The 242217-nt window shown below is 32.9% G+C and overlaps 34 protein-coding genes across 34 annotated transcripts; 18 read left to right on the plus strand and 16 right to left on the minus strand.

The window, feature by feature from the left end:
• Nucleotides 1–17152: 17152 nt before the first annotated feature.
• Nucleotides 17153–19943, plus strand: K444DRAFT_609651 (HET-domain-containing protein). The gene has a single exon (XM_024879612.1). The coding sequence runs from the start codon at nucleotides 17465–17467 to the stop codon at nucleotides 19754–19756; it is 2292 nt and encodes a 763-aa protein (XP_024740345.1). The 5' UTR covers nucleotides 17153–17464; the 3' UTR covers nucleotides 19757–19943.
• Nucleotides 19944–55307: 35364 nt separating this feature from the next.
• On the minus strand, nucleotides 55308–58014 carry K444DRAFT_320090 (uncharacterized protein). The gene is made up of 2 exons (XM_024871872.1): nucleotides 55951–58014; nucleotides 55308–55837 (listed from the first exon to the last, which is right to left on the minus strand). Exons 1-2 carry the CDS (start codon nucleotides 57952–57954, stop codon nucleotides 55529–55531), a joined length of 2313 nt encoding a protein of 770 aa, XP_024740346.1. The 5' UTR covers nucleotides 57955–58014; the 3' UTR covers nucleotides 55308–55528.
• A 1598-nt stretch (nucleotides 58015–59612) lies between these two features.
• On the plus strand, nucleotides 59613–60902 carry K444DRAFT_626530 (uncharacterized protein; the record flags this gene model as incomplete). The annotated part of the gene is made up of 3 exons (XM_024882664.1): nucleotides 59613–59660; nucleotides 59726–59949; nucleotides 60002–60902. The coding sequence occupies 3 exons, from the start codon at nucleotides 59613–59615 to the stop codon at nucleotides 60900–60902; spliced, it is 1173 nt and encodes a 390-aa protein (XP_024740347.1).
• A 1070-nt stretch (nucleotides 60903–61972) lies between these two features.
• K444DRAFT_626531 (uncharacterized protein) lies at nucleotides 61973–63721 on the plus strand (the record flags this gene model as incomplete). Its single annotated transcript, XM_024882665.1, has 4 exons — nucleotides 61973–62632; nucleotides 62699–62774; nucleotides 62894–63278; nucleotides 63328–63721. 4 exons carry the CDS (start codon nucleotides 61973–61975, stop codon nucleotides 63719–63721), a joined length of 1515 nt encoding a protein of 504 aa, XP_024740348.1.
• A 613-nt stretch (nucleotides 63722–64334) lies between these two features.
• Nucleotides 64335–65381, minus strand: K444DRAFT_715148 (uncharacterized protein; the record flags this gene model as incomplete). Its single annotated transcript, XM_024888346.1, has 2 exons — nucleotides 65171–65381; nucleotides 64335–65044 (listed from the first exon to the last, which is right to left on the minus strand). The coding sequence occupies exons 1-2, from the start codon at nucleotides 65289–65291 to the stop codon at nucleotides 64335–64337; spliced, it is 831 nt and encodes a 276-aa protein (XP_024740349.1). The 5' UTR covers nucleotides 65292–65381.
• A 6248-nt stretch (nucleotides 65382–71629) lies between these two features.
• Nucleotides 71630–72387, minus strand: K444DRAFT_522860 (uncharacterized protein; the record flags this gene model as incomplete). The annotated part of the gene is made up of 3 exons (XM_024874237.1): nucleotides 71630–71907; nucleotides 71972–72072; nucleotides 72122–72387. Coding segments are annotated over 3 exons (645 nt in total), but the record flags the coding sequence as incomplete, so codon positions are not given.
• A 2172-nt stretch (nucleotides 72388–74559) lies between these two features.
• K444DRAFT_660937 (uncharacterized protein) lies at nucleotides 74560–75169 on the plus strand. Its single transcript, XM_024886517.1, has 2 exons — nucleotides 74560–74812; nucleotides 74865–75169. The coding sequence occupies exons 1-2, from the start codon at nucleotides 74619–74621 to the stop codon at nucleotides 75028–75030; spliced, it is 360 nt and encodes a 119-aa protein (XP_024740351.1). The 5' UTR covers nucleotides 74560–74618; the 3' UTR covers nucleotides 75031–75169.
• A 1964-nt stretch (nucleotides 75170–77133) lies between these two features.
• On the minus strand, nucleotides 77134–78345 carry K444DRAFT_715156 (uncharacterized protein). Its single transcript, XM_024888347.1, has 2 exons — nucleotides 77729–78345; nucleotides 77134–77530 (listed from the first exon to the last, which is right to left on the minus strand). The coding sequence occupies exons 1-2, from the start codon at nucleotides 78165–78167 to the stop codon at nucleotides 77262–77264; spliced, it is 708 nt and encodes a 235-aa protein (XP_024740352.1). The 5' UTR covers nucleotides 78168–78345; the 3' UTR covers nucleotides 77134–77261.
• Nucleotides 78346–78549: 204 nt separating this feature from the next.
• On the plus strand, nucleotides 78550–79510 carry K444DRAFT_626536 (uncharacterized protein; the record flags this gene model as incomplete). Its single annotated transcript, XM_024882666.1, has 3 exons — nucleotides 78550–78911; nucleotides 78971–79065; nucleotides 79119–79510. The coding sequence occupies 3 exons, from the start codon at nucleotides 78550–78552 to the stop codon at nucleotides 79508–79510; spliced, it is 849 nt and encodes a 282-aa protein (XP_024740353.1).
• A 1076-nt stretch (nucleotides 79511–80586) lies between these two features.
• K444DRAFT_626537 (DUF1765-domain-containing protein) lies at nucleotides 80587–84181 on the minus strand (the record flags this gene model as incomplete). Its single annotated transcript, XM_024882667.1, has 3 exons — nucleotides 80587–81547; nucleotides 81593–82262; nucleotides 82309–84181. 3 exons carry the CDS (start codon nucleotides 84179–84181, stop codon nucleotides 80587–80589), a joined length of 3504 nt encoding a protein of 1167 aa, XP_024740354.1.
• A 4389-nt stretch (nucleotides 84182–88570) lies between these two features.
• Nucleotides 88571–91153, plus strand: K444DRAFT_556103 (uncharacterized protein; the record flags this gene model as incomplete). The annotated part of the gene is made up of 4 exons (XM_024876733.1): nucleotides 88571–88809; nucleotides 88864–89163; nucleotides 89220–90059; nucleotides 90113–91153. Coding segments are annotated over exons 1-4 (2289 nt in total), but the record flags the coding sequence as incomplete, so codon positions are not given.
• Nucleotides 91154–91355: 202 nt separating this feature from the next.
• Nucleotides 91356–91724, plus strand: K444DRAFT_522542 (ankyrin; the record flags this gene model as incomplete). Its single annotated transcript, XM_024874216.1, has 1 exon — nucleotides 91356–91724. The coding sequence occupies one exon, from the start codon at nucleotides 91356–91358 to the stop codon at nucleotides 91722–91724; it is 369 nt and encodes a 122-aa protein (XP_024740356.1).
• A 4558-nt stretch (nucleotides 91725–96282) lies between these two features.
• Nucleotides 96283–98616, minus strand: K444DRAFT_660940 (TPR-like protein; the record flags this gene model as incomplete). The annotated part of the gene is made up of 3 exons (XM_024886518.1): nucleotides 98434–98616; nucleotides 98142–98365; nucleotides 96283–98093 (listed from the first exon to the last, which is right to left on the minus strand). Exons 1-3 carry the CDS (start codon nucleotides 98601–98603, stop codon nucleotides 96283–96285), a joined length of 2205 nt encoding a protein of 734 aa, XP_024740357.1. The 5' UTR covers nucleotides 98604–98616.
• Nucleotides 98617–100563: 1947 nt separating this feature from the next.
• On the plus strand, nucleotides 100564–102656 carry K444DRAFT_626540 (uncharacterized protein; the record flags this gene model as incomplete). Its single annotated transcript, XM_024882668.1, has 3 exons — nucleotides 100564–100939; nucleotides 101053–101192; nucleotides 101247–102656. 3 exons carry the CDS (start codon nucleotides 100564–100566, stop codon nucleotides 102654–102656), a joined length of 1926 nt encoding a protein of 641 aa, XP_024740358.1.
• Nucleotides 102657–103640: 984 nt separating this feature from the next.
• Nucleotides 103641–105315, plus strand: K444DRAFT_320694 (cytochrome P450). The gene is made up of 2 exons (XM_024871874.1): nucleotides 103641–103649; nucleotides 103709–105315. Exon 2 carries the CDS (start codon nucleotides 103797–103799, stop codon nucleotides 104967–104969), a length of 1173 nt encoding a protein of 390 aa, XP_024740359.1. The 5' UTR covers nucleotides 103641–103649; nucleotides 103709–103796; the 3' UTR covers nucleotides 104970–105315.
• Nucleotides 104932–107122, minus strand: K444DRAFT_609662 (uncharacterized protein). The gene is made up of 8 exons (XM_024879613.1): nucleotides 106986–107122; nucleotides 106858–106936; nucleotides 106654–106805; nucleotides 106245–106600; nucleotides 105905–106195; nucleotides 105742–105852; nucleotides 105016–105679; nucleotides 104932–104961 (listed from the first exon to the last, which is right to left on the minus strand). The coding sequence occupies exons 1-7, from the start codon at nucleotides 107080–107082 to the stop codon at nucleotides 105422–105424; spliced, it is 1344 nt and encodes a 447-aa protein (XP_024740360.1). The 5' UTR covers nucleotides 107083–107122; the 3' UTR covers nucleotides 104932–104961; nucleotides 105016–105421.
• A 1040-nt stretch (nucleotides 107123–108162) lies between these two features.
• Nucleotides 108163–112376, plus strand: K444DRAFT_609665 (uncharacterized protein). The gene is made up of 10 exons (XM_024879614.1): nucleotides 108163–108248; nucleotides 108309–108416; nucleotides 108464–108628; nucleotides 108676–108993; nucleotides 109044–109094; nucleotides 109159–109224; nucleotides 109320–109751; nucleotides 109825–110646; nucleotides 110703–111372; nucleotides 111439–112376. Exons 1-10 carry the CDS (start codon nucleotides 108246–108248, stop codon nucleotides 111909–111911), a joined length of 3108 nt encoding a protein of 1035 aa, XP_024740361.1. The 5' UTR covers nucleotides 108163–108245; the 3' UTR covers nucleotides 111912–112376.
• On the minus strand, nucleotides 111736–113017 carry K444DRAFT_320554 (uncharacterized protein). The gene is made up of 3 exons (XM_024871873.1): nucleotides 112206–113017; nucleotides 111988–112138; nucleotides 111736–111935 (listed from the first exon to the last, which is right to left on the minus strand). The coding sequence occupies exons 1-2, from the start codon at nucleotides 112874–112876 to the stop codon at nucleotides 112129–112131; spliced, it is 681 nt and encodes a 226-aa protein (XP_024740362.1). The 5' UTR covers nucleotides 112877–113017; the 3' UTR covers nucleotides 111736–111935; nucleotides 111988–112128.
• Nucleotides 113018–114701: 1684 nt separating this feature from the next.
• K444DRAFT_556118 (uncharacterized protein) lies at nucleotides 114702–118071 on the plus strand. Its single transcript, XM_024876734.1, has 2 exons — nucleotides 114702–114864; nucleotides 115430–118071. The coding sequence occupies exons 1-2, from the start codon at nucleotides 114755–114757 to the stop codon at nucleotides 117969–117971; spliced, it is 2652 nt and encodes an 883-aa protein (XP_024740363.1). The 5' UTR covers nucleotides 114702–114754; the 3' UTR covers nucleotides 117972–118071.
• Nucleotides 118072–119845: 1774 nt separating this feature from the next.
• K444DRAFT_660946 (uncharacterized protein) lies at nucleotides 119846–121352 on the plus strand (the record flags this gene model as incomplete). Its single annotated transcript, XM_024886519.1, has 4 exons — nucleotides 119846–119865; nucleotides 119914–119952; nucleotides 120001–120848; nucleotides 120949–121352. The coding sequence occupies 4 exons, from the start codon at nucleotides 119846–119848 to the stop codon at nucleotides 121350–121352; spliced, it is 1311 nt and encodes a 436-aa protein (XP_024740364.1).
• Nucleotides 121353–122222: 870 nt separating this feature from the next.
• Nucleotides 122223–123500, minus strand: K444DRAFT_522750 (uncharacterized protein; the record flags this gene model as incomplete). Its single annotated transcript, XM_024874227.1, has 1 exon — nucleotides 122223–123500. The coding sequence occupies one exon, from the start codon at nucleotides 123498–123500 to the stop codon at nucleotides 122223–122225; it is 1278 nt and encodes a 425-aa protein (XP_024740365.1).
• A 758-nt stretch (nucleotides 123501–124258) lies between these two features.
• K444DRAFT_483659 (cyclin-like protein) lies at nucleotides 124259–125245 on the minus strand (the record flags this gene model as incomplete). The annotated part of the gene is made up of 2 exons (XM_024873055.1): nucleotides 124259–124873; nucleotides 125000–125245. Coding segments are annotated over 2 exons (861 nt in total), but the record flags the coding sequence as incomplete, so codon positions are not given.
• Nucleotides 125246–126786: 1541 nt separating this feature from the next.
• K444DRAFT_609671 (uncharacterized protein) lies at nucleotides 126787–127763 on the minus strand. Its single transcript, XM_024879615.1, has one exon. The coding sequence runs from the start codon at nucleotides 127425–127427 to the stop codon at nucleotides 126939–126941; it is 489 nt and encodes a 162-aa protein (XP_024740367.1). The 5' UTR covers nucleotides 127428–127763; the 3' UTR covers nucleotides 126787–126938.
• A 1677-nt stretch (nucleotides 127764–129440) lies between these two features.
• On the minus strand, nucleotides 129441–131753 carry K444DRAFT_320913 (putative hexose carrier protein). Its single transcript, XM_024871876.1, has 5 exons — nucleotides 131379–131753; nucleotides 130956–131332; nucleotides 130779–130907; nucleotides 129964–130726; nucleotides 129441–129910 (listed from the first exon to the last, which is right to left on the minus strand). Exons 1-5 carry the CDS (start codon nucleotides 131481–131483, stop codon nucleotides 129719–129721), a joined length of 1566 nt encoding a protein of 521 aa, XP_024740368.1. The 5' UTR covers nucleotides 131484–131753; the 3' UTR covers nucleotides 129441–129718.
• Nucleotides 131754–131778: 25 nt separating this feature from the next.
• On the plus strand, nucleotides 131779–133628 carry K444DRAFT_609676 (Microcystin LR degradation protein MlrC). The gene has a single exon (XM_024879616.1). The coding sequence runs from the start codon at nucleotides 132024–132026 to the stop codon at nucleotides 133557–133559; it is 1536 nt and encodes a 511-aa protein (XP_024740369.1). The 5' UTR covers nucleotides 131779–132023; the 3' UTR covers nucleotides 133560–133628.
• A 1455-nt stretch (nucleotides 133629–135083) lies between these two features.
• On the minus strand, nucleotides 135084–136714 carry K444DRAFT_320948 (uncharacterized protein). The gene is made up of 4 exons (XM_024871877.1): nucleotides 136011–136714; nucleotides 135766–135960; nucleotides 135420–135676; nucleotides 135084–135359 (listed from the first exon to the last, which is right to left on the minus strand). The coding sequence occupies exons 1-4, from the start codon at nucleotides 136597–136599 to the stop codon at nucleotides 135270–135272; spliced, it is 1131 nt and encodes a 376-aa protein (XP_024740370.1). The 5' UTR covers nucleotides 136600–136714; the 3' UTR covers nucleotides 135084–135269.
• A 2004-nt stretch (nucleotides 136715–138718) lies between these two features.
• On the plus strand, nucleotides 138719–139999 carry K444DRAFT_320973 (uncharacterized protein). Its single transcript, XM_024871878.1, has 3 exons — nucleotides 138719–139282; nucleotides 139351–139659; nucleotides 139728–139999. Exons 1-3 carry the CDS (start codon nucleotides 138815–138817, stop codon nucleotides 139860–139862), a joined length of 912 nt encoding a protein of 303 aa, XP_024740371.1. The 5' UTR covers nucleotides 138719–138814; the 3' UTR covers nucleotides 139863–139999.
• A 137-nt stretch (nucleotides 140000–140136) lies between these two features.
• K444DRAFT_641303 (uncharacterized protein) lies at nucleotides 140137–140799 on the minus strand (the record flags this gene model as incomplete). The annotated part of the gene is made up of 1 exon (XM_024884609.1): nucleotides 140137–140799. One exon carries the CDS (start codon nucleotides 140797–140799, stop codon nucleotides 140137–140139), a length of 663 nt encoding a protein of 220 aa, XP_024740372.1.
• Nucleotides 140800–143745: 2946 nt separating this feature from the next.
• K444DRAFT_321058 (uncharacterized protein) lies at nucleotides 143746–146996 on the plus strand. The gene is made up of 2 exons (XM_024871879.1): nucleotide 143746; nucleotides 143818–146996. The coding sequence occupies exon 2, from the start codon at nucleotides 143966–143968 to the stop codon at nucleotides 146876–146878; it is 2913 nt and encodes a 970-aa protein (XP_024740373.1). The 5' UTR covers nucleotide 143746; nucleotides 143818–143965; the 3' UTR covers nucleotides 146879–146996.
• Nucleotides 146997–148713: 1717 nt separating this feature from the next.
• K444DRAFT_321118 (uncharacterized protein) lies at nucleotides 148714–150027 on the plus strand. The gene is made up of 5 exons (XM_024871880.1): nucleotides 148714–149100; nucleotides 149151–149315; nucleotides 149365–149520; nucleotides 149569–149750; nucleotides 149809–150027. Exons 1-4 carry the CDS (start codon nucleotides 149002–149004, stop codon nucleotides 149728–149730), a joined length of 582 nt encoding a protein of 193 aa, XP_024740374.1. The 5' UTR covers nucleotides 148714–149001; the 3' UTR covers nucleotides 149731–149750; nucleotides 149809–150027.
• Nucleotides 150028–151792: 1765 nt separating this feature from the next.
• Nucleotides 151793–153554, minus strand: K444DRAFT_609682 (FMN-linked oxidoreductase). Its single transcript, XM_024879617.1, is given in 5 exon segments — nucleotides 151793–152845; nucleotides 152927–152972; nucleotides 153034–153090; nucleotides 153147–153259; nucleotides 153277–153554. The coding sequence occupies 4 exon segments, from the start codon at nucleotides 153162–153164 to the stop codon at nucleotides 152067–152069; spliced, it is 900 nt and encodes a 299-aa protein (XP_024740375.1). The 5' UTR covers nucleotides 153165–153259; nucleotides 153277–153554; the 3' UTR covers nucleotides 151793–152066.
• Nucleotides 153555–180127: 26573 nt separating this feature from the next.
• On the plus strand, nucleotides 180128–180738 carry K444DRAFT_609683 (uncharacterized protein). The gene is made up of 2 exons (XM_024879618.1): nucleotides 180128–180480; nucleotides 180551–180738. Exons 1-2 carry the CDS (start codon nucleotides 180399–180401, stop codon nucleotides 180724–180726), a joined length of 258 nt encoding a protein of 85 aa, XP_024740376.1. The 5' UTR covers nucleotides 180128–180398; the 3' UTR covers nucleotides 180727–180738.
• A 26314-nt stretch (nucleotides 180739–207052) lies between these two features.
• Nucleotides 207053–209359, minus strand: K444DRAFT_321161 (uncharacterized protein). Its single transcript, XM_024871881.1, has 8 exons — nucleotides 209333–209359; nucleotides 208989–209062; nucleotides 208792–208930; nucleotides 208658–208733; nucleotides 208392–208579; nucleotides 207942–208339; nucleotides 207612–207893; nucleotides 207053–207550 (listed from the first exon to the last, which is right to left on the minus strand). Exons 3-8 carry the CDS (start codon nucleotides 208889–208891, stop codon nucleotides 207206–207208), a joined length of 1389 nt encoding a protein of 462 aa, XP_024740377.1. The 5' UTR covers nucleotides 208892–208930; nucleotides 208989–209062; nucleotides 209333–209359; the 3' UTR covers nucleotides 207053–207205.
• Nucleotides 209360–210032: 673 nt separating this feature from the next.
• Nucleotides 210033–213640, plus strand: K444DRAFT_715249 (uncharacterized protein). The gene is made up of 8 exons (XM_024888348.1): nucleotides 210033–210091; nucleotides 210146–210214; nucleotides 210270–210297; nucleotides 210805–210875; nucleotides 210925–210963; nucleotides 211016–211075; nucleotides 211141–211557; nucleotides 211609–213640. The coding sequence occupies exons 1-8, from the start codon at nucleotides 210089–210091 to the stop codon at nucleotides 213397–213399; spliced, it is 2478 nt and encodes an 825-aa protein (XP_024740378.1). The 5' UTR covers nucleotides 210033–210088; the 3' UTR covers nucleotides 213400–213640.
• Nucleotides 213641–242217: the final 28577 nt, after the last annotated feature.

Below are 242217 nucleotides of genomic sequence, written 5' to 3' on the forward strand. Positions count from 1 at the left end.
ATAAGAAGTTATATTTTCTTTTTAAGATAAAAGCTTTAGTATATAAAGCTATTTAGTTAATTAATAAAATTACTTTAGAATATATAAAAAATAAGAAGTATTAGAATACTAGTATATTTACTAAATTAGATATTACTAAAGTATTCAAGTATACTAAAGCTATTTCGGAATCTAGAAAATTAAAGTTTAAGCTACTATTAGCTAATAACCTTAAAGCTAGATAATATATCTTTAATATTTCCGGAATTCTAATTAAGAAAGTTTATAATAATAAGCCTTTTCCTGCTTTCCGAGATAAACCTAAAAAATAGGCCCCTATTATAATTTCTGCTTTAATTTAACTAGATCTAGCTAAGAAAAATAGAACTAATTTAATAGAGCCTAATAAGAAAACTACTAGTAAAGCTAGTAGAACTAGTATAACTAGATAAAAAGAATCTAGTAAGAATAGAAAATAAGCTAAGCCTAAGACTTCTAATAAATAGTAGAGATCTAAGTACTAGATTAAGTATAAGATTAATAAAATAGAAGAAAGTAAGAAGGAACTCTTTATTCTAAAGAAAAAGATATTATCTAGAAAGATTTCTATAATTATATCCAGAATTAAGAAATAGAAAACTAAGAGTATTAAGTCTGGAAAATTTAATAAAGGCATTTAGTATACTATAGTATAGCAGGCTATATTCATTGAAAATTATATTATTTTGGCGGTTTTGAGATTTAGGTTATATAGTAAAGGCCGCGGCCTTTTATATATAACTTGCGGAAATCATATAAGAAAGCTGGTTTTTCTATAGACTTAGAGAAGAATCCTTTATAAGTATTTAATTAATTAAGCTTTTATATACTATATACTATTTATACTTTACTATTTATGCTTTTAATTTGTTATTTTACTATTAAGTTATATTTTATACTCTAGTATACTTTATATGAGTTTTTATCTTATTATAGTTTCCCTCCTATAATACCTATAAGATACTAGCTAAATAGAAGTTAATATTTACTTAATAAAATAAGTATATTTTTAAGGAGATCTATAATAGTATTTTGGGATTTATTTATAAGTAAGAATATTATAAGATTAATAATAGATTTCTTAAAGCTTCTTATATAATATATATTTAGTAATTTACTAATATTCTCTTTATTAATATATAAGAGATTAAGGATACTCTAAAGCTAGTTACTAAGATTTATAAAGTTACTAAAGGCAAGAAGTATATTTCTATTACTTAAATAAATAAAGAAATATAAGATTTCTTTTTTAAGATCTAGGAAATTAAGTAATATAAATATAAGTACTATATTTCTAATTAATTCCGCTCTAATCTATAACTCTAATTTAATATTATAATTCCTATTTCTAAGTCTAATATTACTAATCTGGGTACTAATAATTATATTTATAAAAAGAATTACCTAAAGTAAATTAAGAAGCTTAGTATTTAAGAACTTTTAATAAAGGAAATAGAAATATTATAGTTCTATTTCCGAAAAGATAATATATTAATATATAAAGATCTTAGTAATAGCTACTTTATCTTAGCTTCTTAACTTTTAATAGCAGATCTATTAATCTAGCTCGGATTTTATAAAATATTAAGTAAGTATTCTATTTATCTAGTTATTTACCTTTAGCTAGTCTAATATTTTATTCCTGGAAATATTAATTATAATTAATATAAAAATAATACTAAAGATCTAGCTATTATTAAAGCTTTAAATAGCGAATTCTATCTTAGTAAAAGGTATTAGAATATTAGCTATATTTTTTTTTATGAATTATAAAAAGGCTATTACTTTTAGTAAAAAGTTTTTTAAAGATATTAATTACTTTTTTATTTCTAATAAATTTGAGCCAGAAATAGCTAAGAAAATAGAGAAGTATTTACTAAAGATAATAGGAGGAAAAACTCCGAGTATAATTTATTTAATTAGATAAATAAATATTTTTAGCTAGATAATTTATAAGTTTAAAATTATAAAAAAGTATTAATTCTCGAATAATATATAAATTAAAAAATAGCTTAATAATAATTTACTACTTAATAAGCCTTTTATTATAGTTCTAATAAGTCTAGTTATTATTAAGAATAGAATATATGAAAATAAAATCTTTTATAAGATTATTAAAGCCTCTTATCTAAAGCTTTCTTCTTTTATTAAAGATTAATTTAAAAATATTATAAATAATACGAAATTCGAAAAAGCTATTTATTTAGAATATATTAGTATAATTTATAATATAATTTACTATAATAAGCCTTTTTAATACCCTATAATAAAGGCGGAAATTAAGTAATTATCGGTTTACTAGTAATATATAATACTATTATATAGGCGTGAAAATACTAGTTATATTAGTTAATAAAGTTATTATTATTTTAGAAATAGGAATTATAATATTATAGTATTAATATGCGATCCCTAAATCTGCTAAGCCTAAAGGGGTCTAGTTTACTAGTCAAGTTACTAATAGGATATAAGATTATATAATCATATCCCGTATCTTATATTCTATTACCTATATTCTATTACTTATATCCCGTATCCCGTATCCCGTAACTATATATATAACTCCCAAAAAAATAGTTATACTAATACTAGAAACTTTCTAAAAACGCAAAAAATAGTATCTTCTTCTAATTATATACAAATTCCCTAATCCGGCCTAGTACCAGATTTCCCAAATACTCTATATATCTATATTACTTCCGAGGTTTTAGTTATATACTAAAGGCTATGGCCTTTTATATATAACTTCCCCTTCTATAATATCCTCCCATCCCATATATTTATTTCTCGCCCTATTTATACTCGACCTATTTCTCTATATCTAATTATATAGTATTCGTATTAATTAGGTACTTAAGGGCATTTATTAGCTTTAATTTCATTATAAAGTTAGCAGGATTCGATTCTCCCTTAATTTATTTAACTTCTATAATCTCTTATTATTTATATACCTGATAGAGGCATATTATATTAATTATTAGATACTTTTCTCGAGTAGTTCCCAATTTAATAAGGCATTTATATAATAACTTCGAATTTATATAGACTACTAGTAATAGTTCCATTTCTAGTACTTTATTAATTATAGATTTAACTAAAGTACTTATATTAAAACCGTAAACTATACTATAAAGTTTCGAAGCTAGAATACTTCTAGTAACTCTCTTGTATTTAGTAAAGAACTAGTAGATAATATTAGTATATCTAGTTCCGTTTATTAAAACTAGAATATATCTAATTTGGGAGAAAATATCTTTATTATTTATAAATAAAATATTTATAAAAACAATTAAATATAAGAACTTCTTTACTAGCTTTATAAATCTCAGTCCTCTAGTGGCATTCTCAATTTGCTATTAAATACGCTTATTAAGTGCCTTTATATTAGTTTCCGAGGGTTTAATAGTTTAAATAATAATTAATAGATTATATAAAGCTTCTAGTTAATAGACTAATATAATATATACTTCTCTAGTATATTAGGTAATATATTAGTTCTTAATAGAGAGATCTTAACGAATAGTACCCCTACTACTTATAGTAATAGTATTCTTTATAAAAACGGTTCAGAGGTTTTTATACTAGTATTCCTATATAAGAGTAATTCCAGTAGTATTTATATAAATAATACCTCTATTAAACTTGAGATTATAATTAATAGTAAGGTATTTATATTTCTTGGCCAAGAACTTAGTCTCTTAGAGCTTTAGTTACTCCGTTTTCGCAAAATTATTATTTCTAATAAACAGGGTATTATTAGTTTAAAGGCCGACGATTCCGAAGAGTTACTTGCTATAGAGGAGGTAAGGGTTATAAGTTAACTATTCTATAGAAAGCTTATTAATATAGTAAGAATAGTAAGTCTTAAACTAGTAATTCCCAGCTTCCGGTATACTATATAGTAGTTTTATAACCTTTAGAACCGAATTATTATTTAGATTTAGCTCTCTAGTAAGCTTATAAGATAGGTTAATATAAAAATTACAGTTAAGTAAGGTTATTAATTAGATATAAGCTTATAAGATATTATATAAATATAGCTCTATAATATCTATTATTATAGTAATAATACTAAAAATAATTCTCTAGCTAATATATTAAATAGTAGGCAATTATATTAATACTATATGTTTTTTATTATTATTATAAGTTTAAATAACTAGTCTCAACTTCTTAAACTCTCTCTCTGTACCTTTATTTTTAATCTTATTAATAAACCGGGAATTAAAAATACGTATTTCCTTTAGTACCTGAGATCTAAAAGTAATCTCAAATATACCCTTTTTTAGGAGACTAGTAACTTTAACTTAACGGGAGTTCTTATACAGGTCGTTATCTTATAGGAATACTATAATATCCGGGTTCTTATAAGGGCGTCCTCTATTATACTTTAGTAAAATAATAGGAATAGTAAGAGAAATTATACTTGTATTACCTTTGGCCTTATTATAGAGTTCGGAAACAGGTTCAGGTTCGGGGCCATTAGTAATAACCTTAATATCTCTTATATAAAAGAGCTTTATAAAAATTAAGCAGAAAGTAGTATTACTATATAGTAGAGCTAGTATATAGTCCTCTCTATTAACGGCTACTAGCTTATATAGCCCATCCTAACTACTAGGTTAACCGGTATTTCCTTTATACTATATAAGAATATCTAAATTCAAGAGAAGTTTATAGATATTAGTAGTACTAGAACTATTTCGGGTATTTAGGGCATTCGCAATCTGGTATTTAGCTCAAAGCTTCTAAATTTCTACTATTACCTTCTTAAATATTACTAATTACTATAATATAATTAGTAATAGGGTATTATATTCGATTATTCGGGATAAAGTACTATAAACCAAAAGAGTTAGGATAATACTATTGGGTCTAGCGGAATTATTAATAGTCTTAAAAGCTATTTAAAATATAATATCCTTATTAATTCTATTAATTTTAGTTATAATAATAAGGTAAATATATTAAATCGGGCTATAATAGTATTCTATAATTCCGATAGAATTATAAGCTTCTATAAGGACGATTTTAATCTTGGTTCCTATAGTATTCGCAAGCTAAGTAAACTTCTTACTAGTAAACTACTTTCCGGTATCTGTTATAATCTAATTAGAAGGGCCTAAATAGATATTAATCTAATACTACTTTAGAGTATTCCAAATATATAATATACTAATATTTTAAAGCCATTAGCCGGCTTAATATCTAGTATCTTTATTAATAATATAAAGTATAGGTTTACTAGAAATATAGAAAATATTAATAATAATAGAATAGTTAAAGCTAATATTATTTCTCAGATTAAACTTAAATTGTCCCAGTAATCGTCCGAATTTCTGGTATTACTTATAGTACTTTATAAGGTATTTAAGGGCTTCTATATTAATATTATAGCCTATTTATTCTAGTATATTTCAAAGCTTACTAATAAATAAATAACTAAAACGGTAGTATAGATATTATAATTTGACTTCTATAAGAAAGCAGGAGTTATAAATAAAGAATTCGGAAATAAAGCTTTATAGAGTAATATTCCAAAGCAGGAAAGAGTATCCAAAACATTATATTATAGGTATAAAGCATTTATTAGAAATAATAAGATAATTAGTAAGATTATTAAAGTAGACTCCTAGCTTATCTATATTAGCCAAGCTAAGTAAAAATAGAATCTTTATAGGTATAATATAGAATTATATTTACCTAATTAGTATTCTTACTATTATAGATCTAATAGAAGATATAAATCCGATATTAAACTAAATATTAACTTAATCTTTAGTAGTTTCATTAAGTTTAATACTACTATTAGTCTACTATAAAGCTTGGAATTAGTTAGAACTAGTAGTTAAGAATCTAAAGGCTCCGGTATTAATTATAATTTTATAAAAATAATAAGTATTATATTTTAATATATTATTAATTATAAATATCTGGGTATCTTCTATCTATTTAATAAGCTCTAAGATATGGTTTTCGCCTATTATCTAGTATATAAGGGAAAGGAAAATAAGGTTATCTATAAGGGTATTAGTTATAGGAATAGTAAGAACAGGGGCTATAGAAGTAGCTAGAAAGCTTTTAATAGAAATAAAGTAGGAATTAGAGTAATATTCTTCTCCTTTATCTGTTTCCGCTAGTAAGGCTTTAAAAATATTACCTACTAGTTTATTCTTATTACTCTTATTATTCTCTTCTTCTTTAAATTCAATAATATACTATATATAAGTATTACTAAAGCATTTATTAAAGTTACGGGTATTTCGGGATCTAAATTAGTAAATATTTCTATTTTTAAATTAAGCCTTCTCGGCCTCTTATTTCTCCGGTATATATTTCTATAAGTAGTATTTGGGTTTCTTATATATAAAATACGACTTTAGAATATACTTATTATAATTATAGGACTTAAAGTAGTTATTACGGGTTCTGAAGTTATGACTGGGTCTATATTAATAATTTCCGGACAGATAGTAGTTTAGAGGATTTTGAGAATAGTATTATTAATTAATAAAATAGGTTTTAATAGTAATTTATTATTTCTTCTTATAAGTAGTAATCAATAATTAGAGCTTATTAATAAGCTAGCCGAGATTATTAGAAAGGTCCGAGACTATATATTAGTATACTAGTAAGCCTTAATAAGAGGTAATAATCTTATTATATAGGAATTCGGTACTTTATAAGGCAGAAGTAAGGCTATACTATAATTTATATAGGTTATTAATTAGTATTTAGATAAGCTTAAATATTATCTTTTTAGGATCCTTTACTATTATAATTACTAAAATAATAGTATTCTATTTATCTAAATTTTAATAATAGAAACCGGGGCCTTTAAAAAAGCTATAAATATTTATATAGGCCTTTTTATATATATGGCTCGAAAGCTAGTTATTATAAAAGTAGTCTTATACTAGTTTCTTTAATATAGTAGGAAAAGCTCTTACTAGTACCTTTTCTAGAAGCTCTATATATTAGTAAATATTAAGGAAAATAGTAAGTTTATAATCGAAACTACTATTAGTTCTATTATATTTCTATATTTCGGAGTATATTTTTACTACTTCTCTAATAAGCTTCCTAGTAAAAATAATAAGTATTAATTAATAGTAGTTCGGGTTTAGTAATAATACTAGTAGTAGTAAAAATAGAAGTAGTAAATAGCCTTAATTTAGAAGAGGTAGATAAATAGCTTAATTTCTTAACTAAGATTATCTAGTTCTCTTATATCTAGTTCTATCTAAAATAAGATAAACTAATATAATAGGTTCCTAAAAAAGATCCGTTCTAATTAGATTATTATTAATAATATTAGCTTTATTTCATATACTCTTTATCTCTTCTTAGGTAAGGTTAATAAAGAATTATATAATAGTAAGGTTTCTATAATTCTATTTAATATAGATACTACTATACTAAAGTTAGGCTTAAAGATTTTATATAAGTATACGGTTAATTAGATTATATACTATAGTATTAAAGTTTTTAAAGTTATTCTAGAACAGATCCTATAGATTATTATTACTTTTTCTATATAAGATATACTAATATATCTTAGTAATTATATATTCCTAAAGTTTAGCCTTTATTATAGTTACTAGATTAATACTATTCTCTCATTTCTTAATTAGTTCCTTTCCTTTATTAGTATCTATACTAAACCGAGTTCAGGTTCTCCCTAGTATATATATATAATTCGTAGTAAAAAGGGTTTAAAGATAAGGTAGTTTATAATAGGTTTATAAAAAGGGTTTAGTAGTAAAGATATCCAGATACCTGGTTTAGATTCCAGATATCCCAGATATCTAGAAGCATTATAGGTATTAAAGTAAATATTTCGCCCTTAAATATTTTATCTATAATAAGAAATTTAGGAAGTAAAATATTATAATTCCGGAAGGGTCTAAAGCTCAAAAGACTCGACTTAATAGTAAAATCGAAATAGTAATTAAATAGCTTTAAGGATATATATAGGATATATATTCCGGAGAGAGAATCCTATAAATACGGGTATTATATAAGTAGAAAAGATAATTTCTAAAAAGGTAATCTTAGGGCCAAAAGAAATTAGTTTTAAAGGATAGTAAAAGTTAAATAAATAGATAGTCAAATAGCTAACTACTTATTAATTAGTAAAAGCTAGATATCTTCTTTATAAGCTATCGAATACTTTTATAAAGTTAATAAATAGTTTCCCCCTTTAATATAGAATAGACTAGATTTGTTTTAGGCTATTAAATACTTTTAGAACTAATCTAAAATCTTCTCTAATCTATATATATAAACTAATTAGTATTGGTTTACTAGTAATATATAATACTATTATATAGATATAGAAATACTAGTTATATTAGTTAGTAAAGTTGTTATTATTTTAGAAATAGGGATTATAGTATTATAGTATTAATATATAATCCCTAAATCTATTAAGCCTAAAGGAATCTAGTCTACTAGTCGAGTTACTAATAAGATACAAGGTTATATAACTATATCCTATTACCTATATCCTATTACCTATATCCCGTATCCCGTATTCCGTAACTATATATATAACTCTTAAAGAAATAGCTATACTAATAGTAATAATTAAAGGTAAATACTAATTAATATAGAGAACTATATTAGATTTAGTATAAGAATGTGGCTAAGCGGGTTTAGATTACTTTTAAGCAAGTTTGGAAGTATAAAATAAGACTATTTAAAAATAATAAGTTTTATTTTAAATATATAAAAAAGAAATTAGATTAACTAATAAAGAAAAATCCTAAATATTTTATTATTTCGGACTTTAAATAGGATTTTTCTATTATTTTTAGTATTTAGAAAATAAATATAAATAAATAAGGGATTGGATATAATATAATAGGCTATATTTATTAAAAATTATATTATTTTAGTGGTTTAGAGATTTAGGTTATATAATAAAGGCTATAGTCTTTTATATATAACTTATAAAAATTATATAAAAAAACTAGTTTTTCTATAGTTCTAGAGAATAATTCTTTATAAGTATTTAATTAATTAAGCTTTTATATACTATATACTATTTATATTTTACTATTTATACTTTTAATTTATTATTTTATTATTAAGTTATATTTTATATTCTAGTATACTTTATATAGGTTTTTGTCTTATTATAGTTTCTTTTTATAATAGCTATTATTATATAAGCCCTGGTTTAGTTTAACTAGAGTTATCTAATAAGTACTTTAGTTATTTAATACTTATTAAATAAATAATAATTTACTATAGTTATATAATAGATTAATTAGATTAATTATAATTAATCTAATTAATTATAATTAATCTAATTAATTATAATTAATCTAATTAATTATTTTAATCTAATTAATTATTTTAATCTAATTAAAAAAAATCCGAATTATATTAATTATAATCTAATTATATTAATTAATTAATTAATTTAATTAATATAATTAATTCTTTAATATACTAATTCTAAAAAGTAAATATATTATTTATAGCTAGTATATTAAAGAATTACTTATATTACTTATATTACTTATAAATATTTATAAGTAATATAAGTAGAATATAAATAATATAATATCTTAAAAATTTAAATAAAGTAAAGTATATACTTATAAGTAATATAAATAATAATAAATAATTATTATATAATAATAATAAACTAAGATTTATTTAATAATAATTAGATAATAAAAATATTTATTAAGTAGCTCTAGTAAAAGTAAGCTAGGGCTTATATAAGACTAGCTAAATATTAATTTTCTATAATAATAAACTAGTTATATTTTTTAAAATTTTGATTTTTCCTTTATTATAAATATAAGATTTAGGACCTAAAAGATATAATTAGATTATCTTTATTTTAATAATTTAAAGCTAAAGAGAGAAGAGGATCTTAAAAGAGCTTCGGATCTAAATAATTACAAGCTATATACGGGCCTATATACTAGCTTAAGCTCGGGGTTATATATAATAATTAGGTAATTATAAATATTTTATTTAGATATTAGATATTTCTCTTAGATATTAGATATCTTTCTTAGATACTAGATATTTCTTTTAGATACCAGATATCTCTCTAGCTCTAATCTAATTCCTACTAGTACTATATATTATAATAACTATAATATTACTTCTTTCCTTAAAATAAGCTTATTTCTAAGCTTTAAAAATCTCTATTAAATTTCCAAGTTATAGGTTATATATTAAAGACCAGGGCCTTTTATATATAACTTTAAAGAATTTCCGTTTGTATTATATAGTTCTAGTAATATATTATTCTTAGTATAGTCTAATTAATAAGAGAAATTCTAGAATAGTTCTGGCTATTTGAGGTTCTTATTATAGAAGCTTTAAAAAATTAGAATATTATTACTTAATAAGAAAACAGAATATTATTCCGGATCTGGGTTTTATTCTTTTTATTAGACTTAGTACTTTAGCTTCTTATAAAATAGCTTTACTATTAGTATCTCTTAAACTTTATACTTTATTTCCCTATTTTATAGTTCTAATAATAGAGGCTCCGGATTTATTTATTTAGAAAAGAAATTATCTAAATCTTTATATAGCTTCTTTATATAAAATATTAAATATATTCTTATTAATTCTAGAAGCTTAAGCCTAAAGAAATATTCTATTTATTTTAAGATTTTATATAGTTCTTTTATTTAGTAAGCTAGCTTATAGCTCGGATAATTATTTTTCTAGTATTTAGTAATAATTTATATCTTGTTTTCTATTTTAAAGTCTATTAGTTAATAGTACTTATTAGCTTAAATAGTATAATATTCTTATACTTATATTATATTTTCTTATATTTTTTATTATAATTTATAGAGCCATATTACTAGAGCCTTTATTTCCTATTTATTTAATTCTTTTTTTAGAATATCTAATTATATTTGGGTTTTCTAATTAAATAATATCTGTAGTTTATAATTCTTCTTTATAAGAAACGGGAATTAGCCTATAGTCTTATAAACTAAAGCTATTTACTAGTAATTAATTATTATTACTTATTTGTTCTAATTATTCTAGTAGTAATTTATATAGGAATATAATTATTAGTTAAAATACTAGTTAATAATCTTTATCTAATTATTAGTTTAGGAATAATTAGTAATTAATAACTTGAGCTTTATATTAATATACTTATAAAACTTGCTTTAGAAATCCGATATAAACTAAAGGCCTTAATTAGATACTATAGTCTCCGGGATACTAATTTAGCGAATTATATAAATAAAAAATAAAGATATTAACTTTTTAGCTATTATTATATTTCGGACAGGAATTATAATAGGGTACTTGCCTAAATAATTAATAAAGATTATTACTATATTATACTTATTTCTATTTTCTAGGTATTTCTTAAAATCTACTAATATATATTACTAGAAATAATTAGGAACTAGTAATAAATATAAGAGCCCTAGTTTCTTATTTCTAGAAATATAGAATTATTAATAAGTATAGTAATTATTTCTATACTAATTAATATTTATATCTTAGCCTAGCTAGTAATAGCGGGCCTAAAGAAGCTATTAAAGCTTGGTTTATCCTAGATATTTTATTAGAGGCTATATATAGGCCTTCTAAATAAGAGTAGTATATAAGGATATCTCAGGTATTATTATATTATTAGATATAAATAGTTTATTTACTAGCTAGATATTATTATACTAGATTTCTTTCTAAGCTAGGCTTATAAAGGCCTTAATTAGAGCTAACTAGAAATCCTATATAATATTATTATTAATCTTTTATTATAGGAAAAGAATTTGGGTTTAATAGGCTACTATTATCTTATTCTAGATAATTATATTCTTATACTTCTTATTTAGAGTATTTGCTTATTTAATTAATTTATTTATCTAATATATAAGCTTAAAATAATAGTAAGAAAGATACTTTATCTAGTAAACTTATTTTACTAAGAATTTCTTTATAATTATAAAGTACTTAAAAGCTTAATAATCTAAATAAATTATAAAAAGTATTTTTTATAGGCCTTTTAGTTCTATTTACTATTTAGTTAAAAAAAGAATAATAGTAAATATCTCTTTATTATAAATATTATAATTTAGCTTTACTAATTATATAGTTTTAGAAAAGAATATTACTGGATACTAAAATTCTATCTAGAGGTCTTATTATAAGAGAATACTAGCTATAACTCTATTTAATATATTTGTTTTATTTATAATAAAAAGATTCGAGTTATAGTAATATAGAATTAATATCGAGAATATAGCTTGCTTTAGTTTTATAAAATCTTCTTAATACTAATTTATTTATTTAAATAGAACTTCCTTATATATTAGAGTTATTAGAAGCTTTATTATATAGCTATATTCTATAATAAAATACTAATAAAAATTATAAAAGCCTAGAAAGCCTTATATTTCCTTAACTATTTTTAGTAATTACTAGTTCTTAATAACTATTATCTTATCTAAATCTATTTTAATATCTCTAATAGAAATAATAAAGCCTAGATACTTTATATAAGTAATTTTGAATTCTGATTTCTTAATATTTACTTAGAGGTTAGTATCTTATAATTACTAGAGAATCTTTTATATATAGTCTTTATATTTTAAGGAATTATTCGAGTAAATTAGAATATTATCTAAATAAGCTATATAAAAGATATTAAGATAATTAAAGAAAATATTATTTATATATTTCTAATATATAATAAGGCTATTAGTTAGGTTTTTCTAAAGAATTTTATATTTATAGGCCTTATATCTTATATAAAATATTATAAGTTCTTCTAATTCTAGGTTTATTTAAATCTAATAAAATACTTACTAGATATCTAGCTTTATATAGACCTTAGCTTAAGCTAGCTATATAAGAATCTTATAAATAAGAGAAAAAGAATAATAGTTTTTTTATATTAAGTTATTTAGCTTATAATAATTAATATAGAATTAAAGAGCTTTATTAGCCTTTATTATAAAAAGAATTAAAGATATAAAAGAAAACTAGCTTAGCTTAATAAAACCCTATTAGAGGTTCTTTTTAAAGAAATACTTAATTTCCTATAGCTTATAGGTTAATTATTAATAAAGTAGGAAATACTTTAAGCTCTCTAGGCCTTTAGGATTATTAATCTAAATCTTATAATTATATAATTAATATAAAAATAAGATATTTAATATTTTCTTTAAGAAAATATTTATAAAATTCTTAAACTTCTCTAATAAAACTCTTACTAGTTACTATAGCTCTATTTCTTCTAGCTATTACTTACTCGAGATAAACTCGTTCTTTTATTATAATTCTAGTTCTTTATTAATTTCGAAAAATAATATTATAAAGAAAAGAATCTTTTTCTTTTATAGATTTATTTAGAAAGCGGCTAATAAGATACCTATAATATTAATTATAGGCCTTAACTAGATCTTATAGCTTTCCTTTAGATAATATAGTTTTAATATTTCTGTTTTTAGTTTAGGAAAAACCTTTATATTTCCTAAGGCTACTTGTATTTCTTTATAGTATTAAGCTTAATTTCTTTACTATATATGGCTTTCTGAGCCTGGCTTAGGAAAAGAATAAGGAAGTTTTCTTTTTATAAGCTAAGGTTTTCAGAACTTATTTATAGCTATAGCTTTATTTCTTCTATTTATATTTTCTTAGTACTAGTTACTTTTTCCAGTTTCCAAGTTCTTATATATAGTAGTTAGAACCTTATTCTAATTCTTTTTTCTAGGCTAATTATTTAGCTAGATTAATTTTCTATTTTTATAATTAATTAGAATACTAGTACTTATAAACTATTATTATCTTAAAATTATATTATATTTATCTAGTTTTATAACTAGTATAAGTATTAGGACCTTCTATTTATTAATTAAGAATATAAGCTTAATATAATAAGTAATAGATATAGCCTATTTACTATTAAACTCTCTTATATTATAAGATAATACTAATTAAATAGACTTAATATCTAGAAATTATTTAATTATTTTTATAAACTTGAAATTAATAAAAGTATATTTATTTATTCTAGTATTAATAAGAAAAGAAATCTTAATATCTAATTTATTATTACTAATTATATAAGGAAATATAAATGCTTTATTTCTTAATAGCTAGCTTAAATTAATTTCTATTATATTTATATAATATAGCCCTAAAAAGAAAACTTTTTTTAGGAGTTCTTATTTTCCTATTCTATATTCTTAGATAACTTACTTATAATAAGTACTACTAGTTTAGTTACTAAGACTTGCTTTATATACTTTATTTTAGGTTCTAGATAATTCTTAAATATATAACTAAATCTGTTATAATTATAGTATTTGAGATCTAAGAATTCGGGCTTTAAAATAATAGGCTTATCTATTACTAGGGTCTTAGGAATAGGCTTTATATAAAGAGCGGCTTCTGAACTTAGCTTATCTATATCTTTATTAGTTTTCTTAAATATCTAGTTTTTCTTTTTATAATAAGCTCGGATTTACTAGTTATTTATAATATAGTATTATATAAACTCTATAATATAAATAGCCGGATTATTATAATATATAGCTATAGCCTTTTAGAGCTTCTAGATAAGTTTATTATTTAGGTTATTCTTAAGATCCTATAAATTAATATTTCTGTTTATTATATATCTTAGAAATAGGATATAGAATTCCTAAAAAATCTGGTCCTTTTTTATAAATAGCTTCTTAAAGACTTACTAAATATTATATTCCTTATTCGGGTTACTATATAGCTTTTCTAAATAAGTATATAGTTCTCTAATAATCTTATATATATATTAATTATCCTGGTTTAGATAAGAAGAAATTAGTATAAGAATATAACTATTTATATAGCCAGAAATATAAATAATCTTAAAGTTTTCTATCTAGTAAATATTAAAGTTATTATAGAACTTATTCTTAATTTAAACTAACTAATTATTAAATATAATATTATTCTTAGTTATATTTTTAAAAATAAGAAAATTAGGAAATTTAACTAAGTATTTATTTTCTAGAATAGAGAAACCGGTTATTTCTATAGGTTATATAATAAGCTTTTTAATAATAGCTTTATTCTTTTATAAGACTTATTTAATTTCTCTTAGCTAATTATAATAATTCTTGCTATAGGCAAGAATATTATATATCTTTAGAATTAGTTTAATAATCTTCTTATATAAAGCCTCTGGGCTCCGGAGTAATTTTTGGAAGTTTGCCTTTAATAAGGCAAGTTCCTTTTCTTTTTAGGCTCTCTAAAAGAAAGTATCTCTTTTACTATAAGTATTAATGGGATATTCGGACTCCTTAGAAGACTTAATAAGAGGCTCTAGTTCATTTTCTAGTAATATACTAGTAGTATCTCGTACTATAGCTTCTTCTGACTTGCCTAGTTATTCTAGGACTTGCTTTCTTAGAGGTCTTTATTTAGTAATAAGGTTACTAGCCTATCTGCTTATCTGACCGGTCTAGGGCTTTCTTGCCTAGTTATTCTAGGGCTTTCTTTCATTCTAATATTAGTTAACCGGTATAGGAGTAGCTATGGTATATTACGTCTATACTTATCGAAAACCGATCGGGTAGGTATTATTTAAATCCTCTATAGGATTAAGAAGTGAGTAAGCTTTAAATTATATTACGAGTATAAGATCTAGGGCCTGGAAGGCGTAATTAGACTATCTCTATTTTAATGATTCAAAGCTAAAGAGAGAAGAGGATCTCGAAGGAGCCTCGGATCTAAATAATCGCAAGCTATATACGGGCCCACGTGCTAGCTTAAGCTCGGGGTTACGTGTAATAATCAGGTGACTACAGATGCCTTGCTCAGATGCCAGATGCCTCTCTCAGATACCAGATGCCTCTCTCAGATGCCAGATGCCTCTCTAGTTCTAGTCTAACCCCTACTAGTACCGTATATCGTAATAACCGTAATACCCCTGACCTTTGGCTCGCTTACTAAGCAATGCCATTGCCTAATTGGGTAGAAACTTGGCGCTAGAGCGGCGCTAGATGGTAGGCTTACCTAATTAGGCTAGTCTGTTACGTGTAACTGTCACGTGGGTACCTACTCACACTACTTATACTACTCATAAGTAGCTTGAGTAGAGTATAAGTAGGACCCACTACTCTACTCTACTCTACTCATTTGATACACTGTTTGCGGCAGTGCAGAAAGTGTTATGGCGTGCAGCCATGGCCAAACTCTCGGGGAGATCTTTGATTTCACTAGTGAATGCCCGGCATCGAACTCCTGTACTTATATAGTATATTATATATAATATATAAACCAACAAACAAGCTGCCACTAATAATAGTTTTAGTATAAATGCTGTACCAAATAGTGTAACGACCCTGACAATATAACGGGTTATTGTTAATCCTTGACGGGAAAGGACAATATAGCAGGAGGTTACTAGGACAGGAGTTTTAGTTATATAATAGATTAGGGCTATCTATATATACCCCTTCGTTTTCCTGCAACTTAGACTATTATTCCTCAGTTTAGTTTTTCTCGTAATAAGAGAACAATTCAAGTTTTTCTATTCGCTATCCCTTCGTCCGCTGAGACATTGCCAGGCGCTAGCCAGGGGGCCTGGCTCAGACTGCGCAGGCGTCCTTTTGCTTATAAACTTATTAGTCATCTATTCCCTTTCGCCCTGAGCCAGGCCCCTTGCTAGCGCCTGGCAATGTCTCAGCGGACGAAGGGATAGCTATAATTATACGAGAAACCAACTCCTATACTTACTATTAATAATAGGTGTATACTCTAGAGGAGTATAAAGTATAGTGTTTTGATATTTCATTATTGTCTCTCATTATTAAGGGGTATGGGTTTCGATATTAGTCCTATAGCAAAATTGCCAAACTTGCGTGGTGTCGTGCCCCCTCAATACTTACTTCTTGTTGTTTCGCGCCAATCCTCACCTCACTTTGCGGTGTGCCAAGTAACCGCGCACGTGACACCTCGCCGCTCTACTGTGATTTCAAAGGGTAAGAAGGAGGTAAGGTTTATTCGCTGGGATGCGATCGGGTAGAAATCCTTAGCCCCGATCGCACCTTACGTGATTACACGTGCCCTAATTACATACAAAATCGTGATCAAATATCACATACTCACCCTCGCTTCACCTTAACCTCACCTAACCTCACCGGCCTCCATTGTGCGCTCTCGACCGCCTCACCTCTACTTACCCGTCTTGCCTAGGTGTGCTTATCCCTAGTCGCGCGGCTGTCGAGAGCGTCAACTCCTGACGAGAAGGATTCAGGGGAGCTAGAACGGGCTCTAGGGGGCCGCGATAGGCCCCTTGTATTAGGATAGGCCCCCAGGCTCGCTATTCTGGTATTGAATATCTATAGAGGTGGAGTTGGGATTCTAATCTCTGCGCAACACCTTGCAAAGGCCAGGGAGCACCCGCGCTCATCGGCAATTCGACATTCCCCCTTATCGAATACCTTCAAATATGCAAGAGTCGAGGACAATTCTCTGTTCAAGATGCGAAGAGATTGAGCTCGCTTCATATTTTCAAAAGGAAATGCACGTTTTGCGGGTGCCCTCAGGATCCGTCGGGCCTGCTAGAGATGCAGCAATGCTATACTCCCTGACAGACCTTCGCAGAACATCCGATACTTGTGTCCTATGTGGATTGGTAATGGGGGCACTGCTCAGGTGGTGGGGCCTGGCGAATTGGTTGACTGCGGACAAGTATGTTGAGTGGGCCAACGACGCGCCGGGACTAGATAGCAATCCTCAAATCTTTCTCTACAGCTACCTTTATGCAGAAGATCAATCCCTAGGATCCAAGGCCTCACGGCCAAATATCGATCTAAACGAGACTTTGATTAGGCAATGCTTTCGCCTGGGTATTGCGCTAAGAGGACAGTCGGACCAAAATAGACCATACCTCGATCATGCAGGCGACATTCAGCTACTCTCGACCAGTTCCCCACTTCGTGGCTCCAAGCTGACTTTTCATGGAAGAATTGTCGATCCTATCCGAGCAAATATTCAGCTTGCTAGAAAATGGCTTGATGAATGCGAACACGGCCATGGAGACCTTTGTGAGAAGGCAGCTCACTTTGACGATGTGGCCTACACAAGTAAGGCACCCCGCAATCTCCGCGTGATCGATGTGAACTCTATGTCCCTTGTATTGCTCCCACCGGAGGCCAAGTATATTGTGTTGAGCTACTGTTGGGCTCAGTCAACTCGCTCTTTCACCACGACAAAGTTAAACATCGCAGATCTTCAAATGCGCAGCTCTCTCTCGGGCGTATGGGATTTGCTTCCGGGAACAATACAGGATGCTATTGACTTTGTTCGGGAAATTGGCCGAGAGTTCTTATGGGTCGATGCACTATGCATAATCCAGGACGACGACATGGACAAAGAGGAGCAGATCTTGCAGATGGATCGGGTGTACGACAACGCACTATTGGCAATTATATCCGCCCCAGCAGCCGAAGAAGATTCGACCCGGTACGATGGCCTGCCTGGATATCGTCTGAGCCGCCGGTCATTTCAAAACACAGCCCGTATACATGGCCTCGAGCTTTGTACCACAATACTCAACGTAGAGCAAGTCACGATGACTAGCCCCTGGAATACACGAGCGTGGACTTTTCAAGAGGGTCTGCTCTCGAGAAGGCGACTATTCTTCACCGAATTGCAGCTCTACTTCCAATGTACGTGCGGAGTGTTCTGTGAGGATGTCGTGGGCGAAGGAAAATCCCCTTCGGCGTTTGTATACCCTGGAACTAGCCTTTGGAATATTGGTGGGCTTTATAATAACCTGACGCACGGTCAAAAGTCTAACGGTCAGGGACTCTCCCGAAGCAAGTTTGGGAACCCTTCGGCGGCCTTCGAATACTATCGTAATGTAGTAGAACGATATACGTCTAGAGAAATGTCAAATCAGGGCGATGCGCTAGCGGCGTTAGAAGGGGTGATGTCCATCCTTAGGACCACCATGAACACCGAATTTATTCATGGACTCCCTGAAGTCTGTCTGGACGAGGCCCTTCTCTGGCACCAACGGGGACCGCACCGGCGACGAATGATACTACCGACTGGGAATCTGGGTGTTGGCTTTCCGTCCTGGTCATGGGCTGGATGGAATGTTTTGTCAAATTATCGGGCGCAGTTCACGAGGTACATTCGGCGGGAAGTCGATTGGTACCTGGTCAATAGAGATGGCACCGGATTTAAGGTATCACTTCCTCATGGCTCGGAACCGTCGAAGCCCTTTGAACCATCTAAGCACGAAGATATTCGTCCGCAGGGCAGTCCGCCAGCAGCATTTCTGAATACCTTGCGGCCCAGAGAAGAGATGACAACACAAGATCTAAGATCTTGCTCCCTTGCTTGCTGGACAAGCACGGCCACCTTCCAGTTCCTGGGTGACACACTCGATCTTGGCGAACGCAGCATAGACTGGCCAGACCACGAAGCTTTCATTATATCTGACCAAGAGTCGCAATCTGTAGGCACGATTTTTCTAGAAAAGACTTGGACCGACATGATTGAGCAGAATCAGCATCGGGGGCTCGAGTTCATGCTCCTATCCCGGTCTAACATGGTCGATGACATTGTTTCGGTGGATGAAGGAGTGTTTCCTATGGATGAGTGGTGTTTTGTTAATGTCATGCTGATTCAGAGGTATGCTGACGAGGCAGCGAGGCTTGGGGTGGGAGTTGTGCATGAGCTGGCTTGGATATCTGCGGCTCCAGAGGCAGCGCTGCTGCGTTTGTGGTAGCTAGATGTGATGCGAGGTAGCGAAACGCGTGGCATAACATAATCCATTTTTCATAGAGGTCCTGTTCGGGATCCTTGGGCGCCTCTTTGGGCTCCCAGGAATAATCGTCAAAACTTGACAAAAATGATATGATGTGTGCCCTAAGCCAACATCAAGCCTCATTAATTAAGTGGGTACTACTCAGGTTGCTCAGCGAGGTGCCAGGACTCATGTGCGCTGTTTGAGCCGAGGGTGAGCCGAGGATAATCAGCGCCTGAGCAGAAGCGGCCATGCCTACCAACCGAATGTGGAACAAAGATTGGAGGATTAGAGTTCAACTACTGTAGAAGACTATCGCCGGAATTATTAGTATAGATTAACAAGAATATCACACCATGTATAAAGACAATTGTTCTGAGTATATCTTCATTGCCCATGTGACTGAAAAGCAAGGTTCATAGAGAAAACCGGAGGTGTCTTGTAAGCTGACGTACTCTCAGTTGCAGTACTGCAACTGAGAGTACTCGGGCTTAAAGTATAAATAAACGGTATATGTTATCCTATAGTACTCTGAGGTGCAGTCGACGTACTCTCAGTTATAGTACTACAGCTGAGAGTACTCGGGCTTGAAGTACAAATAAACTGTATACGTAATCTTATAGTATATCAAGGTATAATACTTCAGACGAAATCACTCTGAGGTGCAGTCTTTTAACCTGATCTACTCGCAGTTGTAGTACTCCGAATCTAAAAATAGTTTCGGCTCTATCCCCCTAAGCCATCTGACTTTTTATACGCCTAGGAGGCGTACTTCTGAGTACCCCCTCGGAAAGTCGTTTCGATGATCTATCCCTTTGTGCGGCAGCCATTGCCCACGCTAGCGACTGCATAAATTCACGAGGTCTAATTAGAGTTGGAATAACTTCAGTGGAGGAGTCGATGCTGTGAGAGAGAGTTGGCGAGGGCGATAGTGACTGCGAATATGGAGCCTATTTGAGCCCCCTCCTGTACCTGCCACACCAGGATGTGAGGGTGGTTAGCGGCTAATTTTAGCCACACCCAACCCCAACCAGAGCCGGGTTCCAATAGGCTGGATGGGAGCCAACAACAAAGTCTGGTATGGAGGCCAAAGAGGATCCTGGTTTTTGAGAATGAGTAAAAAGTTTCATTGGATTGAAAGGGTTTGCACTGCCTCCTGGCTCTGAAGAATCCTTGACTGACTTTTTCCAAACTTAGCTGGCGGCAGTCGTAGCCGAGGAGCCGAAACAGGCCGCCTTCGATACTAGTCCATCCACCATCGCTCTCCTTCGACTCACCCAAAACTGCGAGTAAAGCAGCTCCGCTCACCTTTCTGGATAGAAACAAATTGTCTTCATGTTAGGATTGGCGTGTGATAATCAGTTGTTATTCCTGACTGCGAAATGAGAACAACCCCTAACAAGTAAGGTTAAACCCGCAGCACTGCCACTTTCAAGCTTCCCCAAGTTTAGCGAGCTTCCATACGGTATCAAACACACCATTTGGGGACTCGTGATTCTTCGGCCAAGGGTTGAGGTCGTGGTTGCGTTGGAAGAAATTATGCGTGACGATACCTCTAAACACTGCATTACGCTCTCTATTGCTTCTTGTAAGTTCTCTTGTGCTGTGAAATAATCTTCCAGCCCAGGCTTGGCGATATTCCACCCTGGAACATTCCACGGAACGTTCCGGCCTGTATTGACAGGTATTAGGTAATATCGGTAATAGAACGTTCTAATCGTTCCAAAATGGCAGGGGTAAGGCGAAAATGACAGGGGCAGGCGAATCTACTGCTAGTTTCCCTACTATAGCTCCTTTCCTTACTTTTTATCTATTTATATAATTAATTTACCTTAAGTATATTCTCAAAATATCTTCTTTAATTAAACCAGACTATTTCCTTATACTATCCGAGATAGTAATATTTTCTGTGAATTATTTAAAGAGAACTTTCCTAATTTGAAAGTATTCTTATTATATATTATCTAATAAAAATAAAGCTTTATTTTATTATTTATATTATTAATTAGATTCTTTTTTATTACTATATAATACTACTATTATAGGGAACCTCAGAAAGTATATTCTAAGGTATTATTTATTTATTATTCTTAAATCTACTAATTTCAAGAACTAGAAGAAAATTATTTAATAAATTTAAGGGCTTTATTATTAAGCTTAAAAACTTGAAAATATAAAGAAATTTAATTAAAGAGTTCTTATAAAAGTCTTAATTACTTTCATTATTATATGAAATCTCTTTTATAATATAATAAATTAGCTAGAATTTTATATATTTTACTAGCTTTTAAATAAAGCTTATAAAAATATACTTTTTATATTTTACTTTATTATTTCTATTAAGATTAAAGAATTCTGGATTTAATATAAGAATATTATATAATAAGTTCTCTAATTAGTAATCTTATATATTTATATTTTTTAAATTACTTTTTTTTTTTTTAGCTATTTATACTTATTTTATCTTATATAAGTTTAAGTATTAAAAGGTTTTTTTTGTTTTTAAACTAGTTTATAGCTATTTAAAAGAAAAGTAATTTTTAATTCTTTTTTTAGTTTTAGAAAACTATAGTATTATAAGTAATAATACTAGAATTAATAGAACTTTTTATAAAATAATTCAAGTATACTAGAAATAAGAATTTAATATTAAATAGAATATATAATAAATATAAATTTATTATATTAGCTATATTATTAATTTTATAATATAAGTTTTCTTATTCTCTAAATTAATTAAAATAAAAAAACTTAAATTATATAAATAATAGAAATAGATTTAAGAAATTAGTAATAATAAAAGAAAGAAAATTAAGTTTAGGCTTTTAGGTTTATTTAGTAAAATATATAATATTATAGCTTATATTTATAAATTATTTACTTATATAACTAAGTAAATAGAACTTATAAAAAAAATTCTAATAAATAATTATATAAAATAAAATATATAAATAAATATTACTAGAATTATAAAAATAATTTTATAAAGAATTTTCTATTTTATAAAAACTAGAAAAAGCTTTATATAACTAGAGACTTTTTTACTATTTTTATATAAGCTACTTTTTTTATAAAAAGAAATACTACTTCTATTAATTATATATTCTTTATAATAAATATTTTAATTAAATTATTATAAATATAAAATCTAGGACCTAAAAGGCAAAATTAGACTATTTTTATTTTAATAATTTAAAGCTAAAAAAGAAAAGAGAATTTTAAAGAAGTCTCGGATTTAAATAATTACAAGCTATATATAAGCTTATATATTAGCTAAATAGGGTTATAATATATAACCTTAATTTATATTTCTCGATTTTAAATACCTAGCTAGTTCTAGTCTAATTCCTATTAATAATATATATTATAATAATTATAATATTTTTATTTATTAAAATAAGCTTATTTCCGAGCTTTAAAAGTTTCTATTAAATTTCCAAATCGCAAATTATATATTAAAGGCTAGGGGCCTTCTATATATAACTTAAAGAATTTCTATTTATATTATATAATTCTGGTAATATATTATTTTTAGTATAATCTAACTAGTAAAAAAGGTTCTGAAATAGTTTTAGCTATTCGGAATTCTTATTATAGAAGTTCTAAAGAACTAGGGAATTATTATTTAATAAAAATACCAGATATTATTCTAAATCTAAATCTTATTCTTTTTACTAGATTTAGTATTTAAGCTTTTTATAAAATAGCTTTATTACTAGTATTTTTTAAAATTTATATTCCGTTTCTTTATTTTATAATTCTAATAATAGAGGCTCCGGATTTACTTATTTAGAAAGGAAATTATTTGAATCTTTATATAGCTTTTCTATATAAAAAACCAGATATATTTTTATTAATTTCAGAAGCTTAAGCCTAAAAAAATATCTGATTTATTCTAGGATCTCATATAGTTCTTTTATTTAATAAGCTAGCTTATAGCTCGAATAATTATTTTTCTAGTATTTAATAATAATTTATATTTTATTTCTTATTTTAAAATTTACTAATTAGTAATATTTATTAGCTTAGATAATATAATATTCTTATATCTTTTATTATAATTTATAGTTTATAGCTCTTTTTTATAAGAAATAAGAATTAGCCTATAGTTTTATAAACTAGAGCTATTTATTAGTAATTAATTATTATTATTTATTTATTCTAATTATTCTAATAATAGTTTATATAGAAATATAGCTATTAATTAAAATATTAATTAATAATCTTTATTTAGCTATTAGTTTAGAAATAGTTAATAATTAATAATTTAAGCTTTATATTAATATATTTATAAAACTCGCTCTAGAAATCTAATATAAACTATAAGCCTTAATTAAATATTATAGTTTCCAGAATATTAATCTAGTAAACTATATAAATAAGAAATAGAAATATTAATTTTTTAATTATAATTATATTTCGAATAGGAATTATAATAAAATACTTATTTAGGTAATTAATAAAAATTATTATTATATTATATTTATTTCTATTTTTTTTAGGTATTTTTTAAAATTTACTAATATATATTATTAAAAGTAATTAAAAACTAGTAATAAATATAAAAGACCTGGTTTTTTATTTCTAAAAATATAATAATTATTCTTATATTAATTAATATTTATATTCTGGCCTAGCTAATAATAGCGGGCCTAGAAAAGCTATTAAAGCTTAACTTGTTTTAAATATTTTATTAGAAGCTATATATATATCTTCTAAATAAAAGTAATATATAAAAATATTTCAGGTATTATTATATTATTAAATATAAATAGTTTACTATATTATAAAAAAAGTTATCTTATAATATTTAAATGTTTTTTTTTTATTTCTTGCTTTATTTTATAGTTTTTCTAATTTTAATAACTTTTAATTCTTATTTAATAGCTTATTTATAAGCTAGATACTATTATACTAGATTTCTTTTTAAGCTAGATTTATTAAAGCCTTAATTAGAACTAATTAGAAATCTTATATAATATTATTATTAATTTTTTATTATAAGAGGAGAATTTGTATTTAATAGGCTATTATTATTTTATTTTAAGTAATTATATTCTTATATTTTTTATTTAGAATATTTGCTTATTTATTTAATTTATTTATTTAATATATAAGCTTAAAATAATAATAAAAAATTTTTATCTAATAAGCTTATTTTACTAAAAGCTTTTTTATAATTATAAAGTATTCGAAAGCTTAATAATCTAAGTAAATTATGAAAAGTATTTCTTATAGGCCTTTTATAAATCTTCTAGTTCCGCTTATTATTTAGTTAAAAAAAATAATAGTAAATATTTCTTTATTATAGATATTATAATTTAGCTTTACTAATTATATAATCTTAAAAAAATATTATTAGATATTAGAATTCTATTTAGAAGTCTTATTATAAAAGAATACTAGCTATAACTTTATTTAATATATTTGTTTTAATTATAATAAAGAAATTCGAATTATAGTAATATAAAATTAGTATTAAAAACATAATTTATTTTAGTTTATTAAAACTTTTTTAATATTAATTCATTTATTTATATAAGACTTTCTTATATATTAGAACTATTAGAGGCTTTACTATATAGCTATATTTCGTAATAAAATATTAATAAAAATTATAAAAATCTAGAAAGCCTTATATTTCTTTAATTATTATTAATAATTATTATTTTATTTGAATTTATTTTAATATTTTTAATAAAAATAATAAAGCCTAGATATTTTATATAAATAACTTTAAACTTTAATTTCTTAATATTTATTTAAAGGCTAGTATTTTATAATTACTAAAAGACTTTTTATATATAGTTTTTATATTTAAGGAAATTATCTAAATAAATTAGAATATTATTTAAATAAGCTATATAAAAAATATTAAAATAATTAAAAAAATATTATTTAGATATTTCTAATATATAATAAGGCTATTAATTAGGCTTTTCTAAAGAATTTTATATTTATAAATTCTATATCTTATATAAAATATTATAAGTTTTTTTAATTCTAGATTTATTTAAATTTAATAAAATATTTACTAAATATCTAGCTTTATATAAACCTTAACTTAAGCTAGTTATATAAGAGTTTTATAAATAAAAAAATAAATAAAAATCTTTTTATATTAAGTTATTTAGCTTATAATAATTAATATAAAATTATAAAACTTTATTAGTCTTTTCTATAAAAAGAATTAGAAATATAAAAAGAAACTAACTTAGTTTAATAAAGTTTTATTAAAGGTTTTTTTTTAAAAAAAAAATACTTAATCTTTTATAGCTTATAAGTTAATTATTAATAAAGTAAGAAATATTTTAGGCTTTCCGGGCTCTTAGAATTATTAATTTAAATCTTATAGTTATAGGACTAATATAAGAATAAAATATTTAATATTTGCTTTAAAAAGATATTTATAAAGTTTTTAAATTCTTTTAATAGAACTTTTATTAGCTATTATAACTTTATTTCTTCTAGTTATTATTTGCCCGAAATAAATTTGTTTTTTATTAATTTCGAAAAATAATACTATAAAGAAAACATTTTTTTATAGGTTTATTTAGAAAATAACTAGTAAAATATCTATAATATTAATTATAAGCCTTAACTAGCTTTTATGGCTTTATCTTAGATAATATAGTTTTAATATTTTTATTTCTAGCTTAAAAGAAACTTCTATATTTTCTAAGGCTATTTATATTTCTTTATAAAATCGAGTTTAATTTTTTTACTATATATGGCTTTTTAAGCCCGGTTTAGAAAAAAAAATAAAAGAGTTTTCTTTTTATAATCTAAAGTCTTTAGAATTTATTTATAGCTATAGTTTTATTTCTTTTATTTATATTTTTTTAGTATTAGTTACTTTTCCCAGATTTCAAATTCTTATATATAATAGTTAGAACCTTATTCTAGTTCTTTTTTCTAGGCTAATTATCTAGCTAAATTAATTTTCTATTTTTATAATTAATTAAAATACTAGTATTTATAAATTATTATTATTTTAAAATTATATTATATTTATCTAATTCTATAATTAGTATAAATACTAGAACTTTCTATTTATTAATTAAGAATATAAGCTTAATATAATAAGTAATAAGTATAATTTATTTATTATTAAATTCTTTTATATTATAGAGTAATATTAATTAAATAGACTTAATATCTAGAAATTATTTAATTATTTTTATAAATTTGAAATTAATAAAAATATATTTATTTATTCTAGTATTAATAAAAGAAGAAATTTTAATATCTAATTTATTATTACTAATTATATAAGAAAGTATAAATACTTTATTTCTTAATAACTAGCTTAAATTAATTTTTATTATATTAATATAATATAGCCCTAAAAAGAAAACTTTTTTTAGGAGTTTTTATTTCTTTATTTAGTATTCTTAGACGGCTTATTTATAGTAAATACTACTAGCTTAGCTACTAAAACTTGCTTTATATATTCTATTTTGGGCTTTAAATAATTTCTAGATATATAACTAAATTTATTATAATTATAATATTTGAGATTAAAGAATTCGGGTTTTGAAATAATAAATTTATTTATTACTAAAATCTTAAAAGCAGGCTTTATATAAAAGGCATTTCCTAAACTTAGCTTATCTGGGCCTTTATTAGTTTTTTTTAAATATTTAGTTTTCTTTTTATAATAAGCTCGAATTTATTAATTATTTAGGTTATTCTTAAAATCCTATAAATTAATATTTTTATTTATTATATATTTTAAAAATAAAATATAGAATTCCTAAAGAATTTAGTTCTTTTTTATAAATAGTTTCTTAAATACTTATTAAATATTATATTTCTTATTTAAGTTATTATATAGCTTTTTTAGACAAATATATAGTTTTCTAATAATTTTATATATATATTAATTATTCTAATTTAGATAAAAGAAAATTAGTATAAAAGTATAATTATTTATATAGCCGGATATATAAATAATTTTGAGATTCTTTATTTAGTAAATATTAAAGTTATTATAAAGCTTATTTTTAATCTAAATTAACTAATTATTAAAGGTAATATTATTCTTAGTTATATTTTGAAAAATAAGAGAATTAGGGAATTTAATCGAATATTTATTTTCTGAAATAAGGGAATTAGTTATTTTAATAAGCTATATAATAAGCTTTTTAATAATAATTTTTTTTTATAAAACTTATTTAGTTTCTTTTAGCTAATTATAATAATTCTTATTATATATAAGAATATTATATATTTTTAGAATTAGCTTAATAATCTCTTTATATAAAGCTTTAAAATTCCGGAATAATTCTTGAAATTCTACTTTTAATAAAACGGGTTTCTTTTTTTTCTTTATTTTTTTAAAAAAAGTATTTCTTTTATTATAAGTATTAATAAAATATTCGAATGTTTTAAAAAACTTAATAAAAGGCTCTAGTCTATTTTCTAATAATATATTAATAATATCTTATATTATAGCTTTTTTTAATTTATCTAGTTATTTTAGAATTTATTTTTTTATATTTTCTTTAATAATAAAATTACTAGCTTATTTATTTACTTAACTAGTTTAGGGCTTTCTTTTATTCTAATATTGGTTAACTAATATAAAAATAATTATAATATATTATATTTATATTTATTAAAAACTAATTAAATAAATATTATTTAAATTCTCTATAGAATTAAAAAATAAATAAGCTTTAAATTATATTATAAATATAAAATCTAGGACCTAGAAAATAGAAAATAGAATTAGATTATTTTTATTCTAATAATTTAAAGCTAAAGAAAAAAAGATAATTTTAAAAAAGCCTCGAATCTAAATAATTATAAGCTATATACGGGCTTATATATTAGCTAATATAATATAGTAAGCCATATTCTATTAAAATTGCTTTGTTTTAATAATTTTAATATTTTAATTATATAATAAAAACCGCGGTCTTTTATATATAACTTATAGGAATTATATAAGAAAACTAGTTTTTTTTATAGTTTTAGAAAATAATCTCTTTTTAATATTTAATTAATTAAGCTTTTATATATTATATACTATTTATATTTTATTATTTATACTTTTAATTTTATTATTTATACTTTTAATTTTATTATTTTATTATTTTATTATGTTTTATATTCTAATATATTTTATATAGGTTTTTGTTTTATTATAGTTTCTTTTTTATATATTTTATAGTAAGTAATATAAGAAAAATTAAAACTTTATAATTAAAGTAATACTTTTATAAAATTTTAAGGAATTTCTATAAAGTAGATTATTAGCTTAGTAAATTTAAAAAAAAAGAGCTATTATAATATCTTAAGCCTAAAACTAAAATATTAAAAATATATAAGTATTAATTTTAATATCTTATATTAATTTCCGATATATCTAGTAATTTAGATATGAATTAGCTATAAGATATAAAAATAAAAAAAATAGAAGCTAATTATAAAAGAAAATAAAATAAGAAATATTATACTAAAATAATATAAATTAGACCTTAGTCAGAAATAGATTTTAGTATTCGAAAATAAAATTATATTATTAATTTATATATTATTTTTAGTTATAATAAAAACTAGAATAAAAATAATATTAGTTTTAATAAAAAAGCTTATTTCTAAATCCGGGAAAAATATCTAAAAAGGAAAATATTTTTAATTTCAAATAAAATAGTAAATAGAAACCGGAAATAAAAATTAAAAAGAATTTAGAAATAAGAAATTATATAAATAATTTAGAAAAGCTTTTAAAGAAAAAATAGAATATTAAATAAAAATAAAAAATAGAAAAGTTAAAGAAATTAGTAAAATAATTTTTATTATTTTTATTATTAAATATATCTAATCTAGTAAAATTAAGAGAAAATATTATAAATATTAAGCTAATAAAATAAAAAAGAAAATATAAGTAATAGAAATAAAACTAGAAAAGCTATTATCTTATTATTATTAATACTAAAATTCGAATCTAGATTATATTTATTATTATTAATTAGTTGCTTTTAAATCCCGGTTTCTAAACTAAAAAATATATTTAAATAAGAAATTAGCCTTTTAGAAACTTTATTAATAGAAGTCTCAAATATAGAAACTTTATAATTAGTTATAAAAGAAATTATTAAAATTAATATAATCGAGAATAAATATATACTAGTATTAGATTTAAATCTATTATTTATAAGAGCTTCTGAAATATTATAGTTTTAGAGAAATAATATTTTTATATTCTTGAAATAATATATAAATATATATAAGAACTATTATATTTCTAATAATACTAAGAAAAAAAGAATTAAATTAAAGCTATACCGGAATACTATACTAATAATCCGGGAAATTACTAGAAAATCAAGTTCTTTAAGGCCTTATTAAAGAAATTCCGAGAATATAACTAGGAAATATTTAAAATTAGTTATAACTTTCTTAATTAAATTATTATATAAGCCTAGAATAAAAAAATCTCTTCTAAGTCTTATATTAATATATTTAATAAAGTATTAAAGAAATTATTAAAAAGGAAAAAAATAAATGAAATTATTTAGTATTAAGAATTTATAAAAGAATTATTTATTCTAATAAAAAATTATATTTTTAAAAATATAAACTTCGAATCTATAAATATTTTTACTTATAAATATAATAAGATATATAAAAAGGTAATAATATTTTATTAATATAAAAAAAAGAAATACTATTTTAATATTATTAATAATTTAAATATATCTAGACTTAGATAAGAATACTTAAATATAATAGTTTATAATATAATTTCTAAACTAGAAAATAATTATTTTTTACTAGTTTCTTTTATTATATTTCTTAAAGCTATTATAATTATAAATAAAAAAAGAATCTAGTTTATAGCTAATTATATAAAATTTACTAAAAGTAGTAAACCCAAGAAAAATAATATTAACTAGCTAGTAAAGAGTCTAGAAAAACTATTTATTATTACTATAACTTAAAAGAACTTATAAAAATAACTTAATATAACTACTATTATAATTCGAAAAAATATTTATAGCTTATTTATATAATCTAGCTAATTATAGCAGAAATAATAGTATTAATAGCCTAATAAATATAATTCGGGTTTTTAGAAAAGATATATAAAAAGTTATAGTAAAGGTTATAGGAAATACTATAATAGGTATAATAATTAAACTAGAATAAATAAAAAATCTAGATAATTATATTTTAGAAAAAGTTAGTTTCAAATATAATTAGAGAATATTATTTAAATTAATATAGCTTATAATATAAATTTAGAACTAAAAGAATAAATTTATTATAAATATTATAATAGAAATAAGAATAATAATATTAATCTAAAATATATTTATATTTCTTGATTTTATTATTTACTAATAAAAAAGCTTATAAATTATAAATATATTTACTAATTTAATAAAAGATAATATAAAGAGCTATTTAAGCCTAGATAAGAAAGTATTTCCTTTTCCTTATTAGTAAATACTAGTAATTTAACTAAATTATTTCTCAAGTCTAAGGAAAAGAATTTAATTATAATTTAAAAATATCTAGAGAATAATAAAAGATATCTAGTTTATTAGGTAAGAAAAAGATAAAGGAACTAGCTAACCGGAATTTATATATAAAAGCAAATAAGTTATATTTAGAGAATCTAAATAGCTACTTTATTTTAAAAGAAATTATATTAGAATTACTAATATTTTAGGTTCTAGAATTAATGAATAATACTAAAATTTGGCTATAAATAGTATTTCTATTAATATTATAACGGGTTTCTTATTAAGAAAAAAGAAAAAAGAAATAAAAATAATTAAAGAAGTTTTCTGAAAATAAACTAAAATAAAAGAAAAGCTATTTTATATAAGAAGCTAAAAGAATACTATTTTAAGAAATAATAAATAAGGAAATAGCCTAACTAAGAATATAAATATTAATACTTCCGGAAATAAATAAAATAAATTAGGAACTTAATATATTTTTAATTATAATAAGTATAAGACTTCTAAAGTTAATAATATTCTAATAAGGCTATTAAAAAAAATAACTATTTCATTTTTAAAAACTTAAAAAGAAATAAAAATACTTATTAATACTTTAAAAATACTAGATTTAGTTATTATATTTTAGAACTAATAAATTAAAAATAATACTTTCGATTTTATTATTTTATAAATAGGAAATACTATTATATTAAATATAATTAAATATACTAAAAAATCTATAAAGCTAGTAGCTATAGCTTATATAATAAATAGAATATTTAAGAAATTAGAAATATTAATTTAAATATTTAATACTAATAAAATTATTTAATTTAAAAGTAATAGTATTAATATTTGAATATTACTAGCTTATAAATATATTATATAATTTCTATATTTCTAATTCGTATTTTAATAATCTTAAAAGAATATTAAATATAAAGAAATAATTAATACTAGAACTAAAGTTAATATTTTCCCCGAAAAAATCTCTAGAAATATTAATAAAATAATATATAATATTATAAATTATTAAATATTTACTATTATTAGGGCTAAATTTGGATTTATAGAAATAGCAAAACTTAGAACTAAGGTTATAAATAAAGTAAAATATAAAGATATGTTTTTCCTAATTAAAAAAGCTTTAAAAATTCTATTTAATTAATTATTCTTAGTAAAAATAAAAATAAAAATTATATATAAAAGTAATAGTTTATAAGATAAAAGATTTACTAATTTTAAAAATAACTAGAATATTTATATTACTATAATTATTTTATTTTTAAAGAATATTAGAAAGCAAAAAATAAAAAGGAAAAATAAAGTCTAGTATTATAACTAGTAATAATATTAGGAAAAATAGGAAAATACTAGAATTTCTTATTAGTTCTTTTATTTTAGGTTTAGAAATTTAGGAAATTAATAATATTTTTAAAGAAACTAAAGTAGAAAAGGCTCTAATTAAAATATTATTAAGAATAATTCCGGATTTAATAGAAAAGAAAATAAAAAGAATATTAAATAAAAATATTTCTAAAAAAGAAATAAAATAGTATTTTCTAATAATAAAGAAATATATTTCCGAAATTATAAAACCTGAAATTCAAAACTAAAAAAAATTCTAAAATATATAAGAGCTTAAAAAAAGTACTTTAGAATACTAGATAAAAAAATATTCTTTATATTTAATTAGAAAAGAGCTAAATAAAAATATTATAAATTTTAAATTTTAGACGAAAATAATACTAGAGAAAATAGCTATAGTTTTTAAAGAAAAAAATAATAATTATAGTTTATTTCTAGTTACGGGAATATATAAAATAAAGAATAAAAAAGTTTAACTTATAAATACTAATAATAGAATTAGAGAAGATTCTAATAAATATTCGAACTAGTTTAAAAGATCTAAAACTAAAGAATATTTATAAAAGTATATTAGAAAATATAAAAACTATTTTTTATTAAGAATATTAACTATTTTAAAAGATTTATAACTTATTTCAGAATATCTTAAATAATTAAATATTAGAAACTAGTTCTAGAAAAAGAAACTAATTATATTTCGAGAATTAATAATTAATTAAGAAAATATAATTATATTTAATTAAAAAGAAATAAGAAAAGTTTATAAGAATATTAATTTATTTATTCTAATTAAAACTATTAAATATAAAGCCTAGTAAAAGAAAAATTTCCCATATTTTAAAGCTCTAGTACTAGTAATAGTAAAAATATTATTAGAATATCTAGATTATAAAATTCTTAAAAAATATAATAGATTTTACTAGAATTTATAATTCTTAATTATAAAAAAGATTACTAAGACTTCTAAACTAATTAATACTATTATAAGATATTAATTTATTTCTATTTATTAATAAGATCTTAAAGAAATTTACTAGATATATTTATATTTCTCTAATTAATTTCTTTTCTAAATATAATTAACTTATACTAGATATTTATAATAGAGATTTAATTATATTTATAATACTTCTAGAACTATTAAGAATAATTATACTATTTTAAGGAGCTATTAATTCCGTTATATAATTTATATAAATTATTATAACTATTTTAAAGAATTTATTTCCTAAAATTATTATATTATTTATTAATAATATTAGAATTAAGGAACCTTATATAAACTATAATAAATAGCTTATTTTATCTAATATTTAATATTTCATATTTAAATACTTTTAAAACCTAAATATAATCTTAGATAGAATTAAATAAGCTAGAGCTAATATTAGAGAAAAATTATAATTCTATTATAATAATATAGTTATTATTAGTTTTATTTATAAAAAAAGCCTTTCGAGTTTAGGAATTATTAAAATCTTAAAATAAGAATATTATAATAATATAATTAAAGATAAGGCATTTATTAGAATTATTATTTATTATTATATTTAAATTAAAAGCTTTATAATTATTATTTAATAAAGAAAAATATAATATAGAAATAAAGTAATAAATAAATATAAGTTATATAAATTCTTTAAAAAAAAGCTTATTATTATTTTAATATTCTATAAGTTATATTATAATTTATTAAAAAGTTAGGAAATAATTATATTAGTAATAAATATTAGCCTAAATAAATAGAGCAGAACTCTTAATTAATATAATAATAAAAGAAAAAAGAAAGTTATATAATATAAGTCTAGAATCTAAAATAATACTAAATAGAAATATAATATTATTAAAAGAGAATATTAAGAGCTAGTAAAATATTTATAAAAAATATAATTCTAGTTATATAAAATTTGTTTTATCTTTAAACTAGATACTAATATACTTGTTATATTGCTAAATAAAGCGGCTATAGATCTTTCTAGAATTCTAGTTATTTATTAGCTAGTATAAATTTAATTATTTAATTTTAAAATCAAGTATATTAAAAAAACCAAATATATTATTATAAATAGATTATTAAAATATCTATAGTAGAAAAGTAATACTAAAAATAATAAGAATATTAATAAATAGTTAGTAATAGAGCTTAATATTATTAGAATAATACTTATTAAATAAAAAGTTTAATTAAAGAAAATAGTTCCGGTTTAATTATATAATATTCTTTTAAGAAATTAGACTTTTAAAACCTTTATTATATATTTAAATAATAATATCTAGTTATTAGAAATTAATAATTAAAGCCTTATTATATTTAGAAGCGAATTAGTAATATTAAAAAATAATAATATTCGAAAGTTATATAATAAAGACTATAGTCTTTATATATAACCTCTAATAAAACTATAAATAATAATACTAGTTTCTATACTTTATTTAATAATTTAATTATTTTACTAGATTCCCTAAATAATAGTTATTTGGAATAATATTAGAATATTATATAATATCTTATAATACTTTCTAAATTAGAAGAAATATCTAAAGCTAAGTTTCGAAAATTAAATAGAAAAGCTTAAATTATAATATAAGAAATTAATTACTATAGAAAGTTATATCTAAAATATATTTATCTTGGCTTATTATTAATAATTAAGAATAAAGAAAAATTATTAATAAAGAGCTATATAATAAAATTAGATATACTAGAAAAGAAAATATTTTTTATTTAGTAATTAGCTACTATTACTAGAAAGATTATTATAACTATATATAAAATATATTAGTATTTATAAAATCTATTAGTATTTATAAAATCTATTAGTATTTATAAAATCTATTAGTATTTATAAAATCTATTAGTATTTATAAAATCTATTAGTATTTATAAAATCTATTAGTATTTATAAAATCTATTAGTATTTTATAAAAATCTATTAGTATTTATAAAATCTATTAGTATTTATAAAATCTATTAGTATTTATAAAATCTATTAGTATTTATAAAATCTATTAGTATTTATAAAATCTATTAGTATTTATAAAATCTATTAGTATTTTATAAAATCTATTGGTATTTATAAAATCTATTAGTATTTATAAAATCTATTAGTATTTATAAAATCTATTAGTATTTATAAAAATCTATTAGTATTTATAAAATCTATTAGTATTTATAAAATCTATTAGTATTTATAAAATCTATTAGTATTTATAAAATCTATTAGTATTTATAAAATCTATTAATATAAGAGTAAAAGAAAGTTAAAAAAAGCTCTATATCTAATAAAAGCTATATTTCTTTTCTATTATCTTGGAATTAATATAATTAAACTACTAGATTATAAAGAATATAACTTATTAATTATTACTAGAGACGACTTTTTAGAATAAATTAAAGCTAGATCTTTAAAGAACCCGACTAGTAAAAAAATTACTAAATTTATTTAGAAAGAAATTATTTATAAATATAGTTTATTTAGATAGCTTAAAGTAAATAGTAGATCAGAATTTAAAGAAGTAATAATTCAGGAACTTAATAAACTAGAAATTAATAGAATTATTATTTTGGCCTATAATTTTAAAAGAAATAATATAATTAAAAGAGAATATTAACTAATTATTTAAGTATTTATTATATTTATAATAAGTAAAAAGAAGCCTTAAATAAATTTATTATTATATATTTTATTTATTAATTAAATTACTATATATAAACTAACTAGATTTATTTTCTTTTATATAATTTATAATAGAAAAGCCGTATTATTTATAGAAATATACTTTCTAATCTAGAAAATACTTAAATAAAACAAGGTCTATAATAGAAAAACACTTTTAGAAATATATATAAAGCAAATATAAATAAGAAATAAAGATATTAAAAAAGCTAGATTAAAAAAGAATAGAAGATATTAAAAGAAAAATAAATAATTTAATATTATTTACTAGATTTATTTAAAGCCTATTTTAGAAAAAAATTTAGTTCTTATATATAATATTAGATTAATAAATTAAAACAAGTTAAGAAATATAAAGCTATTATACTACTAGCTTAGTTTATATAAAATAAGATATATGAATTAACTAAAAAAAAATACTATATATTAAAAGAGCTTAATAGTATTATATTTTAAAAAATATATACCTGGAATTAATTTAAATAGTTTATTAAAAGAAATAAATTCTAGTATTTCCCTAAAAACAAAATTAATAACGAGTATATATTTATAAATAAATATTTTAAAACAGATATAGAATTAGAAAAAGAAATAGTAATAGAATACTATAAATAAAATAATATTAAGAAGATTAAGAAAGCTATTAGTATTATTATATATATTCTAGAATTACTAGAATTAGAAAAAGTAAAATATATATTCTTTATAAAGAATTAGAAGAAAGTATTTAATAATAAAAGCTTTTCTTAATTTAAAATAAAGCTTATTACTTTTAATTCTTTATATATCTTTTATTTTTTCTTTTTAATTATTATTTATAGCCTTTAGAAAATATTATTATTAGATTACTATTCTGGAAATTAGATAAGCTTTACTATTATTTATTTCTTATTATTATCTAATTATTACTATTAGATAATATTCTTAATATAAGATTCTATTACTAAATCTTGGAAATTAAATATAAAATATTCTTTTTAATATAAAAATAAATAGGAAATCGAGAAGTTATTTTATAAACTTTTTAATTCCGAACTATAATACTTTCTAAAAAGCTTTAATAATATAAATAGTTATTATATATAAAAAATAAAAAATAAAAAGAGGCCTTTTATATATTTCTAGAAACAAGAAAATATTAAACTAGAAGCTTTTTAGAAGCTTTACTTGCCTTTTTAACTAGCTATTCTTATAGTTTATACTAGTCTAAAGTTTAATTATAATATTAATAAATCTCGATTTTAACTTAAATTACTATTATAAGTTTATTTATAATATTTAAATAAACTTCCTAATTAGAAGTTATTATTAGTATAGCTATTCCTTTAGGAGTCACGTGCGTAGTCACGGGACATGGAATACGGGATATAGGTAATAAGATATAGGTAATAAGATATGAGATACGAGATATAGTTATATAACCTTATATCCTATTAGTAATTTAACTAATAAATTAGACTTTTTTAGGCTTAATAAATTTAGGAATTATATATTAATATTATAATACTATAATTCCTATTTCTAAATAATAATAACTTTACTAATCTTATATAAATAATACTTTCATACTTATATAATAATATTATATATTACTAGTAAACTAATACTAATTAGTTTATATATATAGATTAGAAAGAATTAAGCTATACTTGTCTAAGATTTAGTTATTTAGGGGCAAAGCTATTATTCTAGTTAAAAAAGAAATAACTATTAATTCTATTACCTATAATTTAGTTATATAAATAGGAAAGATACTTAATCTTACTAAGATCCGATTATACTATATTAAAGAAAGAAATATTTATTAGTTCTATTACTTATAATTCGGTTATATAGGCAGGAAAGGCACTTAATCTTACTAAGTACTAAAACGGTTAGCTATTTTAGCTATTCTACTTTATTCCTATTTAATTTCTATAAAATTCTTTCAAAAACCACTTTTTCTTAAATTCCTGGGGCTCTTAAGCTTTAGAACTATTAAGTTCTCCCGGAATCTCGATATTTTACTTCTTAAATTTCACTTCCTAAATTTCTTATTATAGACGAAATTTTTACCTCAAATATAATATCTTTTATAAATTATCTATTTTACGAACTATTCTCCTCTTTATAAATCTACTCTTCTTATAAACTATTATACCTCGAACTAGATACGAGCCTATAAAATACATAATAGCAGAATATACTATAATAAACGATTTCTTTATTAGATTTATTTAATCTAATTATTCTATATATAATAATAATTATAAGAAATTAGTAAGAAAGTAAAGATATGAAATTAACCTAAACTTTATTAGAATAAATAAAATAACTAAATTCTTAAATACTAAGCTATTTTAATATATTCTCTATAAAATAATTAATAATAATTTTTAGGAATTATTTAAATATAACTTTAAGGATTTAACTTATTAAAGGTGTGACGGCTGGCGTAAGGGCATGATCTGCCAAGGACAGGATATCGGAAACAGGCACAAAACGAAGCTAAGCCAGGATTGCTTGGACGGAACAATACTAAAGGTCGAGGCATCCTCCCTACTTTGTTCCATAGCTTAGTATTTTCCAATACATGAGATTCTTTGAACTTTGAGCCTTCGACCATTGCATTGATCCCGCCGTCACAAAAGGAATTTTAATAAGTTTAAACTCTCGGAGATATTATACCTATATAAAACTCTTTAATATAATAGTATATTTATATAATAGAATAGTAATACTAATATTATTATAAATACCTTATATATTATTATAAAGGAAAATATATAGTATATATAATTAAATAAGAATATATTAGTAGCTAGACTAGACCTTATTAAAGAATTAATTCTATTAGGCTTTATTACTTTTATAAAGAATAAGTATCTAGAACCTATTATTTTTAATATTTCTATATTATTATTTCCTTTATTACTTTCTTTACTATTATATTCTATATCTTTATTAGATTTATATACTAGTATAAAAGCTCTAGAAATAAATAGTATATTCCTACTAGTTTTATTACTATTATTATAACTATATCTAAATAATTCCTAATTTCCCTTAATTATAAGACTTATTAGGGAAGTTACTAAAATTTATACTAAAAAGTAAAAATATAATAAATCTAATAGTAATTTTAATTATAAACTCGCTATTTTTCTTAATATTTACTAATATATAAAGCTTTTATAAGAGATACTAATACGAGCTTTTCCTATTATACTAAAGAAACTAGCTCAAGATTACTTCTATAGTAACTAGCTCTCTTAATATATATATAAAGAGGCTTATATTAATATTTATAGCTTCTTTAAAGGCCCTGAATTCGAATATTAAAATTTAAATAAATGAAATACTATTATATTAGCTTCTATAATAGCTAAATTCCCGGAAAAAATAATATTTAAGACTATTTAACTACTAATTAATAAACTATATTAATTATAGTATAGTCTTATATCTAACCTATATAATATTGAATTTCTCTATAATAAAATTATTACTTCTTATTAAGGCTTCCGGGCATATAGATATATAATCTCAGACTCTCTTATAAATCTCGGCTAATTTATTAATAAGCTCTAGTTATCTATTACTATATATAAAAGCAAATAATAAGCTAATCCCGAAACCTTTTTTACTAATTAATAATATTACTCTCAGAATTCTCTAAGCTATTATTTCTCTAGAAATTATTAATATAAACCCAGTTATAACTTCGGAACCCGTAATAATTACTTTAAGTTTTATAATTATAATAATTATATCCTAAAGTTATATTTTATATATAAGAAGCTCAAATATTATTTATAGAAGTATATACTAGAGAAATAAGAGACTAAAAAGGCTTAATTTAGGAATAGAAATATCTATTAGTTTAGATCCCGAAATACCTATAACTTTAATAAATACTTTAGTAATACTTATATATAGTATATTACTAAAGCTAAAAATAAAGAAAGTTATAAGAATAATAAAAATAAACTAGTAAATAATACTTTTAAGGCTTTATTAATAGAAATAAATAAAGAAAAGAAATATTATTCAAATTTCTATTTTATTTTAATTAAAAGCTTTTTAGCTATTCTTACTATTTCTATTCTGCTAATAACTATAACTAATACTCTTATAAATAATCTTATTTTTCTTTTCCTTATATACTAGATAATAGGCAAAAACTATATATTAGAGCTTATTAAATCTTTAATAGAAAACGCCTAGACTTTTATAATTAATAATATATTAAAATATAATACTTACTACTTTTACGGAATTATAATTAATACTAGAGTTTCTAGATACTTAATTACTAGTTCTAACTAATTTCAAGCTTTCTAGTAAACTAATAATAGTATTAAACTTAATAAAACTACTAAAGGTCAAGTTAATATCTAGTTTAGTATTAGATCTATATTTTCTATTAGATCTATAATAGTAAGTATACTAATTAGACAAATATAATTCTATATTATACTTTTAAAAACTTTATTTCTATTTAGCTTAGCTAATATAGACAAGCTAGAAGTTTACTTTAATAATCTTACTAATTATCTTATTATTTTTATTAGAAAATACATACTTATAATATAATATTTCGGATATTCTTTCCTGCTTTAAAATACTATATTATAAGGCTTTATTTCCGAATTATTTATTTATAATTCCTGCTTTTTTATAAAAGTCGAATTATAATATCTATACTATTATTTTAGTTATTTATTTATTAGTAAGCTCCGAAATATACTAGAATAAGCAGGCTATAATATTAATATATAAGCCTTTAAATACTTTATAAAATACTATAAATAATACCAGAAATATAGCTAATTACCCGGATAATTTAAGTTTAATCTAAAAGATAATATTAGCTTTAATTATTCTATTATTATTAATATTTTCTATATTTTTAGTAAGCCTATACTTTATATTATTAATAAAGGCGCTTAATATTAAGCCGGCTAATAGCTCTAGAATATTAGTATAATATATATCTGGAATATACTTAAGTAATACTAGATTAATAATTATTTAGGCCCTCCTAATTAAATTATAGCAGATACCGGAAAGTAGTTTACTAGTAAGAAGTTTACTTAGCTTATAAATACTATAGGAACTAAAGTTAAGATTATTTTTATAGAAGCTTATAACTTTATTAGAATTATAGAATACTATTATAGCCCGATCTAATATACCCACCTTATTATTATAGCTAAAGTTAACGGAATTAATAAGAATATTATATTTTAAATAGCTTTTAAGGCTATTAATAACTTTATAAGATCTAATAGTATTATCTTAACCCTTTTAGTTTATAGTACTTTATTTAAAATAACTAAATATAATACTATATTACTTATTATATTATAGTAATTAGCGGTATTTAAGAAAGTAATAATAGAAATTCAGAAGCTTTAAGCTAAATATCAAATTACGAATACTTTAAATACCCGAAATAGTTCTAGTACTATTAATATTCACGAATTATTCCTAAATTCGAATATTCTTATTTAATATAAAAAGAATACTAGTTAATCTAATAGTTAGAATAAATCATATAAGCTAGTAGCTATTAATAAGAAGAACTATATACTAGCTTTATTATATAATAATACTACCTTTTATTTAACTTCTATAAAGCCCTTTTATATAGGGGATATTAAGGTTATTACTAATAACCCTAAACCTAAACCTAATCCGGAACCTAATAATAAGGCTAAAAGTAATATAGATATAATTCCTTTTACTATTCCTATTATTTTACTAAAGTATAATAGAGAATACTCTTATAAGATCCCGGATATTATAGTATTCTTATAAGATAACGAATTATATAAGAATTCCCGTTAAGTTAAAGTTACTAGCTTTCTAGAAAAGAGTATATTTGAGATTATTTCTAGATCTTAGGTACTAAAGGAAATATATATCTTTAATTTCCGGTTTATTAACGAGATTAAGAATAAGGGTATAAAGAAAGAGCTTAAGAAATTAAGACTAGTTATTTAAGCCTATAATAATAGTAAGAAATATATAGTATTAATATAATTACCTACTATTTAATATATTAGCTAAAGAATTATTCTTAGTATTATTACTATAATAATAAATATTATAAATTTATATTTATATAATATCTCGCAAGCTTATATCTAATTAATAACCTTACTTAATTATAATTTCTATATTAATTCATTTTATAAGCTTACTAGAGAGCTAAATCTAAAGAATAATTCTATTCTAAAGATTATAAAACTACTATATAATATACTAGAAGCTAGAAACTACTAGTTTAAAACTTATTATTCCTATTATATTAATAAGCTTTCTATAAAATAGTTAACTTATAATTCTTGCTTTTTTTATAATAAGTAATTCTTTGAAATTATTAGCCTTTAAACTAATAATATCTTATTTATTAGAACTAATGATTTTATAAAGGCAAAGTAACTAAAGTCTTATAAGACTAAGTTCTTGGCTAAAAAGTATGAATTCCTTACTTTTAATTATAATCTCAAGTTTAATAGAGGTATTATCTATATAAATACTATTAGAATTACTCTTATATAGAAATACTAGTATAAAAACCTCTAAATTATTTCTATGAAAAATATTATTATTATAAGTAATAAGAGTACTATTTATTAAAACCTTTCTATTAAGGACTAATATATTACCTAATATACTAAAGAAGTATATATTATATTAGTCTATTAACTAGAAGCTTTATATAACCTATTAATTACTATTTAAGCTATTAAACCCTCGGAAACTAATATAAAGGTATTTAATAAGCGTATTTAATAGTAAATTAAGAATACTACTAAAGAACTAAGATTTATAAAGCTAGTAAAAGAGTTCTTATATTTAATTATTTTTATAAATACTTTATTTATAAATAATAGAGATCTTTTTTTTTCAAATTAAATATATTTTAGTTCTAATAAATAGAACTAGATATACTAATATTATTTACTAGTTCTTTACTAAATATAAGAGAGTTACTAGAAGTATTCTAGCTTCAGAACTTTATAATATAGCTTACGGTTTTAATATAGGTACTTTAGTTAAATCTATAATTAATAAAGTACTAGAAATGAAATTACTACTAGTTATTTATACGGATTTAAAATTATTATACGAATGCCTTATTAAATTAGGTACTACTCGAGAGAAATATTTAATAATTAATATAATATACCTTTACTAGGTATATAAATAATAAGAGATTACGGAAGTTAAATAGATTAAGGAAAAATCAAATCCTGCTAATTCTATAATAAAATCAAAGCTATTAAATACTCTCAAGCGCCTTATTAATACGAATATAATATAATTAGATATAGAGAAATAAGTTAAATATAAATAGAGCAAGAAATAGACATATAAATAAGAGAATATATATAAAGATTTCTTTAGTATCTAGTATCTAGGCATCTAGTATCTAGGTATCTAGTATCTAAATATCTAATACTAGGCCGGATTAGGGAATATGAACTTATGGGATAGGAGGTCACGTATAAAAGACTGCGGCCTTTAGTATATAACTAAAACCTTAAAAATAATATAGATATATAGAGCGTTTAGGGAATCTGGTACTAGGCCAGATTAGAGAACTTATATATAATTAGAGAGAAGTATTATTTTTTATTTTTCGTATTTTTTAGAGAGTTTCTAGTATTAGTATAGCTATTTCTTTAGGAGTTATATATATAGTTACGAGATATAAGATACGGGATATAAGTAATAAGATATAGGTAATAGAATATGAAATACGGGATATAGTTATATAACCTCGCGTCCTATTAGTAACTCGATTAGTAGACTAGATTCTTTTAGGCTTAGTAGATTTAGGAATTATATATTAATATTATAATACTATAATCCCTACTTCTAAATAATAATAACTTTACTAATCTTATATAAATAATACTTTTATACCTATATAATAGTACTATATATTACTAGTAAACTAATAAATAAAATAACTAAATTAAAAGCCTTATAAAAGAAAAAAGAAATCTTATTAAATCTAATAATTATTTCCGAAAATATTTAATAATATATAATTCTAGAAATCTTTTAGATATTAGATAAACTAGATTTATTTATTTAAAGCTTATCTTATACTAAAATACTTACTTTTTTTTAAATATAATTATAGCTATTTTAAAAATATATATTAAAGCTTAGTTAGTATATTATATTTTTCTATTTCTATATAAAGGGAATTTCTTTTATATAAAACCTATTTTTTAATTATAATATTATCTTATTACTAAAAACTAATTACTTTTTTAAAAAGCTAATATAATTTATTAATTCTTACTATTAATCTATTTCTTATTATTAAATATTATTTAAATAATTAGAAAAGTATCTTTAATATTATATTTTTAATACTAATTTAGAATACTTGATTTTTCTATATTTTATATTAACTTTAATATTAATTATTTCAAATTTAATAATAATATTATAAACCCTATTTATATTATTTTATAATTCTTTTTTTTATAATTTCCGAATTCTTTAATATTACTTTCTTGAATATAAATATTATTTTAAAGTTCTAATTAACTAAATAGCTTTTTATTATATAAAATCGACTTTAATAAATATTAAATAAATGTAATTAGTTTTTAGAAAAGGCACGGATTTATTTTAGAAAAAGTAATATCTTATTCTAAGTTATTTTTTAATTCTATTATTCTATTTTATTTTTTATAATTATTTCTAATTTATAATTATATTATCTCAAATATATCTAATTATTATATCTATTTTCTCTATTATATATATTATTATTTTAGTTTTATTTTTTTAATAAAAAAAAGAATACTCGAATATATATAATATTTTTATATAATTCAAATTTATTTCAATTTATTCTTTATTTTAGAAAATATTTAAAAGAAATTCTTATAATTTCAAAAACCTTTAATTTTATAACTTATAATTATTATATTAATAATATTTATATAACCTTTTTAAAAATAATAAAATAGCTAAAAAAAAAACAGATTTCTTAAGCTAATAAAATATAATAGCTAGTTCTTATAAGCTATAGTATTATTAAAAGTCTATAAATTAATAATATTAAGGTTTAAAGTATTAAGGAAACTTAAGTAATTATAGAAGGCTTATTAATATTAGAGAAAATAGCTATAATTACCGAATTTAATACGAATATTCTAAATAAGCTAAATAATATATATAATAAGCTTTTAAAGTAGAAAGCCTTTATTAGAAACTAAATTAGACTAGAATTAACTAAGGAAAAACTAAAGAACTATTAAACTAATAATAGAGAATTCGAGAATATTATTAAAGGCATTACTAAAAGCAAATAAAAGAAGCTTAATAAGATTAAAACTATAATAAATAATCTAAAAACTAAGAATTAGAATAAAATTATATTATATAATAAAACTTTTAGCTAATATATTAATAATATTTATAATAATCTTAATAAGAATATTTATAAAAAATTATATTTTTAAAAAAAATAAAAGCTTTAGTATATAAAGCTATTTAATTAATTAATAAAGCTATTTTAGAATATATTAAAAACAAAAAGTATTAAAATACTAGTATATTTATTAAATTAGATATTATTAAGGTATTTAAATATACTAAAGCTATTTCGAAACCTAGAGAATTATTTTTTAAGCTATTATTAGCTAATAATCTTAAAGCTAAATAATATATTTTTAATACTTCCGGAATTTTTATTAAAGAATATTATAATAATAAATCTTTTCCTGGCTTTTATAATAAATCTAGAAAATAGACTTCTATTATAATTTCTATAATAATTTAATTAGATCTAGCTAGTAAAATTAGTATTAAACTAATAAAGCCTATTACTAGTATTATTAGTAAAACTAGTAGAATTAGTAAAAAAAGAAAATAAACTAAGCCTAAAACTTTTAATAAATAGTATAAATCTAGATACTAGTCTAAATATAAAATTAGTAAAATACTAGTAAATAAAAAAAATAAAAATAAGTAAAAGATATTATTTAGAAAGCCGAAAACTAAAAGAAAGAAAATTAATAATATTAATAATATACCTAAATATTATACTTATAAAATACTAGCTAAATAGAAGCTAATATTTAGTTATTAGAATAACTATATCTTTAAAAAGTTATATAATAGTATTCTAGAACTTATTTATAAATGAGAATATTATAGAATTACTAATAAATTTCTTAAGGCTTTTTATAAAATATATCTTTAATAATTTACTAATATTTTCTTTATTTAAATAATTGAGATTAAGTTTATAAAAGTCTTAAAAATACTTACTAAAATCTATAAAGTTATTAAGAATAAAAAATATTTTTTTATTATTTAAATATATAAGAAAATACGGGATTTCTTTTTAAAAAATAAAGAAATTATAAAATATAAATATAAGTATTAGGTTTTTAATTAATTTCGCTCAAATCTATAGCTCTAATTTAATATTATAGTTTCTATTCCTAAATCTAGTATTATTAATATAAGTATAAATAGTTATATTTATAAGAAAAATTACCTGAAATAGACTAAAAAGCTTAATATTTAAGAGCTTTTAATAAAAGAAATAAAAATACTATAATTTCACTTTTAAAAAATAAAGAATTAAATAATAAAGAATTAAAAAATAAAGAATTAAAATATAAAGATTTAAATAATAGCTATTTTACCTTAGCCTTTTAACTTTTAATAATAGATCCTTTAATATAGCTTGGATTTTATAAAGTATTAGCTAAGTGCCCTATTTATCTAATTACTTATCTTTAGCTAGCCTAATATTATATTTCTAGAAATATTAATTACTATTAATATAATAGAAATACTAATAATTTGGCTATTATTAAAGCTTTAAATAATAAGTTTTTCCTTAATAAAGAAAACCGAAATATTAGCTATATCTTCTTTATAGACTATAAGAAAATAGCTTTTTTTAATAAAAAAGTTTTTAAGAATATTAATTACTTCTCTATTTATAATAATTTTAATATTAAAAATATAAAGAAATTAAATAAATATCTAGTAAAAGAAATAGAAAAAAAGTATTTAAATATATAATACTTAATTAAATAAATAAATGCCTTTAGCTAGATAATTTATAAGTCTAAAATTATAGTTAAATACTAATTCTCGAATAAAATAGTAATTAAAAAATAGCTTAATAATAATCTATTATTCGAAAAGCCTTTTATTATAATTCTAATAAGCCTAGTTATTATTTAGAATAGAATATACGAAAATAGAATTTTTTATAAAGTTATTAAAGCTTTTTATTAAGAGTTTTTTCTTTTTACTAAAGGCCGATTTAAAAATACTAAAGGAAATACGAAATTTAAAAAAGCTATTTATTTAGAATATATTAGTATAATCTATAAAAGCTAAAATTAACTAATAGTTAAAGGCAAATACTAAATAATAAAAAGAACTATATTAAATTTAGTATAAGAATATAATTAAGCAAATTTAGATTATATTTAAATAAGTTCGAGAATATAAAATAAAACTATTTAATAATAATAGATTATATTTCCGGTATATTAAAAAGAAACTAGAAATACTAATAAAAGAGAATTCTAACTATTTTATTATTTCGGATTCTAAATAGGAATTTTCTATTATTTTTTAGTATTTAAAAAATAAATATAAATAAATAAAAGATTAAATATAATATAATAAGCTATATTCTATTAAAATTATTTTATTTTAATAGTTTTAATATTTTAGTTATATAGTAAAAACTATAGCTTTTTATATATAACTTATAGAAATTATATAAAAAAGCTAGTTTTTCTATAATTTTAGAAAATAATTCCTTTTTATATATTATATACTATTTATATTTTACTATTTATACTTTTAATCTTATTATTTTACTATTAAGTTGCGTTTTATATTCTAATATATTTTATATAAGTTTTTATTTTATTATAGTTTCTTTCTTATATTAAGTAAAGTTATAATATATAACTTCGATTTATATTTTCTAATTTTAAATACCTAGCTAATTCTAATCTAATTTCTATTAGTAATATATATTATAATAATTATAATATAAATTCTTTTAAGAAATAATTATAAGTTTTTTATTTCTTTTTTTTCCTTTTTATATAAATTTAGCTAAATATAATATAAACTAAATTTTAAAAAAAGATAATAAAAGTAAAGAGTTTTTTATATAGCTTAATATTATATATAATATATTTAATAAATATTATACTAGAACTAATTTCTTTTCTTTTTATATTATAGCCTTAATTCTTAATTTAGGCTTTTATATAAAATATATTAAAGCTAATTAGCTAAAGAAATATATAATTCTAGCTCTTATAAATATAAAGAAATTTTAGAAATATTTTAGAAATTAAATTATTTCTTTATTATTAAATAATATTATTTCTTTTTTATATAATAAAAAGCTATTTTAAGAGCTATTAGTATTTAATTTCTTTATTTAATTATATAATTTATAAATAAAAACAAATATAAGAATTATAATTTTCAGGAATTATATAATATTAGTAAATAAAAGGCCTTAGTTTAGTAAAGCCAGAATATATAAAGGAAATACTAGCTAAGGCTTTTATTTATAGCTATTAATATTCTCTTAATTCTTCTAATAAGTAATAAACTAGAAAAAGTTTTTTTTTAGAAATATATTATATAATAAGTTAAAATAAAAAGTAAATAGAAATAATAGAAATTAGAGAATATTTAAAATATTAGAAAAAAACTAGAATCTTATAAATCTTTTTTAAAACTAGCTAGTTTAAAAGAAATATATGTTTTTTAAAACCTTTATATAATTAGAGAACTTTTTAGATATTATTTAAAATTCTAAATTTCCAAGCTATAATTCTTATTTAAAGGCTATCTTTTCTGCTTTAATTTTCTTTTCTTTATTAATATTATTACTATTTATATAAGAACTTCTTATTTCTTTTTATTTCTTATAATTATATTAATTATATAATAATAATATATTAAATAATCTAGCTTCTAGTAATAATTCTCTTATATAGCCTTTTATTCTTATTTCTGGTCCTATAAATCTAAACTAGTAATAAGCTTTTAATTCTTAATTCTATTTATTATATAATAGCTAATATTTTTAAAGGCTTATTTCTTTTATTATTTTTAGTATTAGTAGTATTTCTAATCTTAATATAAACTAGCCTTTTTCTTAAGGCTAATAATTTATTTTCTTTATATAATACTTTATTCTTTATTATATAATAAAGCTAACTAGAATATAATACTATAATAATTAATAATAATAAGCCTTTACTTTTTCTAGCCAGAATATAATTATTAATTTAAATTATATTATAATTAGTTAAGTTCTTTTATAGTAATAGTTCTATATTAATACCTTTCTTATTTAATAAAAAGAAACTAATATAATAGCTATTTCTAGTATAGGCAAAAACTACTCAAGCTACTCAAGCTACTCTAGAATAATCTTGAGTAGAGTAGAATAGAGTTTAAATAGTATAATATAGTACTTGAATAGAGTAGAATAAAGTACTACTTTAGAATAACTCAAGAATAATTATATACAAGTTATATAAATGTAATAAATCGATATTTATTTAATTATTAATAAATAAATAAGATATATATTAAGTAGTACTATATAATTTAAGCTAGAACTTATATAAGGCTATTTAAATACTACTTTTCTTCTATAAAAACCAGATTTCCCTCCTCGAAATCTTTCTTTTCCTGCTTTTTTTCTTCTCTTTTTACTTCTTCTAATTTGTCTTTAAATAACCCCCAGCTTTTTAAGTAAGATATTATCTTAAATATACTCTCATTAAGTCTATTATATAATTTAAATAATAAGAGTACCTTAAGAGAAGAGTTTGCCCTTAATAGCTAAGGAAGCCTAAGAATATATTAAGGTTCTAGCTTGCTTACTAAGCCTTACTATTACTTAATTAGATAGTATAGTAGTACTAGACTCGGGCTACCCCGGAGCCTTACCTAATTAGGCTAATATATCACGTGTAGTATTACGTATAGTATTACGTATATACTACTCAACTACTCTAGAATATTCTAGAGTAGTTAAATAAAGTATTAAATAGAATATAAGTAGTAAGAAATTTATTTGAGTAGAATATAAGTAGGGCCCACTACTCTACTCTACTTTACTTATTTCCCATACTAGCTATTTCTTATATTATATATATTTATATAGGATTTAATAATATTATTTTCCTTAAATATATCCGGATTATAGGTATATAGAATAGTTACTATAGTAATTATAAGTGGCTAGATTATATTATAAGCTATTACTAGAAAAGAAATAATAGTAGTAATAGAGAGATTAGTATAGGAAGTTATAAAGGATATAGTAGATATAGTAGATATAGTAGATATAGTAGATATAGTAGATATAGTAGATATAGTAGATATAGTAGATATAGTAGTATAGTGATATAGTAGATATTAGTAGATATTAGTAGATATTAGTAGATATAGGATTATAGTAGATATTAGTTAGATATAGTAGAATTATATAGTAGATATAGTAGATATAGTAGAGTAGATATAGTAGATATAGTAGATATAGTAGATATAGTAGATATAGTAGGTATAGTAGATATAGCAGATATAGTAGATATAGTAGATATAGTAGAAGTAGTAGGGATAGCTATATAAAGTAAGAATGAATTATATAATATAGTATAATAAGAAAGACTTCTCGTAATAATAGAGTTACTTGTAGTAGTACTATGGCTTAATAAAGGCCTTTCTGAGGTTATATAATGGTTTTTAGCCTCTTAATAGCATAATTAATGGAAGTCTTTGCAAAATAACGAGAATCTATAGGGATTAGCTTGCTTAGGAACGATTAGAACGTTCTATTACCGCCTGTTCCAGATCCCTGGAACGAATCGGCAGAAACCGATTGGTCCGGAATATTGCCAAGCCTGTTCCAGCCCCGTGAGGAAGCACTGACTGTCTCACCCTTGTGAATGTGTAATGCTAACTTCATGCGGTATAGGTCACACGTTTGAATTAAGTCTGCTAAGAATTAAGGCAGAGAAGCGAAGGCTTTCTTAAGAACGAAGAGAGCATACTCGGCCGTTCAGACAACAACGTATATATACGGAATTTCGAGAAATTATGGATAACCTTTCGGGGGTTGTTTGGGGCCAGGGTTTGGAATGTTGGGGACACAGGTGAGGATCGGTTCGGGACCACAGTTCCGCGAATGCGAGACCTTAACAGCGAGATCCCATCCATTGAAGACATCCGGTCTCTGGCGATCGACGTTCTCCCCTTCAGTTCGAGTGCCGAAGGTACCAGCATTGTTACCCGTGACACACGTGCAAGGGCATCTGCCCAATATTAGACGCATTCAAAGACTTAAAAGAATTCAAGTAGGAGTTAAACTTGGGATAATTTACGAGGTGTTGAAATTGGTACGCTACCATAGCTAGCCTACCAGTCCTTCCAGCACCAGGTTCAACCACTAATTTAGGGTTCTCCACTCTCATTTGTCATGCGTCACTCGCCAAGCTTACCAAGCTTACTAGTATATCGTCATTTTGATTACTTTTGATTTATCAGCTGATTAATAATGTATCGGAGAAAGCGGGCTCGGCATCACCGGTATCGCCGAAGGGTAATGGGAATAAATCCCTTACTTTGGACACTTTTCCTCTGTTTTTACACTTCACTCTCCTGTATCTAGTCATTCTACAGATTGTCAAACTCCAATATATCGATTTTCCATCAATAAATCGATTACTTTTCAATACGAGGCCGTCCAAGAAGCCAAGAGAGCTGCTCTTGGGAACCGTGGATATCTGGGCAGGTGCTGGAGTTCCAGGAGGAATGCTCGATTCTGGCTGGCAACTCGAGCATAGGGACCTGGCAAATAACTACACGGAGGCGATGTGCAACTGCCATGATTTGAGAGAGGTCTTGAAGCGTGATGGGTATGGGTGTAAGTTTCTCACTGTTCCTGAACCTGGCATTCAGCGCGGCAGTTGGAGGAACGCGATTTGGGGTATATCAGATATTGGGCTGAAGCTCATGGACGAAGCGGACTGGAGACGCTCAAGTCTACAGATATATACATATGGATGTTTGTAAAATCTCCCGGTAAAGATTTTACAATGGGAGAAGCCCCAAGAAATAAGCTACCGGCACCAAACCGAACAGACCTGAAGAGGATGCTCTAACTGGCTTGTCATCGGTGGAATGTGGACGAGGAGATATCGGCTCGACGTTTTAAATGAATAGAGGGCTCTGGTATTGCATGGAACTCGATACAATATAGTAGATAAACAGACCAAGTCGCCTAAAATTCCAGATCTATACACCATTTCAACTTCTCCTACTGTGATTGGTTGCTTGTCTTCTGTGTACGATCAGAATTTAGATAGTATGCCACCATACGTGGACTCAAAGATAAACTCTTTTCCAGGTGGCTTATTTATTGCCATTATATCTAGATCTATAACACCGTTCCTCATCTGCTCCTCCACGCATTCACTTATAGTTCTCGGAGTATATTGGGTTGACGAGACGTTTTGAGAGAGGTACTGTTAGTGCAGGTTAGCTAAAGGCCATAATAGAAGAGAAGAAGACTTGAATACGAACCTTCAAGGTAAATTCTAGCTTGAAAAGGCACACACGCGCATCGAGGACTCGACCAAGAAATTGATCTGCCCCCACGGCAAGACAGAACCACTGCCGGAGAAGTGGTCGAGAGAGAGCAGAGAAAGACAACTATGGCTGCTCATATAGTCGCCTTCGGCGGATAACCGAAGCTGGTGTTGCCTGTGGCGGAGAGCAAGCTCTGAGAATACTAGTTGATTCTCGAGGTGACCTGGCCGGATCGGTCGTCGCTCACTCCAGCCAGCGGAGCTGACTTTCACCACCGGGATATCCTCTGCGGTATCTGTTACTTGAACCTCTCTCTTCTGGCAGTCGCTGTGCGACCTCCGAGTGCTTCAGAGCTCGAACCGGTTGTTGGCTATCGACGAGCACGGCGTCTGTCTGGAACGGACCGAGACCATGGCCGAGTTTGGAAGTGCTCTTGTGCTATCGAGGTATTATGTACTAGAGATCTCCTCGCTATTAGAGGTGTGATTCTGTGAACAAGGACGCTCTGGATGCATTTACACCTTTCTTCACTTCTTTCCCCTTGAGCCTTAGCAACTCAGGGGTAAGCCTTGGCATCTATTATTAATATAACCTGCGCCGAATATTGGCCTCACCAAAGTCCACTTCCGTCTTTAGCCCTAAGTAGTCGCTGCTCTAACCTGAGCCAAGGCCAGGGACCTGAGCACAATGATGGGTCAGCTGGATCATGCTAGGGGATCTTCTTCTGGCCCCCTTAGGAATCGGCTACAGTTTCCATGTTGTCTATACATATAATTTTATAGATACCTATTGCCTATACAACACAACCACTCTTTGAAGCTGCCAAGATATCGTGATAGTATCCGTCCACATTCTCCTGTTAAGCCCACAAGGGTTCCTGCCAGAGCTAATTTGGATCCCCCTCAGCGGAGAAAGAGTCTTGTCGGGTACGAAGATCTGCTATGGGAGCGACTTGTCGATTTCGTTCCCTAAATTGGATATAGTTTGCTTATATGTCGATCGGTATCGAAAAGAATACTCCTGAAAATGAGGGTTTGAATCCTGTTTTCTCAGGAGTTTCGTTTTGTGCTACTCGGACCAATACATGAGAATTGCCTCTCCAAAATGCAAAGCAATGAGAATACATGATACTTTTGGGAAGCAGCAGGCCTCGTGCCCTGTATATCTACTTTTTGGAATTGGTTGCTTCTCCGCGCTTCGAGGTCTGACTCTGAGAGTTCTTTCGGCCTCCCGACTCCCGAGCATATAAAAGTGGCTTGTACTTAACAGGTTGGGCGCTGAGTACACGAATACTTGAATATCAAGAGGTTGATTTGAATGGTTTGTACTTAAATAGCGGTGGCAGGCTACAGTATACTCAATATGTACCGCCTCAGTAATCGGCATTCTTCTCCAACTAAACCTATGTCCATTAAACGAAACAATGCCCCTCCCATTCGTCCACCCCCTTCGCCTCTTCATCATCCCCTCAAAACCCACTAATCTTCCTCTCAAGAGCCCTAATCTTCTTTCCCATAGTCGCTGTCCTCTTTTTCCTTTCATTCTTTCCATTCCTCTTGCTGGTGTCGAGCAGATCCATACAACGCCGTAGTGGAGCAGCTTCAATGAAAAGTGCAGCTCCGCAGCCAGCAGGTTCTTTGAGGTAACGCTGGAGCTGATAGCTACCTTTTCCTCTGTAAGAAATTGGCTCATGCGCTGCTTTATCTGTCACATGCTTTGCCTTGTGAGAGAAGGCCGAGCTTTCGTCTAGGTGCTTTTTGACTTGAGCAGACGAATTGTTAGTCGATGTGCGACGTGAGATTTTGTCTTCATGTTTGTTCGGGGCCGTTCTGAGTTGGTGACAAAGACAGCACCTGCGAATGATTAGTTAGTTGAGAGATCTGTTTGATCGACATTTTGCCTTTCGAAGTTTTATTGTGATGTGAATGAATGGGTGGTGGATAATGCTTACAGAGGCAAGTGCCCATGCTTGCAGACTTCCGGGAAAGCCTCAGCACAATTCATCTTCACCATAATATAGTTTCAATCTCATACGCAAGTCTGAGAGCGAAGAGAGAAAAGGGAAACAAGGAGGGTTGAGTATTGATTGTGTTGAAAAGTCGTTGAAAATAAAGGGGAGACACAAACACCGGACAGAATTGTGGGTATGGGGTTCAAACCAGTGATTGGACTCTGAAGGGCTGAAAAAGCCACATCTGATTTGAAACTGCTTGTTCGTTGTACGAGGAATTTTCCAAAGTACATTGCATTCATTTGTCAGGATAGGGATATCATTGGCTCTCGCATTGCGACGCAGCCACACTGCGACGCGCTGCGATTGGACACAAAAAGTAGATGTTCGCTTACAAACAAAATAATATTGTCTACTATTGATGCTACCCAGGAAGTAAGTATCTCCTCTATTTCACACATGATGTCAAACAGAAACATACTATCAATACATTGCTATGTAGCTGCTTAGAAAGATGATCCCATTAGAAAGTTTCTTACTTCTTCTGAAATACTTGATAACCTCAACCACTTCCTAAGGTGCCTTCAAATCCTCATGTTTTCCGAGCTTGCTCTCGATTGGAAAAAACTTTTAGAGTTGCTACTTTTGCTGAAATGGCCGATGAGTACTATGTGATCACCATATTCGCAAAGTCTTGACACAGAAAAGAAACCATCTCATCGAATGGATCGAACGTATTACCAGCCATCGAAAGCAATTTGTGGACCTGGTCTATGCCAAGATTTGCAGCGAGAGCAAGCGCTCTATACATGCTGGCCCCTGGAAGCCATTTGATATGTATTATGTGATTCGTGTTGCCGCCATGAATGACCTCGTGGTTTGATTTTAAGAGCAAGTAAATGGCTTCTTTGATGGAAATTGGTGCAGCAATCGCATCTAACATATTGTGAGATGTATTGCGCGATGTCTTCGTTATCTAACTTTGAAGTTAGTTCCTGCTATCATTCTCGGTTTGTTGCTGATCAAACTAATTACATCCTGTTGAAGCACGGCGAGATGGATAGGAAGACAAAGACTATAAAAACTTACAATGAAGGAAGTTTTACTTTGCCCACAAACAGAACACTGTTTTGAGATATCAGGATCTAATCTCAATTCCACCATAGACCCAGCGGCTCGAGCCGCAGCAGCAGCAGCAGGCTCCCTTTTGAGCAGTAATTGCACCACTTCATGATTGGCGCTCGCAATTGCATGGGAAAGGGGCGTATCACCTAATTTGCAAAGAGAGTTTACATCGGCTCCGTAATCAATAAGAAGTTTTACCAAGCGGGTGTGACCCCCCATAGCAGCCAAGTGGAGTGAGTTTTCAGGAAAGCCGCTGACTATATGGTCCGTTGCCCCCATGTCGAGTTCCAATTTTGCCAGTTCGTAAAAACCAAGAGAAGCACCGACTCGTAGAAACATATTGATTGTGTCTAGAGATATTGGTTCCAACCGAGCAATTTCGATATCCAGCAGAGTTTTAGGAGTCTCGGAATCCAGCTTAGAAATATCTTGTGGCTTTGTTTTCTTGGAAGGGATTATCTCCCTCAAAGTCTCGTGAAGCACGCCCGATATAGACGTACTTTTAGGCTCAGCAAGGAGATAATGGTGTATCCAGTATTTCTCGGCATATATTCCCAGTGTCTGTAACGGCTTTGGTTTGATATTTATAGCGTAATCATCAAACAATACATGATCTACTCTTTGTAGAATGAGTTTAGGATTCAACGCTCTCAAACAAGCCCGAGCAATCATTTCGTGTGGGCCTTGGGGAAATGAGCTCCGAATGATGGTCGTCAAATGGTCTCGTAGACTCAGATGAACTAAGTTCACTGTTCGAGTCCTGCTCATTGTAAGAAGACCCATGGTGGATTTCTCGACTTCTGTATCCAGGTAAGATGTGCCAAGTTCTGAATTTACTACGTCAAGCAGCTCCCATGAATACATCGGTCGAGCCGCGTGCAGGACCCAACTCAACATGCAGAATGCGAACCGGTGGTGAACGTCGAGGATTGATTGAGACATGTGTTTGTATATGTTACTTGGGCTTTTGATGCCTTCGTCGTCTGTGATGCCGAGTACCCATTTATTGATCCCGTCAGAAGCTGGTTCATTGGATAAAATAGATAGCAGGAGCCTCATACAGAGAAATCGGCCCTGTGACTTCTCTGTAATCTTCTGAATTCGAATCACTGTCTCAGCATCGCAGGTCGTCGGCAGACCTTTGGACAGAATACTGTTGGTATAATCCTCCATATCGTGTGCGATGGAAGTTTGGGAGTCCAGGTCTATCTGAAATGGTGTTTGGATACCGCTCTTTGTGGCAAATGCTTTTCTGCAAGATATAAAGATCTTGATACGGTGCTTTTTATCGTGTTGGTTTGTCAGAGTCAACAGTTCCTGGACTAAATCGTGTCCCATCTTAACATCATCCAGACCATCCAAGACCAGAATCAAGGCTTCTCCCTCCTCCAAATTGTGCTTGATAGTCTGAAACACACTTCTGAGTGAAGCTCGCGACAGGCGTTCATGGGCGCTATCCAGCTCCGTCGCGTCTCCCATGAGTCTTGCTACCATAGCATCACCTGTCCTTCGGGCTTGCAGTTCTGCCAACCAGACTTCCATTATTTGCAGAACGGTATCTGAGCTTTCATACCGTCCATCGCAGCAGTAGAAAGTAACTACTTCTCCCTCCCTTTTTTCTCCTTCTTCGAGATGTCTGATAACAGCTGAAGTTAATATGGACTTTCCGCTTCCTGAAGATCCACATAGCCAGAAGAATGGGTGCTCATGGAGGCTGCGCCATTTCTGAAATTCGTCCCTCATCCATATCCATTCTCCAGTTGACCTCAACAGCAGCTTGCTTCTAGACGCATGGAGTGCTCTAGAGACACATCGGAGCCGAATTTGCTCTCCGGATGTCAATGGCAGAATGCCGGAGCAAGAGCATTGCCCGAAAGCAGTATCTGTGACTACTGCAGGGCAATCATCCGGGAATGTCATTGCTATCTCTTTTGAGCTTCCAGATCCCTCCAATATGGTGGTGTTCATGCTTGGTTTAGCTATGCAGGTTGTGTTCCACGCATAGCCTGGGTAGTATCGGGTCGTCTCTGTAGTGGTTCTGTCAACACAACGTTTCCATATCGAGTTAAATGCAACAACGCACCATGCTTAATTATGTCTCGCGGAGTCTTGCTCTCCACATTGAAAACATGAAGAGGGACTTCTGAGGTGTTATCCCCTCGCCGAAAGTGTGCTCCAACATGATCCGCTCTTTCATCCCAGTGGGTAAATTTCGCGCCACAAAAACCGCATTCCTTGGGCCAACTGCTCTCAATGGGACATGAGCACATTGCACTTTGAAGGTCAAAATACTTAATATCGTGCCCAGTGCGAAGGTGAGTGCACAAATCGTCATAGCTTGCGAACTTTTGTAATCGTTCTCGTGCCAGCTCACACTGCAGGATGTGACTACCTGCCACGTCGACAGTGAAATGTGAATCGAACCTATGAGAGCACCAAATGCAAATTTGATCTTCTGTCGAATCTTGCCTGACGGTGGCGCAAAACAGACATATATAGCATGTTGGTGCCCAGTGTCCCTCCTCATGCATTTTCCACTCGTTCGTCGACCCGAAATTTGAGCCACATCTTGGAAATGTACACCGGTATGGCCTCTCCACAACGAAGGGCTTATCATTCAGTGGGATTTTCAAGCTTTCATCGGGAGAGAGGCTCATTTTAGAATCCGAATTGTTGGTTTCGCTCCTAGGACTCCGATCACCAGACCGTGAGACCATACTGGAAAAGTCTTTAGTAAGGACACTAAAACATTGCTGGAAGAACGTACTTCTTAGATACTCTGCTAAGCTCTTTTCCTAGATACGACGATGCCATTTTTAAGGATCACAGCTGTGGGTGTGCAAAGTGACCAAGATATGAAGGATGCCAGCTTGAGCCTCTCTGGACAGGGCTGGAGGATAGTTGAAGTAAGATCATCTCTGTCTGCCTCGCCACGATGAAGCGAGTGAGCAACTTATCATAGTGTTAGAAAGTCAAGGCGTCAAAACACGACAGTGAGGCAATTACATTGTAACAGTGGTCTGCGCAAGCGGCTGGGCGCTATCCCTGCAACATAGGGCCGACCACTTTCGCCTCTTCTATGGAGGCGGTGACGGGCGGTTACTGCCAAACGTCGATTGCTGACAAGGTTTCTAGAACCACGATTTTTTGGAATTCTAAAGAAGCAGAGTAGACAAGCCCCTTTCTCTCCCCTTGACCAGCTCTTGGATTGTGGCTGCAAAAGCACCTACCATCCGAATTCGATTTTTCACTGTTCCTCGCCTCGGCTATTCACCCCTTGAGGAGTCAAGGGTAGGCGAACATAGGGGCGCCACATCACAGTATATCGTCGCAGTGGAGCCTCGTGCACTGCGACCATCGCAATGCGACAACCACACCAGACGATAGTGTGGCGTTGCCTGTCTGCCTCGACGGTCGAACCACAAGGCAAACTACGGCCGTCCAAATAGCCCAGTCAACGGAACCATGTCTTTCTGCAGGAGTTACGACCACCGTCGAGCAGGCGGGAAAACGACAAGCACGCGGCGACGTGCTTCTCGAAATATGGATGATGGAACACTGCATCAAGAATTGAGAGACACCCTTCAATTGTTGTTCCCGAGACTTGAGCAAACTCAACGGCGATCATGCCAAATGCGAGGAAATGTCAGGACTGCAGGAGCTCGAAAAAGGGGGTAAGCGCACCCTCCTCTCATGAGATGTTTTGAACCATCGAAACTGACATGACAACCCTCTTTAGTGCTTAAGAGACGGCGGTGACTGGAATGAGCGAGATCCTCAAACGAGATGCAGCCGCTGCAGGAGTCGGGACCTTTGTTGCGGACCCGACGAGTACAAAGACGAGGACGACCAAGGGGAACGTGAAGTGATAGTTGGCATGGGACAACGAGCTGGCGCGGCAAGCAATCGAGGGGTCCAGCCGCTAGCTCCAGCTCCATATACAGAGGCATACCTGCGAGAAAGGTGAGCTATATCTGCCTGACCATTGTGTGTACTTATCCTAAGAAGGAATCAGGTTGCGCGAGCTGTCCAACTCGGAATCATTTTGCACCACTCGACAGAACATCACGAGCCTTCAACATGGGGACCAGAGCTTTGCAGTCGGGGAAGACCTCTCTCGCACGTTGGAAGACATCGAGGAGTTGGCGTGGCTAGCTTATAACTCAAATGACCTGTCAATTGCCGAAGTGGCTTTTATCACATTGATCGAGTGGTATGATGCCTTGGGACTGGAATTCCAGCAGCGCCGGGAAGGATTGTTGATGAAAGTAGGTGGCATCTTCGAAGCAACTAAGTGGAAAGATCGTGCAGAGGAGTACTCGTTGAAAATCTTCGATTATCTTATGGTGGAAGATCCAGACATTAACGCCCGATTCCACCACGCCATCCGGAACTTCAAGAAGCAAGGTCCAGTCGGTCACGATGCTCTTATGCGTATCATCCGTTGCTGCCCGCTATGTCGGTTCAAGTTCAGAAATAAAGATGGGCAAACACCACTGTTGTTAGCAGTGTCCATCAATGAAGAAGAGGTTGTTGTTGCCATGATTAAGCGACTTAGAGATCCTTGGCGACAGTTCTTGATTGACCCGATCATTCTCGACGCCAGAGATCACCGAGGGTGGACCATACTTACACTTGCTGTAATGGTAGGGTGTCATCTTCGTTTGATTGACGCGCTCATTCAGTGTGGCTCCGCCGTTAATCCTCAGAGATTGCCGAATGGCTCTTTGACTCCGCTTCAGGCAGCTTCGTGCCCTGGATTCGAACGCCCTGATGTCGCCTGGTTGTTGCTTCAGCATAAAGCTAATCCAAGCGACGTCTTTCCTGGCAGCGAGATTGCGGTTCTGTTGGCCGAGGGACTGCTGCCAAAACCTGCATTTGTCTCCTTGCTTCTAGAGCTGGATCAACAACCCTGATACAACCCTGATATACAAAACAATGACTGGATACAGCACTGGTGTCCGACAAAGAGACAGCACACCAATAAGCATATCGCCCACAGCACGCCACAGCCGATTTGAATGTTGAGGCTTTGCTCCTGCAGCCGCAACCCCCGGTAGGGCCCTGGATGCCCAAAGTTCTTTATTGGCTAAAGAGCGCACCGCGCCTCCATCCTCGATCTGCGATAAAGGTTGAAGTGCTGCTGCCTAGCCTTGATAATAGACAGATGACAAGCTGGCACCGCTGGTCGCGGAGGGATCGGCTCGCAACCTCTTCAAGCTTGGTAATAGCATTATAGATATGCTTTCGAAGAGACGGTACGTTGTTTGCGAGCTGCACGGTAATACTTGCAAAGAACTTGCCGGCATGGCTCACCTCTCCGCCTCCTGTTGAGAAGAAGAAGCTGGTGGCAGTTGCCATGCACGTGATTCTCCTCATTAGGTTAGCTCAGCTGCAGAGGCATAAAGATACTCCCGTTGTCTAGTTTTAATTAGTCTGTTTTGAGAATTCTGCTGATGGTGGGGCAAACCGCTCCCTTTGGTTGCACACCAGGGGAAGCCAGTTTTGCTAGCGACGGTGCTGTAATTACCTAAGCAAAACACTTCAAAAAGGGGAGTTATTGATAACAACAACACTCATCTAACACTTAAAAATAACTAGATGCTTACTGCCTTACATTAATCTCTTTCTCTGCTCAGTTTGAGCAATTGCACTTCTTTGTTTGTCTCTTGGCACAGAGCTTCGAGTAGTTTAGGGGGTCTTGGCAATCCTGCTTGGCTTTATTGAAGTAACCGAATCTTCACCTGAAGTTCCGTTGTCTTGCCATAACCAAACATTATCGATAAGAACTCAATTTCGTGAAAGTCACGCTTTCCTTAGTCCCGGTGTTGAGAAAATCCGTCCGGTAGTTTCGCACAACTGATCTAATTTTGAAAAATATCCGCCTCTATTCAGAGATCCTCCAAAACCACACAAAAACCATCACTCATTGCACTCTCCATAAGATCTTTGCACCATCGCTGTTCTATGCACTAAGATTATCGTCATGGACTCCCTATCCACAAGCGAGGTGATGAACGGCCTGCCCCTTGGCACAACTACTTCGTTGACAGACACTGTTGCGCCGGTTGAGGAGCTCAAGGAATTTACTATCTTCCCTAAGTTGATAGTTGAACTTCAACTCGATATATGGACCAGGGTATTAGAAATAGGACGAGTTATCACGATTGACGACAAGTTGAGACCGAAGGACCGGCTTGTTGAACTCTTTGTTGCCGAAAGTGGAGCGCCTGCGACGACTGAGAAGAACAACCTCAAGCAGTCGAAGTTCAGGAAGTTGTTATCGAAGGCCGGACGCATTCTCAGAATCAATGGCAAATCACTACCGGACAACAAGGTATTCATCAAGGAGAATGGAGTGGTCTCGACTGGAAGAAGGCTCACCCAAGCGAACGAGAGATACCTCACCCAAGCCCTCTTTGGTGTTTGCCAATTAACTCGGGAACTTGCTTTGAAGACTCTCAATGCCCACGTCGACGTCATTGAGCCTAATGGAACAACCAATCGCATTCGATTCAACTCAAACGATGTAGTTTACTTCAACATCTTCAAGGCAGCAGCTCTTCCCCTATTCCATCCGTTTCTGACTTCAGGACAATGTTCTATGACCTTTAACCTCAGGCACCTTGCTGTTCACGAACGGAACGTGTACTCGATCCACCTCCCCAATGCCGACAAAGAGTTCGTTTCAGCACTTGCTTGACTTCCCCAGCTCGAGACCCTTACCATCGTAACGTCCAACACGATGGAAGCTCGTCATCTCACGGCCGATACTAAACTGATTGAATGTAGGTGCTAGGGGAGAAGCATTTCTTACCTTGCGCGGCCTCATGGAACTCACCAAAGACTTTGTCCCAGTCTCACCTCAGCAATGTGTCAAGCAAATACTAACTCCTTCGCTACGCAGGGCTTAGAGAAGACTTGTTCCAGCGAGGCAGACCCGGCAACCCTCCCGGAACAATGTCTCACCCCCAAGCCAATCAGAGATGTCTCATGGCGTGGTCCACGGTTCCGGTCTCCATCAACGAGTTCCTCAAGCCTTTCAAGAAACATTTGAAAAACAACCCAGGATGGAAGGTCCCAAAGATCAAGATTATGCACACCATCTCTCCCAAGAATTATCCGTCCAGCTACATGATTCGAGGTTTCGAGGTCTACGACATGGAGGCTAAACAGAAGGATGACTTGGCAATATTTGCCAAAACCTCCAATTTGAGCGAGATTGTTGAGCTAGAATCGGATGGCCGCAGACCTTTCCTTGACGAAGATCTTGCATGTGACGCATGTTGCCTGTGAGTAGCCTTTGCTTCAGCCTTCCCCTTGCTAACAATCATCCCCCAGCTACAGCCACTTCATGCGTCCCAGTTGTTTTCCATCCCCTCTCTCGCGATCGGACAATCCACTCTGTTATCGCTGTCAACTCACGTCAACCCCCTGTACCCTCGAGCGTCGAAAGGCAATGAGGATCTTGGAGCTCAAGGCTAAGGATCGCGAGGAGAAGCTGAAGTTGCTGAACGAGTCCGAGAGAGAGTCATTCAATTATTGGGCATTGAAGGAGGAAACAGCAAATACAGAACGACAGGAGGAACGAGAGGAAAGCCTGGAAGCGCTGCTGGACGAAATGGAGACACTTCAAACAGCCGCTAGAAAAAAGCAACACCAGTTGTTTGGTCAGGAAATCACTGTTAACGGCTGGATCTTTGAGGATTCTACTGACGGTGAAGACGATGATTGAGGCACCTGGCTTTACTCAAGTGGCTTTCTCTTTCGTCTTTGGAACGGGTTTTCTACTAAAGTGTATCTGAGATGCGATTGCCACGGTGAGTAAGGCACCTACCTAGCTTTGCTTAAGTGGTGGTCTCACTCTTTTCATCGGGGAAGAAAGTCTATTGGAGTGTATTCCAGATGCGATTGATACTCCTATTGTCTCATAGCAAAAATCAAGTTTCTGACTTGCGTGGCTATGGCTTTGGTCTCCTCCAAATGGGGAATTGCTACCAGTGCAATCATCCAGCCATGATCTCGATTCCCGTTATATTGTCATTGTGCAAGAGGTTCTTGCCCTCAATCAACACTCCTGCATCTCTCCTAGCCCTCTGCTATTGCCATGCCAATATGTGCCATATATCTTCATTTGAATTGTGGAAAGTAGAATGAGAGTCAAGTGTTCTAGAAGCCGTCAGAAGCATCCCAAAACTCTTGATCTTAACTTGCCTTCATCCCACTCAATGCTGTGTCTGCGAGCCGACAACATGCAAGATGAGATGCAATTGCATAGCCTCAAGAGTCCCTGTAGAAGCAATTTTTTTGGATTGTATTGCCTGCGAACGTTCTACTTCGGTCGAGAATCAGATCCGTTTAGCAGGCCAGCCTTTCGCCATGATCTTGGTTTCAGGGATCTTCAGGTCGACATGCTCATTCTTAAGCTTCCAGTCATTCATCAGCTCTTTGTACAACAGCTGAGAAGATATTGCTGCCATCAATAAGCGAGACTGCGGCGAGTTCAGTGCGCTGGGATCGAAATTGGTTGCATAGTTGAGGAAGCAATCTTTTTTAACTGAAGCCGAGCGGTTGCGCCTCTCGCAACAGAACACCAGGGTCTGTAAGCTTTTCAAAACCTGAAGAGAGTCTTGAAAAATAGCATCACGCTCCACAAGATCCATAAAATTTTCCAGATCATCACCGAAAGAAGAATGTGAGAAGATCACCAGGGCGGGGATTTGGCTGATTGAGGGATGAATGTTGAATCCGTGGCTGTGAGCAATACACATGTCCTCCAAAAAACGCTCGAGATTTTGAACAGCGAGGACATCATGGAGTCCGAGTCGGATTTCTTTCTTCGGGTCTCTCGAGGGAAGTCGAATGGGAAGCATCTTAATCGCGACATGACGAGACTCTTTGCAAGCTCGGAGCATTCCGGGATCCTCATTCTCGCCAGAGAAACCAAGCTTAAATTTGTATTTGTATTTGATGCGGAATGTGTCAATGCGATCGCTGCTTAATGTCGTAGTGGCTCTGATGATGGAGTTTCCCGCATCGACTGTGACGATTCTGGGACCTAGAGAGACAGTGATTAGTGTGTCACCTTTGAAGCAAATTGGCAGCTCCAACTAATTCCATGAAAGCGCCGAGATGCAAAGTATCGTACAAGAACCTTTCGGTGACCCAGATTCTTCGAACTTACCGGGAACTGCGAACTTCCAGACCCTGTCTCTCAACTCTGGAGGCAGCTTTGGGAACAAGGTGAACTTGATGGGGCGAGAAGGCCTCAGCTTTCGAGAAGTGGTTGACTTGTCTTCCCTCATGATTTTTGGGAGATATTCCGTCGGGGCTTGGTCCGCAGGAGGAACTTTGGGAAGAGATAACAAATCGCCAGCCGCAGGAGTTGGAGAGGTTGGCCTGGTCGCGGGTGACTCTGTGCTGAGATGTTTTAGTGCTGAGGGAGGTTTCGATTGTGAAGGATACACGGAGAAGTTCTGGGATGGGAGCAGAAGGAGGTTGTGGCAGGAAGGATGGTGGTTGAAGTTGGCAAGCGAGATTCAGACCACCTCACTTTTGGTGAATTGGGAGAAATTTCAAATCTTTATCAATGAAGAAGTTGCAGTTTCTGGGAAATGCTAGAATTCCCTTGCTATGTACTCCTTGCATGATGATCTACGACCTAAGTTGCACATCACTGCAGCTCTATTGTCCTAATGCTCCGCGGAACAATGTCCAGGGTACTGCTAGAAGCATTATCCCGAGCCAGAATGTCCAAACTTCCAAGAGCTCTCGAAGTTGCTATTTGAAAGCATCAGCTTGCGTCAACGGCCAACCCCCTAGTCATAATCTTGACCTCCGATGTTTTGATATCTCTGTACAGTACTTCTCATCTTGCTTCAGGTCCTACATACTTTCTGGGTATCGGTGTCGCGAATGCAAAAACTGGGTGAGTGTTTGAAGGTGATCAGGGCTGAGTGATTTTGATCAAAGCTAGTGGAGTCGTGGTGAATTCTGTGAAAGAGTTATCAACATCAATGCTATTTACCAGCGGAATGAGGCCAAGCACAAATATATCCAAGCCCGAGAAAATTTCGATGAAGTCGCAAAAGGCATTTTGCTCAGCCACGAAATATCGGAAACAGCACATCTCTCCGCCCAACCCGACGAGACAAAGATTCCCAGCTTGGTGACTTTGCCAAAGACCGAAGGAATCTGGAGATGGGCTCCCTCAAAGGTTACGAGTAGCTTGTAGTAGACGAGGTTTTGCAGTCCCTTTATCCAGAGAGTATCATCTGAGCTGAACCGAATTTCTTCAGGAGCCTTAGAGCGAAGACGCAGTGGGATTCTGCTGACCATAATGTTACGCGATTCGCTGCAGGCACGAAGCAAGCCATGACAACCACTTCCTCTTTTGGCAGAGAAGACGAACTTGTATTCGATACCGTGGATGGTTCCGACGGTGCTGTTTCCGAGTTTCTCTTTTCTCTTGATTCAGCGCGTACAAAACACACACACACACACATATATATATATATTTTTTTTACAGAAGTGAGAATAGGATCTGAAAACTCTTAGCACGCGCAGCAACAATAATCAAGAATAATCTGATAATGCTTACCAGCAGGAATTTTAAACTTCCAGATCTTGTCTCTCAACTACGGAGGTAGCTTTGGGAAGGTGAACTCGGTACAACCACCAGAAGAGGCGAACTTGGCCTCACCCAGGGGAGCTGCACATGAGTGCGGCCGTTACTTGATTTCTTGGGGCATTGGACGATGCCTGTCGTTGCGAGGAAGAATGGTCGATGCGAGGGAGGACAGTGAAGTTGGCAGGTGGAGGAGTTCGGCTCCAGGAGTCCAGGCAACAAGTCGCAGACCCGAGTGGATAAGCGAATGAGGAAGAGGTAGCGAAAATTTACCAAAATTCTAAAAGCACAAATGTGAAATGGAATTGCCTTCTCAAAAGCCTCACATCATAGTATGGTCTTCGAGCAGCGAATCTCTTGCAACTTAATATGCAGTATATCAAGCTGCTTATCGTTTCTGGTACTGAGATCTTTGATCGAGAATCGTTTAGCCAAAAGAATCGCCTTCTTAAAAGCAGTTCAATGAAATTATTTGCACTGTATTGCACCATTGTGCAGAAAATCTCAGCTCGGATAGTATGGCACATTGGTGGTATACGGATTCGCCAGATCCTATTTCCCAGCACCTTTTTCCCAGCCCCCAGCTTAAGTTTCCAGTAACTGCTGCTCTACGAATTCTTTTGCAAGCATATATCGTGCGTTCCCGGCTCCTCATTTTTAAACACAAATTCTCCTTCCTTCAAGTATCGAGACGTGCACCATGATCTTGATCTCCAGAGTCTCGAGCCTATTATCCTTCAGTTTCTCTCTCTCAACTTGAATCGTGCTCTCGATGACTTCCTTGAAGTTCATTGCCTTCTCCACAAATCCTTTGTCTCCGCCTTTACGGCCGATGAGTGAGAGATCTGAGGCGTATCCAGAAAGGGAATTGTCCAGAACTTTTTCGGGGTAATGACTAGATAAGCAAATGGAAACTGTTCGCAGGTTTTTGCAATAGGGTGCGAAAGCGAGTACGGATTTCAGTCGCATCTTAATTTTCAGTCGGCATGCACCTAAAGGGTACTTTGCAAAAATTGCCAGTCGGTGTAGGTGTGAGAGAGCGGAGAGAGCTTCTGGAATCTTGATCCCATTCTTAACTGCATACTTCAAGTTGGATTCTAGGACATGAGGTTTGTCGATTACAAGTATGTCGCTTTGGCCGAAACGGATTTTCTTGTTCAGGATCGCCGATGGGAGAAATATCGGGAATCGTTCAACAATGACCTGACGAGACTCTGTACAAGTTCGATAAAGAGAACAGCCCTCGTCCCCGGAATGAAATTGGAGTCTGAAACGTTCTGTTGTAACGACAGCGAAACCACTGCCGTCCTCATCGATAATTTGTTCCTGAATTCTGGTCCAACCTTCTTAGGCTTCAACTCGAATAACTTGTGGACCTACCTACAGAATGTTAGTCTCTGAGGCGATAAACCCAACATTCAAGCATGGGATCTAAACAAGTGTGCATACCAGGGATTGCATATCCCCATATCTCGAGGCTCGAGAGGCAGCGTTGGAAACAGCTTAAACTTCTTCTAAGGTGCGAAGGTGAGGGTTTTCTCAAAATCAAAAGTTGTATCTGCATCCCGAATCGTGTTTGCTGGCAAAGTAGTGTCAGAGGAGATATAGGGGGCCATGATGCTCTTAGATCTGTTGATGAACCGGCGAAATTTGTGCCAAAGTGAAACAGCGGTCTAATGTTCTGTATTGAAGTTCAAGCTTTAATAAACGGTTGGTTCGGAGTGGTGATTGACACTTGTGGTGTTCGAAGACGTGCAGTCGGTAGAGAGGTTGGGTTTGGACTGGAAAGACGAGCCACTACTTCGTACTTGTTCTACTCCCAGAAGACTCAATAAGCTCTGTGATCGTCGTCGATGGTACCAAAGCATAAGAAAGCAATAACCAGCTTTATTGTGGTTTCCTGTAGATGTTGTGGCAATTTTGGTGCAGAACGGCTTGGAGAATGGACTGAGGAAGGCGAAGGTGACGAGAGTCCTAAAAAGTAAGCATGAGTATCCGTTCTTCAAATTCACCAGCATCAAGTACCATCCACACACCAGCATAATAGAAAAGCTAAGAAGTTGAGGCTTCGCTTACAGTGTAGCAAAATGTTTCTCCAAGCTGCTTTTGACTTTCATTACGTAACTTGTTCTCCTCGAGCATCCATTTCGCTCCATATTTTGCACACCAAACAATCACAATACTCGCCACAACGATTGAGAGCTAAGGAAGCAACGGCTACTTTTTGTGCTGAGCATCTCTCGTATCTTCCTCCTGGACACAATCTGCAACATTCCCAAGTACGCTTATGTTCCTTGCCGCAATTGTAGTACCAGACTGAGAGTTTGCACATGGTGTTTCTGTTCCGGATAATGTTTAGTGATGGGGGGGTTTGGGTAAATTTTTGAGAAAGCGGTGCAAAAAGCAGGGTATTTTATAAAGAGGCAGCTTCTTTGACTTTGTTGTGTGATTGTTTCATTGCAACCTATGAATCACAAAGAGCCAGGAAGTTTCGAGTTTAATTCTGACTCGGAACAAATGAATGCAGCTTGATATTGGAAAATGCCGGGCAAAGATGTATTATGCAGCAAACGGAACTGAGCTAAAATGGGATGCTGGCCAGATCTTTAATTTTGGGATGTCGCAGCCCGCGGTAATTGAAGGATAGGATAGAATTTAGAATATAAATCTTTCCACGAAGACCAACAAGTGCCTCATGAATCCCATAACGCTCCTAGTTATGTCCCCAGTTTCCTTGTCTAGCAGCAGTCTTCAAGAAGGTCTAGCCTAGCGTTGACCATGGCGGCGAGTCCGTCTGAATGCCTCCATGGACCGGCCTGCACTACGAAGACAACGGCATAAAGTATCGGGAATACAGGGCATTTTGACCCTCAGCGCTCTACAGGGTGTGAATTTAGGGCAGAAGCTCGCTACAAGCCCCTATAACTCTAGGTAGTGCCCCCTAAATCTACGTAAAGATGCGCTATAAGACATTCGCATGGGGTAAGTAGATCTTCTAGGGTTATAGCGCTGTTGGTGGAGTAATCACAGTGCTCGGACGCTAAACAAGCAACTATTATAGGCCCCTTTAGCGAAGGCTCCCTTGTAAGTACAGGGAAGAAGCCCTGAAAAGGTGTGGTAGCCCTTGTCGAAGGCGTAAATGTGCTTTTAGGGGAAGAACCTGGAAATATAGGGCCTTGTAGCGAGTTTGCTACCTTGATCTGTACGCTGGAGAGCTTGAAAGTCTCCCAATGCCCTGTATTCCCGATACTTTATGCCGTTGTCTTCGTATAGAGCCTCGAGTTCTCGAAACTCTTCTTCAGTCTCTATGCGAGTTTCCATATCCCACCAAGAGAATCTCCCATTCGCTTAAAAGGTGCCACCTATTCCCAAAACCTGGAGTCAGCAGAATTCTTTGATATATTCAATTGAGTAGAATGTTCCAGCAGCTATTGAGCACTGTGTCCCTCAGCTGTTAGACATTTGCTCAAAAGGAGCTAAGTTGGGACTTGCCTGATCGCCGCGGTTGGTGAACTCGACCAAGCCTGCGGGATAGTCTGTGGTTCGCGAAGTGACACCACTGTAATCTTTGATGAGCAAATGAGTCTTTAGGCTGGTGAAAATGGAAAACCAATTTGGAAGCCCATCTGACGCGATGCACATCTGAAGCTAGAGGTCTTCGAAAGCGCAGTCGCTGTCGTCACCAATACCGCTCTCAACAATGGCGAGGATGTGAATCTTCTCGAAAATGGACGGAATTGGAACGCTACCCCTCGATGCTGCGATCATTGCATTGCAAATTCGAGGTGGGGTTTGAATTTCGATCTTGGCACAGCTTCATCACGTGACAAGGGGGTTTAAGCGAGGCTGCAAAAGGGGGGACTTGAATTCGAATGAATTCGAGCATGGACTTTCTTCCTTCGCAACATCTTCGTAGCATACTCAGAGCGGAGAGATTTGAATTCGTCGCTTCCTCTTTTCGCCGTACTCGAAAAGAGCAAGTCGCTACCCTGCATAAGACGCAGACAGCAGCAATCATCATTCAATTTCAGACCGCTGAAGAACTTCATGGTCAGCTTCTCTCCTGACATCAATCTCAGGATGAATCTCGACCCACTCTGAGTCTCAAGTATCTCTTCTTCTGGGAGCAAAGAACCGATCACCTCGCCACTGATCGAGTTTCAACTCTTCACCATACTTCCTCCCGAGCTGCGCATGAAGGTCTGGAGAATGGCCATCCCCAATCTATCAATAATGATCGTCGGGCTGGGCCTTTCTAACTTTGAAATCCGCTTCCAGACCCAGGAGAAGTTGGCGGGTATTCTCGGAATTTGCAAAGAATCAAGGCGAATCACCAAATCAGAAAGGCCATACCGCCTCAGAACCTGTCAACCCGTCTACGAGATACGCTTCCATCCGGATACTGTGATATACGTCCCAAACCTCGTGGGCTTGGTCAGCTATATGGAAACATGGATGGGGTCGCCATTGGGCTATGGAAATGCTTTTTGACGAAATCAGGCCACTGCCGATCTCGGAAGACTATCATGACATCTGGTGTCCCCTGCGCCACTGGGCTCGCCTTTTTCGTTTGGGGCGTGACCTGAAAACCGTCATTTTGATTGAGTGTAATCATCAGCATTTGGCGGGCAAGGAAGAGAGGTACAGTAATGTCACGTGCTGCGCACAGGCGTACATATAGCTTCTTCACCGCCCTTAGGGCACCATCATTCATTACAATATACACAAACACACCCACATTCCACTTCCACAGCTTGTCCAGGCCGTGACAAGTAATCTCTTGGGCATACAAGCATCCTTGAAACCTTCTGAGGATGAGCAAGAGGGAGACGCTGGAAAGGCGAAATTCATCTGGGTTGAATCCTTGCACACCATTGAGAAGTAGTCGCATGGAGGGTCGACATGAACTTGGTTTCCGTATTTATTTCTTCAGCTCAGTCATAAAGTGCTGGCAACAGAAGTCGCCTGTCAGGAATTCAGACTCTCAAATAGTTCAACACAAATATTCTCATTACATTACGAAGGGGGATGCATATGATCCACAATATCCGCCATCTTCTTCTCAGCCAGTTTATTCTTCCTCAGATCAATGATCGATCTATCTCTTTCCACATATGCCGGTCCCCCTGCCCTTCGGCTTGTCGCCCAATCACGTAAGTATGTGAAGGACCGACAAGTGTGCACTTGATCGGAGTCGATGTAGTTGCGTTGAGCACCCTCGCGGAACTTGGTTGGTACGAGAGTTGTGATGCCAGCGCATTGTATATATTGGCGGATTGCGTCGAGGCAGTGATCTAAGATCGAGAAGTAAGTGACTGCTCTCAGAATTCTTGGGACTGGGTATTTGAGGGGCCATACCGACGTGGGGAATGTTATTGTGGGATGTTCCATTGTAGTAGTTTTTGTGTAAAGCCATTCGGACAGCATTTACACAATGCAGCGTGTGAAAAACATCGAGTCTTCAGATTTGTGTCAGCATTTCAATAGCCTTAAAAGAAGTGCGCTTACCCAGCAGTGTATCCTCCTTGAAGCTGGTCTATGTAGTCGTTGTAGTTGTCTGGCCATACACTCTTTGCTTCCTCTTCTGAAATCGAGAAGTATCGCATTCCGATTAAGTTCTTCCAGTTCTCATCAATTTCAGGGCTGGGTTCTCCGAAGTAAGGAACATTCTCAGGCCAAGGTGTTTTTTCATCCCAAGGTTTATGATGCATTAACCCTTCTGCATCAAATTCAGGGCTCCCAGTGAACCTCACTTGTTCGAGAGGAATTGTTGCAGGATCAACTACGAACCATAAGCCAATTTTCAGGAGGCTTCAGTCTATTCTTAAAAGACTTACTGAAATCATTTATGTATCCTTGCCCAAGCTTGCTCCTCGGTTGTTGAAAGAGGAGAAACGCCAGTACGGCTGATGTTGTTGCGAATATAGCACTTAGAATCCACGGAAACGAGCACCTTAGCCTTGATATTTGTACAGGTTGTCTTGTCTCAAGGAATGGTTCATCTTCCGAGTTGTGATCTGAGTATGGTACATCTGTATCCTTCCCATCAAGGGACGGCGGACTGATAGGGTCATATTGATGATGCTTTGATGAAGGCATATTGTGTTGTGCGCTTTAGCTTTTGCAAACGATAAACGAAAGGAACCTGCAGATGACAAGAGAACTTGGAAGTTTTGGGGGGGCAACCCTAAGAGTCGGTAAACGACGCTGCACTCCGGTGATGGCAGGGAAACCCCAGAAGCCAAGGGACCTTTTCTTGAGCTGATCTGAGACAGGTACTGCGGTGCGAGCGCACAAAATCAGCTGAATGCATGATGCCGCTATTCGTGTTGGCGTGGTCACTTGATGTGCGAGCCTTCGGGTTTATAACTTCTTGGCAGCCGCCCAACCACGGGAAGCGTGCCGAACACGGATTCTGTTATATTTGGGTGCATAAAAAAACAAAAAGGACCCTTGGCAAACCGTATCTCATAAGGTTGTGGTTAGGATTACACAAGACAATATGGAAAATGCGTGGATTAGAGAAGTTAAATTTTGGTAACACGCATGGTCAAATCATGTTTTCTTTAATTTACTTTTCACAGAGTGTAGCTCGAGACGCAAATTGAATTACATCGGCGTATTTAAACATGCTGTTTTGTGCAATTTCATTCAGTAAATGGATGGCAAGTTGTATAATTAGCCTTTATTCCCGAAGGCTAGCAACCATACCTCAGGTTTTCCTAATATTAATAAAACATACGATTATAGTGAGCAGTATTCAAGTGAGCGTGCCCCGCATCAAAATGTTAACAGTTCAGCCCGTCACTCGCAGTCATCCCGCCGTTTTCACATTATTGAATCTGCACCTAAACGGTCCAGGGACGCTCAGTGGTGGGGTGCCTGTGCAAAGCTTGATCCTCGTCAGAACTAGCTGGAAGCTACCGGAGGGGGGTCCAGTCGCATTTCAACATTTGGCGGAAGGAGGAGGCTGAATCTCGTGGCGAGATCAGATTCGATAAGTACTTTTCAATTTCTGCTGTCATAAGAATGGAGTGCCCCCTATCCTGAGTGGTATGGTTTTCAGGGCTGAGTTTTCGGTCCCGCATTGCGATCCTGCGGGGACGCCACCGAAAATCCCTGTTCGGCGAAACGCGGGGAACGACTGGATGAGATTATACCGCCTGCGCGGGAGCTGTAAGGGGCGCAGACGGTTGGACCTGATCTTTCCGGATCTGGCCGTGAGCCTAAAGACTGGGCATTGCCAAGCGTTCGGCCCCTTGTCTTTGCAGGCTCCAAAAGAAGCCCTTCCTGCAGGAAATCTTCTGACCAAACAGACACATCGCATTAGTTACTTCTGAGCTTGCACTGGCCAATGACTTTCTCGGCATCGGGAGCACGTCTGTTGTTCCGATTAAGTTTTCCAATGGCGCCATACACGTGTTACACAGGAATACCCGACTCTCTCCCCGGCAAAGCAGATCTCTGACTGGTCAGCACGGGAAGCAACTTTTCAATAGTCTGAAAAGCAGTCGTAACTCCGAAGCTGAATTGGGAGCATGGGAGAACTCACGAGTACGACAATGCGTCGGTTGACTATGCGACATCTTCTAAGCTATGGCCATTGGCTCGTCACGCAGTGACCGAGTTCGAAAACCACAGGAAAGACCAAGCGGGAGGGGAAACCTCCTCAGAGGCGTGAACAAACAATCACTTCTGGCATTTTCAAACGAGAATGGTGGAAGCTAGGCAATGAACGGGATATACCGTGATTTGCGGATGGTATGAGGGATCAAGTGATGAAGCTCGTGGCTTTCCTGGTGCTTGGCTGCTTCAAGGCTGAGCTGAGGACGTGTATCTCCGGAGCAGCGGGTTGTGACGAAGTTGCTGTATTGTGGAAAAGTTACTTAAAGAGCGTGAAATCCTGCCCTGAAAGTCGTGCTCCACCCTCGTTATTCCATCATCATCTTCCAATCCCGAAGCAGACACTTTCAAAGTCCAAACCCACAGAAAATATCTCGTCAACATGAAGCTCAACTTCTTCCTCATCATTCCCTTCACTGCGGTTCTGGGTGGTGTCTTTGAGCGCAGCGGCAAACCTGGCTGTGACTCTGACAACTGCGCAAGAGCAGTCACTGGTACCCGCCTGGGCCCCGTAACAGCCGCCAGCCATGTCGCCGACTGTGTGAGTTTCCAGCAAGTGACGACTTACTACGGCCTGTAAGTAAAAGATTCTTGCTTTCGGTTGTGCTGCGATTGACTCTTGCTGTAGGGGATCCGTTGCTAGCCCAACTGCCACTCCGACATACGCTACCGCTTGTACCGGCGCAGGAGACAGCTATGGCAGTGCTTGCTCCTGCTGGGGATACCCAGTCCAGACATACACTGTCTATCCTTACTCTGATGATGGTGGATTGGATGATGCCGTTATCATCTAAAGTACATGGAGGGCTGAAAGACTTCTTGTGTTGGGACTTTTGGGGGTTTGGGGACTTGGGGGCATCAGAGGCATCGGACTAGGACATGGGGTTTTGGAAAGCCTTCTACAGGCATGAGTGCTCATGAATAAATACCAGCAATTCTGCTAATATGTCACTTGACGAAAACATAGCTTAATAAAAGATGGATCTATCAACAATCTGCAGCCATGATGACACAAATCCCTGGGCTTTGCGATTCCTGTAACCAATGATGAGATACTTGACAATAGAAAACGCACAATTAACGCGAGAAGTGGCGTAGCCAGAACGGAAGCGGTGGAAGACTTCCAGACCGAGCCTCCGAGACACGGAATTTCCCCAGAAGCAAGCATAGTAGGAATCCGTTCTACGCGAGATGAGACCAATTTCCCGCATGGCAGTCTTCCATATCACCAAGGAATTGCTAAACAAATACTCATATGATGCGAGAGTGCCTTGCGATGAGCTCCAGTGCCGCACTCATTTGAATGCCACCAGTCAAAGCTCTACATGGACTTGAACACGGAGAGGGAGGGACAATAGTTTTTTACAATCTCAAATATCGGAAATGGAAATACTCTTAATATATACAATAAAGCAAGGCAAACGTCGGGGACGAAGAAGTAGTTGGCCAACTTGTGTTGGGGACATTGAGAATTCTGCGCCACTTTTTGTCCACTGTGTGCCTATCGGAAATGTGTGACAAGTGATCTCGTACTCAAACCTCCTAGTCTGACGCTAATCCACAGATAACAGCCGCAATCTCTGCCCTCCTATCCACACCATATTCCGTGCCCGGAACACTTACTCTAACCTATTCGCTGATGTAAAGCTCCTCCCTGGGAAGCTGTCAATTTCCACTTGTACTTCCAAGTATCGCAGTAGTTACCCGCGCTCTTCTCCTTCTGCGAATGGCTCCTTAATGTCATTGGTTTCTGAGTTTTCTTCATCCTCGCTCATGCCATCGTCCCTGATTTGACATTCTTCACAAGGACATTCCTCATCCAGGGTGTGAACACCGCCTTCTGGCTCCACGATCTCCTCATCTGTCGGGTCTTGAACATCTTCCTCCTACTTCTCGCTGAATTCATCTGAATCACAGTTATCTTCAACTCTGAGAAGTTCATCCCATCTATGCTGGGGGCGCCCCTTTGGTTTGGACGAATCTCTTAGCCAAGGTTCCGGATTGGGCTGCTTCAAATTCCCTCTATAAGCTCCTCACAAGCGGACTTGGACCTTCGGGTGCTGCAGCCTTGCTGACCTCTCACCACGTTAACGTCTCTAGTCCATTCCAAGGGTTTCAGTGACCTCGTAGACCCCACCCTGAATTCGAAAAGGCAAGAATCGTAGCAGCAGTCTCCTGGCATGCTTGCAAAACTTTTTAACTCTCCCTCAGCGTTTGTCTCGGGAAATTCTACAGGTCCTGTATGGGACGATTTGGACGTGGCAAAAGAAGATTACGAGGAACTCTATCTTGAATGAGTAGCTGTGTTTTCGCTCGGGAAAATGTAGACACAGCCAGAACAGTATAGAAACAGTCTACGTTATTCCAGAAACCTGAGGAAGATGCTGGGGTTGTGTATGTGGGCCGTTGAGGGATGTCAAGTCGAGCCAAAGAGACAGAAGGCGCGACTTGAGGCACAATTTGAGGAGTGGACAAAATACTCCTGCTTTCCATGAGCGGAACACCTAGGAACAATTTTCTTCTTGGCTGGTCTCTTCTGCCATTTAGACATAGCAAATAAAAAGCTTGCCCAATAAGAAAGTCTCAAACGAGCATGGAATCCCTTCTTGGTGTTTACTTACTATACTTCAAGACAACCGAACTGGTTGGTCTCACCGTCACTGATAGACACCCAAAAAGCTCAAGAGTTTGAAACAACAAAAAGACTGATGACTATACAGATAGAAACGAACTTGTTCCGCGAATATTGAATTTTGTTAGACTGATGTAAAGCGGATTTGAATCTAAATATAGGAAGCGTTTAAATGTTAAGGTGTTCGGCACTCAAAATAGGAATAGGAAAGTATTTATCCCCTAAAAGCTACAAGTATTTATTATTTTCGCTGCTGCACGGTGCTGCTGCTCGTTGAAAGTGTGGCCAATCAATCGGTCTCCTGGTGGGCTAAAGAGGCACTGTAGCACTGAATTGTCAGTGTCCCAAGCCAAGCTGGATCATTTTGGCTACCGTTACAGTGCTGGTGTTCATCTATTGTGAACGTTCGACTCGTTCTCCTTCCGAGTTCAAAATGTGCACTTCAGGCAGGTCGTCGTCAGCCCAATGCAAAGCTCCCTTCAATAATGCATGTACCTCCTCTCTTATGTTCAACGCAGCATCAATAAATCGCTCAGCACTGTTCTCCTCGAAACGATAGTAGAGACCAGTATCCCAAACCAAGCCCAAAACACCGACACCCTCGAACTTCGACAAGAACATCAAGTCCATGCGGGCAAAGAACTTGCTTATCGCTTCGAAGACTGGTCGAGCATGTGTTCCACGTATGGTGTCGACGTCAAAAATGGTCTGGATTGGTATAGCAAGTTTCGGGGTGATGATTTTTTTGGCAATCAATGCCCAATCCAATTAAGGAGTAGGTGATCTCGTTGAAATTGGCTTCAGGGCAAGTGCGTTAGTACTGAATGTTCCTGGAGACTGAGAGCGAGCCAGCAGCTTACTGAAATGGATGATATCATCCTTTGCAAAGCGAATCAAGCCCTCCCTCTTGGCGATAAGTGTGTACGGACTGCGCGTCAAGAACACAGCTCGCGACTCCGTGCAAGAACGAGACAAAGCGAGGTCTTTTAAGGTGTGCTCGTCGGAGTTTCGCTCAAGGGTGAATTCGATATAAGCTTTGGGGTTTGGCTCGGGCTTGCTCTTGGATTCCTTTGCAGAGGAGCTCCTGCGCCGACCCGACATGATGATGGTTCCATAAACCTTCAGCACTCGGTAGCCTCGAGAACCAGAAGGAAGAGCATCTTTGAAAATCTTCTGCCGAAGCTCCGGAGGAAGGGTAGGGAAGACCGTGAACTCGGTGAGTGGCCGATTCAAGGCAGTCGGGTCGATAGCTTGCTCGTGAGTATTCATAGTAGTACTGTTCGTCCTGTCGTCCGTCATGTTTGTCGACGTTGTTCAAGAAACTGTTGCGTTTTCTCCGCGTGAGTAGTGGAGGATTTGGAAGGTGACAAACGGAATCGGGAAGGAGCCCGCCGGAAGTGCTCTAGTTTCGTGGAATTCCAAGGAGATTTGTGTTGTTTGCTTATGGTCGGGGAAGTGATGGAGAGTTGGAAGACGTCAAGTTGAGAGGTTGGTAGTCGCTTTGCCGAGTTGAGCGTAAAGGTGCGAAGAGATTCACTCGGGAGTTGGATAAAGTTGAAGGTGAGCAGGAGCACTGCTTCGTCCTTGCCGTCATGCGACCAAAAATCGAAAACAAACGCTGGCTTACCTACTCTCGGTCTTCAACACCACTCTTCGTCCCTCCTACCCTTCAAAAAACACAATGCGCCGGACCCCCACTGGTATAATGAATCCTCCTGAGCAAGCTATGGACTCACCGACTTCCCGTAGCTCTCTACTCACCGACTTCCCCCTCTTTCCCAAACTACCTCTCGAACTCCGCCTCAAAGTTTGGAAACACGCCCTACCAATTGGACCCCACGATCTCCGCATGATAAAAGTAACCGTCAGTACAATAGTAACTACCTCCACTACTACAACCAGCATACAACGCAAAGGATCGGAACAGCCCCCGAAATCAAAAATTAAGGAGACGAAGGCCTCATCCTCCCTCACCTTCTGCCTGCTGGAGCATAAGCATAATGACTATCTGAGGGATTTGGGGATGTTGAGAGCTTGCTCTGAGTACGTATATCCTGGATGTTCCACGAATCCAAGTACAATCAATTTCTAACAACGTCCAGGTCACGCAACATCTATCTGAAGCACTTCACGCAAAGCTTGAGATCTGGGGAGGAAGGATTGATTCGATTCGCAGGGGAAGATATTGTGTATATTTGTAAGGGTAGCTATAGTAGACAGAGGGGTTTCAGAGGCTAACACGATTCTCAGCTAATATGGACGAGCTTTCCTGCGTTGGCAAATTCCGCAATATCTTGAAGCCTGGGGATGTCTTTGAAGGGATCCCGTGCCAAAAGCTGGCCATCGAAATCTGCTGGTTTAGTCGTTGGCGGCTGCTTTACTGGTTGCCTGTTTCTGCTACTCGAACGCTTTTCCCCACGCACGATGGAGTGGTGCTGGCCATGATAACTCACTGCAAGGAACTCAGGGAGATAGGTGTGGTACTTGATTACCGGAAAGAGAGTCGCGTGCACACGCTAGATGGGAGAGATGACCTTCGTCGCAGGTGGAAGGCTTGCGAGGAACTGCAAGGTCAGAAAATGCCGGAGCTCCGTGTTTGGGACGCGGAAGGCAACAAGGTTGAACGTCTTGACCGCAAGTAGTTCTGGGCAGCAATAATAGCCTCCTTTCCGGCTCTTGACTGTCAAGTCTCACTTCAATCACCCTGAATTCTCAATGTCCAAGGCCAAGATGGAACATTCTAGCAAGACTCCCAGCAAATATGCCCATCCCTGCGGCAACACCAAGGGTTCCTTCCATCACCGATAGTCTCAGACATCCCGCTGTGTAATATTCGTCCTTCTCAAAGCCAGCCAAATGTAGGGACTCGGCTTGGGACATTGAAAAGGAGTGCTGTTTTTCTCGTCCAGCGCAAGACGGGATATGTGGCCGTCCTCTCGACCAAGCACAGGTAGAGCTAACATTGGTGATAGTTCAGCAACCCTCGACGCCGCGGAACAAGACCCATGCCTTCGAGCCGGAAGCTGAGCCCTATGATCGCTAAAGCTATCCCCTACTATCAATTAGCGCAATACCCTTGTATTTTCCATGGTAGTAATTAGCTTTGTGCATCTGTTCGACCCTAAGATACTTATTTTTCTAAAAGAACAGTACCCCTCTCTTCTATCGCCCTCCTCTATCCCCGACCTCCCCCCATTGGCCCACCAGGCATGCTCCTAGCATATGCTCGACATATACTAACCCTAACCCGCAGGGCCTTTACGTTCTAATATATCCCAATACGGGGGGCTCTCACATAAGCCCTAACCCCTAATCCTAAGCCCCCTCGCAAGTTCGGAACTACTTCTAATCCTTACCTTCCTAGGCCGTGCATATGCAGAGCATAAGGAGAGCATATACTGAACCATAGTAGGGATCAGCTAACCTCCCCCACGCCTTCAATTCTCTTAGCATAGCACAAGTCAGCAAGCTTAGAAACCAAATTAAGAGGCAAACCCTAGATCACCCATTCATATATACGTGGCCCAAATGCTCTGCTATTTCCAAACCCATACCTACAGTACATCCAAATACCTCCCTCCGAGAACCGAATGCCATGATGTTTCACTTCCCAGAAGTGGAGACAGCAAAAAACCCAAAAAAAATCCGAACGCCGATGCTATGCCAGATGTTCTCCCTTCATGCACAAGAATTGCTTCCTTTCCCTTCAATTTACAACCTACCCAAAGCGCCTAAACCCCTCCACCCCAAGCGTCGGAACCTCAACCCACTTGAGTCCCGGGACTCCCTCCGCCCTCCTCCTCTCTACAAAGTTGTTACACTCCCCGACCACCAATCCCCACTCCGCCAACGCCCTCCCCGCATACTTTGCCCTTTTCCCCCTCTCCACGCCCCCATATCCCAGCTTCGGATCCCTGGCCCTAATCTCCTTCCCAACCCCGGGCACCGTGGCATTAATCCACGACTGTGCCGGGGCCGGGAGACGCGGCGGACAGAGCCGGCGTTCTGGAGAGGAGGGGAGGCCGCGTGAGTGCTCGCCACTGCCACTTCCACTTCCACTTCCGGCGCTTGACGACATCTTTGACGGTCTCTCGAAGTGCTGCGCCCATTCGAGGGAGAATTTGAAGCTGAAGGCGCGGTGTGTGGATGTTGTGGGCGGCGTCTCCGAGTCGGTGGATGAGGTTTTGGCGTGTAGTGGGGGTCGGGAGCGTGCGAGTGCTGTCTCGCGACGAGCTTCTTCAAGGGTTTTGGTGGGGCTGGTTGTGCGTGGTGGCGAGGTGGTTGGTGATTCGGGGGAGAAGGTTGAGGGTAGGATTTTGCCCATGAATGTCCAGCGTTTCTTGTTTGGTGTGCTGGACGGGGAGGGCGTGTCTGAAGTTAGTTTCGGGATGTTGATGTCTGCTGTTGTGCCGAGTTTGAGTGAAGAGTGCCGTTTGTAGGCTGTTGGTTGTGTGGTTCCTGGGGTTTGGGCGGGGGTGACGATACCGTCGAAGCCGAGGTAGAGATTCGCGGTGGGTATTTGATTATCATTACGTATGATGAGTAGACGACGGCCTGGTGCTGGATAGCAAGGTGCAGTCGAGGGAGGGAGAACTCGGTTTCTCTCCGCTGATTGTTTCAGGTATTGGTAGTGTGCCCAGTTCGACTTTACTCGTGCAGAGATTGTACAGAAGATTTTGCTGAAACAATTAGTCGAGGCACGTTAGAAATATCAGAGAACTCACGTGTCAAGCTCACTGGAATCTCCGTCATCTCGACAGAGACGCCAACACAATAGTCGCATGTAATATGCTCTGACCATTGGACACCAGTGATTGAAAAACTTGTCAAATGTATCTTCTGTCAACAGCCACTCCAGGCACATGACCTCCTTTCTGCACTCGTTGTTGGTGATCACATTCCATGCTCCATAAATGAAAGCAAATACGCGAATCTCGGACATGCTGTTCTCGCTCTCAAGCATCTTCTTGCACACATCCAGCCAGAAATACCAATCGATGAAATCTGATTCGAGAGCATGAGCGTGGTGGAAGCGAACGAAGATCGTCAAGGCCTCCTCCATAAAATCACAGAGTACAAAGCATGCATTGTGATCGAACAAAGAGGTTTTTCGTGCTACAGCTTGCATCGTTTTACTGAACGTTTCGGCAAAGGTCATCCGGGCTGAATGGAAATCCGAAGGCCGTTCCGATATAAAGTCCCGCAGCAACATGATCAGTCGATTCTCGGCCATCAGCCTCGCAGAATTGTTCGAGGGCAATGGCAGAGCTGCTGCATTTGCATCAGCTCCTGCCAGAATATCGTCAAATGTGTTCGGTAAGGGATCCGCTGTGGGTTGTCGGTGGATTGTGGAATCCAGAGCGGTCAGAACTTGTGCTTGCACAAGTATAAATCCTGCTGCACGTCAGCCACGGCTCTCACGTCATGTATGTAGGCTTACCTGGCGAGCGAGCTTTCTCAGTAAGCGAAAGCTCTGAAGGCAAGAACTCCTCCGCTAGAATGTAGTAATGCTTCACAAACACGAAGAACAGATCGCTGTCCCGTCCACTCCATCTCGAGACCCAAGGACCATACCAAGGTATTTTGGCAGCCAGAATCGGCAGATAAGCCTCCTGACGAAGCAGATTCGTTATAGATGTCACCGAAGTCCAACCCAGAGAATGTATATGTGCTGGAAAAGGGGCCAAGACCTCATCCAAATCGAGCTTGTTAGCCCGCCTGGGCATTCCAAGTTCATCTGCTACCCTTCGAAGTATGTCCGCCGGCAATTTCCATATTCTGACCAATACGTCTGCTACTCCTGGTACGAAAAAGAAGGCATATGCGGCTGCTTTACCACAGAAAGTCACCAGACTTGCAGGTGTATGTCTTAGTGACATCTTATCCACCACAAAGTTCATTTGGGAGAGTAGATTCTGTATGAACAAGTTCCTCGCATTATGGTAGACGGATTCGGTCAAGAATTGGGAGGCTGAGGAGTTCAGCGAGGCAGAGGACTTTTGGCTTGGCGCGCGGCGTTCAGGGGACTGATTCCGGTAGTTTGCAGATCGCTCCGATAGAGGGGCAAAATTCGAAGGTGCCATCCGCCATTCAGGTCTTGTCATGATTGCATAGCATGCTTCTAACAATATTGGGCGATCCACCCCACTAACTGTTTGATTCTGTCGTCCGTCAAGAACCTCCAGAAGCCCATTCCACCACTTGCTAAATATAGTTATCCGTCGATCGAGGTCTTCGGGGCGGAGGTGCTTATTCGAGGGATGTGAAGCGTGGTTTCGAAGAAATGGTAATAGCGATGATCTGACTACATTCGTCTTCAACGACCAACTCTTGGCTTGAAATTTCGAAAAGTCGTTTTCCAGAGATCGAAAAGCCGACCATAATTCGTCTCGCCGCCGAGGTATCTCGGGAGCTTGACCTTGGACATTTTCGTAGGATGAGATTTTTGGCAGAGCCGGTACTTTCTCCTGGGACGTTCTCGGCGTCGATCTATTATCCAAAGAACTTCTGGGCAGGCTACTCGACGAGGAGTTATTGGAATTGAAAGTTGTAAAATTCATGAGCACGCTCGTAGGTCTCTGTTTTAACTTTCGAGTGGTCGTAGGAGCTCGCAGAAGCCCTTTTGGAGGGCTGTCGGAGGATTTGGGAGGAGGGGGATTGTCGAACTTCGTGGGAGGGACGACAGGCCGGCTGGACGATGTTATTTGGCTGCCCGTCATCTTCGAAGAGGAGCCCGCATGCTGTCCATCATCGTCTGTCTGTTGATCTTTGATTCGATTCGGAGATGGAGATCTTGAAGAGGTAATCCATGACCTCCGGGCAAATGTTGCAAACGACTCTGACACGGTCTTTGTTTTGTTATCCCGAACAGCCTTGGAAATTTGAGGTACTGGAGGGGCGCCGCTTGGTGTTGTATTTCCGGACTCAGCAGAGTCCTGCCGCTCCGGGGAGCCCCCCTTCACTCTCGAGATCCACGACTTTGGGCGGTTGACCAGGGATTTCCTCCTTCCCACTCGTTCGAGCTTCGGTCTCTCCTCCTTCGACAGCCCGTTTCCGGTCTTGCCATCCTGAACCCCCTTCGTCTGCGGCGGTGTTGAGGGCCTCGCTGGGAGACCCAAAGACACCCTTTGAGGCTCTTTGTCCGGCCTGGAGGGGGCCTGGAGTATTTGCAGGTTGCTGAAACTTGCGGACCTGGGGAGCTCCTCATCCTGCTGTTCCGTCACTCGTATGTAGTCGAGATTGGCCAGGTCGGGGATGTTCGAGGAGGAGTGCGAGCGAGGGAACGAGGCATTGTCGTTGAACATCGAGGACATGGTCAACATTTGACCATGCATGGGGCAGCTTCGGCTGCAGCGGAGCTATCTAAGCACACATTGCAGGTGTAATCGAGGCGCAGATGAGCAGACAAACGGGTCGTCCCTGGCCGGCAGAACAGTATGAGGCTGAACGAATGGATGTGAAGCTTCCCAATGGGGTTGGAGAAGGCAGGCTGCTCGAGGTCAGGAAGGAGGCTCGTTTGCTCGGGATGTGGACGGAGATTCCCTGCGATTAGCAGATAAGCGCACTTTTTAAATTGTCGCAGATAGATGATCCCGAGTGACACAATAATGACAATGATTTGGGTGCAATGACTATGCAAACGAGTGTGGGGCGACCATAGGATTCACGACAATACAGTACCGGTAGTGCAATACGAAGACGAGGCCAAAAATACGACGAGCGAAGGAAGCGCCACGCAATTGCTGCCCGCTCAGCACTAGTAGCGGCAGTGACATGATGGCGCTGCGCAAGCGTTGGGGGCTACGTACAGTACTACCAATAAGTACTGATAAGTATGTTCTTGGGCCCACCGTTCGCCCACAACACCAAGACCAAGGCCAAGACCAACAAATCCCATCCCGCCCCATCTTTGCGTGCGGCATTCGCAGGTATTATTTTTAACCCTGTCCGATGCCCTGCCGATGAATTCCCCAATTCCCTATCAAGCCCCTGCATCCGTGCAAGTACCAAGTAGATCACCAAGTACCGCCGCCACCGCGCGGATCTCTCACAGCATGCCCCCGAATGCCGCAGCGGAAGACAGTGCTCGAACTGCAAATCTTGATGCTGATCTGACTGATCTGGCGGATCCGATACTCTGGCATGTGGATCGGAGAATTTGGTTTAGACCTGCTCACCATTAAAAGATTCAAATAAGAAGTTCTGCCCGCCTTCTAAAATGCTAAAACGTTATCAAAGTCTCAACTGAGGTCCACGCCTTGTCAAACTTCGGTGAGGTCTGGCACTGCCCCTCTCACCGCCACCGCCGCTCCTCTTCTCGATGTCCTTACCCGCAGCGACTCCACCACGAAAACGAAAACAGAGAAAAAGATAGGGATTCAATATTGCGCTGCAGCCATGCCCAACCAGCATCTCAACCCTTCGGCCTATACACCTCATTCATGCCGCCCTGATGCCCACCACTTCATCTTGTTTTGGGTGCAGTCACGGGATTCACGATGTGGTGTCGCTCAGCTCGGTGGGTATGTCATCTCTGCAGCCTGAATGGCTCTTTTTTTGCTCTTCTCATGCAGAATTCGCTGTCCGTCGCTACTTCAAGACAATCCGGGTGCTGTTGCAAGACCGAGAGAAATGTTCATATTTGAGCCTTTTATAAGGCAGTGACGTTTGCTCATTTATTCAGGTTGCGGAGCATCCAAGGTTTGAGAGTGAGATTTCCAACGGAAACCGGGCACAGAGTTCCGACTTCCGAAAAGATCCTTGGATATGGAGAAAATGTAGGAATTCCCCAACGGATCTATATTGGCTCGACGTCGTGAATCGAAGCCGAGTTGCTATCATGAGACTTCCAGACGGTGAGCCACCCCCTATTAATCTCCCTAGGTCGGGTACCCAATCGGGATATGTCACGTGAGGATATCTCGAGCTCAACGGCTGACTTACGTCTCATGCGCCTCATATTGGGGATGATATATTTGCTTGGTAGTTTGAAAAGCTAGTCTCCCTTTCAGTAGGGCCGAGCAAGGTCAGCTGAGCCTCCTCATTCGTTTCGCTCTTTTCGATGACGGCTGGACGGATTGAAGTTTTGCCGTCTCCCCCAAGAGCAGTCCTTTGTGTTTGGCTTTGAGAGTACGAGAGAATTTGACTTTCCTATTGCGTATGTGAATCATGTGCTATGCATACCATCAGATTCTACCTCTTGGGTTCGCGTCTAAACGTTGGAGAAGTGGTTTGACTGCCTCAGTTGCCAGGAGAAAGAAGGTCCCAAGTAGGACAATCGCGGCACTTCAGCAGAACCAACAAGGGCATGTATTGAAACAAGTACATCTTTGAATCAGAAACTTATTTGGTTAATTGGTTACCCCTCGCGTTGTGCTGTACAAATATCACGGTACGTCCGTATGGGGCTGGTGGAATGGTGGACGGCTGAATGAATCCCGATCTAGATGAGAAACCAGCCTTCACGTGTGTGTGGCTCGCCAATTCAAAGATCGTCGACCAAGCGCAGAGCCGCCGCTCAGATCGTCAGGTACTTGAAAGTTTGAGACCTCGTGAAAATGGACTGCCGAAATATGATGAGGGCATTCGGGTGTGCCAGGGGAGAAGAGGGTAGAAGATATTCCTCGCTAAGGAAAGGGGAGGCTCGCTTACATTTTCAGGGGCCTCAGGACGTTGCTCGCTAATTTCAGCACATCGGTTCCCTAGCTCCTCCGACTACATTGCTGGCCCTTCACTGCCTGTTGGACCCTCTCATGACTCCCAGTTCTATTTGGCCCTTGATCAGAGGTCCGAGTATTATGCATAAAGCAAGATCTAAGCAAAGTGATCCCCAAGTCGCTTATCGGGCCTTTAAGGTTTCGGTAGAGCAAAAGATTTGACTTCTGCATGGAAGATTCTCCACGAATGCGGGTAGATGCGGGTATCCCCGCGTTCAGTCTTATTCCGCATCTTATGTAGAAGACTTACAAGCCCTATCTCTTCACACGGGCCATACTATGCAGACCAACGGATTCTCTTCGGCTGCTCCCAGAAGCTAAAACGGTTGTCATATCACGAAGTCAAAAGACTTGGTCAAGTAAGTCTGACAAAAGCAAGAGCGAGAAGAGCTGCTAACAAAGTTCACCTTGCAAGCCCCTTTGTCCCGAGAATCGGGTAGCCTTCAGCCACGAATAGCTCAGACCTGAGATAGGGAGCAGTGATCGGCCTTACACGTCTTCTGATCTTTAAGTGGCGATTAAAAAAGCATGGAGAACCATTAATTATTCTTGAACAATATGTTGAAGGACCGAGGTTGGACAGTGGAGCATGAAAAATGTCATTTTAACCCTCCCACATTCCACAACGTCATGAGCTCTATTCTTGGCGTTGTCTACAAAGGACCGAATCTCGGGGTCTGTCAAAGGTGATCGGGATGCCGCCCTGACCAGGCGACGCAGGAATAAGATGACAGGGGCAGCAGAACCCGAAACTTTGTGGCTGCACGAGGATCTGTTAAATGTGTTAAAAGTGCGTGATGTTTAGAATCTACCTGCTAGGCAATCGGGGGAAGGCTTGGTATGACTACCTCTATCTGCCCCCTGTTTTTCTCACTCCGCATATTGGCAAACTCACATTCAGTCTTCTCTCACACATCAGCTTTATCTTCTATCCCCATTCTAGATGTCTAGACACTGGATTCAAAGTCAATATGCAGAGAAAGGAAGGGTATGAGCTGCTTCTCGGTCTTTTTTGAAGTCGTGTGCGGGATCGAGCCACCCCGAAGCAAGAACCCTTGTAGCTACACTCGGTCTCCACATCTTGGGGAAAAGATTTCCCCAGAATAACCTTCAACAACAACATTTCGGTGTTACCACGGAGCCGTCAGTGTCACGCCGATGCACTGAGCGGCTGGTGCCGTCTTTGGTCTTCAGGATCAACGGTGCCTTACTGCCAAGCCCACCAAGGACTTTAGGACCGCCTCGGGACCACATCGAAGACTGCCTCACGCATATTAACAATAAAGCAGAGACGGTACGAAGGTCACGGCATAAAGTGATGGGACTACAGGGCATTTTGACTCGCCTGAGGCGCTCAGTGGACTACGGCGTGCAAATTGAGGGATTAAGCCCAATAATGTCTGGAATTTTGGATACGTGACCCGCTGTAACGTGATCAAAGTGCGGGGAAGCGCGGGGCACCTCCCGCTATTGCCCAATCGGCAACTCTCGGGCCGGGGCTTCAGAAGTCAAAAACAGGCCACTCGAAGCTTAGCTCTGCATTCGTTATGAGAAGGTAAGACCTTGCTTGGAGTGCTCATCATGACTTTCCTGCTGATCTCTAATATACGAATACGCATTTCATGCCAGAAGAGGCGTGGCGGCGCGCGGAGGGCGACGCCAAGGCTCGTAAAGAACGTGTCCCATTTCCACAGTCACGTGTGGTTTCAGGTTCCTCTGAAAACTCTCTCATTCGTTAGAAAATCTACGGTAACGTGACCGTCCAGGCCCTGCAACCCCATCAAAAAAATTATCGACCATCTCAAATTTCGATTAAAATCGTTCCCAAGTATGCATAACGGGCAGATTTCATGGTAGACGCTCTACAAGACCCCAGATACTCGCGTTGGCGGCAAGAATGTGTTGGGCCAGTTGGTGCCGCAATCTGTACGGAGTTGACGATCTGCCCCGCCTTACGTGGCCCCAATGCGTCTAGCCCCAGTCTGCCTTGCGCAGAATTCAGCCTTGTGGAGGCTGAGTGCAGAAGACATCCTGCGATGCCAGCAAGGCAACCCTCTTTTATTCTTTCTCAACATATGTCTTCTCAGCCTACTTTCTCTTGTGTTTAGCATCACCATGAGCTTTGGCTTTAGCGTTGGCGACTTCGTCGCTGTCCTTCAGCTTGCAAACGACGTCCGGAAGCAGTTCGTTGATGCTCCGAGCCAATTCAAGGCAATCTCCGAAGAGTGAGTGAGCTTTTTTATAGTACCCGATGAACATGTGCTTATCTGTTCTAATAGGGTCAAGAGTCTTTCAATTGTGCTTCAAGATATCGACGACATTTTACCTGCACGTGACCTGACAAGCCACCAGCAAACGGAGCTAGGCAATATCGTCAAGCATTGCGAGAGTGTACTTGAAGAGCTCAATAAAATAGTGATCAACTTCAAAGAACTAGATCCTATCGCAAAAAGCTTAGATAAAAAGCCTCGAAGAGTATGGAAAAGATTTAAATGGGATCAAAATGACATTAATGAGTTGCGAACCCGGATTTCATCGAATATTCTGCTATTGAATACGTTCTTAGGACAAGTAAGCAGGTATATTAAAACTGGAATTCTTCTTTAAATAAGCCCATTAAGCTAAATTTGTCTAGTCAAGCCGTATTCGCAATCAGAGACAGTATAGAGCGGTTGCACGAGCGCCAGGATACCCAAGAACGCCAGCAAGAAACTCGAGAGCAACAACAAGAGGATCAGATCATTCTCAATTGGCTCACTCCTGTTGACTTTGTCTCTCAGCAAAATGACTTTATTGCTCGGCGACAAGAAAGAACCGGCACATGGCTCCTTGACTCTACAGAGTACCAGTCTTGGCGACAGGCAAAGAAACAGACGTTGTTTTGTCCAGGAATTCCCGGGGCTGGAAAGACAATTATTACATCAATTGTCGTAGAAGAGCTTACTACTCGCTTCCGCAATGACAACAGCGTTGGAATTGCGTATATCTATTGTAACTTCCGACGTCAAGACGAGCAGAAGATTAATGACTTGCTTGCGAGCTTGCTAAAGCAGCTAGCTGAGGGTCAGCCGTGTCTACCAGTCACGGTGAAAGAGCTCTATGACAGACACAAGAAGAACCGGACACGACCTTCACTGGATGAGATTTTGAAGACTTTAAATTCAGTTATTACTACTTATTCAAGGGTTTACATTGTTGTTGACGCATTAGACGAATGCCAATGCTGGTCGACATTCTTATCGGATATATTTAGCCTTCAAGCTAAGACTGGAGTAAAACTCTTTACGACCTCGCGGCCAATCCCAGATATTGAGGAGATGTTTAAGGAATGCCTTTCACTTGAAATCCTTGCTAGTGACGAAGATATAGGGAAATATTTGAACGGTCACATGTCACAGCTCCCAACATTTGTCTTGAGAAAACCAGAGCTACAAGAGGAAATCGTGACGGAAATCGTACACGCCGTTGAGGGAATGTAGGTATCTTGCTGAATCTAAAGACGCGATTCACTTACTAACTAAGGCCAAGGTTTCTCTTAGCACAGCTCTACCTGGGCTCGCTTGAGGATAAAACAACAGTAAAGGCTATGAAGACTGCATTAATGCAGTTCCAGAAGAACTCTCAAGAGACTAGCCAGAATAAGAAGCTCGAAGTCCTATCTTTAGCATACGAAGAAGCAATGGAGAGAATAAATAGGCAGCAGGCAGGCTTTCAGCTGCTAGCCAAGAATGTGCTATCATGGATCACCTGCGCAAAGAGGCCGCTCACTACTTCAGAACTTCAGCACGCGCTTGCTGTAGAAATTGGCGAGTCCCAACTTGATAAAGACAACCTTCCAGAGGTCGAAAATATGGTCTCTGTTTGTGCAGGCTTAGTCACAATCGATGACGAAAGTAAGATTATTCGATTAGTCCATTATACAACGCAGCAATACTTTGAGCACACGCGAAGCCAATGGTTCCCCGATTCGCTAACTAATATCACGACAATTTGCGTTACACACCTTTTATTTAAGGAGTTTGAAAGTGGAATTTGCCAGAACGACAAGGAGTTCGAGGAACGACTGCGGTTATATCCATTTTATAAATATGCGGCTCAAAATTGGGGAAAACATGCATGTGAAGCTTCCGAGAAATATGCTTGTGAAGCTTCAGAAAAGGTGGTACAGTTGACTATAAATCTTCTTGAGGATGAACAAAAAGCCTTGGCCTCTACCCAGGCGATGGTAGCTCTAGGACCCTTTCCTGACTATAGTCAACAACGAGTGCCAGTGCAAATGACAGGAGTACACCTTGCGGTTTTCTTCGAATTTAACGAAGCAATTTTAGCCTTACTCGGGAAGGGACATCATCCAGATTGCAAAGACAGTTCTGGTCAGACGCCGCTATCGTGGGCTGCAGAGAACGGGCACGAGCTGGTGGCGAGGCTGCTGCTTGAGAAAGGGGCCGAGCTCGAGTCTAAAGATAAAGATAATCAAACGCCGCTATTATGGGCTATAAGGAACGAGCACGAGAAAATGGTAAGACTGCTGCTTGAGAAGGGTGCTAAGCTCGAGTCTAAAGATAAAATGTTATTGTTGGCTGCAAGGAGGGGTCATGAGGCGGTAGTGGGGCTGCTGTTTGAAAAGGGCGCTAAGCTTGAGTCGAAAGATATTAATGGTCAGACACCGCTATCATGGGCTGCAAGGAACGGACGCGAGGCCGTCGTCAAGCTACTGCTGGCTACAGAGAAGGTCGACGTTGACCCGCAGGATAATAACGGTCGGACGCCGATGTCGTATTCTGCTTCGGGGGGGCACAAGGGTGTCGTCAAGCTGCTACTTGAGAAGGGCGCTGATGTCGAGTCGAAGGATGCAAAGTATAGACAGACGCCGTTAGCGTACGCTGCTAAGAACGGGCACGAGGCCGTCGTCGAGCTTCTGCTCGCTGCGGGTCAGGTCGAAGTTGATTCGAAGGATAATAGTAGTCGGACGCCGCTATCGTATGCTGCTTCGAGGGGACACGAGGCCGTCGTCAAGCTGCTACTCGAGAAGGGGGCTGATATCGAGTCGAAGGATAAACACAGCCAGACGCCACTTTCACAAGCCACTTCGAGCGGGCACAATGGTATTATTCGGATGCTACTCGAGTATAAGAGTTGATTATTGTGACGGATTAAGACCCGTGGAGAGACTAGGTGCCTGAGAGCTCTAGGCACCTGCGTTAATCTGACCACAGCTCTGTGCGGAAGACAAATAACCGTACGGAGCCCAGACTTAGCTTCTCTCCTTAGATTATTCTTCTTGTATTTAGGGAAATCATTTACTTGAGCATAGTACTGCCAACCCGTGACAATTATTTACTTTTATGTTATAGATATTGAGAGGTCAAAAGCATATATATTAAGTGTACTATATAGCAGGAGGGCGAAGTACAAAAGTTCTGGTTTTAGACCTATAACGCAACTCTCTACGTGCCGAGCAAATACAATAATTATTAGGCAGGAAAGAGAAGTTGTTGAATGTGCGTTTACTTGCGTTTACCCTTCTATAAAATGTTAATACAATCTATAATACTTATGAGAATTAACTCTAAGAGCCCAGGTTACCTTTCCTAGCTCGTGAAATATTTTTGAGAAGGTATAGCCTTGCTTGGGGTGTTCATTATGAACTTCCTACTGATCTCTAATACACGTATACGTATTTTTATACCAGATACCAGATATATTAAAGAGGCGTGGTGAAGCGCGGAGCGCGACGCCGAGCGACTCGTGAAATACTTTAAGCATCTCACTCACTTCTGCAGCACGTGCCATTGAGATGCACTGCCACGTGACACCCCATTAAAAATTTGACTATCTATCATTGCCATGAGAATTGGCCAAATAAATACTAGGAGATTCTAGTACACCCTGCCTGTCACGTGCTGCGCACAGGCGTATATATAGCTTCTTCACCGCCCTTAGGGCACCATCATTCATACATATATTTAAACAAACACACATTTCCACTTCCACAGCTTGTCCAGGCCGTGACACTGCCTATAAAATTAACCACGATAACCTTTAGCTAACGGTATCGTGGTCATAAACATTATTCGTAGATAGTGCTGGTAGTGGCTTTCGTTTGTCCGATTAGTTATATTCTAGCTCCGTTAAGCGGATCGGATTAAGTATATTCCGGATTGCAAGCGGCAGTGGCTAAAGCGACGGCAGTACACAGGCCCAATAACGAAAGCGTAACCACCAAAATCCGGCCACGGCCATTTCCTCCTCCCGAACGGTGAGAGATGCTCTCGGCCATCACTGCCAAACTGCATGACTCTCACTTAGCACACGAAATTCAACCTCTGCTTTACTTTCACACTGCTCTGCGCCCTGCCCAGAACGCTGCAAGGGCACGGTATGAATCAGGCACGCCAGCAGGAGCGCCTTGCGCGAGTACTTGACTGGCTCTGTCCATCTTAGCCTACCGTGGTGATGGTGTTGTGAAGGGGACGAGTGATACTCTCCCCCCCCCGGTTTTAAAGGTTAGCGTGCGGGTCCGAAAGACTTCCTCTGATTTGCTTTCGAGAAGATTCCAGCTCTCTGATTAGCTGGATCACCCTTGTTTGCCACTGTGGGTCTGCCCTTTAAACCGGGGGGGGGGGATAGTAGCGCAAGAATCTCATGTATTGAAAATACTAAGCTAGAGAGCAAAGAAAGGAGGAATGCCTCGACCTTTAGTAGTGCTGTGCCCATACCTTCTGGCTTAGTTCCCTGTTTCAGACCTGTTTCCTAATTCCCATTCCAGGCAGACCCTACAGTTATGCCAGCCGTCACAGCGTGATTAAAACGATCGACAGCATAATCAACCGCAGTCTTTTTCTTGTTGCTAAAGTGTATCCTTAGGGAGAAATAGTTAAAGAAAGTGACATATTAATAATAACTCCGTAGACTTGCCAAGAAAGAATTTGTGATACCTAAACTATAAATTCGTCTCGTGACAGGGTGCGTCTCTCGACGCAGGGACAGACGTTATTCGTGATTTAGTCGAATATTCAGTTGTACTACGGGACTTTCGCCTCACAGGGATGTCGGTTAAAGGTAAGAAAATATGGAAATCCCAGATTTCTAGGAGTGCTGGGTAACTCGCCCCAGATGTAAATCGGTCCTCACTGAGAACATGAGAAAGGAGAGCCATAGAAATTCAAGTTCGTATATTTGAACTTTCTTGAACCAGCAGCTGCTTCGGTGTCGGGCTCTTCGGCAGAGCGTCTCATATAGAGAGCTGAAAGCTTCGCAAGCAACTCCTCGTCCATCTCCTGAGAGAGCACTGCCCATGGCGGGTTGGAGCACCAAGCATGCACGCTATCTCTCGATTGCTCACTGCGGTCTACTCCTGCGAAAGCGAAGTTGTGTCAGGTCCGTTATCCCCCCATGCCGCTACTTCCCCTCGCTTCACCCCTCGACCACAAAGTGTCCGCCCATTATTAGTGATGTCACCCCCAAGAAAGGTATCTTGTATATTAAATCTGACTCTGTAATTTATATAATCCGTCATTGCTTGTTCTCGATATACGAACCCGAATCTTAGCGGGCGTCGGAGCCCGACAAGTTTTTTTTAGCCGCTTTGCCCTATATCGCCCTCTTAGTATATTATATGGGGTATATTTGAAGGGCCATACCTATTCCTCCTCTCTTAATAAGGAGGCGCTTATCCGCTAAGTAATGGCTCCCTCGTAATATATCCAAGTCTTTCAAGAACCGGCTCCTATTATTCGATATTTATAAACGAATCCGCAAACTGGCTCGCTTTACGCTCGTATACATTTATAAGTAACTGCATAGTAGAGGCTAGCCTCGATCCATATAATACAAGCGTCTCAAATACTGTCTCGAACCCTGTAAACAAGACAGTATTACGATCGGAATAAAAGTATATTATTTCCTACCCTATAATGCGAGGCCGGTAAACCGATAAGACTACCTGGCAAGATTCTTTAGAAATCCGTAGTGCCACTATAGGATTATTATCCTCGTAAGAAAATTTAATATTAAGAACCTCTGGAGATTTGTTATTATCCTTTCGTCCGGTGAGACATGTCCAGCGCTAGCAAGGGGGCGTTTTCGCACTTGTTTGGCACATTGCTATTGCGCAAAACGAAACCCCTTGTGACGGCGGGATCGAGGCAATGGCCAGGGCTCAAAGATCCAAGAATCTCATGTATTGAAAATACTAAGCTAAAGAGAAGAAGGAGAGAGAGAGAGAAGGAAAGGGGATAAAAGGAGGGAAATACTAGCTAAAACCACTGAAACGCCGGCTAGCTAGGTGAAACCAGTCATGTGACAGCCACCCCCCTTTGGCCCCCAGCCAGCGCCGTCACACCCCTCAAAGAACACAAGTCAACCCCCAAATTTCCGAGATTTTTTATTCGGTATCAATTGACTTATCTGCAAATTGGATGGACATTTGGGAGAACCGGAACGAGAAAAAGGCGTTTGGTTTAGCTAGGAGTTGGAATTATATAAGAAAGTAACGATACGTAATATTTGGCTCAAAACTACTTCGTCGCTCTCAAGTCTCCACTAAAGTACGCCGGGAAGAAGCAGGCTTGGCAAAAATTCCTGAGGCATTGATACCGGTATCGATAGTAGAGGTATTTTTCAGGTATCGCAAGGAATCGATAGTATCGATACCAGAATCGATTCTTACCCCAAAAATTAACTCTTTCTTTTATTATTTAAATTATATAATAATTTTTTATTACATAATTCCTTTAATTTCTAGTCTTTCTATTAAAAGAAATACTTACTATTATTAATTAAAGTTAATAATATCTTAAATTTAAAATAGCCCTCATATTCTGAGAATTAAGCCCCGTATTCGTATTTCTTATCAAGACGCTAAATATATAAGCGAGCCTCACGAAAATCTCAAAAGCTCAAAAGCTCATTTTTACTTAAAATAGCCGCATTGAGATGAGTTTTAGTCTAAAATATAAGATAAGTAGCTAAATAGAAAGCCTAAATTAAGTAGAGTATTTGCGCTACTAAAAATTTTCTTATAAGAAAAGTGGTTCTAAAGTTAATTGCAATCAAAGGGGGGAATTGGGTTCGGGGAATCGATTCCAGAATCGATAGTATCGATACCTGACGATTCTGGCATCGATACCTATCGATACCGGAAATTAAGGAATTTTTGCCAAGCCTGGGAAGAAGTGTCAAAGAGGCAATCTTACAAAGAACCTAAGTCTCAACTAAGGAGATTCTCAGCCATATTTATAACAAAGGAGAATTCCCGATCCTGCATATGCCTTCCAAGTCTGAGTAGTAAGAGATTCAAGCAAATCTTGTTTCAGCGGTGCTATTAGAGAATTTGGGTTGATTCTCCCCACATAGATCGTCACACAATCAAGGAAAGGGGCTTGAGCACAAACTTCTATCAAAAGGCTTATTAGCAAAAGATACATCTAGGGAGCCATCCTCTTACAATGCAGATTCCACAATTGAGGGCGATGCGAGTGGTGTTTGCGGGTATAACTGTGTTACAGAGCGAGAGGGGACAGGACAGTTAATTGGCGTGAAAGGAGATTTGAGTGTGAAGGTTGTGCGAAATTGACGAAGGAGAATGCCATGAGGGGTTTCGGATTTGTTATAAGATGTGTGATCCGAGAGCGTATTTGTACTCAATTTGGTACCACCTCCCCCTCTCTTTAAGCCTCTTGTGTGAAGTCTCCTTTTCATTGAGCGCCATCTTCATCGCTAACCGGTTCGCTCTCTGCTTCAGATGTTTGATCGTATATCAACTCAATCCAGTTTTGAATTTGCCCAATTGCTGAGTGGCAAGGCCCTTTCATGTCCCGAATTTCCTGCATTGCCCGCTTGTAAAGTGCCATGGCATCGGAGTATTGCTCCAACTTTTTGTAGCATGCTCCTAGACGAGGACAGTAGTAGATGCATCTGTCGTAGTTCCATCCCTCTGTTCCGTGAATTTTGGCTATGTTATGTTCATAGAGGGTCGCTGCTGCGCGGTATTGCCCATGCTTCTGGTAGCACTCTGCAATCTGAGCTGTGATCCACCTTAACAAGTCTTGATGTCCCGCCGCCTTCTTCCCAATCTCTTGCAACGCTTTTTCAAGCCAAAAATTTGCCTCCTCGTAAATATTGGACTCCATAATAACATCCCCAAGCTCAGTCATTGCGAAAATGGCGAACAATTCCTCGTCTTGGCCAAACATGCTTGCTTTCGCCAAAATGTCTCTGTACACAACTTCACTTTCTGAGCTCAACCCAAGTCCACGAAGACATCTAGCCAATACCAACTCATTGTGCCGCGTGGTGCAGTGTTCACTTCCTATAAGCTCCTCGGCCAGTTCCACCGACCGTCGTGCAATTGCCACACTTTCTTTGTAGTGTTTTTGCCCCAGTAGTGCTAATGCGAGGTTTCTGAATCCGATACATATTCCTAAGTTAGATGCCTGCTTGCATCGTTCTTGAAGCTGCAGCATCAGGCAGAGAATTCTTATAGATTCATCAAAATTACCCCGAGCTATTAAACTCTCAGCGGCCCAGTTCATGGCTTGCAGCGAGTCCCTATCATAAGGACCAACAGTGGTTAAATTCAACTGTACCAGTTGATGAGAATAGTCCGCCACCTCCTCGTCAGAACCCATTGCCTGTGCTATTCTGGTCTGCGTGATCAGAGATTCATATGCTAGAGAATCACCTGCAATTAGAGAAGCGTTTCGCCTGGTATCATGATGCAACTGCTCGTACAACTCTTTTGCTTCATTGTGTCTTCCTCGGAAAAGAATCACTCTTATTAGCTGTTGGTAATCAAAGAGGCTGTTGGAAGAATAGTCCTCTTTTGTCCTTTGGCTGATTGTAATGACTCGTCTCAACCAGTATTCTGCAAGTTTCCAATTACTCAACCCCACGAACGCAGATGCAATACCCCGCAAAATTGCGAGCATAGCGGGATGCGTCTCGGTGAACAGTCCTTGGAGCTTCGACAATCTTTCTTTGAGCTCAAGAATATCGTAATTGGCGACGGCTACCTGCGTCAAGCGTGGGAGTTTTTGAGTGTGTTGTGAAGCCAATCTGCTCGGCTCAAATGATGAATACCAACAGATTTTGTTGAAAGGTGTCGCTGAAGCAGATTGCAAAGCAGCAATGTTCAACATTTGGCGGTCAGGTTGACGCAACACTATTTCCTGGCCTGTTTCGTTGTTGGGACTGCTAGACAGGTCGTTATATTGGTCCGATGATATATAGTGAGGTAGGGCATAATCTGCAGCCTCGGGTGTCGGGAAATGCATGGCGTAGGAATGCACGTCAGCCGGAGGTTCAATAGACAGGACTGAAAAGAGACTGGATAATAAGGCAGGGCCCGGATCTACTGAATCGGAGGAGAATGGGTACGGATTGGTATTGTTTTCAAGGCTTCGGAGCAAGACATCTGCTACTAGAGTGTCTTCCCCAAAGGTAGGCGGTTCTGGGGGCTGAGAGTGAGACATCTCGGCTGGCAGGGTGGAGTCATTGTTGAATGTGCCTGCCAAAAGATTAGTTATCTTTTAAGAGCAGAGTAACCTTTGCTTACCTGATGCTTGATTCGAGTGGCTGCTACTATGTCTTAGATCTGTCTGCTTCGTAGCTCTCCTCTTCCAGCGCTCAATCTTGGCAGCTGTAACTTTGATACCGGTTATTGTACGGAGCGATTCATCTGGAGGTGCAGATATGTTTTGGAGAAAGGCCGTTCTCTCCTCCGCGCTTGTGTTCTTTCTGAAGTTCCATTGTTTCAATTTTCGATTGACTTGTCTCTTACTATTATTTGTTAGGACGAGGCGCCAGAGAGCCAGATGGCATAAAAGCAAGCAATAGAGAAAACTTACGTGAGAGCGAAGCCCTGCTTCCGAAGCAAATCAACCACATGCTGCAACTTTCTATCCTCTTGGATAAAGAGCCGCCAGATCGTCGGCTTAAGCTCCATCCACTCTTCTCGCGATAGTTGATCCCGCTTGTTTGCATTGTCGACACTGAGACGTTTCTGATCGAGAGACATGATGATATTCTCCGTGTGGCACGGTAACACAGACAACACTGAAGATTCGGGACGATTGCACTCAAACTCGAGGGGAAGAAAGATGTGCATGAAGCTTCAATACTGAGAAATAGCGATAAGCCAAGAAATGAGTAGAGACGTTCTCTGTCCTTGACTTGAGAGATAATTGTAAAAAACCAATACGGTTGTGATATTAGTAAAAAGCGGGGCTTAGCGATTGGACCTGACAAAGTTACCGTGCATGAAGTGTGGCTGACACGCAGCTAATTAGAACCTCTGTAAAAGTTACCATGCATTGGCCAAGGGAGAGTACAGCAACGATGGATGGCGTAACTAGACAGTTGCTCTGTGGTTGCCTAAGAAAGATGCACAAAACTCAAAATTTCCCTGCATATCTCCAAGGCACCAGATTGGTCAGAGAAGTGAAGATATCGAGAGTTTCAGATGACACTCTTTCAGAAAGCCTATTGCTGGCCATTTTTTAATTTTTTTATATATATTCAGAAAATAATATATCTTGGACCCCCCAAAACGCTTTTGGAACAGGTGGGAATACCATGCGTGAAAGTTGCTGGCTTTGCGCTGTAGGAGCTGAGCCGGTAGTGAGTGGGTGCACAGGATTGGTAGCAGCACTGGATGAGTTGAGCGTGGTTGGCGAGCCTTCACAATTTCTAAGCATACTTTTTGGTAGCACTGTGCACAGGATTGATTGGGCACAGTAGTGGTTACACATCGGCAGCGACACGCAAAGAAAAGCCACACAATGCAAATTTAGCACCACAGATACTACAAGGATCAGAAAGTGACTCTAAGTCATACTTACCAGCCAGCCAGTAAGCGCAAGTTTAGGGCGGGGCGCGACTTATAATAATAGGTCCTGAGCGAAAACCCTTGCACAATCGAGGTTTAAATTTCAACTTTCGGCGGTTTTGCACTCAGGGTTGATTAAGATACATGCAGACTATATCATTCCTTCTAAAAGAAGAGAAATTCGTGCACCTTAAAATAAGGATACATAGAATAAGACAAAGAATAGGTAAGGCGACGCGAAGACAGTTTAAAAACGAAATAGTTATCCGATCCGCAAACGAATCCCCTCGGAAAACAGAGGGCCAAACCTCAAGTTTCCGAGGTATTCCGTTTAGTATCGATCCAAATAGATGCAAATGGCATCGATCCACAGTATTCGAGGTCAGTCCTCATGTCGAAGAGGGTAACGCAGCCGCTAAATTTTGAGTGGCTAGAAGCTTCGCGTTATTTGATGGTTGCGTATTGGAGGAATTGATACTGATCGCGACTAGGTCTTCTGCGGAGACCCAAGTATAGGACAGTGCCTCAGAGGTGGGAACGTGCAGATACCAGAGAAGACTTCTCGGTCAAGGAGTATGCGGATATCTGATGAAAATGCATCGGGAAGCAAGCTCAACAGCCTTATCTCTTCTTTCCCGAGAGGAAGATATTGGTAAGGACGCATTTCCGATGAGGGAAAGATGCAGAAATGAAAGAGATTCGGAAGGTGTATGTTCAGGCTGCATCGGTTGAAGATCACCGGATCACTTTTAAGGGGGGTTCGGTCACATGACTAGAACATAGCGCTCCCTAGATAGCAGCACGTTTGGTCCAAATTCATAATTTCTCTAAGCACATCCAAGACTTCGTACTCTATCTTGTTATGATGCCTCTGGAGAAAATGAGAAGCAAACAAATTGTCCTTTTCACGAGGCTCCAGAACTCTGCCCCACAATAATAAGCCTAGCGCATATCATAGCCCCTGGCCTGGACCTCAACCTCACGTTCTTATCGTCATCATCAACACAATCACACGCGCACACTTACAACGCGCCAGCCATCGAGCCAGATCCTTCCCCTAGCAGATAATTGCAATCCTCTCCACGATCCCTCCAAATCTCTAACAACGACGTGGCAATCGCAAACGAAACCGCGGAGAAGAGGCCACGAGATGGATTCCCTCCCCGCCGAACTCCTCAACCTCATCCTCCTATGGGACATCCGCATGTGCCGTTGCGAAAAGAACTCGATACTACCATTGCGGCTAGTTTGCAAAGCCTTCGATGAGATCCTAAAACCATACGTGTTCAAGACAATACAGCTCGAATTCTCTCGGTTCCTGAGGCAGAGGAGAGGCGCGATTGAGGCAAAGGATTGGGATGAAGAGGGGAAGATTGCGAAAGAGCTGCAGGGACACGGGAGCGGATTGGATGTAGTATGGGGACATGAGGCAATTTGGAAGCTAACGATGGATAGGGAGGGGCTGAAAAGAGTGGGTGGATGTTGTGAGGCTCTGTATTTGGATTTAATGGTTGTGAGGGATGAGGGTAGGTTCTCCAGTTTCTTTCAACGTTTCTAGGTTTTTTTCATTTTTTTGCATCGTGCCCATCACTCGGAAGTTTATTTGGGTCAGTATGGCATCTGCTAACTGGGCTCGCAGAGGAAATAACTCGTCTTACGAACGTCTTCCAGGGCCTGATACCCAAGGTTCCGGAGTTGGTACCACTGCTCGCCTCCCTTCGGAAATATTGTATGAATGAAAGCACATTTGACGAGACTGATTTCAAGGAGCTTGTGGAAGTATGCTGGAAGAATTGTCTTGGAAGCACAGCTGCTGACTGATCGTCCCCCTAGAATGTCCTTGATGCCACACCGAACATGCGAAGACTAAAGTTGAATTTGCCATTCCAAGTCGTTGGTCAACAAAGTCGAACAGCTACTCTCCTCCTAGCTACAACAATGGCAGCTCTCACAAAACGACCCGAAGAAGCCAAAGGGCTCGATACTCTAGTCCTTGACCATGTCAGCGATACAACGATCATCGATATCTGCAACAATCCCATGGATCTAGGGAATGCCATACAGGCCTTCTCGGGGCTCAAGCATCTGGTGCTATCTATGAAAAGACAAGAAGCACGGGACGCTCGACAAGTCGTTTTTACCAAACATCTATGGTTTCTGATTCGGAAAGCCATTGATTTAGAAAGCCTATGCTTGATCGGATGGAACGTCAAGAGAGACATTGCCACAAGAACGCATTTACATGGCGTTTCAGCCAATGTTTGGAACATGCGATCTCTACCATTTCACGTAGATGAATCTCGTACTTCATCTCGCCTTCGATTCTTAGAGCTGAAGCGTGTCGACATCGATCCGCGTTCCCTGCTCAACCTGGTGGCGGAGTCTGCTAGATCACTGAAAGAGCTATATTTAAACGAAGTGTACCTAAAGGTTGGAGATCACAATGCTTCCAGCGGCACTTCTCTATGGTTGGGGCATGGCGACCTTCGAAAAACAGATGATGTCGTCTGGGTTGCTCAAGATTTACGCAAAATCGAAGGCTTGGAGCTGGATGTTCTCCGAGCGACTGGACTCGGATACGATGAATTTGACCCAGAGACGAATCCAATGCACCCGAACTACGATCTCGTTGATTATTCTGGTCGGAATCGACCATTCGATCAACGATTTGTCGAGGCGGTCCTTTACTTCGAGGATGTCATCGCGGACGATACTCCCAAGCCAAAAGTCTGTTCAGGGTCAAGCGGTCAAGATTTGCCACAAATTGCCACCGTCATCCCCGAACTCACAAACCTCACCAGCGTCCTCCCACCAGAGTATCCGGAAGAGAGTCCTGGACCCATCTTCGGTGAACTACCTCAGTCCGAACAACTACCACTTGCTCTCCCTCCCCTCCTTCAATCGGAACCCGCAACACCAGCACCGGTGCATCAGGTACAGTTCAACCAGACAAACGCTGGAGGTCTCTACGTCGAGTCATCTCAGCCTGAACAGCACACTCTCCCTCCTCTCAACCACTTGCGGAAAGAAAAAGAATACGATGCCGAGACATTCCAGAGATCTCACAACACTACTTCGCATTTCAAGAGATGCATTGATGGGTATTTCTTCAATCATAATGAGCAGGCCTTGAAAGAGCTACAGAATATCATTACCGTTGCGGATCGAGGGATGACGCTCCTTTCGGAAGAAATTGACAGAGCGAGGCATGGAACGGGGATTTTGCCTCCTCTTCCTCTTTGAGAACACTCATGGTGGATTTTGGCCTATGATGGTGACCTTTTTGGAAGACATGCTTCAGATCGTACTTGTGATGAAACAAAGTCGGCCTGCCGTCTCGTCTAAGCAAATTTAACATGGGTTCAAATGTCCAGAGAACCAAGAACACAACACCTTACCGACGCTGTTCCAGTCTTGGTCTCTTGAACGCAAATCAAGCTCCATCACTACGAAGTCGTACGGATGAAATAAGATGAGTAGTGCTCACACCCATGACTTGAGTCTTTCTATTGACTCTGTGTCCGAACCCGGAACACTCGAAGTTGACTTCGGCATTGTGGTCTTCGAAAGTCCAGTCCCTTAGCCCGGTGCTTTTCTCACTCTCACTTCACTCAAATTTGAGCACTTGACTCTTTTCGGACTACCCCTGAATTAGCCGAGCTTGTCTCCAACCTACAGCTTACATCAGAATAATTCCAATGTCCCTGCCCGGGTCGTGCAATGCTTTACGTTGAGAGAGACTTCATTGAAAGATATAGCATCCCACACATCGGGCCGCGTGCTAGGTACTGCTTCCACGCTTCCCCTCATTTCTACTACTCTTCAGCAAAGATGGCAAAAGAAACAATGGCCTCGACGAATCTGTTCTTAGGAGCAACGCTATGATTCTCACAGAAAATTACATTTTCTATCATGACTGTTGTCGGAGTGGCTGTCTTGACGTGGGCGGTGCGATTCATTCGATTTCGACAATCGTACAGGAAGCTTGTGAGTTTCTCTTCCTTTGCTCGAAGTTCTTAACTCATTCTTAACTAGGCTCCGTTGTTGCCATCCCCACCCTTCAACACCCTTCTTGGCAGCATAAAAGCTTTGGCTGAAACATACGCACATGCACCAACCGATACGCACATACATGGGATCTTTACTATGATGCAAAGGAAGTACAAATTGAAGGGAATGTGATTTATGGACACCTGGCCAGTGAGCCCACAGCGTCAACTTGTAGTTGCGGACCCGGTATGCCATTGTCCCTAATCCAGTCTGAAGAATTTCGTTAAATTTTGACCACATGGAAGGGTCTAGCTACACAGATCACTCAGGTTAACAATCTCCCCAAATCTCCGTCAATGAGCCAGTTTGCTAGGCACCTCACGGAGCCCAAGAATGTTTCTCACTGAAGGCGCCTTGTGGAAGAAATCGAGGTCGATATTCAATTCCGGCTTCTCGCTCCCACATCTCATGACTTTAGTTCCTGCCATAGTCGATGATGTTCTCATTTACCGCAGGACCATCGGCGAGCACACTGACCTCGGGGACGTGAGGCCCATCGAGAAAGCATTAGCTTATTTGACGATTGGCATCATGTGCCACGTTGTTCTCGCCTTCGACTTCGAGTCGCAGACCGAGAAGAACGGGTTCGTAGAGGTATTTCGCAGCCAGATATCGTGGACGGCGAGCGCTGTATCAATTAACCCAATCATCAATCTCAGCCCATTACGGCCTTTCATGCATAGGTACTACACTCGAAAGATGAACGCGTATCTTGGCAAAGTTTTGGATGATCGATTCGCCGACTCGAACCATGAATCAGGTAACTCTCGCCGCAAGCCAGCGATCGACCTGGCACTCGACGAATACACACAACAGCAAAAGGAAGAGAACGTTGCGAGAAGTGCACAGGGAATCGACAAGGCCTTTAAGACAAATGCCAGCGACCAGATGAAGACATTCATCTTTGCCGGCCATGACACCGCGTCGAGCACGACGGCCTACACTTACTTGCTCCTCGGCCAACACCCCGCAGAATTAGCAAAAGCGCGTGCAGAGCTTGACAGCGTCTTTGGAACAGATCCTAGCCAGACAGGAGATCTGATCAAGCAGAATCCGAACCTAGTAAACGGCCTAACGTTTATCACTGGCGTTGTCAGGGAAACAATGAGGCTTTTCGCACCTGTGATGACTGTACGTGAAGGGCAGGGCACGATTACTTACGGAAATGTCACGTATGATATAGGCGGCTATACGGTATCCATGGGAGTGCACTGCATCCATCAGAATGAGAAGTACTTCCCCTGTCCCGATGAGTTCATACCTGATCGATGGGTCCCTGGCTCAGACAGCTTTCAGGAGATACCGAAAGATGGGTACAGACCTTTTGAGAAAGGTCCGAGGGATTGTATTTGCCAGCGGCTTGCGATGTTGAAAATGAGAATTATTCTCGCGTTGACGTTGAGGAACTTTGATTTCGAGGAGGATTATGAGACGTGGGACAAGAATTTAGGGAGGACGAGCCCCGGAAGTTTGTTGGAGGGGAGGAGAGGGATGTTTGGCAAGTGAAAATTCCTTCCTGGAACTTGGTGACGCTTTCTGATAGGACACGTAGTTCAACGTGCATACCAATAGCTGATTGCGAGTGCGAAACCTGCCGACGGATTACCGGGGAGGTTTATAAGAAGAAAACAAAAGAGACGCGTTTGATGGATGGCTTGCTAAGCTCAAGCATCAACAAATCCTTCTGGTTGCTGGCCCCCTTACTGAAATGGATGTGTTGAAACGTCTGGCATGATGTAAGGTACATCCAGTATCACGAACTCAGAAATGAATCAAATATGAAACCTTTTGGTAAGTATAGACTCAGGGATCTCATTTCCCATGTGAGACCAGGAAGTGGGCTCAAATAATTTCAAGTGAGTCCCTGCCCAGTTTAGCAACCTCGACTTACTCTACCAGCGAAGCTCCCGCTTGATCCCCAAACCAAGGAGCATACCAAGAAGCAGAAACGAGGAAATCTACACTGACATTGGGCCAGAAGACACTGAAGAATCAAACCCGCCCGTTCTGATGCCCCTAGCCGATTCATGAGCAGAGGTTGGTTGCGTGTCTTCGAAGAGGTGCTTCGCAAGCAGCTTCTGATACCTATGCCATGCATATAGTACCAATAAAGTCAGAGGAATAGAGATGACCCAGATCAACCAAAAGTAAGGGGACATGCCAAGCGACTTCTTATCGTTATCATGGAGGTAAAAGAAGGGCGTGCTGAAGATTGTCTGAAACGGGATTAGGACGGGCTGTTCCAAAAAAATTGTTTTGACAAAAACGCATCACTTACCGCCACTGCAGTGCAAGGGAGGAAAACGAGAGTCATCGCAGCGATTATTTTCATGGAGCCACTTTCGGCTTTCATGATTGTCGAATCTGCCTGGGTCACAAGGTTGAAAGACTGTAAATTCAGGTCAGTCACCGAGTGTATTTGCCTGCAGCTACTAACATACCAAATTAATCATGTTCTGAGTTCTTTTCTCCAAACTTTTGAGCCGAAGATAGGTTGACTTGAACAGTGTTCCACGGTGCCGGAATCTCGCACGCGTCTCACAAACGATGGGTGTTTCTGAGGTTGAGGCTCTGGTGATCCGGTCATGGTGCTCTTTTACCGATTCCAGTGTCGCCGTTACCGCTTCAGTGGCCTCCACAAGATATATTTGGTGCTTTGACAGCATGTGCAGCCCCACAAAATCCAGGCCCGCTGCTGCAAGTACTGGATGAGATGCGGACCTCAAAATTTTCTGGGCTTTATGTAAGCGCTTGACCTCACTATCGTTGATTGTAACTCACCTCCTCTTCTTTGCTGTATACCGTTGCTAGATCCCAGGCTAAGTTGTCGATTCGAGAATAGAGGACTTCGAACACGATATTTAATAGACAGTACGGATCTTCTAAAATATCTTGACACGGAGTACTACTAGCCAGGACATCGAGCTTCTCCCAAAGTAGCTTTTCTCCTCCGAAAACCATCAAAGTAGCCTCGGAACAGCTTGATGTTTTCATTCCCGGCTTGGTTTTCAGACAATATGCCGAGCGGACCCAAGTAAAGTCGGCTTGGCGGAGACCGTCAGCTCTGTTCCCGACATACTTAACTCCGTTGATTTCTTCAACTGGAACATTCTTGCACACAAAATGGAACCAGCAATCTGGACTGTCAGTCTGTACATACTCACAAATGTTAGATAATATGATGGCTTACAATTGTATCCTTCAGTTTCTTCAACGGTTCCGAACGAGTGGGAGACATTGTGCAATCGCTCTGAAATGAAGGCGTCAGGGATTGAATGGAGCTTATATAACGCAATCAAATCTCCCACTGTCTGCGGATTGGGGACGTCAAGAGGCGCGAATCAGGAATCATTGTAAGTATCTAAAAAGGCCGACCAGAAAAAGAACCACTAACATGATTTCCAACGGACTTGAAGACCGCTGAGCCAAGTCTAAGACGGTATGATTTGAAAATCTCGTCCCCGTAGCCCGTGCTAACTGTTTATCAGTGCATACCACGAGGGTTCTCAAAGAAGAACCAACCTTCCCGCCATTCAAACCCGCCAAACTTCACGGCAGGATACGAAGCCTTCGAATCCCTATTGGCGTCGTTCTCGAATTTCTTGATAGCAGATTCCATTCTTCTTCATGGGTCATTTGCATTATATCCCGGCATGTGACTTTTGGAACTGAGGTTGAATTTGAAACATCGGGATCAATCACTGGGCAAGAACTTGACAAGGTTTTAGAAACCCCTTCTTAGTCATTTCCAACCGAGGCGGACAACACGGCAAGTGTGTTTGGTGGCTTCCTTAGCGAACTGCCCACTCCTGTCGTGATCCGTCATGCATACTTTCAGCTCTCATGTATTGGAATCCATCCCGGAAATCCCAAAGTGTCCATCGATCCAATCGCACGGCGCATCGTTTTCGCAGCCCCGAAACCTGCATGAGAACTTACACTTTGACTTTACCATCACATGCAGTGCACCCACTTTGCTGCTTTAGATTGCCAGGATTCTTTCTTGGCGGTGGGGGCGAATGTCACCTCACGAGGCTGCGAAGACCTCCCACCTCAGGTGAGGATCGAGGAGAGATTTGGAACCAAACAAGTTTCCTGCAAGATTTTGCCTGAAGAAATGCCCTCTTACGATCCTCCGCCACACAGATTGCGGCATTACTTGAGAAGAATTGGTTCTTTTTGATTCATGAAAGTCTTTCATGCCCATCTTGACGGCGACCCATTGAGCTTGGATGGTATGCTGTGCGCGAGTTATTGGCCGCTACGTGGCATGCCCACCCTGCATGGTTATTCAGTTTTCAGACCCCAATATGCACTCCGCGGCGGCTATCCCGTCAATTCGGAGGAGGGGGCCTTTTGAGAGGAAAAGGCTCGCGGCCAATATGAGGATAGGTCAAAAGTTCCACCTCACACATCCTCTTCGCGCGGAACCCAATAAGATACCGCCATTAACTTCGAAGGATGCAAATCCATGCCTCTTTGGCTCATATGTTCCCCCCTCTCTGCATCTCGCTGAGGAATGTTACAGCTGATGAGGCTATTCGAAACTTGCTTTGAGCGGCATGGTTCCAATCCGTCCTTTGCTGCCCGCATCGCCGAAGGCACTTGGACAAACATATAAGTGCATTGATGTTACCACAGCCTAACGCTTCTACAAAGCTTTGTAGGTTTTGTGCAGGTTTTCAGAGTCAATCTTGTCGCAAACTGGCAGAACTTCACCTCCCAACAACAGTACCAAGACCTGAGGGATCAAATCTATCCTATTGAGCCCTTGGATTAAGAATGGTAAGTGGCCAGATGCTTAGCCTCGTCTCCTGCCAGAGTCAGCCACTCATGTCTCACAAGTCTTCTCATAGAGGCTCCTCCACTCCACAAGGAGGCCCCAGCAGACCCGCACATGGAGGCAATGTTGACCCTTTCGCCCTGTCATTTGACGGATCGGATGGAGTACCAGTAAGCTCACCATCGGCTATTCTTAAAGTCATAGACTTATTTCAAAGACACAAGCTAGGCACGACACGCGCGATAGGTTATCAGGGACCCCCAGTCACTCCACTCAGTCGTCCCCTTATCACCCAGCTCCCAACAGACCCCAGGGCAGACCCGCACATGGAGGCAGCATTGACCCCTTCGCCCTATCATTTGACGGATCGGATGGGGTACCAGTAAGCTCCCTGCCAGCTAGTCTCAACATTATAGACTTATTTCAAAGACACAAGCAAGGCGCGATACTCAATCGGGGGTATCGATGCACTCAACTCAGTCGTCCCCTTCAACACCATCTCAAAGTGCGAATCAGACAAATGGTGTGCAAGCAGGAGCACGAGTGTCTCCATCCTGGTGCGCGACTACTTCGACGTCATATAGAATGTCAGATCATATATCCCGCGAGCAACAAGAAGCTTCGACATATCCACCACAGCCTCCTCCTTCAACACCCGCCAGAAGTGTGAATACGATATCACGCGTGCCAGTTGGAGGGAAAACGAACTCTCAACCTAAAGTTCACGCATCTGTGTCTGTTGCTGAGGTATGTCGAGGGAATCCACCTTTCATTGATCCTGGGCTAAGTGTTTTTAGGTGCGGTCACCAGCACCAACTTACACTGGTTATTATGAACCAGTATCCAAGGTAAGTGGTGCCAAAAGGGTGGCTGGGTTTTTCCGAGATATCTTAAATTGATAAATGTGTAAAGAGTCAGAGTTATGACATGCTGGACGTCGACTTGGAGGTTGCTCAGGAGAAGGATAATGCCCATGATGTATGTAGCACAGCTTTCAGTTCTTCCTAATGACTTCTTCAAAAAGCAAAATCTCTCTATCTTGATAAAAATATACTGATGAACAGTGCTACAAGTCTTTCGTGTCCAAAGCTCCTCTCCGGGGTTACCTTGGAAACTTCTTCACCAAGACCTCAAAGTATCGAGCAATTCAGTCACCGCACTCAGTCCAGGAGGCAGGCTGGCCTAGCAACTCTGAATCGACTTTCAGGCACCAAGACAGCCTTGGAAGGCTTTACAAAGGTCCCTCAGATGACAGATTCCTCAATCCCGTTGATGGCAGTGTAAAAGAACTCGTTGTGCAGTGCACGGATGTATTGTATTGGGGGCCTAAGAACACTACATACAAACGAACCTTCATCCGAAATGTCTCCCCCATCACGCTACAGCTTGCTAATTGGCCAACGTCCCATCTCAACGATGGACCTAAAAGTAAATCTGCAGATCGTAAGGCAAAGCTCTTTCTGGCTGTGAAATGGCCAGTCACTTGCTATGCCCTGAATCACTTGGTAAGTCAAGCATCCCTAAAATGATCCTTGCTGAGGTATTTATGTGGGGCTTCGTTAACGACCTCGCTTATAGATCGGTATCCCAGGCCTCACCTCTACCGGGACGGTACTCAACCACGGCAACTATGATCCTTTCCCATATCGGTATTGGGGATACTGCAAAGTAACCCGAAATACGGTGGAGGAAGGCACTACTCCCTCCGGTGCATCTCCTCAGGATATCAATATTCCAGCAGCTCGCAGCAATCGCATCCTGGAGCCCATAACCCTCTGCATCATTAAGGAGGACGAGCCGTATGGTCGTCCAACGCTTGTCTCAGGTTGGAAGAATGACATCGAGAATCAACATCACCATGGCAAATGCCCAGAGTACCTTTTCATTGCTTACACCGCAGAGCAGTTCAAGCACAGTAACGCACACGACGTAGCAGCGTTGCATTCCCTTGCAACGAGGGCAACCAGAGATGCTGGCCTGACAGCTTACTGGGTGGGACTTTCCTGCATGCAGCCAGACAATGTCGAAGACGACGTATTCCGCATCAGTGACATTGTGAGAGGAGCCCATTCCATGGCCGTAATAATCGGGCCAGGAACGAGAGATGCCCAGGGCCAACCTTCAGTCAAGTCCATGTTACGGGAGTGGGGAGAGAGGCTCTGGACACTTCCCGAAGCTCTGCTGATCGCGTCCAATAAGCCAATTTCGGTGTATCGAAGAGGCTATCAGGGGCCACTTTTGATTCCCAAAAACCAGTTTGCTGGAATGGCTTGGGCCGACTCTGTCACGGCTAGGGACCTCATAGATCATTATGAGGGAAACTTGACTCTCAGTCGGCTCGAACTTGTGACTATTGCAATGCAAGCTCTCTTCGCGAGGAAAAGAGGCGAATACCTACCCGTAAGTTCCGTGTATCCCCTCTGGAGCGATGTAAGATTACCCTGACATTACCGCAGGGAGATCATTCCTATGCGCTCATGGGCTTACTACGCTCAAGGCCTAAGATCGACAGCACCGACACGTCGTTCCAGGCCTTTGCACGCCTCTCGCTCGCAAACGATAGCGACATGCTGATCGAACGGCTGATGTGCCTCTTGCCTCAGAGCCCAACACAACATTGGTCCTCTGTCTCGGACGCCTACGGGGTCAACGTCTGGGATATCTATCCCACATGCCAGATCGCTGGCGTTTGTAGCAACGACACTGTTCTCGTTGATGGTGCCTTCGGCGCTACCATCCACTGGGATAAGTTCAGAAAGGTAGCAAACACTCGACGAGTGAGGTCTTGGAAAAGGCTGGCGGTACAGACGATGCTCCATGGTGCGCCGTACTTTTTCCTCATTGGAATGCTCTTTTTCCAGAGTGCCTGGAATACGGTTAGTGTATTACGCGGCGTCATAAGAATTATCGATGAAATCAATAACATCTGGGATACTATTGTTAAATATACTCCATTCACAACCGCAGAGGCCGCCCCTCATCACTTGGACAGTGGTCCCGCTGCACGGAGACTCTTGCATTGGGCGTTACTTTTGGGAAGTGTTGGATTCATTCTTGTTGGCACCGCGTGTGTTGTCTTCGTGTCCTCTCCATATCTCACTCGACTTCTGTATGGCGGCAAGTTTTGTAAGTTCCCTTCTCATCTTTGACTATAACAATGTTCGAGAACAACCCACTGATAGGCTGTTTCAGGGGGCACACAGGCATGGCTCTTCGGCTTTGAAGGGTATCTCGACATCGAAACCATCGAGTCCCAGATCTTTGGTTCCAAAATGCGTCGCCTCCGCTGGTCTCTCTACGGCTCATCCCTCTCACGCCACCGCAAGAACGAGTTCGAAGAAAGTGTTGGCGTGGACCCAACAACAGATCCAGTGGTTCGTCAAAAGGTGGATGATGCAATCATGAATACCAGGCCAGATGCTATGCGCATTTTCACGCTGGTGGATACGAATACTATGACTGTGACGATGTTCGAAGCAGTAAAACCGCCAGTGGCAGTGCTGCTTTGTGGAGCCGAGGGGGGCATGCAGCGAGCTGTTGCTTGTTCTTATGAGTGGAGTACTGGGATTTGCTATCGTGAGACGGTGCTGAGGATGGAGACACCAGTTCTCGAAAAGATGTCGAGGGTGTCAAGGTTCAGGTTCGGTATGAGTAGGGGTTCGTAGTAGTGGTGACTAGGACTACCTTAGCTTTTTATAGGCGGGTGAGCATGGCCCTTCGATTACGGAACAGTCTCCAGACCTAGCTATCTTGTTTACGCGCATCCATTCCCCATCATGCTCAGCCCCTCTGTCCAGACGCCCCCCTTGTCCCCCTTCAAGCTCGCCACAATCTCAAACTCCGGCACCACATACGCCCCATCCAACTCCGCTTTATACCTCTCTAACCCCACCTCAACCCTTCCCACCACCCCCCGCATGCTCCCCATAACCTGGCCCCTCACCCCCTCATCTCTACACTCCCCAGCAAACCCATCCCACATCACCACCTGCACATTTCTCAAACTCGTACACTTCACCAGCCACTTCCCTAACATCTCCCACGCCACGCTCTCCTCTGACTCCCACGCAGACCTCGCGACCGCGAAACAACCGATATCAATTACCATCTTCTCGATTTTCGGTGCCCAGTCTTGGAGGCGGTAATCGTTGCTCATTGCATCCTGGAACGCGTGCTTGTCTGTCAGGTCCCTGAGGTTTTTGATGAATAGCCTTTCGAGGGGTGAGATGTGAAGGCGACCATATACGCCTGGTCCTAGGGGCAGACAAATTGAGAATCTCTCCAGATAGTAAGCCCGGGATTCTTGACATAAGGCGAGGAGAGAGATGGCGCGGGTTGGTGCGGTGAGGAGCTTGGGAGGGGGAGGGGATAAAGACTGCGCTCTTGGGACGGGATGGAGGAAGAGGAGGTAGAGCCCGAAGCGGGAGTCGGAGATTAGGATTTTGGCGTCGAGCGTGAGAGCCGCTTGGGGCCCTAGCGGTGGGAGGGCAAAACTGTAGATTTTATGGCGGAGTTCGGCGGGGAGGGTTGGGAAGAAGGTGAAGCGTGGCTGGTGGGTTGGGGAAACGGCCGGGGGGGCAGGGAGACTGAGGTTGGAGAAAGAGGCGATGAGGGTGTCTGTTGCGTCCATGTCTGTATTTCGTTGCTTGGATATAGGGGCCGGGGGCCGAGTGTTGATGGACAGGCGAAGGTGTGGTGGTGGATTTCGCTGTTAAAGTGGGGAGGATGCGCAGCAATGCGTTCTGTATATGGCTCTCAAGGTCGAATGAGGTTCGCAATGGACTTCGAACATTTTCTCTGGAAAGTGTTGATGGTGGATTTGAGAGTGGAGTGTATGATCCTCTCATGATGAGGTGAGAGATGAAGGATTTGGGAGCACAAATCCCTCGTGCTAGCCCGACTAGGCAGCCATATTATTTGGTGCAAATCACTTGATCTGTCTTAGTTTCGCTTTCGCTAACTGTAATGACATTCAACCTTTGAAACGAGGAGTGTGAGTCTGAAGCCGGTAGAACATGGACGGACGAGTGTTGGAAGTCAGGTATTTGTCGGTTCGAGAATGTCACGTGATGCTCCTTTCTCCACCACAGACCGGAAATCGATGCGAGTTCCAGACCACATCTGAGGTTCTGATGGGTTTCCATGAGCGAAAGAACGACAGTATCTCACCAGACTTATTGAAAAGAGTGCCATGTAGTATGATCCCGATCCCAAGTCTCACGAGAAGGATGTCAAAGTCGCTCAAGATAGAATCACCGGGACCGATTATTGCAACTTCCAAGGCAGCACAAAGAACACTAGCTCGATGTCATAAACTCAAAATCAATATTTCCTCCAGATAACGGGCTGAAAGTACTACGGCACGGCCGCTCCTCTCACCCGCGGTTAGCGCAAGAAAAGTTTGTTTTGAGAACATGAAACCTGAAAGATAAGGATAGAACTGATGCTCGTCTGATCACTTGATCAATCTTCGCGCTTCTGTATCTCAAAATAGGTTTCCTGGAGACTCCCGTCAGGGCGGGTGATCGCATGAATATCGAAATGCACGCTAGGGCCCAGGGGCAAACGAAGGGAAGGGGGTGTGAGATTGAACCCCTAGCCTTGCCCCGATATCACGTGGTGTGGGGTCCTGGGCAGTGGCTATTCCAAGAGCTGTGAGCCGCCAAGTTGCACGGTGAGAGAGCGAGAACCCTTTATTCCGTTACACGTACGTACGGTGTGTGTGTTCTAGATGTGCGGTAAAGGACCCTCACCGATGGCTTAGGTTCCAAGATTCAAAGACAGTCTTGCGTGCGAGTGAGGAATGTTTCTCGTAAGCACATCACCTGAAACTAGAACGAGGGGAACTCTGAGCTTGATCGAGCTGCCAAAGAGCACCCCTGAGCTGTCAGGGTGGAAGCTTCACCGATCTACCAAAGAATCGTCCGAGCTGCCCCTTGGTTCCTGGACGCTAGCCGCACATAGCGTTCGTACATTGGACGCAACCATGCCGTGAAATCATAAATATGCGGCCTGCGCAATCTTGGTGTGAGAAATTGGAATCTCTTGGTTTTTGGCCAATCGTCGAAGCGGACATCCTTCGCCGTGGCTTGAACTAGGCTTGGGAGCTGGAGAGTGCGGGACGGATGGAGGGGCGACGCCCCATCATTGATGGAGAAACATCCAATTGCGCTTGTGACTTGCGCACTTGCTTCCTGATGTGGGTGGGGGAGGAGCAGAGCTCCAGTGGTGAAGGGAGAATCTGGGATGCTACTTGCTGGCGTGTTGGGGACAGCCGTAGCTCGCAGCCCGCAGCACGTTTCGATCCTCCTGCACGCGGATGTCTTGTCGTGACTGATGGCCGAGGACCTGAGAAAGTAGAGGAGCCATGCATGCCATGTGGTCAAGAATCAGTAGTCTGTGCAGCACAAATATATAGAAAAGACGCCCCCGCGGATAGGATGTTGGAAAAGCACTCCCACACGCTCGTTCGTTCTTCTTTCTTTGCTGCCGGGAGGAGCCATCCATCATGTATCGTCCTCCCACTCGCAGAGCCTTCTTATCGCCAGGAGACGCCTTGGAGGTCCGCACCCGCGTTAGTGTGGCCGACTGTAGGGATGTCGCTCCCGACCAGCTCAGGTACGAGAAACTACAGTACTGTACTGTTCATTTCTGCTGTTCGTTGAAGTTGTATCTTTCTCCAGGCTTCACTTACCGCCTTTTCCCTCCAGCATCCCCTCTCTTCAGCATCCCCTCTCATCCCCTCTCGATCCTTGCCCCCACCCCCGTCTTTCAATACTGTACTCTCCGTCTCTCCGTCTCCCCTTTCTTGTCCCGTCCGATTAATCAGCGAGCCTCGTCTGTCTTATTGGCGGCGTTCCAGCTCCCCTGCAGTGCGGCTTTCAACTGTTGCCGCAAAGGGTCCTAGCGCCGATCAGCCTCGTGCTACGTGCCGCTTGTGGGCTCCTTTCCTCACTTTCTGTTTCCTCCCTAGCCGCTCTGCCTTCATCTCAATTTCCACAGCACACGCGCTCAGGCGTAGCAGAGCGGCCCCTTTGAGCGCGCGTAGGGGGTCCCAACTCGGCGTTCAGCTGTTGGCATGGGATTCCCAAAGCGGTCAGCACGGAGGCCACTCTTACTGTACTGCCTCGAGAGAATAAGACGAACATGTTCCGGCACTGACGCAATGGCGCGGACTCCACAGGCTTCTCTCTTCTTCCTCCACTGCGACTCTGACTCCATCTTACCTGCCATCTTCAAGAGAGTTCTGGCCCATCATCTCTGAGGAGGAGCACGAGTTACGAGGTGGTGGACCGGTGCAGGCAGGCCTTCGGAGATTCAGCGAGCAGGACATCAAAACCCGCAGTGCACGCGCCTCCCTTCTCCCTGCAGCTCGGAAACATAAATCCACCGTCTCGGAACCCCTTCTTTCAGTCTTCTCTTCGTGCCTTGCCTCCCGTCCATACGGAAGGCCCGACGAGATGGGTTTCACAAAGGAGATGGAACCCCCTCGACTGCACAGTCACCGAAGGCCCTCCTCACCCACGAGCAGCATCTCCACCCGATCGAGCTTCGAATCAAGGCAGAAGAGCCCCTTGAGCATCAGCTCCTCGATAGACTACGAATCCAGCCGCACAAGCGACGACTCGTCGTATTCGGGCAGCAATGGCAAGCGCGACTTCCTTGCTTCGCGATCCCCAATCCCTCCGACCCCAACTCCTGGAATTCGACGGATGGTCACAGAACCAGTTGTGCCTACGTTTACACGATATGGAGCTGGCGGAGAGGGGAGACAACAGATGCAGCAGACCACGCTGGTGATACCGCCAAGGTTGGGAAAGGGTCCTTCCGGTCCGCCATCGCCGAAGAGAAAAGTGTATGCTCCGCGTATGCTAGGTGACGGCTTCAAAAAATTACCGGAGGAGATTCTGCTCGTTGTCTTGGCTGAACTGAAGAAGTTGCACCTGGATACTGGGAGTCTTAGTTGCTCGACTTGTTGGATGAGAGATCTGACGAATCTGGGGCTTTGTTGCCAGAAATGGTGGCGAGCATCAAGAATTGCATTGTATGAGGATATACAACTCACTGGTTGTGATTCGACCTTTCATATCAAGAAGAAATTCAAGATTAAGTATGGGACGAGACTAATACTGCTGAGGCGGACTTTGCGGGCGCGCCCAGACTTCGCGAGTTACACCAAGTCATTGAAAGTCCCCGCGATGCCAGATGTAGCAAAGAGCAAGAAAGAGCAGGACGAATATCTTGACCTTGTGGCATCGATCATCATGGCTTGTCCAAATTTGGAACGCCTCCCAGGATTCTACCCAACCTATAATCACGAATTTTCTCGATTTGTCAATTCCTTGTCGACAAGGAAGAAATTGGTCGAAAGGGTCTGGGTTATCAATGCCAGCCCATTCCAGCGGCAACATCGGTTCAAGCCTTCGGACAAAAGCCAAGACGTAATTCCGACCCTTGCCCCAGGGCCACTTATGCCCGAACAGTGTATTGATCTTATCACATATCATCGAAATTGGATGCATCTCCAAACACTTGTTGTTCATTGCAACCCTGGGGGAACTGTAGATTCTCCGCTCTTTACGGACATCTTTTGGTCACTGCCTGCTTTGGAGAATCTGCATATATCCAACTTTCCAGCATCGTCTTTTAACGATACAACTCTCCTGTCACTACCGCCTCTCAAATTTCTTCGGCTAGAAAATCTTCCTGGAATAACGGACGATGGACTTTCGAGCTACGCCGCCCCGAGGCGGACTGATGCACTGACATCGCTAACCCTCATTTCAATCCCTCTGAACTCACTGCAAGCACTGTCACGGCTCTTCTCCCATCTCAAGTCGCTCACTTATTTCACAATTTTTCAACCATACTCGCCAATACTTCCAGAAGCAGACGAAATATTCCTTCATCCATATTTGGCGAATCGCAAGCTCGAGTATCTCCACTGGGAGTTCTTGAACCCAGATGACAACCAAGCCACTGACATGATGGCGAAATCCATCCTGTTCGGCGGCTTCCCATCTCTGAAGACCATCCGAGCACCAACCGACCACGAAGGCGCCTTGCAGCGACTTTGCCGACCAAGGGAGAAAATCGAACTCCCAGGAGATCGTTACAGAAACATGGGCATGCCAGGTTCCCGCCCTTCATTACCACACTCCCAAAGCATACCAAGCATGCCGTCTCCCACTCGTTCCACCTTTTCTCTCGGCCATGGACCTAACGGCTCCATCAGCTCAAACTACGTCAAATCTCCTACCCGCTCCACCTTCTCCCTCAACCTCGACCACTCATCCCGAACCTCCGACGATGCAAACTACCGCGACAAAGGCATGTCCCTCTCCACCGCCCGACGCATGGCCCAACAGCGCGCCGACTTTGCTGCCACACAGCCGCAATTCCATATCATCATCTGGGATGAATTCGGACTCTTCGTTGAGCGGTTCGCGGTCGGTGGCTTCATCGGGCAGATTCAGAGTAAGATTCATTATAGTCTGAAGCCGGACGTTGATGGGATGGATGAGGCGATTTTTGGAATTGAAGGGTTGCTGGATGGAGGCGAAGAGGTTAATGGTAAGGATGGGTGTACGGGGAGTTGGAATCTGATGGCGGGGGTGCAGGAGAAGGGGAAAGGGGGTGGGAAGGATGAGAAGAAGGGGAAGGATAGGTGGTGGCATACGGAGAGGGGAAGATGGAGAGAGGTACCGCTTGAGAAGCTTTTCTAGGAGATGTAAATTGTCTGATGGGGCGATGGATGGGATATGATACCCTGAGAGATGAATGAATACTACATACTGAAATGAAGCATGATGAATTAGAATTGTGTAGACCTTGCTACAGCCTTGATTGTTGGCAAGTGCCTCCTCTCATTCCTGATTTTTGCTCTCTGCCTTGCACACTTGACGCACTTCCTTAGCACCACTTGTCTGCTCCTCTTGAAGGTCTATTTTCCCTACCCATGCCCGCCCTACTTATCGCGGCTCGCTGCTATAAGATAGGAATGAAGTGCTGGTCGAAACGACCATCCACGAATATCCAGCAAACAATACGATGTATGTTGACCGACTTCTGTTGAGTAGACAATCGGCGTCGGCAGAGCCCTCTCATGTAACTCTCGAGGGGGGGAGAAGGGAGGTAAGCGAGACTGCATTTGCAAGTCACCCATAGCTAGTGGCGAATGTCCTGAAGAGCCTGTTGTGAGAAGTCGACCCAGGAATTCCTAGACAATGTCTCTTACCGTCCGCAAATACCTCCCCCGGCTATGCTATCGCTTGGGAAAAGTCGTCACTCGACAACCAGCTCTCTCTCGCACTGCTCTTTCTCCATGTCTGCACAAGGTCCATCGCGAACTACAACGTTCCAGGCGACTCCAACTTTGTTGCCGGAGATGCCAGTGATTATCTCCCTTGAACCTTGATTGAAAATTTGGGTCGCTTCCTGCCTTATATCAATTAATATTCGGCATGTCTGCGATGCTCAGGACCTGCTTGTGGCACTTGCAAGCGCAACAGAGCCCTCAGGGCTTTGCCTGCTTCTTAAATGACCTTCTGCTGCTGAACAAAGAACCATGGTGAGAGGCTGGCCTTGCCTATACAGCTCCCTAGGAAATTCGCCACCATTATTCAAACTCTCTGCTACGCAGTATGACCTCTTTGTATTCTCCTCAAAATACTCCCTCACCGCCCATTCCCAATGGCACCAGACACCTTCATGACAACAAAACAAAATCTCTTCTTGATATAACACAACTCCATCTTACTCCAGCCAACAAAGCCAACAAAGCCACACCTATCTGGGCAAAAGCGTTGTCTTGATAGAAAGTTTGAAAGACGGTGCGGTCGTGTTATATATCCGAGGAGACTCAGTTTGAGGTATGGATTCGGTATCATCTCGAGTCGAATTTGGGGTTAGCATCTTCCTCTTTCTTGAGCAACCTCATCAGCATACTATCCCTTTCTCGTGCATTCCGTCCGAGCTACGCTTAAGATCCGCCTTCGACTTGCAGTATATTCTCCTCTCTGTTGTGTGCATGGTTCCAATTTGAGCCTTTCTATGTATTAGAAACTGGACATCTGAGGTGGGAGGGGCCACGAAAAGTTAAACTTACAATGGGGTAAAGGAGTGGTGTCAAAGATGGTGAGTCTTTGCCAAATGGCTATCTAAAGCCTTCCTTGCTTCCTTTATTTAGAAACTCATCGCCTGGCTTGTGGATCAAATGGACTCATAGGCTTGCTTTATGCCGGCCTGTCCACATTCACCCCCCGGAATTCGGCATCACAAGTGGACGCTTTATCGATACTCCCCTCTTTCCCCGTGACTTAGCGTCTTTTTGATTCCATCTCATCCCGATATCGCGAAATATATTCTCGCCTGCTTCGCCTCAACCTCCTTTCCTCCTTCCATCGACCACCATCGCACACCACCAGCATCGTCTTGCTCGCTTTGCAATAAAGGCGGTCTTGCGAGTGTGCACCTCTTCACAACTCCCACCTGTACGATATCTTTGCAGGAGATACTGGGCTGTTCAGCAATAATAAAGTGTCCCGGACGCGTCGGAGGTAGATTGAAGGAATTTGCTAAGGCAGATTCAACCGCGAAGATGTCTACCGACGAGAAGATGTCAGTTATAGCACTTACTCTCAGATTTATCGTACTGACGCGATGTAGGGACGGCTTCGAGTTCCCTACTATTGGCAGCGCCAAGATGTAAGTCATGCAAGCCGAGTGCAGATCGGTCTTTCTAAATCGTTGTAGGGACGCTAGGTTTGACGCACAAAGAGCAAGCTTTCCTCCTAAACGCCGAGTTGTCTTCGCAGGCTTCCTAGAGAAGCTTTGTCAAAACTTCCTCCTGGTCGTTATGGTGGTTCTCGTTAGCTACTCTGTCGTTACCTGTGCCTTGGTCCTTCTCGGGCACCCTACCCCAACACCTCTTGGCCAACCCCGTGTTCACCTCGACCCTGCCCTCAAATTCAATGCTACCATCATCTCCACGGCCGAGCAGCTCACTAGTCTTCAAGACCGGCTCTCCGTCCGCATGGATCAGCACAATGTCATTATGAGCAAGAACCTCGACAACTTCACTTCCACCCTTGAAACCATCACTGCAGATGCCGAAGTAGCCATTGATTACCTCCGATTCGTGGAAAAGTACCTCTTTGTCGGTGCTTCCCGCACACCTGAGGAATGGCGGGAGGGTGCAGAGGTGCTCGAGGATGAGATCCAGAAGTTGCACAACATCGCTGTCTCTCAAGACATCCGCATGGAGATCGAGGCTGTCACACAAATTGCTGGTGCCATTGCTACCGAGATGACCGACATGGAACTCTTCATGCAGGAAATCAGCAGCGCCTCCAACACCTTGCTCAATCGCTTGGGTAAAGTCTTTGAAGAGCAAGCTGAGTGTAACGGTACCGATCATCTTGCTCCCAGAAGCCAACCTCAACAACCGATCTACGATGCTCCTGCCTCCGATGCCGGTCAATCGCTCAATGAGGCTCAACCTGGTCGGACTCTCCAGTGGCGCTGGGATGAAATCCACAAGGGAGGCTATGTTCGCAGCAATATGGGGGACTTCGCCCCGATCCAACAGGCGATCATTGAGAGTATGTTCCCTGGCCCAACCTCCTTCCAACCCACACTCTCCCCTCCTCTTCCCCCTCTTCCCCTTATCCAAACACAGCACACGAAGCTAACACCCGCCAGCATTCCTCCTCTCAATGAACGCCACTGGCAACATCACCAGCGTCCCCACCACCATCCGCTACGGCATCGGCCTTCCGGACACCCACCCAACCGACCTTGGCACTCTCGGCTACGAGCACCCTCTGATCATCCAAGGCTTCTCCATTCCCACTCCCGATCCCGACTCCCCTGGTCAAAACTACAATTGTGATATCGTCGCCCATTTCGCTCAGATGAGCAAGGACGCAATCGTCCAGGTCAAGGTCGCACCAGGTCTTCGTAAAGAGGTGGTTGTGCGACAGCTCGTTGGCTTGCAAAGCATGGAGTGTGGGGCTGAAGGCGAGGAGAAGAAGGATGTTGTTCGATACAAGGAGAAAGGCGAGGATGAGAAGAAGCAATGGCAGATTCTCCTTCGCGTCGGATGAGATGAGTTGATTGTCTCTTTCCTTCTCTTTTCTTTGATTTGTCATGTTGAGGAAAGGCGGCTGCATTAATATAGCTCATGGATGGTTCTGTTTGACTACGGCTTTTACTGCATACGAAACGAGACGAATTGAGGAACGAACGAACGGATAGCGAGGAAGAGAGATTGTATTTGGGGAGTGGAAGGAACTTTGAATGGGGTTGTACTTCTGATTATGAAGAGAACTTTTAATGATTTTCCCGCTGGCTTGAAAGGTGATTCCTCTCATTCATTTAATATTTTACAACATCCTCCTCCACTGTGATAGGGATCCCCACCGTATTCACAACAAAGAACTCCTCAACCTCGCGCCCAACTAATCTCTCCTTCAAGCCACGCCCCGTAAATCCACCCCATATGCAGCAGAGTAAAATCCTCGCGCTCCCATACTGCCTTATCAAGTTCGACTCGGCTTGCAATCCCGGGTTTGCAGGTCTCTGCGCAGCTAGCATTGTAGCGGACTCATTGCCCAATTGTCTTGGACCTCGATGAATTCCTTTGTTGAAGCCTCGAAGGCCCTACATCCGGCATCTATTCCAATTCGAGCACCAAAAACGGCGAGAAGAGAATTCCTTACGAAAAGGCTGGAGACGTCCGTTTGGTGATCAAGGGAAAGGTTGAAGACACTTGGATAGGAGCAAGGTGACGTGCGTGACGTACTAGGTAGAAAGATGTACTAAATACTGAGGGTGGCCAAGAGCGGCTGTTCTTAGGTAGGTGGAGGTGGGTTTTGACCGGAGTGGCAATGTTATTTCGCCGCGAAGGCCCCTGAATGGATTGGAGCACATTGCAATGGCAGATGTGTAGGTAGGGTCCCTTGATTTGGAAGCTGCTAAGCAGCCTGCCCCTTCATCGCATGCCCATAACTCGGCAACTGCTCCTCCACTTGCGGCACCACACTCCCACTTCCCCCTTCATACGCCGGCAGTCCCCCCTGCTGCTCGATCCCCAACTGCGCCGTCCCACTCTCAATAGCCTTAATAGCCTCCTCAACACCCCCCTCCATCTTCACCGGATACAAAAACACATGCGGCCACTTAACCTTAAAGCTACTCGTCTCCCCAAGACACTCGACATCGATCTTCAACTCAAGCCCATAATTCCTCCTCACAGCCCAAGCATCAAATGTTGGCGGCGCATAGATCCTATCTTTAGGGAACATCCCGGTAATGCGGAGCGATTTGTTGAGCAGGATAGGGATGTTGAGCGTCCCGTGGTTGATTTCGATGTGGTCTTCAAGTAACTGTTGGTGATCACTGAATAGACCGGGGACGCGGATGTCGGTTCTAGATTTTAGGATGAGGGCCCAAGCCTTGAGCTTAAAATCGGGCATGATGTTGCCTGTTGCTTCGTCGGGAGAGGCGAGCGTGAGGTCTATTGTGTAGGGCCGCCCTATCACGATTGCTATGGGCGCAACGGCGTTGAGGGTGAAGTTGACGGTGTTGGTTGCGGCATTGTGTTTGAATGTTTCTTTCAATGATTCTCGAGTCGTCAGAGTTCTGCAGGTCCCGTCGTCCGTGAGGCGGTAGTGGCGGTGATATGTCGAGGCATTGTTCTCATTTGCCTTCAGGAGAGGATTTGGATCAGGCACTGTTCGGGGAGGGCTGAAGTTCAGGTGGTATTTATCTTCCCAGTCGGAAAAGGTCTTGGGGACTCGGGCCGTAAGGCGGTAGTAGATCTCACACTCATGGCGGCCATACGGGCCTAAACACGTGGGTGGTAACGGCTTAGTCCCCATCGTGGAGTACTCTGGAGACCAATTCTGGTCGCTGAAATCGCCGGCCGTGTAGGTAAAACTCTCAGGGAGCTGGAACGCGAAGGGGTATTCGTAAGTGTCGGCGCGCATCTTGAAAGGTCCTTTGAACAAGAGCCGCCGGTCGGTGTAGAATTCTAGTTCGTATCTATGCGTGTGCCTATTTTGGCCACTGCCTCGGACAATTTTGGTTTTGCATTTGCCTTTAAGATCGATGATAATATTTTCGACGGTCTCGTCTTCTGTGAGGGTGAGGACGACTTTGCCTACTACTCTGTCGCCGGGAATGAAGAGCCGAGGCTGGAGCTTCTCTCCATCAGAACGTTGCTCAACGAAAACTCTAAGACTATAAACCATTGCAGCGAAATAGAGATAGATATCGAATGGGCTGGAAACTTTCGAAAAGAAGCATCGGCTTGGAATGGATTGAAGGAAATGAATCTTGATAAGATGGAGGGGAAGCCATGTTGGAATTAGGTCAGGGTGGTCAGCCTGCTCCGTTGTGGCGCAGCATCCTTTTGCTCCTGCGTGCTTCGCCCCACTCTCGTAGGGCTTTTACGTTAATGGCTCCAGTAGGCAAGGATCTCCGTATTGATTATAGCAACCAGCGCTGATTCGCGAGTAGATCTTCCTCATTAGACAACCAACATCATCGACACATTCAAAGTAATCGAAATTATGTATGGTACGTAGGTAAGCTTCAACAATTGAACCAGTCATAAATTGCAGATACTAGCAAAATTCAAGTTGGCAAGTGAGGAAATTGCATTGTCGGGAGTGCGGATCCAGAGCTTGGAAGATAATGACGGACTTGGGGAAAGGATAGCATAACTCAAAAACTCCGCCAATGAGAGAACATCTGCTAAACTTCTCTAAACCTGACACTTGTCAATGGCTGTGTAGGGGTTTTCAGGCTGGAGGTGGAGCAGACGGCGCGAAAGTTGGTATCTCAAATTGGAAACAGCTATTGTACAAGTCTATTGAGAAGCTTCCTCTGACTTTAGCCTCTTGGGGACCGGCTCCTCGACTGGGCCACCATTTTCGTCTTCATTTTTTCGCTTAATAGGGCTCGACGGTGGTTCGGTTCTGGGCTCTGCTCCATTCGTTGAAGGCGCATCTGGGCTGCTTGCTGCCATGCTACTACCGTCTGATCCTCTTCTTCTAGTCCGGTCCAAGTCGTCTCCAGAGGACGCCGATTCCCCATATGGATTCTCCGTACGCTTCAATGGATTATCACTCCAGAACTCTGACAAGACTGCGACCGCTCGAACAATCTTGCCTGGCTCTCCACCCAACAACTCCCACCATGGATGTCCATTCTCATCATCTGGTATGGTATCACCCAAGAACTTCGCCGCAAAGTAGATAGCCCCAATCGCAATATCTTTCGCCGGCAGACGCAGAGAGAGTGTCGTTAAGCAACTGTCGTTGAGGAATGCCCAAGCAACGTTTCGCAGAGGTTTGTTGTCTTCGATTTGTAGCTTTTGTAGTTGGTCGTAGAGAATGGTGTATGGTGATTGTAGGACAACGTCGAATGTGAGGAGTTCAAGCATAATTTCTTCGTAGAGGAGGATGCTATCACGCCAGCGCCAGTATTCCTTCGACTGATCGTCAATTATGAGGGAGGCGTTCTTCTGGGCGACCTTAGCGACTGCGATGACGATTTCCTTTGTCTTCCGGCAGTTTTCTTCAGTCTTAGTTGCGAGAAAGAGGGCAGTGGCGGCAATGTTCTGTTCCAAAGAGATATAAGTCAGTAAGTCGTCCGCGGCTTTGAGATTTGCGTGGAATTTTGAGCGGGGCAGTATCCAGCGCGTGGGTGGGGGCAGGGAGGAGGGGTTGGAGGATGGGGAACGTACGTAATGGTGTACACCCATTTTCTCCGGGACCATGCTTTTGCGCATGTAGAAGCGTTGGAAGAAGACAGCAGCGGTAGCCAGCGTCAACTGTGGCAGTTTGAGCAGAATGCCGGCTTGTATGATGAAGTTGACGCCCTTCGCCCTGCGGCAGCGTTCTTCCTGTGGAGAAAGACCGTCCATGATCGAGGGCGCGCTGAGGACTTCTTCTTCGGTAAAAAGCCACTGACTTGACTCTTCAGCGGCCATCTTGAAGGTAGGTGAAGGCTCTGTTATGATATGGGGTTTGCGCGGTGGAGAAGTGGTTGTGTAGAGGCGTGGTGGTGAAGGTACGGCTGGCGGAATGCTTCTGGCTATGGAGTTGGAGGAGGAATGAGGTCTTCGTGGACTTGAGGGCGCATCTGAATGAAGATCAAGCTGCGGGGGACGGTATCGCTCAACAGTTGTCATGGATGGAGACAGAAGATCGGAGGAAGAGGGGGAAAATTGTCGAGGGGTTTGGAGTTTGTCGGTATAGAGACAATAGCTTGTTGTCGGGTATTGTCCTGCGTCACTCGGCAGCAAATCGCGAAACGGAATGGTCTGGCTTACTAAGCAATGAGACCTCACTCCTTCGGAACGTCTCCCTCCAAATTCGTACATCACTTCAAACATGCCAATCGAATGTCTCAATGTACTTGGTTCAAATCAAATCAATTTCCGCAAATTATCTGCATAAGACTCTTCCTAGAAGCCCTCTCTTCAACAGCACGAGCGATGAAAGCAATGCAAGCACGTGGAAGCCCAAGAACTCCCCGGGAGTGTGGGTATGTATTCTTGAAGGAAAATGCTAGTTGAGGCAGTTGCTTGCCTATTATGTTTTATCTACTTCGGATATTCACAGCACGGTCCCAGAGACATGGGAAACCCCTCTTCACAGCTTCCGGCAAGGCCTGACCTGAACGTATCTGGATCACTTGAGAGAGACTCATGCTCGAGAATTCGAAGGAGCATGCCCTGCTGGATTGTTCTTTCCAGGTTTGGGAAATGTCACACTGGAAAGGACCTTGTTCAAAGAAATTCATTCATTCGTTGTTTAACTCCAGCTATGCATCAAGACATCTGGTTTCAAGTCCTAGGACTTGTTCTTTTCCCAGATCTCTCTTTTGTTCAAAGGAAAGTAATCGTTTGCCGCCCAACTCCAGCTATGCGCGAAGAATTCTAGGTGCAAGTACTCAAGTCTTGTCCATTTCCCAGGTCTCTCATCTATTCTAAGGCAGTTATTCATCGCAGCTTTCTGATCCATCCAGGGTTATCTGCTCAAACACCTTGGTTCCTATAACTCCAAACACAATGCACTTTCAACCCTGATTGCCTTCAATCCAAATACCAACCAGACCTCAACGTCACGACCATTCAATATCTCTGATCCCTATGGGCTTCTCTCAATCCTGCAATCGCGATACGCATCTGCCAGTCCTTTTTTGTAACGGGATTGAGACCGACTGGATGAACTCGCCTGACGAAGTGTGCTTTCTTCTTTGCACTCTTGTCCGTGATTTGCATGTACGAGCATCCGACGCCATCAAGCATCTCGGTGCAAGAACGATAGATGTGGGCTTGGATGCATCTCAGGTTTGAGCATCCAGGGCCATTCTCGTCATTGAAGTCCTCACAGACAGGCTGCAGGCGACAGTGGATAAGAGGGCAAGGTCCTGGGGTGGAAAGGGAGTTGGGGCAGACACCGAAGTAATGTGCTGGCAACTTGACGATGACCTCCTTGACAGCTTTGTCGGCGGGTTTGACTTGTAGTTCAATGAATACGTCGGCTTCGTTGGTGGGTGTGGCTTCTTCGTCGACTTTTTCGGGCTCAGCGCTTGCAACTGGCTTTGTGGGAGTACTCGATATCTGACCGTTTGGCCCCGATGGCTGGGCAGGACTTTGGGGGACGAAAGCTTGCTAATCACAAGTCAGTAGAATTACTTTCGCCGCAGACCGAACCTACAGCATGTGGATCCAGCTTGGTCTCTGAGCTGTCCTTACTGCCCACAGTGCTCGCATAGGATTGATCAGACGACGGCTCGGAGGCCTCAGAAACCGGCGCCATCGGGCCCGTCCTCAAGCGCCAAAAGCCATCTTCCCCAATAGGTGGGCCAGTCTCGCCATTCTGCAATCTCTCAATGAACTTCCAGAGGATGACCTGCTTGGCGCTCTGAAGGCCACAGATATGCTCCATCTTGTCAAGCTTGTCTCTTGCGACCCGGTAGTCGAGTTTTGTGCTCTCCCAGCTCTCACTAAGGCCCTTATTCTCGAGCTCCAGGGTGTTGCGCTCAGCCCTCAAGGTAGCGTTCTCGGCTCTCAGTTTGTTGTTTGCTTTTTTCAACTCATCCCGCTCCTCTACAAGAGCTTGAATGGAGTCATACATTTGATTCGGATCGTGGTTGGCCGCCATTTGGAGGGATGAAGGATCAATGATGTAAGGAAGTTGAGGGTTCAGGGGTAGTTGGATTCGGTACGGTTCGATAAACGGTTGCTGTGCGGGTGTTGGTGGCGGGAGTGGAAGGGGAAGAGCAGGGACCTGGCCAAAATCTAGAGAAAAGTGAGTTGAAATTGATCAAATTCGCATGAGGTGCGTACGGTTCGTGATCCGGGGGAAGGGCTGGGGGATGTAGGAGCCAGGAACGTATGGAAACGTTGGCAAGGCCGAGGAAGCTCGCTGACGAGCGTAGGCTAGCTGCTGAGTAGGAGGTATGTTGCGCTGTTGAGGAGGCGTGTGAGGCATTTTGACTATCACATGGCATCAGTTTGATCTGATTGCATCGACACGGCATCACTGCGACATCACTCAACATCCCCGCCAAAAGTAGACAAAGCGCGATCGACAGGAGGGAACTCACCAGGTATTCGTTCAGACAGTGAGGCCCAAGAGCGTCTGCATGCACCGCGTGCATCGAAATTAAAAAGCGCGGTGCAGGAGGTTTGTTTGAGTGGGTGGATACAGGAATGATTCAATAACCAGCTATCGATCTATTGACGCTACAACTCCTTAAGCGAAGTCACGGGATACAGCATGGCATCTGATTGTCGCCGTTGCATTCACGCACGATAGTTCATGCAATCCGGTAGTCCTGGCACTTACTTTACTCTTTGTCAGGAGTTCACTGAATCCTTCAAAAGCCAACAGGGCTGCTGCGTTGTATCTGAGGGTCAACTTGGGGGATTGAACTGGGCATTTTGTCATTTGGATTACATGTGCAATGTATCTCTTGCCTAGAACGCTCTTGGTATGACTACAGTTCATTTTCGCCCTTTTCAAACCCATAATCACTTGTTCTTTTTGCAATTATTGATTTGTTGTGAGTTGCAGTTGCGGAGTCTACTCATTGCTTCGGAATACCTCGGATGCGATGACGTACCTAGAATAAAGGTTTCGAGTGAATTAATATCGGGTCCAAGGGCATAGGTGTCTAGACATGGTTGATGATCATGGTCGGTCTAAGAGACAATGAGGTTGCTCTTGAGTGGATGTCTCCTTTCTTTAAAGCGAAGCGAGGAAAAGTGGATCAAGAAAGGGGTGAATCATCTGTACCGAGGCCTCTAGCCCCTATACTGCCAAAACCCCGATTTTTGTCCATTTGCGAATCGACCAATTCGCGATTGGGCCGGAACAGATCATTTAACAAGGATAGAAATCAGCTCCTCGTTCTGCTTTTACCAGACCTTTATTGTTGAGCTGCTGTACCATGAAATATCCTACCTTTTAGTCTTGCTGAGTCTTGTTGTCAAAAGTTTCCTTGCTGTTATATTGGGCTTCTCATTCAATAGTAATTTGCATCTTATCTTGGACTGGAGGTAGTGTCTTAATGGCCTCGATTGCGTGACTAGAATCCCGGCGAAGAATAATTCATGTTTACCACCAGTCTCTATCAAAAGTAGACCATATAGAGTCATAACGCATGGCGTTTAAATAGAGATCGTATTGGCCGGCATACCCCACAACATTTGGCATCCGAGGTTATTAAATAGAAACGTCGATTGGCACCTACTTCATTACCCATGCTAATTTAATTTCTCCTTCCCTCCTTCCTCACATGACCACTTTTACCTAACATTATAGAGGCTGTCCGAAGATGTAGGGATTGCCTCCAGCGAGTAGAGATTGTGAAAAAGTGGAAGGTGGAGTATAAAGGAATCTTAGAGTTAAGCATTCAGTCTATGATATACCTTCAAGGTCATCGTGTGCCCAAATTTCATCACAGAGATCTGTACTTGAAGAGGATCGCAAATACAAGTCGGAGAGGGCCTCAACCCTGCGAACGAGACGACCACGTTAAGGATTCTAATCTAGCCGGGGGAGGTTGCGGTGTCACAAGCCTGGTAGGGCAATCTGGGAGAAGAGACATGTTGAATGTTACTGATCTGATGTTCTGTTGTCATTTGGTTGGCTGTTGTCAAGTTTATGTGGGGGCATTCCTTTCATTTTCTGTCGGCTCTGGAGTGAACCTATATATCTAGCTGAGAGGTCGCCTTTAGGTCGGTAATAAAAATGCGACAATAGTATAAAACTAAACAAAGGCGATACCAATTTCCGAGACCCTTAGCGTTTCCTATCACCGTCGTGCAGTGCATGTCGAAACCTATTCAATGAGCAAAAAGTGGGTTTGAAAAGCAAAGTCGATTGCTAAATCATTCTTGAGTGACCCGCAACTACAAATAAAGCAGTGCGTCAATCTGGCACGACGATCAACCAACCTGCTCAATCTTCCTCTGCCCCTCAACCCCAATGTTAATCTCCTCCTCCACACCCTTAACATCAATCTGCTCCCGCCCCTTCCGTACCATCTCCACATCCGGCACACTACTATGCTTTTCGCCCTCAAACAGCGCATCGATCTCCTCGAGCGTTTTCCCCTTCGTCTCAACCCACCAGTAAACCTATTTCTGTTAGCCATAGACCACAATCGAGCGCAGTGAGGGCCAAAACTTACAATCATGCCAAGAATAATGATATCCCAGCTCCCGTTCACAAAGTACATCTTCCAAGTGATGTTCGCCAGGCCGATAGGCATAATGAAAACAAACACAAGCGCAAAAGCATTCAAAGCAAAACTCGTCCCAGCAACACCGTTGGCGCGGATAGAGAAATTGAGCACCTCCGGCGGATAAAGCGTAAGCAGCGGCGTCCACCCAATACTATAGAAGCCCTGAAACAGAAACATGACCGCCACATCGCCATAAACAAGCGCCTTGCTCGCCCGATCCGGGTTATCAGCATACATTTTCGACAGCCCACCTATAATAAATAGACAAATAATGAGCAAGGCTTGGGAGAGAATCGCTGTTGGTTTTCGCCCCCAAAAAGCCGTCAGGTACGTTCCTCCTAACGCGCAGCCGAGACACCAGACGTTGAGTACGACGTTCGCTTTGAGTTGTTGGATTGGGTCTTTTATCCCAGCAGTAGTGAGCTCTGCGCCAAGGTAGTAAGAAGCGATGATGTTGCCCGCGATGCAGGAGAATATCCCGGGGGAGATTCCGATGAGAAACCGTTTTCGCGAGACAGGGGTCTTGAAGATTTCTTTGGGGGAGAGGGTGCGTCCTTCTTCTTTTTCCCAGCGGAGAGTGTCGATGATCTCTTTATAGACGGCGAGGACGACAGGGTGGGAGAGGTCGCCGTTTGCGTTTGTTTGGGCGACGACGAGGCGCGCTTCTTCGTAGCAGCCTTGGTGGACGAGCCAACGTGGGGATTCGGGGCTGAGAGGTCAGTCTTGAGGAGTATTGGAGGGGGGGTGGAAGGGGGACTCACATGAATGGCAAAACGACGATGCAGAGAACTGAGAAAATCCCTTGGAAAAGTGAGGGAGCTCGCCATGCCCAGGTAGACTGCCAGGTTCCTGTGCCGAGAGTGATTCCGGCAGCAATCAAAGCCCCAACACTGCACTCAATCAGTCTCAGATCCAGGAAGGGGATTTTCAACACTCACTAGTAAAAGTTATTCAGCATCCCAACACCCCACGCACGCCATTGACTCGGGAAAGTTTCGCTCAAGTAAACACCTCCCGCAATGCCCGACAACGCAGCACCAAAACCCAGCACAATTCTCGCAATAACAAACATGGCAATATCTTGCGCCGCGGTCTGGAGCAGCACACCTACCAACGTTATCACAGATCCCCAGAATATCGCAGGCCTGCGGCCCAAACGGTCAGCAACAATTCCTGATACGAGTGGCCCGAAGAATCCGCCGATGAAGATGGAGGCTGTGTTCAGACCCGTGGTTGCGGGGTTTAGGACGAAGTAGTCGGTATATGAGGGGAGGATGTTGAGTCCGTTCATCATGGAGCCGTCGTAGCCTGCTGTCTGAAGGGTGTGAGCAAGGTTAAGGCGGGGAACGGGCGGCACGCACGGCGGATTGAACCATTGAGCAGAACATGAGGAGGAAGGAGAGGAAGAGCGTGGATTCTGGGATCCAGGCGGGCATCCAGGTCGCTGTTGGGGACTTGGTGAGCATCTTGCAAGCCCTCTCAACCGTAAATCAGGTATATCCTCAAAATTCCAAGTACCGACGCATGTGTTCTGCACCCCAAGCTCGGCGCAAATCCAACAATATAACAAAAACGGATAGACACAACCGAAAGCTTATATATAATCGTATTGATACCCTCCCCGGTGCAACGTCACACTTGCTATCTCTTTATCTTTCACTTGAATAATCGGACGGCCGCTCGCTGGGGAGCTCGAGGCTTATTTATGTTTGGCTGCACTGGCACCGCAGATCCGCATGATAAGCTTCCCATGCTCTTACCGCATCTCTGGATAGTGGGAGTGGATGCCCGCCTCCCCAACGCGATATGTTGGTGCGACCCATCACTTCAGTGATAGCTTGATAAACTTCCCGACGAGGGTCAGCAATTAGCTTCAGTATCTGGAAAGGGGAGGTGCTCAGGGGGTCCCAAGAATGGGATGGTCACGTGAGCACCCTTTCACTTTCCCCTTCTCCCTCTAAGTGCTCTTAAGCCAGTCTATTTCCAGCATCAATCCCGCCATCGCGATGGGAGGTGGACCTACACGGCGCCCAGTCATTGCAATTGCAGGGCTGGCCTGTGAGACATCAACGTTCTCGCCATCCAAAACCCTGGCACCAGCATTCCATCCCAAGCGCGGACAAGATATCATCCAAAAATACCCATTCCTCCACCCCGGAACTCCGCTCTCCTCTCTCGCCGAGTGGAAAGGCGCTCTTATTGGACATGCGCTCCCTGGCGGGATCGTGACCCGGGAGGCTTTCGAGGAGTTGACTGGCGAAATCGTGTCAAGACTTCAAGAGACAGTGGCGACGTCGGCCGCGCTCGATGGCCTGTGGTTCGACATCCATGGCGCGATGTGCGTTGAGGGTCTCGATGATGTCGAAGCCGAGCTTTTGAGACGTGTGAGAGAAGCGGTTGGGAAGGATGTGATTGTGAGTGCGAGTATGGATTTGCATGGGAATGTTTCGAGGGAGTTAGCTCATGGATGTGATCTGATCACGTGCTATCGGATGGCGCCGCATGAGGATACGATGGAGACCAAGGAGAGGGCCTGTCGGAATCTGGTGGAGTTGTTGGTGCAAAAAGAGAGGAGGAGACCGATTAAGGCGTGGATTCCTGTTCCGATTTTGCTGCCCGGTGAGCAGACAAGTACGAGGGTGGAGCCAGCGAAGCATATTTATGCTGCTGTTCCGGAAGTTGAAACAATTGGGGGTGTTATTGATGCGGCGATATGGGTTGGGTATGCATGGGCTGATGAGCCGAGGAATCGAGGAGCTGTTGTTGTCACAGGATGGGATGAGAAGGTGGTGGTCGAAAGTGCGGAGAAGCTTGCAAAGCTCTTTTGGGATGCTCGCAAGGACTTTGTGTTTGTTGCTCCTCATGGCTCTTTTAAAGAGTGTCTTGATGCAGCACTCTCTTCCAAATCTCGACCTTACTTTATCTCAGACTCGGGCGATAACCCAACAGCTGGAGGATCAGGAGACATGACCTGGGGACTCACCAAACTACTTGCTCGACCGGAATTCAAGGACGCGTCTGGTCCAACTGTCATATACGCCAGTGTCCCAGGACCGAAAGCTGTACACACGGCAATAGAAGCGGGAATCGGCGCCATTATCACCGTCACTGCTGGAGCTGAAGTTGACAACATTCATTCCGGGCCCCTCACTATGACAGGGCGGGTCCACTCCATCAAGCACGGCGACAAAGATGCCCTGATCGAAGTTGTTCTCCAAGTCGGCAGCGTCTTTGCAATCCTCACTGAACTCCGGAAGCCATACCATCACGAGAAAGACTTCACCAATCTCAACCTGCGTCCCCGATCTGCAGATATCGTGATTGTGAAGATCGGGTACCTAGAGCCAGAACTGTATGATATGGCAAAGGACTGGATGCTTGCCCTAACTCCTGGTGGTGTTGATCAGGATCTGGAACGACTTGGTCATCATAGGATTCGGAGGCCAATTTGGCCATTCAATAAAACTTTCGAGAAATCACCAGATTTGAGTGCGAGGATCATAGCGATGTCGAATAAGCCTCTCACTGGGCCAGATGAGTAAAGAAAGGCATTGTGCACGAGTACATAAACTCTATACAGTACCATAGGACCATGACCTAACGTTCCGTGAAACGATGAATCAACACCGTGCTATATATACCCTTAGGAAGTTGTCTCGTATGCCGCAAATCCCACAAATTGTGTCTTCCCTCCAGTCAATGGCTTAGGAACCCACACGACTCGACCTACTTGTACTTGCACCTCCCAGGGTTTGAACAACAAATCATCGATATTTGCCACTCACAGTTTCAAGCAATTCTGGTTCCCAGCCAGAATGCAGTACATTCGGGATTAACTTCAATGGATTTTAAATATAAGAAGAATAAAACTTAATTAATTTCCTAGGAAGAGAAAAGGAGAGCAAGGTAATGTATTTGCGGACTGTTTACTTCGGACGTCACATGACCAAGCCACGTGACTAGTAGAACTGAAACCCTTACTATAATACTTATATATAAAGATAAGTAAAGCGAGTTAAGGAGCAATACTAGCTATTAAGCCTATTATGGTAAGGCGGGGTCTAAATTAGGGTAGAGGAAACCTTATTTTTACGCCTTAACGCCTGCGCCATCTGGACAGTCACGTGGAATACCACGTGACTAATTAATTTAATTAAGTAGTTAATTAATTATAATTTAATTACTCGGGTTCTGACTTGTTTTCTTTAATTACTGGCCAATAATTATAATTAATTAAATTATTTGACATACTCTTTATATAGCACATTTGCTGTCAAGTGCTGCTGTTGTTGGATGTTTTGGCTGTCATAACCGTAATATATAATATCCCCAAAATCAAGTCTTTTAGGAGCGGGTCTTTTTGAATAAAAGTATTTGAAGCTGGGAAGAATAACAAAACACTCCACAGTTGTCGCGAGTATCAAATGGGAATAAGAGTGTAACTTCCGTAGTTCCTCCTTGAGTCAGGCTCATTAGGGATGAAGTTTTTGAGGCTGAGGCGAGTCGACCGACCGCCGGCAACCAGCGACAGGGGAAATTGTTTTATTATTTTCTGATTCAAGGATACTCGCTCTTGTGTTGCAGTTCACGCTAGTATCCTAGTGTTTGACCGTAATAATTAGCTTTGTACTCCTCCCAAGCTAGTACTGGGCCCGTGATTCACACCCCCTTACATCGGCACTTGTGCGAAACCTATTAAATTCTGCGATAGCCTTGACCACACCACAAGTAAGAATGCCATAGGTTGTCAACACAGCTGAACTGAATCACTAACGCCCAGGGCGATTTGGTATTAACGATATCGTTCAAATACTGCTGTAGGGAGGGCCTGCAGAAAGAAAACCTTTTATCCACAGCTTTGACGAAAAGGAAGCTATTCATCTGGGTGGAATTAATTTGAAACCCCAGCTCCCCTCGTCTCTGGGAAACTGGTTTGGTAAGTCGGCAACTTGGATGCGCTTCGTGAATTAAACTCTGATAGATAGGTAGTAGGTAAGGTTAATAAACCGTCACATAAAGGAGTGCCACATTCTAAGTAAAGATAACATTAATCCCATGGTAGTGTAACGCCAAACGCAGGCCGTTAGAGATACCCTCAATTCCATACCAGGTATCGTGAGATTGAGTAATCTAAGAACATTCTGCCACGATATGAAAAAACCCCCTTTTCATAACTAGAGAGCACGAAACAACACCCACAAGGCCACCAGATTGGAATCGGCCTCGACAGTAGCCGTGACAAAAAAGCTCACTCAAGATCGCAATCGTCGACTGCTGTCAGAAATCGGTTGATTGCTCTGATAGATAGGAAGGGGACCGTCCATCTCATCGTATGAGACAGTCTATTTCACGGAGAAATATCAGTAACGGCCATGATACGGGGACACACTTGTATTACTTACAACATCATTCTTGACTCTGATGGCACGTATGTCGTCCGGCTTGACAATCTCTTCTTGCGAATCGGTAGCGTTCGATTGCCACTCATTGGCGCGTTTCTTATCATTCGCGAACGAATCAAGTGGGATGCTTGTTCTGCGAAGTTTGCCGTTGCTGTTGACTTTGTCCCTGCTCCTGCTTGAATAGCCGTGGTTGCTGCGCGTGGCGGAGCGGTTGGCGATGAGGGACTTAAATGCTGGAAGGCAGCCTACTATCACAGCTGGATGCGATATAATTATTAGATGTGGGGGTTCCTCTACAATTTGATGTGGAATTAAGCAACATGATGAATAGAGCGTGGGGACTCACATATCGAAGAGGCGAGGGTAGACCAGACCTCAAGAAGGACGAGATTCACAAAATACTGCTCGACGAGAATCTGTTTTGCTCGAATGATTGCGAAAATGATCATGACAAAGCACAGGCTGAACACACACACCAGGCCTGCCTTTTGTTTCAAGGATATCTGCAGATTGTAGATCAACTTGATAGGCATGGCCATCACTGGCGATATTGTCAACACCCTTCTCAACTCAGTTCGCAAGTGCACTTACTGCATAAATCGGTGAAGATGTCGATAGCAGTGCTGTAGTAGACACTCAATCTCGAGGCCCAAATATCCTTTGCAGTATTGCATTGATTGAACTTGAAGAAGTTCGTAATAGGATGGCATGAAGTGGCAAGCGTGATCCAGCATCCTACATAGGCAAGGAGTGTAAATGCGGCGAGGATATACCACAAGCGGCGATAAATCTGAAGCTCTCGGAAGAGTTTGTAATAAAGCGCCAGAAAGCTCGCTTTGACACACCAGAGAACCGTCCAGAATAGTAACATAATCGCAAACTCGAACCTCAAATAGGCTTCGACGGAAGATATCAGGTCGGCGGATATCGGAATCACGCCAGCTATAGTGGCCAACATAAAATAAACATTCGGCAGCTGAATCGTCTGAAGGATGCAGCTCGTGAGGAGTGTCGCCAGAGCGAGGAATATCCAGTAGTCCTCCATGGTCAGTCGTGCCATAAACTTGAGGCGGATGGCCGTCCGCAGGATGACGAGGAGGCATGCGACACTGAAACTTGTCCACACCAAGGCCAGGAGGGACTCGCGCGGTAGAGAGCCTACAGACTCGAGATTTGCCATGTTTGTGATTTTCTCAGTATCGTTGCTTTTGAGATGTATGTAGCGTCTTTTGTCGATGAGATGCGAAGGTGGCTGTCCGTGCCCGTATATCAATAAATTCTTAGATTGAGACACGGGGTATGAAGTTGTGGAGAGTCAACAGCTTAAAGCTGGCTGGATCATCGTTGAGAGGAGACTTGGATCATGCATAGCACGATACTTGTACCCCACTGGTTGTATTTATTAGCGCAGTCACGTCCTCCTAGCTTGATAGAGCATCCCTTTGCCGGAGATTTCCAGTTGTTGGGGATTGACGGGGGGGAGATGGCGTGGTTCAAACCTGTTTAGGAAAGGTTCCCATAGGGGGCCAAAAAGGGGCCGTGGAGGGGAGGGGTGTTTATGGATTCCCCCCCGTATCACTCTCCGGGGACTGAAGCCGCCAAGTGCCAAGACGAACTTCATAGGCCATCGATTTGGGAGAACCCTCCACTCAGGAACCAACTCGGCTTTTTGGAACACCACTGCATCGCAGCACCAAGCTAAGCAAGGGGCAAGTACCAGTGGCGTAGGAAGGGTGCGGGGGTCGGCGCGTGCTTTGCGGGATGGCAACGGCGGGAGTCTCGGGCGGCTTGACTAACTACGGGTATTAAGAGGAATCTCAGGGAGCTATGAAGTGGATAAAGTAGAAAACAAGCATAAATTATCAAAGCCTCAAAGTGTTTGACAGAGCGGTGGCCAACATTGTTCTGCTAGGTATGCCGCAGCACTGCTGCCTTTCCTTTAACACGCCATTGAAAAGGGGTTGAGTGAATGAGTGAACGAGTGAATGACTGCGAAAGGCCTCGATTTCCACCATGCCATGGCTACCTGAGGCTCTGTAGCCTATGGGATGACAAAAACCCAATGTGATAATGAGGGTGTTTGATTCACATTCTCATTGGCGCATCAACACGGGGTTCCCATGTACATCCAGAAGCGGAACCAATGACACCCCGGATGACAGCACTGCTGAAATTTTCAGGAACCAATCCACGGAAGAAGAGCCAATCGTCCTCACCTGCATAATTTGCTTCACTTTTCAGCAACTGGCTTTCAGGCACGGCACATATCTTGAGCCACTGAAGGCACGGTCCGTAATCGGGAGCCTTTGTCTCGCTAAGGTTATATTTAATAATCGCAACATCACAGAATATGAACACGTCTGACTCTATTGTTCTCGCAGCTTATCAACTTAAGGCCCGGAGCGTGCCCGAAAAGGTCATCAAGCACTCTGGTGACTTTACACAACTCTCGATCCAGCAACTTGGCGCAACGAAGATAATCAAAGAAAACCAGCTACCATCTCGGGAAATTATGCAAAGCTTTGGATGTGAATCACTTGGAGGTGACTAGTTGAGTTCCAGACGAGTTCCACATCAATTATGAGGGCTACTGGCTAACTACCACGATTGCATTGCGTCCGAAGTGTTCTGTCAGCTGAGTGGCTGTAGCCGAGGCATCTTCACGTGACCTAAAGTCACGTGAACCATTAGTGATGCAAGCGATATGACCTCGTTGCATGAGTTCAAACCCTCCTTCTCTCTTGCATTGTTCTTTACTCTGTCTCGCAACTTCATGGCCCATCGACCAAGGTTGTTGCTGTGCATGAGGCTGAAGGCTGGCACTGACCCTTGCTGAGTAAGACAAGAATTAGCCGAGGGTCCCGGATACATGGACACGGACAGGCCGCATGCGAGACACGTCACTGTACTAATTCATATCAGCCTTGCTTTCGAAGTTCGATCCGGGCGGTGTGCAACTGGTGGGCTGTGCGGGGTTGATCCAAGTATTTGGAGATCGTCCCTATCGATGGCTGGGGTTGAAGTGACATCGAACGATCAAGTTCAGTAAAAACGTTGTTGCGGTGAGGCGTGCTCAGGCGCCATGGACGCCATGGACGCCCTGCATGTACAGTACATGAGCAAGATCCATCTTGGGTTTCTGGGCCGCCCGAACGCCAGCCCAGATTGGACCAGCAGTCCACTTGTTCATCATCTTGCGGCATGGCAAAATCCGTCCGTTGTCGAGCCGCCACGTTGCTGTCATTGACGCAATATTCAATATTTCAGAGATATCTGATAACGATCGCTGGTCCTGCATAACAAGGCGCCGCCTGCCATTCTTTTGTGTTTTGGGAAGACTTTCTCATTGTTGCAAAGTCTTGTCTGTACTGCTAGAAATACTGTGAATTCCAGCCATGTACTTGTTTGACTTGAGTGTTGTGTGCGTCTGTCTAGCTTGTCTGATACCATCAACACGGAGTCTGCCGTGGAAGGTTGAACCTGGGAAACATCATGAGCAACGAAATTGGGAGCAGCGCAACTTCGATACAGTCAGAAAAATCTACGATCTCACAATCTATCCCAATCAACTCCCAATATTGCAACAAGGAGCCGCAGGGGTCCCCCCAGGCCTCTTCAACGAGGAAGCTACTGGTCGAGTCGATCCGGTGGGCAATTTCTCCGGCTTCGAGGATTCGATCGAGTACTTCTTCGCTCTCGCACCGGTCCCCTCAACGAACGCGGCCTCGACAGCTATTTCAAGGATTCAGATTACTGAGTTCAGCTCTGCTTGCCCAGATGTTGCAGCTTCAGTGGTCTACCTGTTCTGCAATGTTGAGGATCAGAGTGCAGACAATGGAAAAGCCCTTGCGCCGTTAAAAGAGGTGAGTAATGAAATCAATTTTCAGCACATGCGCGCGATCATCCCATTAATAAGGCCCTTGCCTTCCAGGTAGCATTTTGGAAGTTCGACAGACACGGAGCGGTTCTGAAATATGACGCCTGGATCCCGAACCTCAACGACTGGATCGAGGCTGGTCTGGGCATCCAAATAAACAATCCTCAGGTCGCCGCGCAATCAATCCAACAACTCTGCGGTGGCACCCAGCAGAGGTGCACAGGGGCAAATCAGCAGTGGGACACCGTCGAGGAATGCATAGCTACCTTATCTGGGAAACAATACGGGAACTATGACGAGGCATGGGGCGACAATATCGTCTGCCGGACTATTCATCTTGTACTCACCCAAGTGCGGCCGGAGGTAAGATCTCTTGCCCATCAGATTCGTGTCTCGTGATCAAAGGTAGATACTAAATTGTTTTCAAACAGATCCATTGCCCTCACGTTGGACCCACTGGAGGCGGCAAATGTGTGGACTATGCATATCCGCTTCAATACTTCTCCGATGAAGCCCTTTACGGTGATAAACTCGGTGAGACGTTCAGCTGCCATGATCACCATTGATTTCTCGGTTGGCTCGACCGCACCTTCGGATTTAGTGTTGATTCCACTTGCGAGCCGTTGAAAAAAATCTCTCAAATGATCCTCTTATCTTGTATATTCGTCGGCCGTCAGCTTTGCTGAGCTCATTGGGACTTCTATCCCCTACACTTGCTCTAGATCCCTCCAGTGTCTAAATATAATGTAATACAACTAACGAAGGGGAAAAACACAAACCTCTTTCTAGAAGTAGCTAAGCAGTGACACTACCCCTCTCTCTCAACATCCTCACACCCAACTACTCAACCCTCTCCTTACTCTCCTTTCCCGCCTTCTCCTTCCCAGGCCTCGAAAACACCGCGCCAAAGAACGAAAATATACTACTCGACCTCAACACCGTGAAATAAAACAACGTCAAGCCCGTAACCACAACCTCATCCCTAACTTCCTCCCTCTCCGCCGCCACCCCCAGCAACTCAATAACCCCAACGTTCTTCGCAGCCCACAAATTCACCTGAAACCGCGCAACAGGCATCCGGTTCCTATCCAAACACACAAATCCACACGTCTTCATTCCCGTGTCACAAACCCAAGTCATGGGCACCGGCTCCCCATTTTCGGTGTCGGAGAATAGAGTGGAGAAGTACTCGTACTCGATCTTAAACCGTTTTTGTGCTTTCAGCTTGATGTCCTGGCCGCGGACCAAGCACTCTGCGTCGATGGAGATAGGGTGCAGGGTCCCGGTGCCGAGGATTGAATCATCGACGGCGGATTTGAAGAGGAGCTGTGATTTCATGGTCTTGAATTCGATGATGTAGAGCGGTTTCGAGGGCGTGGAGTCTGAGTTTTTGGAGGTGACGAATAATTTGAATTTCTTCCAGGAGAAGTCTACTTCTAGTGTTTGGGGTTGAGATGAGTTGATGGTTTTTTGAGGGCTTCCTAACTCGTAGGAGGGTTCCATTTTGTTGGTAAGATTATGAATTTACGTGACAAGAGTGCAAGGAGGAGTAGTGATTTTTGCTTGAGATATATGGTTGCGATTTGAGTATTCTTATATTTTGTGAGGGGAAAGGGTTCCAGTGCCCGATTGTTGATCGCATGTAAAGGATCGGCAACCGTCGGCCTATCAATTTTTGTTTTACGCGTATATGCAGCTCAGCTCAGCATAGCCCCACTATTGCCAAGCACAGAGAGGCAGTGATATGCTTGATCGTTTTGTCTATTTCTGGACTTTGTGGAATGGAAAGAAGAATGAAGAAGTCTTGGAGGCAGATGGATCGGAAAGAAATAGTGAGTTGAGATTGGTCAAACGAGCAAGCATGAAGGCTTCATCACGTGACCATGGTCACCCCTATTTCGCACCTTTGAGGAAGGAGGGAGTAAATCAACGTTTTTGCTTTGCGAATATATACACCTCGTGCTCTACCCTAGCGCAGGCTAATCCTCGGCGAAGTGCAAATCCTTTTCCCCATCCGCAAAGGTGAAGCTATTCACAACACCTTCCGATATACTAATATGAATTGTTAACAGCCTCGCTTCTACTTGTTGAAGGACACCCACTCAATAAGATTATTGTGAACAATCATCCCACAACACACCCTTTTATTTTCTTTATTCCACCAACTTCCCACAGACAATCATCCAGTCACCTTCACATTTTTTGGAATGGAGATTTGTTGACAATAGCAGCTGGCCCTCCAAATCAAGGACTTGGGGGCATATATATACATGGTAGCTTGATTTGTCAGGTAATGCCCATATGACAAATCAGCTGACGTGGCGGCCATCGGCAACTTCCTGTTCATTCGACTACACTCCCTGAAACAATCGGCGGGCAAAGTCGAACTCACACCTCCTCGCGGTGCCTGCTAGGGACTCTGTATGGAATTCTATACAGATAACTAAGGTCTACTGTAAGCTTAGCTTGCACAATGATCAGAGTCGCAATGGTAGTGTTATTTAGGGCCGGGGCAAGGACTGGACGATTGCATAGGGGCGACTCGACTCTCTGACAGAGGATTTGGCCAGATCTCACTGTGCAACAACTGTCGGCAATGAGCTTCTCGACTTGTTATCGCATGCGGATCGAGACGACAATACTACCCTCTACCCTCTACAAGAGGCCGGGCAAGAGCCATAGCAAGCACTTTGGATCATGCCACTTCTCCTCCTCGAATATTGTCACGTGCTGCGCACAGGCGTACATATAGCTTCTTCACCGCCCTTAGGGCACCATGATTCATTACAAACATACTAAAACACACTACATTCCACTTCCACAGCTTGTCCAGGCCGTGACAAATATCCTCAGCCAACGACTATACCTTGTCCTCGATGCGGCTGTCGGGCCACTACTCGTGTCGGCGAGCAAGCACGAACGATCTCTCCAACTCGAGGTAAGACACAGCGTGGATACTAGGGAAGGGAAGGGCACACATGCAGAGACTAGATATACAGAGATTCTCGACTGCTAGTCGCGATTTATAAGGAACCTTCGGGGACTAGTTAAATATACACCAGATTTTTGCAAGGTTTTCTCCTCGAGAGGTAGTATACGATGGTGTAAAGGAAACTAGGCTGTCCCTGTAGCTATGGTACTATCGTGAATACGTCTTGGTATAGATAATTACGGCCTTCAGTGGCACGCATGGGTCGAAAGGCCTGGAACGTCCACTTTAAAAATAATTGAACTCATCATCATCATCATCACCCTGAAACAATCGAGGTTTCCACGGGCGATATCACCTTTGACACGAGAAAAGGGGCTGCAAGCGAAATTACGAGGGGTGGCACAAGCAAACAAAAAACTGACGGACCGTGGCGTTTCGGGAGTCTACAGTGCAGCTGGTTTTTTGTATGGTCCCATCGGGTGAGATTACAGGGGTTTGGATTGAAGTAATCCAATTTCGAAGTAAATTAACTAGATGAATTCACGTCAGGCATCAACTTCCCATTTATAGCACAGCAAAGAGGACACAGCAAAGCTGTGTCCTGTTTGCTGTACATTAACTATATCTTTATAGTAAGTAACCCAAATACTGTTTTCTAACTGTGTCTAACTGGTGTAAACCATTTCTAGAGCGATCCCAAGCAGGTGCCTCCTACCGACCCCTGACCCCTGGCAAACCTTAACTACCGATAACCGGAACCCTAACTCATAACCCTGAGCCCCCTCGCAGGCTCGGGACTAACCGTAACCCCTAACTAATGCGTTTCTAGACCGTGTCAAAACTGTTATAAAAGTATTATAGACCTGTGCTCTGTCTTGAACATAAAAAGTCGATTTTCTTTCAGTCAAAAGCCAGGCAGAAATAACCTGGTACGTCCTCATTCGCACCCCTGTAACTTACCTGGTGGGGCACGCAGGTTAAGCCGGTGCGCTGCTTACCGGCATTCCGGAAGCACTATTCAAAAGTAAGTCGTAATTGATTGGCTCTTATTTGACAAACACGCTCATTTACCGTCACAATTTGATCGGAAGAAGGCTCTTTTATGCAAAAGCTTCTAGCTGGTGGCAAAGTTGCCAGCGATCCAGGTCGCTTTAATTGTCAAGCCAAGCGAGCCAATTAAGAGCCTTCCCAATTTCATACCGCGGCCTTCCTAATACATGAAAGCGGCCCCAACGTTATTCCCTGCCAGGTGCGAGCCACGCCAGGCTGCCATTCAACCCATTCAATCCATTCATTACCTAAGAATAGCTCTTAAGAGAGCTAAACAGTTTCAGGCCACTAGCGCGAGTTTAGCGTTAATAAGCTAATAATTCAATAACGGTGTTTTATCGCCTGCGTGCCCTACTTTTTCTTCCTAATTAAATACCAACGATCGCAGATTGAGTTCATGCACGCGCGCGCATGTCGCCCAAGATTCCGCACGACGGGATCGGACAACACGGAGACGTAAGGTAATGGGTACGCGCGCATTTCTATCCCATCCTGTCATCACTAAATAACGCCTTCTTATGTTAATAAAGGCTAATAAGCGTTTCGCATCAGGCAGTCACGCTCTGGGCTCATTTTCAAGGCACGCTTTCCACGTCGTTTCGTCCCTCCGCCGAGTGATTGCGCCGACGACAACACCGTACCTCGATTTATCCTAATGTGTTCTTCATCATCACTACACCTCTGATTATGGGAAGCATCCAGGAAATGCCTACCATGGAGATGACGTCTGAGTCGAGAGACGTTGAGATGCGAGATGGTGAAGATGACGTTCCCTTGAATGCGACCGGGGCCGCTTCACAGGCAGAGCAGGCCAACGGAATTAGCGATGCGCACGACCCAAAGAAATTTCATCACGTGTCGAACGGTCACCTGACCTATGCCACCCAAGGAGCAAGCAATTCACCTGAGAATGACAATCATGTCGACCAGCCTCTTCCCTCCGTTGAGAAAGATGAAGACCACTCACCTTCAACTGCGGCTGCTAAGTATGAGAAGACACCTGAAAGAGAACGACGAGAAGCCGAATCTTCCCCAACCCAGTCCAGACATCAAAACTCAGCTTCAGCTTCAGCCTCGGCCAACTTTCAGACCTCCGCCGAGTCTATCAAACTCGAAAAGGAGATTGCACGTCTTAATAAGGTTCTCGACGAGACATCTGCTCAAGCAGCCCAAAAGGTTCTTCACGATAAATGGCGATTCTTCCTCTTCGACCAATACGACGAGTCTCATATCTCATTCATCCTTCGTGCTGGTTTCAAGAACGCAAACCCCACCGTTACTGAGAAAGTCCTCCAGGATAAATCTCTTTTTAAGGAGAAGCTCATCGACGTTGCGAGCAGGAAAGCCGCCGTGATTGAGAAGGTGATCACAAATGCAACGGTGCCACAACTCGTTCACGCTTGCCCCCAGAGAGTCCTCGATGAAGTTCTGGCTGAACGATTGAAGACAGTCTCTGCGAAACAGCTTATCGCATGGCTTGCCCGGGCTGACAGGCTTGGATATAAGATGGACGACATCATCGATGAAGACGACGAGTCGGTTGTCCCCAGAGCTGCCAGCGTTGACGCCGATATGACCGAGGTCTTCGAAGTCGAGCCTGCCCCACGATTTGCATCATCTTACCGCGATCCTCTTCTTGCAGAGCAAGAAAAAAACCTTGAAGCACAGCGCATTGAGAAGCTTAAGGCAGATGTTGTTCGTCAACAACAGCAGCACCAGCAGCACCAGCAGCACCAGCAACAGCAGCACCAGCAACAACAGCTACCTCACCAGACTCAAGCTGGCCAGAAGCTGAGCTGTCCCGACTGTCGTGTTGTGTTTCCGACTACGTCTGGATACACATATCATACCACCAAGAAACCTTGCAAGAAAATCCCGCCGGTGCTTAGTTCTAAATGGTGGTGTGAAAATTGTATCCAAGGCTTTACGACCAAGCAGGGCATGGACTATCACAAACTAAAGGGAGTTTGTACCGCCGAAGACATTGCTCCTGCTACCTCTCCGTCTAATCAACTTCTGCAAGAGGCTGCTTCCCAGGCCCAGCGTCCCCCTCCAGCACCAACTCCATCGCAGGTCCATGTTCCCTCTATCCCTCGCCCGCCATTTACGAGCCACCCCCCACCAACTCAATCGACGCCTGCCACATCACACATCTCTTCAACACAAGTGGTACCGAGTCAAAAGTCAAACCCTCAAGTGACTATTCAGCGACCTCCGCTCCGCACGCCTTCCGCTCCCACACCCCCAGTCTCCACACCAGGTCCGCGAAAGCAAGCCCCTCCCTCAGACGTTCGCCAATCCCCTTCCGAACTGCCAGCAGAGCGTTTGGCGGCTCTTAATAGGGAGCTTCAGGACGCAGATGACCGGTACCAACAACAGATCGATGAGATCCCCGCTACCTATACCGAAGCAGAGCGAACTACACGCCTGGTTTCATTAAAGAATGGCAACGCCTCTCGTAAGAGCCAGATCCGAAAGGCTTATGGCGTCAGTCTACGGTTGCGAGAGAAGGATAAGCTAGCTAGAAAGGCTGCGAGAGTTACACCGCCAGGCACAGCAGCTTCTGAACACAGATCCATTACATCAACGACTTCACAAGCCACGCCTACGAGCACACCTCCAATCTCCTCATTCGCCCCGATTAATACTCCTCCGCGTATTGGCCCTAGCCCAAGTGACGATAGCCGCCCAGGCAATCCTCCGCATCCATTTAAACCGTCACGCTATAATCCCCTTCCTGTACCAAGCAATGCACAACCTCCAAGACCATCCTATAGCGCAGCCGCAAACGCAGCCCATATAGCCGCACCATCTTCCTACCGCCCACCACCCTCCAACGCTTCCGTTCGCGTGCAGAGCCCCTATATGGCGCACGACCCTAACACCCTATCTCACGCTCTCGAACGACCTGGTTCTAAGCCTTCCGGTTTCGGCGTCCTGCGCGTACAGGATTTAGTTTCGAACCCTGCCCCACTTACCAATAATCCCAATAAGAGACGACGAAGCCCCGAGGACGAAGGCCGTCCCGTTCCGCCGCGCACTTCTGCTGGTCCTTCGGCTTCGAAGAGCTACTTTGCTCCTAGCCTGTTTGATCAGAATCAGCCCGCGAGACAAGGTCAGGGAGAGGTGCAGGTGGTTATTGGTGGTCGGGCTGAAGATGCTATTCGGAGGAAGTCCCAACAAAATCAAAATCAAGCTTCTTTGTCGAATGGGGGCGAGAGAGAAACAGCCATGACTGACGCTCCTGCCCAACCTACGAAGACGACGAACACGCAGGCTACAGCAATCGAGATCCTCTCTTCCTCTGAGTCGGGCTCAGACTCTCCTGCACCGGGAGCCAAGTTTACCTCCAACTCCTCGCATCCTGCTCTCCGTCAATCCACTCAACCCACCTCTCCCACTCCCAATACCCAAACCCCCAAAGAAACCGAGAGCGAGAACGAGACGAATGGCGAGGCTGTGAAGGAAAAGGAGAACGGAGGAGATCCAACAGAGTCCGAGTCCTCGGACCGCGAATCCGCAAAGAAACACAACCACACGCGCTCTATGGGTGGCAGTGGAAGAAAAGGATTCATGGCGAAGCGGGGCGGCAAACATTGATTCCCCTTTCTTCTCACTTTCCCACGAAACAGAACAAAACGAAGTTTCAATATCGGATATTGGCCCTGTATAATGAATCGATGGATGGGTGGATGGCGGGGAGGTTGCGTGGCGTTTGGCGTGGATTTCCTTTTCCTTTGATTTTCAAATGCATGGAGGATGGGGAGTTTTCATTCGACGGGGCGGACCTGGTACAATGCAGTGCATTTGATGGGTGGAGGTGGGACAATAAATGAATGGCTTTGGAGGGAGTTAGAGGGAGGCGAGACAGAAATAAAGCGAGTGTACATAGAATAGAAGACGAGGGGAGACGAAATAATCAAAGTGTTGATCTTAAGTTTTCAGACCAGAAGCGGGTAAACTTTGGGATTACATCGGACGGATTATGTGAATGTACGGATATAGAAGGGAGATTGAGATCTATTGTACGAGTGAGAGATGGACATTGAGATTTTGCTTTTGGGGATGTTCGAGAAAAAGAGGGAGAATGGGGAAGAGGTGGTCACGTGCGCACAGGAGGAACGGAATGGGATTTCGTTTTTCCGAGATCAGGTGGCAGATTTGTACGGAGCGGTTCGGACATTGAGGACTTGCAAGCTAGGCACAACGTGGCGCTGCGGTACGTGAGAGGTTGGAAGGTAATAGAGGTGAGTAGGTAGTAGAGGTATGTCTTATTCTTATTTCCTTGGTGATGAGGGGCTGATGGCAGTAGATGATGCGATTTGAGGTCCACGACCCTGCTCTTGATCGTGCTGCGAATACCTTCCGAGTCGATGATATTAGATGCTGTGGATCTGCTGAGTGGTTCAGATTGGGGTTTCGATGCTATAGAGAGATTAAGGGATAGGGAATGTGAGGGGAGGGTGTGGTGCGGAGAAGGGTGGGCGAGATCGAAGGGAACACATCGACGCGTCGGCTTGATGGCTACGGATACGTGATCGATCTGCTGCAACAAGCTCATTAGAGCTTTGAGCTCTTGTCGCATCATGGCAAATCTTGTCTTCAGGATTCCGCCATCCTCTGCAGGGCACTTCTGACGCGGAGATTGCGCTGCAGCCTTCGTGGAGTTCAGTGTCAGCCTCCTGGATTTCAGAACGTGCGAGTATCTTGTGGGCATATCGTGGGTAGGCCTGTGTTATGAGGATATCTCTGGAGTATTTGGTGCCATCTCTTCGGGAGATCTTCGTGGAGCAGTGCTTCAAGTCCTCACAGTACGGACTCAGATTCCTGGATGGATATTCATGTGCTTTTGCTGCAAGTGCTGGCGACTGGCTGGATAATAATGTAGCATAAGTCGATTTCCTTCTCATATTCTTGTGATACTGGAAGAGAGGTCGTTCAGAGTACTTCCATATGGCGATGTCGCAGTGGATCTGCTGGATTGCATGGTTGACAGGCAATGAAATGATCAATACCAAGTGGCTCACCTGAGGATGGCTTATCAATCCACTTGGTGAACACTGAATCAGTAAGGTCGATGGACGTGGCCACAGGATGATGGGATTCTGTCTAATTTTGTGCCATCAGGTCGATCGAGCATCATCATGAGCCTGGTGCGGAACAAGTTGATAATACAATCATTTCTTAACCGTCCGACATTTCGTTCCGATTCTACAGACTCCGACCTCGTGCCCAAGTAGATCTACAATTCAATCTTAGCATGTCTTCTCTCATCTTCACTCTCATACGGGGTTTCCAAACTCCTTCACTCTGGCGTAAGACGAGCTTGAATTTGAGGGTGTGGGTGTCACCTCGCTTTGAAGCCTCAAATTGACGAGAGTTCCCCTGGCGGTCCTCGAGCACAATCTCACCTCGACGCCTACTCATCTCACGATTCGCCATATCAAATACTGCTAATTTCACATCGCAACTGCTGAAATTTGGTACTCAAATTCCATTTATTACTGTGGCGATCACACTTTGAATCACTTTTCGTCGCTCTACATGCCAGAACTATCTCCATGAGAATTATATATAGAGAGAGCTTTACCTCCTCCGTTTGCTTTCCTCACCACCATTCGCCACTTCCATAAACATTTCAGCAAGCTATCCTCAGATCTTTCCTTAAAACCTCTTGCCCTTTCTCAACGCGAAAAACAAAAACATCACAAACTTATACAACCATGCAAATCATCAGTACCCTCACCATCGCTCTCGCGATTATCCCTCTGGCTTTTACTGCACCACATCCTGTCGAAGAAACGGGAGCTATCACTGCTGAAGTAAGTTTTCTGTTCGTGTTCTTGCTGCCTTGGTGACTAATTTGAAGCAGGCTCAGAACGCAGTCGCTGCTGCGCTCCCTGCCGGTGGTCTTCGTTTCCCTCACCGGTTTTTGCATCGACATCACCGCCCAAAGAAGGCCCGCCCTGCCCCTAAGGCTCCTGTCTCTGCCCGGAATGCACTTCCCGTGGAAGAAATCCGGGCCATTAAAGCCGAAGTAAGCTTCTCTTCCTATTCCTCGTACTATTAGGATTAAGTTGAAATAGGCCAACACCAATGCGGAATCTGCTGCGACTGCCGTCAGTGGTGCTGATCCTCTTGATGGTCTTTTTGATCTTGGTTCTACTATTGGTGATTTTGGTGATCTTCTCAAGGCTCGAAATGCGCTTCCTGTTGAAGAAACGGGGGCTGCTATAGATGAAGTAAGTTTCTTATTAGTGTTTTCATACGTTGGCGCTAATTTGAAGCAGGCCAAAACTGATGCGGAAACTGCCTTCAAAATCCCTCGTAGAATTCGTAAGGGTGGTAGACGAGGTGGCAGAAAGGGTGGTAGAAAGGGTGGCAGAAAAGGTGGACCCCGTGGCAAGAAGGGTGGTAAAAAGGGAGGACTTCTCGATTCTCTTGGTCTTTAGTCGTTTGAGACAGGTAATCTGTAAGTCCATCACTTCTGCCCGAGCCAACAAGGAAAGCTCTGCCTAACTCTGGTATAGCGGCACAAGGGCATTCCCGCCGAAGGAACTCGGCCAATGCTCAGTGCTCTTTGATGGGTATTGGATTGAGGTCTTTGTGCTGAAGATACCCTGTACTTGACGGTCCTTTGGATCCGGAATAAGGTTGTTTGTTAGGACGAGCAGAATTCGGTTTTCTTTATTGACGAATCTTTCCCGGCAGAATATCAGTTCCCTTCTTTTGCGAATATTCTCCTGTCTTTTGAACTGTGATGCACTGGTGCTAGAATGTTTGATCCTAATACCTTGAAGGTATGGTTTTGGAAGGCAGTTTGTGGAAAGTGTTGGCCAATACTGGGCTCGTGAATACATGTCCAAGTGGGCCTGTCTGATTCGAGTCAGACGTGTACTTGGCCAACCTGGCTGCTGATGACCTGGGCTCAAAAATTCCTCTACTTTACGTTTTGACTTTGTTTATGTTCTTCTTAGCTACTTGATTGGGGGAAGTTGGTTTAACAAAACAACTGGATTTCTAAAAGGCCTTCTAAGAATAGTTGGTCTCGTTCTGCGCCGAATTCGCTTACAAAGCAGGCCGAACAAACTGCCAAGGCTGAGAGATTCCCAGCGTTAGGCGTTCCCATAACCTTTAAGTCCGGCTTCACGATGCCAGCGTTCAAAATTGCAACGTCGAGTCCGGCGAGGTCCGTCTCAAACATGCGCGCAAAGGTCATGATGCAATCTTAGGACGTCTTCTCAAGCGACCACACCTCGATCTTGGCGACCGGGAACTGGACACGCAACTTAAGGGCCGCGGCTTCGCCGTTGCTGGTGGGTCGTACCGCCATGATGAGGTGGGAGAGCTCGTGGGCGAGAAAGTGCACGCAGCTGTGGAAGTCGATGCCAGTGGTGGAGCCAGTGATGATAGCGGTTTGGCCTGGGAGACCGAAGTGAGATAGGGTAGGAGCTTGCCGAATAATTGCGATTTCATGGGGAAGCGCCATTGAGAGAGATTTTGGAGGGGCCATAGCGGATGTGTGCTTGCGCTTGCACGCCTTTGGATAGGAGCGAGCGAGAGCGACGCGAGTGAGTGAGGATGTGAATTCGAAAACAACAATAAAAAATCCTGAGCATCGCCGTGCCTTTATGCAACGGGCTCGGGGGAATCTTGGTATGGACCTTTCATGACGGACATCAAGGACAAGCAGGAGGCGAAGCCTCCTCAATCTCTCATCCCCGTTAGGAAATGAATCGAGTCTTGGCATTTCTGTTCAGGGATTGCCCCCCTGGACTCTCACGTGGCGGACTTTCGACTGTACTGTATCCGACCGGCAAGAGAAGGCATATACAACAGGGAAGAAGGACGGAGTCGGCTTCATAGCTTTGGAGGATGGACCTTAGCCCCTTCAACAAATAGAACGTGGGTGCTAACTGTGACTCCGAAGGTTGTCCACCTGGTTCCTGTTTGGGTCTAGTGCGCAGGTCCCCTATTGTTCACGCGAGATGGAGGGGTTGATAAATCGCGGGGTCTCGACTTCCTTCAACTTTCAATTTCCCACCTTTCTGCTCATAACAAAAAGGTTCCACGGTCTTGACCACGATGCCAAAATGATATCGAGTTGATACCGAGGTTGTGGGCGGGGCTGGGGTTCAAGAAGCCAGCCCCAAAGATAAAAGACATCAAGCCTGAAGCCTGAGGGTGGCAGAGACATCGAAATGGCATCAGACAAGGCTTTCCCAGGTGCCTACACCCCTCTCTTCCAGCATTCAATCAGAACGTCAAATATTGAGGAGCCCCGGATGGATTTACTACGCTATCCTTTGGCATTGATACATCCTTCCCCACCTGAACGACTTCCCTACATCGCCGGGATGGTCCAATTTGGGAATTCCCCGCGATTCGTGGGAATTGAACAATCCATCGATGCCGACAACACAGCGGACTACGATTTGGCAATGGGAGATGATGCGCGAGAGGATGTCGAAGCAACTGCAGGTCGGGTGGATGCAATCTGCTCGCTGTATGCGGGTGCGTTCTCGACCGTTAATCCTGTCAACATATTCAAATGTTCAATTGCGGAAGAACTTGCAAGAATCACTGGGATCGACGCTGGCTTAGTCTATTCTGCATGGCGATTGACAAATTCGCTTGACTTGAAGGGCGACTTCGAACTACCTGTCACAAATCTAGTTGAAGCGGTTCCAAACCCATTCTCCCTAACCCAATTTCTTCAAACGTTCCCCTCACTCAGTCATATACGCTGAACTTTCATCTCTGAGCTCGCACCATTTCTCAATCTGTTTCATAACCGTCTAATCTCCCTCACCTCGTCAAGGAAGTCTATCAGCCTGACCATGTTATCACAAGCCATCATTTCCTTCCTCCGCTCCTTCGTTAGTAGCGTGCTCCCACACTGCGTCCTATCACTCCCGACCATCTCGCTCAGATGATGCACCACAAGCTTAAAAGGAATGGGCTTCTTTACAGCCTCGCTCATGAATCTCTCCACAACATCCCAACTGCAGCCGTCTCCTCCCTTGAACAGCCCTGGATTTTGGAGTAAGCCCCGAGCAGCCATAACACCATCAACCTTCGTTGCCTGAACATGCCTTTCCACGTCCTCCAACGAGAACACATCTCCGTTGCAGATAGTTGGGACGGAACAATGCTCAGCTACCAGTTTGATTGCTTCAAGATTGACAGGTTGTGAGCTGGGAGTACTCCTCATCCGTCCATGAATCGTGATAAAATCCACACCTGCCTCCTGCACCGTGCGGACAAAATCCACCGTTTCTCGAAGATCTTTGTGAATCCTGATCTTCACAGACACCGTTTTGTTGTGGTGATTTAATGAGTGGAGCGCTTGTTTGGCAGAGGTGACGAGCGAGGCAACGAGATCTCTTTTGTGCATTAGTGCTGCGCCGAGGGTTTCAGCGCACGCCCAGGATTGGGGACAGCCGCAGTTGATGTCGATGCCGTTTACGTAGGGCGAGAGGAGAAGCGTGGTGCGGGAGATTTCGAGGGGACTGTTAACACCGAGTTGAACGATTGTTGGAGGGGAGTTGGGTGAGAGTGTGAAATCTAGTCATTTTATTTAGCTTGATTGCTCTGGTGAGATAAAGAATGTGGTTGAGAAGACGGGTAAGGAATTTCATTGCTTACCACTGTCACGTGCTGCGAGACTGCGGTTGAATTCTTTGGCTAGAATCTGCATTGCAGCTATCAGCTTCCTCCCTAAAACAAAATAATCCAAAAAGATCCAGACTCACCATCGGCGTCCAAGTCAAATCAACACCATACTGCGCAACGGTCTCTCGAAATGCAAGCTGTTACGTCCTCCAATTCAGCTTTATTCTCCAGGGATGGGGAGGAGAGATCCCACCTTGCTATACCTCACCATCGGCGCTGCAGCATATAGTGGTCTACCTTGAGACTTCGCGATATCGAAGAGTTTCAGGGGACTGAGATGTTGTCAGCGGGGTTAGGGAAAGTAGTGGGAGAGGGAAAGACGGACTTGATGTCAGGGGGTGAAGGGAGGGGGTCTTCTCTGCGTTGAGAAAGTGGAGGATAGCCATTTCGAGGGACATCGAATAAGCGGTCGAACATTGTTTCGTTGTCAAGAGAGGAGGATCTGGGGAGGCATTTTGAGATTGATGTTGATGAACAAAGCCTCGTTCAGGCTTTGGAATGCCGTTAACTAACGTTAAAGGGTCCTCCGAAGGTTTTTTGACTCTGCCACGTAGGGGAGGTCACGTTTTCGGGTCTGACCGCGTTTTTGCCAAGCCGCACGTGATATGGTGCTATTCTTTTTGGGATTTCGCGACGCAATTGGCTAGATCTTTAGCTCGCGTTATTTCTTAAAAGAGAGAGTAAAATAAATTATTATTTATTTATATTATAGAACTATATTAAATAAATTAAATAAATTAAATAAATTAATAAAACTAATATTATATTTATATTTATTAATAATATTATAAATATATAAAATATAAAGTATTTATAAAATTTATAAAATTATTTCTTATATATAATATAAGAATAATTAAGCCGAGAGTTAACTTTTTAATATTATAGAAGCTTATTTATAAAACTAATATATAAATTATTAAATTATTTAAAATAGTTATATTTTTATATATATAAATAATATAATAAAATTTTATTTATTTATTAATACAATTATTTTAGGATAATATTTCTTTATAAAACAGAAAATATAAAGAATATTAAACCAGAAATAATTAGAGATAAATATATATATAATATATAAAAATTATAAAATAGAAAGTTATATTAAAATAATAAAATAATTAATTAAACTAATTAAAAAAGAATTCAAATAAAATATAAAGTTTTAAAATATAATATTTTATTTTATTTATTTTATCTAATTAGAGAGCTTTAAAATAATAAAAATTATTTAATATATAAGTTTTAAAGAACTATATTAATATTTTAAACTAAATAGGCTTAATATATATTATTTCTCTAAATTACTAAATTTCAGGAAATATTTATATAAAACTTATCTTTTTACTAATACTAGAACCTCTAATTAAATTGCTTTTCTTTAATATTTTTCTAAAACTCTTTTTCTAAACTTTTAATTATTATAAATATAGTTTATACTAGTTTTATCTTTTTTTATACTATTATTAAATTAATTTTGGCTTATAAATTCAAGATATTTTTAACTCAAAATATATTCTTGTTTTATTTTTTACTAACTTTAAATAATATTAAATAGCTTATAAATCTATTATAAATATAGCTTTTAATTATTAATATAAAGCTTATATTTAATAAAATATCGAGATTTAGATTCTTACTAAGTTATTTAATACTTCTAGTATTTCTTTACTAAAGATTAAAAAGAATATAAAGAAATCTTATATTTCTTGTTTTATTTATATTAGACTAAAAGAAATTTCTTATATAAGTTATTATAAGTTCTTTATATTATTTTAGAGCTTGTTTTTAATTTAATATAATCTCTTTTACTTTAAAGAATAAAAGTAATAATTCTTATTATAATACTATTAGTAAAGGTATTTATTATTAGAAATATATTTCTAGTTATTTCTATATTATTATTTCGAATTCTTATATTTTTATTATATAGCTTTTTTTTTTTTACTAAACTTCTAATTATTAAAGATATTATAAGCTTTTTTTCTTAATTCTCTTTATAAATTCTGACTTTTTAAAGCATTTATTTGCTTTTAGGTATTTTATTTATATTATACTTAAGATTACTAAATTTAATAAAAAGAATAATAATAAAAGCTTTTTTACTAAAGCTTAAAAAGCTACTAAAAAGAATAAAAAGTAATTTAATTAAGTAAAAAGCCTTTTATATAAGCTTATTAATATTATAATAAAATACTTTTAAATCTTTTATTATTAGCTTTTAAGCTCTATTATTTTAATAGATTTTATAAATAAAAAATATAAATAAAAGCCTTTTTTTATACTATTTAATTATTTTAATCTTTATTCTAATATCTTAAAGGTTTAATAAAGCTTTAAAATTCTTAAATTAAAATTAAAATAAACTTTTTATAAGTTTATTTATAAATATATTACTTATTTAAAGATATATAATTTAAAAAACGCCTTTATTATACTTTTAATATAGCTATATATTTTAGATATTAATATAATAAAGCTTTATAATAATTCTTTTATTCTTTTTAATAATTAGTTAAATAATTTATTTATTATTATAAAATATAATTTAAAGCTTTTTAAGATCTAAATATAAATCCCTAAAAAGCCTTTAGAAAACTATAATTTCTTTTATTATATAAATAACTATAATAAGTCGAGACCCGATTTATATATATAACTAAAAGCCTATATTAGATTATATAATAGAAGCTAAAGTTTTTATTATATAATATGCTTTCTTGAATTAATAAAGTAATTATATATTATTTAGAAAGCTTAAATATTTTAAAGAATATAATTCTATTTCTTTTATTTTTATTTTTATTTTTTCTTTAAAGAATTTTAATTAATTAATTAAACTATTAGTCTTTTTTATATAAAGGCCTAGCCCGTAATATTAGAATTCTTTTTATTTTATTTTTATTAACTAGAGATTATATATATTATAAGAGGGAAACTATAATAAAACAAAAACTTATATAAAGTATATTAGAGTATAAAACGTGACTTAATAGCAAAATAATAAGATTAAAAGTATAAATAGTAAAGTATAAATAGTATATAGTATATAAAAGCTTAATTAATTAAATATAGAAGAGGGATTATTATCTAGAACTATAGAAAAACCAGCTTTCTTATGTGATTTCCGCAAGTCACGTGCAAAAGGCCCCAGCCTTTGCCATGTAACCAAAATATTAAAACCGTTAAAACAAAGCGATTTTAATAGAATACGGCTTGCCGTACTATAATATATGAAATTAAAAATAAGAAATACCTGAATTTATATATAGAAAACAAAGTTCGAAATAAATAAAGCTAGAAATAAACTTAATTCGAAATTATTTATAAAGCTAATATTCTAATAAAACTTTGAAATATATAAAAGCTAATAATAAATAATATTCAAAATTATATATAGAAGCCAGAATACTAATTTAATTAATTAATATTAGGAATTATTTGGGTTTTCTTAAGCCCGGTTTAAGAAAAGAAAACTATTAGATTTTTTTATTATATAAAGATTTAGAAATAAAACTTCTAATAATTAATTAAATAAATAAATAGCTATATAAAGCCAAAATAATAAATAAAGTCCCTTAATAGCTATAAGAAGCTTTTATAATATAGTTCTAATAGTTATTAAAACTAGCTATATAATAAATAAACTTAATAGTAAATCTAGTTATATAAATTAAATTAATTAATAAATATATAATAATCCCGAATTTCTTATAAATATAAATATTTCCTTAATTTTCTTTTATAAAATAACTAAAAGCTTGCCTTTTAAACTCTAATAAATTTAATAGAAATAACTTGGTCCTATATTTCTAATTTAAAGAACTTTTATAAATAAAGCTAGAAATTAATAAAAAGGTAATTAATAAAAAGAAAAAGAGAATTTAATATAGGTTTAAATACTTATTTAAAAGAATAATAAATCAAATATATTTATAGCTAAAATATATCTAAAAAAAAATTATAATTAAAGAATTATTTAAATAAATAAATCTGACTTTTCGTAACTTATAAAAGTAATAAAAGGCCTTAAAAGAATTAAACCAAATTTAGTAAAGATTAATTTCCTTAGGCAAATTCTTAAATAATTTTAATTACTTAATTTTAGTAGTAAAGAAATAGAAATAATAAAAAAAAATTTAAATTTTTTTTTAAAACTATTATTATAACTGAATTTATAAAAGAAATAATAGAAATAAAAGAAAAAGAATTATATAAGAAATACTATTTCTAGTTATAAATAATTAATAATTAGATAGCTAAAATCAAGAATATAAAAGCTTATTATTCGAACTAGTTAAATAAAAAGCCCAAAAGCCCTTTTTTATCTAAAGCTATTATATTTATTTAATTAATAAAATAGAAGCTTATTATAAATAATATAAAATAATAATTAAAGAATATTTTTAATTAGGCCTTTTAAAATAAAATTAATTAGTAAAAGAGAAAAAGACTTTACTTTTAATATAATTAAAATAATTATTTTATATATAACTATTAAATAAAGCTATATTTTAATTCCTTTTTTCGAATTAGTAAATAAAGGAAATAAAAGAAGAAAAAATAATTAAAAATAAAAGTAAAAAATATTAAAATATTAAAAATAATCTTAAAAAAGATAAAAATAACTAAAAAAAAAGAATAATAATATTTTAAATAAAAATAGAAATAAATAAAAAAAATTAAATTTATTTAATTTAGAAAAAAACTAGCTTCTAATAAAAATTACTATTAAAAATATATAAAAATAAAATTAGATTAATAAACTTAAAATTAATTTCGAAAAAATATAATTAAATTTTCTTTTTTTATATTAGTAATAATTAATAAAGAGTATTTTATATATATTATATAAAATAATTAATTTTCGCTTTATTAATTAATATAACCTCTAATATATATTAATTACTTCTAAATAAATAAAGGCTTTTAATAAGATAATAGATATAATTAGAGAAATAGTAATATTTAATATAAATATTAATAGCTATTATAAATCTTATATTTTTCTTTATATAATTCCTATTATAATTTTATATTTATCTAAACTTAATATCTAGTATTTAATATCTAAGCTTAGTATTTAATATTTGAAGTTATATAATAATTATATATAATAAAGCTAAAGAAAGCTATATTCTGAGAAATTTAGAATATTAAGCCCTATTAGACTAAGTTATAAGTAAGGAATTATAAATACTTAAGAAACCTTAATTCGAGACTTCTTTTTCTCTTTAGCTTAGTTTTTTTAATAAATAGTTCTTTTATAAATACCTTATTTATAGACTTCCTTTATAGGGCTATAATATTAAACTAAGCTTTTTCTTTTTATCTAAAAAGGTTTTAGAATATCTTTTCTAAAATAATTATTTATTTCTAAAAAATAACTTTATATATATAAATTATATATATCTAATACTTTAATATAGCCTTTTATACTAATAGTTCTTCTAAAAGTCTTTATTTATATCCTATAATTCTATTTCTTATATCTAGTACTAAGAATACTTCTAGAATAAAACCTTTTATTTCAGAAAATTTTCTTATTCTATCTAATATTTATTCTAATATACTTATATTATAATAAGCCTAAATCAAGATCTAAATAAATATCCAGACTAATTATATAACCCTAAATAGCTTGGCTACTAATCTAGCTTATTTACTTAATATAAAGAAAATTCTCCGAGAAAATTCTATTAATAGAAATTACATTTCAGGTAATATATATTTCTAATTTAAGTATTATAATACGATATCTAATTTCCTAATTCCTTTTATTAAATAAATATATCCGGCCAGAAAAATTCCTAAATATAGTAAGTTTTATTCTATAAAGATTCCGGATTTTTTAAAGCTTAATAATAGTAAAAACTTAATTTATAACTATTAGTAAATCCAGATTATTAATAAATTCAAAGTTAATATAAACTATTATATAAATAAAAATACTTATATATATTATATTTTTAATTATATAAAAAGTAATATCTAATATTATTTAATATAAGTTTAATACTATTAATTCTTTTAAAATAGCTATAGAAATAATTAATTATTTTAATAAATACTTTATTAATTCTTATTATATATATGAAACTAAATATAAAAAGCTATAAATAAATAAGATTTAAATCTTTTATAAATTTAAGACTAAGTTTATTTATTTAATAAATAAAGCTTAAATCTATTTATAAAACTATTTTAATAAGCTATATAATAAGTTAATACTTCTTTTTTAAGAATAACTTATAAGCTAGTACTATTTTATTTATATGTTTTATAATCTATATTATATAGCTTTATTAATTAATTCCGAAATAAAAATATTATAAACTTATAAAAACCTTAAAAAGTATATTAAGACTCAAGCTATAACTACTTTTCTAATTTTTACTACTTCTAATATCTTTATATTTACTATTTTCAAGCTTTATATAATAATTTCTCGTATTTTTATACTAGTTCGAATATCTTTAATTATTAGTAAATTAGTTATTAAAAGAAAAGGCATTTCCGCTTTAATTTTAACTTGCTTTAACTATTCTTAGACTAGTTATATAGCCCGTAATTATCTAGTACTAAAGTATATTACTAATATTAAGGAACTAGAAAAAAATAATAAGCTTATAGAGGCTAATATAAATAATATATTAGGAAATAAAAATATCTAGAAAAAAACTTCTTTTTAGATAAACATGAAATTAATTTTATAGAAATTAACCTAAATTAGTTAATAAAAGAACTATACTTAACTATATTCTATAGCTTATTTTATAATAAATATTTAATAAATATTTCTTCTTTTATTAACTCTGAAATAAATAGTTTTATATTTATTAATGCTTTTTTTATTATAAATATATATTTTTTTTTAATTTCAAATTCTAGAATTTATCTAAGTTTATTAATATTAAAAAATATAATAATAAGCTAGGAACTTGTATTATCTATTTCTTAAAAATATATTTTATTATTAACTAGAAATAATAATATAATATTCTTTTATTAATTCTTAAACTTAGATTTTATAATTTTATTCTCGGCTATAAATAGCTAAAATACTTTAATTTACTTTTTAATATTTAAAACTAATATTTAATATAGCCCGAGATTCTTTTCTATTACTTTTAGTTATATAAAAAATTCTTATATTTTAAAAGACTCTATTTCCTATTCTAAAATATACTTTTTATTTTAATTATTAAATAAATATTAAAGCTAGAAATTATATATTTAATAAAAAGAACTAATAATAAATAGCTAGAAAATAAGCCTCTATTAAAAACTATAATATAGAGAATAACTCTACTATTAATTCTTTTTTATATACTAGCTTTACTAATAATACTATTTTCGAATATAATTCTATTAATTCTAAATTAGATTTAAATAAAGAACCTAAACTAATACTAATTACTTTTATTTCTTAAAAGCCGAAAATTAAATACTTCTATAAATAGAATACTTAAAATAGCTATTATTAAATAGAAAACTCTCTAGTTAGTATTATTTGCCTTATAAATATCTTATATTAGAAAAGATTATATATAGAAAAAAAGCTAATAAAAGCTTTTATTATTAAGATTACTAGTATTAGTTCTATAAATATATATTATAACCTTTAATAACCCGAGAATAAAGCCTTTATTATAAGCTTCTATAAAATTAATAGTTTTTTTAAATAATAAAGAAAGTTCTTTTTAAAAGCTAATATTAAAGATTTTATTATTCCCGAATAATATATTAAGTTTAATAATATTTTTTTTTTAAAAAGCTTCTAATATTCTACTTTTCTATTAATTATATAATTATAAGATATAATTAAAAAAAAGCAAAAAATACCTGAAATATAATCTTTTATATAAAATAATAATAATAGAATTAGAAGTTATAAAGAAATATTTCCTAAAGAATCTTAATAAGGGCTTTATTATTTATAGCTTCTATTCTTTTTATAAGAAAGTCTAATAGAAGCTTATAATTCTATATTAATTATTAAAAGCTTAACTAGATTACTTATAAAAACTATTATTCTTTTTCTTTTACTAATAAAACTTTAGCTAGAATTAGTTAAGCCAAAATCTTTATAAAGCTTAATATTTATTTAGCTTTTTACTAAATTCATATAAATCCTAAATTAGAAAAATTAATAATATTTTATATATATTATAGAATATATAAATATAAGATTTTATTTTTTTAGATTAATTAATAGGCTAATTACTTATTAATATTATATAAATAATATTTTATTTAATTATTTTAATAATAAATTAGAATATAAACTTTATATAAAAAAGATTCTTTAGTATTTCTAAAATATAGGCTTATAAGTAAATATTAAGAAATATAAATTTCATATTATATATATAAAATATCTTAGCTTTATTATTTTTATAAATAATATTAAAATTAATTCTAAAAAGGCTACTATTATAAAGAATTAGAAAGCTTTTTAAACTATAAAAGAAATATAAGCCTTTTTAGGATTCTATAACTTCTATAAAAGATTTATTTATAATTATAATAAAATTATTAAGCCTTTATTAAATCTTATATATACGAATATTTTCTTTTTATTTAATAAGATTTAAAATCTATTTTATTATTATAATTTAGAATAATAATTAATAATTAAAACTAATATCTTAAATAGTATTATTACTAATATCTTTTTCTAATAATATAAAAATAAGTAATATTTTATAATATTTTATAATAATAAAGAAGCTTATAAATAAATAAGCTAAATAGGCTAAAGCCTTAGCTAAATACTATTTTATTATCTAATATAAATCCGGTAAATAGAATATAAAAGCTAATATTTTAATATATTAAAATAATAAAATTATATAATAAAATAAAATAAAAGAGAAATATTATATTAAAGCTTTTTTTTAAAAAAAACTAAATTAACTTAAAAATATTTCGAAATCTTAATATTAAAATTAAAATTAATTTTCTTTTTTAAAATAATAATAATAATTTTAATAAAATAAATAAATTAATTAAGTAAATTCTATAAAATAATTATAAAGCCTTTTCTTTATAAGCCCTTTATAAATAGACTTAATAAGATAATATTAATTTTATTATAAAAGATAAATTACTATTATATTATAAATAATTTATAATACTAGATAAATAACTATATATAGATTTAATTTATAAAGCTTATAACTAAGTCTATAATAAAATAAATATTCTAAGAAATAAAACCCCTAATTTACTTTATTTTTTACTAGTTCCGAATTATTTATAGTAATATATTATAATAGATTTCAAATTAATATCTGATTTAAAATCTGGCTATAATACTATATATATTATAATTAACTAATTAAATAAATAAGCTATTTTTATATTTTATTATAAAATAACTATAATAAAGAATATAATAAGAATATATTTCTAAACTATCTATTATTATTATAGCTCTTTAGCCTCTATTATTTATAAACTAATAAATAAATAGAAATTATAAACTAATATATTAATTAATAATTATATTTATATATTATATATTACTAAAATAACTAAAATAAGTATTTACTAATAATTAATTATATTTATTTTCTTATATAATTCTATTAATATATTTCTATATAAACTCTTTAATAATAGGCTTTTATAAATTTTCTTTAACTAATTAACCCTAATAACTATATCCTAAAATAAGCTAAATAAAATAAAGGCTTAATAAATTACTAGATAAATAGAGAATATTATAAAAAGAAATAAGAAAAATATAGAATTAATATAAAAGAAAATAAAGAAATATACTAATATTAAATATTATTCTATAGACTTTAAAATAAGAAATAAAATATATATATTAATAAAGAAATAGAAAATATAATATTCTAATTATAAAATAAACTACTAAATAGCCGGGCCTTATCCGATCTTATATTAAATTAATAATTCCTATAAAATTAAATTATTTAAAAGTATTAAAATTCATAATATATTTTTGTTAGTTTACTAGTAATATATAATACTATTATATAAATCGTGAAATACTATTTGTATATAATTAGTAAAGTTATTCTTTAGAAATAGGAATTATAGTATTATAGTATTAATATGCGATCCCTAAATCTACTAAGCCTAAAGGGGTCTAGTTTACTAGTCGAGTTACTAATAAGATACGAGGTTATATAACTATATCCCGTATCTCATATCTCATTACTTATATTCTATTACCTATATTCTATTACTTATATCCCGTATCTCGTATCCCGTAATTATATATATAACTCCTAAAGAAATAGCTATACTAATACTAGAAACTTTCTAAAAACACAAAAAACAGAAAATAGTACTTTCCTCTAATTATATATAAGTTCCCTAATCCGGCCTAGTACCAGATTCCCCAAATACTCTATATATCTATATTATTTTTAAGGTTTTAGTTATATACTAAAGGCCGCGGCCTTTTATATATAACCTTCCCTTCTATAAGTTCATATTCCCTAATCCGGCCTAGTACTAGATACTCAGATATTAGATATTTAGATACTAGATACTAAAGGAATCTCTATATATATTCTCCTATTCATATATCTATTTCTTGCTTTATTTGTATTTAACTTATTTCTTTATATCTAACTATATAGTATTTATATTAATAAGGCACTTAAGGATATTTAATAGCTTCGATTTTATTATAGAGTCGGCAGGATTCGATTTTCCCTTAATCTACTTAACTTTTATAATCTCTTATTATTTATATACCTAGCAGAGGTATATTATATTAATTATTAGGTATTTCTCTCGAGTAGTACCCAATTTAATAAGGCATTTATATAACGACTTCGAATTCATATAAATAACTAGTAGTAATTCCATTTCTAGTACTTTATTAATTATAGATTTAACTAAAATACCTATATTAAAACCATAAGCCATATTATAGAGTTCTAAAGCTAGAATACTTCTAGTAACTCTCTTGTATTTAGTAAAAGACTAGTAAATAATATTAGTATATCTAGTTCTATTTACTAGAACTAGAATATATTCGATTTAGGAAAAAAGATCTCTATTATTTATAAATAAAGCATTTATAAAAATAATTAAATATAAGAACTTCTTTACTAGCTTTATAAATCTCAGTTCTCTAGTAATATTCTCAATTTACTATTTAATATACTTATTAAATGCCTTTATATTAGTTTCCGAGAATTTAATAGCTTAAATAGTAATTAATAGGTTATATAAAGCTTTTAGTTAATAAACTAATATAATATATACTTCTTTAATATATTAGGTAATATATTAGTTCTTAATAAAAAGATTTTAATAAATAATACTTCTATTACTTATAGTAATAATATTCTTTATAGAAATAGTTCGGAGGTTTTATAAGATATATAATAATAGGGTAATATATAAGTAGTTAAGATAAGTAAGCTATAAAGTAATACTTGTAAGTATAACTAATTCCAAGAATTAATTCTAATAAAAGACTAATTAATACTTCTTTCCAAAGCTAGAAGTATTTCCCTATATATTTCCTAGTACTTAGCTAAGCCTATAAAGTACTTTACTTAACTAGGAAATATAATTCCATATAATTCATATAATTCCAATTACCTATATAATTCCGATTATAAGCTTTACCTAAAATAGGAAACTAGATCTATAATATCTAATACCTATTTATATACTATTATATATATCTATTATATTAATTCTTTTTCTAGGCCCTTATTCCTAAAAGGCCTGAGAAAACTATAAATAGCTTTATAAATAGTTCCCTAAAACTTTTCCGGCTATTAGTTCTTTCTAAAACTCCCTATAATTACCTTATTATTATACTAGGTAATAGACTTGAGAATATAGTTTACTAATCCTATCTAGCTAACTTATAAATTACCTCTAGTAATTCCCTTTTATAAAAGTAATACGGGTATAATATATACTATTAGACAGGAAGCTCTTCCGGTTTTCTAATTAGTTTATAAATCCTAACTTAGCCTCTATTTATAAATAAATTATTACTTTATAGGCCTAAGAGCTTGGAAAAATTAATCCGATTTTCTGGTTCGTTTATAAATCTCTTCTTTAGAATTTTCTAAATATTCCTAGTATAGAGCTAGTTCCGAATTTATAATTACTATTTAGGGAAAGAATATTATAAAAAGGCTTCTTTTTTCCTACTAACTAATCTTTTCTTTCCTTAACTATAATACTATATCTAGTTCCTCCTCGTCCCTTATCTTCTTTCTTTAAGCCTTCTTTAAACTTCTTTAAGTTTTATTTAAGCTTTATTTAAGCTTTATTTAAGCTTTATTCAAGTTCTCTTCTAATTTCCTTTTTTACTTCTTTATTTATTAAGATAAATACTTCTTTTAGTATTTATTAGCTTATTACTACCTATTTAGCTAATACTTTTATATCCTTAATTTGCTCTTATTATCTTTAATATTCCAAGAATATTACCAAGTTTCCCGACCTTGCTTATATTAAAAGTAATAATTACTTAATATATAATTATTACTATTTCAAGAATAAGAAATATAATTCTATAAGTTATAATTTCTTTTATTTATTTCCTATTCTAATATTATTTAAGGTTTCTTAAATATATATAATATAATTAAACCACCTTTTTTAAGCTATTAATATATATAAGCATTTTCCTTATTCTTTACTCAAAAGAGAAAAGGCTATTATTATTCTTTTTCTATACTAAATAGTATATATTTCTCGTATTAAAGCTATTATTCGAGGCTAATAGATTCCCCTAATAATCTAAGAAATAAGTCAAGTAATTCTTACTAGCTTAGTATAAATATAAAGTACTTTTAATAATATAATTAATATTCTTTAGTATTAAATAAGCTTACTTTTTCCTTATTTCTTACTAATAGCTAATAGCTTTATAGGCTAATTTATTACCTGTTTCTCGAAAGAATTCTAATAAGAATAATAATAAGAATAATAGAGAGTAATTATAAAGGTAAGATATTTATAAGATATAGAAATTAGAATTTTTAGAGTTCTTAATAATTTTTATATGTTTTTTCCAAGAATAAATATATGGTTTTTAATAGTTTTCTAATAAAAGCATTTATTTTTTATATCTTTATTTAACTAATAATATTATAATATTACTTTTTTCTAAGTATTTTTTATAATTCTTAAGCTATATTCTCTAGATTACTTAGTAGTTCCTATATATTATTTACTAGTAAATAGCTCTTCTAATAAATAAGATACTTCTTTTCTTTTCTATCTTTCCTATAGGCTATAATAGATTCTACCTCGAATTCTTCTTTGCCCTTAATCTCGACTAGTTCTGGTTTTACTATAGTACTAGCTTACGGGTACTATAGTTCCAAAAGAGAAATATAGAAAATATTATAGATCTAATATAATAGTAGTAATTCTAAGTAATATACTTATTTATATATTCCTATAACTTCCAGAATTTTAAAGAGATTAAGATATTTATTTATTAGCTTTATATTAGGTTATAGCTATTAAATATTCTTTATTTAAAGTATAACTTTATTATATATATTAAATTCCTTATTAATATATTTCTTATTATAATACTTTTTCTATATATTTACTACTTCTTACTATTACTTCTCTAGTATCTTCTATTTTACTTAAATTCTTTATATTCTTTCCTATATTACTAGTACTCCTCTTTCTAAAATATTATCCTTAATATATAGTTTAATACTAGGATAAAATCCGTATAATATATAGAATAGAGAAATTCCTATTATTAAATATATAGAATTATTATATATGAATTTTATAAGAATAAGCTTTACTATCTAGTTATTCTACTAGTAGCTAGTATAATTATTTGGTAGTTCTCACCTCTAACTCGCTTAGTATGCCTTATAGGTAAGAGATAGCAATATGTAATAAATAGTAATATGCAAATCGTATCAAAATTTATATAGGCAAATGGGGCAGATTTGTATTATAATAATGCCTTAATCTTTTAGACTTAAAATTTACTAATCTAAAGGGCCTATATCTTGGAATTAATTTCTAATACTTAGATACTATTTTATTATACTATGTTGTGAGAATTCAAAGGAAGAAAAGAAGAGATTTCTACTAAAATCTCAGATTTGCATATTACTATTTATTATATATTACTATTTCTTACCTATAAGGCATACTAGGCGAATTATAAGTGGGAAACACCAAACGATTAGTACCTTAAGTACTATTCCAGAGTTTAATTCAGATTCTCCGTTTATCTATTAGTTTATAAATAGAATACTATATTTAGCTATTATTAAACCTTTAAATAAAAGTATAGACTTGATTAGAACTTGCTTATAAAAACAGATTCTCTATTAGAGGTTATATTTATAGGTATATTAAAGTCTTTAATAATATAATATATAAATAGCTCTACTAACTCAGGAGCTGAGATCTCTTTAGTAATTAGAATATATTATATTATTTTTATATATCTAATAATAATAATAAGTATAGAATTATATATCTTACTATAAAATCTAGAAAAGAGTAGCCCTATAATAAAGTATATAGTAATTTCTTGCTATAGCTTAGAAAGAAAAGGAAACGAACTAAATATATTATATAGTAGATATTTCTTTATTTTAATTTATTAATATATAGGGCAAGTTCTAATATAGTCTTTTATATCTTTTTTTATACTTTACTAGAAGTACTTTTTCTAGAGAATCTCTAGTATCTTACTAGTACTAAAATGCCTACCTATAGAATTATTATAGTTAGCTTATAGTAATTCTTTTTTAAGAGCCGGCTTATTTAGTATATAAATAGTATCCCGATATCTTAGTAACCTAGATATATTAAGTTCCCAAGTCTTAATAGTTCTAGTAGAAATCTCTTTTAAAAACTATTTATACTACTAGTATTATACTAATAAATTAAGCCTTTAGTATTATAATAGTAGTTTAAATAATATCTCTCTGTTTTCCTTATATACTATTTCGGACCTAGCTACTTATATAGCTAGAATTCGTAGTATATATTATTTATAACTAGCTATATTAGTAATAGGCTCAAGTAGTAATATCTCTAGTATTATTCTATTACTAAAATAAACTTCTCTTTTAGAATTCCTTAATATCTTACTAATTAAGAAGTATTTATTTTCTTTTTCCTGGGCCTTAAATTATAGTATTATAGAAATAGTATAGTATCTTATTACTATTATTTATAGGGCTCTCTATTCTATATTCTATAGCTTATTATAAAATATAAGTAATAAAGTATTTTTATTTATATTTACTATAAAGTCTAGTCTTCTTAATAGCCTATTAGTAAGGTTATTATATTCTGGCTAGTATTCTAAAATAAAGTTAAAAATAGCTAGCTTTTTTATCTATCTTATCTATTAACTATTTAGTTTTCTCTTAGTTATAAAATATTTCAAGTTATTATAATTTATCTTAATAATAATAGTATATCAGGTATATATTAGGTAATACTAGTAAATATAAAATACTAGAATAATAACTAAAAGCTTAGAATTATATATCTTATATCTGCTCTTAATTATAGTTATCTTCTTTAAATAAAAGGCAATAGAATATTATCTGGCTTTTACTTTCTTACTAAAGAACTAGGAAATTATACTTATAATTACAAATCCTAAAATATCTATTTCTATATAAATTTTTAAGGCTAGGTTAAAATAGTAAAGAATTAGTACTATTATAAATATAATTTATAGCTTTTTAAAAGCCCTATTTACCTTATTTATCTAGCTAAAATAATATTATAGATTTCTATTAGTTTTTAATAAATTAGTTAATTCTCTTACTATCCTAAAATATTTATAAATAAACCTCTAATAAAAATTAGTAAAACCCAGAAATACTTAGACTTCTCGGATATTATTCTTTAGGGCCGGCTATTTCCTAATAGCTATAATCCTACTAGCTTTTATTTCTATACTATCTAGGCTAATTATAAATCCCAGGAACTCTATTTTCTTTATATTAAACTTGTATTTTACTAAGTTTATAAAAAGCTAGTATTATTATAATTATTCGAATATATATTAGACTATTATTATATATTATTCTAGATCTTCTAAATAAATTAAATTATTATCTAGATAAACTATATAAATAATATTTATAAGGCCTACTAATATATAATTAATATATATCTAGAATATTACTAAAGTATTAAATAGTTTAAAAGATATAATATAATACTTAAAATATTTATAATATATTCGAAATACTATTTTTTACTTATTATCCTCTTATATTTATAACTAATAATAAGTATTCTTTAAGTCTAGCTTTATATATATCTTTATTCTATAAAGCCTATTTATAGTCTTACTAATAAGTAATAATAGTATTTAGTTCTTAATAGTAATTCTATTTAGATTCTAGTAATTAATATATAGATATAGGCTGCCTTCTTTCTTTAGAACAAATATAATTAAGGTACTAGCTAGGCTAGTAAAATAACGGATTTATTTCTTCTTTAGGCTAGTATTAAGATATTCCCGAAAGACTTTAAGCTCTCTTTCTAATAAAGTATATATAAGACTATATAGTAATTAGAATTCTGGTTTCAGATCTATATAATACTTTATTATATAATAGTCGGGTAATATATCTATAGCCTTTATAGAAAATACTCGGAAAAAGTCCTAATATTTCTTAGGAAATATAACTATTTTATTAATAATAATAGTAGTAATCTTTTAGCTATTTATTATAAGATAAATAATTAATAGAAAAATATATATCTTATATTTTACTACTTTAGTAAACTTTCTAGTATTTAGAACTTTAATCTTTTATAGTCAAATCTAGTATTTCTATATTACTTCTCTAAAAGAAATTAGAGAATTAATCTAGTAAAGCTATAGGAATTCAAGTATTATATTAATATAGTTCAGATTAAAATTATATAATATAAAATATATATTAGTCTTTCTTTAATTCTCTAGTATATTCTTAGTAATAATCCCAAGAATATAATTTTCATATAAATAGATCCTTTTTTCCTCTAGTAAGAATAAGGGAATTACCCTTAATATTAATGAAATACCTATATCTAAAGCTAATTTCCTCTTTATATAATTAGCCTCATTATCCGAGTTTACTAATACTCTAATTCTTTATTTATCTTTTATTATCTTAATAGTAATCTTAATTACTATTCTCGTTTTAGGAGCTTTGCTTTTCATAATATAAATGAATATAATTACTATAAGGCATACCCGTTTCCCGGCTTCTTTAGTTCTGGATACTTATATGTTTTATAGCCAGACTTATTATAGTTATAGCAAGTCGGTTTCCCTTAATTAGGGCAAGTAGTAATATAGTAATTCTTTTTCTAATAAGTAAAGCAAATTATATCCGGTTTTATAGATTCTAATATAAGTATTATATTAGATCCTATTATTATATCTTTACTATTCCGGTTTTATAAATCTTATAATAGGAATATACTTCTCTTCTATTTCTTTTTATTATCTCTTTTCTTTTCTTTTCCTATTTTCTTTCTTTTACTATTCTATTAGTTTATTATTATATTCTTATTAAATAAATAGATTTAAATTATTCTTAACTCTTATAATAGTAGAAATAAGCTTTTTACTCTTTTATAAAGTATTTCCTTAATAATTAATCTCGTCTCGGATTTCTTACCTTAAGCTACTAAATAAGTTATTCTATTCTTATAATAAACCTATATATTTTAAGTTATCTAATAGGCTATTTAAATAAGATATAAAGCTTTAGATACTTTAGCCTGGCTATTATTTAGTATCCTTAAACTTAGTAAGAATATTATTACTATAGTTCTCTAGATCTAAAATAGAATTCTTTATAAATTTAATAAAGATCTTCTAACCTATAGTATTAATACCTACTAATTACTTTCTATATTTCTAGATATCTCTAGCTATATCTTTAAAATAGAAAGTATAATATATAATCTTTACTATATTAGTAGCCTAGGTAATTCCGCTATCTTTATACTACTTTAATTTTACCTAATAGAAGAAGTCCTGGACTTCTTTAATATTCTTTCTCTAGTAAGTAGGTAGTTCTCGGATTTTTGGAGCCCTTTAAACTAAGAATATTACCGGAAATATAACGGGTTTTATATTAGATATCCGAATATCTTTAAGATAATAGATCTAAGCTTCTAGCTTCTCTAGATCTTCTTTCTATTATATCTCTATTTCTAACTTAGTAATATAATAGCAAGCCGCTACTAATTTCTCTATTATTATTATCCTATTTACTAGTTCTAGGAATATCTGAGTTCTATTTCCTTCTCCTAATTAGGTAATATAAAAGGTACTTAACTGGGTACTTCCCTAGATATTTAATTAGGTTGCCCTAGTAATAATAGAGGCACTTCTCCTAATTAATACTCTAGCTATTAATATTTTATCTATTAATAGCTTAATTACTTTATAATAAACTACTTTCTAAAGGTTAGATTAATTAGAATATAAGATATATAATAGCAGGGTAATATATAAGTAATTAAGGTAAGTAAGCTATAAAGTAATACTTGCAAGTATAACTAATTCCAAGAATTAATTCTAATAAAAGACTAATTAATATTTCTTTCTAAAGCTAGGAGCATTTTCTTATATATTCCCTAGTACTTAACCAAGCCTGTAAAGTACTTTACTTAACTAGGAAATATAATCTTATATAATTCATATAATTCTAATTACCTATATAATTCTAATTATAAGCTTTATTTAAAATAGGAAACTAGATCTATAATATCTAATACCTGTTTATATATTATTATATATACTTATTACAGGTTTTTATACTAGTATTCTTATATAAGAGTAATTCTAGTAATATTTATATAGATAATACCTCTATTAAACTTAAGATTATAGTCAAAAGTAAGAAATTCATACTTTTTAGCTAAAAACTTAGTCTTATAAAGCTTTAGTTACTTTGCCTTTATAAAATTATTAGTTCTAATAAATAAGGTATTATTAGTTTAAAGGCTAATAATTCCGAAGAATTACTTATTATAAAGTAGGTAAGAGTTACAAATTAATTATTCTATAAAGAGCTCGTTAATATAATAGAAATAGTAAGTCTTAAACTAGTAGTTCCTAGTTTCCGGTATATTATATAGTAGTTTTATAATTTTTAGAATAGAATTATTTTTTAGATTTAGTTTTCTAGTAAGCTTATAAGGTAAGTTAATATAGAAATTATAATTAAGTAAAGTTATTAATTAGATATAAGCTTATAAGATATTATATAAATATAATTCTATAGTATTTATTATTATAGTAATAATACTAAGAATAATTCTCTGGCTAATATATTAGATAATAAGTAATTATATTAATACTATATATTTCTTACTATTATTATAAGCTTAGATAACTAGTCTCGACTTCTTAAGCTCTTTTTCTATATTCTTATTCTTAATCTTATTAATTAACCGGGAGTTAAAAATATATACTTCTTTTAATATCTGAGATCTAGAAATAACCTCAAATATATCCTTTTCTAGAAGGCTAGCGACTTTAACTTAATAGGAGTTCTTATATAGGTTATTATCCTATAGAAATACTATAAAATCCGGGTTCTTATAAGGGTATTCTCTATTATACTTTAGTAGAATAATAGGAGGAATTATATCCGTATTACCTTTAGCCTTACTATTAGATTTAGAAATAGGTTCAGGTTCGGGGCTATTAGTAATAACCTTAATATCTCTTATATAAAAGAGCTTTATAGAGATTAAATAGAAGGTAGTATTATTATATAATAGAGCTAGTATATAGTTCTCTCTATTAATAGCTACTAGCTTATATAGTTTATCCCAATTACTAGATTAACTAGTATTTCCTTTATATTAAATAAAAATATTCGAATTTAGAAATAATTTATAAATATTAGTAATACTAGAACTATTTCGGGTATTTAAAGTATTTATAATTTAATATCTAGCTTAAAGCTTTTGAATTTCTACTATTATTTTCTTAAGTACTACTAATTACTATAATATAGTAAGTAATAAGGTATTATATTTAGTTATTTAAGGTAAAGTACTATAAACTAAAAGGGTTAAGATAATACTATTAGGTCTTATAAAGTTATTAATAGCCTTAAAAGCTATTTAAAATATAATATCCTTATTAATTCTATTAACTTTGGCTATAATAATAAGATAAGTATATTGGATTAGGTTATAGTAGTATTCTATAATTCTAATAGAGTTATAAACTTCTATAAGAATAATCTTAATCTTAGTTCCTATAGTATTTGCAAGCTAAGTAAACTTCTTATTAGTAAACTACTTTCTAGTATTTATTATAATCTAATTAGGAAAGCCTAAATAGTTATTAATCTAGTATTATTTAAGTATATTTCAGATATATATTATACTAATATTCTAGAGCTATTAGCCGGCTTAATATCAAGTGCCTTTATTAATAATATAAAGTATAGGCTTACCGGAAATATAGAAAATATTAATAATAATAAAGTAATTAAAGCTAATATTATTTCTTAGATTAAACTTAAATTATTCGGGTAATTAGTTATATTTCTGGCATTATTTATAATACTTTATAAGATATTTAAGAGCTTTTATATTAATATTATAACCTGCTTATTCTAGTATATTTCGGAGCTTACTAATAAATAAATACCTAAAATAATAATATAAATATTATAATTTGACCTTTATAAAAAAGTAGAAATTATAAATAAAGAATTCGGAAATAAAGCCTTATAGTATAATATTCTAAAATAAAAAAAAGTATCTGAAATATTATATTATAAGTATATATTTTCTAATAAAAGTAATAAGATAATTAGTAAAATTATTAAAGTAGATCCCTAACTTATCTATATTAGCTAAGCTAAGTAAAAATAAAGTTTTTAAAGGCATAATATGAAATTATACTTACCTAATTAGTATACTTACTATTATAAATCTAATAAAAGATATAAATCCGATACTAAACTAGATATTAATTTAATCTTTAGTAGTTTTATTAAGTTTAATACTATTATTAGTTTACTAGAGAGCTTGAAATTAGTTAGAACTAGTAATTAAGTATCTAGAAGCTCTGGTATTAATTATAACTTTATAAAAATAATAAGTATTATATCTTAATATATTATTAATTATAAAAGTCTAGGTATTTTTTATTAAGGATTTAATAAGCTCTAAGATATAGTTTTCGCCTATTATCTAATATATAAAAAAAAGAGAAATAAGGTTATTTATAAGAATATTAGTTATAGTTATTAGTAGAATAGAAGTAGTAAAAGTAGCTAAAAAGCTTTTAATTAAAGTAAAATAAAAATCTAGATAATATTTCTCTTCTTTATTTATTTCTGCTAATAAAGTCTTAAAAGTATTATTTACTAGTTCGTCCTTACTACTTTTATTACCTTCTTTGCCTTTAGCTTTAGTAATATACTATATATAAGTATTACTAAAGTATTTATTAAAGTTATAGATATTTCGAGATCTAAACTAATAGATATTTCTATTTCTAAATCAAGTCTTCTTAGCCTCTTATTTTTCTAGTATATGCTTTTATAAGCGGTATTCGGGTTTCTTATATATAAAACATGACTTTAGAATATAATTATTATAATTATAGGACTTAAAGTAATTATTACGGGTTCCGAAGTTATGGCTGGATTTATATTAATAATTTCCGGAGAAATAATAGCTTAGAAAATTCTAAGAGTAATATTATTAATTAGTAAAAAAGGTTTCGGGATTAGCTTATTATTTGCTCTTATATATAGTAATAAATAACTAGAGCTTATTAATAAGCTAGCCAAGATTTATAGGAGGATCTGAGATTATATATTTATATATTCGGAAGCCTTAGTAAGAAGTAATAATTTTATTATAGAGAAATTTAGTATTTTATAAGTTAGGTATAAAACTATATTATAGTTAATATAATTTATTAATTAGTAATTAAATAGTTTTAAATATTATCTTTTCCGGAAATTTAGTTATTATAAAAGCTAATATAATAGTATTTTACTTATTTAAATTCCGATATTTAAATCCAGGGCCTTTAAAAAAGCTATAGATATTAATATAAGCCTTTTTATATATATATTAAAAGAGCTAGTTATTATAAAAGTAGTTTTAAGCTAGTTCCTTTAGTATAGTAAAAAAAGCTTATATTAGTATTTCTTATAGAAGCTCTATATATTAGTAAATATTAAGGAAAATAGTAAGTTTATAATTAAAATTATTATTAGATTTATTATATTTTTATTTTTTAATATAAATCTTAGTAACTTCTCTAATAAGTTTTATAATTAAAGGAAATTAGGAATTATTCAGATATAGTTATAATAATAATAATAATAAGAATATACTATTTGCTCCTAAAGCTTTTATACTAGTATATAAATCTAGTAAAGATATAGGATATAGTAATAAAGAAGATAATAAAGAAAGTAATAGTAATATAGAAATATTAAAGATAATAGGTTCTAGGTACTTGTTTTTTATAAGAATAATAAAGCTTAATAGAATTAGTTCCTTAATAAAATCTAGTCTAGCTACTAATATATTCTTATTTAATTATATATATTATTTATTTTCTTTTATAATAATATATAAGGTATTTATAATAGTATTAGTATTACTATTCTATTATATAAATATACTACTATACTAAAGAGTTTTATATAAATATAGTATTTCTGGGAATTCAAATTTATTAAAGTTTCCTTAATAAGTAAAGTTCTTAAAATTATATCTAAATAGCTCTCAAAAATTATTATTAATTATTTTATAAAGAATATATTAAAATAGCTTAGTATTTAAGAATTCAGTTATCTTATTTGCCTTAATAAAGTTCAGGTTAATTCTATATCTCTACTTTCTTACTAATTCCTTGAAATTATTATTATTTATAAAATAATTAGATTAGATAGATCTAATAAAGAAATTATTTATTATAGTATATTTTACTATTATATATTCTATAGGCTTATATCTAGTTTAAGGTATAATAGTTTATAAAAAGAATAGATTTATAAGAAAGAAAGTAATTTATAAAATAAGTAATTTATAATAGGTATTATATTTAAGATAAAAATTTCATTTATAATAAGAAATTTAGGAAGTGAAATTTAAGAAGAAAAATATTGAGATTTCGGAAGAACTTAATAGTTCTAAGGCTTAAAAGCCCCAGGAATTTAAAAGAAGATAGTTTTTAAAAGGGTTTTATAGGAATTAAATAGAAATAAAATAGAATAATTAAATAGCTAATTATTTTAGTACTTAGTAAGATTAAGTGTCCTTTTTATTTATATAACCAAATTACAGGTAATAGAACTAATAGATATTTCCTTCTTTAATATAGTATAATTAGGCCTTAGTAAGATTAAGTATCTTTCTTGCTTATATAACCGAATTACAAGTAATAGAATTAATAGTTTTTTTTTTTTAACTAGAATAATAGCTTTATTTCTAAGTAACTAAATCTTAGGTAAGTATAGCTTAATTCTTCCTAATCTATAAGTACTAACTAATTAGTATTAGTTTACTAGTAATATATAATACTATTATATAAGTTATGAAATATTATTTATATATAATTAGTAAAGTTATTCTTTAGAAATAGAAATTATAGTATTATAGTATTAATATATAATTCCTAAATCTACTAAGCTTAAAAGAGTCTAGTTTACTAGTCAAGTTACTAATAAGACGCGAGGTTATATAACTATATCTCATATCCTATATCCTATTATTTATATCCCGTTACTTATATTCTATTACTTATATCCCGTATCCCGTATCCCGTAACTATATACGTAACTCCCAAAGAAATAGCTATACTAATAATTCTCTTTTAATTATTTATATAAGACTATTAATAATTTATTATCTAATTAGAAAAACGAACTATTATTACTAATTTAAGTAATAATAAACTAAGAATATAAAATATAGAATATTCTAGTATTAAAAATAAAATAAAATAAGCTCTTATATAGAATTAGTTAAATTAGATATAATAAAGACTTTAACTAATATTCGGCCTCTAATTTAAAATACTTTTCTTATAAGCTATAAAATTATTACTTAACTAATTAATAATAACTAGATCTATTAAAGAGGCTAGTTAACTAAATATAAGCTTAAGAGAATAAAACAGAGAACTATATTAATTTAAATAATAATTCTATAATATTTATTTATTTAAAAATAAGCTTTTTCTAAGAAAGAAAATAATTTTATAATTTTATATTTATCTGAGCTTAATATCTAGTATTTGGGATCATATAATAATTATATATAATAAAGCTAAAAGAAGCTATATTCTAGGAAATTTAGAATATTAAGTCTTATTAGGCTAAGCTATAAATAAGAAACTATAAATATTTAAGGGATTTTAATTCGAGATTTCCTTTTCTCTTTAATTTAATTTTCTTAATAAATAGTTCTTCTATAAGTGCCTTATTTATAAGCTTTTTTTATAGGACTATAATAATTCTTAAGATTTCTGGTTTAGATATAATCTTAGATATATAATAGCTTTATTTATAAAATATATAAATCTATAATTCGAGATTAGAACTATTTATTTTATTATTAGAAACCTTAATATTATATAGTAATTATATACTAGTAATTATATACTAGTAATTATGTACTAGTAATTATATACTAGTAATTATATACTAGTAATTATATACTAGTAATTATATACTAGTAATTATATACTAGTAATTATTTATTATATTTAAGCTTTAATTATTTATATTATATCTTTTTTTTCTTATATTAATTTATATATTATTATTATAATATAATAATAACGTTTTATTATAATAATTAATAGTAATACTTTTTAATTTAATTTAATTAGGGTTTTTTTACTCTTAATTACTTATAAATTTCTTTATATTTTCTCTAGTAAGCTTTTTAAAGCTCTATTCTAACTAGTTAATCTTTTAATTAAGCTATTAACTAGAAATTATTAATATCTTTATAGTATTACTATATTCTTTAATTAGATCTCTTAATTAAGTATTCTATTTAATAAATAAATTAATTCTTAGTTATTACTATTTATATAATAATTACTATTATCTGAATTAGAATACCAGATTTGCCCTCTAGTAATTATAACTAATACTATTCTCTTAATACTTCTATACTATAAACGACCTCTATATTAACTATAATATATATAAATATTATAATAGCCTTCTCCTTAATTTAATATCCCTATATACTTTATATAGCCTCAACTATTATTCTTCTATTATTAAATAGCCTCTCTTAGCTTATTAATAGCCAGCCTCTTTCTCCGGCTATTAAATAGCCTTTCTTAGCTTATTAATAGCTCCCTGCTTCTTTCTTATATCCCCTACTTCTTTCTTATACTCCCTATATATTAAATATATATATATAGTACTATAGGATGCTTTAGTTACTAGTATTAGGCTATAAAGTTCAGGGATATTAGAATAAGGCTATTTTTAAGCTTTTTAGATAGAATTTATTCGATTTTCTGTTTTTTCGAAAAGTTAGCCTATATATATAAGTAAATTATATATATAATATAGAGAATTATATAGTTCTCGTTTTTTAAAATATATATATTATATAATAACTATATACTAGTAATTATATACTAGTTCACGTAACTATACTTACTATATTTAAGCTTTAACTATTTATACTATATTTCCTTTTTCTTATATTTATTTATATATTATTATTATAATATAATATAAAATAAAATAAATAAATTATTAATTTTTAGTTTATAAATAATAGATTATATATAGATTATAATAGCTTTATTTTCTTATTTAATAAAGAAAAATAAAAAGAGAAATATAGAAGTTTTTTTTAGCTAGTCTAATAAATATTTAAAAAACTCTAATTCGAAAAAAGAAAACTAATTCTTATATAAAGCTTTTAGAATAATATAAGAGCTTTTAAAAAATATTTTACTTAATTAAAATAGAAAAATTATTATTTATTCGAGGCTAAGAAATTAATTATTAAATTGAATTCATAATATATATAGGGTTATATATAACTAAAAAATATATAATAAACCTCGGATATTATAAGTATTAATTAAGGAGATTAATAGCATTTTACTATTATAGCTAATTATTATTTATATTATATATATTAGGCTTATAAATTACTAATTATATATATATATTATCGGGGCCTCTTATTTAGAAAAGGCTTTTCTAGACCTTATAAAAGAAATAGAGATTAGTTCTATACTAAATTTAATATTATAGTTTTATAACTTATTAATTTATTTTATTATTTTATTATTTATTAATAAATATTTTATATAATTAATAAAAAATTAATAAAAAAGAATTCGTTATATTATAAGACTTATTATATAATATATCTCGAAATAAACTTCTAGTATTATAAAAAATACTTATAAAATTATTAAATAAAGAATTTATTTAAATAAGCCATTTTTCTATTACTATTTCTATTCTTTTTATACGAAAACCTAATAGGAAATTATAGTTCTATATAAATTATTAGAGCCTAAATAAGCTTATAAAAAAGAACTAGTATTTATTTCTATTAATTTATAAAATTCTTTAAAATATTAGAAAAGCAAAATAGTTTATATAATTTATATTATTAAAGAAAATAAATAGAAAACGGCCTTTTATATAAAATATAAACTTTATAAATAATTAGTAATTTCTCTTAGTTTAATAAATACCCCAAATATATTTTAGAAATATATTAATTAAATAAGTTTTATTTCATTTATATAAATAATATTCTAGTTTATTTATTAGAATTAAAGGAAAATTACTATAAATATATATATAAAATTCTTTAATAACTTTAAGAAGCAAATCTATAACTAGATATTAATAAAATATTTAAAATTTATTATAGAAGCCAAAAAAAGCATTTATATAAATTTAATAAAAATTAAAGCTATTCTAAGTTAGAAAGCCCCGAAATTAGTGAAAGATATATAAAGTTTCTTAGAATTTACTAATTTTTTTAAATATTTTATTTGAAATTTTTTAAAGATTATTTAAAGATTATTTAATTTTATATATAAGAACCGAATATTTTTATAAATAAATAAAATAAAGGCTGCTTTCTGAAAGCTTAAAAAGATATTTATTTTAGTTCTAATACTAGTATAGTTTAATATTATGATAAGGTAATATTATAATAGTAGTAAAGAGCTTGAATTGAGCTAAAGGCTATATACCGGGCTAAAAGCACTGGCTACACGCTAAGTCACGTATAGTAGCACCGCGTGACTAGTGCCACATAACAAGTCCCCCCCTTCAGACTCGAAAGACAACGTCCTCGTCGCAATACAGCCATTCTAGGCTACCCAATAAGAAGTCCACTAGTATAGAGCGTCCTTCTCCCCCAAGAGCTTACATCTCACTTCTAAGGGCCCTACAAGCAGGCCATGGTAACATATATCCCAGAATATGCCCCCTATTTGTATATTGCCTCCCTCTCTACCATATTTCTTGTTCGTACCATATCCAGTCTTAATAATCTCCTAATTACAACTACCATGTATACCATGTGCCCTAATATGGAGGAACACTAGCCAAGTAAAGACTTGGGGAGGTGAGGAGTCGGACGGCTCTGCCGGCGGGGGTGTAAAGCGTAACAGGAAGCTCTTTCTACAGGGGCGAGGGGAACATCGCTTTATTGCTGTAGTAATCCGTATCGTGAGGTCGATCTCGATTATAATTATTGCATTACTACCATATGTCACGATAAGGTGATGTTGCAGTGGTAGTAAAGAGCTTGAATTGAGCTGAAGGCTGTGTGCCGGGCTAAAAGCACTAGCTATACGCTAAGTCAGGTGTAGTAGCACCACATGACTGGTACCACGTAACATTTAATTATAACCGGAAAACAATTCTTGAAATAGACTTTTCTAAGTAAAATATAAATAATATTCTTATATAAGTTAATAGAGAGAATATCTTATAACCTTATACTTTCTTTTTTTAAAAAAAATCTATAAAATATAATTATAAGATTTATAATAAGGAAATACTTGTAATTATTTATTATTTAAAGAAATAAAATATAGAACTAAAAAATATTTACTAATTCGAGATTCGAATAAACTATAAAAATCTAAAATATTTTATAATAATACGAAAACTTATTAAATAGTAAATAAAGTAATTTTTAATTCTCTTATAATATAATTTCAAGATTTTATATATTTTAGAAAATAATAATAAATAAATAAATAAATATAGTTTTAAGGTAAAAATAAGATCTTTTTAGTAAAATAAAAATAAAAATTAGTAATTAAGAATATTATAACTATTAAAACCGGAAATCTTTAATAACCTTTCCAGAAACTCGATTTTTATAATACTAATATAAATAAAAAAACAGAAAAAGCTTATTTAATTTCTTAAGCCCGGCCTAGAAAACCGAAATCAAAAAAGAAAAGCCTAGCCTAAAAACTAGTAAAATATAAAGGCCCAATTTATAAATATGAATTAATAAGGAAATAAATAAAATAAAAAGATTTTCTTAAACCGGGTTTAAAAAGCTAAGAATAGAATAGAAATAATATTAATAATAAATAAATAAAATAGTAAATAAAAAATAATACTTAAAATATACTAAAAAAGGTTTAGTATAATACTTAAGAAAAAATAAGCTATATTAGGCTATAGTTAAAATAATACGAAAAAAGAAATAAATATTTTTATTTAATTTAAAAATTAAAATATTAATAGAGAAATATTTATTATTTTAGTTAAAATAATTTCTTTTTCGGAAATAATAATGAATTTCTAACTCGAAAAAGCTTTATATAAAGCTAATTTAATAGACTTGTAACTCGATTTAATATAGCTATCTAAAATAGAATATTATAAGTACTTTTCTTATATAATAGTTTTTTTTAGTTAAATATATTAAAATAAATATACTAATTTATATAAAACTATAATACTTATAAAAAGAATAAAATATAAAGAAATTACTATTTAAAGTTTCTAAAGCTTTTTTTATTTTAAGTTAAATCTAATAAGAGATATTAATTAATTTTATAATAAAACTTTTATTAAATAAAAAATATATTAATATAATTATTATTATAAATTATTTAGAAAAAGAAATAATACTTAAGGCTATAATAAATATTATAATAAAAATACTAATAAAGTAATTTATAAAGATTTATTATTACTAATATAGGCTTCTAAAAGTAATAGTTTTTAATTAAAAAAGATAATTTATAGAAATATTATAAATAAAAATATATAAGCTATTAGATATTAATTATTTATAATATATTATTTTAAAACAAATAGATTTATAGAAAAAATAAATTAGATAATTAAGACTTTTCTTTATATCTTTATAAACTATAATTAAATAAATTAGATAATTTTCTTACTATATATTAAGCTAGTAATTAATAACTAAAATACTTTATTTACTAAAATTAGTTTATTTTATTTATTTTATAAATACTATATTAAGCTAATATAGCTCTAGAATAAAATTAATAAAAAAAGTAAAAAAATTATTATTTATTCAAATAGTAAATAATATTATATATAGGCTCTATAATATATAAGAATATATATAAGCCATAATAGTAATAGCTTAATAATTTTAAAAGAAAGTAATAAACCAGAAAAGAGATTAAATTTCGGAATTTAAGATTAGAAATAAAATCTAATTTAATTTCTAAAATATTTAAATAAATAAACTAATTAAAAAGCTTAATATAAAATATATTAAATATATAATAGTTAATATAATAGAGAGCTATAGTTTTTAGCTTAATACTTTTCCAGAAATCCATAATATATTTTATAATAAGCTTTTTTAACTAGCTATAATTATAGCTAATAGAAAATAAATATAAATATAAGATTAAATAAATTCTTAATAAGAAATATATAAGATATAGTTAGAAGCTTTTAAAGAAGCTATTTATAAAATAAAAGAACTATATTTGCTTTATATAAAAACTATATTTTATATTTAAAGAAATAATAATATTAGAAGTTTAATAAAAAATCTAATAAAAAGAAATTTTACTTATATATTTATAGAACTAGTATTTGCAAATAAAAAGAGAAATAATATAATAAATTAAAACCCGATTTATATATTTAGTTAAAAGCCTATATTAGATTATATAATATATCTTTTTAGATTAATAAAATAATTATAAATTATTTAAAAAGCTCGAATATTTTAAAGAATATAGTTTTATTTCTTTTCTTTTCTTTTCTTTTTTTCTTAAAGAATTCTATTTAGTTAATTAAATTATTAGTTTTCTTTATATAAAGGCCTGTTTTTTTAATAATAGCTTTATATATTTCTAATTTAATTAAAAAAGTAATTATAATACTTTATTAAATAACTTTTTATAATATTAAATTTTTAAATAAAGAAATTATATATTTGTAACTTAATTATTATATATTTAAATTATTTATATATAATATATTTAATATAATTTATAATAATATTTCTTTATATTTTTTATTATATTAAATTACTAAAAACCGGATTTTAAATAAGTATTAGAAAGCCTAATTTATAGCTATAAAGTATTTTAGAGCTGGATTTATTAAGAATTAAAAGAATATTAAAGTAATAAAAGCTATATCTTAATTTAATCTAGATAAGCTTAATTATTATATTTCCGAAAATCGATTTTAAGTAAAGAAATACTAGAATACTACTTATTTATTATTTTAAATTTCTTAATAATTATTTTAATATAAGTATTATAAACTAGCTAGAGTTTTTTAGTTTTCTAATTTCTAATTATATAAATATCTAAATATTACTTTATATTTTATATATTATAAAAATCATAAATTCTTTTAATTTAAATAATAATTAATTAAATATATGCTTTATTATTTTTATAATAAAATACTTAAAAGTTATTTATATAAAAAATAATTAAAACTTTATAATTTATATTTATATAAATATAAGGCTTTTTATTAAATTTAAAGAATTTAATTCTTTTAAAAGTATTTATTTAGTATTTATATTATAAAATAAAAGTATTTTATAATTTATATAAAGCTCGATTTATTTTTACTATATAGTCTAGAATCTTGAAATTATTTAATAGCTTATATATTATTATAAATTTATTAAAATTTCTTTTTATATTAATAAATATATTTATAATATTAAATTACTTAAAAAAACCTTATTATAAATATAATAATATATATAAATAAATAAAAGTAATATCTTTTTTTAAAGATTTTTATAAATTATTAGCCTTAAATAATATTAAATAATATATTTATTAGAATTAATTCTCTATATAAATATTTATTTTAAAGGAATTAGAAGTATATTTACTTTATTATTAGAAATAATTCTTTAATAATTTCGAGCTTTAAAGTTATAAATCTCTAGTTTGGTATCTAATTTAAAGTACTTTTTAGCTAAATACTTTTTTAGATTATTTTATATCTTTAAAGCCTTTAAAAATTATTAATATAAAATCTTTTTATTATTATATTATTTAAAGCTCTTTATTTTAAATATGCTTTTAATTAAATTATTACTATAATTATAATATATATAGTTTTATAATTAAATTCTTTCTTATAATTCTCTAGCTAATTAGGCTAGAGAGATTTTAAAAGAGATTCTAAATAATTAATTTAATTCAATTTATTTATTATTTATAATAATATACTTATTATAATAATTATATTACTATTAGCTTTACTTAAATTATTATTTTAATTATTTCCTTTATATAAACGTTTTTAAATTAGTTTATTTCTGGTTTTAATAATTAGCTTTTTTAATTATTTCTTTCTTGACTTTATTATTTAATCTTTTATTTTAGTTAAGTTATTTGCTTTTTCTATAAAGAATTCTTTTATTTTTCTTAAGCTTTTTACTTGTTTTATAAATAAGCTTCTTAATTTAATTATAAGAGCTATTAGTAAACTTTATTACTAGTTCTAAAAAAATTCTTTTCTGTTTTTATTAATTTAATATATTTCTCTAATAGTTTTAATATATTTTAATATATTTCTTTTAATTATATTAAGCCTAATACCTTTATTTCTATTATTTCTAGGTTCTAGTATATTTTCTGGCTTTAAAATATTTTATAAAATTATAAAGCTTTTTATTTCTGATTTATAACTTATTAGTATACTTATAAGCTTTAATTATTAGTTTATTTACTTATTACTTTCTAATTCAGGCTTATTTTTTATTTACTTTAATAAGCTATTATATTATAATCTTTTATTTTTAAAAATTAATTTAATATTCTAAATCTTATTTTTTAAAAGTAATTCTATTATAATTTTTATATTATAGCTTTTAGTATATTTATAATTCTTTTTATAGAAAATGTTTTTATTAAATATAATATTATATATAAGAATTCAGATTTTATAAATATATTTATATAATATAATTTTAAATATTCTTTTATTTTATTTTATAGTTCTTAATTATTAGATATATTCTAGAATTATATATATAAATTCTATTTTAATTAAATCTAAAATTAATTATTATTTATATTATAAATTTTGAATTATACTAATAAGAATAATTATAAAATTATAAATTAAATACTTTATTTAATATTTTCTAGTTATATATATATAAAAGGTTTTAATTACATAAATAAATTACGGCTATAAAGCTTTCTAGCTATAACTTTTCAAGTAAATTAATTATTAAATATATTATAATAACTTTATTTATTTAGTATTATTATTTGGCTTATATATATAGAAGAAAGCTTGATTTTAATATTTTATTTCTTTGCCTAAATTTAATAAAATAATGTTTCTTAAATTAAAATAATTATTTTCTTTTAATTATATTAAATACTAGTATATTCTTCTTATTTAATAAAAGATATCTAAAGAGATTTTTATTAAATTCGTTTTTAATATTTAGAATCTAGCTTGAATTATTATAATTATTTAAATAATTAAGTAAATTTTATATAATTCTTTAAAATAGCTAAATAAACTTTCTTTTAGTTAGCTTATATAAAATTATTTATTTAATATATATTTAAATATAAAATTCGTATAAAACTCTTATTAATTTATTAATCTTTATATTATATATATAATTAATAAGCTTTTATAAAGCTTTATAAAATAATTATTTCATTCTTATATACTATTTTTCTTTTAAATTACTTTTTAGCTTGAAATACTTCCTTAATTTCTTATATTAAGCTTTAATTTAATATTTAAATATTAAAAATATAAGTATATTATTAGTACTAATAAAAATTTCAAATGAAATAATAAAATAAATAAAGAATAGCTTATATTTAAAGAAAATTAAATTGAATTTATATTTTAATTATTATTAATTTACTAGTAATATATAGTATTATTATATAATATATACAAATTATAAATATATTAAATTAGTAAAATATTTAATATTTAAAAATAAGAATTATAATATTATAATATTAATATATAATTTCTAAATTTACTAAGTCTAATAGAATCTAGTTTATTAGTCGAGTTATTTATAAGATATAAGGTTATATAATTATATTTTATATCTTATATTTTATTTCCCGAATCTTATAATTATATATATAACTTTTAAAAAAATAGCTATATTAATATTAGAACTTTTCTAAAAACGCGAAAAATAGTATTTTTCTCTAATTATATACTAATTTTTTAATTTGGTCTAATATTAGATTTTTTAAATACTTTATATATTTATATTATTTTTAAGGTTTTAATTATATATTAAAAGCTATAGCCTTTTATATATAATTTCCTTTTTTATAATATTCTTTTATTTTATATATTTATTTATTTTTATTTTCTATTTTTATTTTCTATTTTCTATTTTTATTTCCTATTTTATATATTTATTTTCTATTTTATTTTATTTAATTCATTTCTCTATATTTAATTATATAATATTTATATTAATAAAGTATTTAAAGGTATTTAATAGTTTCGATTTTATTATAAAATTAATTTTATTAATTTCTATAATCTTTTATTATTTATATATTTAATAAAAATATATTATATTAATTATTAGATATTTCTCTAGAATAATATTTAATTTAATAAGGCATTTATATAAATAACTAGTAATAATTTCATTTCTAGTACTTTATTAATTATAGATTTAACTAAAATACTTATATTAAAACTATAAACTATATTATATAATTTCAAAACTAGAATACTTCTAGTAATTCTCTTATATTTAATAGAGAACTAATAAATAATATTAGTATATCTAGTTTTATTTACTAAAACCAGAATATATTTAATTTAAAAAAGAAATTTCTATTATTTATAAATAAAGTATTTATAAAAACAATTAAATATAAGAATTTCTTTATTAGCTTTATAAATTTTAGTTCTTTAATAGTATTTTTAATTTACTATTAAATATATTTATTAAATACTTTTATATTAGCTTTTGAAAGTTTAATAGCTTAAGTAATAATTAATAAATTATATAAAGCTTTTAGTTAATAGACTAATATAATATATACTTTTTTAATATATTAGATAATATATTAATTCTTAATAAATAATACCTCTATTACTTATAATAATAGTATTTTTATATAAAAGTAATTCTAGTAATATTTATATAAATAATACCTTTATTAAATTTGAAATTATAATTAAAATTAAGGTATTTATACTTTTTAATTAAAAACTTAGCCTTTTAAAGCTTTAATTACTTTGTTTTCGCAAAGTTATTAGTTTTAATAAATAGAATATTATTAATTTAGAGCCCAATTATTATGAGCCAGGCCTTTAATATAAAGAAAACTAGTGGTTTTTAATATAAGAAAAATTCATTAAAGAAAGAAGCTAAAAGCAAGCCTTAATTTCCTAGGAAATAAAGAAGTATAATTATATAAGAGTCTAGTACAAGTATTATATACCAAGTATAAAAACCGGGTCTTAACTTGCTATATTATTCCCTTCTTCTCCTTTATATATAGCTTTCGAAAAAAAAATCTCAAGCCTCTTGCCATATACGAGATCCTTCTCTTTGCCTTTACCTTGAGTATTCTTTTAAGCCTCTACAGGCTCCATTCGCTGGCCTCGTATTCGCGAGGGCTTCTGTTCTTGTCTGTAAGTATTCTAAGCCTCTACAGGCTCTATTCGCTAGCCTTACATTTGCAAAGGCTTCCGTTCTTATTCGTAGGTATTCTAAACGCCTCTACAGGCTCCCGTTCTTATCCGTAAGTATTCTAAGCCTTTACAGGCTCCATTCGCTAGCCTCGTAATCCGCAAAAGCTTCCGTTCTTATCCGTAAATATTCTAAGCCTTTGCAGGCTCCGTTCGCTAGCCTCGCAATCTGCAAGGGCTTCCGTTTATAGGTATCATTAAGCCTTCACAGGCTCCATCCACTAGCTTTGCTATTCGCAAGGGCTTCCATTCTTTGCAAGTATTATAAAGCCTTTACAGGCTACTTATTCGCTAGTCTCGCAATTCACAAGGGCTTCCGTTTATCCGTTGGCCTCGCCATATCGAGGGCTTTCCTTCTTTACTTGCTCGTCCCAAGAATAATGGCTAAATAAAGGCTAAAAGCCTCTATTTTACTCCTTTACAAAAAATTTCCGGGGGGTTTTTTTTAAAAAAAAGATTCTAATATTACGGGCCAGGCCTTTAATACAAAAAAAACTAGTAATTCTTGATATAAGGAGAATTCATTAAGGAAAGAAGCTAAAAGCAAGCCCTGATTTCCTGGGAAATAAAGGAATATAATTATATAAGAGTCTAATATAGGCACTATATACCAAATATAAAAACCGGATCTTGACCCGCTATACTAATAATTCCAAAGAATTACTTATTATAAAGAAAATAAGAATTATAAATTAATTATTTTATAGAAAGCTTATTAATATAATAGAAATAATAAGTTTTAAACTAGTAGTTTCTAGCTTCTAATATATTATATAGTAGTTTTATAACTTTTAGATTTAAATTATTATTTAAATTTAGTTATTTAGTAAATTTATAAAATAAATTAATATAAAAATTATAATTAAGTAAGGTTATTAATTAAATATAATTATATAGTATTTATTATTATACTAATAATACTAAAAATAATTCTTTAGCTAATATATTAAATAATAAGTACTTATATTAATATTATATATTTCTTATTATTATTATAAATTTAAATAATTAGTTTCGACTTTTTAAGCTCTTTTTCTGTATTTTTATTCTTAATTTTATTAATAAACCGGGAATTAAAAAAAAATATTTCTTTTAGTATTTAAAATTTAAAAATAACCTTAAATATTTTTTTTCTAAAAAGCTAATAATTTTAATTTAATAGAAGTTCTTATATAAATTATTATTTTATAGAAATACCGTAATATTAGAGTTCTATTATATAGTAATTATATACTAATAGTTATATATAGGCTCATGTGACTATACTTACTATATTTAAGCTTTGGCTACCCGTACTATACCTCCTTTCTTCTATATCTATCTATATATTATTATTATAATATAATAATAACATTTTATTATAATAATTAGTAGCAATGCTCTTTAATTCGATTTAATCAGGGTCTCCTTACTCTTGATTACCTGCGAATTCCTCTATACCTCCCCCAGCAAGCCCTCCAAAGCTCTGCTCCAACCAGTTAATCTTTTAATTAAGTCATTGACTGGAAATCGTTAATATCTCTACGGCATCGCCATGCCTTTCAATTAGACCTCTTAATTGAGCATTCTAATTAATAAACAAATCGATTCTCAGTTATCGCCATCCGTACGATAATTACCATTGTCTGAATCGGAGTACTCGCCCTCTACCGATACTACCCTCCCGATACTTCCGTACCATAAACGACCTGCGTATTAACCATAGCGTACATAAACATCGCAATAGCCTCCTTCTCAACTTGACATCCCTGTATGCTTCGTATAGCCTCGACTACCATTCTCTTGCCGTCGAACAGCCTGCTCTCCTATCGACGAGCCTTCTCCTTCTCCTGCCGTCGAACAGCCTTCCTTAGCTTATCGACAGCTCCCTGCTTCTCTCCTGCGCTCCTGCACTTCCCTCCTGCGCTCCTTGCGTATCGAATACATATATACGGTACTATTGGGACGCTTTGGTTACTGGCATTAGGCTATGGGGTTCAGGGATATTGGATAAGGCTGTTTTTTGAGCTTTTGGGTGGAATTTGTTCGATTTTCTGTCCTTTTCGAAAAATTGGCTCCTATATACGAGTAAATCGTATATATATATAGTATAGAGGACCATGCAGTTCTTTCTTTTTTGGGGGCATATATTGCATGGCAATTATATACTAGTGGTCACGTGCAGGCTTACGTAACCACACTTACTGTATTTAAGCTTTGGCTACCCGTACCATATTTCCTTTCTTCCATATCTATCTATATATTATTATTATAATATAATAATAACGTTTTATTATAACAAGTTCTTATAAGAATATTCTTTATTATATTTTAATAAAATAATAGAAATAATAAAAGAAATTATACTTGTATTACTTTTAGCTTTATTATAAAATTCGGATTTAAATTTAGGACTATTAGTACTAATTTCAATATTTCCTATATAAAAGGGCTTTATAAAAATTAAATAAAAGATAATATTACTATATAATAAAACTAGTATATAGTTCTTTCTATTAATAGCTATTAGCTTATATAGCTTATTTTAATTACTAAATTAATTAGTATTTCTTTTATATTATATAAAAATATTTGAATTTAGGAGAAATTCATAAATATTAATAATATTAGAACTATTTCGGGTATTTAAGATATTTATAATTTAATATTTAGCTTAAAGCTTCTAAATTTCTACTATTATCTTTTCAAGTATTACTAATTATTATAATATAATAAATAATAAAATTATATTTAATTATTTAAAATAAAGTATTATAAATTAAAAGAATTAAAATATTATTATTAAATTCTATAAAATTATTAATAGCCTTAAAAGCTATTTAAAATATAATATCTTTATTAATTCTATTAATTCCGGCTATAATAATTAAATAAATATATTAAATTAGGCTATAATAATATTCTATAATTCTAATAAAATTATAAGCTTTTATAAAAATAATTTTAATTTTGGTTTCTATAATATTTATAAGCTAAATAAACTTCTTATTAATAAATTGCTTTTCGGTATTTATTATAGTTCAGGTTTCGATATTCTGGTTATCTAATAGCTAGTATAGGAATATATATAGAGATATTTAGGATACTAAATCCCTTATAGGCTTAGTATATTACGGGTATACTTTATTTTTATAGCCTCTTATATTCTAGTCTTCTCTTCTTTAGCTTTAAATTATCTTTATAAGAGACCTTCTATTTTACTTTCCAAGCCCTGAATATTATACCTGTAATAGTATTTACTATAATCTAATTAGAAAGGCCTAAATAATTATTAATTTAATATTATTTAAATATATTTCAAATATATATTATACTAATATTTTAAAGCTATTAGCCGGCTTAATATTAAATACCTTTATTAATAATATAAAATATAGGCTTATTAGAAATATAGAAAATATTAATAATAATAAAATAATTAAAACTAATATTATTTCTTAAATTAAACTTGAATTATTTTAATAAATATTCGAATTTCTAGTATTATTTATAATACTTTATAAAATACTCAAAGGCTTTTATATTAATATTATAGCCTGCTTATTCTAATATATTTCAAGTTTATTAATAAATAAATAACTAAAATAATAATATAAATATTATAATTCGATTTCTATAAAAAAGCAAAAATTATAAATAAAGAATTCAGAAATAAAGCTCTATAATATAATATTTTAAAGCAAGAAAAAGTATCTAAAATATTATATTATAAATATATAATATTTGGTAAAAATAATAAAATAATAAGTAAAATTATTAAAATAATTTCTAGCTTATCTATATTAGCTAAGTTAAATAAAAATAAAGTTTTTAAAAATATAATATAAAATCATATTTATTTATTTAGTATATTTACTATTATAAATCTAATAAAAAATATTAATTTAATATTAAACTAAATATTAAATAAACTTTTAATAGTTTTATTAAATTTAATACTATTATTAGTTTATTATAGAATTTGAAATTAGTTAAAACTAGTAATTATATATCTAAAGGCTCTAGTATTAATTATAATTTTATAAAAGTAATAAATATTATATTTTAATATATTATTAATTATAAAAGTTTAAATATTTTTTATTAAGGATTTAATAAGTTTTAAGATATAATTTTTATTAATTATTTAATATATAAAAGAAAGAGAAATAAAATTATTTATAAGAGTATTAGTTATTATCGGTTCACTAGTAACACATGGCACCGTTATGTAGGCGTGGAAATGCTGGTTGCGTTGGTTGGTGAAGTTGTTATTATTCAGAAGTAGGGATCGCAGTATCGTGGTATTGATATGCGATCCCTAAATCTGCTAAGCCTAAAGGGGTCTAGTCTACTGGTCGAGTCACTAATGGGACGCGAGGTCACATGACCATGTCCCGTATCCCATGTCCCATTGCCCATGTCCCATTGCCCATGTCCCGTGTCCCGTGTCCCGTGACTACGCACGTGACTCCCAAAGGAACAGCTGTACCAACAGTTATAGTTATTAATAAAGCAAGAATAATAAAAGTAGCTAAAAAGCTTTTAATTAAAATAAAATAGAACTCTAAGTAATATTTCTCTTTTTTATTTATTTTTATTAATAAAGCCTTAAAAGTATTATTTACTAATTTGTTTTTATTATTTTTATTATTATTTTTCTTTTTAATTTTAGTAATATATTATATATAAATATTACTAAAGTATTTATTAAAATTGCAAGTATTTCGAAATCTAAATTAATAAATATTTTTATTTTTAAATTAAGCCTTTTTAGTCTTTTATTTCTCTAATATATATTTCTAAAACGAGTATTTAGGTTTCTTATATATAAACCATAACTTTAAAATATAATTATTATAGATTTCGAAATTATAGCTAGATTTATATTAGTAATTTCCGAATAAATAATAGTTTAAAGAATTTTAAAAATAGTATTATTAATTAGTAAAATAAATTTTAGTATTAATTTATTATTTCTTTTAATAAATAGTAATAAGTAGTTAAAGCTTATTAATAAGCTAGCCGAGTTTATTAGAAGAATCCGAAACTATATATTAGTATATTAGTAAATATTAACAAAAAATAATAATTTTATTATATAAGAATTTAATATTTTATAAAGCAGAAATAAGGCTATATTATAATTATTAAAATAATAATATTTTATTTATTTAAATTTCGATATTAGAAATTAGAGCCTTTAAAAAAGGTATAAATATTTATATAAGCCTCTTTATATATATATATATTAAAAGAATTAATTATTATAAAAGTAGTCTTATACTAATTCCTTTATTATAATAGGGAAAGCTCTTACTAATACCTTTTTTAAAAACTTTATATATTAGTAAATATTAAGAAATATAATAAATTTATAATTAAAATTACTATTAGTTTTATTATATTTCTATATTTTAAAATATATCTTTATTATTTCTCTAATAAGCTTTCTAGTAATAGTAATAAATACTAATTAATAGATCTTTAAACTCGATAGTAGTAATAATTATAATAAAAAGAAAAGTAGTAAATATTTTTAATTTAAAAAAGATAAATAAATAGCTTAATTTCTTAACTAAAAATATCTAATTCTCTTATATCTAATTTTTTCTAAAATAAAATTAACTAATATAATAGATTTCTATAAGAGATCTAATTTAATTAGGCTATTTTTAATAATATTAGCTTTATTTTATAAATGTTTTATTTTTTTTAAATAAGATTAATTAGGAATTATATAATAATAAGATTCTTATACTAAAATAAGATTCGAAAACTTTATAATAATATATAGCTAATTTAATTAAATATTATAATATTAAAGTTCTTAAAATTATTCTAAAATAGATTTTATAAATTATTATTATTTTTCTATTTTTTAATTAGCTTCTTTCTTTTATTAGTATTTATATTAAATCGAGTTTAGTTTCTTTTTAATATATATATATAATTTATAATAGATTTATAAAATGAATTTAATAATAAAAATATTAAAATATTAAAATAAATATTTTACTTTTAAAATTTTTATTTATAATAAGAAATTTAAGAAATGAAATATTATAATTTTAGAAGAATCTAAAGCTTAAAGGGCTCGATTTAATAGTAAAATCAAAGTATAATTAAAGAGCTTTAGATATATATATAGAATATATATTCTAGTAAAAGGGTTTTATAAATTCGAGTATTATATAAATAAAAAAGATGGTTTTTAAGAAAGTAGTTTTAAAGCCAAAAAAGTTAGTTTTAAAAAATAATAGAAGTTAAATAAATAATTAAATAAATAACTAATTATTTATTAATTAATAAAAGTTAAATATTTTTTATAGGCTATTTAATACTTTTATAAAATTACTAAATAGTTTCTTTCTTTAATATAAAATAAACTAGATTTGTTTTAAACTATTAAATATTTTTAGAATTAATCTAAAATCTTTTCTAATTTATAAATACTAATTAATTAATATTAGTTTATTAGTAATATATAATATTATTATATAATATATATAAAATATAAATATATTAAATTAGTAAAATAATTATATTTTATATTTTATATTTTATTACTTATATTTCATTATTTATATCCCGTTTTTCGAGTCTTATAACTATATATATAACTCTCGAAAAAATAATTATATTAATATTATATTTTCTTTATAATTTTCTAATTTAATTATAAGATTATATTTATAATATTAAATTTTTTTTTTACTAGGCAAGCTCTAAAAACAATATTTATATAAAATCCTTTAATAATTATAATATTATAAAGAATTAAATCTTTAATATATAATTTTATAAGTTTATTAATTATATTTAATAATTAAAAACTAGTTATTTTTGCTTTTATATAATTATAAAAGAAAGAAAACCTCTAATAGGGCTTTATTAAATTAAGTTAATTTCTTTTTATATTTCTAATTCTTTTTATAAAAAAGGCTAATAAAGCTTTCTAATTTTATATTAATTATTATAAGCTAAATAATTTAATATAAAAGATTTTTTTTCTTTTATTTACGAGATTCTTATATAACTAGTTTAAGTTAAGGTCTATTATAAAGCTAGATATTTAATAAATATTTTATTAAATTTAAATAAATTCAAAATTAGAAGAACTTATAATATTCTATATAAGATATAGGGCTTATAAGTATAAAGTTCTTTAGAAAAGCCTAATTAATAGCCCTATTATATATTAGAGATATATAAATAATTTTTTTTTAATTACTTTAATATTTTTTATATAGCTTACTAAAATAATATTCTAATTTATTTAAATAATTCTTTTAAATATAAAAACTATATATAAAAGGTTTTTTAATAATTATAAAATACTAGCCTTTAAGCAAATATTAAGAAATTAAAGTTTAAAGTTATTTATATAAAATATCTAGGCTTTATTATCTTTATTAAGGGCATTAAAATAAATTTAGATAAAATAGTAATTATTAAAAACTAGTAATTACTAATAATAATTAAAGAAATATAAGACTTTTTAGGCTTTTATAATTTTTATTAGTATTTTATTATAAAATATAATCATATAATAAAGCTTTTAATAATTTTAATATATAAAGAAGTCCCGTATAAATAAATAAATTAATATTAAAAAGATTCTAATAAGCTAAAGCAAGTTATATTTTTAATACTAATTTTATATTATTATAACCCGAATTTTTTTATTATAATTAAAACAAATATATTAAATAAAGTTATAACTAGTATTTTCTTATAATAAAACCCTTAAATAAAACTCTAGTATTTAATAGTATTCTTTTTTAAGATTATATAGCTAATAAAAGTAAATTATAATATTTATAATAAAGAATTATTTACTATTATTTTCTTTTTAATTAAATAATAAATAAAGCTAAAAGGCTTATAAGAAGTACTTTTTATAATTTACTTAAATTATTACGCTTTCAAATACTTTATAATTATAAAAAGCTTTTAATAAAACAAGTTTATTAGGCAAAATATCTTTTTTATTACTATTTCAGGCTTATATATTAAATAAATAAATTAAATAAGCAAATACTCTAAATAAGAAATACAAGAATATAACTATTTAAAATAAAATAATAATAGCCTATTAAACTCAATTCTTTTCTTATAATAAAAGATTAATAATAATATAATATAGGATTTTTAGTTAGCTCTAATTAAGGCCTTAATAAGCCCGGCTTAGAAAGAAACTTAATATAATAATATCTAGCTTATAAATAAGCTATTAAATAAGAACCAAAAGTTATTAGAACTAGAAAAGCTATAAAATAAAGCAAGAAATAAAAAAAAAGTATTTAAATATTATAAAATAGCCTTTTCTTATAATATAATAAACTATTTATATTTAGTAATATAATAATATTCGAGATATTTTTATATATTATTTTTATTTAAAAGATATATATATAGCCTCTAATAAAATATTTAGAATAAGCTAAGCTTTAATAGCTTTTTTAGGCCCGCTATTACTGGCTAGACCAGAATATAAATATTAATTAATATAAAAATAATTATTATATTTACTAATAATTTCATATTTTTAAAAATATTAAACTAGATCTCTTATATTTATTACTAGTTTCTAATTACTTCTAATAATATATATTAGTAAATTTTAAGAAATACCTAAAAAATAAAAATAAATATAATATAATAATAATTTTTATTAATTACCTAAATAAGTATTTTATTATAATTCTTATTTGAAATATAATTATAGCTAAATATTAGTATAGCTATTTCTTTGGAAGTCACGTATATAGTTACGGGATACGGGATACGGGATATAAGTAATAGGATATAGGTAATAAGATATAAGATATAAGATATAATTATATAATCTCGCGTCTTATTAATAACTTAACTAATAAACTAGATCTCTTTAGGCTTAGCAGATTTAGGAATTATATATTAATATTATAATATTATAATTCTTACTTCTAAATAATAACTTTACTAATTATATATAAATAGTATTCTATAACTTATATAATAGTATTATATATTACTAGTAAACTAATACTAATTAGTTTATATTTAGATTAGAATAAGGTCTATTTATATATATAGATTAGGAAGAATTAAGCTATACTTACCTAAGATTTAGTTACTTAGGAATAAAGCTATTATTCTAGTTAAAGAGAAAATAACTATTAATTCTATTACTTGTAATTTGGTTATATAGGCAAGAAAGATATTTAATCTTACTAAGGTCTAATTATACTATATTAAAGAAGGAAATATTTATTAGTTCTATTACCTATAATTCGGTTATATAGATAAGAAGAGTATTTAATCTTACTAAGTACTAAAATAGTTAGCTATTTAATTATCCTATTTTATTTCTATTTAACTCTTATAAAACCTTCTTAAAAACTATTTTCTTTTAAATCCCTGGGGCTTTTAAGCTTTAGAACTATTAAGTTCTTTCGGAATCTTAATATTTTACTTCTTAAATTTCACTTCCTAAATTTCTTATTATAAACGAAATTTTTACCTTAAATATAATACCTATTATAAACTACTTATTTTATAAACTATTCTCTTTTTTATAAACCTACTCTTCTTATAAACTACTATATCTTAAACTAGATATAAGCTTATAAAATATATAATAGTAAAATATATTATAGTAAATAATTTCTTTATTAGATCTATCTAATCTAATTACTTTATAGATAATAATAATTTCAAGGAATTAGTAAGAAAATAAAGATATAGGATTAATCTAAACTTTACTAAAGCAGATAAGATAACTAAGTTTTTAGATACTAAGCTATTTTAATATATTCTCTATAAAATAGTTAATAATAATCTTTAGGAGCTATTTAGATATAATTTTAAGAACTTTATTTATTAAGGAAACTTTAATAAATTCAAACTCCCAGAGATATTATACCTATATAAGACTCTTTAGTATAGTAATATATTTATATAATAGAATAGTAATACTAATACTATTATAAATATCTTATATACTATTATAAAGGAAAATAAATAATATATATAATTAAATAAGAATATATTAGTAGCTAGACTAGATCTTATTAAGGAACTAATTCTATTAGGCTTTATTATTCTTATAAAGAATAAATGCCTAGAACCTATTATCTTTAATATTCCTATATTACTATTATTTTTTCTATTACTTTTTTTACTACTATATCCTATATCTTTACTAGATTTATATACTAGTACGGAAGCTCTAGGAATAAATAATATACTATTATTATTATTATAACTATATCCGAATAATTCCTAATTTCCTTTAATTATAAGACTTATTAGGGAAGTTACTAAAATTTATATTAAAGAATAAAAGTATAATAGATCTAATAGTAATTTTAATTATAAACTTACTATTTTCCTTAATATTTACTAATATATAGAGCTTTTATAAAAGGTACTAATACGAGCTTTTCTTACTATACTAAAGAAACTAGTTCAAGACTATTTCTATAATAACTAGCTCTCTTAATATATATATAAAGAGGCTTATATTAATATTTATAGCTTCTTTAAAGGCCCTGAATTTAAATATCGAAATTTAGATAAGTGAAATACTATTATATTAGCTTCTATAATAGCTAAATTTCCGGAAAAGATAATATTTGAGACTATTTAATTACTAATTAATAAACTATATTAACTATAGTATAATCTTATATCTAATTTATAAAATACCGAATTTCTCTATAATAAGATTATTACCTCTTACTAAGGCTCCCGGATATATAGATATATAATCTCAGATCCTTCTATAAATCTCGGCTAGCTTATTAATAAGCTCTAGTTATCTATTACTATATATAAGAGCAAATAATAAGCTAATCCCGAAACCTTTTTTACTAATTAATAATATTATTCTTAGAACTTTCTAAGCTATTATTTCTCCGGAAATTATTAATACGGACCTAGCTATAATTTCGGAACCCGTAATAACTATTCTAAGTCTTATAATTATAATAATTATATTCTAAAGTTATATTTTATATATAAGAAACCCGAATATTACTTATAGAAATATATACTAGAGAAATAAGAGACTAAAAAGGCTTGATTTAGAAATAGAAATATCTATTAATTCAGATCCCGAAATACCTATAACTTTAATAAATACTTTAGTAATACTTATATATAGTATATTACTAAAGCCAAAGATAAAGAAAGTAATAAGGGTAATAAGAATAAACTAGTAAATAATGCTTTTGAGGCTTTATTAATAGAAATAGATAAAGAAGAGAAATATTATCCAGATTTCTATTTTACTTTAATTAAGAGCTTTTTAGCTACTTTTACTACTTTTACTTTACTAATAATTATAGCTAATATTCTTATAGATAACCTTATTTCTCTTTTCCTTATATATTAGATAATAGGCGAAAACCATATCTTAGAGCTTATTAAACCCTTAATAAAAAATGCCTAGACTTTTATAATTAATAATATATTAAGATATAATACTTACTACTTTTATAAAGTTATAATTAATACTAGAGCCTCTAGATACTTAATTACTAGTTCTAACTAATTCCAAGCTTTTTAGTAGACTAATAATAGTATTAAACTTAATAAAACTACTAAAGATTAAGTTAATATCTAGTTTAGTATTAGATCTATATCTTCTATTAGATTTATAATAGTAAGTATACTAATTAGGTAAGTATAATTTCATATTATATCTTTAAAAACTTTATTTTTACTTAGCTTAGCTAATATAAATAAGCTAAGGGTCTATTTTAATAATCTTACTAATTATCTTATTACTTTTACCGGAAAATATATATTTATAATATAATATTTTAGATACTTTTTCCTATTTTAGAATACTATATTATAAGGCTTTATTTCCGAATTCTTTATTTATAATTCCTGCTTTTTTATAAAAATTAAATTATAATATTTATATTATTATTTTAGTTATTTATTTATTAGTAAGCTCTAAAATATACTAGAATAAGCAGGCTATAATATTAATATAGAAGCTCTTAAGTACCTTATAAAGTACTATAAGTAATACTAGAAATATAACTAATTATCTAGATAATTTAAGTTTAACTTAAGAGATAATATTAGCTTTAACTATTCTATTATTATTAATATTTTCTATATTTCTAGTAAGCCTATACTTTATATTATTAATAAAGGTACTCGATATTAAGCTAGCTAATAGCTCTAGAATATTAGTATAATATATACCTGGGATATTCTTAAGTAATACTAGATTAATAACTATTTAGGCTTTCCTAATTAGATTATAGTAAATACCAGAAAGTAGTTTACTAGTAAGAAGTTTACTTAGCTTGCAAATACTATAGGAACTAAGATTAAGATTATTTTTATAGAAGCTTATAATTCTATTAGAATTATAGAATACTATTATAGCCTAATCTAATATACCTATTTTATTATTATAGCCAAAGTTAATAGAATTAATAAGGATACCGTATTCTAAATAGCTTTTAAGACTATTAATAACTTTATGAGACCTAATAGTATTATTCTAACCCTTTTAGTTTATAGTACTTTACCTTAAATAACTAAATATAATACCCTATTACCTATTATATTATAATAATTAGTAGTACTTAAGAAAATAATAGTAGAAATTTAGAAGTTTTAAGCTAGATATTAAATTATAAATACTTTAAATACCCGAAATAGTTCTAGTATTACTAATATCTATAAACTATTTCTAAATTCGAATATTCTTATTTAGTATAAAGGAAATACTAGTTAATCTAGTAATTAGGATAGACTATATAAGCTAGTAGCTATTAATAAAGAGAACTATATACTAGCTCTATTATATAATAATACTACTTTCTGTTTAATTTCTATAAAGCCCTTTTATATAGGGGATATTAAGGTTATTACTAATAGCCCCGAACCTAAACCTATTCCCGAATCTAATAATAAGGCCAAAGGTAATATAGGTATAATTCCTCCTACTATTTTACTAAAGTATAATAAAGAATACTCTTATAAGATCCCGAATATTACGGTATTTCTATAGGATAATAAATTATATAAGAATTCCTATTAAGTTAAAGTTACTAGCTTCCTAGAAAAAGATATATTTAAGGTTATTTTTAGATCTCAGATACTAAAAGAAATATATATCTTTAACTCCCGGTTTATTAATGAGATTAAGAATAAGAATATAGAGAAAGAGCTTAAGAAATCGAGACTAGTTATTTAAGCTTATAATAATAGTAAGAAATATATAATATTAATATAATTACCTATTATCTAATATATTAGCTAGAGAATTATTCTTAGTATTATTACTATAATAATAGATACTACGGAATTATATTTATATAATATCTTGCAAGCTTATATCTAATTAATAATCTTACTTAATTATAATTTCTATATTAACCTATCCTATAAGCTTACTAAAGAGCTAAATCTAAAAAATAATTCTGTTCTAAAAGTTATAAAACTATTATATAGTATACCAGAAACTAGGAACTACTAGTTTAAGACTTATTATTTCTATTATATTAATAAGCTTTCTATAGAATAGTCGACTTATAACTCTTGCCTATTTTATAGTAAGTAACCCTTTGGAATTATTAGCCTTTAAACTAATAATACCTTATTTATTAGAACTAATAATTTTATAAAGGCAAAGTAACTAAAGCTTTATAAAACTAAGTTCTTGGCTAAGGAGCGTGAATTCCTTACTTTTAATTATAATCTCAAATTTAATAGAGGTATTATTTATATAAATATTACTAGAATTACTTTTATATAAGAATACTAGTATAAGAACCTCCGAACTATTTCTATAAAAAATACTATTATTATAAGTAGTAGGAATACTATTTATTAAAATCTCTTTATTAAGAACTAATATATTACCTAATATATAAGAGAAGCATATATTATATTAGTCTATTAACTAGAAGCTTTATATAATCTATTAATTACTATTTAAGCTATTAAATTTTTAGAAACTAATATAAAGGTACTTAATAAGTATATTTAATAGTAAATTGAGAATATTACTAGAGAACTGAGATTTATAAAGCTAGTAAGAGAGTTCTTATATTTAATTATTTTTATAAATACTTTATTTGCAAATAATAGAGATCTCTTCTCCTAAATTAGATATATTTTAGTTCTAGTAAATAGAACTAGATATACTAATATTATTTACTAGTTCTCTATTAAATATAAGAGAATTACTAGAAGTATTCTAGTTTTAGAACTTTATAGTATGGCTTATAGTTTTAATATGGGTGCTTTAGTTAAATCTATAATTAATAAAGTACTAGAAATAGAACTATTACTAGTCGTTTATACGGATTTAAAGTCGTTATACGAATACCTTATTAAATTAGGTACTACTCGAGAGAAATACCTAATAATTAATATAATATATCTGTGCCAGATATATAAATAATAAGAAATTATAGAAGTCAAGTAAATTAAAGGAAAATCGAATCCTGCTAATTCTATAATAAAATTAAAGCTAATAAATGCCCTCAAGTACCTAATTAATATGAATACTATATAATTAGATATAGAGAAATAGGTCGAGTATAAATAGGGCAGAAAATAGATATATGAGATAAGAGGATATTATGGAATAGGAAGTTATATATAAAAGGCTATGGCCTTTGGTATATAACTAAAACCTTAGAAGTAATATAAATATATAGAGCGTTTGGGAAATCTGGTACTAGGCCGGATTAGGGAATTTGTATATAATTAAAAAGAGATACTATTTTTCGCGTTTTTAGAGAGTTTCTAGTATTAGTATAGCTATTTCTTTAGGAGTTACGTATATAGTTACGGGATATAGGATACGGGATATGGGTAATAAGATATGAGTAATAGGATATGGGATACGGGATATAATTATGTAATCTCGTATCCTATTAGTAACTTGACTAGTAGACTAGATCCCTTTAGGCTTAGTAGATTTAGGGATTATATATTAATACTATAATACTATAATTCTTACTTCTAAATAATAACTTTACTAACTATATATAAATAGTATTCTATAATTTATATAATAGTGCCATATATTACTAGTAAACTAATACTAAAGAATTAGTACTTTTATTTTTTACTTATATAGTTTATTAAATTAGTATTTCGAAAACTATAGTATTTTATTAAGGCTTCTAGTTTATATTAGATTTCTAAAATAAGTTCTATAAATATATTAATATAAAGCTTAAATTATTAATTACTAATAATTTTTAAACTAATAGCTAAATAGAAATTATTAATTAATATTTTAATTAATAGCTATATTTCTATATAAATTATTATTAAAATAATTAAAACAAATAAGTAATAATAATTAATTACTAGTAAATAGTTCTAGTTTATAAAACTATAGGCTAATTTCTATTCTTTATAGAAAAGAGCTATAAATTACAAATATTATTTAATTAGGAAATTTAAATATAATTAAATATTTCAAAAAAAAAACCTAAATAAGTAAGAAGTAAAGGCCCTAATAATATAGTTCTATAAATTATAATAAAGAATATAAGGAAATATAATATAAGTATAAAAGTATTATATTATTTGAACTAATAAATATTACTAACTAGTAGATTTCTAAATAAGAAATAAGATATAAATTATTACTAAATACTAGAGAAATAATTATTCGAGCTATAAGCTAGTTTACTAAATAGAAGAACTATATAAAATCCTAAAATAAATAAAATATTTCTTTAAACTCAAGCTTTCGAAATTAATAAAAATATATTTTATATTTTATATAAAGAAGCTATATAAAAACTCAAATAATTCTCTTTTTAAATAAGTAAATCCGGAGCCTCTATTATTAAAACTATAAAACAGAGAAATAAAATATAAAGTTTAAAAGATATTAGTAATAAAGTTATTTTATAGGAAGTTCAAATACCGAATTTAGTAAAAAAAATAAGACTTAGATCTAAAATAATATCCTGTATTCTTATTAAATAATAATACTTTAGCTCTTTAGAGTTTTTATAATAAGAACTTTAAATAACTAAAACTACCCTAGAACTTTTATTATTAGTTAGACTATATTAAGAATAATATACTACTAGAATTATATAATATAAATAAAATCCTATAATTCATATATAAAAGACCTCTGGTTTTTAATATATAACTTATAACTTGAGAATTTAATAGAAATCTTTAAAGCTCCGGAATAAGCTTATTTTAAAAAAGGGAATAATATTACGATTATTATAATATATAATACTAATAGAGATTAGACTAGAACTAGCTAGGTATATAAAGTCGAAATCGGGAAGTATAAGTCAAGGTTACGTGCCACGGCTTTGCTTAGGCTAGTATATGGGCCCGTATATAACTCGCAATTATTTAGATCCGAGGCTTCTTTAAGATCCTCTTCTCTTTTTTAGCTTTAAATTATTGAAATAGAAATAGTCTAATTATATTTTCTAGGTCCTAGATCTTATACTTATAATAAATATATTAATAATTTTAAATATTAGTTTTTAAAATTAAGTTTTTAATATTTATATTATTTTATATTAATCTTAATATTTTAGAACTTATTTATAATAAACAAATTCCTAGTTATTTAATAATTATTATAGTTTCGGTTTTATATTTTAATTATTTAATAAATATATATATATAATAAAGCTATATAATTATAAGAATATATATGAAATATATATAAAAAATTCAAATTATTAAATCTAATATAAGCTAATATATTACGAGATATATATTTATACTTTTATAACCTCTTATATTATAGCCTTTTCTTTTTTAGCTTTAAATTATTTTTATAAGAAATCTTTTACTTTACTTTTTAAGCTCTAAATATTATATTTATAATAATTCAAGTATTATTTTATATATTAAAAAACTATTATAAGTATTATATATATCTTATATTTTAATTATATAAATATATTATTATAATTTATTTATTATATTTTTAAATTTAATTTAATATTAAATTCGAGCTTATTATTACTTAAATTACTTCTAATAATATTAATTAATAAAAGTAATTTCTTTTTATAAAAAAGTTAATATAAAGTATATATTTTTTTAATAAAAATTACTTGAATTAATACTAAAAATAATTATATATATAAATTAAATTATTTAAGATTTTAATTAGTTTTTATTTTAAAAATACTAAATTATAATTATTAAATTAAATAATATTAAAATAATTAATTCTTAAATATTATATATAAAATTATTTATAAAGTACTTAATACTTTTAATGTTTTATAAAATATATAATAAAATAACTTAATATAAATATTATTATATTTTTTAAAATTATAAAAAACGCTTTTAATTTATATTTTACTTTAATAATTATATTTATACTTATTTTAAAATTAAGAAATAATTTTTTTTATAATCTATTTATAATATATTATTACGATAAGGTGATATTGCAGTAGTGGTAAAGAGCTTGAATTGAGCTAAAGGCTGTGTGCCGGGCTAAAAGCACTGGCTACACGCTAAGTCACGTGCAGTGGCACCACGTGACTGGTGCCACGTAACATATATATTTTAAATAAAAAGGCTTAATAAATAATTCAAGAGTTTTAATTAATAAAATAATAAAAAAAAGCTTTTAAATACTTAATAATAAATATTATTTTAATAATATATATTATTTAAAAAGTTCTTATTATAATATAGCTTTTTAATATATATTATATATTTATAATTTCAATTTATTTAATTAATTTTACTTTTATTATTTTCTTATTTTCTTAATTTAATTTCTTTTAATATTATAATATTTAACTTTTACTTATTTTATTATATTAACTTTTTTATATTTCTAGTTTTTGAGCTACTTGTAATATTTTAAAATTAATTCAAAATTCTATTTTTTTAAACTTGAAATAGTCTTAATTTTTTATTCTTAAATAATATTATAACTTTAGTCTTTTTCATATTTATTACCTTAGTTCTTATTAAAGTAATTATAAGATTTCTCTCTTAATTATTTCTTTATTTTTCTTTATTTTACTTCTATTTTACTTTTTAAAAAATTAATTAAGTTTCTTAAAAGTTTATTTATTAAAATAAAATTAATTGTTTTTAAAGAAGTTTTATTTTCTTTTTACTTAATATAAATATATTTTAAAAATTACTCTCTTTGTAAGTTTAGCTTGCAACTCTGTTTTAGTTATAATTAGTCCTTAGCTTTTGAGTATCTAGATGTTGAAGCCTTAATTAAAGTATAATATGTGTTCTACAAGTCAATAATCAAAGTTGCGATCGACTCCTTAGCACAAGTGTTGGCATGAGATAAGGGCAAGATGAGTCTAGAGAGCGGATTCGATTGTATTTTCTGAATAACAGCATTGCCACCAACGATTCAAACGAGACAAAAGAGATTCGTTTCATGCCTATATATCTGCTTCTCCACCTACCTCTCACCTACTTCCAATCACTCCTCGACGTCATTGGCGACCCCAGTCACTGCCCAATGGCGTATAGAGGCTAGAATTGGGCAAAGGCCGACATACCAATTGCGAGAGGCGATTTATGGTGCGATGGGTGCCATTGGATTCGGGGTCGGATGCGCGGTCCCGACGTGATGGGTTGCTCTGCTGGGTGGTCTGGGAGGTCGCGGAGACATCGCCAACTGCGAACCTGCTTCTGCTCCCCAGTCCTGTTTCGAAGCGAAGCCCTGCTAAAGAGTAGCAGATCCTGATGCTAGAGAAGCCGGAGAAGTTGCTTCAAGTTGTGTCTGAACATCCTCAAACCCTGGGTTTGGGATTCTCAGCATCGTAACTGTGCTAACGAGCCTACCGGAGAAAGTCCGTGTTTTTAGGGCATCTCGCTAAGAAAAGCTTACTGAAGAGAACTTTGGAATTTTTAATTTATATCGTAATAATTTTAAATAGGGTCTTAAAACTCGATTTAGCTTCTCTTATTTTATACACTCGAGTTTAAAAGTAATATGTATTATAGTTATTAAATAATTGCGAAGTAAAAGTTATTGACCTGGCTTTCGCGAGGCCTGAAAACATGCTAAACACACGGACTTTCTCGGGTAGGCTCGTAACGTGGTGAAGTGCCTTCAGCAGACATTCTGTTTGCGTTGTTTCTGTCTTCTGAAGAGCCAATTATTCCATCTCTTCTTCTTCTCATTCTGCAAAGAAAAAGTACTCTCGGTGAGCATCCACCATGAGCCCAGCACCACTACTGTCATTACTACAGCCACGATACAGAAAATCCATATGCGCCCTGCAACACGAATCTCAGGTGGGGATTGACTGGTGTCGAGGCCAAAGAATTGGCTGCCACATATGGCGGCAACCGATGTTGCTGGCAGGAAGAACATAGTTACGATTGCAATTGCCCTCATCGTCATGCTATCTTTGAGCATCACACTATTGTCTTGCTGGGCGACCAGATTGAAAGACTACCGAGGCCAGTCAGCCATTTTACGCAATACGAGCCTCCCTCTAAGAAGTTTTACTTACAAGGTTGAGGACGTTCTGAGTTCTTTTGTCCAAACTGTCAAGGCGCAGGCTCACTGACTTGAACAGTCCTCGTTTATGGTTCAGTCGGGCTTTTGTCTTGACCGCTTCGTCAGAATTAAATAGTCGATTATGTTCAGTGATCAAATCTTCTATCGCGAGGTCAATAGCTTTGAATGCCTCTTTCAGGTAGATGCAGTACTTCGCGACATTGTGCAGACCTGCGAAGTCTCGCTTTGACCTCGAAGTCGAGTAGGAGGTCTGATCTGCTTCTATGAACGCTTTCTAGGCATAGTCAACTAGTTTTCACGTTGTCTTGAAAGTCCTGCGTACATGTTCAATGCCACGAAATACATCGGACAGGTTCCAAACCTGCTTATCCATCTCCTGGAATAGCTCGTCGAGGACGATCACAAAAAGCTGAAAGGGGTCTATATCCATTCTCCAAGTGGGGCCGTTTGGAACTCTTCCGAACCGGTTCTTCATAGCTTGTGACGCACCAAAACAGAGGAGAGTCACTGGGTTTATCAATGTCCCGTTCGGTGTTCTCTTCTTGGGTGGGCCCCATTTTAGGAAAAACCCAGCACGCAACCAGGTCCAGTTTTGCTGGCTTAATTTGTGGAGTTCTATCTCTTTATCTGGGTGATGGTCGGTAATTTGTGGGAACTCCTCATCCCCATTGCTCCCATCTTCGATGTCGACGCTTTTGCAGAGGAAATGGAGCCAACATGCTTGTAAGGTCAGCTTCATATCTACAGAGCCCATTTACGCTGTATTACGAACCATTTGAGCCATCTTTGTATGTGCGACTGCCACTTCCCAAGCAGGCGCTATGCAATCTCTCTTCAAGAAAATCTGGAGGTACATCGTATCTCTCCAAGAGAGTGTGATTTATCCGCTGCCACTGGAGGGCGTAGGCACGGTCGTTTTCGCCGGCTAAGGTCTCTAGGCCAAGGTCGAGAGGTGCAAATCTGAAGCTCTTGTTAGTACTTGAGCGGTCGGTAGCAGGATGAAAATATTTGGGTCTAAATAGAGAGCAGGCGATTCACATAATTCTTATTTCAGGCGGAGGACCTCTTATTAACCCAGTAACTAATGTATTTTGTAGTGGATTTCCAGCATTTTCTGTATCTACAAATTAAGTTCAGGTTCGCCGACGACTTGGTTTACACAGGGAATATACCTGATGGCCAGTCTATATAGTCAACTGTCTCATTCGAAATGACACCGGCTCCAGAGTCATGGAAAGCAGAGAACAGAATATTGTTGTCGCAAAAAGACATAGTGTTAAGGATGCATGTCGCGGTTGGGATCCGGAGGCTCTGTAGAGAAGTCAGGTAATTCGCGATCCATCTCATAGGATCCAGACCTCGAATATACAAGCGGTTCTTCGTAAAAGTGGTGTTATGGCTTTCATTTCCACTTAAGGTTACTTTGCTTTGTCAATCTCGCTTCTGAGACCCGAACTCAATGAGCAATTGGCCCAAAATAGCTGAAGCAGGAAGTTTCAATAGTGATTGCTGCACAGAAAACGCCACGGCTGAAACTTTGGAGGGAGCGCATGACAAGTTTCGCGCGGGAACTTCCGCCCCCCATGCGTTCCTGATAAATGCTAGGCTTGGTTCTACCTCGATTCATCCCTTTATAGGACTTTATACGAACACGCTATAAATAGGCTTTTGAGGCTGACTCTTGGAAGCCAGAAGAACGGGTTGTCTGCCTACCGGATAGCCTGTGATAGGTGAGCTCTTCTTGGCAGGCGCGGGAGGTGGATATTCGATTCCAAAAAAGTAAATATTCTGGACCGGAAGACAGCTAAGAGGCAAGGGGGAAAAGAAGCCAGCCTATAGAAGGCTCGGCGTGAGTCACTGAGGCTGAAAACAAATCACAATGGGGAAGAGTGGTGTGACTGCCATAGATGAAGATCGAAGTGCTCTGATATCGAGGTTGCCTTGAATTAACGACGGGCTGAATGGTGTGACAAGTAGGGATGGCAAAATTACGTATTTTAGGACTTAAATACGAAATATCGTAATATAATCCTCTAGGCTTGATTATACTGATATTATTTCCTTACTAAGCTTAGACATGGGGTTCGAGCCAATGGGAGCTCCGAGAAAGCATATCAGAATTTATGCCTTAAATTATGCTCTGTTTATACTTAACTTATACCAAATTTATGCATAACTTATGCTAGAGAATACATAATTTTATCCAGTCTCTTATGTAATACGTAATTGACGACTTGATTATTATATAATTACGCTGGACTTGATTATTACGTATCATACGTAATTACAAATCACCCATCCCTAGTGACGAGAGAGGGCGCCAACTTGGTATTGGGCTGAAATACCACGCCCTCCCCTCAGGTCTGGTACCAACATTTGCTATCAAATTCTGTCCCTGTTGGTCTACCGCTCAGAAAGCCCATCAGAGAGTGGTCCTCATTAAAGTAGTTAGGCTTGAGGAATATCACAATGGTAACTAGCATCTCTCTATTGACTAGCAAGCTCAGGTGCTGACTAATCTCCTAGTTGGAACCACAGCCTCACCTGGAGCCATACGAGGTTCAGATAATTGCTCAGCAGGAAGAAGGACGTGCGGTGAGAGACTATACTCGAGAGTAGATTATATGAGATAGTACTAACCAGTAACAAGATATACGGTGCATCGCAAGCTTCAAAAGGTAAGAATAGCAACACACAGATGCAAGGTGCTTCGAACGATGCTCGAGGAAATGGTTACGCTCCTCGAAAGGCTCATGGGGGATCCTTCGACCCAAGTCAGATCCCAGCGCAAAAGAGTCGCCAGGACGCTCCATTGCCACCAACTCAGGCTTCATACATTTCCTCTCCGATGCAAAGCGGGGCAGTTAGTTATGGCACCTCCAGTACCGTCTCTTCGGAGAACTCGTCCCCATCGAGGACTCCCGTTGGTCCCATCGGCCCAAAGCGGCATGGAGGTCGTTTTGTCCCAGGTCAAACCCGACCAGTCGTTGCTTCAGGGAATGTTCATGGAGCTGGAAGCGTCCAAAGCAGTGGCCATAGCAGTCCTGCTTCCTATCCTCCCGGGCCAGCACAGACTCCGGTGGATAACACTGGACTGCCTAGTGGTCTTAGCCAGCATGGGGCAAACCAATCTGCACAAGGAGGCACTTATCGACCACTTGCTAATGGAGGTCAATAAAATCCAGGGTCTCCAATCCAACAAGCTTACTATCCACCCCCTCAGCTACCGGTTCAGGTATACAGCGAGGGGCCTCAGGTATGAAACCTTTGCCTTGACATACAGACCTCTGCTAACATAAAGCTAGCCTTCTGCACCTCCGCCTCAGCAGAATGGAGTTAGACCGGTAGATAAGCTCCGTCGTATTTTTGGCCGTTAGGATGATGACAGATTTGTAGGCGCCTCTGAAATTCGGGGAGAGATCAGGCATCGCAGATACTGCCGTCACACAAAACAATGTTTGTAGCAGAGCAATACAAAATCCCTCTAGAAAACAAAACATGCTCTGACGATATTGCTGTAGAATGCCCGTCGAACCTACCAATTGGGCTACGCAAATGCCTTGAACCATGACGGGAGGCTCAGATGGAAGTATCCTAATATATACCAGATGCCCGGTCGTTTCTTCGCTGAGCTCACTCGAAATCGCCATCGTGATATAATGCAGAGAGTCTGGAACGGACCAGAGGAAGATAGATATTTGAGTCCATATGATGGCCATTTAGCCAAGCTTGTGGTCCAAGTGACTCAGGATGTCTACAGTAGTGAGCAGAACTCAACATGGCGACGAACATTCATCAGGAATACCAGTCCATCTTATATAAATGTTGCCAACTTTCCATTCTCAACTCTTCCACCTGATATGAATGATTGGGATGGAGCCCATTGGGCCACGCTGGCTTGGAAATGGATTCCTGCGTGTTGTGCGCTTATCTGCGTGGTAAGTTGAAATACCTTACCAAGCTCTACTACCGTTACTCATTATCAACAGCTAGCATACCAACCCAATGCCGCTGAAGGGCAGGTCAGAAATCAAGGCTTCTACGACCCATTCCCCTACCGATATTGGGGCTACCCAAAGGTCGCTAGAAACCAGTTGGAGGGTCCGAATCCCCGCTCTGGTGAACAGGCAAGTTCTTCCCTGCTTGAGCGGTCTCTGGGGCCCAAGTATTTGTGCTTTCTCAACAAGCCACATGAGCGAGAGATGAACGGGGTCTCTATGCGAGAAGTTGACCAGGCACATGCTGATACCGAGTACCTCTTCATCGGCTACACAACCGAGCAATTCGACAACGATTCTTACGAAGATATGAACGACCTCCACGCCATCGCTGAGCGAGCAGCTAGAGAAGCCCAGATCCCTGCATTCTGGGTTGCTGGAAGCTGCATGGGTAGCGATGAGGAAGTAGAAGATGCTATCTATCGCATCAGCGACGTGATGCGCGGTGCTCATTCTCTCGTCATCGCCATTGGTCCCTCTCCCAAAAGGCCAGAAATGAATACTAGAGAAGAGATGCTGAAGATGTGGGGAAAGCGTATGTGGACATTGCCTGAAGCTTTGCTCAGCAGTGCGGACCATCCCATCAAAGTCTACACCAGAGGACACACCGGCGATTCTTGGAATGTGTCTAAGAAACACTTCGCAGCTGTTGTGTGGCACGATCCACTGATCTCTAGACAGCTGGTCGATCACTACAATAAGACGTTAGACTTGAGTCGTTTGGAACTCGTTTCTATCGCTCTCAATTGTCTGACCAAAAGACAGACAACACGCTACTTCGACGGAGACTTGTCATATGCTCTCATGGGCCTCTTGAGACAGCGCCCCAAAGTCGATAGAACAGATTCGACGTTTCAAGCCTTTGCTCGACTTTCTATGGCGAACGACAGCGATATGCTACTTGAGCGACTCGTCTGCATGCTACCCAACGATCCAAATGGCCACTGGCTTGCCATGGACGATACCTGGAACAGTAGTCTGTGGGATATCTATCCAACTTGTCAAGTTGCTGGCATGGGTCCAGGCGATACAGTCATTTTGGATGGAGCATTCGGCGCAGCAATCCGATGGAAGGCATTTGCCCCCGTGGCGTACCTCACCCGAGGTTCATGGAAGAGATCCGCTTCTCGCACTCTGCTACACGCCTCACCAGTCTATTTCTTAACCGGAGCGGTCTTTGCTTCCTATGCCAAATTTAGTCCGATCTACGGCGCTATCGGGGTAATCTTGCTTGTCATCAGCTTGCTAGTCATCCTCGCCTCACCGTACTTAATCCGTCTCATTTACGGCGGTAAGCTCTGGGGAGCCCAAGCCTGGTTCTTCGGCTTTGAAGGCTATCTCGATCTCGCGACCATCGAATCCAGTATATATGGCTCCTACAACGGTCGTCTCAAGTGGGCCGCATCAGGCAGCACACTCTCACGCCACCAGCAGAACCCAGACGGCGAATGTGTAGGCTTTGATCCCACAGCCGACCCCACTGTTCGAGATATGTTGGAGCAGGCCAAAACTCCTGGATTTGGAGGAAGGAAGGTGTTCACGCTAGTCGATACGTATACTTCGACGGTGACGATGTTCACGGCTGTGAGACCGCCTGTTGCTGCGATTTTGTGTGGCAGGGAGGGAGGCATGCAGAGAGCGGTGTTGTGCTCTTATGATTGGAAGACGCAGACGCTGTATAGGGAGACGGTACTACGGATGGAGACACCGGTGTTGGAGAGGATGTTTAGGGTTCATAAGTTTAGGTTTGGGTTTCAGAGACCGGTGGCCAATGTTCGCTGAACTTGAGTGTTTTGAAGATGATGTAGGGGTTTCCGGCTTTGGTGAATGGAGTTTGCAGCTTTTCGGCAAAGCATACGAGGCAGGTAATAAGCTAGGGATTTCTTATTTTTTTCTCCTTCGAGACTAATCGCTATATATTTCTAACACAACCTTCTCACTTTCGAGCCACTTTGTGCCATCAGAGCTCTTAAAGCAAAAGCATCGTCAACGCATTCTCGCATCATATTCGCCAACCATCCCGGTGTTCTTGTTTGTATAAATGTGTAGAGGAAGGAGGAACTCCCCCTCATCAATGTGTCTTAGAACTTTAGCTCGAGAATGATTATGTGGTAATGAATAGCATTTGCTTCGCCCTCTAATTTATGCTAAAGTTTTAATTTTGCCTACCATTTGGATATGCTACCTTAGTGCTTGAAACTTGTTTGATCGATGTGCAAGTCCTTGGCCCCAAATAGGTATGTTACAATGTCCCCCCAACCAGCCCAAGGTCTTAGCATCGCCTCAATTAGTGACAAATCCGGCGAGAACGGTGGCCAGAAAATAAGCCTCACATTCCAGCTCTTTAAGAGAGTAAGTGTCTCCGCTGCCTTGTGCCCTACTCCACCGTCTTGTTACTTACTCAATTATGCGAGCCCTATAATAAAGATGCACTTCTCTTTTATTTCCTCTCTCCTTTCTCTAATTTCTGTTCTTTCACTATCCCGTTAACTTATTATAGCAATCCCGTCGAGTATTAAATAAATTTAAGTAATTCTTAATTCACACAGCTATAATTATAAGCTGTTCTCAATTATAAGAAGTATTTCCTTAGCAATTAATCTCTTATTATATTTCTGGCTTTAAGCTACTAAGCAAATTGTTCCTTTATTATAGTAAACTCATATATTCTAATTTATCTAATAAATTATCTAAATAAGACACGAAGCTTTAAATACTATAATATAATTATTATTTTGCTTTCTTAAATTAAGTAATTATATTTATATTATAGTTTTCTGGGTTTGAAATAAAATCCTTTATAAACTTAATAAAAGTCTTTCAGTTTATAATATTAATACTTATTATATACTTCTTATAATTTTAAATATCTTTAGTTATATCTTTAAAACAAGAAGTATAATATATAACCTTTATTATATTTATAACTTAAATTATCCCGCTATTTTTATATTACTTTAGCTTTATTTAATAAAAAAAAGCTCTAAGCTTCTTTAATATTCTTTTTCTTATAAGTTAATAATTCTCTAATTCTTAGAGCTTTATAAATTAAAAGTATTACTTATAGTAAAATAAGTTCTTATTTAATTATTATAATTATATTATATGGCAACTATATATTAGTAATCGCATACAGGCTCACGTGACCACACTTACTATATTTAAGCTTTGGCTACTCGTACTATACCTCTTTTCTTCGAATCTATCTATATATTATTATTATAATATAATAACAACGTTTTATTATAACAAATTATAATAAGTATTCGAATATTTTTAAAATAATAAATTTAAGCTTTTAGTTTTTTTAAATATTTTTTTATTATATTTTTACTTTTAATTTAATAATATAAGATCGAGCTATTACTAACTTTTTATTAGTATTATTTTCTTATTTAATTTTAGTAATATTTATATTTTACTTCTTTTTTTAATTAAATAACCCTAAAAATATTTAATTAAATACTTCTAATAATAATAAAGTAATATATAAGTAATTAAAATAAATAAATTATAAAGTAATACTTATAAAAATAATTAATTTCAGGAAATAACTTTAATAAAGATTAATTAATACTTTCTTTTAAAGCTATATATATTCTTTATATACTTGCAATAATACTAGCTAGAGTTATATAAAATAAGCTATTATATAACTAGCTAATATTTTAATTATTTTAACTTATACTCTTTTCTTTATTTTCTTTTTATTATAATTAATATAATTATATAACTTGTTAGAAATAAAAATTAAAAAACAAATTCAAAATAAGAAACTAAGCTAGAGATATAAGTAAAGTATTATTAAAAATTAAAACATTTTCTTTTCTTTTATTTTTTAGCTTAATATTTTTAATATATGAGATTATTTAAACTTTAAGCCTTTAATTATTATATAATATTAAGCTTATTTAATTTAATTTATAAAAGCAATATAATAATATTAATAAAAGGCTTATATTTATTCTTAAAAAGTAAAAACGAAATATTTCTTTTAATATTTAATAACTTCCTTAAATTATAAAAAATTAGAAAGCTTAATTAAAAGTATAATATTTTTATAACTTAATTAATTTTAAAGTCTAGCCCTTAATTAAAGCAAATAATATATTCTTTTTAATAATTAGTTTTTTATTAATTTAAAGAAAAAAAAACTCTCGTTTTCTATAATTTAATTAATTTCGAAACCTGGCTCTTAATTAAAGCAAATAATATTACTTTAATAAATAATATTAATAAAAGTAAATAAACGAGTTTATTAGAAAAAGAATTAATTATAATTTACAAATTTAAAATTAAAAAAAACAATAATTAGTTTTAGTTTATTAACTTAAAACTAAATAAGATTATAATTAGTTATAATTTACTAATATTACATAAAGAAAACATATTTAATACTTATTCTTATAACTAATACTTTTCTTAAAGCTATTATAAATAACTTAAAACCAAGTATTATTATTATAAATCTCTATTATTAGAAAAGCTATTATAATATTATTCCAGAAAATAAATAAAATAAATAAAATAAATAATTTATTTAAGAACTAATAATTTTAGAAAGATTAATTAATAAAAACTATTTATATTAAGAAACTATTAGTTTACTAATAATATATAATATAATATATAAAGTTAGTAAAGTAATTAATATTTAAAAAATAAGAATTATAGTATTATAATATTAATATATAATTCCTAAATTTACTAAATTTAATAAAATATAATTTATTAATTAAATTATTTATAAAATGCGAGATTATATAATTATATTTTATTTTTTGAGTTTTATAATTATATATATAACTCCTAAAAAAATAGCTATATTAATATTAGAACTTTTCTAAAAACGCGAAAAATAGTATTTCTTTCTAATTATATACTAATTTTTTAATTTGGCCTAATACTAGATTTTCTCAAATACTTTATATATTTATATATATTTTCTTATCTTATATTTCTATCTTATATATTTATTTCTTATTTTATTTATATTTAACTCATTTTACTATATCTAATTATATTATATTTATATTAATTAAATACTTAAAAGTATTTAATAACTTTAATTTTATTATAGAATTAATAGAATTTAATTCTTTTTTAATTTATTTAATTTCTATAATCTTTTATTATTTCTATATCTAATAAAAATATATTATATTAATTATTAGATATTTCTTTTAAATAATACCTAATTTAATAAGGCATTTATATAATAACTTCGAATTTATATAAATAACTAATAATTATTTTATTAATTATAGATTTAACTAAAACACTTATATTAAAATAATAAGCTATATTATAAAGTTCTAAAGCTAAAATACTTCTAGTAATTCTTTTATATTTAATAAAGAACTAGTAAATAATATTAATATATTTAGTTTTATTTACTAGAACTAAAATATATTTAATTTAGGAAAAGAGATTTTTATTATTTATAAATAAAGTATTTATAAAAATAATTAAATATAAGAACTTCTTTATTAGCTTTACGAATTTTAGTTCTCTAGTAATATTCTTAATTTACTATTAAATATACTTATTAAGTACTTTTATATTAGTTTTCGAGGATTTAATAGCTTAAATAATAATTAATAAGTTATATAAAGCTTCTAGTTAATAAACTAATATAATATATACTTCTTTAGTATATTAGATAATATATTAGTTATTAATAAATAGTATTTCTATTACTTATAGGATTTCTATTACTTATAGTATTTCTATTACTTATAGTAATAATATTTTTTAGAGAAATAATTTAAAAGTTTTTATATTAGTATTTTTATAAAAGAGTAATTCTAGTAATATTTATATAAATAATACTTTTATTAAACTTGAAATTATAATTAAAAATAAAATATTTATATTTCTTAATTAAGAACTTAGTTTTTTAAAGCTTTAATTACTTTATTTTTATAAAATTATTAGTTTAAAGACTAATAATTTCGAAGAGTTATTTATTATAGAGAAAGCAGGAATTATAAATTAATATAATATATTTCTATTAGATATATAAATAATAAGAGATTATAGAAGTTAAATAAATTAAGAGAAAATCGAATTCTACTAATTCTATAATAAAATTAAAGCTAATAAATACCTTTAAATATCTAATTAATATAAATATTATATAATTAAATAGAGAGAAATAAATCGAATATAAATAAAATAGAAAATAGATATATAGAATAAGAAAATATTATAAAAAGAGAAGTTATATATAAAAGGCTATAGCCTTTAGTATATAACTAAAACTTTAGAAGTAATATAGATATATAGAATATTTGGGAAATCTAGTACTAGGCCGGATTAGGGAATTTATATATAATTAAAAGAAAGTACTATTTTTTGTATTTTTAAAAAGGTTCTAGTATTAGTATAACTATAATTATTAATAGTTATATAATATAGTTATATAATATAGAAATAATTAGAAGTAATAAAATATAAGTAATAAGTAATAATTATATAACCTTATATTATATAAGTAACTTGACTAGTAGCTAGTCTCTATTAGATTTAGTAGATTTAGGAATTATATATTAATATTATAATACTATAATTCTTATTTCTAAAGAATAATAACTTTATTAACTTATATAAATAGTATTTTATAAATATATAATAGTATTATATATTATTAGTAAACTAATAATTATAATTAGTTTATAGTAACTCTTTTTTTAAAAAAAAACGGCTTATTTAATATATAAATAGTATTTTAATATTTTAATAATTTAGATATATTAAATATCTAAGTTTTAATAGTTCTAATAAAGATCTCTTTTAAGAACTATTTATATTATTAGTATTATAATAATAGTTTAAATAATATCTTTTTATTTTCCTTATATACTATTTCGAATTCAGTTATTTATATAGCTAGAATCCGTAATATGTATTATTTATAACTAGTTATATTAATAATAAATTCAAGTAATAATATTTCCGGTATTATTTTATTATTAAAATAGATTTCCTTTTCGGAATTTCTTAATATTTTACTAATTAAAAAGTATTTATTTTCTTTTTTTTAGGTTTTATATTATAATATTATAAAAATAGTATAATATTCTATTATTATTATTTATAGAACTTTCTATTTTATATTCTATAATTTATTATAAAATATAAATAATAAAGTATTTTTATTTTTATTTATTTTAAAATCTGGTTTTTTTAATAGTCTATTAATAAAATTATTATATTCCGGCTAGTATTTTAAAATAAAATTAAAAATAGTTAGCTTTTTTATTTATTTTATTTATTAACTATTTAATTTTCTTTTAGTTATAAAGTATTTTAATAATAATAATATACTAGATATATATTAGATAATATTACTAAATATAAAATACTAAAATAATAATTAAAAGTTTAGAATTATATATTTTATATATATTTTTAATTATAATTATTTTCTTTAAATAAAAAATAATAAAATATTATTTAGTTTTTATCTTTTTATTAAAAAGCTAGAAAATTATATTTATAATTATAAATCTTTAAGACTAAATTAAAATAATAAATAATTAATATTATTATAAATATAACTTTTAGTTTTCTAAAAGTTTTATTTGTTTTATTTATCTAGCTAAAATAATATTGTAATTTTCTATTAATTTTTAATAAATTAAATAATTCTTTTATTATCCTGAAATATCTATAAATAAATCTTTAATAAAAGTTAATAAAACCCAGAAATATTTGAATTTTTCTAATATTATTTTTTAGGGCCGGCTATTTTCTAATAGCTATAATCCGGCTAGCTTTTATTTTTATATTATTTGAGCTTATTATAAATTCCAGGAATTTTATTTTCTTTATATTAAACTCGCATTTTATTAAGTTTATAAAAAGCTAGTATTATTATAATTACTTAAATATATATTATATATTATTATATATTATTTTAGATTTTTTAAATAAATTAAAATATTATTTAAATAAATTATATAAATAATATTTATAAAATATAAGATATTTATTAGTAAATAATAAGATAATAGAATAAATTAGTAAGTTATAAAACTATAATATTAAATTTAGTATAGAACTAATCTCTATCTCTTCTATAAGATTTAGGGAAGCCTTTTCTAAATAGGAGGCTCTAATAATATATATATAATTAGTAATTTATAAGTCTAATACTTATAATATAAATAGTAGTTAGTTATAATATTAAAGGGCTATTAATTTCCCTAATTAATACCTGTAATATTCGAGGTTTATTATATACTTTTAAGTTATATATAACTCTATATATATTATAACTATATTTCTTTTCTAGGATTTTATTTTTAAGATCTATTAACTTATTCTAGTAAATATTTAATTAATTATTCATTTAATTAAAATAAACTTCTAGTATTTTAGAAAGTGGTTTTACTAGTATAATCTAGGTAATAAATATAAAAATCGTCTAATTAAATTAGGGCTAAATAAGTAAGAAGAAAGAGTAATTATATTCCAGATATAAAAGCTAGCTAGTAATTGCGATTTTATTTAGGATTTAAATATTCTAATTAGCTCGATTTAAAATACTAAGGTATTATTCTATAAAATTAATATTATCTATTAAATCTTATATTAGAATAATCTAAATAGCTATATAGAAAGAATTTAATAAAATATTTATATAAGGAACTTATATAAATATTTCTAAAGTTCTAGAAATTATTTATAGGCTTCTGGAAACATATATTAATTAGTTATACTAATTTTTAATTAGGACTAGTATAAAAACTAGTAGTTAATTTAAGTAATTCTCTACTTTTATAAAAGAACCTCTTTATATTACTATATACTTTCTTTTTTTCTAATAATTATATATATAATAACTTCTTTTATTATTACTTTCTAGCCTTTTTTCCTACTCTTTTCTAAGTCTTTTTTAATTATTTTTAATTAATTCTATAATATCTTCTTTTGGCTTTATTATTTATTTATATAATAATAAGTATAAAAGTAATCTTATAGCTTTCTTTTCTATTATTAGTAAATACTTGAAATATTTCAAGTATTTATTTATTAATTCCTTTATTTTATATATTATAATATCTAATAAAAAGAATTATAACTATTATAATAAAAGTTTTAAATCTTATATATTAATAAGTTCTTTACCTTTAATATTTATTAAAGCTAATGCGATTTCAGATTCCTTACTATTTATTAAAGATTTACTAGTTCTAGAAAGATATTATTATAATCTTTAAGAAACTTCTTAAAAAATATCCTAAATAGTATTATATTAATAAAGATAATATTATTAATTAAGTTTTTAAAAATTAGAAGAATACTAATAAGCTTCGGAATTCTTTTTCTTGTCTTAATAAGGCAGATAATAATATTACTTAGATTAGTATTTCAAAAATAAGTTTTTTTTAATATATTTAGGTATTTACTAATTTTTTAAAGAAATACTATAAAGTCTACTTTTAAGATATTAATCTTATTACCGAGATTACTACCGAGATTTCTAAATAGTTTATTACTAGTATTTTAAATACTAATAAGATAATATTTATAGTTATTTAAAACCTGATTTTAAAAGTTCGAGCCTTTTATAAAATATATATAGCTATTATAAGTTTTTTATTTACTTCTCTTAATATTCTTAATATTAATATTATTATAGTATAATTATATTCTATTAAGAAATAAACGAATTCTAGAAAGTATTAGCTAATTCTTTACTAAGTTCTAAATAGAACTAATATTTAGTATTCTTATTTTAGAAATTAGGAATTTATAGAAATTAGAATTTATTTATTTAAGATACCTATAACTAGTTTATCTATAATAAATCTTTTTTAATCCTAAATCTTTTTCTAATAATTTAAATATAATTCTTATAAACTTTAATAAAACCCTAGAAAACTTTTATAAATAAAAAAACCTAGAGAAAAAGTATTTCTATTATTATTCCGGGCTTTTTCTTAGCTATTTAGGTTCTTTTTTTTAAAAAAAAAATAGTCTTTTTCTTAATAGTTTAGAATTCTTTTTAATTTTAAGAAATTATTAAAAAGTAATTTTGGATTTCAAGCTATAGTTTTAGTTATATAATTTCAGAAGTTTTTTAGAATTTTCAAGATTAGAAAAAGTAAATAATTAGATATTATAATTTTTAGGCCAGGATTTTTATTTAATTAAATACTATTATTTCTTATTTCTATTATTTTATTAGTAATTAATAATAGCTTCTATTTTCTATTCTTGTTTTTTATTATTATTTATTAATTTCGGAAATTTTCTAGAAAAATATAAATATAGCTTCTAATTCTTTTTTATTATATATTCTTTAAAAAAAGAAATATAGAAAGTTAAATATAAATAATTATATATATTTAGTAGTTCTAACTTATATATTAAATTACTAATATATTCAAAAATCCTAAATAGATCTATAAATTTTGGCTTAAGCTTTCTTATTTTAAGTTTAATATTTCTTATTAATATAATTATTTAGGCTCTTTTAAAATAGTATTTAGCTAACTAATATTTATTATAATAGATTTCTCGGTTATTTTATATATAATATTATAAATTCTTAAGCTTTCTTTATTTCATTTTAAAAGTTTCTAATTTCTTATATATAGCTAGTATTTTTCTTATAATTCTATTTTCAGGATTTTATAAAAGTTAAAAGTAATATTTATAATATATATAAAAAAGTATATTTTATAAAATCTAATATTTTGAGTTATTATATATAAATTTTATAAAAGATAATTTCTTAAACTAGTTATTCTTTTAAATATTATAATAATATTTTAGATAATATTCTAGGACCTAATTCTATTTTTCTATTTAATTATTTATTTAAAAGTAATAAGCTATATTTAAATACTATTTATATATTAAATAGAAATAGAAAATAAACTAAAACTAGCTAGTAAATACTATTTCTCAATTAGAAATAATTTTATTAGAAAAGTTAAAGATTAAGAAAACATATTTCTATATAATTTTAGTAAGCTTTAGAAAATTAATAGTTTTATAATATATAATATATTTTACTATTTTAGAATACCAGTTAATAATTATAAGAATTATATTAAAATTAAAACCTTTTATTAAATTCTTATATAGTAATAAACTTATAATAAAATTCATAGAGATTTTATTTTAGGGTTTTTTAGGCTATAATAAACTACTAAATAGATTATATAGCAAATACCTTTTTGCCTTAATTCTCTAGTAAATATTATATTTTTAATAATACTTATAAATATTTCTTTTTATATTCTCCTAATATTAGGACTTTCTAAGGAGCTCGAAAGTCTTTTTTATTCTATAATATCTGGCTATTAGATTATTATAATAAAGCTTTATAATTTCTTAATATAAAGCGGAATTATTAGATATAATAATTCTTGAATAATATTTAAATAAGCCTAAATTATTTTTCCAGATTTCTTTTCTCTTAGTATTTTTTTTTATTAAGCTTTTATTTTAAGATATTTTAATATTAAGAATTATTTCTCTAAATTATCTAAATAATATCTAGAAGGAATTCAGATAAAAGAGCTAGTATTATAGCTTTTTTAATAGCCATATATATTTATATATAAGAAATTAGATATTTATAATTATCTAATTTAAAAATTCGGGAGATCAAGGAGTTTTTAATTCTATTAAATAATATAATTATAGATATTTCTATTATTTTAGTTATAATAATAGAGCCTTTAAGGTATCTTTTTATATTTTACTTCTTAACTAATTCTATAATTAAGAGATCTATAAGATAATTTATTTGCTTATTTTATAATAAATATTTCTCTTTAGTTATTACGGATATAGCAAGTATTAAATAATACTTGTTCTAAAGAAAGAACTCTTTAAATATTTATAAGAATCTCTGAATTATAATTATAAAAGCTTTTTTTAGCTTATTTTAAAAGATTAGAAGCCAAATTATATTAATAGAACCTTTTTTATAATTAGGTTTTCTATTAGGTCTATTTATTAGATTTAAAATACCTTTATAATAAATAATATTAAAATTATATATTATAAGATATATTACCTAATATATTTAATAGCTTTTTAGATATTTTATTTTTATAAAGTATTAGAGATTATTATAGTTTATAATAATCTCGATTATAAATCTAGATTTTTTAAGGTAATAGTACTAATATTTAAAGGCTTTGATAATTATAAATAGCTTTCTATTATAGATACTATAGTTATATTTGGCTTCGGAAAGTTTCTGGAACCAGAATATTATTAGATATTAGTATTTTTTCGGGCTATTACTAGAATTAATTTATTATAAAATAGTACTAGTAATTACAAATTTCAATATATTAGTTTTAATATAAATCTTCTTAGAAGAATCAAAATAAACTAGAACAGGTATTATAATAAAAGCTTTTTTTAAATTTTTAAAGCTTTTAGTATTACGAGTATAGTATTTAGGGCTTGGAAAGCAAGGTAGAAGGTTCCTTATAAAGACGATTTAAAGCTAAAGAAGGGAAAACTAGAATATAGAAGGCTGCGAGGGAATATATATACCCTATAGTATGCTAGTCCCGAAGGAGCTTAGCCTTCTAAATATCTCTAGTATATTCCAAGTATACTTCCCTAGCGAGGCGGCCGTATTATATATATTTAGGAGGCATCTGGTATCTGGCGAGATATCTCAGATACCGGGTATCTGGGAATCGTAATATTACTTTCTCCTTCGGAATAAGCTTGTCTCCGAGCTTTATAAAAGCCATTAATCTATCTAATTTTATATTATTTTCCTTCCCAAAGTAAACTAGTATCTCGGATATAGATATTATATATAAAAGGCCAGGGCCTTTACTATATAACTTAGGAGGATTTATTATTATTTCTATATAGTTCTAGATAAGTATTATTTTTTATATAATCTAGTTAATATTATAGGTTTTATAGAAGTCCTAGTATATTAATATTATTATTATAGAAACTCTATAATACTAGAGGGCTATTACTTAGTACTAAAGCTAGATATTATACTAGATTCTTATCCTAACTAACCTAATAAATTCTATACTTTAGCTTATTTCTTACTAGCTTAACTATAATAACCTGCTTAATATTATATTCTTATTTACTATTCTCTAGTATTAATAAAAGTAGTTCCGGATTTACTTAATATAGTAAAGAATTCTGGGAGTCTTTTTATAGCTTTTCTATATAAAAAACTAGATATATTTTTATAGTTTCTGGTAGTTTTAGGAGAAATAAGTAGCTATACTCTTCTAGAATCTTAAATAGGCCTTCTATTTAATTCCCTAGCTTCTGGCTCGGATAATTGGATTTCTAGTATTTTATAATAACTTATACTTTATTCCCGACTTTGAAATTAATTAGATAGTAGTATTTATTAGCTTATACTATATATTATTCCTGTATTTGCTTTATATAGCCTTAGGCAAGTTACTATAATTCATATAATTAATTTACTAATACTTTAGCTTTATTCTTATTTAGCTTCTCTTTAGGTAAGTTAGCTTTAATAAAAGAGTTCTAGTCTAGCGAGATATAAGGCTCGTAGCCCTTTTTAGTTATAAATAGAGACTAGCTAATAGTTTCATATTAAAGAGAGGCTTATTAATAATTAATTATAGTAATTTATTCGTTCTAGTTATCCTAATAATAGTTAATATATAGGTATAATCTCTAATTAAAGTACTAATTAATAATCTTTATTTATTTATTTATTTAGGGATAATTAGCTATAAAGAGCTTGAGCTTCGTACTAATTCTCGTATAGAATTTGTTCTAAAAATCGGATATGAATTAAAGTTCCTAATCTAATATAATTATTTCTGGAATACCTACTTAGTATACTATATAGAATAAAAATAAAGGTATTAGCTATTTGGCTATAATTATATCTCGTATAAGAATTATAATTAGATATTTAAACAAGTAATCTATAAATATAGTAATTATATTATGGGCCGATTTGCTTTCTGGATAGCTCTTAAAATCTATAATAATATATTACTAGAAGTAATTAGGAACTAGAAGAAAATAAAGCAAACTAGGCTTCTTATTTCTGGATATATATAATCTCTTATAAGTATAGTAATTACTATAGTATTAATTAATATCCTTACTTATAGATAACTAGTAATATTATTCTTTTAATAGCTAATAGAGCTTTATATATCTAGGATATCTAGAAAGGAATTTATTATATGTTTTATAAATTAGAGTAGTTTATAAAGATAGTCCGGAAGTCATTTTATTCTCTATAATATAAAGTTTCCTATAATATAAAAGAAGGCCGTCTTATAATATCTAGATATTACTTTTGGCTTAGGCTATTATATATAGCTTTTCTAGATCTAGTAATATATAATTATTTTATAGGATCTTATTTATAAGTTATAAACTATTACACTTAGCGGGAGCTTCTAATAGTACTTCTATAAGGGCTATTATAATAGAGTTTACTAGTAAAGCTTCTAATATAATATCTTTTTCTAGGGGAATTATATTTCTAATAAGAGTATTTTCCTCCGGAAAGTCTTTAGTATATATTTGGTTTTTAGGGCCGAATTCCGGATTAAGTAAGCCGACTTTATAGAATATTACTATAAGCTATAAGTTATAAATAATCTCCGGATTAATCTTATTTTTAGAGAGAAGTACTTGAGTTTATAGCTTTTCCTTAATCTAGCTCTAAGTATTTATTTCGTCTTGTTTTTATAATAAAGCATTTACTTATTTATTTAATTTTCCAGAATAATATATAAGCTTAAAATAATAGTAGAATAAGAGCTTAGCCTATCTAGCTTATTAAAAAGAGAGCTTTTTTATAATTATAAAGTATTCTAAGATATAATAATTAGAATAGACCTTAAAGGAAGTATTTTAAAGGCCTTCTAGCTTAGTTCTCTATTTCTCTAATACTCGTACTATAGCAAGTATTTCCTTATTATATATATTATAATTAAACTTTACTAGAAGTATAGTTTTGGAAAAATAGGCTATAGGATACTAAAGGCCTGTTTCTAAGTCTTATTAAGAGAATAGGCCAATAATTACTCTTTTAGATATATTTATTTCTATTATTATAGGCAGATCTGAGTTATAGTATTATAGAACTAGAATAAAAATTATAGTTTTCTTTAGGCAAGTAAAAGTCTCTTAATATTACTCGGACTACTTAAAGGAAATACTCTTTTTTATAAATAAAATAAGAGATCTAGTAATCTATTTATACTCTCTAATAAAGTATCTATAAAAGTTATAAAAGCCGAGAAAGAACTATATATCTTTAATTATCTTTGGGAATTATTAGTTATATATTATTTTGGCTTTATTAGAATTTACTTTAATACTAGATATAGAAATAATAAAGCCTAAATATTTTATATATATAACTTTAAATTCCGATTTCTTAATATTTACTTAAAGGCTAGTAAAGTATAAATAGTCTAGTACTTTTTATATATACTATTTGTACTTTACTAGGTTTTCTAAGTAAATAAGAATATTATTAAGGTATATTATATAAAAGTTATCTAGATACTTAAAGAATATATTATTTATATAGTATTAATATATAGCCGGGCTATTTATAAGGCTTTTCTAGAGAATATTATATTTATATACTTTATAGTAGATATAAAATATTATTAGCTCTTAAAAGTCCGAGTCTATAGCTATATAATAGAAAGCTTAGTAGATATCTAATTTAGTATAGATCTTGGCTTTAGATAATTAATTTAAAGTCTTATTAATAAATAAAAGAAAATATTAATTCTTCTAGATAATATTATTTAGATAGTAAAGATTAATATAGAATTATAAACCTCTATTTACTTTCTTTATAAAAAGAACTAGTAAAGTAAAAGAAGCCTAACTAGCTTTAATAAAGCCTTTAGCTAGATTATTTTCTAAGAAATACTTAATTTCTAGAAGCTCTTAAGTAAACTATTACTAGAAGAATTAATATCTAATATTCTTAGTTCTTTTTAGGCCTTTAATCTAAATCTTATAATTATATAATCTATAGAAAGAAAGAATATTAGATTTCTTTTTAAAGAAAATAGAAGTATATTTCTTAAGTTCCGGAGGTAATATTTTCTATAGCTACTAAAGCTCTATTTCTTCTAGTTATTAATTCTCTAGGCCAGAAATAGCTTTTTTTTTTGAGCTTTAAGCTTTTTACTAATCTTATAAATAGAGATTTAACTAATAATATTATCTTTTCTTTTAGCTATATAATTAAATACTATAGAAATAAGAATAGCTAGATCTAATATTTATTTTTTATTAAGGACCTCTTCTTGCTTCTTTAGCTTTTATTTAGGTATTATATCTTAATTAGGCTATAGAAGCTTCTTTTTTATAGTTTTATATAATTCTCTCTAATTAGTCTAAAAAAAAGATTACTTAAGAATAAAAAGTTTCTAGAAATAGCTTATAATAGAATCTTATTAATTAGTATCTTTTTAATACTTTTTATTAAGTTACTTCTCTAGCTATTACTAAGAGATATTAATAATATAACTAAATTATATAAATTTAGGCTTATTCTTTAGCTATATAAGCCTATATCTTCTATAATTAATTAGAATATTAATATATATTACTTATTTTCTATTAAGAATAATATTATAATCTTTAAGATTTAGGATAATTATAAGTATATTAATACTTTATTTATTAATTAGAAATAAGACTTCTATATATTTCTTAGTAAACTTAGCTAGCTTTCTATTAAAACTATATATAGTATAAGATAAGAAAAGAAGTTATAATTCTATTCCTAAGAATTACTTTATAAGCTAAGTAAGCTTTATATTAATAAAAGTATAATTATTAGCTCTAGTATTAATAAGAGAAGAAAACTTAATTCCTAATCTATTTATACTAATAATATAAAGTATTATAAGAGTATTTTCTTTTATTAGATAAGTTAAGTTAATCTTTACTAAATCTATATTATAAGTCTCTAAAATAGAGACTTTCTTTAAGGATATTATAGTACGGCAGGCCATACTCGTTAAAAATCATATTATTTTAGCGGTTTTAAGGTTTAGGTTATATAGTAAAGGCTATAGCCTTTTATATATAACTTACGGAAATCATATAAGAAAGCTGGTTTTTCTATAGACTTAGAGAATAATTCTTTATAAGTATTTAATTAATTAAGCTTTTATATACTATATACTATTTATATTTTATTATTTATACTTTTAATTTATTATTTTACTATTAAATTACGTTTTATACTCTAGTATACTTTATATAGGTTTTTATTTTATTATAGTTTCCCTCTTATATATTTTATAATAAGTAATATAGGGAGAATAGAAACTTTATAATTAGGATAATACTTTTATAAAATTCTAAGAAATATTTATAAGGCGAATTATTAGCTTAATAAGTTAGGGAAAAAAAGAGCTATTATAATACCTTATATCTAAGGCTAAAATATTAAGAATATACGAGTATTAATTTCAGTATCTTATATTAATTTCTAATATATCTAGTAACTTAGATATAAATTAGCTATAAGATATAGTTACTAGTATAATATATAGGGATAATAGAAATAGAGGCTAATTATAGAAAGAAAAGAAATAAAGGAAATAAAATAAGAAAAATTATACTAAAATAATATAAATTAGACCTTAGTTAGAATTAGACTTTAGTATTCGGAAATAAAGTTATACTATTAATTTATATATTATTTTTAGTTATAGTAAAGACTGGAATAGAGGCAATATTAGTTTTAGTAAAAAAACTTATTCCTAAATCCGGAAAAGATATCTAAAAGAGAAAATACCCTTAATTTTAAATAAAATAATAAATAGGAATTAGAAATAAGAATTATAAAGAAATCGGAAATAAGAAATTATATAGATAAATTAGAGAAGCTTCTAGAGAAAAAAATAGATATTAAATAGAAAAATAAAAGAAAATTCAGAAAAGTCAGAAAAATTAGCGAAATTATATTTATTATTTTTATTATTATTTTTAATAATATTAATAAATATACTTAGTTTAGTAAAATTAAGAGAAAATACTATAGATATTAAGCTAAAGAAATAGAAAAGAAAATATAAGTAATAGAAATAAGATTAGAAAAGCTATTACTTTATTATTATTAATACTAAAACTTAAATCTTAATTATATCTATTATTATTAACTAGTTTTTCCCTAATTCCGGTTTCTAAACTAAAAGATATACTTAAATAGAAAGCTAGTTCTTTAGAAACCTTATTAGTAAAAGTCTCAGGTATAGAAACTCTATAATTAATTATAGAAGAAATTATTAAGATTAATATAGCTAAAAATAAATATATACTAATACTAGATTTAAACTTATTACTTATAGGAACTCCTGAAATACTATAGTTTTAGGGAAGTAATATCTTTATATTCTTGAAATAGTATATAAATATATATAAGAACTATTATATTTCTAATAATACTAAAAAAGAGAAAATTATTTATTATATCTCTTCTATTTATAAGAATTAGATTAAGGCTATATTAGAGTATTATACTAATAATTCAGGAGATTACTAGGAAACTAAGTTCTTTAAGGCCTTACTAAAGGAATTCCGAAAACATAACTAGGAAATACTTAAAATTAGCTATAACTTTCTTAATTAGATTATTATATAAGCCCAGAATAAAAAAATCTTTTCTAAGTCTTATATTAATATATTTAATAAAATATTAAAGAAGTTACTAAAGAAGAAAGAGATAAATAAAATTACTTAGTACTAAGAATTTATAAGAGAATTATTTATTCTAATAAGAGATTATATTCTTAAGAATATAAACTTTAAATTTATAGATATTTCTATTTATAAATATAGTAAGATATATAAGAAAATAATAATATTCTATTAATATAAAAAGAAGAAATACTATTTTAATATTACTAATAATCTAGATATATCTAGACTTAGATAAGAATACTTGAATATAATAGTTTATAATATAGTTCCTAAGCCAAAAAATAATTATTCTTTATTAGTTCCTCCTATTATATTTCCTAAAGCTATTATAAATATAAGTAAGAAGAGAATTCAGCCTATAACTAATTATATAAAACCTATTAAAAGTAGTAAACCTAAAAGAAATAATATTAACTAGCTAGTAAAAAGTCTAGAAAAACTATTTATTACTATTATAATTTAAGAGAACTTATAAAGATAACTTAATATAGTTGCTATTATAATTCGAGAAAATATTTATAGCCTACTTATATAACCTGGTTAACTATAACTAGTATAATAATATTAATAGCCTAGTAAATATAATTCGGGTTTTCGGAGAAAATATACTAGAAATTATAGTAAAGAATATAGAGAATATTATAGTAGCTATAATAGCCGAGCTAGACTAGATAAAGAATCTAGATAACTATATTCTAGAAAAAGTTAGTCTTAAGTATAATTAGAAAATATTACTTAAGTTAATATAGCCTATAGTATAAACCCAGAATCAAGAAAACGAATTTATTATAGGTATTATAATAGGAATAAGAATAATAATATTAATCCAGAATATATTTATATTTCTTAGTTCTATTACTTACTAATAGAAAAGCTTATAAATTATAAATATACTTACTAATTTAATAAAAGATAATATAAAGAACTATTTAAGCCTAAATAAGAAAGCATTTCCTTTTTTCTTACTAGTAAATACTAGTAGTTTAACTAAATTATTTCCTAAGTTTAAGAAAGAAAATTTAATTATAACTTAAATACTTGACCTAAAAATATTTAGAGATTAATAAGAAATATCTAGTTTACTAGGCAAGAAAGAGAAAAGAAAACTAGCTAACCGGGATCTATATATAGAAGCAAGCAAGTTATATTAAGGGAATCTAAATAGCTACTTTATTTTAGAGGAAATTATATTGAAATTACTAATACTTTAGGTTCTGGAATTAATAAATAGTACTAAGATTTAGTTATAAATAGTATTTCTATTAATACTATAACGGGTTCCTTATTAAGGAAAAAGGAAAAAGAGGTAAAAATAGCTAAAGAGGTTTTCTAAAAACAAGCTAGAGTAGAAAAGAAGCTATTTTATATAAGAGGCTAAAAGAATACTACTTTAAGAAATAATAAATAAGGAAATAGCCTAGCTAAGAATATAGATATTAATACTTCCGGGAATAAATAGAACAAATTAGGAACCTAGTATATTCTTAACTATAATAAGTATAGGACTTCTAAAGTTAATAATATTCTAATAAAACTACTAAAAAAAGTAATTATTTTATTTCTAAAAACTTAGAAAAAAATGAGAATACTTATTAATACTTTAAAAATACTAGATCTAGCTATTATATTTTAGAACTAATAAATTAAGGATAATACTTCTTATTTTACTATTTTATAAATAAGAAATACTATTATATTAAGTATAGTTAGATATACTAGAAGATCTATAGAACTAGTAATTATAGCTTATATAATAAATAAAATATTTAAGGAATTAAAAATACTAGCTCAGGTATCTAATATTAATAGAATTATTTAATTTAAAGGTAATAGTATTAATATTCGGATATTACTAGCTTATAAGTATATTATATAATCTTTATATCTCTAATTCGTATTTCGAGGACTTTAAGGAAGTATTAAATATAAAGAAATAATTAATACTAGGGCTAAAATTAATATTTTTTCCGAAAAGATCTTTAGAAATATTAGTAAAATAGTATATAATATTATAGATTATTAAATATTTACTATTACTAGAATAGAATTTGAATTTATAGAAATAATAAAGCTTAGAGCTAAGATTATAAATAAAATAGAATATAAAAACGTATTTTTTCTAGTTAAAAGAGCTCTAAAGATCTTGCTTAGTTAATTATTCTTAATAAAAATAAAGATAAATATTATATATAGGAGTAATAGTTTATAGGATAAAAGGTTTACTAATTCTAAAAATAACTAGAATACCTATACTATTATAATTATTCTATTTTTAAAAAATACCAGAAAGTAAAAAAAAGTAATAGTTTAAGAGTACTAAGCTTCTAGAGTTAAGAAATTAAGTAATATAGAATAGGAAACTAAAAGAAAAAAGAAAAAATAAAGCCTAATATTATAACTAGTAATAATATTAGGGGAAATAGAAAAATACCGGGATTTCTTATAAATTCTTTTATTTTAGGTTTAGAAGTTTAGGAAATTAATAATATTTTTAAAGAAACTAAAATAGAAAAGGCTCTAATTAGAGTATTATTAAGAATAGTTCCGGATTTAATAAAAAAAGAAATAAAAAGGATATTAAGTAAAAACATTTCTAAAAAAGAGATAGAATAATATCTCCTAATAATAAAGAAATATATTCCCGAGGCTAAGAAATATAAAACCCAAAACTAGATAGAATTCTGAAATATATGGGAATATAAAGAAGATATATTAAAATACCGGATAAAAAGGTATTCTTTATATCTAACTAGGAAGAAGCTAAATAGAAAAATTATAAATTCCGGAAATTAGATAAAAAAAGTACTAGAGAAAATAGCTATAGCTTTTAAAGAAAAAGATAATAATTATAGTTTACTTCTAGTTACGGGAATATATAAAATAAAAAACAAGAAAGTTTAACTAGTAAATACTAATAATAGAACTAGAAAAGGCCCTAATAGATATCCGGACTAGTTTAAGAGATCTAAAGCTAGAGAATACTTATAGAAATATATTAGAAAATATAAGAACTATTTTTTACTAAGAATATTAGCTATTTTAAGAGATTTATAACTTATTCCGGAATATTTTAAATAATTAGATATTAGTAACTAGCTCTGGGGAAAAAAACTAGCTATATTTCAAGAATTAATAATTAATTAAGAAGATATAATTATATTTAATTAGAAAGAAATAAGAAAAGTTTATAAGAATATTAGCTTACTTATTCTAATTAAGACTATTAAATATAAGGCCTAGTAAGAGAAGAATTTCCTATATCCTAAAGCTTTAGTATTAGTAGTAATAAAAATACTATTAGAATATTTAGATTATAAAGTTCTTAAGAAATATAATAAATCTTACTAAAATCTATAGTTCTTAATTATAAAGAAGATTACTAGAACTTATAAACTAATTAATACTACTATAAAAATAAATTTAGTAACTTTATAAGATACTAACTTATTCCTATTTATTAATAAGATCACAGAGAAATTTACTAGATATACTTATATTTCTCTAATTAATTTCTTTTCCAGATATAATTAACTTATACTAGATACCCGTAGTAGAGATTTAACTATATTTATAATATTTCTAGAACTATTAAGAATAATTATATTATTTCAGGAAGCTACTAATTTCGTTATATAGTTTATATAAATTATTATAATTATTCTAGAGAATCTGTTTCCTAAAATCGCTATATTATTTATTAATAATATTAGAGTTAAGAGACCTTATATAAATTATAATAGGTAGCTTATTTTACCTGAAATTCGGTATTTTATATTTGAATATCTTTAAAACCTAGATATAACCTTAAATAGAATTAAATAAGCCAGAGCTAGTATTAGAGAAAAATCGCAATTCTATTATAATAGTATAGTTATTATTAGTTTTATTTATAGAATACTTGGAAAAAGCCTTTTAAGCTCAGGAATTACTAAAATATTAAGATAGGAATATTATAATAATATAACTAAAAATAAGGCATTTATTAGAATTATTATTTACTATTATATTTGGATTAAAGGCTTTATAATTATTATTAAACCCATTTATTACTTAATAAGGAAAGATATAATATAGGACTAGAGTAATAAATAAGTACTAGCTATATAAATTCTTTAAGAAAAGCTTACTATTATTCTAATACTTTATAAGTTATATTATAATTTATTAGAAGATTAGGGAATAATTATATTAGTAGTAAATACTAGCCTAAATAGATAGGGCGGAACTCTTAGTTAATATAATAATAAAGAGAAAAAGAAAGTTATATAGTATAAGTCTGGAATCTGGAATAATACTAAATAGAAATATAATATTACTAAAAGAGAATACTAAGAACTAGTAAAGTATTTATAAAAAGTATAATTCTGGCTATATGAAGTTTACTTTATTCTTAAACTAGATACTAATATACTTATTATATAGCTAAATAAAGTAGCTACGGATTTTCCTAGAGCTCTAGTTACTTACTAGCTAGTATAAATTCAATTATTTAATTTTAAAGTTAAGTATATTAAAGAAACTAAATATATTATTACTAATAGATTATTAAGATATCTATAGTAAGAAAGTAATACTAAAGATAATAAGGATATTAATAAATAATTAGTAATAAAGCTTAATATTATTAGAATAGTACCTATTAGATAGAAAGTTTAGTTAAAAGAAGCGGTTCTGGTTTGGTTATATAATATTATTTTAAGAAATCCGACTTTAAAGTTATTTATTAGATATTTGGATAATAGTATTTAGTTACTAGAGATTAATAATTAAAGCCTTACTATATCTAGAAGCAAATTAGTAATATTAAAAAAGAATAAAATCCGGAAGTTATATAGTAAAAGCCGCAGCCTTTTATATATAATCTCTAGTAAAATAGTAAATAATAATACTAATTCCTATACTTTATTTAATAACTTAACTATTTTATTAGATCTCTTGGATAATAGCTATTCCGAATAATACTAGACTATTATATAATACCTTATAATACTTTCTAGACTAGAAGAAATATCTAGAATTAAGTTTTAAAAGTTAAATAAAAAAGCTTTAAATTATAGTATAAGAGATTAGTTACTATAAAGAATTATATCTAAAGTATATCTGCCTTAGCTTATTATTAATAATTAAAAATAAAGGGAAATTATTATTAAAGAACTATATAATAAGATTAGATATATAAGAAGGAAAAGTATCTTTTATTTAGTAGCTAGCTATTATTACTAGAAAGGTTACTATAACTATATACGGAAATATATTAATACTTATAAGATCTATTAGTATAAGAGTAAAAGAAAACAAGAAAAAGCTCTATATTTAATAAAAGCTATATTTCTTTTCTATTACCTTAGAATTAATATAGTTAAACTATTAGACTATAAAAAATATAACTTACTAGTTATTACTAGAAATAACTTCTTAGGATAGGTTAAAGCTAGATCTTTAAAGAACTTAACTAGTAAGAAGATTACTAAGTTTATTTAGGAAGAAATTATTTATAAGTATAATTTATTTAGGTAGCTTAAGATAAATAATAAATCGGAATTTAAAGAAATAATAATTCAGGAACTTAATAAGCTAGGAATTAATAGAATTATTATTTTGGCCTATAATTCCAAAGAAAATAGTATAATTAAAAGAGAATATTAACTAATTATTTAAGTATTTATAATACTTATAATAGATAGAAAGAAGCCTTAGATAAATTTACTATTATATATTTTATTTACTAACTAAATTACTATATATATAAACTAACTAGATTTACCTCTTTTTATATAGTCTATAGTAGAGAAGTAGTACTACTTATAGAAATACGCTTTCTAACCTAGAGAATACTTAAATAAGACAAAGTTTATAATAAAGAAATATTTCTGGAAATATATATAAAATAAATATAAATAAGAGATAAAGATATTAAAGAAGCCAGAATAAAAAAGAATAAATAATACTAAAAAAGAAAGAAGTAATTTAATATTACTTACTAGATTTATTTAAAACCCATTTCCGAGAAAGATCTAGTTCTTATATATAATATTAAATTAATAAATTAAGACAAGTTAAGAAATATAAAACTATTATATTACTAGCTTAGCCTATATAAAATAAGATATATAAATTAACTAAAAGAATATTATATATTAGAAGAACTTAATAGTATTATACTTTAAAAAACATATACTAGAAATTAACTTAAGTAGTTTATTAAAAGAAATAAATTCTAGTACTTTCCTAAAAATAAAGTTAATAATAAATATATACCTATAAATAAATATTTTAAGATAGATATAGAACTAGAAAAAGAAGCTATTATAAAATACTATAAATAAAATAGTATTTAGGAAATTAAAAAAGCTACTAGTATTATTATATATATATTAGAATTACTAGAATTAGAAAGAGTAAAATACGTTTCTTTTATAAAGGATTAGGAGAAAGCATTTAATAATAGGAGCTTTTCTTAACCTGAAATAGAGCTTATTACTTTTAATTCTTTATATATCTTTTAATTTTTTCTTCTAACTATTATTTATAATCTTTAGAGAATATTATTATTAAATTATTATTCCGGAAATTAGATAAGCTTTACTATTACTTATTTCCTACTATTATCTAATTATTATTACTAGATAGTATTCTTAATATATGAGATTTTATTACTAGATCTTAGGAATTAAATATAAAAAATCCTTTTTAGTATAAAATTAAATAGGGAATTAAAAGATTACCTTATAGATTCTTGACTTCAAACTATAATAACGGATAATAACTATATTTGAAATTAAGAAAAAAAGAGAAAAAGAAAGAAAGTCTTTTATATATATCTTATTAAATTAGAAGTCTTTTAAAAGCTTTACTTATCTTTTTAACTAGCTATTCTTATAACTTATACTAGTCTAAAGCTTAATTATAATATTTATAGATCTCGATTTTAACTTAAATTACTATTATAAGTTTCCTTATAATATCTAAATAAACTTCCTAATTAGGAATTATATATAGACGAAATAGCTAAATTAGAAGCCCTATAATAAGAAAGAGAAATCTTATTAAACCCAAAAGTTATTTCCGAAAATACTTAATAATATATAATTCTAGAAATCTTTTAGATATTAAATAAACTAGATCTACTTATTTAAAACCTATTTTATACTAGAAAACCTATTTCTTTTTTAATATAATTATAACTATACTTAAGGCACATATTATAACTACTTTAAAAGTATATATTAAGGTTTAGTTAGTATATTATATATTCTTACTTCTATAAAGAACTTCTCCTATATAGAATTCTTTTTCTAATTATAATACTATTTCATTACTAGAAACTAGTTACTTTTTTAAAAAGCTAGTATAATTTACTAATTCTTACTATTAATTTATTTCTTATTATTAAATATTATCTAAATAATTCCTATATTCTTAATACTAATTCGAAATACCTAATCTTTCTATATTCTATATTAATTTTAATATTAACTATTTCAAACTCAATAATAATACTATAAATCCTATTTATATTATCTTATAGTTTTTTTTTTTTATATACCCTAATATTTTTAATATTACTTTTATAAATATAGATACTACTTTAAAGTCCTAACTAACTAAATAGTTTTATATTATATAAAGTTAACTTTAATAAATACTAAATAAATATAATTAGCTTTTGGAAAAGATATAAATTAGTTTTAGAAAAAGTAATACCTTATTCTATATTATTTCTTAATTCTATTATTCTAATTTCTTTTCTATTAATACTTACTTTATATTTTCCTAATATTTTTAGTATACTTATATATCTTATCTTTTATATATTTCCTATATTATTTCTCTTCTTTTATATTATTTTTGAAGTTAATAGGAATATTTCTAAATAAATAGGGAATTAAGGCATATTTATATTATAAAATTTTCGTTATTTTCTTCTATATTCTAATACTTTAGATACTATTACTATATCTATATTTCTATTATATTACTTTCTTATTTCTTTATTATTACTATTTAGTTTAATCTGCTTTAATTATTTCCTTAATTATATTTCCTTAAATATATATATTTATATTTTTTTCTATAATAAAAGCCTAATTCCATATTTTATTTTCTATAATTATTTCTAATTCGTAATTATATTACTTGAAATATATCTAATTATTATATTTACTTTCCTTATTATATATATTACTATTTTAGTTTTATTTTCTTACTAGGAAAAAAGAAAAACTTAAATATATATAATATCTTTATATAATTCAAGTCTATTCTAATTTATTCTTTATTTTAGAATATACTTAAAAGAAATTCTCGTAATCTCGAGAACCTTTAATTCTATAACTTATAACTATTATACTAATAATATCTTTATAACTTATTAAGAATAATAAAATAGCCAAAAAATAGATTCCTTAAATTAGTAAAACGTAATAGCTAGTTCTTATAAGTCATAGTATTATTAAAAGCCTATAGATTAATAGTATTAAAGTTTAGAGTATTAAAGGAGCTTGGGTAATTATAAAAGGCTTACTAATACTAGAAAAGATAATTATAATTACCGAATTTAATATAAATATCTTAGATAAGCTAAGCGGTATATATAATAAGCTCTTAAAATAGAAAACCTTTATTAGAAACGGAACTAAACTAGAATTAATTAAAGAAGAGCTAAGGAATTACTAAGCTAATAATAGGGAATTCGAGAATATTATTAAAAGCATTTCTAAAGATAAATAAGAGAAGCTTAATAAGATTAAGACTATAGTAAATAGTCTTAATATTAAGAATTAAAATAAAGTTATACTATATAGTAAAGCCTTTAGCTAATATATTAATAATATCTATAATAACCTTAGTAAAAATATCTATAAGAAGTTATATTTTCTTTTTAAGATAAAAGCTTTAGTATATAAAGCTATTTAGTTAATTAATAAAGCTATATTAGAGTATATTAAGGATAAGAAGTATTAGAATACTAGTATATTTATTAAATTAGATATTACTAAGATACTCAAGTATACTAAAGCTATTTCGGAATATGGAAAATTAGAGTTTAAGCTACTATTAGCTAATAATCTTAAGGCAGGATAGTATACTTTTAATATTTCCGGAATCCTAATTAAGGGAATTTATAATAATAAGCCTTTTCCTGCTTTCCGAGATAAGCCTAAAAAATAGGCCCTTATTATGATTTTAGCTTTAACTTAACCGGATCTAGCTAAGAAAAATAAAGCTAATTTAATAGAGCCTAGTAAGAAAATTGCTAGTAAAGCTAGCAGAACTAGTATAACTAGATAAGAAGAACCTGGCAAGAATAGAGAGTAAGCTAAGCCTAAGACTCCTAATAAATAGCAAAGATCTAAGTACTAAACCAAATATAAGATTAGTAAACTAGAAGAAAGTAAGGAGAAATCCTTTATTTTAAAGAAAAAGATATTATTTAGGAAGACTCCCATAATTATATCTAGAACCAAGAAGCGGAAAACTAAGGATATTAAGTCTAGAGAACTTAATAAAGGCATTTAGTATATTTGCAAGATACTAGCTAAATAGAAATTAATACTTGCTTAATAAGATAAATATATTTTTAAAAAAGTATATAGTAGTATTATGGGACCTATTTATAAGCGAGAATACTATAGGATTAATAATAGATTTCTTAAAGCTCCTTATATAATATATACTTAATAACTTACTAATACTTTCTTTATTAATATATAAGAAATTAAGGATACTCTAAAGCTAGTTACTAAGATTTATAAAGTTACTAAAGGCAAAAAGCATATTTCCGTTACTTGGGTAAATAAGAAAATACGGGATTTCTTTTTTAAGAACTAGGAAATTAAGAAATATAAATATAAGTACTATATTTCCGATTAATTCCCCCCTAATCTATAGCTTTAATTTAATATTATAGTTCTTATTCCTAAGTCTAGTATTACTAATCTGAATACTAATAGCTATATTTATAAAAAGAATTACCTAAAGTATATTAAGAAGCTTAATATTCGAGAGCTCTTAATAAAAAAAATAAAAAAATTATAATTCTATTTCCGAAAAGATAATATATTAATATATAGAGATCTTAGTAATAGCTACTTTACCTTAGCCTCTTAACTTTTAATAGTAGATCTATTAATATGGCTTAGATTTTATAAGGCATTAAGTAAGTATCTTATTTACCTAGTTACTTATTTTTAGCTAGCCTAATACTTTATTCCTAGAAATATTAATTATAATTAGTATAAAGGCAATACTAAAGATCTGGCTATTACTAAAGCTTTAAATAGCGAATTTTGCCTTAGTAAAAAGCATTAGAATATTAGCTATATTTTCCTTATAAATTATAAGAAGGCTATTACCTTTAGTAAGAAGTTTTTTAAAAACGTTAATTACTTCTTTATTTCTAATAAATTTAAGCCAGAAATAGCTAAGGAAATAGGCGAGTATTTACTAAAGGTAATAGAAGAAAAGACTTCGAGTATAGTTTATTTAACTAGATAAATAAATGCCTTTAGCTAGGTAATTTATAAGTCTAGAATTATAGGAAAGTATTAATTCTTAAATAATATATAAGTCAAAAAATAGCTCAATAATAATTTGCTACTTAATAAGCCTTTTATTATAGTTCTAATAAGTCTAGTTACTATTAAGAATAAAATATATAAAAATAAAGTCTTTTATAAAATTATTAAAGCCTCTTATCTAAAGCTTTTCCCTCTTACTAAAAATTAATTCAAAAATATTATAAATAATACGAAATTTAAAGAAGTTATTTATTTAGAGTATATTAATATGATTTATAATATAATTTGCTATAATAAGCCTCCTTAATACCCTATAGTAAAGGCAGAAATTAAATAATAATTAAAGGCAAATACTAATTAATATAAAGAACTATATTGGATTTAGTATGAGAATATAGCTAAACGGATTCGGATTATCTTTAAGCAAGTTCGGGAATATGAAATAAGACTATTTAAGGATAATAAGTCTTATTTTAGGTATATAGAAAAGAAATTAGATTAACTAATAAAGGAGAATCCTAAATATTTTATTATTTCGGACTTTAGATAGGATTTTTCTATTATTTTTAGTACTTAGGAAACAAGTACGAATAAATAGGGGATCGGATATAATATAGCAGACTATACTTATTAAAAATCATATTATTTTAGTAGTTTTGAAATTTAGGTTATATAGTAAAGGCCATAGCCTTTTATATATAACTTGCAGAAATTATATAAGAAAGCTAGTTTTTCTATAGACTTAGAGAATAATTCTTTATAAGTATTTAATTAATTAAGCTTTTATATACTATATACTATTTATACTTTACTATTTATACTTTTAATTTATTATTTTACTATTAAGTCACGTTTTATACTCTAGTATACTTTATATAGGTTTTTGTCTTATTATAGTTTCCCTCTTATAATATTTATTTTCCGGTTCTATACCAGAATTAGAGCTCGAATTCTCTAAATACTTTACTAGAATAATATATTTTAGTAAAATAAGAACTAAGCCCGGCTTAATTCTAGAAAAAGCTATCTTAGTTTCTTTATTATATAAGAGCGGATAATATCTAATATAATAACTAAACTTATTATAATTAAAATACTTAATAATTAAGAAATCCTTAGTTTTTATAAGATATTACTTATACTTATAAGGAAATATATACTTAATAAAAGTAGTTAATATAGGCTTCTTGGACTCTTTTTTAGAAATATATTTCTTAGGAATATATAGGAATATAATACTAGAAATAAACTTAACTAGAATAGCTCTTGCCTTTTTATATTTCTTAGTCTTCTTATATATAGCCTTAATTTACTAATTATTAGTAATATAATATTAAGTAAAGCAAGTAGTATTAATAGAAGAATTATTATAGTA

This window comes from Hyaloscypha bicolor (genome assembly GCF_002865645.1).
Source record: "Hyaloscypha bicolor E unplaced genomic scaffold K444scaffold_50, whole genome shotgun sequence".
In the NCBI taxonomy this organism is placed as follows: domain Eukaryota; kingdom Fungi; phylum Ascomycota; class Leotiomycetes; order Helotiales; family Hyaloscyphaceae; genus Hyaloscypha; species Hyaloscypha bicolor.

Excerpts from the sequence above, each read along its gene's own strand:
- K444DRAFT_609651 (XM_024879612.1), top strand. The coding sequence starts at position 17,465 with ATGCAAGAGTCGAGGACAATTCTCTGTTCAAGATGCGAAGAGATTGAG.
- K444DRAFT_320090 (XM_024871872.1), bottom strand. The coding sequence starts at position 57,954 with ATGAACACCACCATATTGGAGGGATCTGGAAGCTCAAAAGAGATAGCA. Across the intron at positions 55,838-55,950 it reads AAAGTAAAACTTCCTTCATT|ATAACGAAGACATCGCGCAA; the intron begins GTAAGTTTTTAT and ends CTTCAAAGTTAG.
- K444DRAFT_660937 (XM_024886517.1), top strand. The coding sequence starts at position 74,619 with ATGAAGCTCAACTTCTTCCTCATCATTCCCTTCACTGCGGTTCTGGGT. Across the intron at positions 74,813-74,864 it reads GTGACGACTTACTACGGCCT|GGGATCCGTTGCTAGCCCAA; the intron begins GTAAGTAAAAGA and ends CTCTTGCTGTAG.
- K444DRAFT_715156 (XM_024888347.1), bottom strand. The coding sequence starts at position 78,167 with ATGACGGACGACAGGACGAACAGTACTACTATGAATACTCACGAGCAA. Across the intron at positions 77,531-77,728 it reads GGATGATATCATCCATTTCA|TCTTCGAAGCGATAAGCAAG; the intron begins GTAAGCTGCTGG and ends ATGCTCGACCAG.
- K444DRAFT_320694 (XM_024871874.1), top strand. The coding sequence starts at position 103,797 with ATGTTTCTCACTGAAGGCGCCTTGTGGAAGAAATCGAGGTCGATATTC.
- K444DRAFT_609662 (XM_024879613.1), bottom strand. The coding sequence starts at position 107,082 with ATGGAATCTGCTATCAAGAAATTCGAGAACGACGCCAATAGGGATTCG. Across the intron at positions 106,601-106,653 it reads AGAAACTGAAGGATACAATT|ATTGCTGGTTCCATTTTGTG; the intron begins GTAAGCCATCAT and ends CTGACAGTCCAG. Across the intron at positions 105,853-105,904 it reads CTCAGAACATGATTAATTTG|TCTTTCAACCTTGTGACCCA; the intron begins GTATGTTAGTAG and ends CTGAATTTACAG.
- K444DRAFT_609665 (XM_024879614.1), top strand. Across the intron at positions 108,417-108,463 it reads ACGGATCGGATGGAGTACCA|ACACAAGCTAGGCACGACAC; the intron begins GTAAGCTCACCA and ends CTTATTTCAAAG. Across the intron at positions 108,994-109,043 it reads CATCTGTGTCTGTTGCTGAG|GTGCGGTCACCAGCACCAAC; the intron begins GTATGTCGAGGG and ends AAGTGTTTTTAG.
- K444DRAFT_320554 (XM_024871873.1), bottom strand. The coding sequence starts at position 112,876 with ATGGACGCAACAGACACCCTCATCGCCTCTTTCTCCAACCTCAGTCTC.
- K444DRAFT_556118 (XM_024876734.1), top strand. The coding sequence starts at position 114,755 with ATGTATCGTCCTCCCACTCGCAGAGCCTTCTTATCGCCAGGAGACGCC. Across the intron at positions 114,865-115,429 it reads GTCGCTCCCGACCAGCTCAG|GCTTCTCTCTTCTTCCTCCA; the intron begins GTACGAGAAACT and ends CGGACTCCACAG.
- K444DRAFT_609671 (XM_024879615.1), bottom strand. The coding sequence starts at position 127,427 with ATGGCGGCCAACCACGATCCGAATCAAATGTATGACTCCATTCAAGCT.
- K444DRAFT_320913 (XM_024871876.1), bottom strand. The coding sequence starts at position 131,483 with ATGCTCACCAAGTCCCCAACAGCGACCTGGATGCCCGCCTGGATCCCA. Across the intron at positions 130,908-130,955 it reads ATGCTGAATAACTTTTACTA|TGTTGGGGCTTTGATTGCTG; the intron begins GTGAGTGTTGAA and ends GATTGAGTGCAG. Across the intron at positions 129,911-129,963 it reads TCATTATTCTTGGCATGATT|GTTTACTGGTGGGTTGAGAC; the intron begins GTAAGTTTTGGC and ends TAACAGAAATAG.
- K444DRAFT_609676 (XM_024879616.1), top strand. The coding sequence starts at position 132,024 with ATGGGAGGTGGACCTACACGGCGCCCAGTCATTGCAATTGCAGGGCTG.
- K444DRAFT_320948 (XM_024871877.1), bottom strand. The coding sequence starts at position 136,599 with ATGGCAAATCTCGAGTCTGTAGGCTCTCTACCGCGCGAGTCCCTCCTG. Across the intron at positions 135,961-136,010 it reads CATCTTCACCGATTTATGCA|TGATGGCCATGCCTATCAAG; the intron begins GTAAGTGCACTT and ends CAATATCGCCAG. Across the intron at positions 135,677-135,765 it reads TACCCTCGCCTCTTCGATAT|CTGTGATAGTAGGCTGCCTT; the intron begins GTGAGTCCCCAC and ends TATCGCATCCAG.
- K444DRAFT_320973 (XM_024871878.1), top strand. The coding sequence starts at position 138,815 with ATGTACTTGTTTGACTTGAGTGTTGTGTGCGTCTGTCTAGCTTGTCTG. Across the intron at positions 139,283-139,350 it reads CCCTTGCGCCGTTAAAAGAG|GTAGCATTTTGGAAGTTCGA; the intron begins GTGAGTAATGAA and ends CTTGCCTTCCAG. Across the intron at positions 139,660-139,727 it reads TCACCCAAGTGCGGCCGGAG|ATCCATTGCCCTCACGTTGG; the intron begins GTAAGATCTCTT and ends GTTTTCAAACAG.
- K444DRAFT_321058 (XM_024871879.1), top strand. The coding sequence starts at position 143,966 with ATGGGAAGCATCCAGGAAATGCCTACCATGGAGATGACGTCTGAGTCG.
- K444DRAFT_321118 (XM_024871880.1), top strand. The coding sequence starts at position 149,002 with ATGCAAATCATCAGTACCCTCACCATCGCTCTCGCGATTATCCCTCTG. Across the intron at positions 149,316-149,364 it reads TCCGGGCCATTAAAGCCGAA|GCCAACACCAATGCGGAATC; the intron begins GTAAGCTTCTCT and ends AAGTTGAAATAG. Across the intron at positions 149,521-149,568 it reads CGGGGGCTGCTATAGATGAA|GCCAAAACTGATGCGGAAAC; the intron begins GTAAGTTTCTTA and ends AATTTGAAGCAG.
- K444DRAFT_609682 (XM_024879617.1), bottom strand. Across the intron at positions 152,973-153,033 it reads ATTTGACTTGGACGCCGATG|ATTCTAGCCAAAGAATTCAA; the intron begins GTGAGTCTGGAT and ends GCTGCAATGCAG. Across the intron at positions 152,846-152,926 it reads TCTCGCAGCACGTGACAGTG|ATTTCACACTCTCACCCAAC; the intron begins GTAAGCAATGAA and ends TAAAATGACTAG.
- K444DRAFT_609683 (XM_024879618.1), top strand. The coding sequence starts at position 180,399 with ATGGTAACATATATCCCAGAATATGCCCCCTATTTGTATATTGCCTCC. Across the intron at positions 180,481-180,550 it reads TCTTGTTCGTACCATATCCA|TAAAGACTTGGGGAGGTGAG; the intron begins GTCTTAATAATC and ends ACACTAGCCAAG.
- K444DRAFT_321161 (XM_024871881.1), bottom strand. The coding sequence starts at position 208,891 with ATGTCTTTTTGCGACAACAATATTCTGTTCTCTGCTTTCCATGACTCT. Across the intron at positions 208,734-208,791 it reads CTATATAGACTGGCCATCAG|AAAATGCTGGAAATCCACTA; the intron begins GTATATTCCCTG and ends TTGTAGATACAG. Across the intron at positions 208,580-208,657 it reads CCGCCTGAAATAAGAATTAT|ATTTGCACCTCTCGACCTTG; the intron begins GTGAATCGCCTG and ends CAAGAGCTTCAG.
- K444DRAFT_715249 (XM_024888348.1), top strand. Across the intron at positions 210,215-210,269 it reads AGCAGGAAGAAGGACGTGCG|ATATACGGTGCATCGCAAGC; the intron begins GTGAGAGACTAT and ends ACCAGTAACAAG. Across the intron at positions 211,558-211,608 it reads GTTGTGCGCTTATCTGCGTG|CTAGCATACCAACCCAATGC; the intron begins GTAAGTTGAAAT and ends CATTATCAACAG.